The 288,358-nt window shown below is 28.9% G+C and overlaps 2 protein-coding genes across 7 annotated transcripts; one reads left to right on the top strand and one right to left on the bottom strand.

Annotated features, from left to right (window-relative positions):
• The first annotated feature begins 29,978 nt into the window (after positions 1-29,978).
• On the top strand, positions 29,979-32,964 carry LOC121121822 (uncharacterized). 5 transcript variants are annotated; one of them, XR_005865584.2, is made up of 5 exons: positions 29,979-30,457; positions 30,497-30,816; positions 30,882-31,056; positions 31,122-31,807; positions 32,594-32,964. XR_005865584.2 is itself a non-coding variant. In XM_040716811.2 (4 exons), the coding sequence occupies exons 1-4, from the start codon at positions 30,068-30,070 to the stop codon at positions 31,404-31,406; spliced, it is 1,170 nt and encodes a 389-aa protein (XP_040572745.1). In that variant the 5' UTR covers positions 29,979-30,067; the 3' UTR covers positions 31,407-32,964. The 5 variants fall into 5 exon arrangements, 2 of the variants coding, with proteins under 2 accessions (XP_040572745.1, XP_040572746.1); XR_011781114.1 differs by having other exon boundaries at positions 29,981-30,457; positions 30,512-30,816; XM_040716811.2 differs by having other exon boundaries at positions 31,122-32,964.
• Positions 32,965-118,220: 85,256 nt separating this feature from the next.
• Positions 118,221-263,437, bottom strand: LOC121121923 (putative receptor-type tyrosine-protein phosphatase mosPTP-1). Of its 2 annotated transcripts, none has more exons than XM_040716915.2 (13): positions 263,249-263,437; positions 262,600-262,705; positions 181,843-182,329; positions 179,872-180,047; positions 166,430-166,629; positions 159,080-159,194; positions 153,311-153,559; positions 143,897-144,031; positions 143,111-143,516; positions 141,539-141,953; positions 139,260-139,361; positions 126,745-126,905; positions 118,221-118,846 (listed from the first exon to the last, which is right to left on the bottom strand). In XM_040716915.2, the coding sequence occupies exons 2-13, from the start codon at positions 262,700-262,702 to the stop codon at positions 118,528-118,530; spliced, it is 2,868 nt and encodes a 955-aa protein (XP_040572849.2). In that variant the 5' UTR covers positions 262,703-262,705; positions 263,249-263,437; the 3' UTR covers positions 118,221-118,527. The 2 variants fall into 2 exon arrangements, with proteins under 2 accessions (XP_040572849.2, XP_040572850.2); XM_040716916.2 differs by having other exon boundaries at positions 141,539-141,950.
• Positions 263,438-288,358: the final 24,921 nt, after the last annotated feature.

The following is a 288,358-nucleotide window of genomic DNA, read 5'->3' as shown; positions in this document are numbered from 1 at the left end:
ACCAAAAAATTTAGCCTCAGTGAGAAATAAATGTACCGATTGGATCTTAATACGCTGTACAATTTACAATCAAAAAATGAAATGAAGGATATTTAGTACTTTTGTTTAGAAAAATTGAATATTACATGAATGGTCTATTTATTAATAATGTAATATTTTTCATAATAATTACTAATTGATGTGTGTTCTGTGACCCATTTAAAAGTTTTAATGCTTATATATGACTAGTAAATTAATAATAACCAAGTAAGTTTAAATATCAAAATGAAATGATCACATAGTAGTTAGTAATTAAAATAACTGAAATTGAATCTAAAAATCTTAAGAGGAAATAAGTTTTGAAATGTTATAGTGTCTACTGAGTGTTTTAATCTCCAATATTCCAACTATGGCGTACGCTCAATAATAACTAATATATCTAAACTCAAATATTGGAGCTCCCTCCTTTTATACAGTGTGGAACACTTTTAATACTCTTAAACTGGTCATTGGTGGGTACACTATTTTAAAGGTTCCCTTGGTGACAATTCCTGCTTCTCTCCATAAAAGGCCCCTTTTCTTCTTGGATGGCTTTCTTTAGTAAATAAATAATATTTTGACTTTGATAACACATTAAACAAAATTCTAAAATGCAAAAGTTACAACATAAACATACTTACGTGTTTACTATGGAGCATGGTTCTCGCTGAGATTAAAGTTGTATATATTCGAAGAATAAGATTTGAATCATCACTACCACATACAATTAACTGAAAGACAAGCATGTAGCAGTTTTCAGAATTCATTATTAACTCATCTTGAAATATGGTTTTCCTACCGTGTGATTACTGGTAACCTGGAAGTGTCAACTTCTTTTTAAATAACTTAGCTACTTTTGCAGGAAAGAAAAAACAATAACATCGCACCTCTATGAATAGAAAACACTACGGCAATGTATGACACACTGACTGCAGAACTAGGATTATTTTTTAGATGGATCCTAGTTTTTTAATCTTTACATCAAAAAGTAAGCTAAAACAGCATGCAGTGGTCGTAAAACTGCTGTATTGTTTGTATGAAATCAAGGCAAAAAAAAAAAAAAAAAAAAAAGAAGGAAATTGGTACATCTGTTTTAAACATACCAAGAAATTTTAATAATTAGGGTTTTTGTTTGTTTTCATTTTTTTTCCATCATTTAATTGTTCGTGAATAATTTATCTGATTTCTAAGTATTTTTTTTTTTTTTGTATTTTAGACAGTTTTACTATTTATATGTTATTAATTGAATACCAGAATAAATTAATGTTGGTTAAAAAATATAACTAGTAAGATTAATAGATCAAAATGAAATGATTACTTAATTGTTGGAAATTTAAATAAATAATATTGTAATTGATTACGGCTTTGTGAGACGTAGAAATGATAAATTGTGCAATCAATGTATTCAAGTTTTTATTTACTTATAGTACTGTCCATTTTTACATATCATATTAGTTTATTAAATAACAATTGCACTCATAGAATGTGCATCTATGACTAAAATGTGTGTTGTATAATAATGTAAATTAAAGTATTATCGTTTACATCATACCTATACTTGTTTATTTGATTCTTTCAATGAACTGTTAAGCCTTCATTAATTCAAAAAATAAATAGAGAATTATTTATTTGTAAATAAAAGTTAAGTCTAAAATATTTTTGATTTATGATTCTCAATTTGACTCAATCATTTATTTATAATAAATGATAATAATCAGATTAAGGAATAATAAAAATATGGGAAATATATATTTTATAAACAAAGTTTGAACCAATTTGTAAGGTATTTTAAATCCCCAGTGTTGGATCATGTAGGTTAGATTAATTTCAAAATAAAAATCTTGCATAAATACATCGGAACATTTTTGAACATATTTTCACAAAACCTTTACTCACGTATTGGATTTTATCAGTGAGTTAATTTTTTATCTACATTAATCACTTTTTGTAAATAAGTAAAAAATTGAGGGTTCGAATGTGTTCATTAAATCTTGTTAATAAAATTAACAAATTTAATTAATCAAGAGTTCTTTTATAAATGTTTATATTAAATCATTTTTTACGTGTCTTAAAAACCAATAAAAATATTTGAATGAAATGTAGCCTTTTTGCCCATTTGTCAGTTTAACTGCGTATCACAGCTAATGAGTTGATACTGATATCTACAAAAAATTCGTTTTTTATTTATAGTAACAAAAAAAAGCGCTAATTTTTATTACCTTTTTTGAGGAAAAGTATCTAAATAGCTAAGTTTTATAAAATAAATCAAAAAATTATATGTTATACAAAATATTGCAATTTAAATTTAGTAGGAGCTAATTTCATAAATAAATGACCTCCAAGGCCTTTTGAGGTCAAGAACAAGGAAGGGTTAACAATACAAATATATTTTTTTAAGTTAATAAGTAATATTGCAATGTAGCTTATATTTAATGATTTAATAACAAATCAAAAGTATTCATTTGTAATCTTTAAAGTTTTTTTTCGAGTAATATAATATTTATATTTTCATAATTATTTAATATCTAAAAATTTTATATAAATATAATAATTAAAAAAAGCTTATGTATATTTCTTAAATTTTTCTTTTTTGAGTCAGGATACAATCTCAATGGTCTTCCACTACTTATAGAATAAATTGCAGCTGTGATTCGCCTTTATGGCCATTGAGCTACCTCTAAATATTCATAGAAAACGTTCAAACTTTGTTAATCGTATTTTTTGTATCAAAAAGAACGCATTTGAACCTTCAATTTTTTACTTTTTCACAAAACGTGATTTAATTGGCATCCTAATGTACATATATGCCACCCAACTCAACAGTAAGGTAGAATGGTGTTTCTCAAAATTGAGCCTGGATTACATTTCCATTTTCAAAGAATTATTGTCAACTTCTATCAGCATATTAACATTATGATTGTGTTGCAAATTCCACTTAACGTAAGTAAAATTGAATGTCAAAATTAAAGTTGCGAAAATAATAATGTAAAAAATGTTTTTGAGGCCGTATATAAGCCAATAAAAGTGTCTTACATTTAAGATTTATAGGTTTAAAATTATCGTTCAACGATAAACGAAAAAAACATTATTTAATTAAATTTAAAAATATAAATCTTCCAGTAAAATGCCGAGATTCCTTAATTTTGGAGTTGTTTTTTTTTTGTTCTTTTTTCATAACTCAAAAAAATCGCTCTGGTTTTCAATATTCTTTAATTATATTGTACTTACATTTTGCTACTAAATAAGTAACTTAAAATATCATTTACAAATAATGAAACGGAGTATTCTTTTATTGAAGCACTATAATTTTCAAAGGCTTACATTTTTGGCAGACAAAAATTACATCGTGATAGCATTTAATGCAACAATTCATTCCTTATTTAATTGAATATGAAGTTATTTTAAATTAAATGAATCGAAAAGTGTAATAAATTTTCATCTTATATTTCAATATCTTTCTTGTTAATAATTTATTTTAAAGCCCTGAAAAGATAATCTTTTTTTAAGGTGTTATAAATATATTCCCAGTAATCATATTTGATGTGTAATATCTAAATCCTCTTTGAAAATTAAATATGGAAACTTAAGTACTAATCTCCTAGTGGCTACAGCGATTGTAATAGATATGAATATTCATATTTCGCGTAAAGAAAATTACCCTTCATTTTTACATTCGATAATACTTTAATATGAATACAGAAATAGATAAAAAATGTTTTGTTTCTTTGCTACATACATACTCAAAAAGTAGCCTCTAATGTAATTTCGAGTACTATTTGAAAATAACCTCATATTTTTGTGAGACATATATTATAAAAGCCGTAATTGTGTAAACTAAAATATATTTATATAATTATAAACAAAGAATGTCTTTAAAATAAAGTAAAAATAAGTTGTTTAACATTGGGATATACATTATGTGATTAAAATTGTGTGTATTTTGGGCTTGTTAAAAAAAGAAACCGAAAATCAACATGGTAAGTCTATCAATTTGATTTTTTTTGGGATGAGAGCAGCTTATATTTTATGATGTTTCATTAGATCAGCTACAATCAGCTGTGGCAAGGGTGGAAGGAAGTGAACAAAGACAATGATAATAATTATGAAGATGTCTATCCTAAATTCTACTCGGAGTCCAACAAGGACTTACAATTATATATCCCGAATAAATCGTCAAGTTTAATCTTTTATGAGCACACACGGATATTCCATCATCCTTTGAATATAAATAACTCGTGTAGGAAAGGAAGTTCACAAAAAAAAGCAAATGAAATACATTCTTCATATGCCCAATTCCAAAAAAAGGGTCAGCTAAAAAATACACACGATTTACATAACTACTTAAATAAGAAAATCTTACATAGTTGTATACATGAGTACTGTACACGTCGTTACTAGTTCTGTGTCCATCCTTAGTTAGGACTGAAGACTACAGTCCCGTCCAGTTCAGTCCTAAAACTGGATTGAACCAAACAAATAAGAACAGCCAAAACACTAGTCTTTATCTTTATTGCATCAAACAACCTTTACATCGAAAAGAAATAGAAGAAAACACCCATAATCAGTTGGTAGTTCGTATCAATATAATTTTAAATTTAAAGATCGTCAACAAAGCTTTGAAAAATGAAAAAAGAAATCCAAATATATTTTTTGTTAAAAGCTATTATTGTTTACTGAAGAAATGAGTTGAGAAATAGCAAACAACACATGGGATTTTTCTAATGTTTCATTAAACCTTCTAAGAATTTAAATAATTAAATAGTTTCCTTGTTTATTATTCTATAATTGATTTTTTCCGTGCTTTATTCATAGCATAATATAGTTGCTTAATAATAAATTAATATATTATAAGTAGTGAATAAGATAAAAAATACATATATGGATGATCCTATTAGTTCACAATGAAGACGTACAAATGTGTCTGGAGGTGTTTAATATTCTTATTAATTAACCCTCCCCCTTTTTAAGAAAAAAAGCTTCTTATTCAAGGGTCGATCATTAATTATTTTACATTTTGTATATGTACAATATATGAGACTAGCCAGTCATTAATTAACAATAAGATCTTCATGAAAATAATGAATCAACAAAATATCATATATAAATGTACTATGTAGATACTCACGTCCAAATGTTGATGAGGCTTTCGGCTTAATCCGGAAATAAGGAAGAGGGTGGGATGAGACAAGGAAGGAAATAAGAAACTTTTATTTCTGTGAACTGGGGTTGTCCTCTAATCCCTACTAAATCTTTAAGAAACAATAATAATAATAATAATAAAATGAGGGTAAAGTTTTGTCTACGTGAAACCTTAATAATAAAAGTTATTCAGACTCCAGTATGTAACCCCTGAAGTAATGTTTGTAGTCAAGCTGGAGAACAAAGAATTGAAATATAGGATCAATTAAATCCCTCTATATAGTATTCTCTCATTACATTTATTTATTTACTGGATCTCAGCTCTTTGTTGAGGAATTATAGCTTTTGGTAACAACATAATAGGTTCAGTTAAAAGAAATCTATTATTATTTTTCCAATAGATGACTTAAGTAATGTATGTCCTTCATTGTATATGTACAATCACTGGTGAAAAATTGGTGAAATGATTGATAAGACAATGTTGGTATATGTTAAGTAGACTACACATTTTATTTGATTAAAGCTATATAACTACTTTTTAAATGAATCCGTATTACTAAGTCGATATATACAATTGGTATTTAATAGTGTATTAGGTTCATATATAACACTGGTCAACAAAATTTTCTTGCATGAACTTTGATAAAGGATTCTTATAGAGTTTGAGCTGTTGATTCCGAATATATACTTAGATTTTCCACATCACATCAAGTTTTTGTGATATCTGATATTTAATATTTGTCGATGTTTACATAAAAAAGCCTATAATGATACCCCGTGTTCCTGTTATGTATGTATCTTTCTCTCTCTTTGACTCAAGTACTTAACGTGTTTTAATATATATATCTCGATGTGTGCCAGTTCTTCCTTTAGCAATTAATATGTCCTTTATTTAATCCAAACTATACCAGTAAAACTCTCATTGGATATTATTTCTTGTGTTGCTCTCATTTGGATTTAGTAAATGTTGGAGATTATATATTAAATATTTTTTAAATCACCATCATAGCTGTTTACGAAATCCGAACACATCTGTATAAGAGTATAAGCTAGCCATGTCTACATCCTCACGGAGAAGAAAGTGCTGTAGCGACCCAGATATATTCTGCTATATCTGTGGATGCTTCACTTTATATCCTCAAAGACAGAACATAACCTACTTCGTTAAGAGTGTGTAATAAAGTACCGCTTGGAGACCAAAACAAAAATGGGCACCTCACATATCATGCACGACTTGTCTCGAAACTCTGAGATCTTGGTCTCAAGGAAAATGCTAAGCTTAAATTTGGTGTGCCGATGATTTGGAGAGCACCAACAAACCACCTACATGCTTGCTACTTTTTCCTTGTAAATGTTAAAGGATTCAATAAAAAGAACAAGCGATACATGACATACCCTAGCATCTCCTCTGCAATACGGCCAGTTCCTCATTCGGATGAAATAACTGTACCTGTTTTCACCAAGATAGCAGATATTGATGATGAAGCACATACTTCAGTCGATGATGATGATGAAAAAGATACAGATGCAAATTACCCACCATTGGGTTCATTGTTTGGTCAACCTTTTCTGTATAGTCAACCTGAATTGAATGACCTGATTCGAGATTTGAATTTACCTGAACAATCTCCTAAGTTTGCTGGCTTCCCGACTGCAACAACGAAACATGCTTGCTCAGGGCACAAGTGTCACATTTTATCGTAACAGAGATGCAGAACTAAGAAAGTTCATTGATTCTGACAATCACTTTGTATATTGCAGTGACATTGAAGGGCTTCTTGTGGCTATGAGGTTATCTGCGTATCATTCAAGTGAGTGGAAACTCTTTATTGATAGCTCAAAAAGAAGTTTAAAGTGTGTTTTACTTCACAATGCTAACATATATGGATGTATCCCTATTGACAATCAGTCTCCATGAAGGAGGAGTATGGAAACATCAAAATAGTACTTGAACGATTGAAATACCTCGATCAACAGTGGTTAATCTATGTGGATTTAAAAATGGTAAACATCCGTTTAGGTCAACAAGGAGGTTACACAAAATAACCTTGTTTCCTTTGCTACTGTAGCGGTAGAGCTGACAAGGATCACTGGGTTAGAATGGGATGACCATCAAGGCATACGTTGGTAAATGGAGAGAAGAATGTTATTAATGAACCACTAGTTGATCGAAAAAACATCATCCTTCCACCATTGCACATCAAACTCGGTCTTATGAAGCAATTTCTAAAAGCTCTTGATCACAATGGTGATTGTTTTCAATAAATATGTTAAAACTTTCTGAGTCTTAGTGATGCGAAGAAAAAGGCAGGGATATTCGACGGACCCGAGATCAGAACATTATTCAGGGACATACATTTCATTGAGAGGATGACCGCTGTCGAATCTCGAGTGTGGACTGTATTTACTAATTTGGTTTAGGGTTTTCTTGGGAACAAGAAAAACGACAATTACCAAGAGATTGTGGATGAACTTCTCCTTAGTCTACGAGAGCTCGGGTGCAGAATGAGCATCAAACTGCACTACTTACACGGTCACCTGGATACGTTTCCAGACAACCTTGGAGATGTTAGTGAAGAACAAGGTGAAAGGTTCCACCAAGACATTGAAGTCATGGAAGACAGATATCAAGGTCGTTAAGACTTGCACATGATGGCTGATTACTGCGGGAGTTTGATGAGGGATAATTCAGATGTTCTACATAAGAGAGCGTCATCAAAAAGGAAGTTTACCCTAAAAATGAACTAATATGTTTGTCTACAAACAAAAATACACTGTTCCTGCATCTACTAGTTTCATATAACATTCTATATTTGTAATAATTTTGAATTTTGTCAAATATGTGTTAGTACTTTCATGTTTTGTATTTTTTTTAGTTTTACATGTTTAAACAAAATTAGATTGTTGTGTCTTGTATTGAAAAATAAAATAAAGGCTTTTAATCAACCTATAGTTCAAAAACCTCATGTGATAACCAACAACTAGTGACACATTGAAATCAGCTGCCGATATGCAAATAAAATCACAAAAAACGATAATAATGTATGACTTTTCTCTCGTAAATTAAGGGTTTTTGGTATGTGTTGTAGTATTTTTTCATCACCCCGTTATTCAAAAACTTGATGTGATAGTCGAAAACTAATGACAGATTTGGAATCAACAACCAAAATGAAGTTAGATTCACATTAAAAACCTCATGCAAGAAAAATTGTGTTGGCCAGTGGAATATATATATTTTTATCTCATATTAAAGAAATAAGTATTGTAAAATTGAGTCTACTGAACAATGTACATATTGGCTAATACATAGTGATCTAAATCATGTGTATTTTTTAGTTGGTTCAGTTTTTTTTTTAATTGGTTATCTGAAGAATAAATTTTGTTTTTCTTAGTTGCTGTCACTATTATTTAATTCCTTTAGTTGTGAACTTTTTTCACTATTATATTCAATTGCATTCAAATTCGTTTGTGCTCATAAAAGAAGGAGAGTAACCTTGAAAATTTGTTGCAGAATTATAATTGTAAGTCCTTGTTGAACTCAAAGTAGATTAGGGGATTAACAATTGAGTAATTCTTACCAATGTCCTTGTTTATTTTCCATCATCACAGCTGATTGTAGTGTACCTAATGAACCGTCATGATAGCTAATCTGCTCTCTCTTTTAAAATGTTAGGGGTACCATGTTAATATTTGGTTACTTTTTTTAACATACCCAAAATCCACCAGATTTCCATCACTACTAATATTCATCAAACCTCGGATAATTAGCTGAACATGATTTTTGTCAATGATATAATATGTAGAATATAACTGTGAACGTAGAATACAGAAGGATTTTTCTCAAAATTGAATCTGGATTATATTTGTATTCTTCCACGCCAAACTGTTCATTTCTATTGACAAATTATATTGAGTGATTAATCCTTTGGAACCGCTGCAAGTTGGACTTAGAGTGACAAAAAATAATACCCTTAAATATTTTGTATCCATAACCATAAAAGGGTTGACGAATGGGAAGAAAAATATGTCAAAAATATTGTTCTTCTTTGAAATTCCAAAGAAGAACAATATAACTTCTGCGCTAATAAGGGCCTTAGACTTTGGAATTCTTAATAAAAATTCCAAAATTAGGATGTTAGTTGTTGAATTTTGCAGGAGAATAAATTTGGTACCTCTCATCGACTTCATATAATAATAGAAACATTTTAAAAAGGGTTTTAAGAAATATTAGCAAATATCAATCGTGATTGTTAATTTGCATATTTACTGGTTTTTTATTTATAGATTGATTTTAAAAATATTGTTTGCAATTCTACGCTGGAACATTAAGTATAAAGTATAATGTTTAATTATGTACTTTTTAAACAATTTCTCTAATTGATTTATTTATGTGTTTTCAGTATAATATACAAACCAAATAAAGGATATTAAAAAAAATCATCATTACAACGAAAAAATAAGAGATTGATTTATTTAAAGACTCGAGACTGTCTTGCTTCAAGTACTTATATACAACTAAAACAAAAAAGTTAGAAGTCTCTTTTTGATATGGTGTTTGTAAAAAGTTCGAAGCTGGTATAGTATCCATTCTGAAATAAATAGCTTTCATTTCTTTTAAAAGGGATTTTTTTTTTTTCAATTTCGAAATTTCACCCTCTTCCATTTTCCATCCCCTTTAAGTACAACTCTTTTTTCATGATTTGGAAATTCCATTTGTCAAATTGAGTACATATATACATCACCTGAAAAATCTTGGGATTAATATATATATAGATTCCAGGAAACGCTCCTCCATCGCATCTTAAATATTTTATCATTTTCAATGCATTTATCTGGAGAAAGAAAAAATATATATATAAAAAACTATATTTTTTGTTACCATTTAGTTATATTCCACATGATTTGAAGCAAATAATATGTCTGTCTATCTTTAGAAAATGATAATGGAGTTATTATTAAACAACGAACATTTTAAATTTATAAAAAAATATTGTACAAATTATAAAAGAGAGCAATAAAAAGTAAATTAATAAATAAATGCTTTTATCAGGAAAAATATATATGATAATGACTCAAGCATAACGATTTTTTGTACCTTTTTTCAGAAATATATTTTTGAAATCTATTAAAGTATATTAATTGTACATATTATTTATTGTGAATTATTATTAATTGTTTACTGAAGCCACCACATTAGGGTACTTTACTAATTTAAAATAAGTCATCAATTTCCTTTATACATACCTATATTAAATTACGCATAACATACAAATTTAGAGAGGTGGTAATCATTAATCCATTATAGAGAAAAGGTTAATTAATTATTCAGCAGAAATAATTATGAATTTTTCAATCTGTATATTGTATTACATACCAAAATTTTATTAATCCTGTTTATCTGTTGATCCGTTTATCTAATTAATTATTAATAAGGATGTGTATTAAAAAAAGAGGTGTGGAAAAAAGTCCTTATACTACAAATCCAAATCGAGTCTCTAGTTTTTGCTAGAGAATTTGTATTTGAACGTTTTCTTCGAGTCCAATTTCAGTCCTCCGAAAATAAAAATATTCTTCATAGTACTTTATATTCAATGGAAAAGTTGAAATGACTTTCAAATCGCTGGTCTTAGCTATTATGTCCAGATCAAGTCTCGAGTCTGTGATTTTATGATCAAATCAAGTATATGTCCCCACCTCTGTAAATTATGGAAACTAAAATATAAGTAATATAATTGGGTATTTATTTTACTATTATTATCTCAAAGTTACTTCTTTTCAAGCTGATATTTTAAAGATAACACAGGCCAAAATATAATTTTCATCATAAATAATTTTAATGTGTCTTACAGATTTTTGACACCTATTCCAGAACTGTCTTTATATTTCTTTCAGCAAGTACAGTTTTAAAGATGAAGCTAATTTTGTTTTCTATAAGCTTGCTCATTTATTCGTAGTACATCAATAACTTTGATACAACCTTTTAATATTGAAATTATATATTTTTATATAATCACTGATTCTACAAGTCTCAAAATTTATACATATCCCCGTGTTATTCTTCTAAAATATAATATAATATAAAAAGAAAGTAAAAAATGTCGTTATGTTATCAGGTACACCATTTCTGAACTTGCTCTTATTAATGTAGCTACCATTAACAAACATAGTACACTAATAAAACATGATGATTCATTATCGATTCCAATGCCCCCCTGATGACCATTGAGATTCTATCATAGATTACATGGAAAGTCCTGAAGGTGCAATTGCGCTTTTGCACCATCTATACATACAGATTACACTTACAATTGTACAAATTTAGAGCCTAAACTCCTTGGCAAAGAACAGTTGAATGTTCTTGTTATAGACTTGTGCCTCTCTAAAAAAAAATACGATCTTCTTTTTTCAAGACTAAATGAGGATAACTTATTTGAACACAATAGCTGTAGCTATTACTGAAAGGGGAGTTCTGATTTAATTGCATTCTTTTCAGTAGGCAGTCCTCTCTGTGACTATCATGACATCAATGGTCTGTTTACACCCACGGTTCAGAGTTATGGTACATCTGATTAGGGCCTCTTTCTTGATTTGTCACAGATAAGTCTGAAAGCTGTCCTTCTGTCCATTAGTTCCCATTGACAACATTCTCCATTTTAAAGAGACATAAGAGACAGTACGGAAATACTTCTAAAAGTTATCAATAATCAGTAGACCTTCTGCGGAGATCTCAAAGTTATAGAAGTGATAATGGGTATGCAATCAGGATGTTTTTTCCTATGTCTTTGGAACAATCCTGGCACTATGAAACATTACACTAGAACTGACTAGCATCTTAAGTCTATATATGTCCCAAAGAAAATCTGTGCAAAGTATGTTACTTTAGTGGATCACCAAAAATATTTATAATACCTCTCCACAATAAACTTGGTTTAATAAATAATTTTTGTAAAAATAATGAGTAAAATCAATTCAAAAGGGTTACAATTAAAAAGTTAAAGGAGAAAAATTAAAGGAGGGACTTTTTGTTGGAACACAAGTAAGGAAGGTTTTGAATATCAAAAAGCCTTACATCTATTGGAATTGAAGACTTGGCTGGATTTCAAATGGATATGTCCTTGGAATGAAGAAGTTGCCTACATATAATGATAGTGTCAACAACTTGTTTGATGCTTGCAAAGAACTTGAGTGCCAAATGTCGTTGAAAATATACTTTCTGCATTCCCGCTTATGTTTCTTCCCCGAAAACCTTTGTTCAGTGAGAGACAAACAAGGACAGGGGCTTCACACAGATATTTGTCCAATGTAAAATTGCTACCAAGTCGAGGCAAAATATTCAAATGGAAGACACATTCACAACACTTCGAATATATAATTTTTTTTGTAGGTGTAGATTGTTGTTATGTGTTCTAAAAATTAGACTATTTCCATAAAGTTTGATCTATATCTTATAAAAATCTCAAAAAATTTATAAAATTTCAAGCCTCCGTTTTTTGACAACTCTACATGCTACAAAAAATATAAAATCGGATATGAAATTAGAGCAAAAGATGCAATCTGAAAAATGCTATGAAATTCGTGATGAGAAAAAAAGTTTAAATTAGTTGACTTGTGTAATTTGTGATATTGAAAGTAATTTTTTTCAATTAAGTAAGAAGATAAATTTATCTATAAAAAGATTTTACAACTCCAAAAAATTTGGTCACCTTACAAATATTGATTTTTCAGATATATGAGGTCCTTCAATCTCTATTGAATTGGTGAAATTTGGCATAATGATCATTTATGGAGCAATATTTCAAGAAGTGTCATATGAAACAAAATCAAAATTATAAGAATGATGATCCCTGCAATTGTGTGCCCAAAATTTTTAAGACACTCCCTACTTACTTTTCAAAACTAGAGGGATTATACAAAGCCTGAAAAGAAATTATCAAGTATAATAAACTATCTTTAGAATGGGAGATGCCAGTGAAGGAATGTATAAGTCAAATAGAGGTCAGAACCCTTGAAATGTATAACGTTGCTGACGCTGCTATATACCTATTTAAAAAAAAAAAATAGCATTACGATACTATTATTCTATATCTTTCAAGAAAATTGAAGTCCAACGATCAATTGTGCCATTCAGATTTTGGTTAATAACGGTTTCAATATCATTGTTAAGAATATGTACTCAATCCTCTACACTAAACCCTTTTATAGAATATCTGAAACAAAGATCAGTCAAAATATACATACATAAAGTAATCATAGCTCTTAATAGTACACTTGTAATTTCGGAAGAAAAATGGATGACGTTCTTTCGGTTTTAGATAAATCTTTCCAAAGCTCCAAAGTGATGAATTTTGTATATTTTTTACAGGAAAAATATTCAAAAGGTTAATTAAGTCCGTAAAAAGGCACAATATATCTTGAATGCCCTAAGGTCAAGGAAGGAGAAAGAAACTGGAGGAGCTTTAAACATTAAAAAGCTGTACACAAATGTGTTAAAATATTTATAATACCTTGTACTTTTTCATATGATTCTCATTATGACACAAGGGATAATTTATTATTATATTTGCATATTTCTTTTTGTTTGTGTTTTTTTTTGTTAAAATTTGAAAATAAATAAATACCAAATAATGCCAAAAAAATAAAAAAAATAAATGTTATTTAACTTATAATGTAATATGTAGTGGGTCAACTCAAAATCAATCTTAACAGAAATCAAGCAAATGAAAAATTTCCAATTTATTGTTTTACATCTAATATATAAACCCAAAAAAAATGTTCAGTACACTTATTTGGGTCAAATATATACTGAGAATATTTTAATCACCAGGATAAATTGAGGTATCTTGGAATATTAGCTAAAGTTTAAAGCCTTAGTTTAATATGTAAGACTTTTTTATATTCGATAACCACTATTTAGGCATGTGGATATTGCTTATATGAGCAAAATATAAATGTCATTATCTATTATTCCTCCCTATTTTGAAAATTCAAACATATCAACAACCAAGGAATACTACACTGAGTGATGAAATCGTGTATATTTTGGAAATTTAAAAAAAAATAAACCAAAAATCAAAATGGTAACTCTCACATTTTTAAGAATATTTTGGATGAGAGCTGCTTAGCCGTCATGACGTTTCATTAGATCCACTACAATCAACTGTGACGATGGATGAAGAGGAGTAAGGGAAGGAAATACACAAGGACATCGATAAGAATGACTCCCTTGTCGATCCTAAATTATATTCTGAGTCTACCAAGGAATACAGGTTTAACTACGCAACAAATCCTCCAGGCCTTCCTCTGTCTTTTATGAACACACACAAATGTTCAACCAGGTTTTGCATATAAATGAATGTAGTAGGAAAGGAAGATCACTACTCAGGAGTTAAATAGTAGTTACAACAGCTAAGGAAAAGCCAATGCATTGATCAGATTATCAATTCCTAAAAAAACGAGCTAGCTAAAATATACACACGATTTACATCCCTACGTATAGTTTATAGTGATCCTTGTCAATAGATTTGTTGTTTTTTAAAGTTACCATGTTTCTATGTCAGGCATGGTTTTTATGCTCGCTGCAATTGGGGTATTTATGCTTGTTTTTGTGTTGATGGGCTTCATATACTTCTAAGAATCAGAGTTTACACCGAATTCCCATTTTCATAGTTAATGGAAATACCCAAACAATTCCCAAAATTATTTATCAAATACTTTGTGAACTCATATTAAGGTCAATACAAAATCGACCCAATTATTTTTTATTTCATTAACATGTGTTGCTCAAACACATACGAAAATTGAGTTTAAAAATAGATTATCCATTGGATAAAAATATAATCAATTATTTTTCAAATTTTGTATAAAGCTTTTCTTAAATAATATCAAAAACTTATTATTTTAATTTGTACAATAAAGTTAAAAAGATGATTCTTAGAAATTAATCTAATATAAAGATAAAGGTTTTATTTCAACTCATATTTTGCCTTAATCTGGTACAAGGTAATTTCTTTCTCTTCTTAGATATTTTAGCAATTATCTTTGTTGTATTTTTCATTTTGATCCCCGCATATTTACTCTCTTAATTACATTTACATATGTCAAGAAAGTGATGATACCTTCAAGAAATAGTGAATAACACAATAAAGACTTAAAATTAGAGATCTACTGATACCAAATTTTCAGGCCACTCCAGTTCCAATACAATCTTTATGGACAATTCTAATACCGATTCCTCATTATGTATAAAGGAATTTCATAAACAAATAACAAATTTCTTTTCTTTTTTTAATGTTTAACTTTTTATAAAATTTATATTAGAAAAAAACATGAAATGTATCAATCATAATTAGTTTTTATTAAATTGAAATTGAAAAAGATAATTACTCTCCGTGCTCAGGAGTCAATTAATTTCTTGTTCTCAGTACTAAAAATTATTCTACCATGTTTTGAAATAAATATCAAAATATTGAACTCTCATTTATTTGAGCATGAGGAACTTCATATGAGTGTATCTTTCCGAGCTTTTAATGATTTTTTCATAGCAAACATCAATTTCTTGATATACTATATATAAACAATAAACTAAATCCTATTTGGTTATATATCAGTTCAATTCGTCCACAATCTTATATTTATTGACCTTGGATTTGAGAGAATATTAGTAATTTTGAAAATGTCAATTTATTATTTAACGCAGGCTTGATTATTTGAGGATCCATAGAACAAAGTGCTTCTATATATTGATTATTCATCTTATTGTATTCAACAATTATTTACCATAAATCATATGTATGATTGGCCAAGAGCGCAAACATATGGACATAATCTTAAGCTGTGATATTTAACTTTCAATATTTAAGTGACTATATCTTCACTAATGTTGAAGCTGGGAAATTCAAATTTTGCTATCATCATTTGAATAGTATTATCCCTAGAAAAAATAGTTTTTGAATATATTTTTGCCTAATAAAAATACCAGGTATATAAAAGGCATTTAACAGAGAGTACATTGTTGCTTGGAAAATATCATACATTTAGAATCAAACTGTGCTATCTGGCTTGAACTTTATAACGAAGCTTACATTTCAAGGATATATAACTTTTTACTCAAAACAAGAGATCATCAGTTGATTAAAATGTTTTTTTTAAATGAGTACATTTAGCTATTAGAGTAAAACATTATTATAATTATGTTTGTTAAAAAAGCCATTAATATGGATTACCTACGACTGCAGGAAAAAGTTTGAAAAAAATTGTAAAACTTTTTTCCATATAAATCGATATTATTCAGTTATATTTAAGGACCGATCCTGGACTGGAATGGATCGGAAAAAATAGGATACACACATAGAATATTCGTTGGATCTCATTTTTTAAAGATATGGACCACATATTGTAATTTAACACTTGTCATTTGTATAAATATTAATTAATCTTAAGTGTTAGAGAAGCGTTCAAAGCATATGTTGCTTCAAACTACGAATAATATTATATTTTCACCTGTTTTGTCTCATTTATATTCTCATCAAATTGTTAATTTTTTTACTAAATCCAAGAAAAAGCGTTGAATCAAATTCAACCATATTAAATTTTTTGAACAGGTTGTACTATAACTTTTTGAGTAGATTAACATCAATCCAAGAATAAGATTATAATATTTAATCCTTAGCTTTAAAATTAGAATAGAAGTTAATAAATATATAATCTGAAAATCTAATTTTCAAATATCTTTGGGTTTTAAGGAATGTGGCAAAATTTACTGCATAGTTATTCATGTGTTTGCGAGTTGCCCAACCCTCCACATTCGAAAAGATTATATCTTGATAAACATTGCTGGATCTCAAAACAATTTATAATCCCTTTAAGTTTATTTCATCTTTCTACACGTATATAATGGTCAACAAAAAAGAAGAAGATAAATGGAGTTTTTATTATCAAGCTATTAAATCATGATTTCTGAGAACTTGGTCGTAGTGGAGCCGATTCAAGTCGAAGAAATTATTCCTATTCTAATCACAGCCAGAGACTGATATGTTGTCAACTCAGTTAAGATTCCAAGGACATATCAATTATCATGGAACTATGTGGGGGATACTACTACTCTTCATTTTCAGAATAAAACTAATAAATTTTCAGTCAATTAATACGCAATTATAAGAAACTTAAAAATTATTTCAGAGCTACTCAATAATTATTGTCGGTTACTAATCCTTTTATGTCAAATGTTATAAAACATAACTTTGAAACTTTCTTATCGGTACAGTTTTGTATCTATTTGGTTTCTTTATTTTAATGTCTATATTTAAAAAAAGTATTTTATTAGAAATAAATTTATAACTAACTAACGGTACTACCGACACCTGGTGTTGTTCGGTGTCAACCAAAATACAAACTCTGTGTTAATAATATAGTAGATAAGTCCTCATTAAATTCTTGGTGTTACTCTCTGTTTTTCATGAGCACATTCACACCTAGCTACTAACTTAATATTTACTCGTTCTCTCCTCAACAATAAAATAATAATAATAACAGCTTAATAATAAATTTTTTAATGTGATTTGATGGGTTCCCGGACTTTAAGGAGACAGTTTTGTATTGATATTTTTTCTGTCTCTATATAGTCCGTTTTTTGACTATATGGAGACGGCAAATTATTTAAATAGAACAACTAGTTCGAACTCATCGTCATTTTAGCTTGCTAGATGAATTTATGTAACGTGTTTGCCCTCAGACTATATAAAGGGGGCATTACAACAGAAGGAGGGAGGTGAGAGAAGTAAGGAGTTGGATCTGCATGGAAAGATATTTCACTCATGGTCATTTAGATGGATCTCTCCTCTGGAGCAATCGGATATATGGATCTGCGTCCATCCATCCTTCCATTCCTAGTAATATCCTATACACACACACACATCTTCTTATACTTTCTTAAAGGGATCTTGACTCTTAAGGTGAGATCCCTTGAACAAGTGCTTCACTTGGTCGGTGGATCTTGTATCCTTTAATGGAAGGATCGTTGATCGTGGAAGTGCCTCTTCATGTCAAGGTCTGTGATAGTGACTTCGGTTCTCGTTAATCATTGTCCTATATATAAAACTGAATTACTTATCACCATATTGGAATATTAGGATCTTCACACTAATAAAAATTATGAACAAATGTTTCCCATAACAGTTCTTATATTTAATTATTATTTATTTAAAAACTACTCATTAATTACATTAATACAGATAATATAATAATCATTATTACAGACGTTCAAAATTAAAAGCTAACTATTCATATTTTATCCTGCTTTTCTTTGATTTATACCTATATTATTATGAAAATGTACTATTATTTTAAGGTCTGAATAAAACAATTTTTTTTAAGAATGAATCCTTTATTTAGCGGAACAAAATGAAAGTTCGAAATTTAGAAAATAATTTTTATGGAACTCGCACCATGAGAATTCCACCTTTTTTTACCAGAGGGTACGCTACTATCTATCAAAAACCTCATTTATGAGATTTTTGCTAGATATATTAAAATATTTAAATCCAACATGAGCAATATAATTAGCAAAATGATGTTTTTTTTTATACTTCAACCCAATAGGATAATAGGAATCTCCCATTTCTAATAAATTGACAAATAGCTTTGTAAAACACTGTCTTGGATTTGTCGACGTCAATTTTTTTTTGTTAAGTTTGTTCGCTGATAATATCATATTATAAAGCTGACTAGCATGTAATGGAGTTAAATATAATAATAAATCTGAAGCCATTTTAAGACTATTAACATTATCTTGATAAGTTTCGATGAGATCTCAATCTTCGCCAGAAAATTTACACACAATTAGTGATTTATTTCTCAAAAATCAAAAAGGTTCGCAAACTTTAATTTTGAAAAACTTAATGATGGAAGAGGCTATGTATCCAGATATAAATAAAAAAAAGATTGGCTGGAGATTCTATTCTTCCATAGTAAAATTAGAATTAGAAGAACTGAAAATAAATATATGAATTTGGAACAATTGGATCGGTCCTTTTTAGTTTTTATTTTCACATTCATGCTTATTTTTTGATTTGCATTGAATTCTTAAGTTTCTAATTTTTTATCTTAACGTATGTACTAGGGGGTCACCGTTTTTTGGTAATGTGACTTTCTGTTATGTATTGATCAAAAATCTACATTTGAAGAAGTTTAGTCTTCCAATGTCATTTTTGTAACCTCTAGTCATTTGAAAATAACATATTTTCAATAGAAATTATGTATTTGTAAAAGGATTGAGAAGTTTCAATTTTAAAGTTATGTTGCTGAATTTCAAAAGTTTCATTAAGATTCCTTTGTATAATATAATAAATTCGGGCATGTTTAAAATTAACTTCTCTTTTAAAAGGAGTTGTATTTATCATTAAAAGTAAATTGCTCAATATATACAAAAATGTTCAAGTCAAATTCTCCTACACGGAATAATTTTATGGATACAATAACAAAAATTAGTTTAGCTGTTGACATAATTGTTTAATTATAAGTACGAAAAACATTTGTGTTTAATATATCAAACTCATAATGTCCTTCTACAACGATTCCCTCAATATAATTAATTTAATGCCTCTTCCTCCACTACAATTTCGTCACCCTCCTCACCTAGAAGCACCTACATCTCTTGTTTTTCATGATACTACTACAGCTATAGAGTTAACGACTGGAAAGAAAGGATCCATAAACTTATGAAATATATATATTTATTTACTTTCGAATTTGTTTTGTATTACTATTTGATTTAATATATATGCATAATTCGTAATAATAATAGGATAACATTTAAAATTCGGGTCAGGTAAATCAATTTTAACTTAAAAGAAATCAACTAATTAGAAATATCAAAGTCAGTGTCTCCTCAATGGATAAAATTTGGTAATTTAATATCACGGGGAAATTTGGGAAACCTTGTGGACACCTGAGGAAGTGTGAAGGTCCTTATGGTAAAGTTCCACAGTTCTTATTGCTGTGATTGTTATGTTCACAATGTAGTTTGACATAAGGGCCTTTAATAGGTGTGAATATAATTACTTAAACCTTATTATATCCACACTAGTTGGTGTTCATTAAAAGAAACTCAGCTTGACGTCAATCCATAGCAAGGCATTTTCGGATGGAGACGAATCCTAATGGAATACGAGACATAGGATATAAATTCACTTGAGGAAAACTTACTTTTGAACTTTTCTATTTGATTATAAGCTTACTAACGTTTTAACAGCTCATCTGTTGGCAATGCATGCCACTTGCATAGGTAGGCAGTAAACAGGACCATTCATCCATCCATCTAGGGAACTCTTGACAAGATGATCTCGATCTAAGGATGGGACAAGTGACTGCGCGAATTAAGTGTGCTTCTCTTCTATCTGTAATCCACCTACCACATGACGACTGCTCCGATTTACAAATTCCAATCCGTCAGAATCTTTGATTTTGATTGACCAATACGATTTCAAATTATTGTATTATTGTTTTGCTTCTTTACTCTTTCTTATTTCCTGCAGCTAGATTAGTCCAATTCTTCCTCTTTATATTTTTATTTTGGTTCGAACTACCAATTTTATCAATATTTGTAGGATCAGTATAAAATGATTTGATTAGTTGTCTCCATAAAGTTCGGCTACCAATTTGATAAGCGAAGGAGTACTCCATGGATATTATCCCCTTTTTTCTATATACTGTATTGGGATATGATATAATTAGGGAGTACTATATACAGGGCACCCTGTGACTGTTTCTCATACATTTATACATACAGATTAGCTTTACTTTATTCATATAGACTTCATGTACAGCAAGCTATTTAAAGATGTTTGACATTGGTCAGAAAATTAATTTAAAACTAGAATATTTATAGATATATATAATTTGGCCAAAGGACATGTTTGGAAGGAAAATTTGGGATATTGTACCGAAAATAGATCCATAAAATATTTTTAATTATTTGTCTGTAAAAATCCAACTGTTTTGGCCAAGCTTAATTTCATATGTAATGTTTCTCTCTGGCGAGTATGAGATATTAATTGGAAGGAAGTTTTTTTTTTAATAAGACAACGACCCAATTCATACATCCAAGCTTTGCAAAAACTTATTGGAAAAGAAAAAAAAACCTGCTTTATCTTATCTATTATGCAATGTTCAGCTCAATCTTCTGATTTTAGCCCAATAGAGCTATTGTGATATCACAAAGACAGAAATGTTCGGGAAAAGTGTTCTACAAGTAACAATAAGTTGTGGAATACTTTGAAGAATGCTTGGAATAATATCACACCACCCTATCTTGAAAAAAATAACAGCAAGAATCCCAAAAGTCTGTAAAGCAGTTATAATGGCAGAGGGAGGATTTTTGGATGAAGCTAAAATTTAAACAAAAATACTTTGATTATTTTAAATAAATGTATATACCCATATGGAACATTTATTTTTCTTCATTTTATAGGTTAATTACTGTGTTACCAGATGATAAAGTAATAGGTAGTTAGAAAACTAAGTGAAATTCCAATTTTTTCCAAACTTTTTCTTGCGAGTGTATGTCATTATATATTGAGAGATATATTATGATAAATAGCTATTATTCATATGTTATATATGTCATATAGGTGAATTAATACATGTTATTTTGCAAAGTAATAATTTTTAATATTATTTGATTTATTTAGATTATATAAAAACAGTACAGCAACATTTAGTTTGAATTCTATAGCTACTTAAGTAAATTTATGGATATGTGTGTGGAAAAATTAGGACGTTACCATTATATAATTTGTCTCTTGCAACTAGATCAAAATTACAAGACAATATCGTTGAAGGAGTAAATAAGAGAATAAATAGTGATAATCCCTTGGAGGCATTTTTTTTTATTCATAAATGTTTATTTCACAAATGACATTTTCACGAAATATAAACAACATGGCATTGTTTTAAAATGCAACTGACAGATAAATATATGTAACTATCTATTGATTCTATATTAAATGTATCTTTATCCATAGTATAATCTTTATGTATGAGTATTTAGATTTCATATATGTATTTTTTTTTGGGGTGGGGGAATTTAAATTATATATACGAGGAAAAACAAGATATTTGTTCATAAAAGTTGTTTTTTTTCTTGCCCAACAAGGTTTATCTATATTTTAATTTTCCAAAACATACCAAAATATATATGGATACAAAATTCTGTAATGGAGAAGTTCATCTTTTATTTTTGTCAAAAAATTGCCAAATCGAAATTTGAGAAGAAATTTGCACTAGTTAGTTTTTCAATAATGTTGCAAAAAGTAGTAATTAGCATATTTTAGCATTGTAAAGAGGAACCCAAACCTACCAAGATGTTTTTCGTACTTACATAACCAAAAAAGTTATGTTGAGTAATGTCGTCGAAAAAATAAATCTCGGTAACTGGCTCATTTTCGCAAATATTGCAAAAATTATATAATAAAATGTTCCTGAAATTAAAAATACTATATAATGGTATTTATTTCTTTATTTTATGACCAAAATGTATCATTTTCTGGAATTTATTCTTAAAAATTGACGTTTCATTAAAAAAAGAGAAAAAAAAATGAACAAAATTGACAAATAATTAAGAAAATGTAAAATATTTCATATAGGCATCCATTTTTGTCGAATATATATGAAATTTTTTTTTTATAAACTTTAATTTATCTACCAATACAATATTCTATTGGAAATTCAAAAAAATAACAAAAAATCACCTATTTCTATTTTGCCTATTTTTTCATAACTTGTTTGATTTGAAATAAATTTAGAAACGTCTTTATTCGTATAGTTTTTTCTTGAGACCCGAGTCACTTTTTGATTTATAACTCGATCCTTAATCTAGTCTTCTTGATCTCCAAAATACAATTTTTGTGTTTTGAGTATGGAATAAGCGGCGGGCTTATTCCCTCCCCCTCACAAAAAATAAATAAATAGAACAAATTAAAAGACACTAAAATTTAAGCAAAGGGATAGAATAAAGAAAATTCCCATCTCACTCAAAAATGAAATCTAGTCGGAAAAACTTTCCCATTCATGATATGATGAGCATTCGTAATAGCTACATTAATAATTTGCTCCTTTTTCTGGAGTAAAAGGCATAGAAATCATCTTTCTTTAAGTTATAAAAAAGTTACTTTAAAAGTTCGCGAATGCCGTTATATATTGGAGAGAGTAGCTTGCATTTAAAGAGAAAATGGTCGTTCGTCTCGACCATATTTGTATTGGACTCATTTAATCGATCTGGATTTGAGGTTCCATAGAGTTTATTTCTCGTTTATCTTAGTTTTGAATATATTCGTACGCTAATGCCTTTATGATCTAATAAATGTGTGTTAATGGCATTGCAAGAAAAAAAGGATTCCTTTAGAAAACCCTTTATCAATAATTAATTAATACGTCAAGATATTTTCCAAGAATGTTAAAATCACCAGCCAGATTATACTTTCAAGTCAAACTTTGTAGAGATTTAACATTAAATGAAATATTAGACACTTATATATTAATTTTTTGTATTTTTAGGAGGGAGGAATTCCATTGTGGGGAAAGTGGATGTCTGATATTGTTCTTTTTATATTTGATCCAGATCTTGAAGCAGGAGCATTTGTGGAGAAATTGATAATGATGATGGCCCTCTGGACATTTTCTTTAGGCTAAGAAGGCTACTTTTGGATTCAGAATTGATAGTACTAGAGATCGCCTGTGTTTTTAACATTGCCTGATTATGTATCACCATCTTCATCAGAAGCTTTATTGTTTTCTTTTTGGGAATTTATTTTGTTAGTGGAATTTAGTTTTACTCCTGAGACTTGGTCTTCCATAGAATAGTTTTTTCAGAAAGAGGTTTTTCTTTCTTAGTGGGGTTTCAAGAACTTTGTTAGTATTCATGTCTTTTACTTTATCATTACTATCATCAACTGGCTTTTGGAGATAAGCAAAGTGCATTTGAATCAGTATTTATTTTCAAGTTATCTCTAACTTTTTCGTTGATAAATGACTCATATTCGACGATTGAGAATCTTTTTTCAGTGCCATTACCACGACTGTGTCAAATCTAAACATCATTGTCATTACTGATGTACCCCAAGGAGGTTAAGATTAGCAAGACATCTATCCACACTGATAATTTGAGGTATATGATATGGGCTGTTAGTTACCTCTAAAACATAATTTGAAGTTTTCTGTTCATTTTTAGAGTTTTTTTCGTTTTTTTTTAATGTCATTTCTTTATTTCACATATGAAACATATATATTTAATTTGTATCATCAAATAAATATTTACTACTAAAAGGTAACAAAAACAACAATACTAGTACCATATCTTTTTCTTTTCTTTTAAAGTACCGATTTTCATGTAGATACTATCAATAAATAGAAATATCATCCGCATTATATTTGTGTGGCGTGTAATGAAAGGGAAATATATACAATATATCTCAATAATAATATTACAAAAAATCAAAACACCAACGGAAGTAGTGACAGTTATATAATTAATAGGTTTATACTCGTGAATATTGCTCTAAAAACTAGAATATTAAGTAAAAACTAAAATATATTTTTCTTGTTACTTAAAACGAGGTTATGGTGTAGGGAGATCATACTGATATTGTATTACATCAAGTCAAAATCGAATCCTTGGATGCATTCTCTTGATCTCCTTCGTTGCTGCCGTCATAAATCTTTTATTTATATTCAATCTCTTCGCCATCACTACAACAACCATGAATTCAACAATGCATTTATTGCTAAACGGATACTTTTCATTATCTACTATTAGTATATACTCAATCTTCATTAAATATAGAATGAGTAAGTGTTCATATTTGAATGGACAAGCCGGTAATGGTGACGACATAGTCATGCAACCTTACAAGTTTATTATATAACTATTACACCTAGTCTAAAAAAGTAGAAGGCAACGTTCCCTTGACTCTATAAGCCCAGCACCACGGATATGTAACATTAGGGGCCGTATACTGTTCTTAAAGATGGGAAGTTGGGTATTTAGAAAATAACGCCTGGAAAATCGAAGATAAAGTAACATATTATTTAATATATTTAAAGTACTAAAGCAATAAAGGATTTGAACCACATATTACGGTGTTTTGTGCATATAGTGATCCTTTATATTAATAAAAACACGTTTGTCTATCTCTATGTATGAATGTATGTTTGAATGATGTACATTCATTTTTTATTGCACCATAGATACAAATTGAAGAAGCATGTTTAGCAACGAAGGTGTTTGGCTAAAGCTCAACCAGATACCATTCTAGAGACTAAAGTACTCCCTGGTAGTGTTGTTTTAGTCTTTATGTAGGACCAAGGACGGAAGTCCACTCTGGTCCCATTCAGTCTAGTCCAGTCCTACTTGTAGGTCATTAAAGAAGGTAAAATAAATCCCTTTGTCACGTCATTGGTGGTGTTTTTCCTTTTTGAATGACTCTGTTATATAATATAATAAATTATATAACAGAGTAAAAAAATATTATGTTCGTATTGTATTGCATCATAATGCAATAAATGAATATTTTTTGGAAGATATGTGTAATGTTATTTTTATATATTTCATTTATCTTATTTAGAAAAAGAAATCATAAATATTGTCAGGACTGACTGGGTTGAAAACTGGTCCCAAGGGCCGACATTCCTAAGGACTAAGACTGGACTGGACTGAATAAATAAGGAAGGTCTCAACACTTCTCCCGGCTCATCACATCAAATATATATATTTCAAACTGTAATTATGATTATTTTATTCCTGAGGTGAGAACATCATCCAAGTATTGCGTAACGAAAGTGGGAGTAAACAATGGAAAGAAAGAAAGCTATGGAAAATATCCTACAATCCCAGCAGAATAAAGAAAAAAAAAACGGAAGATAGAAGAAGAAACACGGACTGGATCATCATATGAAGAATCTCTGGACAAGGATGTCACATATAATATTGCTGATTTCAATGATGATACCTCTCAAAAGGTTGAAACTTCTGATAATTTGTACCACCCTGAGATCGATTAAAAAAAGGCGATTATTTATTTCTATAAACAATCATACATCTGATGGTGATAGAGAATGAGATTTTATGCCAGAATGCAATTGTCATATACGTATATCTTCTCGTAAGATAAAACCTCAATTTCATAGTTGTGCCGAAAACTCATTAGTGTATATCATTGCTCTCAAAACAAGGCTGTTGCAGGCATAGTGAAGACAGCAAAGTTTCTGTTGGAGTATCATTTAGATAATCCTGATGTGATTGATATCAATTCAGTACCATACAATTTACAAACACGGGAGGAAGGTAAGGCCATTTTGGCTCAAAGTCTTTTTGAAATTGTTGAGCTCATAATGACGAGCTCTATCGTTGTCATTATCTACCATGACAATGGGAGTAAGAAAAAGGGATGTAGATCATATAATATTCAGGGGATTACAATAAATAGCAAATAAGGTGCTTTTCCTACCCTTCCCGTTTCATCTGAGACTAAAGATAATCTGACTCAGCTGAGACTAACAGTTTTTAATATTTTATAAACAGTCAGCGATGGTAAGTATACTCCAAAAGATATTCAAAAAAAAATAACAGTTAAGCTCAGTGATGGAGTTAGTCACAATTTTGGAATTGAAGAAATGGTTGCTCTTGAGTTAGGAACATATCATATTCCAGATCATCTTCTATGCCATCCAAATCCAGTGCTAATGTTTAACCGTGAACTCGTCAACCTTTTTAGAGTAATTGAGGAAATTATAGCTTCAGAAGAAATATAAGGAAATTCCTGATGACTGCTACGAGTCAGCACAATTGCATCAGTGAACAATTTATACATTGTATTACCAATCTTTTTAGTCCAGATTTTAATCATAAATCATGGAATCAGGGTGCCCAATTTTCAATTTATATGTTACCTAGGAAGAATTTAGCTCTAGGATTCCGAAAAGAACGGTTTATTGGGTTTGTTTTTTACCTTTGTACTGTTATTCTTTACATCGATCCATATATTTGGTCCTTCCTTTCAAAATATGAACATGTCACTAAAGGTCCGCCTAGCATTGTGAGGTCATTGGAGGACGTCGATTTTCTGATAATCCATTTGGCAGTGGGTGCATTGATAGGGATTCACTTAATTGAGCCTTTCCTATTGATGACAATATCCACTAAGGGGGGATATAATAAATTGATCCTTAGACTAAATGAACTCTATCATTATATTAATACTCCCGACCCTAAAGATCTTCTAAATATTTCCAGGCCAGCCTTTAAATTCAAAACAATGGAGTAATTTCAATCTTGTAAATATCGGGACGAAATTATTTCTGCAATTAGTAGTGTTGTAATAGAATTGAAAAAGTCATTGTTATTGCTCTTCCAAAATTAGCAAAGGGATTTCACCGACAGAGAGCAGATGTCTTTGAATTTGGAGATTTTACTTCAAACAACAGTCTCCTTGTTAGCAAAAAAGATTCATCTAAACTCGAAAATACACCTATTACTACTTGGCAGCTGAAAGGCATGTAGATTCATTTCAATATGAGTTATCCATTCGTAGTGCTTGTAATTTGATTTCTGCGAGTAGCAGCATCATGAAGGCAAAGTCAATTTACCTTATAGAATTTAAACCAGATGATGAAATGAATAAATTCCGTAGTCTTGTACGCCAAGATTGTGAGCTTGTAACGATCTGGAAGATATAAAATGATTCACAACAAAAGTTGGAACAAATGGGACTTAGTGTTAAAGAGGTTCAAAATAAGAATTTGGAAAGAAAACTAAATCCTGACTTACACTTAATTAAGTCTAAAGATGGTCCCATTACGAAATCAGATAAAGTAGATGAATTCACCAATTCTAACATATCAGAAAAAGCTAAAATCGAACGGCCCTAAATAGAAATTGCATACAATAAGGCCACAACCCTTCGTATGCCAAGAACATCATCTTTATTCAAATTAAAAGAAAACTTTTTTTTTAAAATTTCTTCTCACTTTTAATCACAATTAATAGTAATTCCAATAACAATTCAATGCAATTAAACTTAATCTAATTACTTAAAACCCCAAGAGGTTATGCGTATATTTTTATTTAATTTTTGAATGTAATTTACATGTTCCTACATTAAAACGTATATTTTGTATTATTCAAATGATATTATTGCTTTAATTAACAAAAAAACTATGTTGAGTCTGGAAGCTCAATGTATATATCATATTTACTGCGACACATATTTGCATCTTTTTATTTTTGATCATTCATTAGTCATGTAATAATAGAGTCATACTGGATTTAAAATAAAATGGAGTTAATTAACTTAAAATGCTTGTTAAGTTGTACATTAAAAGCAAATAATTAAAGATGCATATGCTCATCTTCATCAAACAAATTACGTTATGATTTGATATAACTCAATGCGTCACTTCTTAATACAGTAATACCTCAAAAAGTCAAACACTTGGTTTGTGAGTTTGTGGAAATTATAAAGACACTAAAAAAATACTACAAATTAAACATTGCTAACTCATAAAAATTTAGAAATCTCATCACGAAACATTTTCGTTATATATTATTGATGGATTGTAAGTAAAGTTTACTTAAAACAATTGTTGGTCATTTTCAAATACGAGAGATAGAAAAAAAGCTTGTAAGTCAGACACGTCTCCTAATATAAATATAGTGATGTTTAAGTTTTTTTCATTGAGGCTCTATTCAACCTCACAAAATGATCGGATATCAGTCAATAAAAGGTCAGCTTCACCCAGTAGGATCTATTGGATGCAAAAATCAGATTTAGTGACATTTTAGGTATCCGTCAGCTGTTCCAATGAGGTGCACCTTATCTTTGTGCCCTAGGCGACAAAATTAACAGCATTCAGTACGTGGGTACTATATATAGGAAAAGTCTCCATCCATTTGCCAATTCCCAATTTATGTAATAGATTTATACCTTTCAACAGGATGGTACATACTCGCACACGTCTAGTATAATTAAAAAGTGGTAGAAGACTCATTTCCTTAGCTTTTGGGGCAAGAACAAAGAGTTGGAATGTGAATTTGATGGATTTTAACATCTGGTTCATTTTGGAAGAAAGGGTCTGCAAGAACACACATCCTAATTAGGATTCACTGGAAGCTTCCCTAATTAAGGAATGGGGTAACATTCCCATCAAGATGTCCGTGTCTACTGTGATGCATTCCTTAACAGACTCAAAGCTGAAGTTTCTGCTTTGATACTTTTTTTGCCAATTGTTGAAATGATATTCAGTAGTATTTAAGCAAAATTTTAGGCTATTAATTATAAAAATTGTATATGATGATTTATTTTAAAGTACATATCTAGATTGATGTTAGTTTTTAACTATATTGGTTAATGATGCCCTTCATTGGTTATAACCTATATTGCTTTAGTTAATAAAAAAATTTCAATTATACATCCCACCTTTGAAGGCCCTGGTAATAACTGAACAATTTGTCACAAGGCACGTTAATAATTAGCAATGCATCTTATTTATAATGAACTTTATGGACCAAGATCTTAATCAGCCCTGCTGTCATAATACGAATACGTATTTCTATAACACTGAATATGTTTGTAATCTAAGATCGTTAATTTAGGACTTAAGGCCCGTTCCTAAAAGAACAAATGTAAGAGTTAGTTTGAATTTACATCAACATTTAATCTATGTAGACATAATATGAATGTATGTCACTATATAATCCGTCAATAAGAAGACTGATTAGTTTTATTGATATGTATGTATGACAAATAACTTGTTATTCGAGTATCTGCATCTCTTAAACAGAGACCTATATACAAGGACAAAACACCCTCACACATGCTCTATTCTTTTTGAAATAAATGCTTCCAAAGATAACTTATCTCACATGGATATAATTCAATTTAAATATATTTATCTACTACTTCAAATCATTTGTTGGATAAAGGAAACAGTGTGTGGTTGTTGTAATGACAATTATTGGTGCGATGGAGATCCTAGCTTCAAGTTAACACCCTCTGCAAGCCAAGGAATATCTGATAACTTTGTTCTCATACGATGGAGTTCCTCTTATTTGGATCTTTCTAAGTGTGTCGACTATTTCTTTATTGAATATTTTGAAGAACTCATAGGGAAGAACAAGAGTAGAAAGATCTCCCCCGTCAATGTTGACAAAGTTAAATCCCTTAATGATTGGACTGCAGTAATCGAAGATGATTTGGATGTCAATTATAAGGCCAACATCAGTGTCAAACCTAATACACAGTATATCTTTACAGTAAGTTCATGTCAAGTTTTTTTATGCCAAATAAAGTAGGTGCTTTACTTTAAGGTTTTTGCCATTGACAAAGGGGCGGGTTGGGGGGAATTGGAAGGGACTGCTTATGTTTCTTCAGATCATATTAAACTTACAACAAATACGAATGCCCCCAAAACCATATCAAAAACTTCTATCGCACAGGATGAACCAGAGTCAAAACTGAGGGATTCAGTAGAACAATGGGTTTTCCAATTGATAAAAAAGAGATTGTGGAATTCCCATGATAAAAATAACTATAAGTTTTCCCCTGATATTTGGATCAAAAATGGAGATCGAATTCAAAGATATGAGGAAGGGAAAATATTTGGTTTGAGAAGGTATGCTTGATCTTTTATGTTTGTAGCTGTTTGGTTATAGGCACTTTATTACATTCACATTGCAGACCAACATTTGAAGTATCCAAATTGTCAAATGAAAATGATTATATCAATGTAAACGTAACGCTAAAGTTCCCTTATCTTCGAACCACCTATGTTTGGAGATCTTTTATTAGTGCTGGAGTCATCACACTTTATCATACATGTGGGAAAAAACTTCCGCTAGGATCCTTTCTTATAGTAAAATATTTTCTTAGATCCTACACATCATATTTCAAAACCACTTACTTTTGATTAAATTACAGAGTCGTAAATTAGAAGATGTAAAAAGTGTTCTCAAGCTTTCTCAATGTTCATCCTTACCAGCTACGGTATCCCTTCGAATTCCTCAAAATCTAACATCCCAATCAAGACATTTACATTTCGATGATTATGATGTACTAAGTCAAGATTTCCATATTTCTAACGAGGAATTTGCTTTTGATGTTCCCTGGTTATTTTCACATTTCCATAACCTCTCCGCTCTATGGAATCAACAAAAAGTGATACTACGTAATAAAATCCTAGTACAACTTGAGAAAGTTTTTTGAAAGTGAAAACAAAAATATATCAATGAATCATAAGAAATAGAAAAAAATCAACAAAACACTTGAAGAACATTTTTTGTAAACAAAATGGATACAAAGATAGATAGATAGAAAAAATGGACTATAGAAATAACATAAATAAAAGACTGTAATTTGAAGAAACCACATGGAGGAAATGGAGGCACAAAATAATGATTCCTCTGGAAAAAGAAATTATAACTGATATTGATTATTATTAATATAGAGACTAATCTAAGATTATTTATCTATTTACTACATACTTTGGATCTTTACAAAGAAAAATAAATAAAAGAAACACTATTATTAATGATTAAATAATGGGCTGCCTTGGATACAAAAATCAATGAGGAAAGAATAAAAGCCAATTACTATACAATTGATAAGTAAGGTATTTTTATATCAACGTGAAGGGATGATATCCTAATAGTATTTTTATCAATTTTTTATTGACTTTGTCTATTTTTATTTTTTGTGATACTTGAAATGTCTATTGATAATACTGCAATTATTCATAAATTTTAGTTTACAGTTGGAAGAAATGTGAATAACAAACTCAAGTTTCAGCCCTGATCACAAAAATATAAAAATAAACAAACTAAATGACTAATTATTTCTTTATTTTACTTCTGTTTTCGACATATACCGATGTTTTTATACTTTTGATGATATATTTTATGATCAATGAAGTAATTTTGAGGAGTTGTTCCACAAATGGGGTTATGAAAGGGGGCTCCTCGCTTTTTTTTAATGACATAGTGACAAAAAACGAATTTTTGTGTAATTATGTAATATTGAGGGGGGAGAATTTGATAAATTCAAATTAATTCTTATTTTGTAGATAATTCGAAGGACCCTTTAAGAAATAAATTTGGATTTCTTTACAATTTTTTTTACTTACATTGTTATTTGAGAGAATCGACTTTCTTTAAATTTATCTTGTAGTGTCTTGTATTGTTAGACATATATTTATTAGAATATTTGTTATTATTAGAAAAATCCAAAAATATTTTGATACAATAAATTAATACTTAAAATCAAGTAACTTTATTTTGATTTGAAAACTATACATTTTAGAGATATTCCAGATTTTTTCCGGCCATCCTTTCACTTAATTCTAACAAAATTGTAATAGTAATTTATTTTCCCAAAACTATGGATTCCATCGACAGAAAACATGGGGAAAAAAGTCAACGTTTTGGATTTTGAGATTTCGATATGATCAGAAGCTTGATCATATCTAACCAAAAGAAGTTCAGAAAGGTGTTAAATGATTTTTTTGACAAATCAGATAAAGTATCATTTAACAAAATTCAGAGGTCCTTCTTGATTGTGATGTCATACAAAGTTGAAATTATCATCTAATGGAAAATTTTGTTTGGTACTATCTATCTCCAGGATATTGAAAGTTGAATATAAATTAATTGGAACCAATAAATTATTTTGAATCATGCACATGTCTTATATTTTATAAAATTGTAAATACGGGGCAATTTACTTTCAGTGATATTTACAGCAGAAAAAAATATACAAATTCTGATCACCTTTATATGTACATTTACTCAAAATTAATTAGTTAAACCAACCCACAAATATCCAAAAAATATTTAAGGAATGCTACAAAAATATTGGTTATGATATTTTCATGGAAGTTTGATATCCTTAAACAATAGTGAATATTTTTCCAAAAAATATATTTTTGATCTCTTTTCTTACTTAATAAACAGTTTTAATTATGCTCGGTGTCCAAATATGTATACATTTGATTTTGAAACTTTACCCAATAGCGATTTTTATTACTTCAGCTACTTGCAATAAAATTTAGGACTCAGCTCGGAAACTAACATGACTCGATTTAGAGATCATTAAATTTTTTGATCGTTTAAGTATACAATGTATTTAATAAAGCTACTATTGATTTTTCTTCAAAATGAAAAAAAAAGGATCAATTTCATTTTTACCATGTGAGGATATAACCTGTTAAGACAATTTTAAAATTCAGCATCATAATTCAAAAATTGACACCTTGGAATCCCTTTACAAATAGAGAATTTGGTTTAAAAAAATGTCACTTTCAAATTACTATAGAGGTAACAAAAACGGCTTTTGAAGACTTAAATTTTCCAAACATAACTTTATCATCAATACATAATGGAAGATCAAATTATCAGATAACTCTCAAAATAATAAACCCTATTAAACACATTAAAATAAAAATTTGTAAGAAGTTGACTTTTTGTACCTTTAATCTTGAAAATATATTTTATTCATTTTAAAATATTATAAAGCTATTATTTAAATTTCAAAAAGACAATAGAAATCACAACATTTGTGAGTTTTTTTTTATAAATTTAAAAGTAGGTTAAAAACCAAACAATCAGGATTGAAAAAGCAATTTTCGGGGTAGAAATTAGGAAGAATATTATTTTACTGCCAATTTCCCCCCTACCAAAATGCTACCAATAATAACCATTAGAAAAGTAGGACAAAAATTGAATAAACTCATTTTCTTTGTAATAATAGTATTATTTAAAAATTTAATTTTTAATCTTGACAATTTTTTTACAAAGCAGTTTTGATTTCAACTATAAATCAGGAATCAAAGTCTACAGTTTTAATTCACACGTTATGCAAGAAAAATTTGGTGTTGATATTAAGCAATCATTTACTTTTCTGACTTAATTCTGTACCTTGATCCTTAGGCATATTTGTATTGTAAGTTGAAAATATTTTTTTTAAATTTTAGATGTTGTGAAGGTACATGCAAAAATTGAATATCTTACTTTAAAAAAATTAATACTTAATAACACTTAAAGAGAGCCAATTTCGGCTGAAAGCTTCATTTGCATATTTTAAATTTTTTAAGGAGTCACAGAAACAGAAAAGATGTTTAACTGTTTGTAAATTTTAATATGACCTTACATTAATATTTCTATAAGTTCCTTTAGATTCAGTTCATGTACGAAATTAAATTTTTGGGCAAATATCTCCTTTTGAATTTAAAAATCGGTTAAAATTAGGTGTTTAAGGTACAAAAAATTAACTTTGGAGTAGTGGGAGGGAGATTTAGAATTGATAAATTCTAATTTTCTATCACCAAAGTTATTATAAGACTTCAAAAGTATAAAAAATTTGGGCTAAATGTAAATCCTCTCATTTTCATGAAATTTTCTAGTTATATTCCTCATTTTTATTTATGGGTTTTGTCGATATATTGATAAATTAGAAGGATTTCACTTCAAATACAGCCAGAAAAAAAATCTATGTACTTCAGCAATAGATGATACAAATTTAATATTCTGGTAATATTGAGACGTGGACTTTAAAAAACTAAACAATACAATTTGTAAGTTCAATTCAGACAAGAAAAAAAAAGTTACAATTTGTTAAATAAAAAGTTATTTTCAAGAGTGAATGGGCACCTTTAACTTTGACAAATAACATAGGTATACTTAACTAATTACTTATAACATAAAACTTAATATAATAGGAAATTTTTTTTACAAAAAAATAAAATATGAAGAAAAGTATTTTCACTTACACGAAATAGTGACTTTTTAATTCTTGGGTTCGAACCTAATGATATATCTGATGTAACTGTTTCTTCAAATGGGAAAGAATTGATTGAGTATTTGCAGTTAAACAGTTAAATTTGTATATTAAATTTAAATTAAACTATGCGAAGATGTGGGTGTAAGCCACGGTATGATTTGAGGTGGAATAACCCTCAAAAATACATTTTGAAGAAAAAACAATAAATTCAATTTAAAGAAAATTATCTCTAGGGTTATTAATAATGTTGAAAATATAATAATAGGTGTAGTAAAAAGAAGTAAATTATTTTTCCGGTAATTGCTTTAGTTATGTGTATCTCACGTTGTATAAGTGTGATCAGTTTACGCAAGATGACCTTAGAAAGATAAGATTTATGGCAAAATAAGACAGGAAAGACGTAGATCAATGGACTAAGTGCTCAAGATAAATTATTATCTTAAACTCAATGTGCGTAGGTTCGCGACTCGGTAGTTCCTAGAGAAGGAAGTATACATTTTGTATATGGACTTGAAAAACAATTCCTAGGTCAGATGGAGTAATTGTATTACTATAATGTGTACGTATACTTAATCAGTGCAACTTTATCCGCCCAATTAAAGGAACATGAAAAAAGTTTAGACAGTTGTGGGGTTGTTGGCATCAGTATTGTTTGAGTGCGCGTCAAAGATAGACACCAGCAAAGAGAAAAAAAATAAGATCTAAACTTTTTTTAAAGCATTTAAAAAAAAAAGAGGTACATTTCTATTTAATGTAATAGGTGTAGGTAATAAAAGAAAATCCATGACTTATACAATAGATGCCTTTAGTAATGCATAAGGTTGTCTACCAAAAAAAGCTTTAAACAGTTTTGTGATTGTTTCGTCGATTCCATTCCGTTAAATTAGATGTCTAATATGCACTACGTTCTTGAAAGCCAGATGTTCTAAATGTGGATAAAATAATGTAAATCATCGAGTCCAACTGTCAAATAAGCACTGTTTTGATTTCCAAGTAGATAAAATATTAATTTAAAAAAATCCATTGAAAATAATGGATTCCTTTTTACTACATCTTATACGAGAATGAATTGAATGAGATAATAGAGGTGAAGCATTCAAATCAGGTCTATGTATGAAACATTACATTTTCTTTATAAATAGGTTTTTTTGCAACATTTTGATATACACTTTTCTTTCACAAAGGGAATTATTATATTCAATAGTCTCCCCCCCGCCACTTCTTTCCATTCTTTTGTACTTCTCATTGTTAGCCTTTAAAAAAATTAGGCTATAATATTTTCTTCATCTTCTTCTTACAATAAAAAAAAAGGCATCATACTACTCGTCGTCAACCCTTCATATATGCATTAATGTATGGATATAATACATGCATGTACGTACATGAATGCATCTTTCATAACAGTTACAATAAAACTTACTTCTGAGAAAGACGGGCAACAAAAAACTATAGATCTGTACATAATTGTGCTTTTTTTTACATTTTTAAACTAAAATCATATCATGATATTTTTATAAATAACAGTAATGTACCTATACTCAACGCGAAGGTAGGAGAAATCGTAATGAAAATCTATTCTCATATCTCAAGCATCTGTTGAAATTTACGCACTAAAGTTTCAGCCATTTTGAGCACGCAGTTGATATGATGTAATAGTCGTTTGAGTGAGCGGATGTGAGTGTTTTTATAAAGATGGACAAAATTGAGTATCAGGCTTTGATTAAATATTTGTTTTTGAAAGTGTTTTCTTTAAGTAGATTAAGTCAGTAACAGACATATATATTCTTGTTGTCTCTAAATTTGAAGCACTTAAGTCAATCCAACACAGAGTAACTGAGCCACAAACAAAAATTGTTTCGTGAACCATTATTTTGAAGAGAAAAACGCTGAATACTATATAGACAGGTTACAGAGATGGGAGCATCACTGAGAGAAGTGTGTAGAGTTACATGGAAACTATGTCGAAAAATAAAAAATCAATAAAAATAACCTGTAATTTTACAGACGACCCTCGTACATCTATAAATTCTAGTTATTACCTCCACCAACGATGTCGAATGGAGATTATGTTTTTCCCCTTGTTTATTGTTCTTAAGAATTACGGCAAAAGTTACAGATCGATTTTGATCAAACTTGGTACGAAGATTATATATATGGTCACTCTAAGAGGCCATTAAATTTTGATAAGTCAAAGTAACATTAAATGTAAAAAGTTCGTAATTTACCATAACTTTGCAACAAATTTAGATACATACTAAATTTTATTTTAAGCAGAGGTTTTGTGTGCTCTACCGAGTGGCCATTCAAGTTCATTAATAAAATTGAAGGATATGATATTACAAAATATACAATATAGAGTCTTAATTCTCTTAAACAATCTTGAAAAATATGTGCGATTTGATGATAAAAAGATTTTACCCCTATGTGGGAGTTAGGGATAGGTCCGAGTAATACACATACCCGTGGACTCATATCCGGAACATAAATATAAAAATACCCATATATTACTCACAAACACAAGTACCCGGTGGTAAAAATTCAAATCTTTATTTTGTTGGCGGGTAATTTTGAATTTTTCCCTGTCTCTATGGGTATTTGAGTACAAAAGTGATGTTTAAGCAAAGGAGAATTTTCTGGTTAAGTCATCAGTTAGAAAGGCTTACAATTCTGACCCATACAGTTCTACATTGTCGTTGCTGTTATTCATCACTAGAATGTCTGTAAGCAACTCAAAAGCGGGAGTGGGTAGTTTTAAAAAAATGTCCGCGCCTATTGATGACAATATAATCACAAAACTTTTCATTCCTATTGTCATTCAAAAAGTGAGGGGATCTATGTCCCCTCGCTGTTGCAGCAACTATGCACATCATAATCAGTATCTAGGGGAGTTTTCAGGGGGTGGGATGAAGGGGCTGGATACCACCATCCCATTAAAAAAATATATCGTTATAATCCAGGAATTATCGCATTGGCAAGACATCTAAAATATCTTATGTTGAAGTTTTCTTCTTAAAAAAGCTAAGTTTTAAAGCTAATTAAAACTTGACCCAAAATTCTCCAAAAAGTATTTGATCTTTTCTACAAAAATTAAATCTCTTTAAAACAAAATACTGCAGACACCTGTAGTTTCTTAGTTGCATTATTCTGTACTTCTGAAAGTTATTTTCGATTATGACTACAAATTACACACAGTTATGAAAATACCTAGTTCTACCCGAGTCCAAAATTAAATAACCTGTTTCTATTGAATATTAAAAAACCACCAAAACAACCCAAACGCCCATCTTTAGTCAAAATATACAGTTTAGTATATTGTGTACTAAATATTAATGACTGTGATCTAGATTTAGAGTTAATAAGTGATGGTGATTCTAGCGGTAAACTATAACCATTTTTAATTATTTTCTTATCACCTTTATTTTACATTTTGTACCACGATACAATCGTTACATTTATGTTTACAAAGTGACAAAAGCCAAGAATATCATTGGCCCTTTTTCCTGTCTATTCAAGGAAGATATTTTTTTTTTCAAAATGAACACCATATTTCAATGTCAATTTCTTGAGAGAGAGCCCAAACATTGTATATTAAATCCTTATCAACAAGCTATTTATCTCTTATTTCCTCTTTAATTGCTTCCTTCAGACTAGAGATGGTTCTGATCGCCGCTTACACTTTCAGGAAATAAATCAAGGAACATTATGGCCTCCGCTTCTCGAACTATGTTTGACCATTTAAATTATGCAGAGTATTTTTTACATTAAAGATGTACTGTGAGATAATTTGTAAAAATAGAAGATACATGCGTACATATATGTAGGTACTAAGTGATGCTATGTTTGGTCTCTTACTTTGGCCTAATAGCAATTAAAATAAAATGAGTTTTACAGTGTTTTTGTGATTAATTATTGTATGTTACCTTTTAACTCTCCATAAGGCATTCAAATTCAATAGTAATACGCAATAAAGATACTACAAAAAAAATTATAACTATATCCAAAGGCTCCGTTAAGATAAATTATCTTTTAATTCGATTTTTGGTAATTCACCTGTACTGCACAACTATTCTTGTATGGAATCATCTTGAAAGAAACAATTGATCGTATTTTATCCTCTTGATTTAAAATAAATATTGAGATTAAGAAATCACATCAACGGATGTTTATTTTTGTAAAAATTGAGTTTGTTATTAGATCTGTAAAATTTGCTCAAACGTATCAATTGTTGACATACAGAATTAAATTAAATTTCTTATTATCAGTACACAGAGTGGGTAGTCAATATTTTTACAATATTTACATAAATTACATTCAACTTGTCAACTCATAATTTATATAAATAGAGCAATTTTTATAGATATTTGCCGATTACTCATTTTTGAGTTTTACTACTGATTGAATAAATAAAAAACTAACAATGAGGGTATGTAGTAAAAGCTTTTGTGAGCCATATTACAAAAAGAAAAGAACAATCGAGTACGTACAAAAAAATAATGATAATGAATATAACTGTAGATGAGCTTTTGCAATTAGCACCTTCTATTAAAAAATCAAATCAAAGTGGAATACATACCTGGTGTTGGAAATCCTAAGTATTCCTTAGCTTGCTAGTTTTGTTGTTGTTGCTACCCTGAAAAGTGTGTTTTATCTTCTATTGTTGATGTCAATTAAATCCGTAGATGTACAATTTTGATATTGAGGAGGTAACACTCAAATATAGAGTGTAACTACGAGTGCGTGATGCTCATGAATAACAAAGAGCCACACTGATTATTTCTTGGGGAGTTATCTTCTATAATAATTAAGTAAAGTTTGTCTGTTCGTCGATGCCTAATAACTCTGCGCAATGCTGAAAACAACCACTAGTAAAAAAAATAAATACAGCAATATCTTGAAATTAAGCTTTTTCATTGCAAAATTAATGTTTTTAATTAATTTTTGTAAAAATTTCACATCTTGGCTCTTCATGAAGATCTTCTGTTTAAGCATTGAGATTGATGAAAGGATGTTTCACGTGGTTAAAAGATAGTATTCTAAATGTCAACATTTTTTTGTTTATATATCGAGAGTCAATTATAATTCCCGATTTTTCAAAATTGCTAAAAATGTGTAACTCTCATATTAATATCAAATTTACTCTGCTTAGTTTGCATACCTAGATTTTAATTTTATAAATAATATGTTTATTTTATAGTATATTCCTGGATAATTTAACCTACTGTTATTTTGCCTTGGAGACAATTGATACCTAGACATATGACAAGTCGTTTAGCTTCCATGATACTCCTCCCATTTACTCATCAGAGAGAATTGTGCCACGAAGAATCTGCCTACTATATAAAAAATGTAAAACTCATCAGTTTCCAATGATATTAATAAAAAAAGTGAAACAATATATCGAATATTGAAAATTTTAATTTATTTCTTATGTGGTTTACTATTAATGTTGTGATCCTGTAGTTTTTATTAATATGGATACCATGTTCTTACTAGTTACCATATCTATTTGGAATTTATATTAAAACATTAAACGGTTACGTCATGTATGATGAGCTCCTGATATAAGAGCTCTATAAGCTCTATTTTTGCTCGAAAAATTATTCATTTCTAGCCACTATGATAAATTTCGTTTTCACTGTTAATCAAATTCCAAATAAAAAATTGATACCAATAACAAAGATCCACAAAATAAATTGGCAGACAGTGGGAGCAAAGGGATCACTTAAAGGACACACAGAGGTCAAAATTCACTTATCTAAGGAGATATGAAGCTTACGGTCACGTCCCACTAATTGGTTTTAGCTTGAAGTAATTCTATAATGTTCCTCTTCATAGCAATAAATAAGATTTTGAGAGATTATATAATATTCTTTAAAACTTGTTTTTCATGTAATGGTAGACTTTTACAATCAAGGCTAACATTATAATGTTTTCTTTTTAGCGGATAAATATTGGTTATAAACCCCAACTGTGGCAAATTACTGATAATTACCGAACAATACATTCAAAGGTTCGCTTCATATTACAAAGAGAGAGTATTTGTATAGAAACGGTATGTAAAAATGAATGGAATCTCAATGGCACACAGTGCTTTATTTCCCTAAAAAAGCGGCCAAAACTATAGAAATCGGTATTATATATTTATTTTTACAATTCCAGTTTTAATTTATATTTTATTTAACTTATTTATCAAAAATATATTAACTTCAAAGGATTTCATATAATTTTTAAAACATTTATCTTTATATTTAAGAAAATAATTGAAATATAATTTATATGTTGATACAGAGCAAATAGACGAAAAACATAAATTGAATCTATCACATCAAATTCATCGTTACTTTATCAATATAAATATTGATTTAGTATCTGTCAATAAATTTTGTTTATTTCCCTTAGAATTGTATTTTCGAAGGTGAGATATTAAGGGGTCACTGCTTATCAGGAGATGGTGAATCTGAATTCTTAATAACTTTCTTGATTGATTAAGTCTGGCATTTCTAATTTCTTAGTTTAATGCTTTTCCCCCTTCTTTAGGATAAAGCCCAATTGGAATAACAGATGACTCAATTACTTTTTTTCATGCATAAATAGGTTATTGGTAGATGGAGGCATAATGTATATAGAAATACTGGTTGACTGACCAGAGGAGGGAACATATTCATTATAGAGGGTATCGTCCCATAATAAAATTGAGATAGGAAAGATTCAACCATGACGAAAGTTGTGCCTTGGCAATAGAACATAGATACACATATTTTTTGGGCTCATACTTTTTTATATAAAACAGTGCGCGCGCAAGCCTTTATTACTTCTTGAACGCCTTGGATAATCCCTTGATATTTTTTTTAAAGCATAAGATATTCATTATGTACTAATAAATATATTTTTTATAAACATTTTTTTAAATGACATATAACAAAAACATTTACTTCATATGGTAACCATTGAGCGTCAATATGTAAGGACCCCAAAAATATATTTATCTTTGTTCATTTCTGTTGTCAAGACGCACATTATGCTATGATTCAATCCTTCATTTCTCAATTTTTGATTTGGATGATACCTTCTAGATTATTCAATCTTGTAGTATACTATCAAGCAAAATCCTTATTTTGGAAAAGGGCGCAAATAAGCACTGGATTTTTTATTTTATACTCTTCATTAATGATGTATCTAATTAACCTCGTGGCTTTTTTTTTTTTTTTTTGCACTTTTGTTCTTTTACAATTTAAAATAAGGTATATAAATAATTTTAAATATTTAAACTATAAAACTAGTAAAATTTAAAAAAACAAAAATTTATATAATTTATAAATATAAAACTTTAGAAAAATTACTATAAATAAATACCTTTAACTAATGCAACATATTTTTTTTTAAATTGTGTACGAAGCTCTAAATAGCCTTCAAACTTTAACTGGATTAAAGTATAATTTTGGTATATTCTCATACGTATAAATACTCATGAATGAAGTTATAAAAAAACGATATTACTGTTCATTAAATTCTTTTTTATGCCTGAACAACAAAATAAAGAAACAATTTTATTACATTTATACAAAAAAACTTAATTCAACAAGATTAAAATTTAGGATTTTGGGAATTTTTCTGTAAAATAAAGCACTGTGAGGCGTGTAGGTCAACTAATATATATATACAAGAAGTACTTATGAAAAAATAAATGAATTTGACTTAAGATGCGGATTAGCAACGAGTTTAAGTACTGCACTTCAAATCATTCTTTTTTTTTCTCAAGCTGTTGTTATTATTCTTCAGAAGATAAAAATCTAAGTATTGAGTAACTCTGTGTGAGTGTTTAAATGAAAAACGGAGAGTAACGCAGATGATTTCTTGGGAAGTTAGTATTATTAGAAAAAAATTTATCTGTTCGTCGATCCCTAAAACTCCAGCTAATGCCAGGTACTACCGCTAGTAACATGACAATTTAGTGCTAGTATAAAATGAAAAAGGAATGAGTAATTTAACATAGTTTATAAATGTAGAAATTACCTAATTCAAATGAATAATCTACTATAATATAATATTATAGTTATATGTTTGTTTGTATCCCTGTGTATAAACGCATAACCAGAGTATTTATATCAAAAACGGAGACAAATACAGGATTTAGACACAAAATAAAAATTCTATATAATTCTGAGTTACGTACCTACAGCTATGTTTCATTGTGATCAAACCAGATTCCTAGGCTTTGGAGGGCAATTTGTTATGTTTTTAAAGCAAATACGCTGATTTTTTTTACAAAGATCGATTCCCCGTGTCTCAAAGTTTTTTAAGGTATGGGTTGTAGATTCTAAAATACATCAAAAAAATTAAAACCAAAAAACAAATTATTGTCCTAACGGAAAATGGGAGAACGTATATTAAATACAATTTATAAAAAAGGAATTAGGAAGAAGATTAGCGAATGTGTTTTAGTATGTTTCTTCATTATGGTTAAAGGATGAACATAATTCCAATTATTATTGTTGTCTATCGCCCAGTTTGACTAAATTCCTGAATTATTTAAAGCATTAATAAAATAATTAGAAATCAAATGGGTACGTCCCCGTATTATAAAAAAAGACTCCTCCATATGATTTATTATGTGTATTGAATATTTTTCGAGAATTATGTGTAAATGAATCTTTGTTTAACAAAGAACATCATTTGATAAACTTTTTAAGAGTACAATATGAAAAAAGATACACTTCAATCATTAAAAGTATCTTTACCTCTTATCGAAATCTTATAAAAAAATAATGCAAATTTCATTACAGCGCATTATACTTTTTATATTTTATTTAAAGTAGTAGTAATGTACATAGTATATATGTACATATATAAAAAATATGCTTGTATACAATCTACAAAACAGTATAAAAAGTAATATATTAGAGTAATTTTCCAAGGAATATGGCTTAATGAGAGGCTGTTGTAGTAAAAATTAATATTTTTATTATACGTACTTTACTAACGACAATATCTAAATGAGTTTTATATTTATTCAAATATTTATAGAATCGCGTATAATATGTACTTGGCTCATTATGTGTAAATATACAACCATATTTAGATACAAAAAAACCTCTTAAGTATATTGAATCATATAATAATAAATGCTTGTAGAAATATTGACTTATGAAAAAATGTCATGTTTTTAATTTTTTTTCTAGAAATTGTTCTGTCTGTATTTTGTAATGCATCTTAGGTTTTTTTTCCTTGACTATATCGAAAATATATATATTTGGATTTAAATGTGCATTAAACATAATTATACACTCTAAAAATATATAATAATAAAATAATAATTACTCTTTTAAATAATTTCTATGTTGCATTCGGTTACTCTAGGTTGGTGAACGTTTCCCAAAGGCGGCAATCCCGCCCTGAATGAGCGGTGCTTTGATCTGGGGGGTAACAGGAAAATGGGTGATTTGGGGGCAGTAGAGCAAAAAAGTGGCAATTACTTAAAAGAATGATTTTCAAAATTTAAAAAATGTCACTACAAGGTAACAGCAATGAATATGTTGACTATTATCCGGTAGATAGAAAGAAGTACACTACCTATATGGAGTTTGGATGAATGGACTTCATTATTGGTGTTTTTAAATTTTATTCTAACCTTAATATACTATTACTCTGAAAAACAAACAGACTAATTAGAATAAATACTTATATTTCAGTTAATAACTAAACTAAACTTAAATTATGCACCTTAAAACTTAAAGAAAGTACTTAAAAGACGTCCAGCAGTTATAAAACTGTATTAAGATATGTTTTGCAACAATAATCTTTCATTTATCTAGCTATTAACAAAAGTCCTTGAGAGTCATGAAAACTATTTGTCTGCAGATTTTAGAAAATTTTAAGGCACGAACAACTATTGGAAATATGTCTTTGAACGCTTCACAAAAATATAATAACGATTTGCGTGCTTCCTATAAGCAATATGTTCTGATTGGTAGATGTGGTAAGGCTTACACGATTGGGCAGTGAGACAGTTGTACATAAGTCACTACACCAAATTATGAAGTCATTCCCTCTCACTAATAACTCAGTTCAAGGAAAAATAGATTAAATCCCTGAAAACATATAAAGTAAATTGTGCAACATTGTTCCTTCAACGTAATTTAGCTTGTAGTTATATAATTCCATTTGACTAGGAAATGAATATCCCCTTCTCGCTTATGTTTGTATTTGTCAAAGATGAATAGTTGGTTCAAGAAATTATATTTGATAGAAATCAAATATCAAATACTAAAGAAGAGTTTTTTTGAAAATCCTTACATGGTGTACTTGCAGTGATTTGTGTAATCTACAGGCAGCGTCTGGTAGCATAAAAATCTTAGTGGTCGACTTCACAAATAAATTGTCACTGTGATCATATCTGCAAATTAGACCCAGACACATTCTCTCAATTCTAGACTGTTTAACAGCTAAGCATTGATAGTGATGAAGAGTTCCAACGTTTATTGCTACACACAGAAAATACATGAATTGCTAGGGAAACATCATGAAATTTTTTTATTTTTTTGTTAAACTCTCAACCTGACCCTAATTCAAAACAATTGTACGAATGATTTTAAAATTGAATCTTGTATCAAAATGAACATGAACAATTCGTGTGAATAATACAATTTCTAAATTCCTCTTTAGTTGGAAAACAAAAAGGAATTCAAATCCCATCAATACTCAAACTCATTTACAAATCTACTATATTTTATGTATATTTATTAGTTTTAAGACTGTTAAGTATATTTTGGGATATAAGTGTTGTTAAATTTTAAATCTTCAATTATAATTATATATTTTTATCAGAAACCATGAAGATTTCTTCCCCTCTGGTTAGATTTAAACTGAAATATGAAAGTATAGAGAATACTTCTTGAGCGGAATTACATTCATGAGAGTTGTAGTTTCCGAATGAGCACACTCAAAATAATAATTTTATCTTACAACGAGGGACGTATCAAGTGGGAACCCCAAACAAAACTGTTTACTTTTTATAACTTTGCTATGGAGTCGCTATCAAAGAATCTCCCGATCGAAATCCTCGAATGGAAAAGCGAAGGGAAAAAAAACTTTAGAAGAAAAAATGAACTATCTTCTTTCACTCACAAAGTAGAGTTAGGGAAGGCCAGTAAATATAATTTGAATTGAATTAGAGTCTATTTCAATAAGATTTTTTGAAATTGATACGCACCCTCCATTACCTCTAACTCGTATAAAAACCACACCTGATGTGTCATCATTATTATTTACAAATAAATATGGTAACTAGTGAGTTATAATAATTACGCTCACAAGCAATTTTTACTTATTTATTTAGATATATATATGTATATATAAATACTTATATAATAACAAGTTCATATATAAAATTATAACTACGACATGAGCATCTCAATGCATGGCCAAATATAGTAAATAGTACAAAGAAAAGCTGATTTTCTTTGTTCATTTTTTACTTCATTTAATTTTGATATGGTCAAATTATGAGAACTTAATTTGATTTCTAAAAATATTTCATAATTTGATAAAAAATTATTGAGTCGCATCGTTATTTTATAAAATAGCTTGATAATATACATATTCATGAATCTAAAACACGACATATCTAGTCTAAATAATTGAGAGTGTTTAAGTAAGAATTATATGTGTCAGTGTTATGTATTATTAAAGTGATTCAAATGTTATAAATTATAATCACTCGGCATTTATTAATTATATTGACATATTGAAGTGATTCAAATATTATTAGTTATTAGACTTGGTATTTAATAAACATATTGACTATTGTCATATCTGTAAATCCGGTGTGTTTTTTAGCTGGCCGTTAACTTGTAATTACTAGTAAAAAGAAGGAATTTTATTTTCCTTAACAGTTGTCATTATTATTTAATTCCTGAGTAGTGGACATAATTTCCTAAATAGATTCAATTATATTCCAAACCTGTAAGAGCGTTCGTGTGTGCTCATCAAAGTAACTCTGAGGATTTGTTAGGGAGATATAATTGTAAGTCCTTGTTAAACTCAGAGTGGAATGGGAGTAATTCTAGCAAATGTACTTGTTTCTTTCCTGTCTTCCTTTCTCTCTTGTTAATGCAGATTGTAGCTGATATAATGGAACATCATGAGCATTATTCTTTCTCTCCTTCATGACATTCTTCCAATTGTTAGGGTTACCATGTAGATTTTGAGTTTCTTTTTAATAACATTCCCATTCCACACCAGATTAACACCTTTGACTATTGTCTACCCTATGCTAGGATTTAATTTATAATTTTGTAGTATGAAACACTTTATAAATAAATCTTCTTTAGAGGAATCCTGCTTATTTAAATCATTTGGTATTCTTATTTATTATTAAAGAGTGAAAAGCTGTTTCGAATATGAACTAATTCAACTGACAACTTCAAATAGAAAATCTTGATCTTATCCGAAGAATAGTATCAGAGTTGAGTCAGTGGTCGACGTTGGACATCTTAATCTAGTGCTGATCATTATTTATGACGTTATAAAATAATAACTTTTATTCCAATTATATAATGAACTGAATTATTCATTGCTAGGAAAGGTATCTGCTTGATATAAAATCACATTGGTATTAACATTAAATTTATCATTAAACATTTAGTCCTTCTACTTTTAATTCTAAGTTTAAAAATATAATTTCACTAAGAACATTAATTATAAATAGGTTTTAAAAATTATTTTGAGGTTAAAAATATAAATATAAAAATGTTTTGATAATTAAATTGGCATAGGTGAGAATGAAGTGCCTTTTAACGGGAGAAAAGAAAAGTGCTTTTCAACTAGTCACATGTAGGTAAGAAGAAGAAAAAGGAAGTCATAATATTATTGTCACTACAGTTGACTTTTGTGTTATATTATTTTTTATTTGCGGAACCAAAGGACGATCCTTTCGTACGTTAATATATATTGCTTTTTAAATCATCCCATTGATGTGATGCGTTCTACAGTTTAAAATCAGCTTCATTTCAGTTGTGAGTCATCGATCTTTGCTTTATTAAAGTAGACAAATTAATATTATATCTTTTTTATGATTACTCCTAATATAGATTTATATAAGTATGTATGAAAATTGTTTAAGCCCTTTGATAAACCTGAGCGACAGGATGAATAATTTCAAGATTTCAATTTTTTGTCAATACCTTTATCTCTATGTGCTATTTGTATAAGTTTCTTTTAAAATTTAAAAACAAAAAACCACCAGTATCGAGATGTCTTTTTTAAATAATTGTTGAAGCAAACAAACATCTTCTAGTTTAATTGGTGATGACTGATGAGTTAGGGCGAACGCATGAGTACGAACAGGTTTTGTGGTAGGAAATTGTCTTAAGAGAAGATGAGTGCTTAAAAAAGAAACAAATTCCATGTTTAAAGTAGGAAAACACCTTGGTGTAAACGGAATTAATGTAGTAAAAGAGTTAGTTGTAGGTAGAAGGATTGAAAAGTACTCAATGATTCCCCAAAGAACTCGTTCTTTTTAATATCAATGTATATAAAAAAATTATATTTCTTATAATGCTCAGACGTGAACATAAATTTATTGAATACTACTTCGATTTAGAAGTGGGTCGAGCACGATGATATCGTGCTTCAGACTATGTCATGATAGGAGGTGTTGAGTTTCGGAAGAGAACTCGGGTTTTGGGCCAAAATATGAGAATTTATACATTAAAGTTAATCCAATATAATATATACTCATGAGTTCTCAATATATTTAAGGCATCTTTATGTAATAGTTATTTTTTTATGATGATAAATGTTCGCGCATAGTTTGATCTCCAGCCATATCAATAGAATTCTCTGAATTTTACTTTTAAATGCAATTTCTTGATAGTTTGCGCCGTCCAAGAAAGAATAAGAGTACTTGATAATCATTATACTGTTACTAAAAATACCGTTTTTACAGTTTTATGTCTTCATAATGTCTTCTCATTTCTGGAGGATAAATATTAATATTAACGTTCATACTTGTAAATTTAACACTTAAAAATAATCAATAACGACATAGTCAGCTTATTTTTCATAAGATGTCAAATCAAGGATGACGTCATGGATTTGTCGTAAAAGAATTCTTTTACATTATAAATAAATGTTGTGCTTGAAGATTCGGCTTTTCAGGCTTGGTAAAAATGAGGTTCCGATAGTGGGCTTTCAGGCTCAGTCCAGACTGACTCCACTTCTACTTCGATCAAGTCATCAAAGCAACAATACCTTGCTGATTTTAATAAAATACAAAATCCAAAGTTTAGTTTAAAAAAAAATTAGAATGGTTTTGGACATGGAAATGAATAGTATTTTTCTCCACTTTTCCCCAAAAAAATGTAGATATGCTAATATAAATATTCCCATGTAAATGAAATTATGGTTCTCACGTCTGAAAAGCAAGGACAAAATAAATAATATTGAAAGAAATCATCCACCCAGAGTTGTTATTGTGAATTTCAAGTCAAAGAGTTACACAATAATGAAGTACTTCATCATATGAAATTGATACAATTCAATAAAAACCTTTCTTGTAAGTTTCCTGTGATAATTATATAAGAAGAAGTAAGAGTATTGAACTATTTAAAAAAAGTAAATTGATTCTTTATAAAGATAAGAAATAAGTCTTCCTTCTTTGATTTGATGAACATGCAAATGATTTAGCTCTTCATCGTCAACAATTCAAATACATACCTATCACTAACCAATTGACTGTTGATGTTTTTCTTTTCGGTTTAAATACAGCTCATAAGGTGTAATGATCTTTTCCATGGATAAATGTAGAAATATATAGCAATGTAAATCGTGTGTCTTTTTTAGATGTTGTCATATTATTTTACTCCTGAGTAGTCCCAAAGAGATTCAATTATATTCAAAGCCTATTTGAACGTTCGTGTGTGCTCATAAAATACGAGCATCTCCCTGAGCTTTTGCTGTGGAGTTATCCTTGATGGACTCAATATAGAATTGACGATCGGCATCGGGGTAATTATTTCTAATGTCCTTGTTTACTTCTTCCTCTCTTGTTACAGCTGATATAAGGAAACATGATGCTGCTAAGCTGCTTTCATTCAAGGCATTCTTCAAATTACCAGGCTTTTCATGTTTACTTTTGGTTTTTTTTAACATCCCCAAAATTCACACAAGTTTCATTACTAAAAATATAATCACTTCTTTGCAAGAGATCCTTTACTATTGCACAGCACTAAAGCCATATATTGAGACACAAAAGTTGTATGCAGTTTTATATTTTATGAAGAGAAAAAACTTTTTTAATTGATTAATATGTTGTAGATGTCTGGCAACTTTCTATTAACCATGAAAAATATGCATATATTAAAGTTTTTGAGTAGGAATATAATCGAACAGAAATGAAAAGTTGATTCTCAGCTTATACAATATACATAGAACTTGTCAGTAAATAAATTCAACATTTCATTTTTCTTCATTCTTAAAAAGTATTTAAATATATGTATATTAGACTGTTTCAAAATATAGTTAGAGTAGGATTTTGAATGTAGGACGTAATTTATCTGTACATACTTGGGTCCGTCCAAGGCTAATAGAATACAAGGTTAGACCATAATGTAACCGGGCTTCCTAGAATTTTCAATCTGATGTATTCTAGCGACTACTGGACAAGACAGGCAGATTGTGACAAAACACGCAACCAATCATCTACTATCTATTGAAAGCGTGGTGGAAGTCAAATATCAGTTGTACACGCGTTATGGTATAACTTTGTATTTCTATTGACCTTGGGTGAGTCTAAGATAATGTAGATTATGAAAAGTTATGACATTTTGATATGGGAAATGAATGTTCATTTTTAAACGCCTGATCTTCAAAAATTGAATGATTAATAGAAATAATCATTCATCGTAATTCATTTAGCTGTTGATTTTTTCTGTCTTTTTTGATTGTGTTCTAAATAACAAAACTAAAAACAAGCGGATAAACAACCATGTTATCAATTTTACTAAAAATTTTGTTACTTACGAGAATACTATTTATCAGCTAAGGCACTGGAGATATCAGAAAAAAATATATATCAAATATACTAAATGAACTTTTTTGCCATTTTAGTTATAGAAGTATACTATGCAACAAAGGTTTACCCGCTGACTTAAAGTCAAATTTATTATTCTTATCTAAGCCATAGATAACGAAAATTATCAATACAATTTTCAATCACAGAAGAATTGGCATTTAAAACCTTTATTTTAAACATCGTTTTTGAGAATATTTTCGATTTAGAGTCATATTTTGAAAAGAAATATCAATATTTATGAAATTTTAAGGAATATCTAAGAGGAAATAAGATTTAAAGTTTAAATATTCTTTCACATGTGTTTGTGAGTATTTATTGATTAGATCTAAGTAATCTTATTCATATTTAATTTCTAAACTATTCTTGCCTTTAAAGTACACCTTACGTCATACGACTAGTCAAATAATTTACTTAATTTTATGCACCTTCAAAAAAAACTTTTTCACACAACCTTGCATTGCATTTTTATTAAATACTCTATAAGAAAAATTTAAAGTTAACCCGAATAAATCAATCAAAATCGAACATATTTTTATGGCAAATATTTTTAAATTGTAATATAAGGTGTATTCTTTAGATTTAGCTATAACATGATGCAACTAAAAAAATATTAAGAAAACTATTAGCTTCCAAATAAGACCCTTAATTTTACTGAATTTTTGTATAATCAGATACATTTGTACGAACTATATTCTAGACAACTAAATAAATATTTTATCTTAGGAATACTGAAATTTTTTTTATCAAATTTTATTCCCTTTTATTTTCATGTATTTAATTATTTATTTGGAAATATGGCTCTAAATCAAAATTATACCCAAAAATATATTTAAAAAAAAAGGTTTTAAAGGTCAATCCTTCTACAATTAAAATTTTAATGATAATGTTGTGATCAGTGGCTGAAATAACAATAAGGTTTAAGCCGTTGGGTGTTCCAAAACCGGTATTTTGTTGCATAGTGTTAAATTTAATTATAAAAGATCGATAACTTCATTTGTGTTTAAGCTCTTGCTCGGTTTTGAATTTTAATAATCGGTCGAACAAAACAAGGAAATATGAATGATTCAAGAACTCTCAAATTTTGTTTTCCTAGATTACAATTCTTAAAGATTTAACTCCAATGCGCTCCTTTACCATCAAAAGCTTACCAACTTTATTTATATATATGATTTTAAACTAACCTAAATACTTATACAATGATAGCCTCTAGTCAAAATTATAATATGACTGCATTTTGAAACAGTCTAACCTATATAACTAATATGTATGTATGTATTTATAATCAATATGAAAAGCTTTTAAAACATTTAATGTCGAATTCATTGAAAATAAACATTTAAACATTTTTTTACAATATTTGAAAAATTGTATTAGTTTTTTGAGTCGTAGGAAACCTCTTAATATTTATGTGCTATTAAGTACTTTAAGTCTTTAGTTGAAATTATATTTGAATCGAGTGCATTTAAAATAAAATGATATCTTATATTTTGTACAAATTATTGCATTTAACAAGACTTTATTCAAAATCTATATTTTACAGGGTTTTATTAACTATATATGTAATTGAAATTTTATTTTATAACATTGCTTTTAAAAGCTTTCAAGCCTCCTTTTTATTTTTGACCCATATTTTTTCCACATATTTTTTTTAGTACAAGCTAGTATATGAATTTATTTATTAGTTATATTATTGTTAGGAACAAAATTTGTAGCTGTCTGATGTTTCCTTTCACACTCAAACCAGTTGCCACTAGTTTCATCACTTCTCATCTAAAGTATTATTTCTTTCATTTCATAACAGAGGCTATAAAGTAGAAAAAAGAGGAAGAAAGGGAAATCTAAGGAAATGAAAATTGATCACGTAGCTGTGGTTACGTGATTGTTGTATTTATTAATTCGTTTTTATAACACCTGATACCAATTTTGTTGAACTATATATTTATTTGTTTATATATTGAGGATAAGTAAAACACAAACAATAATAATTATGGAAGGTATATATAGGAGAAACATATAAAATAGAGGGGGCCAATCACCTCAGAGTTCAAATATTTGGCCATGTACATTTAGGAATCAAGATTTTGAGCCTGAAATAAAAAGAATAAACCCATAAATAAGTTGTAGAAAAGGGGGTTCCAGAACTATTCACTGAAGAACATTATTCTTACTCATTCAGTTTTTTTTTTTTTTGGGGGGGGGGGAAGGGGTATGGGGGAAGGATACTCAAAACAAACGAATAAAACAAATTTGCTTAAATTCACATACGTTAAGATCTTCTTTCCTTCTTTCGATATAAAAGAATGAGACCATATTTCTTTTTTTTTAGATCAACCGTTATTAATTTTTCAAAAAAAAATAATCTTAAAAGTACACGATAATTTCTAGCATAAATACTAATATTATACAAGTAAATCAGTTGAGTAATATGTAATAAGTCGTATAAGTAATAAGAATCCGTTTCCTCGCACATTAGTTTGTTTTATTATTAAATGGACTTATATGTTCTCCAAGAGTTAGGACCAAAATAAGATAGAGAGAATCAAAGGAAGATACTTCTAATACTTCATCCATCTCTAGAGATAATCGAATTTAGAATTCCAAGAGAGACGACGTGATTAAAATTCATCTTAGGTATAGATGTTTAAACTTTGTATAACGTCATTGTACTTGAAAAGACCGATTTTTGACCGAATTTTTCAGTGAGAACGTTCCAAACAGAGCAACAAAAAATATAATGGTATCAGACCGATCAAGGATATCCCGACCGAAACACAACACTATTCCTCACGTCATGTAACCAAAAAATAGGGAGCAGTTATTCTTATTATTTTATTAATGACGAGAGAATATCTAAATATTGAGTAACTACGTTTAAGTGTGTCCATGAAAAACGGAGAAGAACTTTCAAGATTTCATTAAAGAAATCTTTCATTTTATAAAAATAAAGTTTGCGTCGACGCCTAATAACTCGAGTGATGCAGGGTACCGCAGCTAGTTTACTATAACACAACTAATTTTTCATGTTATATAGGTAAATTAATGAGTGTGAGTGGACTCTTGGGCACAATCATTTATACCAAGGACCTTTTACTTTAGGCCACTTTTTGTCAAACGGCATTGCATGACAATTTGCTAAAAAAAATTCCGACAAACTACAATTAGGGACATTTGGCTGGAAAATGATTTTGAATATATATTTAAATTACGATTTCATATTTGAATTCAATTTGAAATGATTGTATGATAAATAGGTATTATTCATATGCTTTATATGTCATATATGTAAATTAATTACTTTTCCTTTGCAGAAAAATATTTTTTATTCATTATAGAAACACGACACAGTAGCATGTGATTCAAATGTTGTTCGAATTATTTACCGTTGTTGTACTTCAAATGCACTAAATAATATGTCAATTTGTGATAATGCTGACCTTCACTTTTTATACTAAGAGTAATAGTAGTTTAAAAATTGTGAAGTTACATGACTTGACCTGCAGCTAAATTCAACAATACTATAGGTAATTCTAATATTAAAAAAAAATAAGAAAATGAAGAGTGGTAATCACTGGGAAATAATTTTTTTTTCTCCCAACTACTGTAAAAAATCTTAAGTAGCAATAGGATTCGAAAACATGGTACTGTGTTGTGTATATATATATGTGATTAAATTGAATTCCAATATGCAATTTTAACATTTGATTATTATTTTTGGGCCAAATGTCCTAATTTGTCCTTCAGCAAATTTCTGTCCAATAGTCCACTAGTCGCAAATATAACTTGTCGGTATGCTAAAATAGAGCAATAAAAAAAATCAACATTGTAATCTAACAATTTTAAGAATGTTTTAGAAGAGAACAGCTTGGCTTCTATGACTTTTTTGATTTGCTGAAAGCAGTTATGAGATGAAGGAAATAAACACGAATTCCACTCAGTTTTTATTAAAGATTTAGGCTGGAATTACCCTTATGTCAATCCCCAATTCTACTCCATTTTCATCAAGGACTTGCAGTGTTCATCGTCTTTCTGGGACTGTACTTTATACTTAGATGTTTTCTCTTCAAGAATAAAATAATAAACTTAGGAAAATAAGTAACCCTGTTCAGGTCGTAACTAAAAAAACCAGTCGTCTAAGATATTATTTATTACATCTCTATAAATGACCAAAGTATCATTTACGCAGAACTTTTGGGACTTGGAGCACGTGTGAGAGAGGATGCCATCTTGAGTCCACACGTAGCTACTCTCCAGGTAGTTGGTCATCAGCCATGGCAAGATGGTGTACCTAAGCACTTTATAGTAGGCCTCCTGGCAGATTTTCTGTCCAGCCTTGGAAAAGAAGGATGCATCTTCTTTCATCAATTCATTTGTCTGGATCTATGTGAGGATTTTCTTGCACCTTACGAGCATCCAGGGCATCATTCTCTCGGTCAAAATGTGGTGTGGGATCTTTTTGAAATTAATTTATACTAAGTTGTTCTTTATACCCCTCCTGATGGTCCTAGGAGGTACAGAGAAGTCGTTGGCGAGGCAATTCATCGACTTAGTGGGATCTTCCTTTATATTCTTATCCAAACTTAACAAGAAGTTCCCTCTTTAAGTTATGTACTCCACTTCCTGACATGATGGAGAGGTCTTCTCCGTTTTTTTATCTTGGCCAACTTCAAACCCAGGGTCCTGGAATGCTTAACAATGTCCATAATCTTGATCACATCAACTCCAGCATCTATGAGATCTGAGATGAGCTGCCTTGAAATGACTTAAAGATTAGTATAGTAATGAGAAAAAAAAACATTTCACGTTTTACAGCCTACCTTTTATATCTTAAGGAAAGAGTGACGTCATTGTTTGGTCTATAACTCATTCATATACAGTCTTAGCTCCAAAGACGGATAGTCTTTGGAATATATACAGTTATGAAAAATAAAAGAAATAGAAAATTAAAGTGGTCACCTTAACAATTTAAAGTAAGTTTTTTGAGAAAAGCAGCTTAGCTGCCATGACTTTTTATTAGATCAGCTGCAAGCAGCCATAAGAGGAGTGAAATAAAAACAAATTTTCACTCCTTATATAGCAATAATATAAGTAGGAATTACTCAAAGTTCAATTTTCAATTTTACTCCGAGTCCTACAAACACAATTACTCGGAAATAACCAATCAAAAGTGTTCAATCAAGTAAAATTCTTAAGTTTTTGATCAATTTTCCAATCAACTCTTTAATTTTTCATGTTCCTTTATGATAAGCCATTCATGTTAAGATACTGTTAGTTAAAAAGTATATAATTAATGAGGACTATAGATATCTCAAGTTAAACCTAAATATATGTATGTAAATTTCACTAATCGTTTTTATGTTTTTACCTATTAACTGGAATACAAGAAAAAAAAGTTGACTTTTACAACAAGAGTACATATATCAGGAGCAGGATATATCCCTTTCAGGATTGTAACTGGGGAGAGGGATCCTTTTATTCTGTCAGTTATTTATTTTGGTTGATCCATTCCTCTGCACTTCCAATTTGATCAATTGATTGAATTTTAAGTATATATTTATAAATAAATTCAAATTTAATAATGTAAAATAAATTATTTCAATTACATTCACTAGTATTTTTTTTCAGCAACCTTGTCACAAAAAGTGAGTGCTTAAAGTTCAGTCTGTAATGTTTATACTCTACAAGAGCTTACAAAATATCTATGTTGGGTCGGAGATTTTTATGGTATCCTTCAGAGTTTTTTTTATCTTTGGAAGGGAGGAACTTTGGGGGTGGGGGGGGTTATCCAGTAAGAGGATAGGCAGCTTTTCTTCAGGGAGGTTGTCCTAGAACAATAGATTATATGAAATTTTTCATCTGTATTGTATGCTACATGAGAGCTTAAGGTTCAACTCTTATGGACTGCATTAAGATTTTCAACGTGAATGTTTATTTAAAAAAATCTCTATGTTGGATAATGACAACTCAAAAAGTTTGGAATGCACTGCGTTAGAGTTTTACACTGCTGGTATTTTTTTTTAGGAGGTGGTTGATTTTAGTCATAAAGATAAATGTGGACCCATAATATGTTGATAATAAAACTGTTCATATATTAACTTTCTTTAAAAAGCTATTTAACACAACTGAATTCCATCCAACGACATGTAATTTTAATAATCATAGGTTTTATATTAAAGTGACCAATTTTCGAAAGTAAGTTTTTTATAAACATGAAAAATTGCAAATAAGTGCATTTTTCCTTGAATTTTCTATTAATTTAATTATATATTGATATTAAATTCATTTGAATAATTATTTTACTACTTGTTGTGTTTTAATTTAGTCATTTTTTAAAAAAGTTGATTTTGAAATAAATTTAATGCTATATTTTACAGACACAGATATTATAAAACAGATTTATAAAAACAAAAAGACCGAATTTGTAGAAAAATATGTACAATCATAAAAATGAAGTAAAATTACTGATCTTATTTGCAAGCTAATATAGCATACTATTTTACTATTGTTTTATAAAAGTAGTTAAAATTAAATGATAAACATTATATTACTACTTAAAAAAACTATCATATAAAAATTCAACTTTCACTGACTTTTTTTTAGTTTCACAATTAATTGTCTTTTATAATATTTAATGAATAAGAAATGTAATAAGTATGTAATATATAATATGACTTAATCTGTAATAAACATCATTCAAATACATGGGATAGGAAACATATTTAAATTGGGGTTAATATCTTTGCCTCTAAAGTATTAATTACATATTACAATTAGTAAAATCATCTACCTAACTATATATAACTTTGTTAGATTTTTACTGTAACTTTTTAATAGCTTATTCCATAAGAAATTAAAAAGTTAAGCTGAAGAAATGAATCAGAATTAACTTTTTTTTCGTCAAATCTTCTAAAGAAGTAATACAACGTGCATACTTCAGTTTCACCTATAATATATTATAAATTAAAGGAATTGAAAAACATATGCAAAAATATTGGCTTTCAAATATGATCCTTCATTTTACTTGATTACTGTATGATTAGACATATTTTGTTAAAAGTTTATTCAACATAATTTGATAAATAATGTATTTTTCTAATGCTGCAATGTTTTTTTATCGATTATCATTATTTTTAACTTTTATCTATATATTTATTTTACTCCAACATATGGCGCTAAAAATCTGACTTTTGAAAAAGGTTCCTAAATCTATAGGAACCAAATTATTTTTTGCCAAATTCTAAATTTAAAATAAAATGTTTTAGCATTCATATGCCTCATTTATTATATATCTGGGAGTAAATAAAAAAAAATTAAACTTTCATTCAACAAGTTATGTTTGCTTGTATACACAATGTTTGAATTATAGCATACAGTCATTTGCAAAAGTTTAAGACCACCAGGAATATTTTCTTATTTTTACTTGAAAAGGAATGTATTTCAAAATAAAACAAAATATGACCGGTTTAGTCAAATTACGTGAAATAGTGCTGATACTTACTTTGCACCATTTTCGAATCAAATTAGACTGATTTTTTTTTTTTTTTGAGAAATTAGTAGGAGAGCTTGAAATAGTCAACTTCATCATGGCGTCATCTCTCGTGCACGTTTCCTTAGGCGCCCCTTTCTCTTTTCATCCGTAAAAACCTCAAATTTTTCAAAATTACTTATGGCAGCGTGATTAGCTGGCTTTTGTACAGCACATTTTTACGGCAATTTCTCACTCAGAATAGTCTTCTTCGTGTAACGTCACTATTTTAGCCATTTGAATATCAGAAAAGGTATCTTTTATGCCCATTTTTGATGAATATAATATACAGCTACAACTTTATTGCCTAGTTTTTTATATATTTGACCCTAAAATATATTAAAAGTATATTAATCCATCTTTATAAAATTATATTTTCATGGTGTAGATAAAAGTTAACTATTCCAATGTAAAGAATAAGATATTTTTCTCTAACTATCCTATTTGTCTCGTCCCTAATCGATCAAAAAATAAAAGTTGTACAAATGGAGATATTTTATTAGGATACTTAGGTCATATGACTCTGGTTTAATTCCGTTATCAATATTTGCAATTAGCATAAAGTAGTATTCAATGCAGGTGTTTTTATTCTTATGGTTATTCGATGATGTTTCATGAAGATTTATAGGAAATTTGTCTATTTTATGAAATAAAAATATCAACTTTAACTATGATGAGTTATGTGAAGGATTTGAAAAGAAAAATTATGTAAAACCATACGTGCAACTACTTTCAACAGCAACCTAATCAAGAGAGGCCATAAATTGTTGACTTGGTTTAAGCATATATGTTGGGCTGGCCATCTTCATCCCCAGACTGTTACTCCTTGTGATTTGGGGAGAAGTCGAGAAGAGAGCTTTTGCTACCCATTACTGAAATTTGGATGACCTCAAGCCTTCGTCGAGTGGCAATTAGCAGCCATGCCTGAGGCCTTTCATTTTTGCAAATGGTTACCCTATTGATCCTCATCATAAAGTCCACGATTTTACCTCGCTCACTGTATAACAAATGGGGTGTAAAGTCATGACAGTTATAAACATTTTTGAAAATATTTACAATTGTTGTTTGCTTTACATTGATGCTTTTGTATCAAACTTATGCATTTTTCAACCATTTTTGCATTGTATACTGATGGAATGGTTTTTTGGAGAGATTTTTTTCTATTTTTCATTGTAGTAAAATAATGGATGAATAACAATTTATGAGAAAACTTTATAACCCAATATAACGAAAAAGTAATAGGAATTAAGAGTTAGTAACAAGGTAAGCCATTTCTAGTCGCATTATGGGAGTATTATTAATTATTTTCATATACCAAGCTAAATGTTTGCACACATTCAATGGCTGTGTTTGTCATTTATTCAATTTATAAAATGAACCTACTCATCTGTACATATTTAAAATAAACATTCTAAGATGTTTTTTTTTCTTAAAATTTAGCAAGGCTCGATATAGCTAAGTTTTTCTTCGGGAGTTGGAGTTAGAGTCTTTTTTGGTTTAGTTGGAGTCGGGAGTCGGAAAATTTGTACCGACTACTACTCACCATACACAAATTATTATAATTAATGTAAATAAAACTTATATACATTTTAAGGCTTACCTTTAGTGTTCGTAAAGTTTTTCTCTAAATGATTAAAAATTATAGGTATTAAGTATTATTAATTTATGAAACCTGAATCTTGAAACTAGTCTATTAGTTTACGTAACAAATTTCAAGCGTATTCTTTACGTCCTCCATAGTATTTCAGCATTTAATAAGAACACTACCACCAATTTTTTTGACAAATACAATACTGTTCTTGAAAATGATACTTTTGAAAGTCACATAATCTATAATCTTGATGAAACTGGAATCAACTCAACTCCAAAAATGCCAAAACTTATTATTCAAATGATACCATCAATTAAGACAAGTTGGGTCGCGAGAAAAGGGCGAACCTGTTATTATGGTTGGTATTGTAAATGTAAGCGGGACTTGTCTACCTCCTATATATTTGTTTATCTAAGAATAAGATTTGATAAAACAAAAATGATGTGCGGCAGAACTAGCGAGTCATAGGAAATCGTACACAAATCCGGTTGTATACATCTGAAAATTTCTTATTGTTAATGGAAACACTTCATCAAATATTATATATGCATCTAAAAGCCATAAGGTACTACTTATCATGGATAACTACGAATCTTATTCAAATTATAATTCAATTCAACATGCCATAGATAATGGAGTTGCTATCCTCATTATTCCTCCTCACACTACCAATAAATTGCAGCCATTGGATGATTTTGTTTTCGGGCCTTTCAAGTCTTATTTCGGTAAACTTCTATAATAATTATATAGACTTTAAAATATATTATTATAAAATTGTTTGTGAAGTCAGAGTTAGATATTTTATGTACCGACTCCGCAGACCTGTTTTTTTTCATCCATATTTATTTAGGCGAGTTTCTTTTCAGGTAGGATCATTTCAATGGGAGTTTTAATAATAATTATTATAATGGTGAGGAAAAAGAAAAATACCAACTGACTAATGATGATTTATGACTCATCTCATACAGATATTTAAATTATACGTTTGTCCATTCTCATCATCTAATCTGTGTTTCAGGACTGAAAGAATTATTTATGATAATAGCATGAAGGAAATTCGTCCTCCTGGATTACGTACTCACTCCAAAAACTTGTAAACGTTGTTAATGTATCCCTATTTCGAGGAATTGAAATCCCAAGTACCTATCCTCAGTATGCCCATTCTATAATCCCGAATATGTCTTCATTTTCACTAAGTGGAGTAAAAAATTCAAACCCCTTTATGTTATTCGACGTCATTTTAAACCATAGAAATTAATATAATTGAAAATGACTACTTCCAGTTTCTCATATTGAATATCTTGGTGTGGTGAAAAACGAAGATGACTTGTATATGATTAATATGAGTCACACGAATCAAACCAAAGGCTGAAGTCAGAAATTGAATACTTATTCGGTAACATCTCTTTTTTTTTTTCTTGTCCAGGAGTTGGGACGTTTTATTGTTATCAAAGTAACAGCAACATAATTGGCATCCAAAACAAATCCTCAAAATATCCAATATACAGATATTTAAAATAAAATAAATTTTAAACTGTCAAAATAAAGTATTTAGATATCTAAAATTAGTTTATCATTTAGAATAGACCATCCATAGTCTTCCATCCTTAGCTTTTGGTTTATTTTAAATCAATCAGAGTCTATAAATTACAGCGAGCGGGGATCAAATTGCCGCCTACTTTAAACCTTGATAACTTGAAGACGACATTATCAAATAAAAAACCGGTTACCAAATAGGAAAGCTATTCTCGTCAGCTGACGATACCTAGTTCAGTTAGAATCATGCCGTCATGATATGAGGAGATAAAGAGCTATAAGTGGAACGAGGAGCTTTCGAGGTCCGCCGTAGTCATGGCATTGGTTAATAATGGAGGTGAAATCTCCAATTCAACGATTGCTTCAACCTTAGGAATGAATTTACGGACTGTTTAACGAATCTGTAAGAAGCTAGAGGACACCTGGGATGTTGATGCCACCATAAAGAGGGCACCCAAGGAGGAGGGCGCCGACAGGAAGGTCAGGGACACCAACTTTGTCAACAAGGTGAAGAAGATGGTTGAGGATGACCTTTACCAGGTCCATGAAGGCCATGGCGAGGGATTTTGGCTGCTATGAGAAAACTATAAGGGACTGTGTATCTGAGGATTTAAGGTGCAGGAGCTACAAGATGCAGGTGGGCCAGATCTTGACCCATAAGGCAAAGGACAACAGGCTGATTAAGTCAACAAAATTGCTCAACAGGCTCAAGCACCCAAAGCAGCCCGGGACGCTGTGGTTTTTCTCTAATGAAAATAATTTTTGTCAAGATAAGAACAACAGGTGGATAGCCACCTGCACCAGCCACGTGAGGAAGGTAATGAAGACCAAGTTCCCTGCAATGGTCATGGTGGTCGGGGTGGTCAGCAGTGAAGGTCATGTTATGACTCCCCACATGTTTGAAACGGGGTTAAAGGTCAATACAGAGGTCTAACTGGATGTTATGGAGAAGGTGGTTCTGCCCTGGATCCAAGGGGTGGCTGGAGACAGGCCTTGGGTGTGACAACAGGACTAAGCACCCTGCCATGTGTGCAAAATCTCCATGCAGTGGTTAATCGAGAACTGTTATGACGTCGTAACTAATGATTTGTGGCCTCCTAACTCTCCCGACCTTAATTCTTTGGATTATTTGGTCTGGGGCTATGTCGAAAGACATACCAACAGACATCCCCATAGCACCAAGGCCAGCCTGATGGACTCCATCAAGGAGGTACTCGGCAACATGGACAATGAGATGGTCAGAAGAGCCTGCAGCTGGTTCAGAGGCCGTATTGAGGCCGTTATTAATGCCAACGGTGATTATATCGAATGAATGGCTACTCTATACCTATATGCTCGTCATAGTTTTGATTTTCAATAAAAAAGTTAAAAAATGTATATTTTGTGTTGTTTTTTGTAGAAAAATATTTTGGCGACAATTTGATCCCCGCTCCCTGTATAACCACAAATGATAATGTAATAAATAATATTAGCTCTTATTCAGTCTGACGACAAGTAGATATCTCCCTCATCAACAAGTCCCAAATATTATCTAAATCTTAGTCTTCCATTTTTTGAATTAGGACACTTTAGGAATAAATGAATATCATCATTTTCTTTTTCTTCAAATAATCTACAAATACTTATATTGTTCTTTGTCATCCGTTTATTTGTAAGCAGCAAATTTGTAATGAACTTATAATTTACCCACTATGTGTACTGGGAAATCTGAGAGCGTTGAATGCTTTTTAAAATCACATTGGCACATTTGATGATCCCCATTTCTTCATAAATTTTTTCAATAAGCCTCAAACCAAAGGAGTTAAGTTGAGTTATGTGGTTCTTTATCCTCTCCTTTGAAATACTTTTTAGTGAATGGAAAAATTCATTCAAAGGTCTTTCAGGACAAATCAATCACGCCACGCATTTAAAAAAAATGTTTATATATTTATCAAAATGAGACCATCATTTTTTAACTCCTCTAATTTTGTACCCCCGACACTCTCCATCTTTTTTGGGTCAGTTTTTTCTGACCGTACTCTCTATAGATCCTTGATACTCTTGGATTTCGAACTAGAGGTTCTGTTTATTTCATACCCAAAAAACGTTTACATGTAAGCTCGAACATGCAGAACCAATACCTCTGTATATAAATCCCTTAATTTTAAATAAATTCAAATATAAATTCTGTAACAGCTCTTGAAACTTGACAAGTCATTTCAATTATTTAATCCAAGACAAAATATCGTCAATTTGTATTGTATTGACTGTGAATTAAATCAGAAATCTTTTGCATTACAAATGGAATATAAATTTTTTGGCATGTAAAATTAATTCATTCTTGTCAAGTCGTCTCTCTCGGTCACCGTAAATAAAGAAGTCATTGAGATTAAGTTTTAAACCTTTTATATATTCCATTACCAAGAAGAACCCTAAAATTATTTTTCTTCTTCTATGGAAGGCATAGCTTTCGCTGCAGATGTAATTATCTGCCATATTGTATCAGCGCTGGCTGACAGTAGTTTTGAGGGCCTCAGTGTTTGGATGACAGACACTGCAGGATTTCCCCTCGAGATACATCTAAAAGGTGTAGCCGAAGGGCTTGGCATTAGGCCTGTAGGTGGCTAAAGTTGTCAAAAAAGAGTTCAAAAGAAATCAAAACTCATTCAAAAGCATTTCTTTATATATAAATTATTTTTGATTAAAGAATGATTTTTCAGATTATAATACTAGAAAAATGTGAACATGATATTTACGATGCTTTAAATATGATATTTTTCTGTTAAGGAACGAAAAAAAAATGGATACAATTTAAGCTTAAGTTATTAGGTATAACTTGTATAGAATTTTTTTTAAAGTTGTATGACCCCCATGGAGTATTTGTGAATTCAAAAAATTTATTTAATTTTTTAAAAGGTTTTGTGCCTATAAAATAGGGAATCATCGAGAATAAGCCTGTTATAATATGTACTATTCATGAATACACAAGAAAACCTCTGTGTATGCCTGTATACTAATAAAAATAAATTAAAAGTTTACGTTGAAAGAGAAGCAGAAACACTCCATGAATTATAACATACACTTGTTAAAAAAAAGGTTTTTTCCAAAAAACCCAAAAAGTAACTATAATTTCGCTTTAAATATTAATAAAATTTAGATGTATACAATAAATTAAATGCTCTAAAACGACCCTCCATCCTAATTATAAAAAAAGGTTACAGGGTTGGTGAGAAAAAAGTGAACTCTCAAGTCGAAATTTACAGACCTCCTGGTGGTCCTAGAAGCCACTGAGAAATCATTGACAAGGCGGTTCATCGATTTGGTGGGGTCCTTCTTGATCTTCTTCTCGAACCTGGGCAAGAATACCGAATCGCTTTTTAAATTGTGCCCTTTACTTACCGCTTCCCTGGAGAGGTATTATCTATCATTCTTCAAGTTGATCACCTTTAAAACCAAGCTCCTGGAGAACTTCACAATGACCATAATCGTCGTCACTTCAACTTAAGCATCCTAGAGATCTGAGATACTCTGATTTTTGCTCACTCATGATGACAAGATGAGAAACAGATAATTATCGAATCTACGGGCATTGAGATAAAGAAAATAACTTCAACCGACCACGTTATCCACTAAACTTAGTTGCCAGACACATTTTCTGAATTTACGAAGTTGAACAAATGTAATCATTTTCGTCTCGATTAGGCATTAAACAAGATTATTTAAAAAGATACAAGTTAATTTGGTAAAACTTTGTATGAAGATTATACATATTTTTAAGACTAAGAACCCATTTTGTAGAAATACTATGAGGTCATTAAATTTTGAGAGGTCAAGCTTACACAAAATAATAGAAACAGAAAAATGGAACATTGCTCAAATTAGTGTAATTTATTTTCGTTTTTTAGGTTAAATTATATAGGCGGTGTTCATTCTAGGTTGAAATATTTATTTTTTGCCAATATTAAATTTTGCTTTAATAAGACTGATAAGTACTATCACTTATCAATAATCACTACTGATTGATATTACAACTAAAGTTTTATTAACTATGATATATCATTAATACCAAAAGTTACATATTTTCTTGAATTTTGCAAAAAAAAAAAAAAAATACTGTGGTTTTCATATTCCTTTGTACTGACTAATAAACTTAAAACATTCGTTATCTATTGTGTATATCAAAAACCGATTATAAAACACACAATGTACCTATGTATCATTTTATAATTGTACCACTACTTAAGGCCATTATATTTCAATATAGCTAAATGAAAAAAAAAACCATTATAGAGGAAATAATTTGATGACTGTCTGGAATGATAAAGCACTTTATCTCGCTATTAACAAAAACTGATCAAATTTATATGTTGAGGTCATTTGACTTTTGTTTTCTTGTTTGCTGCTTCATATATTTTTAGGAACAATTTTAAAGAATTTCCTAACAAAAAAAAAAGAAAAAAATCTGGTTTAAAAAAATAAGCATAAAAAATAATTTTTACCTCTAAATAAAAGAAAACTCTTTGATGTATTTTAATAGTATTAGAAAAAAACTTTTTCCGATATATGGCATATTATTTTAATTTGATATTGCTTTTACCGTTTCAAAAATTAAAAAAGAAATATATAAATGTTCAGAATCTTACAAGAGATAGTCAGTAAATAGTTAAAAAACTTACAAGACACATAAAAATCAATTTTCGTTTTCCTTTTATCCAGAATACTTAACCTTCATTCATATTTATTGGCATGTATTTGTCGTTGAAAAATATATACTTCAAAAATTGAAAGAGGAAGAATAACCATAGTTTTTTTAATCAAGATAAGCATATATAAACAAGCAATTTCAAAAAAAATCTGATCAATTTTTCTCCTTCTAATTTGGAAAAATATATATATATTTAAAAAAAAGGGTTTTTTTCCAATTTTTAAAATTCTGTTTTAATATATTTGAAATACATTCAAAATGAAAATGTATCTTATGAAATTTAAAATTATGAGTAGATCAATATATACCAACAAGTAACTGCTATAATAATTAAATAAATTCTTACAATAGTATGTAGACCTTTGTTGTTCCAAATTTAAGTTTGTAAATTTTATTAATCTTTGACATCATAAATACGGTCCAAAAAAACATAATTTTGCCACTATTTGATATAGTTATTTACAATTGAATGCAGTTTTCTTTAATCATGTAATAAGTAGAGCATAAACAGATAAATAAGCAACAATAAGTATTGACGATTTAATGAAATGAATTATCATTAAGTAATAAACAAGAATAAATAGACAACGTTAAAGAATAATAAGAAATATGTTAAAGAGTTAATAACAAAATCTATATTAATAATGAAAAGTTCGTATGGTTGCCTGAGTAACCCTAATTTTTATCAATGAACGTGTCTTCGCTTAGCACATAATATTAAAAAAAAATGTGATTACATATATTTAATTGTAAATCTTAAGAATTTTTTGCACGCTTGGGAGTGTTTTTGTTGTTGCCAACCTGAGAATGTTTTTTTTTTTTTTTTTTTTTCTGAAAGTTATTATCATTATTAGTTTATTCTTGAGGCGATAATATGTATTGAAAGCTAGACGTGAGTGGGCTCATGAACAATGGAGATTAACACTCCGGATTGTTTGGGAAGTTATCTTCTATATGAATAAAACAAAGTTTGTCTGTTTGTCGACGGCTTATAACTCCAGGTTCTACTGCTAATATAGAATACATTGCAAGTAAGAAAAACTTAAGGGCTTTATTGTAACTTACAATGAATTGAACTGGACTTTAAAAAAAATCGAAACACTGTGAACTAAGATTGATTGAAAAGTTTACCCATCCCTACGCAATACTGATTCAAACACAATAACTCAACATTTTTGTTGTAAATACGAGGGTCATTCGAAAAGTCCATGACAAGGGATGGCAATACTGGCACGTATCGAGGTTACGTATAGTTAGTAGCATCTCTTCGAAGCCCCCACACCAACTTTCAACCATATTAGTCTATTTATATTTGTTTGTCATTCGTTTTAATGGAGGAATCAGCTGGAAAGATTATGGTGATTGTCTTCTTAATTTGCAAGGAATAATCCTCATCGATTGTCTGGAAGAGGGTAAAACTATTACAGGTGCATATTATTCATCGGTGTTGGATCGTTTGAAAACTGAGTGGCAAGAAAAATGCCCAAGATTGGTCCACAAAAAAGTAATTTCCCATGACGACAATGCACCAGCTCACACTTCAGAAATTGTGGTGGCAAAATTAATGGAAATAGGGTTCTAACTCATCTCACACACTTTCATTTTTCTGTCATCAATCACCATATCATGGATTTTATTAATCAGTAACCTCAACAGGGAACCAATTGTACCGATATGGCCTTTTTCGAAAATTCTGAAACCACTTATAAACTGTTCTAATTGAAGTTGGAGAGTCTCCATAATGTTACTCATGCTTCTTTTTAATCTCCTGAGGCGTTTTGCCTTTCATAAAATAATGTTTCCTCAATAAACGAAATTTTTTTCTTTCCATTTTTTGAAAATCACTCCACTTTCTATATTCAAACGAATGCCAAACAGAAAGAAATAGACCAATCTGGCTGAAAAATGGTGTGTGTGTGTTCTTCCAAGATATGTTACCAACTAAACATAACCTCGATACATGCCAGTAGTAACATCTCTGAGATTTGGCATGGACTTTTCAAATGACCCTTCTAAACCTGTTTACAGATCAATGAGGGATTATTTACTCATAAATAAAGCTCTAAAAAAGAAGATCTTTTGATTTTAATATTGGTTTTTTTTCGGAGTTTAGTGGTCCCTCTTGAAACATAAAAACATGATAGAAATTTACGTTAAATGAGATAAATTAGCTTGTTTTAAAAGGTATTACTTTTTTTCATAATCAAAAATTAGAAAAACATTATAAAATACCTAATTTCTTGATAGATCCTACATATTCAAAACTTTATGGCTAAACCACAATTGCTTTCGACATATGTAGGTCTTCAATATAAAAACAAGCTTAAACAAAAATCAAGAAAAAGAGGAAAGCCATATATTTTTCACTTAAATTACATATAGAGATCCATATTTCATGGACATATTTGAGTCAATTATAGACTTTTTATTCAAATTTGCACGATTACAACGGATAAACAATTATTTTAGCTGTATAATTTTTATTTGATTTGAGAAATTTATATTGTCTCAATATGACCTTTCAAGTAAAATCGGTTAGTTTCTGATTATTTTACTATGACGATCAATTTTGGTCCCTTTGAGTGCAATTTTTAAATTTTTTTTGAAATATAATTTGGTCATAAAAAATAAGAATAATTCAGCTAGGATAACAATGTATTCCACACTTAATTTTGAACCAAATCGTTCTATCTCACTTTTGTGTTGACAACCCAGATATATATTACCATCAAAAATCATGAGATTATAAAAATTGGGATTAAGAACAATAAAATATATAAACTAGAATTATCAATAATCATTAAGTTGGCAATACTTAGTTATTTAATTAAATTTAATATGCTTTTATTTTAAAATAGATAAAGTTATTATAAATAGTAGTGTTAATCAAATAATCTTAAGTTACTTAAAAATCTAGTATAAATATTTTTGATAATTTTTGTTTATTCTTTGTTAGGGAACATCCTTTTTATAACGCGGTTATTGAAATGGGTATCACAAAAAAAAAAAAAAAAAAAAAAAAAAAAAAAAAAATAGTTCTTGGTAAAGACTTGAATGATTATAATATTTACGTCGTTTAAACCTAGATATTTTTTAAACTATTTCTTCTATTTTACTCTCATAAATATCAACTAAAAACGAAGAATATTTGTATAAATGTAAGAAATTGATAAAAAAAAAATTGTATTTTAATATAATCTTAACAACAAGAATTTGGTGTTTGAACAATATTTAATCAGATTCTTTTAGTAACAATATAAAGTTTATATTTATGAGAAAAACTTTAATAAGATATTAATTTATTTTTGCGGATTTCAGGAATCAAATTAGTAACTATCAGTTTTTTTTGAGATTGTATGTATTGTATAAAATATTCGGTTAAATATTATAATTTTTTTATTCTACCTTTGTATGCTCCACTCATAAAAAATATATAGAGAAATAAATCTATACTTATCATTAGCTTCAGTCTTATATTGAAAAAAATAAAATTAAAAGGAAATACTTTTAAGTAATGCAGTCTATTTAATTTATTAAACCACGATTAAAAATTGCTAAATATACAATAAATTCTAAACAAGGCATTTTTAAGAGAAATAAAGAATTAAAGATAATCTGAATTATTGTTTCAAGAGCACACTAAAGAGTATTGGTGATAAAATGTAGATTTTATGTAATAAGAATCATTTTATAATTATTTTTTTTTCGAGCCAGTATCAATTGACTCTAGTGCTCAATTAATAACAATATAAAAACACTAAAAGTGTCTAAGTACAAACAAAAGTTCCAAGTTGTAATAATTTTCCAATAACATTAAAACAACATAAAATGAAACAAAAATAATGTCTTGCAATGTTTAAAATCGTGAGCGGACTTTTAGCCGAAAACATTTTTTGCCGAAGGGCATTTCGCCGAATGACAATTTCCCGAACGGACATTTTGCTGAACGACCATATGAGACTCTGGACCAAAAAATTAAATTAAATTTATTGACATATGCGATTGCATATTCTGATTAAATTAAAAAGGATATCATGATAAATAGGTATGGTTCATAAATGCCATATGGATAAATTATTGAGTGTTCTTTTGCAGAAAACTATTTTTTTGTCTTTAATTCCTTAATGAGTATTGTATAAGCATAACCTAGTAGTAGTTCATTGTAAAATGATTATGGTAATAAGGTTGCAGACAAAATGTTTGCGTGGTAAAATTTTCCTTTACATTATCACGGTGAGTCAAAATTGTTGTAAGTAATATCATAATTAAGCAACAACACTGTAAGCAATACAATGGGGATTAATTTAATTGCAATACATTATTAGTGTGTGCAATTTCGGTGCAATTTATATTATATTGGGACGATATAATTATTGAATGATGAATAAACTTGCCATCAAATTATCCCATTTAATATGGTCAGACCATGGGTTATACAGGTTAGGTGTTGGGTCCCGGAGCAGTTTAAACTCCTCCACAGCCACATTTATTAGTATTTATGATCCTTTTATAATAAACGATATAGCAAACACAGAACCACAGGCTGTGCAAGTGAACGGCTGGCCCGAGGTAGGACAAATTCCATTGTAGGGATACTCTAAGCATCAAAAACCCTTTTAATATCTACAAATAGACCCCTGCCCTAAGTTTGTACAATTGAAGTACGGAGCCACAAATCAGTTGACACTCCACCGCCGCCGCGTTTCTAAGAATCAAGGACCCCTTCCATTATGCAAGAATATACCCAGGTCCACAGATTGTGTAAATGAACTCCTGGGCTCGAGGTAAATTTAATTCTTCTTCTGCTGCTTCCCTGAAGATCCAGATATTCTTCTTATATCCAAAAATACACCCCACCCCGGCCCTCACTTGTGCAGGTGAAATGCTTGACCTAGGTAATCTAAACTCTACTGACATTGGGTTTCTAACTACCAAGGACCCCTTCTTATATGTTATCATTCATCTTCGTTCCACGGGTTGTGCACCATCTACTTCTAAGCAAATACTATGCACTTTTTTGTGTAATGTTTATGTGATGACTGATGTATGATATAAAAAATAAATTTAAGTACTTAGAAATACAATGGGCCTTTTATTCTATATGATTTATTGAACTAATGAAATATTATACCTATCCCATTTTAAGGGATGGATTGTGTACACCTTGTGGGCTAGGGTGTATCACAGTATATTAGAAAAAGCGCTTGGTGCTTAGAAACACAGTGCCAGTAAAGTTTAAAGGGTCTTTTGGCCTAGCAATTCCCTGAATAACCTGATGGCTGGAGTGTATTTTGTATTTTAGAAGGGTTCCTTGAAGTTCAGGGAAGCAGCAGTCGAAGTATTTAACCTGCCATGGGGCACAACAGCTCATGTACACTACTTGTGGGCTGGGATATACTATCACATATCAGAAAGGGTCTTGGCGCTTAAAAATGCGTCGGTGGTAGATTTGAACCACCAACTACTGTGTTGTATTCGTTAAATTATCATAAATGAATATAAAATATTTTTCTGAAAAGAATACTCAACAATATAGCTATATGACATATATAACTTAATAACATATGAACATCATCTTTTAATCATAATATCATTCTAAATTGAATGAAAATATGCAATCATATATAGCAATAAATGTAATTAAATTTTTCGGCTAAAAGTTCTAAATGGTACTTTAGCTAAATGTCCTTCCGGCAAATTGTCCTTCAGCAAAATGTACAATCGGCAAAATGCTCGTGTGGCAAAATGGCATTCGTTAAATTTTCCTTCGTCAAAAATGTTTTCGGTTAATTGTCCTTGAACCGTTTAAATTAGATGCACCAACTCCCATTGTCTTTGCCTTGATTGTATACACACAGGACTGTAATTTGCAAGTTAACTTCACTTTTTGATACTAGAATAATAAAATCCTGTTGTTTTGTTGGCCTTCCCAAAAATACTTTTAATTCTGCTATCAATGTGTCATATATTGGCTGCAGTGTTTTACATGGTTATATAATGTTATAAGATTTTATTTCTTGCTTTTCCCTGCAAAAGTAGCAAATTTGTTGTTGCTTAAAAAGCTGACACTTCCAGGGTTCCAATAATCATAAGGTAAGAAAAACATTTTCAAAAAGAGTGAACAATGGGTTCTGAAAACTATTACATGCTTGAAAGATACAGTTAACTGTATTTCCTCCTCTATAAAACATTTTTATCAGCAGTAGAGATGATTCTCACCACATTTTTCTTATCAATACAACTTTTATCTTAGCGAGCTGCAGCCTTAAATAAAGCATCGTAGTAAGAGAAAAAATATGCCCATGTCGTATCTTTTCCGTCTTAGAAATATTTTTATGCATCATCAATTATGATAGCTAAAAGATTATCCATGTAATTAAAAAGATCCTCTAAGGAAAATACCTGCATTTTCTGGAAAGAAGTGTGAATTTCTATCAAGGCACCTTTTAATGGTGCGTAACTACCCATGACTATTTCAAGAGCATTGTCATAAATCTTGGACTGTATAATATCCCAATTAAGGAACAGAGTCTTAAAATAAGCTTTATTTTACTTTATATTTAATTTACCAGTATTTATATGAATGATATACGTAGCTATGTATTTTTTTAACAGGATGAGAGTTCTAAAATTATGAACTTAATAGAGATAGGGAGAAGGGAAGAAGCCATAAAATGAACTATAAAAAATAGTCTTTAATAGTGATAGAAGTTTCTAGGGCAGATATATAAAAATGCTGACAGATAAAAGAGGATAAATAGCCAATTTTAGATTATCATTTTGATGATGCTCTTCAAGTCTTTACATTCCCCTATAGATATATATATACAATCTATTTTCGTCAAAGTTATACTTAAGCTTTCTGAATTATATACAGAGTGATCCATTAAAATCTGACCACTTTAAATTTAAACTTCAACAGGATATAATTTATTAATTACTCTAGAACTTCAACAAAATTAATATTATAAATAAATATGAGTCTGAGCTTTTTAAACCATTGATGTAGCCGCCCTTGGTGGCAATGATGGCTTCCAGGAGACAGAAGGCCGGGAACCCGATGCAGATATAGTCCTCTGTCATTGCACCACAGTGCCGGCTGACAGTGGCTTTGAGAGCCTCGGTATTAGGATGACGGACACTGGAGGCCTTCCCCTCGATATTTAACCAAAAAGGTGGAGTCAAGGGGCATGGAATACAGACTGTAGCAGCCAAAAGGGTATAAAAGGAATACAAAAGACGTAGTTAAAAGAGTGTTGCAACAAATGTGATGGGTTTCTTTCAATGCTGGAGTCTAAAACTGGTCTCTCCACCCTTAAAAGGCGCTTTCCACTCTCTTTTTGATAGCTCTTTGAATAGTCTCGTGCAAAACTCCGAGATCTCGTGTATGGGTCCTCAAAAACTTGAGAAGATTCGCCTGGAATAATTATTTTACTCCTTTGGGTTCAATTTATTCTTTTTGAAAAAAACCCTTCCTCCACTCTAACGTTTCGGAGTTCTTGACGACGTAGACGGTGGTCTTGGAGACACCCAACTGCTTTGAGTGCGTGAAAGGCAATTTGTTGATCATGGTCTAGTGTAATTTTCTCTACTTGTACGTCAGCTAGAGAACTCAGGTTTATTTAGATTTGCAACTCATTCCTTAAAGTCTAATATATCTAATTATGAATTTATTTCTATCACTGAACCTTCATTAATTATTGAATTAGTAAATGTTCAGATTTCAATGAACCACCTGGTTGTTTACTGTGTTTCATTTTATTTTTTTATTATTAATATTTAAATGAATCCCTTTTATGTGTTTTGTGTAATAATAAAGCAATGATCAAAATAATTTATCATTTCCAATTAAGATAATTTTTTTTTGTTTAATTTATGAGGCTGCTTGCACTTTAATTGAAGCTTCAAATGCATATGGATTTACAAAAAAGAAAAGAATATATTATTCTTTAAAATTCTCATAGCAATTATAAAATATCAGATAATGCCTTCGTTTTCTAATTATAAAATAATCGCACGTTTGTGATTATAAGGGGAAAAAAAGATTTATAAAAAAATAAAAGTTTCATAATCCTTTGAACAAATTTAAGATTCTTAAAAAAATTGCCCCCCTCCCCCTCTTCCCATATTAATTCGAGCTCTTCTGTTTATGTAGGTATATGGAAAAAAAATAAAAAAATACATCATGGACAGTACAAAGTGTACAAACAGTTTGGCATCTATTAATTTTATCAATGTAAGTATTTTGGATGTAAGAAGGAATGCATCTTTTGTGCATATTCTTTAAAGTAATAGCAGCAAACACACTTTTAGTCTATACGAAGTTTGTTCAAATAGTAAGGTGACTTTTCAAATTTCGCAGGAAACATATATTTGATACACTAGATTTCTTTTATGTTAGTACATTCGAAAGAGAACATATGATATTTATATTCTTTAAAGCTATAAAATATATCAGAAGTATTTTCTGTAGTCAGTAATTTTTTTTTTTTGCCATTGAAAAAACATGGATCAAAGAATTTGCGTATAGTTTTGTTTAAAAATGAAATTAAGTTTTCCCAATCACTTGATATTTCATCAACATACTAATATAGCTTTTGAAACAGGGGAAACATTGAAAATTTATCTCAATAATGATATACAAATCAAAAATACCAATGGAAGCGATGGTACATCATTGAAATTTTTTTAATTAATAGGTTGTATACGGGTGAGTATCGTTCTAAAAAAATATTAATATGTAATAACTAAATAACTTTTTCTTATTCAATAAAACTAGGTTGTAGTGTAGGGAGACCATTCCGACATCATGAATTTATCTACATCAAGTAGAAATCGAATAATTGGAGACGTTCTCTTGGAGACCCCTCGTCGCCACTGTAACAAATCCTTTATTTATAATGGTTCTATGATGTTACACCCAGGGCAGTTTCGTCCTTGGAAGTTCTGCCTGGGAAATTTCGCCCTGAGAAGTTTTGCCCTGCGGAAGTTTCGCCCTCATGCATATATTATAGCATAAATGTATCTTTCTACATACAATTTCAGATTTAAAATAAGTCTCCCCCTCCCAATTTAAGTCATTTGTAATGCAGTGTAAAATGAGAGCATTTAATTCAATTTTAATATATTTTAAAATAGAACATAGCAAACATAAATGTTGCACCTTCTTATAAATAGTTCTAACCGACTTCTTCAAAAAATGTTATATTTCTGATGAGAGAAAAGAAAAAGAAACTCTATAAACAAATCGTTTAATAAATAATCCTGAGATGAAGTCTTAATTTATCATATCGTGCAGAAACTCCCCGATGGGAGGCTTTTTGGGAAGGACCCGTACCAATAAGAAGAGCAACAGATCTGGGACCAGGAAATGCATCATGACCTTCTTAGTGAACCATCAGATCGCCATCAGTGATCAGACCAATGACTCGGACTGGTTTGCAGGGCCTCTACAACCTATTTGGTTGTACAATTTCTACATGTTAAAGCTGAAGCAGGGGTTCTAGAGGCTATTAAGAAGCACTAGTCTAGTAAATCCTTGGGTCTCTTCTTGTCGTTCAAGGAGGCTGTTTCTCTTTTATGACGAGAAGATCTCCATAGAAGCCAACGTGTCACATGAACGACAGGTGGCTTGCGTAGAATCCCGAAGACGTGCTTCTCATAGACAATACTAAGTAACTGGTATCTGTGCACGTCCTCTTCGTCTTCATCTAGGGGTAGTGGCGAGTGGCGTGTCAAGGCACACATGAAGCTCGGATTATAGAGCCTCTTAACTCCTACATTTGCAGCTTGAATAAACAGTACCAACAACAGTGCTCACATTGGCGTGGGCTCCCTGAGACAACGCAATCAATCTTCCTCTCCTCTTTTTTCACCTATTTTGGACAATCAATATAGTTTTAAAATTGGTACAGAAATAATTCATTTTCATAAAATGTGTCATGTAGGATTTAAATCCAAAGACATCTTTTCATTCCATCGTTAGGTCTTGAAATGTAATTGCATCGTTTACATTGGACTCTTATTATGAAAATGGTTTATTTTTATTTACTTTTTTCTACTCGAATACAGTTTTATTTATTAATAAAATGATTTTGTTTTAAATGCTTTTTTTTTATTAGTTTGTACAATCCAGTTATAAAATCGTTAAAATAGAACTCGTGGTATGATCTGGAAAAAAAAGAAGGGAACAATGCAAAATAACTTAATCAGAGGTGTGGAGTTGAATTCGAATATTTTTGATCAAAGACGTTTAACTCCACCTAGTCGAGTCATTAAATTATCAATAGCCGGAGACAGAGACCTTAAAATTATAACTGTAAGAGTCTTAATAAATAAGCAGAATACTTCTGTTAAAATCGTAACAAGACTTCTTTTCATTTTCATTGCTCTGCAATTGCAATAGTAATACGTATGTAGGTGTAGTTATTATCTTTTCATTCATCAACTATTATTAAAGTTTCTTCATTTTCCTCATCATCTTCAGATGAATTTTTCGAGCATTTTGACTTATTTATTGTGTAACTGACATTTATGTCAAATTGTATTAAGATTTATTTTGAAATCTGTAATCAAAACATGGGGTTTCTTTACTTTTATATTTTCAGTAGTAATGGATTCAGCTGTTTGGAGATCCCCATTTACTGTCTAGCCAATTATTTAATTGTTATAGTAAAATTATAACTATGTAAAGAACTTCAATTTAAGGTAATCAATTATTTACTTGAAAGCTCACAAATTCAATATTTGCTATGTATTGGTATTGACTATAAGTTAGACATATGTTGTACAGGAACCACTCTAAAGCCGAGTACTTTACAAATACATTACATTGTTAATGATAACCGAACAATTTAGTTAGTTTATGTTTACAAGTAGAGTAAGAGATATGGTATACCTTATAAAAACGAGAAGAGGCGGTCTAAAGCTTGTGGATGACTGCAATCACATCTATAGAGTAGCTGATAAAACATATCCCATAACGTATTGGAAATGCAAGTGAGATGGTTGTAGAGGTCGAGTTCACACTATTATGGAAAATGAAACCTCCATTATAGTAAAGAGTCATGGAGAACACAATCACCTGTCAAATCCTTCAAAGACTATAGTGTGTGAGGCCCAATCAGAATTAAAACTTCACGTTTCAGAGTCAGAGATTTCATCTCTGAAGTGACTTCAACTTTGGATGATAACTCCACTTCCTACTTCCGAGCACTTCCAGCTTGTCAAGAAATATTTGATATTGGAGACAAAAAAACGATCAAGTCTCTCCTATTCATACTGGAAGGAGTTCGTATTTAATTCCCCTCGAGTATACCTTGCTAGCCAATGGTGAAAATGTTTTACTGTTCGACAATTGACGGTTTGATGAGGATCGTGTATTGGTTTTTGGAACAGAAAGTGGGATTCTTGACTTCGTCAATTACATGCATTGGGTTTGCGACTGGACTTTCAAATGCTGTCCAAGTATATACTATCAGCTGTTTACAATATATTATAAAATTTTGAGACAAATTACATCGGACTTGAATTATGGAATTAGTAATGCATTTATTGGCTAATCCATACCTCTCATTATCTACTATTAGCCCATACTTTATCTGAGTTTAATTCAAGTAAATGCATCCACGTTCTTCTTAAGTGAAGTGAGCTTAAATGCATTGACATTCTCCTAGAAAGTGCCAATTTTTAAAAATTATTTCTCCACGCCCAGAGCATTTGAAAATATTTCCTTCCTGCGTTCCTAGGTCTCCAGAATAGAGTGATCCTGTGACAATTTTATATTTTGTGAGCATTTTACTCGAAGTTAGATCCCTGTCAACTTGCCTGTCTCAATTCTACTTCTTTTTAATTGATGCAAAAAATATGTCTCACTTATTCTTCCCTCCATCATTTTACCCTTTATTAATTGGTTAGAATAATTAGTAGCCTCATATATATATTTCGAGTGAATGTGCTACTTGAGTAGTGTTATGGGTGTATAACTTAAATTGTTTGATGCAATCAATTCCTCGACAGTCCTTATTCTCTTTTTGTACGTGACATTTCAATATTCATCTTAATGATAGGGAAGTAAGTTATTTCTACACCCTTGAACGGGTACTTTCTTATTTTTAATTATGTTCTTCATTCCTTCTGCCCAAGCAGGATGGTCATAATGTTATCATATAATCAATATCCAGTGACCATATAAATTTATTGCTCCAAGTCTATCTTTATATTTTTCTACGTATAGTCTGTCGTTTTTTATGTTTTTGGGACGCCTTTTATATTCATAATTTTTATAATTTTGAATTATTCGTGCTGTTTTGTATTTATCATAATTTATTCATAAATATTACATCAACAAATTAAGATTTTAGCAAGATTTTCTTTTCAAATTTTTTGCCTTCAATCAGTATTGGTAGTTTTGAACATACTAAAAGAACATTTAAGGTCCATATTAGTATTTAGAGCACATGGAACTTTGTGAAGTGTTCAGGAGTCTATGATTACCATCGATTATACATCTAACCTTTAACATAACTGGAGAAATGGATTTTGCAATTTGGCCCAATAGTATTTCTCCTTGGTTGCAAGATTAAAGCAGTGATTATTGGACAGTCATTTTTCGCCAATTTTCCCATTTCTCTCATTGGCTTGTGTCGGAATCTATCTTCCTCACATATCCAATCATGTTATTAACCTTGTTTACTACTAAACCCCGTAAAATGGACGAAATTATTTTTAAGTATCCACTATATACAATTTTTTTTTTTTTTTGTATTCTTAGTGAAATATAAAAATTTTGTTTATCCGACCTGAAATTTGTAAAAAATTGTACAATTTAACATTGATTGAGTATTTACTTGATTTATAATCCGGAATATAATAAAAATTTGAAATATAATAAAAATTTAAAAAGTCAGAACCTATATTTATTCAGCAACCTTTTTAATTGCATATTTGCATAACAAGTTAACCAAAAGTTCTAGGTATCAAAGGGGGATTCTTACGGGAGGGACATCCCCCCCTTGAAAAGTTATAGAATTCTATTATACGAATATACGGCCCTAATATGAACGAGCTCATGAAGAACTACAAAAAAAAATTATTTACCTCAATTTATATTTTTTTATGATTTATTATCAAAACATAAAATACACACATAGGAGTAGTCAGAATAATTCCAAGTACTGCGTTATACGAAATGAGCAGTGTTTGAAATTGCGTTATGCGGGGACCTCTTGTACATATTATTTTCCCACTTATTGAAATAGGGTTTTTGGAGTGGGATTTTTTCTCCAAAATACAATCAAATAATCCTTAAAGCTATTGTGCAACTTAACTTAAAAACAAATTTTTGGATTTATTTCATGTCAGTCTAGGAAAAAGAGCAGTTTTCAAACAAAAAAGATCACAATCGGTTATTTTCCCAAAAAGCTAAAATATTGCACACAAATCTTAAGTCCACTAATGATATAAGTTGGGAGTTTAAAATATTTTCAAAAATACTATGTAACATATTTATACAGGTATATTAAATCCATTGAAAAATAATAAATTTTCCTTTTTAAATTGTCCTTTATATACCATTCACATGACTATCTTATTGTTTTGTTTTTCTACTTTAATGTCTCCATGTATTAAATCTTTATATCCGCCCCTTGCTTTCTAATAATGTAAACATAAGTAATTAAAGAGTAAAGAAATAATTTTATGGTATTTGTATGTTTTAAATTGATAGTCCATTAGAGTCAAACATAATGAAAGGAAGGTGACAATTTATTCTTATTTATTTGATCCTCCCAACCTTTTGCATGTGTCCTCACTAATTGTAATTAATAAAAGAAACACAAATACACACAGCAAACACCCTCCTGTCATTTAAGTTTGTGATGACTCATATTCTTCCAAACATATATTTATTATTGTATGAATGTACATATATACGTACAATGTTGATAGGTAAATATTTGTTTATTTCTATAAGAAGATGAGGATGCCTTTCCCTCTTTTGAGGAGCTCACTTTCTTTTTGACTCTTGCCAACCTTCCCCCTTTGCCTCCCCTCTCGAAACGTAAGTATATTGATCAAATTCATCATCTCATAAGGAAATCAATAGCACAAGTAATTGACAGCAAACCAAATTAATTAAAGAAAGCCTCTTAATTCCATCCGGAGGAAGAAGAAAAGTTGTGGACGGAAAGAAGATACTCCCCACTTCTTCTTCAAAGCATAAAAAATGTCAAATCTAACGGGTATTATACATATATGAAAAAATGTATCGGTGATCTACATGACTAACTGTAAATATATTATGGCCATATGTGGTACATAAGCACAAAAGTGATTTATTGCAAATTATGTATTACATTTGTATTCCTATACAAATTATGCACAATTTCTATCAACAAATTATTCTTAATGACCCTTTGGAAGCAGTGCAAAATGACAAAAAATTGATTTTCATTATGAAATAATGAGAAATTGACAGATTATATTTGCGGGGCCAATATAAGTCTCTTATATAAACAAAGGTTTTAAACGTAGCTAATTTTTTTGGTTATCTTAACTTATTCAACTAAGTGGAATATGAAATATATGCAAAGTAAATTAATACCTTGGAATTTTATCATACAAGGTAAGTTATATATCCCCGACACATCGAAGAGGGGGTTGCGGTAATGCACTTTATAGATACATCGTGCGTTATATTTGAGATTTTTTTTAAATTAACAACTTGACGAATATGTTTGTAAGAAATTTATAAATGAATATTTTCATTAAAACATCAAATGAAGAGGTTATTAAAGATCTTAAAACTCAATCCATAATTACCCAAAATTCATAAATTAAAACAAGTTTTCAATTATAATTTTAATTTCGGATGTTATACAAATCATGTTTCTTAATTTGGGACACCATGAAATAGTAAAAATATAGAAGAAGAATATACAAACGATTGCAAATACTGTATTACATATTTATCTTTTGGGTAAATAAAAATTCAAAATATAACGTCCCCGCTCATGTACTCATTGAAATACCTTATTATTCGGCAATCCTTGAGATGAAGGATCTCATATTATTTCATGAGAACGAATAGAAGGAGGAACAAACATACAATATATGGATTAGAAAAAAAGATAAGAATCCTCCCTCCCCCTTAGTTGAATTAATATAATTTATGAATGATCATATCCGTGTTTCCCACTCCGTCTCGGGAAGGAATATTATTGATCCAGTTCTGCGATATGAAGCTATTTATTCCATTAATACCTCAAATATCCGATTCACTGTTAAATCTCTACTAGGGTTCTAACTCTAGCTAAGTATCGTATGGAGTCTCTTCGAATCAAAGTAACTTCACTTCAACTCATGGAACTTTGGGAAAATATCAATTTTTCAAAAATTTGCTTTAATTCTCAGGTCTTGCCTTTTCCTGTCGTCAACTTCAGAAAGTTAAATCCTTATTTACAATACAATCCTATATTTCATTGAGACTTTTTCATGTCAAAATTTATATGATCCTGATAATATGTTTGATTAATTATGAAGAGGAATTGTCTCCAACTCTAAATCCTTCATTTACTTCAACAATCAAGAGTTGTCATTTGTATTCCGACAAGTGATGTTCTAGCCTTTTAAATTATTTAGTGTCATTTATCAATAATAACTATTAATTAATACAACACTATCTCCTTTAGAAATATTGCATTACCATTTTTCAAAATCTAATTTATCCTCTTTGATGAGAAAGGTTTGATTGACTAACTTGGAAGATTAATATTTGGTTTAGTTTGAGTTATGAATAAACAAGGATGCCAATGGAATACCTAAGATTAAGTTACTTGCACTTCAATAATTCCTAATGTTTTTAAGAATACAAAAGGCTTAGCATCTCCAAGATTAAAGAACTAACAACTTAACATCTTCTTTATTGCTAAATTCAATTGATCATTGATTAAAGATTGCCTTTATATTGTGTAATTTATAGTATGTATTATTAGTCAAATAATTTAATATTATAATATACAATTTTTTTTTGTTTTGTTAATTGATTAATTATTTCGAATATATTACTGAAGTGGGTAATAAACCCTTGGGAGAGGTGGACCATAACTTTGGACAAATAATTTTTTGCTGTCTTCTCCTAATTTTTCCCTTGATAAAATGTATTCATCCAAATTACTAAAAGATTCAACTCGACACATTGACATTGATTCAAGTAGAAACGTCGCATTAATTCAGTTAGACTTAATGTTATTGGTATGAGCATCACTTAGAGGATCCAAAACAATTATTTATTCTAGAACAGGAAATGTTGATAATTTGCCAAGGTGATGAGTCGAGATGAAATGATTCAAACTCTAAGAGACTCCCTACAATACTTGGCTAGAGTTCGGAGGGAAATTTAACTGTCAATAAAATATTGGAAGTATCCATAGAATAAATGTCATTAGTTTGGCGAATTGGATCTGTTAAGTTCCTTCCAGAACCGGAGTTGGATTGACAGATATTATATTATCCTTTATATTAATTATTAACATGATAAAGGGTGAGGCGTGAAGATGTCTTCTTTTTTTATGTACCGTACGCCTGTTCCTCCTTTTTTTCTTCCTTATCAACAGCTATTTGAATGATTTACTATTCGTTACCCAGCTTTTTTTTTTTTTTTTTTTTTTTCCTATTTAGTTAGTAATTTGTTCTTTTATTCAATTGTTTGATCATAAGCACTTTCAAATATTTGGTTCGTATTATAAAAACAAATATTTCACAAAAAATATGACAAAAATGGAGCAAATAAATAAAGTACTAATATCAAAAATATGATAAAACCCGTACATGGCAATTTTGTTTTAATATAACCAAATGGAGATGAAATATTTTCACATTATCACACCCCAGAAATATAAAAGTGCTCAATTTCAAAAGCAAATTATTATAACCTGTAACTATACAGTTTTGTTTCTCAAAAACTAAAGCATCAATCGATTTGAAATTTTACAGGATTATTTTGAAATGTGTGAAAATAACATAACAATCTCTTTTCATATATTAGGTATGAAGCACTACAGAATTGTTGTGACTGAACCACTAAGGATCCGACAGTTTGGAATGCCCAACGATGTGTAACTTACTCTACCTTACTTTTGTTCAATATTCTTTTTACGAACGAAGATGTAAAGCAATCGTATAAAATAATGTATATATTCATGAAGGATCTTCACTTTATATGTATATAACTTTATCTGTAATGACAGTAGTTCTTACTGATATATCATAATTATATTTTGTGAAATAAAGTATTAATTTTAGTAAAACCGATTTGTAAATTTAAATTAACATTATTTAATATAAATATTCCAACTTTGAACTTAAAACTCTGAAGATACTTGTATTTATCCTTGTCTCACGAACTCTATAAGGCTTGATCTACACTGCATAGACAATGAAACCATTGGAAGTGTGGCAACAAAACACTTATAGTAAATGAAACATTAACATATTTTATTTAAAACGCCATATCTAAACTAATATTAGCCTCCTAGATCAAATAAAGCTTATAAACGAGAGTTAAAATTCTTAAGTATATTAACTTATACAACAAATTTGAATGTAAAATAAACTCTTTTTAATTGTAAATAAACTTAATAATAAAAATGGCAATGAACCCCTGATTATGAACCTGGAATATGGCTTTCAATATTTTGTAAAATTTCAAAGTATTTTAAATGATTTTATTAGAGTAATTTTACTCCTTTTGTTGATATGAATTAAATTTTGAGTAAGAAAAAACCTCAGAAATTCACATGAAAATAACATAATACTGTTAGTAAAATCCAATTAATGTTTCTGCCGAACTACATATAAAATTACTTAGTCCTTTAAAGAGTCAGTTTACAATTTATAAATATGAATTAAGAAAAAGTGAGACCTTATTCATACTTCAATGAAACTTATAAAAAGAGATGACCTTTTGATGTTAGCCTTGCTTTTTCTTATAATTACTTAATCTCACATAAAATATAAATTGATATTTATAATTAACATCATAATTACATTATTTCTCTTTACTTTAAATTATTTGATACTTTTTTTTTTCGTTTGAATGAGTGAATTTTTTTAGAATAGTTATATGTTTCAAAGAATGAGAATACAAATAATGGAGATTTTTTATGGATAAATTAATCATTTCCGGGTAGATTCATCATTTTAACTGCATGTCTAGATTTTATTTATTGATAGAATCAATTGAAATTTTTGTTGTTTTAAACGTTATTACTTATTTTGAATAAAATATTTCATGATATAATGAAAATTTCATTTTCTATCATGAAAGTATGTACAACTCAATCTTCATTTTATTTAGAAACCTTTATCGAAAAAAAATATAAGAAATAAGAAAATGCTCTGAATTAGTTAGTAATTACGAGGGTCGTTTGAAAAGTGCGTTAAAAGTCCAAGAGATGGCACTACTGACACGTATTGAGGTTATGTGAATTAATAGCATCTCTTGGAAGAACACACACTATTTTTCAGTCAGACTTAGCAATTTCTTTCTTTTTGGGATTCATTTGAATCGAGGAATTGTTCGGAAAGATTGTGTGACTGTCTTCTAGATAAGCAACAAATAATCCTCATCGACTATCTGGGAAAGAGTGAAATTATTACAGGTTCATATTTTTCATCGTTATTGGACCGTTTGAAAACCGAGCCTTGAGAAAAACGCCCATAATTTGTTCACAAAAAATCCTTTTCCATCACGGCAATGCACCGCTTACACCTCAGCAGTTGTGGTCGCAAAATTAATGGAAATAGATTTCTAACTCGAGATACCTACAGCACTAGCAATCTCACGCACCTTCACTCCTTCTGTCAACCATCACCATCAAGCGACTATCGTAGTCCATTCTTCCCCACTGTGAGATTATTCTTCAGTCAACATTAGGTAATTGTGCATAGCTTAACAGCATCTAATTATATGCACCAATCAACATTTAGAACACTAATAAGGATAAAAAAGTAAAATCACCGACTGCTGACAAAACGCACTATAATATTTTATTATGTTAGTTGGATAAGCCATGATTTAAAACAAGTCATGTTTATAGTTATTTGAACATTCTTGTTCTTTGCTCTTGAAATATGAAAATGATTCCCATAAAAAAAAATTAATACTAAGAAAATAATACCTTAATTTAGAACGACTAACAATATTGTATGACTTATTTTAGGATAACAGATAGTATGCACACTTTAAGGTAATCTCTTTTGCAAATATTATGTGCACATTTTAGGGAATAAATAATTATGCAATTGCTATTAATGTATATAAGTATGTTATAAGCCGATAGGATTTGTTGCCAAGTTGGAAGTAATTATATTTCTTATTCTATTTGAGGTACATATGTATTTCATAAAAACTATTTATGTACAAACCTCCGTACTTCAAAATATTTTTCATGTGCTCTAAATTCAATAATAAACGCATATGTTAAGATACATATCGAAAACATATTTACAAGTAGAGCAACATATATTATTAATTTCTCGATCTTTCACCACTCCAAAAGGTCAAATCCATGAAAAGACAACATTCCGATCCCGAGATTCTTTGATCACAATTAAGGCTCGATTGATGTAAATCCTATATAGGGACTCGCTGACCTCGCCAGGCAGAATAATATTTCGAATTCATTCATTCATAAGGCAGTCACTAAAAACTATGGATTGAAGTCTTACATATTGATGGAGAGACAGATTCTTACCGAGGTGATGAAGGATATTAGATGGGAGAAATGTAGCAAAACAGACAAAAACATCAGGATTCGGGGAAATATATAATATTAGGGAAGAAAAAAGCGGAATGTATATAAAAAATTCATAAGTCATAATGATCAACGATTATCAATTACAAACTTTGAGGTTATTGTCCACTTCAGAACAAATAATCTGGATTCATCATGTCTATGAGAGTGAGGGTCATACCGCTCCGATTTTTTAACATAATTAAACAATAAGCACTGATGTGTATTTATAGTCTATGAAGTACAAAGCAAAGCCTTAACGGGGCAATATAGCTAATAGAAGGCCATATGCGTTCCAAAAGGATTCAACTCTAGTTCTTGTTGAAGTAAAATAATCTTGACATTTGATGCCCTTAAACATTGCCTTCTTACATGCCCAAACAGAATCCTTTGGATTTATTTATATGTGGAGGGAAAATTAAAGGAATAAGTTTGTGAATGTTTTCAATAACTCAATGACAACATTAAAGTCTGACACACACAAGAAGCAAAGTGTCATGATCCAGTAAGTAACTATTTGCTAGCAGCAAATTCTTCTGGCATCGTCTGAAGCATTTAGTTTAGACTTAAGGGTTATTATATTGAAATGAGACATTAACATAGAATAGTTCACCTCACGGATATTTTTTTCTTTATATATAAATAAAAACTAATGAGATTTATACGTTGTTATTGTTTAGTATTAGTAGAAATTGAGATTTCCTTTGAATTTTTTAATCCAAATATGTAATGTGTATTACTATAAATGGCATTATATGGTTTTATTTTGGTAGTGAAACTAAAAGAATGATGCCCAAAAATTTCAATGCATACATACTATCAAAATTTCACTATATATGTGCTCCATCCTGAGACAAAATAGATAATAAAATTAGTAAAATAAGAAAAATAGAAATAAACAATAACTATTTTATTGGAAGAAGTGTTAATAACTTCTACGTTGTCAATTATCATTACAAATGATAGATCATTCATTTTGAAAAATACTCATGATTGTTGAACAAGCATAACATGCAGCAAAAATATAATTCCATCATTATTCAAACAGAAAACAACAATTCACAAACATGACATATTTTGATTCCAAAACCGGAAATAAACAATAATAACGTATAAATCTTGTTTATTCGAATTTAAGGCTAAATATTCTTGAGGAAAAATAGCATTAAAGCAAAATATCCTGTGGCAAAATAGCTTAAGGTAAAAAGTAATGGACCCTTGAAACCCCTGCATTCTTAATCACAGTACATCATAATTGAAAAACTACGCCATTCCTTTTTGATTAAATTAGAAAAATGTTGACCAAATTTCTCTGTTTTTAGACCCATGGTTATTTTTTCTAAACAATATCTAGGTTCTTGTGAATATTTCTACGATATTTCATTTCTTATATGTAATTCGATCATAGTTTAAGCAAGAGAATTAAAGGTACAATGAAAATATTTTTCTGTGTCTATACATTTGTCATCACACCATTCTTTTTTTTTCTTTTCTATAAAAAAATGTCCATTTAAATATTCTCTCGAAAAAACTATAAATGATTATATTTCAATTTGTGTTACAATGCCAGTCCGTTTTAGTGCTTAGGGATGTAAAACAGATGATATAACTTCTAATAGAAACTCTAGAAGGGCAGAAATGGATTAAGTTTGTTCAAAAATATATGACCCAGAATACTTACAAAATACAAAAAAAACATCTAATACGGAATTTATTAAATTTGTTATAAAAGTGATCTGTTGGTACAATCAGAAATGTTGTTTATACAGTTTCTCTTATTTTTCATAATCGATAACTTCCGAAAACTAATTATACGGGAATTCAGACAGCAATCAATCTTTATTGGCTGCTTCCACCATTCCCCAAATGAGAGTATAAAACTAAATAAATATAATTAGCATAAAGTAATACAAACTTCGTACTAATTGCCCTAATAACAAAAGCAACATCACTTGGAGAAAGTATTTGTATTCCAAATTCATTTTTTACCAAAAAACAGGATCATGTTGATCAAAGTTATAACTGAAAACTTTGATAAGAAATATTCTACAACGAACCAAAGAAGAAAATTAAAATTAAGTGATAAGTGGTTATGAGTACATAATCTAAAATATAAATCTTAAATTATTTGCTAAAATTTCTAGTATTCCTGTCTTTTACCCTGTTTTATTTTTAGTTATTTGTATTCACTTATCGGTTAAAAATTATTATCGATAAAATTTTTGATCACATTTATTGAAAAAATTTCAAGATATAGAAATTTCTATAATTTGTTTTGTTCACATACCTATATTAATTATGACGACTAATGTATTTGTTTATTTTTTAGGTTTAATTCTTTGTTAATATGTCCTTTAGATATGACTAAGATAAATAAAGTTTCCTGAATGATATGATACAAAAATTTAGTTATTCATTTTTTTTGTACAAAGAAGAAAGAATAGAAAACATATATATTAACTAAAAAACTTCTAGGATATGTGAATGGTAGAAAAGTTGAGTTATCTTCAAAGATGCAAAAAGTACAGTGCTTCAAATGCTTAAAATATGGACACATTAAAGCTATGTGCACGGTAGTAGACTCCCTATTGGGAATTTGAAGGAAATTTTAGATGATAATTAGGACTTCCTATTAGAATAAAAGGTATCGTAGAAATGAAGGATACAAACGAATCTATAAGGATCGAATAAGAAATGAACTACGATGAAAAATAAGGAACCCTAAGAGCCAGTTATAATCTTAACAAAGATTATATCTAAGAAGAAGTAACAGTTGTCCAATATGAAAAAGCTGCTGAATCTACAACTAAGCTTAATAAGAATGATCAATGTCTGGAAGATGGAAGAAACGGAGAAAACACAAACGTTATGAAGATAAGTGAGTGAAAAACAATGATGGGCAATCCTTGACATACATCATTCTAATGCTGATGGACGAGATAGAAAATTTGAAGATGTTGTTGAGAAATAGATTGGATCAGGCCCAATAGAAAACTGAGTGACTGGGGCTTATAGATACTCACTTGTGCAAAACAATAAGTTTGATAACGTTTTTTACATGGATGTTATTTTTCCTTCTGTCTCTCAGCTAAATGGGGAGATAGGAATGGATAGAAAAATCATATGTATGTGAAGACTGAACAACGTAACTCAATTTATGAGTTTGAATAACGGGGAAAATTTGAAAAAATGGAAAACTTTTTTATATTGTGGAAGAGAGAGATCATTTGAAATATATTTATGTATTTAATTTGGAGGTTGAATAATTAGATAATAAATAAATTAAAAAAAACAAAAAAACATTTGGGTTATTTTTCATGATTAATCAAATTGTGATCACAATTTTTTTAGTCTTAAGTTCACATTATTTGCATTACTGTAGATTTCTTAAGTGTTAATTAGTTTTTGATTTAAAAAGTGCTGTCAAACCCCCAAAAGTCAAATAATATTGCACTTGAGTTCTTTTAAGTGAAGTAAAAAAAAATCCCTTACAATTTCATCATGAATAGTAACATCTATGTTAGGCGTAGATAAGTTTTTAGTAACTCGTATGCTTTTCAAATGATTTCAATGATTCATTTTAATAGATGAATCATCTTTTGGCTTGTTAAAAAGCACACGTAGACAAATGAAATTTACTAATTGATTTATTTAGTTTAAACAACAACACTCATATAATTTTTATGTTATCAAGTATTAATCTTACGATTTTCTATGTAATCTTTTTTTAAATTACCATTTTTTTTATATAACTTTAACAAAAAAACAAAATTAAAACATTACTAATCTAAAGAAGAGTCAATAATCCTCAATAAATTTCGTACAGAGTACTTTGAAGGGAAACTCTCTGGTCTAAGGTGACTAAAAGATCTTGTATCCTTATTCTTTTGTGGAATAGTTATGATATATGAGTAATCCATCGTTGATGTACATTAGAAATACATCATCCATAACAATAATTCGAATAACTCTTTCAAAATAGGGGCAATTTTTTGAGCAAAGATTTGTATAATTGAAAAGTAATCCCAGACGTTCTTCTAGATTTTCCTTTTTGCCACAGTTTTGGATAGCAAATACTGTTTCTGCCTCAGAAATATTTCTGTCTGTGGCAAACACTAATTTGGGAATATCAGTTGGGATTTGAACTTTGATGTTATCGACGAAATTTGCATTGTTAACTGTACATTTAGTGCAAACTACGATTTTTTAAATGTTCCTTTAATTGGTTTGATGGAGTTGCACTGATTAAGTATAAGTAAACATTATAGTATTACATTTACTCCATCTGACTTAGGAATCTTTTGGTGAAATCCATTTACATAAACTATATTTCTTTCTGTAGGAATCGCCTGGGCATGAACACACAGTGAATTCAAGAGAATAACTTCTCCTGAGCTCGTTGTCGATGAGCTACGGTGATTCCATGGATTTTTTTCATTCTCTGTAACGATAGAGCTCTTCGAAATAATCAACAACTTTAATGTTGATACATGAAGGGTTCTGCTCCAGTTTATTATTGGAGTCGTACATTCCATCGTTCAGACCCATTAAATCTTTTTTTTTGTTCGATTCTATTCGGAAATTTTAATCTTTTATTGCCAGATCTTTTTTTCTAAATTTTACTTCCAAACAGGTGTCTCGAAACTTTTTTATCTATAAGAAGACTGGTTTCTTTTTTTAATGCTTCGGCCCCTTTTGTTTATGATGAGTACATATTTCTACTTTTCTTCTGACTGCTTCTCTTATAGAGTAGTCAATTGCAATTTTCTTCAAAGCGTTTTCATACTGTTTATTTCATTCAATATAGAAGAGTCCCGTTTGAGGCAAATTCTGGTTTTAGTAATGACATTGAGCATTTTCCTCTGACAGTATGAATTACTTAAGATAGAACTGTTTAATCTTCATATCTTACGTTTGTGTCTCCTATTTATGATTTCAAATGTGGTCCGTATGGTTAGATTATCTGATATCGAATAAGGAATTACTTGAAATTCCACTGGTTTATAGCTTCCAATGCTTCTATAAAGGTATAAGTTGAGTCTGGAGGTGATTTTCTTATTATTTTGTGTTTTAGTAGAAAAGGTGTGTATGTTGTCCTTTTCGAGTGCAGTAGCGCAGTCAACAATATATTTCTTATTATTTTAAGTAATTAAATGTATGTTCAGATTGGAAAGTATAAGCCATTGAATTACACGTAATACATGTGTATTGAACATCAATCAGTACGAATGGAGTTGATATAAATAATTTACAAACTAAATTTAAAGTATTTATTGCTCTTTTGCAAAAAAAAAAAAAAATCTTATTGAATCTTTTCAAATAATAGTTATAAAATCACCAACAGATCAAGGAAACTGTTTTTAACAATATAAACTACATTTTTTAAATTTATACGTAACTTTCGTTAAGATTAAATGTTTTAAGTCTATATTAATACTGGACCAGATTAAACTATTACCTCTGCAACGATGTAGAAAGGTTAGATTTTTGCCTCTGTTTGTTTGTTAGTCACCAGGATTACGTTGAAAGTTAAGGATTAATTTGGATCAAACTTGTTATGAAGATTATGAATGGTCAGAGTAAAAGACCATTAATTTTTAATAGGTCAAGGTTACTCAATTAGCTTTAAGGGGAAGGGTTTGCGTTCTACCAAGTGCCCATTCTAGTTATTTGATTGTTATTATGTCCAAGTAGGAAAATTTACAATTTAGCATGATCTAATTCTAGTCCCGACAACTAATAGTTAAGACAAAAAAAAAAAAGGGAAAATGCAGTTGACCAAAACATATAAACTTATAATTGATAAATGCATAATATTTAAATAAGTTTATAAATATAATTTCTCATAAATAATGTATTTTGCTCATGGTTTTAGATTTATTTTTCTATTAAATTTAAAAAGTGCATTTGTTTGCTTATTTTGAGAATATATTTTTTTTAGGTGTTTAAATTTGTATACTATGGATAAAAAAGTTTTTTTTATAAGTGAATTATATAATTAATTCTTTTATGTAAAAAAAAGTTTTCAAATGTATGAAATATGTTTGCAAAGGATTTTGACTTCTTTGATTTTTCAAAAAAAGAGTGAAATATTCGATGAACCAGTGTTTGTTTGAATGCGAGAAAAGTATACACGCTAGTAAATCACTTGATTCGAGGAATTGATAGGAATTAATTGTACAATGTTATTTTTCTAACCTTGTTACAATACATACATATGAATGTGCTGAGTTAATACATTTCTTTTTGCCTAGTTAATTATTTTGCAAGGTACATAAAGGTTAATAGTGTTTCACAATAACAATAATAATCTTAAAAAGGACACAAATATAAACTATTAGCCTACCAAATGTTTTCAGAACGAAATAATAATACAACTTGTTTATATGAATATAGACTTTTTCTATAGTCTAATGATTTAAAAGCCAATTGATGTAATTAAGACTTATTTGAACAAATTTGTGTCTAAATTAAGGTAAATCTTTTAATATTGAGAAAAAATTTAGCCCCTTCATGAATTAAAAATAAGTGAAATAAAAAAAAATCATTTTTTTGCAATGTTTTGTTTATAAGAAACATACCCCAAGAAAAAAAATTAATATTCTATCCCAGAAAAAAATTAGGAAATGTTGCCTTCAACTATTTTATTTTAAAATACTATATTCATTGTTCCATTTATTTAATATGAAGTTTTATTTCATAAAATAGAATTTAAATTATTATTCTAGTAATAAATAGTTTAATTACAATTTCCTAGACAGAACTATATAAATATAATTGAAACTAAAAGGATTGAAACAATAGTTAAAACAAAAAAAAATTACTTTTTCGATGCTTAAATGCAATAATATTTATCCTTAAACACATATTGACATGATAATTCCTGCAGGTGATCCTTTTTTTTTTTTTTTTTTTTTTTTTTTTTTATAATAAGGAGGTTTTTCTGAAGTGTTGCTCCTGGGCAACATTATGAGAGAATGAGTTAATTCAAGCTACCCTAAGTACTTTAAAATAATGTGAGTTTAATCCCGCAATGCTCAATCAAATGCAAATTTTATGCAAAAAATATAGTTTTTTTGATAGATTCTATATTTTGTATCCGCATACAACATAAATATGCATATTTAATACTACCATTCTTGATTTTTAAATTAAGTCTTCACTCCACCTTTTTTGTCCTGATCCTGTAGAAATAGCTTCAAGCTATTGGAAAAAAATAATCCTGAACCCTCTGGTACTTCCTTGAGGTTTTTTTTATTAAGCCTCATTTTGTAGTACTTTGGAACTTTGACCGGATGGAGGGTAACGGTTTTTTATGGCACTGAAAAAATATTTTAGGAGGTCATTACCAACAACTAACAACATCTTGTAATACAAAATAACTTTAGATTTTGTCAACTTTATAAAATAGTGAACACTTTACTATGTAATATGTTTGACAGTAGTCCACCTCAGAAATGATTTTTTTGTCTGTAATTCCATCAACTCTAAGTTCTGATACCTTAAAGGTGAAGAAAGTAGTATTTTGATAACTATTCGATTACTGATATATAGTAAACCAAAGCAAAGGAACGTATATTACATACATCAGTAAAAAGCTATTAGTCAATTTAACAAAACGTTAGACGTAATTTTGTTTGATTTTGTTATGAAAAAATATAGTTAACCAATGCTTTGAGTTCTAGAAGTATTTAGTCATAGTTTAAATTTTAAACATATAAAAGTAGAACCCTTATAATTAAAAAAACAAACAAAACAACTCACGAGTGAAAAATTGATTGAATTATGAGTAATGGTGTGATTTATAAAACCAATACTTTTGTTTATATAGTTATTTCTGTACAATTATAATATTTGTTTGAAAATGGGTATTTTCAATTAAACCTTTTTTTAACTATATAAATTAAGTTATGATTTTTATAATTTTTTTTTAACAGAAATTTAAATATTGAACAGTTAAACTTATCTAATGATGGATATTTTTGCTATTATTTTCTTCATAACTTAGACATTCTAGATCAAATTGATCAAAATAGTGTTTTTTTACTCGTCATAGCCTTTAAATTCAGAGCATTTGTACTCACAAACCAATATTTCAATCATTGAATAATTGAATAATCAGTCCACCATATATGGCTTAGTAATTTTGCTAATTAGAATCAAGCGAATGGAATAATGTAGTTTTAATGAGCTCGGGAGAAATGATTCTATTGATCTCAATGTATAAAAATTCGCATCTCAGTCGTTCCGTGAGAAGAAAATATACTGAAAGTATATAGACTTTAAAACAATACTTAGGTCAGATGAAGTTAATGTAATATTATAATTTTTAGTTATACTTAATCAGTGCAAATTAAAGGAACATTAAAAAAAAACGAGCCTCACATAAAAGTTCAGTTACCCAATTTAAAAGTATCCTGAGAGAGTAAAAGTACTTATAATATTTTTTAAATTCAATTTTATTTGTCAATTAGAGTCCATGTTGGAGTCATAACCTAATTATTTGACATTTGGTCAAGAATGAGAATATTTTTTCAAAAATCTAACATGTCCCAATGTACACAAATTTTAATCAAAACATATAACAATTGAAAAATGGAATTTGGTTTAGTTTTGGAGCAAATTTTGTAAATGAAAATAACATTTCCAAAGAAAATGTCTTGTTCCATTTCATCTTTTTTATTTTGTCAACAAGTGTCACACCGGTCAGAAAAGTTTTTATAAATAATTTGAATCGCATCTTAATTTAATTGTGAGTCTTGAGACCTACAAAAGTAGCTAGAAAAGTTTAGCTATTACTTTATTCTATAAGGTCATCTTCATGTAAAACTCAGGGGTACTAATTTGATGCCTAAATTTCGCATAAAATAATGAATATTTTATATACATGTACACTAAATATTAAACACATGAAAGTGTCATGTTTTTAATATAATAATAAGAAACTATATCTTTTTGAAAATCCAAATCCATGTTGTTAAGATTATTTTAAAATAAAAATTTACATTTTACTGATGTTTTATATTTATATAACTATAAATGCAATATAGATAGAATGCTTTTACAAAATGATACAAAATTTAAATAACGTAATTATTATAATTTTTGAACAGTTTATTAACTAATTAAACCTTGTATGTTTTTGGGGATTCTTTTTTGCCAAAGTTACATAACTTTTAAAAAAAGTCATGTTTACTAATGGGCTGAAAAATGACTAAAAAAAGGGCAATTATAATTTAGATACATGCGTCAAAGATCAAATTAATGACGTGTTATAACATTTGAAAATGAATAATTTATGATTTAAAGCTTTTTTCTTCGATTAATTAAATTGCCTTATCATATGAGCAGACTTATTTTGTAGTAAATATACAAGAGTCTCAAGAAAACGCAAATACAAATAATTAAGACAAAACATATAGCACATAACATTGTTTTAATGAGTCGAGTCCCTTTTACTTAATTAAAATCATATCACCATTAAATAATCATTAAATCGGTCATGTTTTTATTATTATTATACTTAAGAAAGCTACTCAATAAGCAAACAACATGTTTCAACCCTTGTGGCTTATTTCAAGTATATCTTGTATAGTATGACACATGTTTATGTTACACAAATATTTCAACAGAAGTGTATATATACATATGCAAAACATATATAACTATGATGATGTTATTGTAAGATACGTATAAAAATGGCTTCAAGATGCATATGTGCATATATGTAGAGTTTATATATAAATGCGCATATACAGTAATACCTCAGATTAAGAGACTTTTGGTTTGTAAGTCTTTTGGCATGGAATTTTTGTTTTCAATTTCTTTTAGATTGTTTACATTTTTCCTAGTTTGGCTGCACAAAAAGACTCACCAATCGTTTATTGCCTTTGGCTATGCTTTTATAACTGTAGGACACGCCCCCATAAGAGGGGTGTAGAAGAAACAATTTCCGGGGGAAGGGAGGAAGTGCTTGCAAAAAGGCGTTCAACATGTATTTTTATGAAATAAAATCGAAAAATCCCATTATTTGAATGAGTATGATGTTTTTTAGAATAACGAAGAGATTATCATCTGATAGAGGGTATCAGTCGAAATTTTTTGAAAAGTGCTAGACTATAACACAGATTATATAACATAACAGTTTAGTCTAATTATACATATTGCTATCGAAGAGTAGTAAACTTAATTTTATGTGAGAAGCAACTCCGGGTCAATACTGTATACAGTGATTTGGTTTAGAAATAGTTTTGTGTCAGGCCTTATTTAGGAATGATGAAAAAAGTCCATCCAGTTAAGTCTCGGTCCAGTGCCGTCCACTCCTGCGTATCCGTGGATGGAAAGTTCTCCTCCCTCTTTTCACTCCAAAACAAGTTCATCACAATGCAGTTTCAACACTATGAAAGTTCATCGCAATACAAGTTCGTCCCCAAATAAGTTCATCGTGAGGGAAATTCATCTCCAACAATACAATTACATATTTGAAATATATATTAATGAAAATAATCAACTGTGATGTAGTTATTATATAGTTGTGAGTTATTATACTCTTTAATACAAGGATTTAATTATTCAATAATATACTCATTATACCAGTTTAATTTAGATAAGAACTTTTGCTCAACAAAACGCTTTATTTAACCCTTAACCACAAGCAAATTTGCTAAATAGCTTTGAGACATTTTTATTGGCCTAAGTTGAATATATATAAATTACTAATTTAATTGCCTCTCCCTTTCAGAATTGTCTCAAATTATTTACGGGTTTATTAAATATTTTTAAAATAAATTTTGAATTTGTTCAAGCCAGTTATACAAGGCACTCATAGAACCTTCTCTAATAATTATATTATATTATATAAAAATATGCTTTTTTCCAAGGGATGAACTTGTCTTGAGGTGAAAAGAGGGAGATGAACTTTCCAGGCGTGAAAAGAGTGCAGTGAACATTTCTGTATCCGTATAAATTGTAAAACTCTATCAGCCCTAAAACTTAAAAAGTTGGGTCCTTTAGGACGTCACATAACATTATATATTTTTATGAAAATAAGTTGTAGACTGTAGAGGTCCTAAGACTAGACTGGACCAAACACATAAGGACTGATACAACAGACAATGTCTCTGATACGGATGTCACTCGTACTCGAAGGTGTTACTGTATATATAGTATATACGTAGGTTTATACTACCTATAAAGGAAGAAAACGTAAATGGAAGCAAAGTGATTCCAAACTTTGTAACTTTGATGCAAAATAATGCCCTATTCATATATATGTATGTATACCTAAAAATATACATTTATTTGTAGAAAATAGAAAAGGTGAACTAGTAAGAGAGGCTAGGTTTTGAAAGTAGAAGAAAAAACCATATCTATGGTTGTATGTATAAGATTTTTTCCCGCTTTTTTATAGCTTCGCTTTTTTATTTCTATTCTCGATAACATTCAACTTCTTCCTCTCAATAATATCTTATTCATTGAAATATAAAAATCCATAAATGCGTCTATTTTTATACTACAAAAGAAAGGTATGAACTGAGGTATATGCAATAAATAAATAGGTAGATATGTACCCATTTTTTTATGAATATAAAAACAAATTGTTGTACGTTATTGAAAAAAAAATGGTGTTTGTAACATTTTATCACCTCAATAACAAAAATATTTTTATTATATAAAAAAACTATAAGATTACCTTCAACGATATCGTTGGAAAAATTCCAATTTCAGTTTATATGTCGATTCATTTTATTTAGTCTGACAGTTAAACTTGATTTGCGGGATTGATGCCTTTACAAAAATTATGTTACTTGACTGGTCATTAAATTACATCTAATACTGTATGATAAAACAAGTAGGTCACATAATATATATAAATATAAATAAAATTTACAAATAATGTCTTTTGTTAAGTCAATCAGATTATATAACGTTACAAAGAAGTATTAAGTCTGTAAATTAGTAATAAAATAGATATTACAGAAACTATTTACATATAGCAAATAAAGAGGGGTTTTCTTTAAGGAAATCAGACAACATGTTTGGCCTAACGGTGAGAAATATATCTTCTGCCTGAAATATTTACTATTTGGGTTGTTTAAGCGGGGCTTGATCAACTTTTTTGAATTTTGCAGTAAAGGAAAAAGTTTTGAATTGATACAAAAATAATTTATGTAAATTATGAGAATTACGAAGGGAGTTTCATAAGTATAAATATGTTTGAATTTGTTAAATTTTGTTATTCCAATCTATTTTTTTTTTGTTAGTATGACTAAGCCAATTCCCTTTTTGGGAATGTTTTATGATGAATACAACGTTGTTTTTGGAAACATGTGGAAAATTTCAAACTGTTGAAAGCTCACCAAGAGGTCTTCCATATAAATTTCTTTGGAGATAATTGTGACATAATTTTTGTTCCAATATATAGATTTTCCTACATCATATTTTAATGTTTGAATTGCTCGATACCCTAGGAAAGTACTTGTATTAAGATTTAAAGGGAAGTAACTGTGAGATTATATGAAATACTTACCATAAAATTTACATATGTATTCTATAAATAATTAGATAGTTTAAAATTTAAAAATAAATAGTGAAAAAATTCTAGATTTTAATAATTTTGTGAGACAGTATTTTACAAATGCTTTTAATGGATGTGACTTTTTAATTTTTGCATTTCAACTCTCTCAGTTATAATTTGAATTTATAACATCGTCATAAGTAAGCAATTGATTTGATTTAAGGGCAGAGAATAAATCGAATACAATTGACATATTTCCTAATTAATGGATGTACTCAACTATACTTAATAAGTGTGTCACACATGTTAGATATTGAATACATGTAAAGATCACAGTTCTTATTTAAATTATGATAATTCATACTCATTATAAACAACAATATATTGACAATACTGTTAGGAAAAATAATGTGTAAAGATGAAAATAACCCACTCTTTCAAAGAACTTTCCAAATTCGAAATATCAGACCCATAAAAATAATAGAACTTGTATCTAAATGTATGATTCATGTATTCTGTAATTACGATTCATGCAATATAGTTATAGTCATAATTAATAAATTTTAAAAATCTATATCACATATACGTATATAAATAGACAACCTTATATATATTTAAACTGAATTTCCTGGCATCATCATAGTTTTCTAGCATTTTGATTTTCGACCAAATCTAATTTTCATATACTTATATAAATTATTGCTTAAAAAATTGGATTTTTTAAATTTGAAGTTTCGTACTTCGTGGCATCATGTTTCAATTTTCATTAAGTGCCATGCCAGTTGAGTTCATACGTGTAATATATTGATGTATTTGGCTACAAACTTTCTAATTATAAGTATGCTGCCCAGCTGATTATAGGATTCAATTCCTTCTTATTTTTAAAATATGTACCAGATGAATAAATGTATATTCTATATGAATAAATACCTCTCAAGTGGGATGTTATAGTGGCGACTAGAATAAAAGAAGAATATATTGAAGAGTATTTGTAAAAATCTATCCAATTTTTTTATTCAATAAATATTTGCTTCGTCTAAAGTCATGAGTTGTTTTGATAAAAAATGAGAGTTCAAAATCCTACATATAAGGATTAAAACTAGCTTCATCGCAAACTAAATAGAAAAAAACCCTGTATGTATACCCCTTACTGACCATGGTTGGTCATTATGTGTATTCTTTAGCTATTTCTTAAAAATTAACCAAGTTGCACGTTTGCAGAAGTAGTAGAGGTGATTAATATATAATAGTTTTGTCTTTTATAGCAGAACTAAGCAATTTGAAGAACCTATCAATGATTATGTTATGGTATTGAAAGAGTTGGCTTTTTAATGTAAATTTGGATGAGCAGAAGAAGAGATGCTTAAGATTTGATTTGTAATAGAATTAGCTGATAAATCGACTCAAAGATAATTTTGTCTATGGTAAATCTCACACCAGAAAAGAAATTTTAAATGGTTGTTGCTCGTGAGACTGCTTCTATAGACTTTAATTTTTTTCCAGAGAAAATTTGGATATAAATGTTTTAAATTACAAATTGACGTATCAAACAAAAATAATTCTAATGAAAATTGTAAGTGGTGTTGACGGGCTAATTTGTGTAATAACTGTACATATATAGAGTTTGTTCACTATAAATGTAAAAAGAAAAGTAATCGCAATTAATTTTTTATTAATAGACAGAAAAAAACATAGCCCAATATTGGACCATTTTCTAATAATTGTTTTCAACAGGAGTATGGTTATTGTAAAAATAATTAATTTGTGGTGACTCTGTACTTGATTAATTTAAAATTAGAAAAGACAATTGTTTTTCAAATTGACAAAGGTTCCGCTTTGAGTTCTCAGATATTTAAATATAATTTATTCATGAAATAGTTACTTATGTTAAGCCTGAGGTTGTTCAAATATGGAGCGAATATCATTAAAATAATGGGTGATAAAAATAATATATGTATTAAGATAGTGTCTAAGGATGCCCAATCCATGGTAAGGGGATCTTCTTACGTAGTTTGTGCATAATAATAGCGATTGTATTCTTTACTCCAAAAAATATATAAGCTGAAGTCTTAATTCCCTGAATTATTTATGAAGAGTTTGAGATTGTTTATATCATTCAAAATGTCTTTGGAAATAGCTTTTGATACAAGACAGAGAAGAAATCGAGCTTGATCGGCTATTAAATGAAGAATCTCTGGCTTAGCAACTCACATCATTGTAGTATTAAAGCCATGTCAATCAAAAGTGAGAATGTGGAAACTATAGAATTAAGGTAAACAAAAATGTTTTATTGGATATACATCCTATTCCACTTGTAGAAAATTTATTAGTTTATTTATGTCATGCTAAAAAAGTTTTATGGCAGATATAACTAATTCCTATAATCAGTTGGAATTAATTGATCATTCCAAAATATTAATGACTTAAAATTTTCATCAGAGATTATTTAGGTATTTTCGATTTTGTTTTGAAGTGACTTCAGCCCTTAGTTTTTTTGAAGGGTTTTTGATAATTTATTGAGGGATATTCCTGGTGTTATTTCATTTTTAGATGATTGTTAATTAGCGATACATCGAAGGTAAAATATATCAATATACGTACTGGTGATTCAGAGACATTACAGGATGTAGGTATAAAAATAAATTGATATTAATGTAAGCTTAAAATATCTATCATTTCATATTTAGGGTTAAGATTATGCATAAGTTTTGAAAGCCTTTTTAGAAAAATTGGTTGTAGTAAAAAATGTACCAGCTCCTACTATTATATCACAACTTAGTTCATTTTGGAAGGATAAACTTCTATCAAAAATATATTACTAATGGATGAACATTACTAGAATCTTTGAATTCATGATTGAGGAGTTCTTGTAAGTTAAAACGGGGTACTTAAACTGAAAATGGCTTTTGCAAAGTCGAAGGAATGTTTTATAAATCGTTACTTTGTTCATTACTATCCTAAATTACAGGAGTTTATTTTCAGTTTGAGAATAAAGAATTATTTTTATTTTTTTGTTAAAAAAATATGGCTAAAATTGTTAACGGATTGTAAACTTTTGCTAAGTGTCTTTTCATCTTCGAAATTTTTACTACATCATGCATCTAGTAATATACAAATGTGATACTCATGAAAATATTTAATGGTGTTCCAAATGTATAAATTTATTTAATCATTTAGATACTTCTCCTTTAGATATAAAGAAAATAAAAGCTATGAATAAAAGAAAACAAATTATTTCTTTTGTTCATAGTTATTGTTTGAAGGACTAGCCATCGTTTGTGGAAGATAAACTAGCCTCAAAGAACGAAGAACTATTTATTTAAGTAGGGGTTGGCAGGATCTAGGATAGTAAATCCAAAGGGAAGAAGAGAGTTCATATTGAGAAATTACATGTTAGCTATCAGGACTCAACAAAAATGAAACAGATTACCTCATACTTATAGTGGTAGGATTAGAAAAAGATATAAAATCTTTCACGGGTTTTTTATAAATATTTGACATACAGAGCCACTTCTCCTAAGGTTTCTCTCCATCTTTAGAAATGGTCCAAGAAACAATGCCAAAGTATTAATATTGATTACCTTAGAATTATCTTTAAGTTGATGATCACTCTAAGTCGTTGAAATTTTTCTAAAAGAGTTATAATCAAATATTGGCTATTATTAAATTGTTGTGTTCTGTATTTTAAGACTTGGACTGCCTTTTTTCTTTAGTATTCAAATAAAAATCACATTTTAAATTATCCCATACATTTGTTATATGGCCACATTCAAATAACAAATGTCTTTAAAAAACAAATTCTCTTCTCCTTGATCCTCCCATACACACTACCTAGGGACAATAGTCGGTAACTATTATATATTTTAAATGATCGTACAAAGAATTTTTCAGGCCTTTCACTATATCTTGAGAGGTTGTATCTAATCCAAAACTAGTTTTCTTTCTTTCGATTTGATTCATAATTGTTGTCTTGTTCCTACCTGAATAAGTAAATGTATAAGATTGTTATTCGTAACTATGGTAAAAAAATTATTTAGAACAGTCCATATATCTTTTCTTGTCTTTTCTGTAAACCCATCTTTTTCAAAATTGTCTCTCTTTCCAAAATCTCATTTTGTGAAGAAAATAAAAAATTCTTTATGCAAGATTTCTTTTACTTTTAATTGGCGTATTCAATACAAATACCAATCTTTTAGTTTCAGCGACGGCTCCCTTTTACGAAAGTTTCTAGTTAATGATAGCAATTTCTTCCATAAATCACTTATATCATAAGATAACTTTATTATTTTGTTGTGACTTTTACCTCTACCTTCATCTATTTTAATCTCATAGCATTTTGGACATCTGTTTTCAAAAATTTCTGACCAACTGCACCTCTCTTAAATATCATTTTGTACTGTTAAAAAAAATATAGTGTTTCAAAAAATGTAAACTGACAATAATCCTAACCCACCAAATTTAAGTTATTCTTTCTCAAGTGATATTTCTAGAGCATCCATTTGAGAATACAAAGTTTTCACATATTTAATATACAATATTAATGAAGTCTTCTGAAGGGGGAGTCAGTATTAAAATATGGTTTTTTTTTGTAAGAACGAATGTATTCCATGTATGGATCATTGCCACAACATTGTTAAATATTATAACAAAGAATTTCGACAATTTTGCTTCATGATTTTTTGATTTTCTATTGCACCACTACTATCAAATTATATTTCCAAATATTTTTATAAGAGGAACCTCTTTTATGTAAACTAATCTAAAATAGCAATTGACATTAGATATTATCTGAATTTTCTGAAAATGAATCTCAAGACCAGAAACATTTCTATATTCTATAGTATTTGCAGCATTTGTTTAATTGCCACATTTATCTACGCAAAGCTGTCTAAATAGATTCCCGCATATTACAAAAGTATACTTCGACTTTACTTACTATCTTTCTAACTTACAAACCTTTAATGTTTATGCAACATTGATTTAATTTATTTTGGGGTCTTAGCCTATAATAAAAAGGAGAAGCAAAATTGGATCACTTTGTCGGCATCCTCTGTTTACTTTCAAAGTGTTTTCTTATTTTTTATACAAGGTATTCATGTCACAAAAACAGACAAACACCATTCTTATAATCATTTATATAAAGTTTTAACTATCCACTCCTGGGATAGGTTATCAAAAGCTTTTTTGAAGACAATTGATATCGCTACCATGCTGAAATGTTATTTGTGCGCTTTTGTTATGTTTGAAGGATTATTAGGCTAGTTCTTGTTGTTAAATAACTTAAACATGCTGTTCAGCTGGACTTCTCTCATATTTAATTGCTCTGACTATATCTACCATATTTCAGTCTCCAACAAAACCTTTTAAGGATGAGTGATAATAAAAGGAAAGCTTTAGCTAGAATGCTACAACAAATCTTGGATGAAACAGGTCAACATTGTTCACAGCCAAAGATTTTTCACAAACTGAGGATGTTTACCTTGCTTAAGAATAAAGATGAAATGCCAATTTGTATGATGCTTTTCAAAAGATACTACTCTCTGGAATACCTCTCATTTAAATTTAACTGTATATTCACAGTTATTTCAAAAATATTTAAATGTGTAGCATTGTTATCAACTACTTGTGTTTAGTATCCATTGTATTTTAAACGTATATTAACGTTAATTAATGACAACATTATTCTTTTATGATCAGACATTAAAGCAGGTGTATGTGTAGTTTGATAATCAGCCATAAATGGATACATTTATGGCTGATACAAAAAAAGTAGTCAAGTTGAGAGCTTTTAAAGTATTCACCTCCTCTTCCAATATCCAAGCTATGATTTGGCCATTTCTGAAATCTAAATGACAAGCCAAACAAACTTATTTTTCTTGAAATTAGTAAATTCTTTGTTGTTTTTTAAATTTTTTCATCTATAACCTTTTTTGTATCTATCTTTATTCAAGGCATTATAAAAATCTCCCATCCATATTTTATCTTTGTTTGGGAAATAAATAGACAAAATTTGAATAGGTGTGATATTCCAAAATATTTTTAAAGCAGAATAATTGCTATATTCATGTATACACATTCTGGGTCAAATTCTTTTTTAATAGCTCGTAATACTCTACTTAATAAATATTTGACGACTTTATTAATTAGTGAGACTTGTAGTAGTATATAATTTTCTCGCAAACAATCTTTTAAACTTATTATTTCAGTCCTGTGTCGCTTAGGATAAAATGTTGAGATCCGATGGCATGAAGTATTATTTAATATTTTTCATGTTTTATAATCAGATACCCAGACAGAATGATTTTTAATTTTATGGTAATCCAATTACAGCGTGAGGAGAGGAAAAATAAATATAACCCTACCGAAGGTGAACTTATTCAGATATTATAGAAAAAGATATTTGCCACATTTGTAAAGAGGAACAACATAGTTAAAATATCACATATATATAATTTAATAAACATAAAAAAACTCAGTATTGCTCGTTTAATCAAGTATAACGAAGCTAAATTGGATCCTTCTTCAAGTGAAAGTTGTTGAATATATAATACGAGATTGCAAATGATTTACCTCCTTTTAAACAGGTTCCTTACAAATTTAAATATCATATTCTTAAAGCTGATTTAATTTTAAGTTCAAAACACATATGAAGATGCTACACTAATTTTAATGGTTCTTGCACTTGACACACAATATGTTTGTAAAACAATTTGCTCAACCGCACTCAAGGGATCCATAAATATTAATTAATTAATACCAACTTGTTAAATAATGCAGGGGTTCCAAAAAATAATCAAATGTCATGAATAAATATTAATTACTTATCATTCAAGTGTTTATTAACATTCCTATTATCTTTTTGTTTAATTTTTAATTAATTTATGTTTTGAAGAACGGCAAATGTATAAAACTAAACATTCTTAAACCCACATATTTTTTTTAAAGTATGAAGCAACAACGTTAATTGTTACTCAAGTCCTCTAGCAACAGATAAAAGGAATATAAATTTACCAATTCAATTATTATTATTTCATAATAGTGAGTTTACCGGTGAAAAATCGTCTATTTAGAAGAACTAAATAAACATTGTTATATTAGCAATATTCTACCAGTTATATAATTAAATTTGATTAATATCTCAGAGAAAACGTAAATTAGATCATTTATATACTTATTTAATTAATTTAAATGTAGGTTGTTTACTCAACTACCGTAAAATCTCATGATACCGTAAAGTGAAAATAATACACTTCTATAATATTCCTACATTTAGTCTACAAATATATGCCATTGTTTGTGTAGTAGTCTTCCTTATTTAGGACTGAAGACTACAGTTCCTTTTTATTTCTCTCTCAGTTCGATTCGGTCAAGTTCAGTCCTGCATTTCAGTCCTAAAACTTATCAATCTTGGTCCTTGATGACATCGGTTTATTTCTTCTTTGTTTAATCAGTTCTAGTAGACTAGATTGAAAAAAAAATATCATAAAAATGACTTTATGTGGTCACAATAGAAATAAAAATAACTTACTGTATAATTGACCTTCTTATCTACAGCATTACCTTCTTGAATATGATTATGATATTATTGAATATAATGGCATCTTTGACTAACATTTTTTGATATGAAAAGTGCTAATTTTGAATTAATAATTTAGTTATTGAAATAAAGATATAGTATAATATATATAGGTTGACAAATTTGTTGATTCACAGAAATTGATTGATGATATTGATGAAACTGATTTCGTGTAACCTAAGATGTTCAATTTTTATAATAAGTTTATTTACTATTTTTATTATATGTTTAATTTCTAAATAAATTGTATTTTTAACTCTATTTCATTTGAATTTCCATATTCATGTTTATTGTTGTGCATCATTAGCAAAAAATAATAAGTGTTGAATTTTTTTCAGTTATTATTAGATTTTGATATTTTAATATTACATAATGACCACACTTGGTGAAAATATAGTTTATTTTTTATTTGAAATTGTTACATGATTGTTCTTGAATAATAAAATTAAAAAATGGTAGATATCATAAGTTGTCATTGGTGTGTAAGCTATCGGTAGCTCATTCCTTTTCAAAATATGAACAAAATCTTACAGTAGTATGTGAAAACGTACATTTCATGAAACAATTAGAATATATTACCTAAAACACACAGAAACCCATCCATGAATGCGAATGACAGTTGTATAATCGAAACATTATTGATATTGATTTATATCTCCTATAATTTGACTTTGGGCTCTCATAAACAAACAGTCATTGAGTAAATGATATAACTCTAATACAATGATGTTAAAACTTCTTTGTAGGGGCCCTATACATATGTATTTTGTATGTTGTAATATTTATGTTTTTAATTAGCAATTAAAAATTCTAATTTTGCTCACATTCTCTTTTAAAAGACATTAAAAGTCACCTGCACTAAAATTCTCAAAGGATATACATTTTCCTTTATCTTTATTGGGTTGGAATCATTTCTCCCTTAATTTTTACTGGTAAGGAATATAGATTAAAAAGGACATTAAACTATACTATGACTTAAAATATAATATTGGGTATAAAAATTACCTTGCCGTTTTGAAGAAATATGCAGTATCATGTAATTATCTGGTCTATGTTTCATGGATTTTTATTGAAAAAAAACAAAAAAACAACATCAAAATGTATTATTTTTCATAAAAGTACATATATTTTAATGTTCTCCGTGAATTATAATCATTATGTTACATTTCAAGCTGACCTTTTTCGCAATGAAATAATAATTTTGATTCAAAGAAAAGCTTTGATAATATTTTGTGAGTGGAGTAATTTAATACATTTCAAAATTTTATTGTTTTCAATTGGAGGTTTTAAAACTCCGCAAAGTTGTCACTAAAAAAGTCTATTAACTGTTTTGCCTGCCTCTCTCTTGAGTAGAAACAAAATAAATAACGAACAGTTTTATATAGAAACTTTAAATAATTAATGTAAGGATTAATTAATTCATTCTTACTAAACAATTCATGTTATATATTTGTACTTTGACAAAGATTTGAAGCACAGTAGTAAATTGAATTGCAATAATAAAATAATTATCTCAAGTCTATTATTTCAAATTTTAATAATATGAAGAATAAGTATTTTTTATTTTGAAACACACATTCTATATTTATAGAAAATTAAAAAAAAACACTTTGCAAATTGTCAAATCGTAAGTTATTATTTGACTTGACCATATTATATTCTTGAATACTTCTTTTTAAGTATAAACAATTGACAACAGATTTAGCAAAGTCTTCTGAGTTTGCCATACAAAGATCAACGGTTTCTATTGCAGTTTTAAATTATAACATTTTGGAGATATTACAGACATCCATACTAAGTTGATTTTTTTCATTAAACAAGATGGATTCCCCGTGTTTCAAAGCTTTTTTTAAAGGTATGGGTTATTTTATCGAAAATGCACCAAAAAAATTAAAGATCCAAAAACGAATTATTGTTCTAAAAGAAAAAGAAGAATGTATATTAAATACGAATTTAAAGTAAATTATTGAGAGGATTAGCGAGTTCATTTCCGTATGTATATTCAACTTTAATCATGATTGAAGAAAGAACATGGCAAGTTAGCAATGGAAATGACAATAAATAAATCATAAGGTCAAACATTTTACTAAATTTCTTTATATTTATCAAAATAAGTATTTCACATGGTCAATTCACATGTGTTCCATTTTCAAGAATGACAAGAGATAAAATATTTGCGTAAAATTAACATTTATAAAATTTCCATCGACGTTGTTTTCTTTTATTGTACGTTATTTGTAGACTATATATTGCGTTTGTATAATAATTGTATGACCTCTTTCATTATTAGAAGAACAGTGTTGCCTTGATAAATCCAGACAAAATTCAATTGATAATAACACTGGTATCCTTGCTCTGAGTTACCTTTGAGTGTCTCAATTAAGAGGTTGCAGTTTTGTGTATAATATCATCTGTTAACTGAGAAGCAGAAGGAGGTCAGGTTGGCTCACGACAAGACTCTGCTCTCTAGGCTCAAGACGTTCAATGCATGTCACACTATCATTTTCTCAGATGATAAAATATTCACTATTGAATGCAAAAGGAACTCTCAAAATGAGAGATGGCTCTCCACCTCCATGGACAATGTCCCCATGTGTACAAGTCCAAGAACTTGATTTCCATCATGGTCTTGGGCGTTATCACCAGTTAAGGGAAGGTCATACCACCATTCTTAAGAAGGGAGAAAAGGTCAATTCTACTGTTTATGTGGAGTGCTTGATGTGCACTGTTCTTCCGTAGGTGTAGGCTAACGTCCCTCAGTCCTACATGTGGCAACAGGAATCTGCAACACGTCTGAGATCTGCTAAGAGTTCATCAGGACCAACTTTTCCCATTTCTGTCCCCATGACCTGGCCCTCCCACTCTCTCGATTGCAATCTGTTGGATGACTTCTTCTGGGGAAAGTTAGAGACGGAGGTCTACTCAAACCACCACAACAGCGTGAATAGCCTGAAGGCAACCATGAAGGACGAGTGGGTGATGATCTCGGCTGTAGATGTGGAGAATGCATGCAAGAGGTTCAGGGCCTGGATCGAGAAAGTGGCATTGAATAAAATAATAGTTGTTTTATTGGTTACATCCCTATGTAGTCTACCATTTGAGAAATACACTTTTGAATTTTATCCGGATTTATCTTGGCAACTCTGTAGAGAGAAAATCTTCTTTGTCAAGTTGTTTATTGAACAATGTACTTACCATTATTATCAGGTCAACATAAATTTTAAATAAATATTGACACTCTTACAATATATGTGGAGTTATTTGACAAAAGTTGCAAATTCCACGGTGGTCATTTAAATACGTGTGCCGTATAGTACTCTGTATTTAAACCATCTTTCTCTAACGTAAAAAACCTATCTGTATATGTCGTAAGGGTTTTTTGGCTACGTTTTTATTAATTTTGTGTCGTTACAAATATCCGTTGAAAGGTGTTAAGGTGGATGTATACTTACGTTTTCTCAATTATGAAATACTTGTATAATGCATTTTCAGTCTAAAAGGGACGAAAGAACGCTCTACGGAGCGTTTGTTCCAATAAAAGACAAAAGTATTTATGTTATCAAATTTTTTATAAATGAGACAATCTGTAAAGTTAACATCTACAGCAATATTTTAATTTAAGTTGTGAATGCAACCTCTAGTTGGTACCTCCCATTGTGAAAATAGCTCAAACTTTCTTACTACTTCAGTATCATAAAAAAAAAATTAAAATGCTCATGATAATACTATAAAAATATTTGAAAGTTCTTAATATATGTTTAGCTAAAATTAGCTTTAATAATTTTTTTAAATGAATTTTCCTGAAGTTTAAAGAAACTAATCATATAAAAAAATACGACCTATACTTTCACTATGGATAATAACTTTTACAATTGGAAGACTCTTAGTTGTCTCTTCAGATTATGAAAGGGTATTTTTTAACTCTACCTACAATCTTTAAATTATTAATAATTTTTGGGTTATTTTTTTAGTGATATTCCGTGGGCAATTTTCCCATTACCGATCAAAACACTCAAAAGTGAAGAAAATGAAGAGCTCATCCTTTTTTTATATACATCGGTACAACTATATTTCCACTTATTATTTTATAAAAAAAATCAATTTTAATTTTTTAACATATTAAATACAATATTTTTTTAAACAATTTTTTCTATATTATCATAAAATACTTAAGCAACGAATTGTGTTCTTGTGCACCTAAATTTATTCAACAGAATTTGTACTTTTGCAGTTATGTAATTTATTTCCTCTTGATATGGGCTGGTATAAAAATAACAAAATCCTTATACAAAAGACTCAACTTAAAATTGAAAAAAAAAAAAAAACTTAATCACATTGTTCATTATACTAATTATATCAGTGACTGTTTACAGAAGGAAAATATTTTCTATTCCAATGTTTTAACATATATACTTAATACCCAAGGTTAGTAATTTGGTAACTACTCTGTATTTTATCCAAAATAATGAATAATCTGCAATATTATTCATCCTTCTGATTATCGCCCGGACCGAGGCATTAACCCTATCTTTCTTCTTCTTTATTTGATATAAAAATTGATTTTGTTTTGATTTGCTCAATAAAAGAATTCTCAGCCTATTGTATTTCATCATTTTCATACAATTAAAAAAAAAAATACCTAAGTACAATTTCTCATCTCTTAAAAACAAACTACTTTAAAATTATTTCGCTTTCCAAAATCATATTTGTAGTAAATTCACCATTCTTATGAAATACCCATGAAGGATATCTGTCTTGTAATAGATGTATCCGATATATAAAGGGTTTTTCATTAACAGCGCTCACACTTTAAAAAAAAAAACGAGAATGGTTTGAGATATTGATGATTTCTTTATTTGCCGTTATAATACATTCAAGTTAATTTACGAATACAATTCGATGTCGTTTGAATGACCACCACGTGCACTTTTCACGAAGTCTAATAGTTGAACCCAATTTTCGACTACTTTTCTGCATAAATTGGCTGAAACTGCAGCAATTTCGCTTTGAATATTTGTTCTGAGCTCTTCTAACGTCGACAGATTATTGTTGTAGACCAGGACTTTCACGTGACCCCAAAGAAAGTAGTCTAGAGGCGTTAAATCGCACAAACGAGGCGGCCAATTGACTGGTCCATTTTTGGAGATAAGACACTCACAAAACTTACTCTTCAATAAATCGATTGCAACATTTACTGTGTGTGAAGTGTCTTATTGAACCCGCATATCGTCCAAGTCTATATCTTCCAATTCAGGCCAAAAAAAAAATCGGTTATCATGGTGCGGTATCGATTTACATTCACAGTAACGTGGCTATTGTCATCGTCGACGAAAAAGTACGGCCAATGACACCGCCAGCATGCAATCCACTCCAAACAGTAATTTTTGGGAATATAATGGCGCCTCATGAATCACGTGTGGGTTTTTTCCGGCCCAGTAGCGCATATTTTGCTTTTTATCAAAGCCATTGAGGCAAAAATGTGCGTCATCGCTGAAGATGATTTTACGTTGAAAATCAGGATCATTTTTGGAATTTTCCTTCAGCCCATCTTACGAATTCCCGACGTTTGAAGTGGTCAAGCGGCTTCAGTTCTTGTGTCAACTTGATCTTATACGGGTGTAAGCCTAGATCTATTCGCAAAATTTGCCGCAACGATGTCACAGAGATGCCCAACGATTGAGAACGGCGCAGAAGAGACAAATTTGGGTAATCTTGAATTGATGCACTTGCAGCAGCAATATTTTTACACTTCGTGCATTTCTTTGTATCACTGGCACAGGAACATTATGTAGTGTGTATGTGGACTCCAATTTTTTCACCAAACGTTGAATTGTTGATTTTGCAGGTCGATTCTGTTGACCATAAATTGGCGTTAACGCCCTTAAAGTTTGGATCAAAGACTCACAACTTTTGTAACAAATTTTAATAACTTGCAAGCGTTGCTCGAGTGTGTACTGCTCTATGATGAAACTACAATTATTTCTAAGCACAGCTGTCAAAGAAATAATCACAAATATGACGTCTTTTTCGAAACCTATCAACGTAAAATGTAAGCGTTCCTATTGAAAAACCCTTTAAATCAATCTGCTTTTCTCTAATACTGGTTACTGCCATTCCATTCTTTCCATAACTTTCTCCACCAATTCCCAATTAATTATTTCATTTTTTTCCTCAGAATTGATTTATATCCTTAGTTATTCCTATAATTTTGCATGGCCCGTTGCCTATCTCCGTCTCTAGTGTGGCACCCATTATTTCAAGGAATGTTTGGTCCAGTATTTTATTTTATTCAAAATCCATATCCAAAATTTGTCTAAACCATGTAAAAAGCCTTGTTTTCAAAAATCTTTAAATCTTAATAAACCAAGCCGCCTAACTTTTTGAGAAAATGAAACAGATTTACCTAAGCTTAATTATTGAATTATTAAAATCAAGTAATCGATCAAACAGAATCAATGCATTAAGAAATATAAATAACTTCGATCTGTAAAAAGACATTTGTAATGTTAGTTTTTCAATAATAGACACACATTCAAAAAATCACTTTATAAAAAAACATAAAAAATTTGGAAGAGATGTTATTAAAAACATGTAAAACGTTCCAACAATTGATTTAAAGCCATAAGTGTATGTACCATTATATACATTGTACTTAACATACATAGACCAAATTTGACCCACATTTAATATGACGAATGCATTTACAAAAAAAAAAATCATTATCATTTTATACGGATAATATGAATATACAACTGACATAAATGGAGTAGAACATGTTAAAGAAATCATTCAGCTTATTCATTATGACGTTGCTGAACATAAAAAATAACATGACCTCATTATTTTGTCAAAATTGATATTACATTGATTATATAAAATGTTTTAAAGCACTTTGAATTGGCAATGATGAACAGACATTGCATTTATTTACTCTTTCACAAAAAAAAAATATTAGTAGTAATATATGAAAGAGATGTGAATTCATTTACAAACCACAGAAAAGTCATGTATGAATACATTCATAGATGTAATAATAGACATACATGGATGTATGTATGGTGTACCTTTAAAGCCAAAATGTAAATTTTTTGTTCCCTCATAGTATATATATCTATCCATGTATAAGGAGTAATAAAATAAGCAATTTGGCAGATATTTTTAGTTCGAATTATAATGGAATATTGGACCTTTTACTCTTCCTTCCCTCCCAAAAGGAGATAAGATGTATAAAAAAGGCCTCTTTTATTCATTGAAGATATTAAAAAAAAGTTGGTAAACAAAGAATATAATCTGTATGCATTTTCTCCGCTAATTCATGTTCGGAAGGAGTATCAAAAAGCGATGCAGCCGAGTCTTTAATCCATTTTCTACTAAATAAATAATAGAAAACGGATTAATCCATTTTCAACTATCAACTTTTTACCCTAAGACAAGATCTTTTATACAAAAGTTTCAAAAGAATAATTTTTTTTTTAACCCATGGGTTTTTCTGTCAAAAACAATAAAACATAAAAAAAAATTGATGGACCGACGTAGGATAAAATATTGTTTTGAACACATTGTGCGTAGGCTTGATACTTGGTTGTCTTTATAAATATAAATATATTTAATGTTAAATTACTTCCAAAAACAATTCCTAGGTAAAATGGAATAATTGTAATAGTATAATCTTTACCTATACTTAATAAGAACAACTCCATCATTCAAATATAAGGGTCATTTAAAAAAACATTAAAATACTGCCTAACAATGTTTTAAAATCAGTAAACAACCATTTGAAGACTATATCCATTAAGTATACTTTCCTTTCTATGAAAAATTATCGATCAGAGTGCTTTGTACATTGAACTACGCCGTTCCGTCAATCTTCTTTTTTTTTAACCTTTATTTAGACAGAAAATAATTTTTAAGAACTTAGAATTATCTAAAATTTTCTGGTGAAGATGCATTAACAAAAATATCATTAAACCTAATGATTTAAAATTTCTTCACCAGATTAAGGCCTTCAAACATAAAATATTCATATATCTAAATTAAAAACTCTAGCATCTTAAATCAATAAACACAAACATAAAATATTGATTGCAAATTTGCTTTTAAACTAACAACTAGCTCGTCTTTTTTTTTTTTTTTTGCTCTTTCTAAAAAGTTTGAGTATCTTCTACAAAGTGCAAAAATGTCTTGATGCGTTTGATGAATGATATATAATGATATCAGAGGCCCAGTCCCAAGTACCCTTCATATCTGTAGGTATCTTCAACTCGAACGTTCCATATCTTGCCACCGCCGAAATTAAAATAGCACAAATATCCTCCGCAACCAGGGGTTCTTCTACAGTTGTATTCTTTGCGAGGTAACTCTTTACATTTAATAAAGCATTCCCTATCGATCTAGCTTTAGGAGTACTTTCTTTCTTTTTTGATAACATGCCGAATAGAATTATTGCCGTTATTATATTAACTTTATTGTTCTCCAGACCCTTCAGGCTTAAACTAATAAATGATCTCAGAATATGTAATTATGGACATTCCGAAAAAGTGTGTCTAATAGTATTGAATAATTTACCACAATATTTACATGGAGTGTTGAAAAACAAAATTCCTGTGGCTATCTGAAATTGAGCTGAGAATTTTCTTCCACTACTAATTCGGGAAGTCGAAGACATAATCCTATGTATCCAATTACGAGGTAGATTTAGTTCCCTAATCTATCCATCACACCTTGACGACGCAGAAACCTCTTTTGAATAGAAAAATTAATTTTCAAATGCCAGGGGACGGCACATTGTGTAGCTTGGCATGTCCAATGAGAGGAAATTTAAACTTCCCGGTAAAGAAACCAAAGTGAACACCAATATCATGTATTGTTTGCTGATTTTTTGTAAGTGCCTCCCATTCCAAAGACACAGTGTCATATAAATTCTTAAAAAAATGTATTTTTCCAAGATTCTTATTAATTATATCCACAATCGTAAGTGGGAGTGGCTTTCCACAGAACCCTTTGTGTTGCAGTAAGCATAGGGGAAAAGTCGTCGATATATCCATTTATAAGATCAGTTCCAAGTATAACATATTCATAGTTATCACTTGATGTTATCACATATCTCCACTCAATGTTGGGATACTTCTTTATATTAACAAAAACTATCCAATACATTTCTGTGATTATGTCCACAAAAGATTTGAGCCCACCAACCAATCGATTTCTAGGTCTCTTTAAAGCAGAAATGTAATTCGAATGAAAAATATTCTCTAACCAAAAAATTTCCTCAAATATGCCGTCCTTCGCCAATATTGGTAAAGAGATAACCTTATACAAAATATTTGGAATAAAAAAAGTGTTATTTAGGTCTATTCTTATTTTATGGTTAAAATTGTTCCAGTCTTTTATAAAATTATTGACCCTCGTTTTTAGTTCCAGCCAAATTAATTCCGAGGGACCAGACCACCCATTTAATGCCTAAAACAGTTGTCATTTCTTTAGTAGAACAATTAGAAATTTTCAAACCTTTTCCCAGATGCCATTAACCAATCGGGAGAATTACAGTCTTTGATTTATTGATTTTCAATCCCGACTTTTTTCGAACGTTGTAAAATACGATAAAATAATTTCTACTCTTCTTTGCAATTGAGCTTTCGAGTTCGCTTCTATCATCATGTATCACTATCATCGGTATAAAGATCTATAAAATGTTTAATATTTCCAAAAGAGACAACGAATCCTTGATATTTTTTTGTAATGGCGGTTCTTAGCTCATCTATTGCAGCTACAAAGAGCAGGGGGGCCGAAGGACAACCCTGCCGACAACTTTTGCTCATATAAATTGGTCTGCTCTTTTTACGTCCAACAGTAACTGTCGATGATCTTGTAGCTAGTAATACCCTGACAGAGTTAAAAAACAGCTTGGTAGTAGTTTTTCGCCGATCTCAAAATTTGAGAATGAGAAAGGGAATCGAATGCTTTTGAAAAATCTTTTGCAATAATAGCTCAAAAACAATTGTTCCTATTAACTGCTTCAATTGCTGTCTGAATATTCTGGAAAGGGATTGACTCTTTACATTAGGATCATCAGCATTAATTAATTTAAATTTAGACTGTTCAGTGGATATTAAGATTTTATGCCTGCAATCGCACATGAAAAGGATTTGGTACATGTGGGATCACCAAGAGATTTAGAAACCAAGCACAAAACCCCTCTATTTGAACCTGATCTGGTAAAAAAAAATAGTTAAACTGTCTTAGAAGGCGCAATCATCCATACATGTTGAGGATAGTTTAACTTTGATGTCCTGAAGACATATAAAATCTGGATAAAATGATATTAAACTTTTCATTAAAGCATAAGCAATTCTTGCCCTCTCTCGTATTTAGCGACAGGATCTTTCCAATGCCTATATTCTTTTCAATATTACTATTACTAAAACTACTATTACCTGTCATTTTGTTATTACTCATGAGAGAAGAATTTAAAAAAGAGAAACAAAATCAATAGAAAAAAACCACCCCTCATTTAATGGGAGCTCCTCAATTGCTTAAGGCTGTTCTCTCTATTATTTCTCTTACTAACTGATTCGGAACGAAAATGCTAGGATAAAATTTGTTGTTTATCAATATGATACTTTGGGGGTTTATTTAAACTTTTCTTTTCATTATGGTCCTTAGGGCTACTAATATCATCATAGATTGAACTAATTCCTTCGCAAATATTCGATACTAAATGATTTTTTTATTACCATTTGTCTCTGTCTGAGTAATATTTTCACTTGTTGTAACCTGTTCTTGGTCAGAACTAGTATTTATTCTTTCATTTTCTGGAATGTTTTCTTCCCAAGTTGTATTTTTCCTCCTATCTGAATATACCACATTATCTGTGTTATCTTTAGTTATGTCAAAAATGATGGAGCCATTATCAATTTTGTCACTTGTTTTATTATTATCAATTGCATTGTCTATGGGTAAAACTTCCTTAACTGACTTAAGATAATCTCCCCATTTCCCAAATTGATTGATACAATTTTTTTGCACTGTGACCTTTTTCGTAACACTTTGCACATGCAATTGATTAACCTGCGTAGCTAATCCAAGTCTTGAAACCTCTAAAACCTATAAATCCTGGAAGGTCACGCTTTTGGTATCAATCCAACAAGAAAATTCCCGTTATTATGGCCCTTAAATCTTCCATCAATAAAAGGAGTCTCTTTTCCAGGTTTTACAATTTCGCCAATATCTTTAAATACATCATCTATCTCACAGGGCTTAACATCCTCATGGGGAGAGTGAATAGTTATTTTCTTATAAAATACAATATAATTTCCAGACTCGTCTTTACATTGGGCTCTTAACCCTTTTACAAGTCCCTTAATTACAACATCCCTGTCATTTGCTTCCCTTATTGGAAAGGTATGCTCTAGCTGAGAAAAGGAAATAGTAATATATAATTCTTTTTTCAGTACTAAAACCACCATAAGGTGAGAACCAGGACAAATAGAAATTTCTTGAAGAAGGAATGTGTCTATCTTCAACGTTCCAACAATTAAGTATCTTTTATTATATTTTCTTTGCTTTTGATTGTTTTAGGCAGAAAGACTCATGCATTTTTTTTTACAATAGTCACGTGATTTCTTTGATTTTAGAGGCAAAGCTTTCTCGCTATTTTGGCGTAAAATGCCAAATATGTTGAGTATTGAGGCGGTCAATTTTCAGGACTTTACTCTATTCAATTTTAATTACAAATACTAAATGTTGACTTTCTTTGAATATCTACATATATTCTCTTTTTCTAAATATTAGTACTAAATATATATAACCTCATTTCATTTATTTGCAAGTTGTGAAAAAATTAATGTATTATAACATTGCTGTAACCACTTTGTTTTGTTTGCTACTATATATAGCACTAAGTCATAAAAAGAAATCTCTAATAAAACCAGTATTAAACAGTAATAAAAATACAGGGTTTAGGTAGTAATGTATATATACATACATATGAATTGTTTATTTAGCAATATTACGAATTATTGTACATATTATTTAAAAAAAAAAAATCTTATAAAGTTTGTATTTTTACATATATATATTTCTATAAAGTTAGGTAATTTTATCTATTAATTTTTTTCGTTTTTTTTTGTAGTAAAATACACATAATTAAACATGAATGTTAAAGAATGAAAAAGGAACATATATAGATATTTACTATATTATAATTATTAATAAATTATTACAAGAACGACAATGAATAAAAAAATAAACAATAAGTGCTCTTTTCAATTATGATACGCAACACTTCCATTGCTACAATGCGAGGAGTGTATTCCGTTTATAGCAGTGGCCATCGTGGAGGCAGACGTCCCTGTTGAAGAGGATGAACTGGATACACTCATAATCCCTGCTAAAAGTCCACATTCAATTGCTACAGAGAGAGTATCATGAATATAGATGTAGGACTCCACAGAGGAGAGAGCCAAATCGTGTATTCCTGAGATGTGACGTGAGTAGGAAGGAACGTTGACTTCTCCACGGGATCGTATTTGGCATAGAAGTGTGTTGAGTGTGAGGAAAATGATGCAGGAGTCCATACCCACTCTGGAGAGATAAAGAAAAAAAAACATTATTAAAACCATTCATAAACACGGATATTTATCTCAAAAGTTTAAACATAATACATACATCCAAGTTGTATATACATATATATATAACTTTTGTGCTCAACTTTTAAATATAATATGTATATAAATAAAAGCATATTTTAATGCATATATATTAAATTTTAATGTTATCTTGTACGTATATCATATGAGTATGATATTACAGAGATTGACATGTGTTATGAAATAGAAAACTAGGCTTATATTATTATGTACACACAATAGTTACTCGTGTAAGCACGATATGTGTTACATAATTCAAACTATCATTAGTGTTTTATGTGTATACATATAGTGTTTTTATAAAAAAAATCTTAAATAAATGTATATTTAGGAATATATTGCTGTGATGACATCATAGAACTACTAACTTTAGGCAAATTCAATTGATTAATTAACATACAAATGGGAGCAATTAAGGGGGAAGGGATTTGTACACATGTATTAAAGACAATAATCGAATTTTTCTATGAGCACAGAATTCAAAACTGATCGCAGTTTTTCTTGCAGTCATCTGAATTCTGAAATATCTCGAACTATAGTAATTTGTGCACTTTTCTTAAGACTCTTATAACTTATTCATAATATACATATAGCGATTAGGAATATCATAAATTATATTATAGAAAAATATTCAATGCCTAATGTACACAAAAATTTGCATCTCCAAGGGTTTTTGTTCCAATTTGTAATTTTTAAGTGATTCCATTTTTTATGGGGTTGTACTAGGAAATTGTCAATATTATTATTATATTTTTTCCAATTTCAAAGTTAATTTCATGATATCATGTCTCGTAAAAGGAAGATCGAGGGAATTGAAATAAAATACTTATAGTTTGATGTTCCATCTCAAGAGATGTTCGGATTCCGAATTCCATCAGGGACGACATGATTAGAATTCATCCAAGGAAAACTACCAAACCTCATAAGGAAGTAGAGTGGACTCTTCCCTTGGGAATGATATACCATGATCGAAGCAATAAAGCGATCCATTCAAGATGAGCAGATAATTTTAATATTTCAAAATAGATCACTCAAAAAATACAAAATGTAACATAAATCCTATGAGTTGTATATTTCACATATTTTTCTATAATATAAGCTATGATATTCTGCATCACTTTGTATTATGAATAAGTTATAAGGGTCTAAATAAAAGTGTCGTTTTTCATCTTTTTTTAGGCTAAAAAAAGAAACATATCGAATTCAGAACAAAATACAGCATCAATTAAACACTACATAATCATCAAAAACTCTTTTATCTAAGTTGTATTAATCCTTCATTTAACTTCGTGATTGTTTTAAGTTTAGAAAATGACTCTAGTTCCAAATTAATATAGTTCCACATATTTCAGAATTCAGATGACTTAGAAAAAAACTAAAATCCGTTTTGGATTCTATGATCATTCATCAATTTGATTATTGTATTCAATTCATTTGTAGAAAATGAGTGCTCATCTGTGATATGTCATTGCACATGCACCTCTAATATTTATATCATTCGGTGAAGGAATAAAAAGGGAATGAACGAATTTGGACCTTTCATTCATTAAAATTTGATTCAAATAATTCATTTTACAATTTTTATTTTATTTTTTGTCCCTTATTGGTTAGATGGACTTGCAACAATAAGAATTAAGTAGACATTAAAATACTACTAGGCAATATATTGAAGTCCATATAAATATATTTCCTCCTCTAGTAGTGACAGAGATTCGAACTCACGTATTTCTATAGCATATTTTATCCCGAGGCCGTTGTCAACAATGTAATGCTGCTCAATTACATTATAAAAATAGTTGTTTTATTTGATTACTAGTAATACTTTGCCTAATAGATGAACTGAAATAATATTGTAAAAGTACAAAATGGTTTGATCTTTAGCGTTTATGGATATTGAAATATAATTAATATTATTTTAAATATAGTATCCGATTATACTTTCTGATCATATATACTGATACCATACTTTACGGATAACTAGATGTACTTGTATCCCTTATATCATTTGTTTGGTTATGGTAAAATTGGATTGTTTTCTTTGCATCTTGTTATAATGTTTTTGATTAATGCTATACTTCATCGAAAAGGCTGACACGTGCAGTATAAATTTATTTGAATAATAATTGTTTGAGTTATCAGGACTCATTATTTTGATGCTGATTCAGTAATGTTAGCAGGAAGACCATTTTATTTATTTATAAAAACAGCTTGACATGCCTCGGTCATGTATAAATATTACCGTGGATTTGTTTACTTAATGTATTGACCAAGGAGGCAAATTGTTAAAATTATAAATTTTAAAAATAATTTTTCTTTCTAAAAAAACTGTGAGAAAGATCAATCTTTGCTGATATTTGTATATTCACATTTTAGAAATGTTAAACAGAATTTATTTTAACTCTTAGTTTAATCATATTGACTATTATACAAATAACATAAAAATTAACTGAAATGGGAAAAAAATGACGATATTATTTAGGAAATCAATAATTAAATGCCTCATGGGAAAAAATTATAAATATTTTTCGAATTATTTATCTAATGTAATATTTCACAAAATCTGATTTCATTTGTTCATAATTAATAAAGTTTGTAGGCATGTTGAGTAGACAAAAAGTTTTATTTTGCTGTTGATATAATACTTTCATTCCCTCTTTTCATAACGCATCGTTAAAATTCAAAATTCAGATAACTCATTAAATATAAAAGGTGTGTTCAAAAAGTAAGGAGTTTGTATTTTTAGAAAAAAATATTCATTTATTTGGTCAAAATTAAGCAGTTTAGGAACAAACTTCGCCGACACTCATATCATTTTCATTTTTACACAAAATTTGATGCAAATTAATTGATCTATGTTTTTTAATAGCAAAATACTTCTAACCGTTATGCTTCTCATGGAGAAACTAAACATATTATATAACTGAAACAGTAAATATATGTTCGTGGCGAGTGTACTAAAAAAAATCAAGTATACCAAATATACCATGCCTAGAAAATTTAAAGTCAATAAAATTTCATATGACTTAATTTTATTGTGAACTACTTCACCATAACGCATTTAATTTCAAATTAACCAAGTTGTTTTAGTAAATATTACAAATATTGAAGAATAAGCATATATTTGTTCGATAAATAAATCATCTTCAAATTGATGCATTAAAAAGAATAATTAAATATACTCTTGGAAATCAGCTTATAGGTACATATATATTGATAATGGAATGTGTATTTCTAAGACATTGATTATCTGCATGGATTTAGTGTAAATTGAAGGAAAAATAAATTCCAAATAACTAACATATTATTTCATTTAAGTAAAAATTTTATTCTTTAAAATAAATGGGGGAAAAGAAAAAATTAAATTTTAAGATTAACTTCTAGGAGGTCATAATGTATTTAGTCATTATTGAATTTCATTGTATTAAAGTAAAAAAAAAACCTTTTTTGGGTATACACTTATTATCGAAAAAGTAAATATTAGACACTTAAACTGTTTATAAATGGAATCCATTGTATAATTTTTGTCTAATTTAATCATTTTGATCCATTTCTTACATTCCTGGAGTACTTAGAAACCTCAGTTAATGAAAACCATCAATTTTTATCTTTATTATTCTATATAAGGTTTTTTAGGTTTTTTCTTGAACATTCTAGAATTTATGCTCAAGTATTCATTTGTTTTTGGTTCAATGTAAATATTGCATAATAATTGAATTTTCTTTAACGAAATAGACTGAACTAATTTGGTCTTTGAAAGAAGTTTGATCTAGACCGGTCTCAAATTAAAATTGGCCCCATAGGAAAAAACCGGTATTGATTCGTCTCATTTAAAATTCGATATAGACAAATACTATAAAATAATTGTTGATGACGACATATGTGTTTTAAATTCGTAAATATGGGTACAATTACTTCATATAATGTTAAATTTATTGCATAAATATTATTTCTACAAATCATAAGCCGGACAGGTAGGGAAAAAAATCGGTCTATAGATTTAGAGAAAAAAATTGTTCTACAATTTCCACAATTTGAAAACAGTTAATTTTTGGTCTATGGTCAGAGATTGTTGTCTCAATTAAAAAAAAGGTACTAGACCGAAACTCAACACAAATACCAATATTCATCTAAAGTACATTTCTAGGAAAAAATATTTGAAATAAGGAATAAGCAAATGTGATTGTCGATTTGAATATATATATATATTGCACAAATGAATGAGCTCCTTAAGTTTTGTCTCAAATACAATTCTATGTTATCCGAAACAAACCCTCAGCTCTACCATAAAACTAAAAAGAAATATGACTCCATAAAAATTAATCGAACAATCTATATTCCAGGAAAGGAGTTGTAACTTTTATGAGATGTTTGCGTGATATAATCCATAAGAAGAATGAAATATATATATAGCATATTTCTCTAGGTAAATTTGTAAAAAAAAAAATATAATAATAACAGCTAAATAAACGTCAAAGTATGTATGTACAAACATAGATGTACATCAGAAACACTTTGCTTAAATCTTTCAGCCTTTTAATGAATTTATTGCATTGAAAGAAGAGTCATTTAGCAAAGGAAAAGAGAAAAAGTTTTACTATATATTTGACACTTTTCTTCAATATATGAATTTAATTTGATTGCTAAAATCAATAATCATATTATTAAAAGCTTTTTTCTAAATGAATTAGGTATGTGTATGTTTAAAATATATCATTGAATATAAATTCATTTATATTCAATGATAATGTGAGAAAGGATTGAACAGTATAATCACACAAATTAAATTAATTAGGAAAGATAGCCTTTTTAAGAATTAATCAATCAAAGGAGCGTGTTATGTCGGATCTAATGGATTCTTTTTTATTATCATTTGAAAGCTTAGGTTGAAACAAATGATGAATAATAATACATTAGTAATTTGTTTAAGGCATATCAAAATTAAAAGTCCAAACGAAGTTCAAAAGATTCCTAAAAATATGGAAAAATCTGTTCAGGATAGAGCAGTAGATCAAGAGTGTATCTCTAGTGATGTGGAAAAACGAGAAGGAAGTTACTCACCAGGGAAGGATGACAAAGTCGTAGAAGAGGAATTGTTTGAAACTGATAAATAGACAAATAATGGTGGATCTCATGTACAAGCTCAGTTACAAAAAGATTGGCTCCTGATACTAGTCTTTCTCCACAGAATTGATAAAATCCCAAGAAAGTAACCTCTTAGCAGAAGTAATTTCAAAATAAATTGAGCCTATTCTCAACTAAAAGATAGAATCATCAAAAAGGATTATTAAGAAATAGGAAAATAATTATATATCTAGAAATATTAAAGCATGTGTTGATTCTTTGAAGGAGAATAAAACATTTGGGGGAATCATTGACAGTGGATTTCCACAAGGCATTTTATTCTATTTTACACACCCATAAACTTTGGGCTGTTAAAAGCTATTGCCTATGCGTTTTTTATAATTATATATATTTCTTTATAATGGGTCATCAAGATTGAGGATTGTGTTAGCATATTCTTCTTAAAAGAAGCTGCAGGCAAGGATGTCGAGCAGCACCTTTGTTATTTATTCCCGCAATTAACTCTTTTTTTGTATATCTATGAAAAGGAGATACTGGGGTTTTGGAATTTCCTTCGGCAATTCTAAAAATTTACTTGATACTTATGCAAATGATGTCACATTATTTGTCGAAGCAAACACTGAACGTAATTTAGTTTGAAGAGTTGAAGTCATTCTAAAGTCTTTTGAAAAATATTCCCTCAGGTCTTGTGTGATAATTAATAAAAGTAAAACTGTTTTTCTCCCAGCAGGGATTTCAAAGCCAGACTCTTCAACTAAGCTTTTAGATTGTAATTTCAAAAATAAATTGGAAATTTAGGCATATAATGTGCAAAGACACGTTGAAACTTACACAAATTGGACAACACTGTGTAATTTGGTATATTAAAAAGTAAGAGAACAAAGGAAATATAACCTCCTAACAAGAGTTGAATTATATATTCCTGAAATAGTTCCACTGGTTTTATATAAGGCGCATTCTCTGCCTCTTTTAGCTGAAAAGGCAATTAATGAGGAAAATTCGTGGCTGAAGACCCTTTTTTATTCATAGTACCTCCCTTCTCTCAATAGGCCAAATAAAATTATAAGAAGTGGACAAACTATACTATCTTCTATTATACCCAAGATATACCAGAAGATTTTTATTGACATAAAGAAAAATCCCCTCTTGGAATGGAGAGTTACTTTATCAAGTACGCCTTTTACGTGTTTCTCATTATGGGTACTATTTTATCAAACAGATCAGTTGAGAAAATATCATTTCATAGGGTGATGTTCCCATGTTTTATGGTATGGAACGCCAATGTATGAGTCCAGCACTACCATAAATACGATTCATCAAAACGTAGCAAAAAACATTTTTTCAACAATACAGAGGATCCAAGCTAAATAGAAGGTATGACTAAATAAATCTATTTTAACTGTTCATAACCTTCCAAAACACCCTGATTCGGTATTTGTGAAGTATAAATTTTACTTTCCGCTTTTTAGAAGTGATAAAAACCACATTCCTCCAACGCCACGGCATTTGAATGTGTTATATTCGATAGATTTTAAGAACAATGTTACTGTGATATGTGAAAATTTAATAAATTTTTTAGATAAGGAATAAGTTTCATGCTATTTTTTTTTATAAAAACACAATATATCTTCATTAAATTACGTACTATAAAAAGTAAAAACAAGGGAACTTTACATCTTTATGCAAATGTTCTTGTGAAAATTTACTTTTTTTTTTTAGTTCACGATTAGTTAATGTTTTTTTAAAAATTATATTTATTTATAAATATTCCTGATCCTGCTTTATTCTAAATTAGTCCTTTTTGAATTTTCAATGGTCTTTATATCTTAACAGTTTTTTTTATTGTATCTTATATTAATTATTCACAGATTTTAAGAGATTGTAAATGTGTGAATAAAGGCAAAAAAAGGAAGTATGATGTTTTAAGCAGTGGTATTGATTGTCCCTGAAAATTTTCGAACTTCCTCCCTCAATAATTTTTTTTAACATAAGGTATATATATTTATGAAAATAATAAGTTTTGGTATTATCACATATGGAATACAAAAATGATCAAACAGATCAGTCTGAAAATTAGCAAGTAGACGTATACAATAACTATGCATGATCTTATGGTTGTTGTTTTTTGGCCTCCGAGGTCATTAAGACCCTATTTTTGACCAAAATACAAATAAATCAGCATTTCCGTTTCTTCTTCTATATCTCTTTGTCTTTTCCATCTTCTTTTCCCCTTTATATCCCTGTGTCCCTGTGTCTTTTCTTTTAACTCAATTCTTTGTTAACATCCCTTCTATTCAGATGTGCAACGCTCATACCCCATGCTAGGATAAATCCAATTATAAAATGGAGTTCATAATTGTTTGTGCTCAAAGCTCACAACACATCTGGTAATACGTATCGATTAATAAAGGTGTTGTTATATAAAATGAGGTAATAATATTATAATTGCATTCTACAAATAATGGGTAACTTCATAGAAGAACACATAACGTCTTTTATCTCTCCTTGGTTACTTTCTATACCCTTAGAAATATTTTACATGTATTAAATATGAAAACAAGTAAAAGTACATTCATATGTATAAACATAAAATTGATTGATTCATGAATAAAAAAAGAAATTTAGTTTTCCTTTTTGTGTTATTGCGGCTATGAAAAATATAAATATACTTGCTTCTAGTTATTTATTTGTGGTTCAGTGGTACAAGGACTGGGAAAAATAAAAGTACAGAGAAGGAAAACAAATATTTACCTGCTATGAACGAGTATAGATCCTCCAGCTTGATGACACGCAAAAGCAGCTTTCACAAAATGTATCAGATCAGAGGATCGAGGTAATCCAACTTCTGGCCATCTTGGGAAGAGGATTTGTGTGCATAGTCGTTCTTCTTTACTATGCTTGCGATGTTTTAACTGAAAAATAAATGTTTTGATATTTAATTATTAGTTCTAGAATGTTAAATGTCACTAAAAACACAGATTGCCTAATGAGATATTAGAAGCATAGTTGATAATGTATGTATAATAATTACAAAACAATATGAACAAGATGCCTATAAATCTTAATCATCAGTTATTGAGTAATACCTTAAAAATGAAAACAAAATAATGAAGTGTTGAGCAGGAGTAAGGTTTTTTTTTTCCAAATATTTGGCTTGATGCCTCTAATATGGATTTCTTTCGACAAGGTTCCTTTTAATCAGTGAATATACAGTGTGCAAAGTAAAATTGTAAACTGTTTGATAGCTTTATTACAGACATATTTATTAGATATATGTTTCCTTTATTAAAAATAATCTCGTTTGGGTGCTACCATAGCCTCCTTCATGGACCTTAAGGCACCACAATACTTTTTGATGAAGACCTCGTACATGGCCACCCCCTGGGGTTCTACAGAGCCCTTGTACTTGAAGTCATCCAAATTTCAGTGAGGGTTAGCACAGGTTATCTTATCAATTACACTTCAAATGGAATAGTTGAAGGGGAATAGTTTCGGATGGAGGGTGGCCACTGTTGGCACTTATGCTATAACCAAGTCAACAATTTGTGGCCTCCCTTAATCCAATTGGCCTTGGTTTTCTGTTAAAAGCAGTTGCTGATATCGACGTACGATACAGGTTTCCCCCAAATCCTTCCCATACCTCCTCACAGTCCAATCCTTGACATTGAGAGCCTTGCTATGCTGCCTCATCGACTCGTTGCACTTCTAAAGATCGCAGTGTCCAAGTTCTGCATGACTCCCATTTTCCTGTGTCTACCACCGCCTTGGACCTTCTACACCGTTACTTGAAGCCATCATACTTTTAATTTTGTAAACTAGACTCCGGGACCAGCCACAACCTTTATTTATGACTCATTTGAGCATGGAACAAATCAGATACCCTTGCCTTTTCGCCTCCATGCTGACAACTGTTTGTTTTTATATTATTTATCAAGTGGAATAGTCCTTAATCTCCCTAATGTAATTCAGATTGATTAGATCATATCAACAATTTTACCTTGCAAAATATTATTTTTTAAAATTTTGATCAGTCTTTTGAAAATATAATAGATAGTTATATGCTACATATTTATTTTTTCGCTATGCAATGATTTTGTGCTTTGTTTTCATTAATCCATGAATAGACATGCGTCTTCACATATTGAATATACTCAAATTATTTCTATTCCTGATACCGGCACAACCGGTATGGGATATTCGAATGAGGAAAATGCTTATTTTTTAATAATTCATAAATAATATATCAAGTGGAGTATAGACTTACATACATGATCGACAAAAAAAAAAAATTTCGAAAGCTTGAAAGTTAATTACTTATTCTCGATTATATTCAAGAATGGAGTAACTTTAAGTTTAAAAAAACCAAAAACAATGCTGTTTTTTGTGTATGTTTTTGTTGTTATTTTTGTAAAGTCTATTATATCAATTAAACTTTTATTTTTTAATTAGTATAGGTTTATGCAATTTTCATAATATATTTCTTTAATATTAAAATGTTATTAGTATACTTTAAAAAATTTGAAGAAAAAAAATCTTCGTTTTTTCTACAAAGCCATACTGAAAGCTGTTTAGTCAGTGGGTTATTTAGTGTCTACTATGTTAATTTGTAATATATCGAATTTGCATAAGAAAATTTATCAATTGAACAAAAATCGAGTATATTAATTTATCCACACTCTTTCAAAAAAAGACAAACAATATAAAAACCTATGTTTTTCATATAATTTGTATAGGGACACAATTGAATTACATCTATACATACGAGTACAAATGTACATACATATATATTTCAATTTCAAATAAAAATGGACCTAAACATTTTTTAAATGTATGTATAGATGTTTGGGCATTTTTTTTTTTCAATAAAAATTCAAATTTCCTTTCATTGGAATATGAAAAAAAATGTATACCTATATGTAGGGTGTAAGAACGAAAACTGGGCCTTCATATTTTGTTTTTTTTCCCGTCATATATGATGAATAAATTGTGCAATGTTTATTTTGTGGTGAAATGTCCGGGGCTAAATTAATAAACCACGTGTTTTTTTTTTGTTAAAAATTATATTTATTTTAAATTATTATTATTATTTTTTACTTTTTTTTTGCTTTTTGGAGCGGAGTTCCCATAACACTTTTCAAATCACTGCATAGTCTAAACGGTATTTTTTTTATCAAGAAGCAGTATAAAATTAAAACACGAAATAGTTTTGACCCATTGTTCAGGAAAAAACGAAAGTAGCGTCAAACAGAGCATAATAACTCACAAACTAAGGATCAGATTGTCATGAAATTTCGACAACTATCTTTTGAAAATGGTACTAACAGAAAATGAAGTGAATTAAAAAAAATTGGATCATATATCAGCTTATCCTTGGACATTTCAGCCCATATGTTATAGTGATTTGATGATTTTTCGTGCACAAAGATCTCTATATTAGTAGTACTCAGATTTAAAAAACAGGAATTATCAGAACAACGGTTTCAGTGTTGTACCAAGGGCCTGGTGGAGACCAAATATCCCATGGGAGTGATCATAAGAAAAAATTGACTCCATGAGCACCATTATAACTGATTGTCAACGGATATGACGCCTCCTCGCTCCCCAACCTGAGTCTGATGTGTCATTTTGTCTTGAGCTACCTTGAATCAAAGGTCTTCTCACTCCACCTAAAAGTCTCTGATCGTCTCCATCGTCCTGGTATGCAAAAATATTGATTGGTCTCTAGTTTTTTGGGTCTTCACACAGTTTATGATCCGAATGGAGGCCGTTATTGAGGCAAACAAAAACTACATTGAGTGAGATATATTTTCATTGGTGGTATCTGCTGCCCAGTTATTGCTTCTTGAAATAATCTTCTAAAATTGCCATTTTATTATAATTTAAAGGAGATAGATCAAAAATTTCTGTAGTAATAGCAATATATAAAAAGAAACAATGATTTTATATCATAGAAACACTTTGTATTTATTAAAAACGTGTTTTTTTTCGATCCCATTTTCTTCATACCTCATATCATGGGGTATATTTATATTGATGTAGGTAGGTTTTTAAATACTCTAATGTAGATTAAGCTGTTCAAAAAGTGTTGATAATGAAGCCCTACCTTCATCTATTACTTAAATATAAATTACTACATTTGCCAACTGCTTACTTACACCCTTTAAAAGTTACTTTTGTTCACTTACATTGTATGTAATCATTAATTACTATTGAGCAGTATGTAGGTACTAATATGTTAGAATAAACTAATCAATCTTTTCAGAATCTCATTTAGAAATTACGTAAAAGATGTTGAAAAATAAAATATAAAAATTTCAAGCACATTTCATCATTTGTCTTGAACTCGAACACTGCTACTAATTTTAATTAAATATAGCTTATTACTTCGTGCATATCAAATATTAATGTATTTATTAGACTGTACCGAAATGATAAAAGTTGGAAATTTGATAACGCCGGATATCTTTTATTTTGAATTTTATTCCTCTAAACAAGAAAATAACAATCAGACGTTTAAAAATATGGTCCTTCATGGACGTTTGTTCATTTGAAAATCCGTAATTTCCGTGACATTAAAATAATAAATTTTAATGTTGTTTTATTAAAATTATCGATTTGAATCTAGTTACAGAATTTTTTTTATTAAGTATTATAGATAAAACATATATTATCAACAATGTTTAACAAATTTTCTCCAATTTGTCTCATGGTATGATTATTTTAGTTCCAAACATGTTGCCAAAGAATATATATTCTCTTTTGGTACCGCGTATTACGTGAATTTATTCTGATGTTACTTTTCATTTTTATTACTGAAGTCTAATTTTTTGATACAAAATATAAATAAATTATTATCAAATATAATTTCGTTGTTCATTTATGTCAAATAAGACATCCTTTTTAGCAATTTATAATTTTGGACTGTAAAAAAACAGACAATTAAACTCTCAAAAACACAACAATTTATTTATTATTTCTTAATTTCTAACGTTAATTTGTTCTTATTATATCATATTTATTTTTTTAAATTATATCCCTTTGATATTTTTAATTTATTATGAATATTTAATTCCTTTTTTTTATAACATTCCAAAAAAACAAAAACAAATACGGATACTAAATTCCTTTAAATTATTTATTTGTTTCATTAAGACAGGAAATTATACACAATTTTAATTTTGCTCTGATATATCCGCCCCCGTCTCTCTTGTCAACAAATTTGAGCTGAAGCGTTAGTTACTTCTTTTACTACACGTTCGCAAATTTGTGTGTGCCATAGTTGTTTGAGAAGACGATGCGGTGAAGAGACAAAACTAATTAGTTGGCTTTGAAGAATGTATACTCTGTTAAAAGGAACAATGACATTCTTCCAATCCTGGATATTAATAATTGAATTAACATCCAAATTGAGCTTTGGCAAATAGTGTGGGTGTACACTGATATCTCTCAAATCACTTCCATCTTTTATATTTCTTATTTTTGGTATCTGGAATTGTTTATCTTCTTGCTTGGAGCTTGATAGTAAAGATAATAAAACATGCTTAGAGTGAGCATACCTCATAATTTTTCCACAATTTTGATGGCGATACTTTTTAATCCTTTTAAAAATACATCTTTTGTTTTCATGTTCTCAATTAATTGTATTTGATGTAACGTATGTGATGGACCGGTTAAAATATTAAAATCTTCTTTAATTTCGAAGCACATATGGAAATAAAAATTCACAATGAACTCGACTATAAGCTGCAACTTTTTTGTTTGATTTCCAGCCAACTCATGCATTGAGATGTAGAGTCGTACAAAACGACTTGCCGATATGAGTCATACTGAATGTGAAACAATGACGATTTCCATTTTAAGAAGTTATTCATCTGCAATTCCTCAGATAATCATTTTTGTTATGCAATAGCATAGAATTGATCATTAGACAAATCATCAACGACACTTTCAGACATTTCTCGCAGTGGGAAACTTTTGCTTATTTTTCTGAATTTATAACTACATTTGAAGTCGTGAACGTTACCAGAAATAATTTTCCCAAGTTTCCCTATTAATTATTAATAAACGTATAATAAAGTTGATGTATATTATTAATAGAATCTAGGTCACCTGAAAACGAGTTGCCTCAGTTTTTGGGACCATCGAGCTCAGGTATTATGTGACATAGTGGTAATTTATTGGCATAAAATTCACGTACTATTCAAACAAGTAAATGAACCAAAAGTTTCCCTATTAGTTGCACTTTAAGCATGTTCTACTATCTTTACTATTAAGCTCTAAGAAAGAAGATAAACAATTGAGATATGAAAAATAAGGGAGAAAAGAGATGGAATTGATTTGGGAGATATGAGTGTTCGGAGATACTGTTCACTTAATCTCAATCAGGATGATACTCAATTTATTAATATCCAGGATTAAAACAATCCCACTGGACCTTTTATCACAGCAGTCATTCCTCAAAGTCAACTGATTAGTTTTATCGAGAAAAAAAAAGAAATTAAATATGCATAATGAGTGAAAATTATCAAACTTATAGAATAAAAATATAATAATATGCTTAAATAAAAAATTAACCAAATTAAGGAATAATAAATCAAAGGTAATATTTGAAGAGTTTAATTGACAGCTTTTGTAGTCCCATATTATAACTTGGTAAAATTGGTTGTCCTATTCGGAATAAATGAACAAAAAAAGTATATTTAGTAATAATATATTTAACAATTGGTATCAAAAAAAGAGATTTGAGTAATAAAAATGAACAGGATAATCAAAATTGATGCGCATAACACGCAGTACGAGAAAGCTCGTATTTAATTATTTCACATTATAAATTCTATTCTTTTTAAAGATTCACCTATGATAAAGTTTTTCACGATTAATGCTAAAATACTAATATTGTGGTTCAACAAAAATAATCCCCAAAAAGATATTTATAACCAGTAGCCGAAAAAAATTGCACATTTATTTTTTGATGTTAAAAGATGTTCCAAGGGGAACAAATAATTTTCTAATTTTAAAGAAAAATTACTCAACCGGCAAAGTAAAGAGCTCAAAATGTTCACTACTCATAGAGAAAATACCATCCCAACATGATAGTTGAGTTACGGTACACACACTTTTGGCGTAAAAAAATCTAGGCTCGTGAGCATGTCTAGGTTCACTATTTACAATGTGAATGCAGATATGGAGTGGTAAGAAAGTTTCGAAGTCTGAAAGGGGAGATCCTTCATGCTGAGAAGGTGAATAAAGTTATGCAGGGCAATCCTTTAACGCTCTACTCTCTCGTGTGAAAGACATTGGTGTTGTCAAGTCTATCTTGCATAACTTGGTGAAGAGCCTTGTAATACTGAAGAGGACTTTCCTGACTGACTAAATTAAGCAATGGTATCTCCAAAGTTAAACCTTTAAAGAAAAAAATGATTTTTTTGTCTTCTCACCCAAAAACAGAGGTTGTCATACTCCCTCGATACAAACCCCTTGTTTTTATGACCTTTGGGTGTATATTGAGGCCAAAGCTTGCCGTATTCTCCACTCCAATATTTATGCTCTAAAGAACTCATTTGAGAACTGGAGAGACATGACTGAAAAATACGTCAAGAAAGGGTGCTGCACATCTTTCAAGAAGAGATTAGAGGGCATCTTTGTGGGTGATGGAGGCTATAATACGTCAAATGTGATATTTAATGTTACTTTTGCATTTATATGAAAATAATTTTTTTCATAAGAGATTTAATTAAAGTTATATAGACAAATTTAATCATAACTTGATTTTCTAGATAAAAACATTGATTTGGATCTATTAGTATGGCTAAGATTAAACAAACTTTATGGAAAGAGGCGACCAGTATGTCAATGGAAAAAAAAATAGCACCATGATTTATCATGTGTAGCGTCTAGCTAAGGTTTAAGTAGGTAATGCTCTAGAGACTAAAGGATTCACTGTCACATTAGTACTAACGCTATATTGTTATTTTTTTCTCGAGCTGTCTTTATCTTACTTTATTCTTGAGGAGAGAGCATCTATCTATTGAGCGTGAGTGTGCTTATGAAAAATCCTGATTAACATTGAAAAATTACTTGCGTAGATATATTTTATATTTTTGGAAATGTTTGTCTATTCGACGACGCCTAATAAAAGGTACTCCCGTTAGTATGAAATAAATTACATACATAAATTTTGCAGACGTTATTATTTACTATCTCATCATGGAAGGGCCATTTTCTCCCAAAATCTAACTGAAGGATAATTTCTAGGGAAATGAGCAACTCTTATATATTGTACAGCTGGATCTTGTCATTTATACTAAGAAAAAAGGAAATATCTTTTTTTATTAATATGTATGTTGGTATGGGAACATATGACAAAGTTTGTTGTTGATTCAATTTAAGGACGCTACGTGGGAGATTATAAAAGATGAGGGGTTTGGGAATACTTGTTGTAATTGAGTGTCCTCTTGAAATTTGTCATCAAGGTATGATCACAATACATATTGCATTATTGCATATAGATACGAATAAGTATTTATCATTGTCATAATGTCTCGTCATGTTCCTACATATAATGAAAATGACTCCTTGGTCCAAACATTTTTAGTCAACATATACTGTATACATACATACAATGACAGAAATGGAAATGATATCAGACATTAATCTTAATTAAATGAAGCTAGCAAAGGAATGCATGGATTCTCAAATATATCTATTCATTTTGTTGAGTACTACTCATATTTATAACATACATGTATTATTACATTTTTAATCATGGCATTATTTTCATCCTATTTATTGATGTCATATGCTTCAGGCATCTATAAATATCCTTAAGAACTCATGAAATCCGGTATACATACATTTTAATTAAATGTTCAAAATATTCATACATAAACTTATATGAAAGCTATGTGAGTAAAAATATTCGCCATTGGGGGGACTCCTCAAGTTGCTTAGTTGAAAATTATGAAGATAATCATATGAATATTAAAATTAATATTCAGTGCCTCCTTAAACCCTTAATAAAATTTCTAAGTATATCAATATTGACATAAGCTTTTTTTTTAATAAAGAATAATTATTTTCAATTGCAAAATGTAATTAAGATTAAGGACTTTTTTTTCTTAATTATGGCTGTATTTACTTTAGAATAAATATACATATATGTATAATCTTTTTTTATGTACAATAATAGTGAATTTCTAATATATTTAAATAATAGTTACTGGCAATACGAGGATTACTATTAATTTTCCAGTTCACAAAAAAAAAAAATCTGTAGCTCTGTTACAGTCATAAGTATTTTATATAATTAAAGAACTCTTTGCAGATACATGAGTTATTTAAGCATTAAAAAGTTCATTTTTCTTCTGTATATATGAAAACTGAGGCAGTGTTTCTCTCCAAGTACTCTTTTAACTATAGTTTTTTTTAAATATCCTAATCCTTTTTCAAAGAATTAGACAGCTTCACATCACATATATGTCACCATATATATAGAAAATCAGCATTTACTCGAATTTTTTGAATGAAATAAGTCTTTTTTAATATTACAGAATTTGTTAAATTAATAATTGTAGTCTAATTTTTCTGTCTTTGATAAAATCAATAGTTTCATTTATATTCTTATAGGACCTGCAATAACATTTTAAGCTGTTTAGAACATAAATAACGTTGACTTAGAAATAATAGAGACTAACTGGCAAACTACAATAAAATGAGTTTTATAACTCTTTGAGCTAAATTGAAATTTGGATGCTGTAATTTTTAGTTATTTATCATAAGTCCATAATTTTCCATATTTCAGTAGAAAAAATATGCTAACTCTAATGTGTTGTGAATTTATTTAGTGCCAAACAATGCTTTGTGGCTATATCATTTAACCAGTGCAAACCCATTAGTGCCTAAATCTAAAACCTTAAAAACTGCTGTGTTGCATGAGTGGAGATAACAGGCGCATATTGGAGGCTCTAATTTTCAAGTTTATAAAGTGTGATGAATGTTGGACAATTTTCGACTGAATATTAGCTGCAGGATTACACAATGTGCAATCCATATTATTATCTTGTAACATATAAAATTATAAATATTTTACGTCAATAACGACAAATACTACTATAAGATAACTTTTTAGTACCCTGTATCACTTCTTAGTTTAACAAAATATGTATCTTTGAAATGTTTAGCACAGAATTTATCATATAATACTTAAAAGATGTATTTTATAAATTTGGTAATTTAGTAGAAGCATACATTTTAATAGGAAACTGACAATCCTAGTGTCTTGATAATGTTAATTTCGTAATTTCAATATTGGTGAAGATATATTCCCCCAAATATTGAAAGTTAAATATCACAGTTTAAACTTTTATCCACATAGAATATATTTGCAGTGGTATATATTGTATTACATGAGTATTTTTATAAGAAATACATTATTCAATGGTATTAATCAGGAGTAGAGTGTAAGTAAGTCATGATTCATTCGTACTTGTAGTTGATGTTGAATTGGTTATGTACAGGTATCTACCCACAAAAATCATGGATCACGAAAAAAATGATAATTTTTTTTTTACAAATATTGCTAATACCATCTTTTAAAAATGTCTATCAACTACACAAAACATTTATTTTATATTAAAAAAAAGATTAAGCTCTATTCCCGCCTCCAAAATTTATTTAAGTGTCAATCAAAATTTTATGCGCATACAAACATATATGAACGTACTCCTTCCCGTTCCAACTTCAATAAATGTTAGTTATATTTTATTACTAAATATAAATATATAATCAAAATAATAATATATATACAATCAAGGTAAGCATGACATGTTTGATCATGACATACACACAATGCTCTACGTGAGTCTATGTACATATATTATTTATTATGACATTTTTGCCTAAAGTTAGGCCATATATGTGTATGTATGTAGGTATGATATTTGAGTATTTTGATTGAAAAAGCAATTAAAATTAAGGGACTGCCATGTGGGTTGAATGCTGTTCTTTTTTTTCATATGGTTTAATTACAAATAAATTCCAGGGGTTGCCATAACATGCTAAAATATATCTAAAAATGACTATATATTCCGTATGTAAATGGGCTGATAGAACCTCATTGTATTCAAATTCCAATCATAATAGTTGTCAACAAATTTTAATTTTTGGATAAAAAGTTATTTCCTTGCTCGCTTTTACCGCAATAACAGATTATATATTTTTAATCCGATCCGAAATTTCTACTTAAGTAGCTTACAGAGTTCAACGTTTTATATATTACACAATGTAACAGCGTTTTCGCCTGCCTTCTAAAATACACATTTATCATTGTTATTTAAGTCATAAAAAACGAAAATGACCATTTAAATAACAGTAAGCATGGTCTTCAACGCCTTTTGAAACAAAACAAAAATACGTTTTGAGAGTATAACTTCGTTTCAGAGTCCTATTTTAAATAAAATAACTATTTACATTAATGAAAATAGAAAGTAATTACAAATGATAAGAACATTTCTGCATTCAAACGATAAAATATATATAAAGTTATTTTAAATACAGTATTTAAAAAATGTGTCTAATCATACATATATCCATTAAAACGATGAATCATAAATGAAAGCTAATATTTTTTTCTCCATTGCTCTATATTATAGCCAAAACTTGAAAATAAACCTTATATTACAAATTCAAAAGATTTGCTGTCAAATAAAAGTTCAATTTTGATTAATTCTTGGATTTAACTTTTATTTTCCTTATATAATATTTAATAAATAATCGGGTTGTGTGATTTTTTTTTTGTAGTGCAATATAATTAAATGGATTATTTGACTTTTATAAAAAAATAAACATTAGAGGCAAGAAGATTAACCCACAATTTAAATTTGTTTCATGTCTAATATATTCTATTAGTATTTATGTATAAGGTGTATTTAATCTAATCGACTTATTCATATTTATTTTCTGAATTTTCCCTGCCTCTCCTCTAAAATATTCTTTAATTCATACGATTAGTCAAATAATTGACTAATGCGCCTAAACTACTGCAATGAACATGCTTAAAATCCTTTTGTGTTTTATAGTTGAAGTAACAATAAATAAATGTAGATTTTATCTTACTAAGAAATGGCAATATCAGTTTTAAGTATGCTAACATATATAACATATTTTTTTTAACAGACAAATCACAAATTTAAGAAATATTATAAGTTCCTCTTTTAATGGGTTAAAAAAGCACACTCCTCAGTATAATAGTATTTGTTATTCCCCATGGACCGCATTTAAAGTTGTTAAGAATGTTAGGGAAGAAAAATAACATAATAAAGCTTGTTTATGTAATTCGTGCATGGAATCAAATCGGACTCAATTGATAATATGCAAAAAGCTAATGAAAATTATAATACAAGTAATAATAAGCTAGAATCTAAATCCAATTTGCTATAATAAACATGTCATCATCGAGTATGTATAAAATACATCAAATTTAGTTTGTTGCTCTATTCATCGAAGTTGAAAAAAAGGTGAAGTCGATTATGATTATGAAGTATTAATAGAAACAGCTATAGCTAAATTTTATAAGCACTCAACCTAACGAAATGACAAATATTGTATTCACTTTGCTTAGTTACATTAACAAATGTCTGCTACAAATGATTTAATTATTAAGATTTTTTTATTTTAAATTGTTCGACTGACATCCCTTTTAGTCTTTCTCTAATGTAAAAATAAAAATGTTTTTGAGCGGTGTTTCTTATTAAAATTTTAAGTAATATTTATCAAATGACGTTTTTTCATTTTTAAAATAACCCTTTTTCAAAAAAAAAAAAAAAAAAAAACAAGCAATAGGAAAAATAATAAAAATTCTCGACTGACATCCTATTTTTTGTTCTCCGATAATCCATAAGGTGAAGACACCCCGTGGCAATGGCCCTGATTTAAAGTAGTATAATTATTATTCTATTAAATTATTTATCTTACATTACCACAAATATTGGAATATTATTATGTTTTTCAATATATTAATGTACTTCTAACAATTCAATGGATTGGAATATTTTTTTTCAGGATTTTCCTTTTTTTCCATAAAAAAAGATTCCACAAATACACTCTATCAAATAAATAAATATATTGATTGATCATGAAAAACACTTAAGTATATCAGTTAAATATTATTTAAGAAAAATAAATTTGCCACCTCTTTTTGCCCAAAAAAACAACAACACAATCAATCATTTATGTACATAAAGATTTTGATTTACAATAAATTATTATACCTTGACAGTCCGGATTGTATAATCAGGAAGTATATCATCACTCACAAGGTTCACAGTTATATCTCCAAAGGAAGTATCATCCGATAAAGTACTCAAATCATCCTGCAAAATTTAATAGAACTTTATACATATATGTAAATAATGTTGAACGTTGCTTATTTTTTAGATTTACTGTACTTTATAACAGTGTAATTTTGAACATTATGCTTCAGGGAGAATACATTTTTTTAGTAGTCATAAAACAATTTAAAAAGTTTTTTTTGTTTATATATAAATATCCACCAAAAAAAGTTTATAACAATTCATAAAATATGAAATAATGACATAAACAAAAAATGATAAGGAATTAATCCTTGATTACACTTCATGGCTCTTTACAAAGAAAGGATCCTGTACAACAACAAGGGTATGAGTAGTATTGCATCGATTTTTACTTCAATCCCTTAAAATTGTGACCAGTAATTTTGTTGCCCACTTCTTTTTTCTTTGGTAATTTTGCCTCCATGAGATTTCCCCACATGACATATTCATCGCCTTTTCATGTCATTTTATTATGGGTTTGAATTTTAATGTTGTATCTCGATCAGACTAATTTTTTAGCTTGGAGAAGAAGAAAATAAGAAAAATTTGGGAAATAGTTTGTAAAAACAATAAAGAAGGAATAGTTGATGAGTTTTCATACTTGTAGCACAAGCTCCAAGTTTGCAACTTTTTGTGGTGAGAATCATCCGTTTGATTATAAATTCCTGTTTGTTAACTCATATGAACTTTGTACACCTATAAAGCTATAATATTGGTCGTAGTTGTAATTTTATACAAATTTTAACCAACTCTTCCATTTTGGAACAGTATTTGAACTACCAAAAAAGAATAGATCAACTTAATGTATACAATTCAAAATAAAGGAAGCCGAAGGCTGACTATAAAGTTCATTAATCAATGCTTGATATAGTAAATCATATTGATATTATTTTCCTTTTTTCTTCTTCTCCTAGCTTTATAATTAATCTGATCCAGATACAGCAGTAAAGTTAAAACTGATAATATACAAACATAAAAAGGCAGCGAATAATTCATGTGGGAAAATATTCTCGAAGCAAAATTACAAGTGTTGAAAATCTTCCTTTTAAAATTATCTAGAACCCTAAAAACTTATCTTCCACCTATGCAAATGACTAGTAGAGCTCCTTCACAACTTTTACAAGGACCAAATAAATAGATAAAAAATAAGTAATTGTAGTGTTCGGTCCTTGATGACGTGGGTAACTATCTTACCTCTTTTTTCAATGAGTTCCTATACTGACAGTTCTGAAGACCTAAAAAGTCTCAAGGATTTCTCCAAAGGACTGAGAGTACTGGTTCTATAACTGAACTGGATAGGACTGAATAAACAAGGACCAATACAACACTAGGTATGAATATCTAAGATACCTAATAATGATCCTCCTTTATGAAGAGGTTGTAAGGAAAACCACAATCTTTCTTGTTATAAGGGGACGTTGATTCCCCTGGTTTTTATGGTATTTTATTCCACCAATTTTTATGAATACAAAGACCGTTTGTACATCAACAATAAAATAATCATTCCCTCTCATACTTGGGAAGGGACTTGTATATTATAATACAATATATATATATTCCTACGTATGTATAGAGGGGGATATATATATATATGAATGTAAGGTAGGTATGGTTACATACAAAATATTCATAAAGAACACTATATATATAAATCAAATATAGGTATTACATATACCCATAACTCATGGAGTGTTGAGAAGCAATACCATTAAAATACACTCATTATTGCCTAGGATATTACTCCTTTTTTTATGAGGAAGGATGTTTGAGGGCAATGGATTGCAAGGAAGAAAAAAAAAAGACGAACGGCACTGTACCTACAAGATATACTTATTTGATTACATATTGGTATGTGGCTAACTTTACTCATATTTTTTATTTCTTTAATTTAAGCATTAATTATAGAAATATACCCTATAAAAATTACACTCCCTCCATGCACCTCATTATATGATCAGTCATAAAAAATTGTATTTTGATAGTTTTTCTTCCCTTTATTTTATGTTTCTGTATTGAAGGATAACTACATATAAAATTTGCTAGAACAAAATATATGTGTGTGTATAAAAAGTGGGAAAATGTCATAATGCAGATTTTATTGTGTTAGTATTATTATTACTAGTAGTAGAACAAGAGGGGGAAGGCCAAATAGGAAAATGACATATTATCAAATTATAACTTCAATTTTCGTTTCTTACCTTGGCTATAGGTGTCAAAAGTGTGACAATAAGTGAAACTCTTTGATCCCAAATGGAACGCCACGTGCTATCAGTTGTGAATGGGATTTCTCCCAAGAGACAAATATAATTTCTCGAAATGGCCCAACCATCCACTAGTATAGGAGACCGACTCGAACATTCCCTCCCATTTAATATATCCGGATAGGTAGATGCTGCTTTGGATGATGATGTATTTTGGCATTTTCGACTATCATGAACTGCTTCAAAGTCCTTTTGAAAGGCCATATCATGGGAAGCATGTAGACCTGTCACATGTTTCGGGAAAAGGACTACAGGGATGTCAGATTCTGGGTCACCAGTCCAACCTGGTCCACCAGAGCCTAAATATTTGCGAGGAGAAAGTGCAAGGAACTCATAATGGCTTCGATGTCTTCTGAAAAAGAATACAAAAAATTGTTACATTTCATCCTATAAATTCTTTTTTTTCTAATCCTAAGTCCCCCCTCCTTCCTAACTTTCTATTTTCTCTACACCTTTCGAACCTACTTCTTTTCTCAATATCTCCTGTTCTCATATACAGGGTGGATCCTAAATACTGTAAAAAAATATCATCACAAATAACTTTGTATTTCTATAATTAGTAACCTAAAATTTTTCATTAATACTAAGGAATATTATAGTAATAATTCTCTAAAAAAGTCAAAATGGTTCCGTTTTGTAGAAACTTCAGCCTTGAGTCTCGTAGACAAGGCATCATAGTAGGCACCTGCCATCGTCAGAGGAAAGTTCAGAATGAACCAGATTCTACAATCCATCAGATTATAATTCCTATACCATCATTGACTCTGGTTTTTGCATCCAATATATCCAACAGAGTCAATCAAACATTTTACTGACAAAATCCCAATCATTTTGTGAGGTTGAATAGAAAATCATAGAAAAAACTTTAGCATCAGTAAAACAATGTTAGGAGGTGTGTCAGACTTCAGCAAACTGAGGAATTTCTTGTATCTTTTTACATTTTTTTTCTCTTGTATATGAAAAATGACCAACAAATGTTTTAAGCAAACTTCGTTTACGATTAATCAATAATTTATTCCAAAAATTTTAACAATGAGATCTCTAAATTTCCATGAGTTGAATATGTTTATTTTCAGAAATTTTTTTACAACATTTAGGGTCCACCCTATATAAGTATTAAGTTTGTATGATAAAAGAAAAAATAGGAAGACATATAAACTTTTTTTTCTCGCTCTCCTTCATTCATCTTGATTGTCACCCATTCGTAATTATTACTTTTATATGTATCTCCCTATTTGTACATACAAATATGTATATTGACAGTTATAGGAGAAACAGTCCTTTTATAGGCTTTTGGGGCATTCAATTGCATTTAAGACTGTATTCAGATAAAAATACTCTTTTTTGAAGTAAATCAATTTATTTTTTGTATAAAGCTCTTCCCTGATTCTTATGATGTCATGTATATATTTAAGCATTATTCCAACTAATCTACTCCTGCTTATAAAACGCGTTTGATCCTTTTCTTCCAAAAAGAATATACAAAAATAAAACCCAAGGTATCATTACCTGCAAATGATGGTGATGAGTACAATGAGAATAAGACTTGCCGCGGTACAAATGATCCCAGAGAGAATTCCAGCATTATATTCAAACTGATATGGTACTTTAGAAAAAGCTTGATGAGGATCACATTCACCATAAACATAGACTCTCTTAATAGGGGATGGAGGACCTGCATATGTCTTAACAGGATCTATTTTAGAGCTCACCACAGCAATGACACTGAATTCATAAACAGATTGGGTTGTCAGATTAGAGAGAGAGGCTAAGTTGCGTTTTGTGTCATTGACCACATCGATGCGAATCTCTTCTTCGTGGCTTCCATCACGAGAGCGAAAACGGATTTGATAGTACTTGATTGGTGTGTATGCAATGTCGGGTCGAGTCCATTCTATGAGGATTTCATCTGTTCCTATAAGTTAAAAAATGAGGGAATTACTATTTCTTTAGTTTCAATAGTATAAAAATATATACATACATACCTTAAATAAATTATTACATTTCTTTTAAAGACCATGGTTCATTATAATTTATTCAATAATAATATAAACATAAATAACATGTAGTAGTACTTTTTTTTTTGAATTAATAAATTATGAATCCGTTTTTTTCACTACCTTTAAATTTATTTCTATTCACAAAAAAATAAAAAAATTACTCACATAAAGAGAATAAAATATGAAAGCTTATTCAAAACTTTTCTGTTAAATGCAAATATTTGTTTATATACCTTTGTATGTATATAACATACATACATTTTTACATTAAACATAAGCATCGATCTAGCCTTACCATAACATGTTATGTTTTGAATCCGAGGAGAAGAGGGAGGTGCAGTATCTGTGTAAACTATTAAGTCATCCGATGCAGGCCCTTCTCGTTTTTTAGTAAAAGCACGTAGAGTAAACTTGTACTTCGTTGCTGGACCTAAAAAAATATAAAAACAAACAAAATATATTTCTACATATACATTTATACAGTATAATGTGAAAAGAAATGAAAGAAGACTTGTTAACAAAACGAAACTTTTTATATTTTTGTTTGAAAAAAAAACAAAAACCAATTTACTCAAGTTGAAGAAATTAAAATGATTTTTTTTAATTAAATAAACTTTTTGACCCAGTTTAGATTCAACGAAAGGAAACAGATTTAATGTGGGAAACTAATTTATATGTATTTCGGATAAGAAAAGTTTAGAGTTGAAGTAGTTGTTTAGTTGTAATGAAAGAACATATATTGAATTGTGATGATCCAAATAGGCTCTTCATAGTAACTTAGGTATGTTTCAAAATCCCGATTTACGGTTAGAAAAAAACTTACAGAAAGCGTGCAAGGAAGTCTAGAATTGCTTTTGGGATTTTCATAGAAATGCTAAATTTTCATTACTTAAATGGGGAATTCAGTTTCATGTCATTTAAATTTAATAGAGATCAATCCTTCAACTAGTTTACAAAAAAATGTCAACCCCGTGGCTTCGTTTAATCGTATCATTTGCTGGTAAATATTTCGCTTCAAGATAGCCTTCAAAATCACAAAGGGAGTGTAATGGATCGAATAAAAGGTATAATTGACTTTAATACATTTATTTATCTAGTGTACAGTTTTCAACCAGTTTGTTGATGAAAAATATAAAAATTTTAACGCCATAAATTACTGTACAACATGAAAGTATATTTTCTTATTTTTTTTTCATTTTTTTTTCAAATGCATATATTTAAAAGTAATACTTTTGCACAATACAGTATTCTGTAATTCTTGAAAATTTCATTCCATTTTCTTTATGTTTAAGAAAGTTGTGTTCTTTTATTGAAATATCATGTTACATCACAGATTTTGATGTAAGTCATAATATAAACAGTAGGGAAAAAAAGGATGAAATTCCGATAATAAATTGGTCATAACTTCTTTAATATTGAAGTTAGAGACAAGAATGTTTTATTTACAATTATTTATTAGATAAAACAGGTTTAAAAAGAAAATATTCAATTTGAAATTTTTTGTAACATACCAATTTAATCAATCGCCTACTGTTTAAAGGTTGGAGCATAGTTTTATTTTATGTATAGAGTGAGGAGGCAGAAATGAGCGGCCAGATAAATGTTAAATTAAGTTAAAGTAACTTTTTATTTTTCAGTATTTTTTAATTAACTTTTTTGATACAGAGAGGTTTGGTAGATAACATTTAAAATACAAGATGACTTTCACTTGTCCCAATGACACAGCATCGATTCTGGTCCTTAAGCAAGTGCCAGCCTTCTTTAGATTCTTTTGAGGGTAGTTTGTCCACTCCTTATTGATGGTAGCTTTGAGGGAATCAATATTGGGGTGAAGGTCGCATTCGTCTTCCGCTTGATGTTGCTCCACAAGAAATAATCGAAGGTGTGAGTTCTGGGGAACTTGTTGAATTTTTTGCACCTCTTGAGTCTCTTATACTTAATATTTTTAGTATGGACATGCCTTGGTCATCAAACGTAAGAATTGAGACTTAAATCTTCATAGATAGCCACCCTGATGGTATTGGGGTCAAAGCTGAGATCTTTGGCTAGCCTCCTTATGCTGATCGTGTGGTCGGCATTTACCCTAGCCTTTAAGATGTTGATGGAGACCTCATCCCTCTTCTTGTTGTAGCCATAACATTCCTGGAGAGCTATCGGTACTTAAACCAACGTTTCTAGTGTGTTGGATACAACGGACTGTTTTGAGATAAGGTATGCCATTTGTTCTTACTTGAGTATAAATTAAATCGTGTACCCTTTGGTGTGTGGTCTTTTTCTTTTCAATTTTTTGTCGTAGTGAGATGTATCATATACGAAATAAAAGCTTTTTCAACGGAAAATTATTTATTGAAAAAAAAATTCTTAACCAGATGAGTCATTTGCGCACAAGATTAAAAACCGATCATATTTGACTCCTCACTCTGTACAGTGTATAAATATCTACTTAGGTACGTATGTAAATATATTCATCTACATATTATGGACTCAATGGAGGATGAAGTAGCTACAGCTACCCCATTTGATCGATGATATGTTTTCAGAAAGAAAGGGTTTTCTGTTTCCTTTCTTCCTTATATATCTTCAAGCATTAAAGTATGAGCTTATTATTATTTTTCTCTTTGTATAGTCTTATAGATATGTATATGTACCAACATATCTAGGTAAATTCTATTTTTATCCTGTAATTGCGTTCATTAAAAAAATTTATAATTCACAAATAAATATTAAATAAAGGTATGTTTTGCTAGTAACAGGGGTGATACTGGTGTTCATAATTTATATCTATTTTTAGGAGGGGTGGAGGAAGCCTTAGAGAGTACGGCCACAAACCATTTCATCAAGATTTATCCTTGTAATTTTTAATAGTGAGGTTTTATTACCCAATCAAACGACCGATGAAACAAAATTATACAAATTTTGTTGTTATCCCATGTCTCCACGTGTAAAAATCTCGGGCAACAGTTAAAAAGAACTCGCCACACGGACTGCCTACAACATCATGAAGTCCATTAAAGATAGAAATTGTGTTGAAAGGGGCAAAACAGCCAAGAAGAACCAAAACTTCTCCAACAAGAATATGACTGACTTCTGGCCTCACCAAAACTCCCTAAAATTAAAGTAAAGAGTAATGTTTGTCGCACATCTGATTCAAGTTAAGATATGCTCTAAGCTGCCATCATGACAGCGTAGGTCGCCAAGGACACGACCTTCATTTTCAAGGGCTGCCAATATTTTCGCCGACGTTTGTTATATATTGTGAAGGAGGACATATCGCATAAAAAATATAGAATTTAAATATATTACAGATTGAATTTTTCTTGTCTGTTCTTGATTCCATACAATCCAGCTTTTAGTTATATATTCATGCAACTGCAAGTTTTGGGTTCTCATCTTGTTGCCCAAAAAATATCAACGGCAAAGTTTTAGTGAACCCAACTCCATAAGCTAGTAGTTACTTACATCTTTATTGTTTGTCTATATAGTGTACATGGGAACAAGAATCTATTGCTTGATTTAAGTAGGTTATCATAGTTGAATAATTGCAGGACAAGGGTCTATAAGCTATTCTTTTTCACCTTTGGGATAAGACTACAATTTTGATATGTCGAAAAATTATTAAAAATCCCTTGTGATTTGATAAGTTATATTTGTGGATCGTCAAGACAATGGCAAGCAAAATTATTTTTTCTCAAAATTGAGTGTGAAATGTATTTGTATTCCTTGACGAAGTAATGTCAATTTTTAAACAAATTATTGTTGATAACCCTTTTATAGTGCCAAAAATAGCACTTATTAAAGTACCCAAAATTTATCGTCACTATAATAAAAAATGATACATTGATTGGTTTTATTTGAAAAAGATTATATTGGGGGCAACAAAAGTAGCTTAAATCAAATAAAGTTCTTGGGATTTGGTGTATATATATTTTTATTTTTTGAAATTCTTTATTCTTATGAAATGATGATATGTATGTCGAGAGTAACAAATGAAACCATATGGGAAATAGAATTTCAAAAAGTAAACCAAGATTCATGAAACACTTGAAGACATGAAAACAAAATGATCTTGCACGGAACATACGATTGAAGTAAAGAGAAGGATTAATTATCCATAGAAATATGCCGTAAAAATTGGGGTTCTTGTTTTATTATTATAGAGAGTAGAGTATATCCACAAAAACAAATTGTAAAAGTACTGGTCTTGTAAGAGTTACAAACTTTTTTTTTTCCGTTTGTATAAAAGGAATGTTTAAAAGAGAGTGAAATATTTATATGGATGGAAAGAGAGCTTACATTTATATAATGTGTAATTTTAAGATTTGTTAACGAATTAAAAACAAATAATCGAGAAACGAGTTCTTTGTTTTTTCTTCTTTATGTTGAAAACATAAGCTAAGTAAGTTGGGAAATTATATTATTCATAAGAAAAAAAAATTACCTAGTTAAATATTAAAGAACATTTTGAATGAATTTAGGTTTTTCTCATTTTGTCTCTTTGTTTTCGCTACTCGGGGAACAAAAAAAGTAATTAAAGGATGATTCATCACAAAAAAAAAAGCAAGAAATGCAGATTCTTTATAATAATGAAAATTACGAGCAAATTGGCAGATCACTTCGAAATTATCGTTGACCATTACCGTCGATATCAGCCTCCCGGATCATTTCGTCTACCCCTTCATCCGTGAGCTTTTCACCGAGTTTTGTCATAACATGCCTAAATTCAGCAGCAGAAATGAAACCATTTCTATCCTGATCAAAACCTTGAAAGCTTCTCGAATTTCCTCTTCACTATCTGTATCCTTCATCTTACGAGCCATCATCGTCAAGAATACAGGGAAGTAAATGGTACCGTTGCCATCAGCGACCACTTTATTGATCATATTTTCTAGATCGGGTTCGGTAGGATTCTGCCCCAGGGATTAAATAACCGTTCCGAGTTCTTTGGTGGTAATGATGCTATCATTGTCCTTATCGAGTAATGAAAAGGTCTCTTTCAATTCTGCAATTTGTTTTTCAGTCAATTGATCTTCCATTTTGATTTAAAACTGATATGCTAATGAATATAATTTCTCAAGGAAGAAGGTAATCTTTTTTTGATTTCTGGTTGAGATTGTTTTTATGTTGACACACATAATTTTATAATAAATATGTTGACCAATTTGATTTTCTTCTGAACTATTTCATTTTAGTATTGTGTTATTATTGAAGAAAAACATATTATGTACAGATTTAGTTTCAAAACTAATCCAGCCAAAAATACTATAGGTTGATTTTAAAAATTGTCCTATAAATAATTGGCTATAAATCAAAAATTACAAGTCCAATTTTATTGATATCTTTTAAAACATTTAATTTAACTATTACAAATGTTTAAAAGATATTTTTTTTCAATTTGACCTTTTTTACAGCAACCGATCTTTTCCAAATCACATTACAACTTACATATACTCCATCATCTGAAATTTGGTTCTATTCCTTAACAAGGGTTGCCATGAACACATCCTTATTTCTTGAACGATAAGCATCGACCTCCCTCTCCAAAATTTCCTCAATTGAAAAGTCTAGGAGATTTAAATCAGAGGAAGAGGCCACATAGACTTGTCCCAAAAGTGCCCCATCAGCTGGAGCTGAATACTGAGTGATGCATATTTCTTGACCGGAAATGCTGTTTCAATCTAAGGCTTGACTTATGACTTCAAAATGTCCAAATACACTTTTTGTTTAATTTTTACCCCATCAGGAATCCAGAATATAGGTGATTTGGCCTAATTTGAAGCAACAGCACCGAAGCCATGATTTACTCTGGTTTTGCAATTTGTAGGCAAATTTTTGGCTTGAATCAATGCTGTCATTTTTTTCTGTTCTGCTTACATTGTGACAAAGGGCCAGATTTTGTATGGATCTTTGTGATTTCGCCGAATTTTTTCACGGACAACCCTGACTAATATTGAAGTTCTCACAGTTTTAGTTCTTCTACTCCCTGACCTTCTATGAGACTTAATTATAATCGCTTTTTTCAGCTGGTATAAATTTTTTGAATTTACTTGAAAGTGCACCCAGCTATTAATAGAGATATAATCTGTTCCCCTTGGAATTTTTCCTTTTTTGCAAAAACTAATTTATATGTTCCATGGCAATGATGAATAATTATTGCTTTGATTACATTTATTCCCAAAAAAAAATATATTGTACAACAAAAACTTCTCAGACAGTTATTTTATCCAATAAAAGTATTTAAAATATGAAACAATTTTAAAAAGCATACCCGTAATATAAGTTTTGGTTGATGAAAATATACAATATTAAGAGTTAATTTACAAAATGGTGTTATTTTATAAACTAAAATCTCTTGAAGTTAATTATACATTTGCAGTGTTTCGATGATTTTTTGCTTCTTGTAACAAATAAAATGTATTGTACATAAAGACATAACGCTTTTTAACACTTTCTACGTTCAGTTAACTTTTTTAGTTTGTTTTTTCTTGCTACCTCGGTTCCTTCTTTTTAAATAAATTCATGTAACATGACGCACATATTTTTTTTAAGTCCATTTGCCGCATACAATCGTTTAAAGTTTTTTAGATTCATCTTTAAAGCTAAGGCAAATTAAAGTCGCAAAGAAGTGATTCAGCAAAGATTTAAGAAGATCAATTTATTCGGTATTTTTCTAAGATATTTGTTGGTATTAAATAATCGAATATCTTATTTTAAATAAAAAGCTGATAATTCTCTAAATGAGTTTTATCTTGTAGGCCAATCTTGATTTAAAATCTTAAGTTCTCATGTGCTTCCAGATTCATTTTGAATAAATGGTCATAGCTTTCATCCAATGGTAAAAGTTTATTTTAAGATCTATCAGTATTTTATTTTTCAAATTACTTTATTTCAAAGCAAACTGTAGTGACTTGAGGAACTGTAAAATGGAGATACTCCACTGTGATATCCTCATATCTACTCTAATAACACCCCATCACAAGCCACATTGTGACAAAAAAAAAAAATAAGCTACTTATAAGAGCTTAATAAAAGTGTTTATTTAAAAAATTAAGGACAGGTCTTTAAGTGTGAAGGTGTTTTTTTTTTTACTTTACAACCTATTGTCATCGATGAAGATAAAAGATAAAAAATGTATAAATTAGATTTATCTTTTAACTTGATGAAATAAACTCATTTTTATATACCATTATTTCTGTTGTTATTTGTGAACATGATTCAATGCATTGAAGTACAAATCAAAGTTATTTATAAGGTTTTGCATATTTAAAGCATATTAATCATTACATTAGAGTTTATTTTCTAGAATTTAGTTTGTTAAATAAATATTCACTTCAATACCTATAATTGATTTTTTTGCATTAATGATCTTACTTTTAAATTCCGAATAATTGAGTTGTTCTAACAGATTTAAGTAAGATTAGTCAGGATTGTCCAAGAGTATGTAATTAAAAATTTAAATAATAATATAATAATATTGGTTTTCTTACTTATATATTTATCGAAATATGTTATTTTGCAAATATTTTCCATCAGATACTTTAATTTACAGTAAAAGTAATTTCAAACAGTTTAAATTGATTTACATGTTTTAATAGAACATAAAATGCTCTCAGCGTGTCAAAAATGTGATTTTTTAAATTTTCCCAGATGCAAAAATGAGGACCAGGTGAATATATTGGCTCAAAATCTTGTAGAAACACTCTCAAATGTCTCAAAAACTAACCAACAAAAAAAAAACACATAAAAAAATGTTGCAGCTGAAAGGCGGTCAAAAAATAAAAGTTTGTGTGACCTGACAACCCATGAAATCTAAAAATAATCAAAGACAACCGAATTTTATTTTCTAAATCTCGGAATGAAAAAAATTATATTAGGTATAAAAAAAAAGTTGTGTGAGTTTTTGATTTATCATTTATTGTAACGCAAACTAAAATGAAATTATTCTTGATTTTTCTTCCTTATAAATAATTTGTAATAATTAAGTATTCATGCCGTGTTGTTTTAACTATCGATTAATCGTCTACTCTTTTGCTACCCTTCATTATAAACTTAATTTTAAAGTACATATTTATCTACAAAATCAAATGTTCGACAATAAATTGAGTATGTACTTTAATGTAATTATTAATCAGCCTGAATAATTTGAAATTCTGTTTGTCAGGTTCATATTAATCAAATCCAAAATTGGAGGAATTAATTTAAAATTAAGACAAGTCTTGGTTAGAAAAACTTTTTCGCCTTAGATATATCCCTGCTCTCAAACAACCAAAGGAGTACTTAGGAAGTGTCCAAGCTTTGTTCGTAAAAGTTATCCCAAAAATGTATGAAAAAATATTCATTGATATTACAAAAAGACTTTAAAAAAATAACTGTTGTTTTAAAAACAACAACATGGAAATAACCCAATTAATCACGGCATCACCTCACTTAAACAAAATAATTTATAGTTTATTTTGTCGTTAGCAATGATTGTTTTTATTTCTTGTATAAAGGTTTTTCGAATTGTTTTTCTCCAGGGACAGGGTGCTCCTTGTCTATTGTAAGTTATTCGTCCAATAACAGACCCATCTTTAGAATCAAAGATGATGATTAATTAATGAATACTTAATCATTGCAATTCTTGTCAAATAATTGAACCTTTTATCTATTAAAATTGATTTTTGAGGAAGCTAGATGTGTTCCGTCACTCATTGTACTGTAGAATTATAAACATAATGAACTAATGTTATTATTATAATTATTTTGTACATATTATCGTTTAGTAAATTAATTAGTACCAATTCATGCTCTTAGGGACACACATGTAAATATATAATATGTACATATATATCAATTCCCAATTGACTTTTTATATACATCCATATATAAAATTAGTTGTTACGTATTTCCCCTTTGAATAGCAACAACAACCACCACATAGAAAAGGAAAGACAAAAAATAAAGAGAAATGATAAATGGCCACACTATACACTGCAAAGTTGCTTTATTTCTTGTAATACCATTTGAATGAATGTTATTTGTGAATGAGAAATATTATAAGATGGAAGTACAACAAGTTAGTAGATTGATACAAGATCAATTGGGAAAATAGTTTTGTATTTATTTATATTAAGACCATGTTACTACAAATTTATTTTAATCTACTTTATGCCTACTTTTTTTGTTATCAAATCCTACAAGGATATTTTTGGATTATAGAAGGATTTCAGAGTTTAGTTCCATTGATTGATCTCGTTGGGTAGTATTTTCTGTAGTTATTTTATTTATTCTTGTAAGGCTATGATTTATGTACTTTTTGTCGATAGTTTTGTTGTTTTTAGATTCATAAAAGTATGTTCTTTATAAGTTGCTAAAAATCTTAGTATAATGTGCATCGTAGAGCCATTGCAATAAGTAAATAAATCAATTTTGAGATAATCTCATACTAAAAGAATTTACAATGTTGAATTGAATTCCTTTATTCTCCATCCTTTCTTTGGCCTTCTAATTAGCAAAAATAGAACATCAGCATGATTTATTATTCTTTGTAAAATGTTAATATGATGAATTATTTTTAAGATAGTTTAAAAAAATTAAATAATTTTATAGTTAAATCGGATTATAAAGAATTTTTAAAGTTTTGTGAATCATGTTTAATTTACATAAAAATATATATCTACGCATGTATAAATAAATAATTAAGAAAATTCTTAGAAAAAATATATTAACTTACTCAAGTCACGTATTTTCGTAATAAGCATGTCCTTTGGTGAGTAGCCGGCTGAAATGGTGACAGGAGAAATAGGACGACATGAGCCTGCCCGCTTTTTTTTCCGTATAGACGAACAGAGGGGATCAATGTAAACACGATATCCAAGAAGATCTGATCCAAGCGATCGCGCATTGGATGGAGGGTGCCATGTAAGTTCGATTGAACGAGCAGATATTTCGCGAATCCTAGGGCTTCTTGGTTCCAAGGGAACTAGAAAAAATATTTATTTATTTAAATATTTTATAATTACATTTAAATCAATATATATTTGTATAATTAGTATCCCTTAATTAATTCAAAGAATTAATCTTTAAATTGATTTTCTAATATTTGTAACATAAGTATGTTATTAGAAACTACATTTATAATGAAATAATGACATATTATATTCCTCTCTTTCAAAAAATATACCAAAAACCAATTAACTATGTTTTGGGACAACAAAAATTATTTGTTACTACATTAATAACCTCTATTATTCTTAGTGTCAATTTAATTCCACAAACAAATAAATCTAGATATTATAGTTCATTTAAAATGGGATTAACCGGTAAATCAACCAAATTAATACTTGGTGTTATACTGTTCTGTAATATTGATACTATTGGGGAACAATATATAGGTAATGAAATTGAAGCTCTTCAAATCTGCTTCCTCTGCAATATGAGATCTAAAAGACGGGATAAATGGAAAACGATATGAAAGTTTACAATGAGAGTATGGAAAAAATATTTGATATATTTTGTGAAAATACACATGCAAGAGTGTCTCAAGAAAGTGATTTTGGTGTCAAAATGGGGATAAATAATTTCAGTTTTTGCACTCAATGCATAATGACGTATGAGATCAATATGAGTTATCCATTCGTGGAGCTTATAATTTGACTTCTGCGAGTAACACCATCGTGAAGGCTAAGTCAATTGCCCTTATAGAATTCAAACCAGTTGATGAAATGAATAAATTCCGTTGTCTTGTACGCCATGAGGATGAGCTTGTAGCGATATGGAAAAATGGAATGATTCAAAACAAAAGTTGGAAGAAATGGGACTTAGTGTTAAAGAGGCTCAAAATAAAATTTTGGAAAAGAAAACGTAATGCTGACTTACACTTAATTAAGTCTAAAGATGGTCCAATTACAAAATCAGATAAAGTAGATGAATTCACAAATTCTAACATATCAGAAAAAGGTAAAATCGAAGGGCTTTATATAGAAATTTGATATTTTAAGGGCACTTAACATCATCTTTATTCAAACTAAAAGAAAACTACAGGACATTATCAGTTGATAAATATGCAATTAGTTTAAAAACAAATCTATCACACGTATGCTAGAAAGCTAATTTAACATATTATGATTTTGATGTAGTTATAGATAATTTATCTGAATAAATTGCATAAAATATATATATAATTTATTATTTTTGTATTGAGATTTAAATTGTATAATTATTTTTAATAAGTTTTACAAAACAACATTCCCACTTAAGAAGAATATAAAATTGGGGGAAGATGACTTTTTGTGACCTTTGACCTTAAAAATATATCTCCTCAATTTATATTATTATAAAATTTCATCTTTCTCTTCAACATATGCAAATTTCTCCCTTTTTCTATGAAAAAAAAGGAAAAAATAAGCGTTTTAAGGGTTGAAAAAGTAATTTGTGGGGTAGAGGCTTTTTTTGGACCGGTTTGAATTTTTTTTGTTGCTATAATTCCCCTAGGACATTAATTAATAAGTGGATATCATAAAGGTAAGAATAGTAAGAGTCAATTTTCAAAAATGTCATTTTACACAAATTAAATTTTCATATTTATAAAATAAATTTAATCCTTACAAAAGTATACTTATATTTTTACAAGAAAGTATAATTCAAATATGATATATCAAGTAGTTTTTTCAATAATATTATTAATAAAAACTTATTTTAAAATTGAAAATTATTTTTTTAATAATACATTTTTTATTAAAAATGTTTATTTTTATTATAATAGATTAATCAAAGTATTTCATTAATTTTAAAGAATATTGGTTGACAAAATATGTTTTATAGAAAATAAAATAAAAATCAACAATGCCTTTATTTATATAATTTACTGCAACATAAAACTGACCTGGGAAGTATATTTAATAAAATTGAGATTTCTTTATAAATCAAAAATTTAAATATTCAATTTTTAGCAAAAACCAATGAAAAAAAGAGTTTTACAACAGACTTTATTTAGTAGTCACTAAATTCATGAACAATGTTCTTATTCTAAATTGGAGAAATAATTTGTAAAAATGAATAAACTAAGAAATATTATTTGATAGTTGATTGAAAAAGATGTATTTATTTGTTATATTTTTTTGTTTTTCGTCATAGTTGTCAATAATTAGGGTTAAAAAAATGTAATAGTTGTTTTTATGAGTAAGTATAATAATAATTTTTGCCTTTTACATTCACCCCATTGGTCAATTTTATAATATTTTAAAGTAACACATATTTGTAGTAGCATAGGCCCTACCAATCAAACTAATATTAGAGTGTATATTGTTGTTCTGTCTAATATACTCCTTTTTGCTAATAAACAAAACAGTAAAAAATTAAATGCGTCATTTCCTTTTTAACTTATTTTTTCCGCTATTCCCTTTCCTTTTCAATTTTATTAATATCTTAATTTTATTGAAAGAGAAAAGTTCTAGCCAAAAAAACAAAAACAAAAAAAAACCTTCTGAATATCTGCAGTATTAATAAAGTAATTAAAACATATGCTAAACAGAATAACCCATTGCACAAATTAATTACTTTGAGCTAAAAAAAAAACAGAGGCTCATACCAGTCCCTTGCATGTTACAATTAAAATAATGTTTTGACATATTTCGCGCAAATTCACATTAAAGAAAATGTTTAGTACATTAATATAATTGAGATTTTCTTTCCTGATATTTTTTGGCAACATTTAAACAAGAAGAATAAACATGTTAACATTTGAAAATACAGGTAATTAATGGTCATTTAGTATTGTTTCTTTAGACGTACCTATATGGAAATTATGAATAAAGAAATCCTTTGATTTACTCTTAACTATACTCATTGAATAAAAAGGAATATAAAAAAAGTTTCACTGTCTTTCTTTGTAAAATATATGGTTTCATAGAGAGGGAAGCGGGAAAATATGTCTTAAGTAAGGAGATACCTCATACGGTTTTATTTATTTATCAGTTATAATTTAATTAAGGTATGAATACATTCCACATTTCTTGTCTATAAAAATTGTCCATTATTTATTAGTTTTTTATATTATTTGTGGATGTTGTATTATTGTATTTTATATTGCTAAACAATACCAATTGAAAAAGTTGCAACTAAGTTTTTTCCTCCTACTTTTCAACATGATATCTACTCTAACTCAAATCACATTTCCGTTAATCTTTTTTGCAAAAGTAATTTAATTTGAAAAGGATTTCTCTTTTGCTACCATGTCGTAAGACTTCTATTTGTTAAAATAACAATAAAGATAATCCAATCGACAAGAAAGGGCGAAATTATTATTATTTTTTTTTTTTTTTGCATTGACCTTGTTTGCAAAAAACTACCGTCAAAGTTAAAATAATAGTAATTAGTATATTAATAAAGGTGCATTATTTTAAATATGTAACTACAAAAGTTTTTGTTAGGCAAAACGCTATTTTTGTAGGTAGAAGGTAAAGTCGGACCTTGAGTGTGTAAAATCTGTGGTTCCTTTAATGGCTTGATTAGGTGGTTATAAATAATCCTTAGCTATATATGAAGTGAAATATTGTAGGATAATAAGCATAGGTTTCCATTAGTGATATATGGAGTGTTGTAAATTCTAAGCACTTTCGATGTGTCAAAAAAGGATACCGAAAAATAATATGGTAATTCTGACAATTCGAAGAATTTTATTAAGAAGACCAACTCAGTTGTTATTATATTAGCTTCAAGCCGCTAAGAGAGGAAGAAAATAAACACAAATTACAACTTTGTATCTATAAAGACCAAATACAGGAATCACCGTTTGGTCTATTGAAAAATGAACACTCAGAAATTCAATAATCAATTAAAGTTAAGTGATTGAAATTAATTAATATTTCTATTTATTAAAGCGTAAGCAATTAGTTACAGAACAAAATAAGCTTGGGCTCTCTAGCTTACTTACAAGTCAAGAAAATGACACTTGGACAGGATCGACAAATCTACAACCACTCTAGGACCACTGTACGCCGTCAGCAAGTCTAAAACGTTGGAGAGGAAGAAGGGCTCTGTCAAAAAGGCCACCTTGGACCAGAAAGAGTTGAGAAAAACAGTCCAGGCCAATCTGTTCTAGTCTATGAGGGTCCATGCAAAAGATCTTGGGGTTTCACACCAAACTGTCCAGAGAGCTATAGGAAAGTAGATGGAAAGAGTCTTGTAATAGTAACGAGGCCACTTTTGACACCAGCAATGAAAGAAACCCATCCCCTATATTACAATAATCTTTTGAGTTCTTTTGAACTCTTGTGGCCACCCTATAGCACTGATGCCACCCCTCGACTACACCTTTTTGGGTGCATTTCAAGGAGAAGGCCTGTAGTGTCCGTCATTCACACACCAAGACGCTTAAACCCACTGTCAGCTAGCACTGGTACACCATGAGAAAGGAATACATCTGCAACGGGTCCCAGGCTTTCTGTCGCCTCCTGGAAGCCATCAATGCCACTAAGAGCGGCTACTTGTATGATTAAGAGACCTCAGACACACATCTAATTATAATATTAGTCTTTTTGAAATTCTTAGTTAAATAATAAAATTTGAAGTATTTAGGTTTTAATGGACCACTCGGTACTCTGATCTCAATTCTCAAATATTCTCCCGATGTCAAACAAGTTACTTGTACATACAACTTTATGTTTTCTGTTCCATAATTAAAAAATAATTCAAACAGCTTTGAAAATAAAAACAAAAAACATTGTCCACTTCAAAGCAACTCGCAAACTAGAAAATACTTAGAATTTACAACTTTATATAAGGGGGTATTTGATGGTTACATTTGATTGTTGGATAAAATTTTATACTTATAACAAAATATATTTACACAATCAAAAAAAAAAAAATGATCAAGGTCCTAAGATTTGCATATGTAAAGCTTACCCAAACCAAATTTGGAACAATATTCGAAAACATAAAAAAAGTAAAGAATTAGAGTCCCAGTCTTCACAATATCCAATATTCACAATATTTGTAAAGATTGATATAACAAGTATTTATTCTAATTAAAGATTCAGAACTATAAATTAGTTTAGTTCAACTCAGTCCCATGTATCGAATAAAAATGCCAAAAAATAGGTGTTTCCCCTCATTGTCAACAAAAGGGACTAGTTGCTTTTAGTATTAAAAAAACCAGGAGTCTTTGAAACATAGAATAATCATGCATGCTGTACAGCTTGTTTTTCTCGAAGGAATTAGTTTAATTGACGTTGATTAATTTTTCATTTTTTTTTTCTAAATTCCCCTGTGTTGGATACAAATTTTACGTAATTATTCCAAGTCTCAAGAATTTCATGTATATAAGTATAATGAATAAACAAATAAAAAAAAATATTTGCTGGAACGTTGCTCCTTTAGCTCAAAAAATACACAAGCCATGACAAGATGATTAAAAAAATACCTTCAACTCCTGAACACGTAGTTAATTTTATATTAATATAACATTACTTATAATTATATAATAATAGATTAGTAATCTTACCGCCATCCTCTGTTCTTAGTTCAATGGATGCCTCAGGTCCAATACCGTTAAGATTTTTTGCAGCAATGGATACACGATACTCTGTATGTTTTTGCAAATTACTTAAGGTATAGTTCTGAAATATGGAAACAAACAATAAATAACATTAAATAAATTAAAAATATTACATACAATACATATGTTTATACAAACAGTTACAAACATACGTACATAATTGTTATTTATTTATCATTCCTTTGAATGATATATTGTATTAAAAAAGTTATAAAAAAAAGTTATTTATCTATAAATCAAAAGTAGAGAGTAATATTGCAATTCATCATAGCCTGCATATATTAATATATAAAACAAAAAAGTTAGTTCCTCGGTATTTGTACATTGTACATATACCTACCCATGTCGTTGACTTTATATATATGACCAAATAGAAAGCAAATATGCTAACATAAACGACCACAAACACAAGAATGATGATGTTCCTTCATTCATATTTTGAAATGGCAAATATTAGCATATATTGGAACATTTTCTTTTGTTTTGTTATTCAGTATTGAATAAAATGCATTTTGTGTTTCATTTTTTAAGAAGGCTTCAAAACATCATATCGTGTAGAAATGAATGTTTTGTGACAAACAAACCATTTTTAGGGAGGCGTACCTATTGTTTGAGTTCTTATTTGTACACGTATATATAAATATATTTTTTATAACAAGAATCCATTTGTGTATAGAGTAAACTAATTAATTATATTTAATTTTCTCCTTTTAGGATAAATTATGAAGCAGGCGCTAGAAAGCATTTACTTTTCTAACATTAATTAAGGTTGCAAAAAAGAAAGAGAATGGAATTATTGTTGTCATACTTCGGTTTTCATACAAAAAAATTGCCAAATGTAAGCTGATTCTTATAAATATGAATTGAAAGAGAAGCCTTCTGAAAATCAATGTGAATGTTCACAAAATATTTGTTACCTTCCAATGTATATATATATGTATTTTAGTAACATTTTCTACCTTTTGACAAATGGTATCAATTGTTTTTGACTAACAATTTAATAAGAATATAAATATATTGTACAATTTTTATTATTATGTAGTTAGTTAAATAAATTTAACATATTACTTAACCCACTGAGCGATAGTGGTATTAATGAAGGGAGTTGAAGACGTCTACAACAGAAAAATGTTTTAGATGTTACCGCGAAGGCCTAATAAGGAAGTGATATATTATGTGCATTTTAATGGTGATGAATCGAGCCCACATGACAAAAAAGTGGTAGTTGAGTTGATTTATATTGACACAATTTAGGACTTTATAAGTCAATGTACATAACTGTTTCATTTACACATAAGTGAAGTAAAAAAATCATTAATCATGTTCTCAATGATTTAAATGCATAAATTATGTTTTTTCTTCGTGTGTTTGTAAAGAGGGTATGAAAACAAGGAGCAAGGAAAAAAGGTATGCCATTAAGGGTAAGAAAGATCATTAATTTTCATTGCCTCTGTGTAATTTAAGTAAGCAAATAAAAAGATTTTCTGAGTGTTTTCTAAAGGATTTGGGTTAAGATATATATTGAGTAATATATTGATTTGATTATTTGTAAATTTATAGGATAGTGTATAGTCTAATAAACTTTAGTTATTCAAACATAATGGCAATGAATGTCAAAGGTCACCGAAAAGGTGAAGAACTGCCTAAATAATGTAGATTTGAGTAAACGTTCATTTGTATAAAGGAACCTCTATAGTCATCACACACACAAAATAAAAATGTTAGACTAGCATCTATCTCAGCCCCCACTAAATATTGACTTCATCTTATAACTAGTGATAATAATAGGGTGCATTTTTGAAGTTGCAAAATTGAAGAGTAAATTTTCTTTAGTTATGCTGCTGTGATTATTTTTGAAATCCTGAGGAGTAAAAATTATTTTCTTCCTTGTAGATAGAAGTTATCATTGATATATACGAAACTGGATTGAACATTTCCATGTGGTCATAAAAGACGGAGAGTAAAGGCGGATTGCCACATCTATCGTTCGTGTACACGTATTTATAGCTTTATATATTAACTTTTGTTAGTTGATTAAAGGAAGTATCTTTGGGAGCAACTTTTCTACCGATATAACATATATAGATTTATATACAAGTGTAGGTCTACACACACGATAGATGGGATAACCTGCCTTAACACTGAGTTGAGTAGTAATTGTAAGTCCTTGTTGCAGTCCAAGTAGAATTAAGGATTGACATCGGAGTCATTCTGGCCCATGTCCTTGTTCATTTCCATCTGCCCTCCTCCTCGTACCAGCTGCTTGTTGTTGATATAATAAAAACGTAATTATAGCTAAGTTGCTCTTCTTCGAAACTTTCTTCATTTTTTTAAACGCCCAAAATGCTCCAGATTAGCATTAGTGCATATAGCTAGCTCTCTTTTACTTCTCTTCAAATCCTTACTCGACTACTCCCCTGGGATGTTTGCCACCAAGAGCTTTGAAATATATATTTTAGTTCTATAACCCTTTATTTACACTTAGTAATTGTTCCATTTAGTGTTTAGTCGATTGAGTCGTTAAGGATTGACTAAAGTATATAATTTACCCAAAAAGAAAGATACAAATTATGTAGCTACTTTCCATATATTAATGTTTATCTATCTTTTTGATAATACCCAGTAGATATTAACTACTTAATTTTCATGTAAAATTTCGGCAAAACTTTTTTGCTATAGAAGCATAATTGAGCTATAATATTTTAGTAATTGTGAGATCCTACAATTTGTTACCAAATTTTTATATGTGGCAATTCGGTTCCCTCATATTTTAGAAGAAACTCATTTATAAATAAGGGATTTGTTTACAAATAACACTAAATTTGTCAATTAGATAATGAAGAACAGTTATTCCAAGTGATTTTTCTTCTTTTCGTTCATTATTTAAAAGGTTGTTGTGGTGTTAACTTCCCCCTCTAAAGTACGAATACTCTCCTATCTTTGATGTAAATTGCGTTATTGAATTTTTCATAATGAATGGCACTTAGATATCCTGATATTTATTTTGGTTGTTACAAAGTGTTTAAAACACTTAGTAGTGCACAAAACATCCCAAAAGAATAGTTTCTTTAAATTATGGTGCATTATATGTTTTTTACTTTTGTTATAACCTTGACCTTTCAAATTAAATTTGAGTTATAAATTTCAATTTGTGTAAATGTGATGGTCAATTTTGCATTTTTAAAACTTGTATGAATTTCAACAAAATCGATTTTTAAGTTTTTCCGCTTTAAAAAAATTATGTTTAGTTTAAACTTGATCTTTGAACGTGGCCCCTTAAAACTTAATGGACTCTTACTTGCTAACACATATAGGCGTACTAAAAAAGTTTTACCAAAACAAATTAGTCATTTTTTCTGTAATCATGTTTACAAACAAACTAACCGAGGTAAAAAATAACTCAAGGGTAAAGTCATAGAGGGCTTAATAAAGGATGTCAGACAATTCCTTATTTTGGTTGAAGTAAATAATGGCTACCAACTTAACCTCCTTAGATAGTGTATATGTAACACAATGGAATAGAGGGCATGTTTCTTTTCCGAACAATCACGGGAGAAATCCAAACATTTTTTATTAGAGTGGGTTTTTATAGTTAATTACCTAAGGGCTTTAATTTAATATTACAAAATATTTCAACTAATATGAACAATTAAGATAAATGCTTCGTTCAAATAATAAGATATAGTAGATAATATAGGTCTGTATATTTTTAGAGTCCTGATATTCTTAATCCCTCTAAGCCTTGGTTTAATTTATGTTGGTTTTTAACACATCACTACTTCTTTAATTCACCAATATCTTGGTTTTATCCATCTATTCATGGACTAATTAAATAAGACGTTCTCTCTTTTCAATGCAATTCTATAGAGAGCCTATTTTTATAAGTAAGTACTTTTTTTATTATTTTATGTATTTACTGAAAATACATAATATTAAATAATTTATGAACAAGCAATGAATAGCATACACAGAATAAGAGCTATTAAGTGAATCAAAGCCATTAAAGTATTGATATTAAATAAGTAAATAAACTTATTTATGCCCACATACATACATATTTACTAACTCATTTGAAAAATAATCCAAAATTAGAGGTTTACATATTTGTATATACGAAGAGCCTCCTCTTCAAGCATAACAATATTTTTTATCAGAGTTACTTTTAGAAATTGGTAATAGTAATCATTCACACACATGAAGGTACCTAAAAATTAGTAAAAAGGCTTGAACATAATTTCATAAACATATACAGAATAAAGTAGGGAAATCCAGAGCTTTTGATCTATCTAATTTAAATTAACAGGAAATTGTCATTTTCCAAGATTTATTCAAAAATATAAAAAAACTCCACATAAAATAATTGAGAATATATCACACTCATTTTGATTATGTTGGTCCCATCAACTGCCTCAATTAGGGTACTGAACCCCTCAGTGGGCCTGAAAACTTAAGCCCGATCTAAATTCTTGCATTCTTGAACGATGGAGTCGATCAGGAACTTCTTAGTATTGATGATCTATGTGTACCTGTGACTCAATGTAGCTCAAGAAAATATAATCCCTTTGATTAAGGTTGGGAAAGATCAAATGTAAAATATCCTGGGACTCCCAGTCATAGCAGTGATCTTGGAGCCAATTCTGAATCGATTTGGAGGTTCATTAACTCTGTAACCCTTCTCCTCTTGATACCTCATCATTGCTGATATCTGGATGGTTGTTGACTAAAACCAGCAGAGCAGTGCACCTGCATTCTGCTTCTGAAAATGCTGACTCCTTGATGGTGTTTTGGCTACTAAGTGAAATATTTGTGCGTATATTTCGCAACAAAAAATATTGCACCCTTTGGTCATTATATATGCCGGAAAAAATAGTAAATATTTCGCTGTTACACCTTGTATATATTAACAGGGGGTACAGATAAATTGCATCTCTTGATAACCGCAGTCACACCGCGCCGGAAGCTTTGAAAGACCCCAACAACTTCTTTCAGTTCCAGGTTTGTCATTGTACAAGACATGGATTTCTTCAATCCCTCCACAAACGAATGAGATTAGGCACATGTCTCCTGCTCGACCCTCTCATAGACATAGAAATCGCAAGGGTTCAGGTCCAGGCTGTTTGTGGACCAAAAATATCTCCTCCAAAATTGAACACATTTTGTGGCAAAGACAATTTGAACTTTGTGGCCTTGTGGGCCGAAGTACTCTCTTTTTTGAACTGTAATTTCTTCTTTAAGCTACTCTATCCAGGCAAGAAATAATCAACTCCTCAAGCACCTTCTAGTACACGTCTGCCTTCAATGTTTGGTCCTTCGTGAATAAGTGGGGGGGGTAGACGTACCTTTCACTGGAGGTTACATCTAGGATCACATTTCCCACTGGCTTCTTCGTTTTCATGATGACATGGACCTCAGGAGGATATGAAAAGATCCATTTGTCGTTAATGCAGTGGAATGAGCAGTCAACCGTGAAAATTTTCTTATCTCCAGAATCCTCAAGTTGACTACATCGAGTTGATGATTTTTTTGCCTCTGATCCCCCTAGTGGTTTTGTTGTCCTCAGTGTGTAGATGTTTGATACCCTGACCCGCGATAAATATCCTAGGTCGACAATGATGGATCTCTTGATCGTGCTCTTGCTCATGGTCCTTACGTGTTTGGCATTGATTGCCTTTTTGAGCCCACCCACTAACTTGAGGGATCGTTTTTTGTCAGCTTTCACCATGTAAAATTTCCTGGTGGACTTCTCATTGGCGTCAAATTCATCACAAATTCGGTAAACTATACTTTTTGAGTACTTGAGACGCTTGATAATCTCATGCAGAGTGAATTCCACGCTATACAATTTGCATATAACGGTTCGTCTGATCTGCTCTATCTCTAACCATTTTTTTTTAATAACAATGCAAGTGGCTATTCAGAACTAAATAAATTTCCATGCCACAATGTATAATAGTAGAAATATAAACGATTTAAATTGGTCCCCATTTATTTAGACCACCCTCTAGATATGCCGTCATTCCACAATAAAACAGATTTAATAAAACTTTGTTTTTGTTAATTTAAAAATAGAACAAGAATTAATTTTTAAAGGAAAAGGAAAGCATGTAAAAGTCATGGAATTAGGACTAATATTATGATACATAAAAATCATAACTTCATTTAAATATTTTTTCATCTCTAGAAAACTACACATAAAAAATAAAAAATGATAACATCGGTCTATTTTAGATAATTAATAGCTTTATAGCGATGTATCATTATTATTGCCCATCATTATTTTGTTTCAAAATATATCACTAATCAAAAATTAGCAATAATTTCTTCATCTCTAAGACATCAGAGTCGAGTGCAATATTTCATTTCCAAGAAGGAATACTATCAATAACACCAAATACTTTTTTTGAGTCAAAACTATTTATTTATATATGGTGTGTCAACATAAAAAAATCTTAAACCAAAATCAAGAAAAGGGAATTTTTTTTTTATATACATTCATCCAATACTTCATAGACATATTTGAACCAAGCATAGGCTTTTTATTCAAACTTGTAGGAGGAGTGATGATTTCCAGGAATGTTAGCAATGGATAATAACCTTAATTTGACTTAAGAGACTAATAATGGCACAGATATGGCCTTTCAAATAAAATATGTCAGTTTCTCAATCTGTTGTTTGGAAATTTGTAAAGAGTTATTTTGATATATTTTTTTAATAGAAATGTAGGATAACTTTTTGAATAATAAAAAGGATATCCACACTCCATTTTGAGAAAAACAATTCTAGCTTGATTTTCCATTGACGGGTCACATATATAAGCGAGAGAGTAATAATATATTTACAAAACACTTAGAGCCTATAAAAAATAGATGCATAACGACAAACTCAAAGACTTTTGTTATTATTATTATTTCTTCATTTGCTAAGTGACAAATGCATTAAGTAGATAATAAAAAGAGAAAGAAAGAAAAAGAAAATAAAAGACAAGAAATACTTAACAACATCAATCAAATAAAAATAATTATTTTTTCCTTTTTATAATACAAAAGAGATGGAGGGGGGCATTCTATCTTCCTTATGAGTAATCTAAGACACCATCATCAACACCCAGAGTAAACAATCTTTATGATAAAAAATCCATCTCACCCATATTAAAGATATGCGATGATGGGGCACTTTTTTTTAAAGGAAAGAAGAAGAAAAAGAAAGTTTTAACAGCATTTACACTAAGTACAAACATATATAAACGATACTAAGATAATGTATGGAATCTATGTATTATTTAAAGACATCACTTGCCTGAATTCGAAGTACATCCTCTTTGATTGTAATGGATTCCTTTCTTGTATTCATTGGATTGTTGACTGCCTCATATTTGAGGACATAGCCCATGAATTCTCCATTAAGTGTCTCTGGTGGTGGAGGCTTCCATACGATGGAAAGGGTTGTTGAGCTTGTGGATATTTTGTCTCTGACAAAGGAGGGTCGACCACTGGGCCCTGTTTTGGAAAATGAGAAGACAGTTTTTTAGTTATTGTTGTTGTTTATTGCTTAAATTATATATATACATTTCATTTGTTCGGTTAATCCTGTAAAGCCCAAGTTTATTTATGTCTATAAATGGTGAAAATGTAAAAGGGTCATATATTTGATGTAAGGCCTTTCATAGAAAAACTTGTAAATTTTTTGACGAGTTTATAATATTCTTCTGATGTTATAAACAAAACAAAACGACAATGCTATTATTGATAAATAGAAATGTAATTCTTTTAAATCATTTAGACGAACAAAAATCATGAACATATTCATAAACCCCGTTAAATTTAATAAATAATTATTTTCGTATTAGCAAGTATAGAGAGATTTTTAATCTATTCTATAATTTATAAAACAAATGTAAAAATTTAAACTTTTAATGTCAACTTCAAAAAATATATTTTTAAACCTCTGTTAGACAACTTGAATATTTTATAACCCAAGATGGATCTAAAAATGCTTATTACTCCTGTAAATCTACATTTTATAAATAATAATTTTTATATTACTCCTAAGGCATTAAATGAGATATTTTTCTTCATTTTGATAATGACATGGTAGGATTTAATTCGTTATTTATAATTTTTTTATTGAGATTTAGTGAATTTATTAACTTGTTTTGCTGAAAAGTTGTTCCTTTCTTTGTCTTTTGGGATTCTTTGATAATTTGTTTAAATTTTATTATAAGAATAAGAAATTTTATCTTGTTAAATGCACCAGTTCATGTTGTTTGAGTATTTTAAAATAGGGATATATTATTTATCAATGTCGTATACAAAAATTTTAGCATTTTCATCAATATTTACTTGTGCAAAATAAATAATATAGTTTAGTAAATGATACACAAATTATAAAGAAGTAGTTATTACAATTTTTTGACTGTTTATCATGTACTTAAATACTTTTTTTTTTAGGTTTCTTTTTTACCCAGTTTATTTACCGTCTTATAAAAAGGATATTAACAAATATATGGAGTTTTTTTGTTATAATTTACGTCAATTGATTTTATAGTCTCACATAAAATGATGGCTCTATATTATTCTTGGTATTCATTATACGATGTACGATAATCAATCTACATTTTTCGTCATAAAATATCTAGTACATGGGTATTAGATAATATATACCTACAACACAACTCTGTATTTTAAAATAATTTGTTCCTATCTAACGTTACATGGTATATAAGTATATTTCTACAAATATATGTGTATATATATTTATTGAGCTAAGTTAACCGAATAAAATTTAAATACAAACAAATAAAAGTGGGGAAAAGAAAGAAAACATAAGATAATTGAGTAAATATTTGTAAAAATTTACACATAAATGTAGCTAGTAAAATATATAAATGTAAAATTCTTTTTACATAGTTCTATATGTTGTACACTCTTGTCAGAAAACATGGATTCATTCAAAATTAAAAATACTTTACTCTTTCAACTATTACCCAATACCATATAATATTTATCGAGGGCAGCGGATTGCCCTCCGGAAAATTAAAGTTAAAGCCTTTCTCTTGGGACTGTTTGCTGTAGCAAAAATTGCCCGCAATTATTGTGATTCATCTACCAATTTGTCCCATCTACATATGTGTTTGGCCCATGTAAGGCTCAGTCGGTAGTTTTTCCCATCCACAGATAAGTAACAATAAAATTACTTGTATAATTTTCCAAAATTAAGCCTCAACTCGACCGTAAAAACTGGAACAGTTTTTGATAGCCGTCTAATTTGGTACAATTTGGAATTCTTCCGGGATGCTGGACATCAACTCGGATTTTGTGTTCTGGGAGGATCTGTTGGTGTGTTGCACAAATAAGTCAATAGGGTTTGAGGTCCAGTGTGCTCTGAGGCCAAACACTGGGTCAGACAAAGTCAAAAAATAATAAAAATTATCACAACTAATTTAACGTTGAGTTCTTCACATCTTCTATAATTTGTATGGAAAACCACTTGTCAAACACTTCCATATCAGCCTTTCAGAACAGTTGAGATCCCTTGAAATGACCTTCATCATTTTGTATGGCTCATCATCAATGATTTTTTTTTCAAATTTGCATCCTGTTCCTAATGATTCTATGATCTTATCATGTGATGAGAAAGCTTTGTTCTTGATTTATTATCATCTTTAGACTCTTCCAGTTCCATAATAACTCTCCAGACAAAGAACATGTCCGGTTTTAAGAAGTTTGAAATTTTAACATTATCTCTTTCGGTGCAGACCCTAAGAAGGACACTCTGTCTTTTCCATGACTGTATAATAAATACTTCTTTGACCAATGCCATTTTTTAACTGATGCAATACACTTCTGGCTAGCTGTCAAAACAAAAAACAGCGGCTTATCTGCAAATGTGCAGCTGTTTAGGTACTCAAATTTCGTTGTTTAATCGCTGTTCTCTGTACATATCTGTACTTGAATCACGGCAAGGCAACTTTCTACAGATGCCAATTTCCCTGCAAACAATATTATATTGATATATTTATATTTTCCTATAGGAATTTATATGCCACTATTTTGAAGGGTAATATTCCTATGGGCAACCGACATTTATAAAATATGATGATACTTTTTGAGGAAAATTCACTCTGGGCTGGGGCATATTATGTCAAATATACCTGGGCATGTCATCAAATCCTCTCAGATTTGAATGATTTTTGTCACACAAGCTCAAATTGATAAGTGGATAAGTGTGACAAATTTAAGTACATAATTCTGAGTGGCTTATAAGACATAAAAACTCGACTCAGTGCATTTTTGGACCAAAATTTTCAAAGTTTTTTTAATGTTTTATTTCCAGACGCTACTTTTTTTGCATATTTTTTTTATCAAAAAGAGTTTACCTCTTCGAATTTTGTACATAAATATTTTAAAGTGTGATGATTCCAAAAATGAAGTAAACAGTAGAATATTTAAATTTCTTATGAAATCAATATTTATTAAAATAAAATAAAATTACCAACACTTATGAATATGAAACTTTGGTGACATGTTCTACATATGTAGGGTTATTACTTTGGCACAAATCTTGTTCGCCTTTTTATCATAGATCCCAGAGAGGTTACTTTTCTCCAGAAATTTGGTCAATTTTACTAACGTATTTATTTCTTAAACTTATTTTATGATTTATAAAGACAGACAAAAAAAAACTGAAATGCAGCTATTCATAATATTGATTAAAAGTTTTTCTTTTTTTTTTGTATTTTTTGGTCGATTTGAAATGAAATGTTTTTACCAGACAGTAAATCATTTTAATTTATTATATTTAGTTTGGTCGTTTATATATACCTTGGTTGAAGAGCAACATCAGTTTTAGAAAAAGTGCCCTTAAATCAATGCTAATTAAGAAAACTTGCTGTTTTAAAATTTATTATATACGGTTAAAGCCTTGACAAGTTATAAGAAACTAAATGATTATCGCATCAGTGTCTTCTGACAATTTCAAGTAACAAAAAAAAAATATATATATGTCTGGATAAGAGATAAAAAATCAATTTCCACTTATACTTCTAAGAAATAACAAAGACAGACTTGTTTCTTAATTATGAGAACAAATATACAAAATGTTATTTAATGAAATGATACTAATTAATCCCTACTAAATTCATTTTGAATTCAAATTTGTTTTCAAATTGATTGATTCACTTATTTAGGCAATTGCAAATTTCCTCTTTTAAGTCAATACTCATTGCTTTTTTATGTTTATTTGCTGCATCGATATCGATGGTAAGATTTGCATTTTATGACTCTTTGCTTCTTTGCAAAAATAAATCCATTTTATGTTGGTATAAGTTTATTTGATTGAATAATAAAATAAAATTGAATCAATCGTTTGTATTTATCAGTAAGCAACTAAATGTAACTCATGGCTTTTTATTTACTCACAAATTACGTTGATTTAATCCAAATACAATGGTATATATTATTACGAAGAACGAAAATAGGTCAATTATATTAATAAAAAGGATATTGACCCTTTTTGCTATCAAATAATATTGATGAATAGATAACTAAATATGTATGGCTATTTAAAAAAAGTCATTTAAAAATGTAAATGTGCAGGTCTTCTTTATAATTTAGGAATTGATCTTCAAAGTTTTTGAAAAATTAGTAGGATGTAGTAGGGAAAAAGATTACGGCTTTTTATAGATAAGTTTACTTTACGCGTGGGTAAAACTCAAGATATATCATATATGTACATTGTACATATGTAATATTCATATCTACTTACGTTCGAACATATTCTTGATTTATTTACAAGTTGGGTAAACATTTTTATACAATAGGTACAGATATATTTTTGCAGAAGGAACAACAAACTTTTATTAAGAAAATACGATTTTTTATCTTTAATTTATTAGCAAATAACAATAATATATGTGCGAAGTTATCAGACATACAAAGAAACGATCCTTAGTGCATGAAAAAAGGTAGTTAGTTGCAGCATTGATTGCAACAGAAATAAGATAAATAGACTTCTCCTTATCTCTTCATCATTAATTCATTAATCTGCAACAGTTATTATTTATTAGTGGGCTAAATAGTTTATGACTTTTACATTCTAGATATTTGCAGATAAAATAAAAACATTTTGTTACTAAAAATAATATTTATTAGATTAAAAAACCATATTATCTACATAGGGGATAAAAAAAAATGTGCCCTTTAATTATTTAAGTAATTAACCATTTTTGTCGCATTTTGACCTTTAACCCTCTGTAAGTGAACATACTTTTTATTAAAAAGCTAGTGGATAAAAAATAAACAAATATTTATTTTCATTACATACCATTCTACCATTCTAATCATTACTTCATTTAATTTTTGTATAATATTTCAGCCATTTCATCCTTCTTGGACACGTAAATATTGACTTAAATGCTAAAAATATTTGTTTAACTATAATACAAGGAGAAAAGATGCTTTCTTATATTAAAATAATTTTAGCAACTTAATTTGGTGCTTTAAAAATATATAATTTGTTATTCTTATAGTAAAAACATTCAATAAAAGAAAATTTAAAAAAAGAAGAATCAATGAAATCAAAGGGGAAAAAAGAAACGACTTTTTTTTTTTTGTATTTTTACAATAAATCCTAAATATGCATTTTTTAAATTTAAAAAATATGTCATATAATTAGATTTAAAATATTATTAACATACTTAAAAGTATTGGAGATAAAATGTAGATTACAAAAATAAAAAGCATTTCTATAAATATTCGGTGTAAAATATCACAGTACACTAACAAAGTTTTAAAGCATATATATATTATATTATCTCCAATTATGTTCCTTACTAAATAATTACAACATAACTATTATAAATAATAACTGTTAAGTAAATATATATTGAATTATAATTTACTCCTTTTCCCTATAATTAGAAACGCCAATAACATCGTCTAGTAAATGGTTTTGAAATACATGATTATCGAGATAATTTGATGTAAAAAATAGTACTATATTAAAAAAACTACAAAAAATTGAGGTTTGTTCATAAAAGGTAATTTTTGCTATCATAGTTGGGTCAAACAAATATGATAAAATAATTAGTATCATAACCTTAAGATAATAAATTTGATTAATTTTAAATCCTTTTTGGAATTATAATGTATCCTATTGAGTATTAAAAAGGATAATGTATTAATCATTTTGAAGGAAAAACTTCTTAAATACTATATAAATATTTGTAAGTCGGTCTTAAGAAAATCATATGATTTTGCTAGTAACAACCCATTATAAATACAGGGAAGAGCAGACATAAAGTGTACTCGAGAGATGAATTTAGAAATAAATCAATAATTTCATTTTTTCAATACTAGGCCAAAAAATAATGTTAACAAAACATGTAGACAAGGTTTTTGCAAAAAAAAAAAAAAAAAAAAAAAAATCTCTCAATATGACAATCACACCCTTTTCACGTCACCTGAAGGCAATGCAGGGTTTGATAACAAGCTCATCTGACAAACTGTCCTATGCAGTCACATGGAGGACTTCAGTGAGTACATATTTGGGTGGAAGTCGTTCTCCAATGTAACCCACATAGAAAAGTCCAGTGGGTTCATAACAGGTGAGGAAGGGGGTCCTATCTCTTTGGAACAGAATCGAGCCATATTATCTGTGCATAACTTTTGGCATATGGCAGACGTGTGAGAGGGAGTGTGGTCCTGAGTCCACAAGTAGTTTCCCTCCGGATAGTTGGTCTTCAGCCATGGTAAGATGGTGTATGTAAGTATCTGATAGTCGGCCTCACACCCAATTTTCTGTGCAGTCTTAGAAAAGAACTGAGACATCTTTTCTACATCAGAGGCCAAAACACTGAGGACCATTCTTTAGGCCAGATATTTGATATTCTGCAAGCCAGCATTCGTTTTAATGTGTTGTAGAATTGATCAACTGTGAAAATCTTCTAGTTCAATAAATTCTTCACAATTTACTCACTTGCCTTGATCAAAATGAAGATTTTCTTGCTCCTCTTGAGCCTCTAGGCTTTGATTCCCTCTGTTAAGATCTAATGTGGGGCTCTTGTGATAGAAAGTAATCCCAAGTTGTATTTTATAGCCCTCCTGATGGTCGTAGAAGCAACAGAGAAGTCGATGGTGAGGAAATTAATCGACTGGATGGAATCATCTTTTATATTCTTCTCCAAACTCAAGAAAAACTTCGTATCCCTCTTTAAATTATGCCCCCTCCCCCTTCCTAACATCCTGAAACGGTCTTCTCCATTTTTTTCATCTTGGTTGCCTTAAAAATCAGGCTCCTACAACACTTAACCATGTCCGTAATCTTCATCACATCAACTCTAGTATCTAGGAGACTTGAGATGCGCTGAAATGTTGTTTATTGCTCGCATCATGATGGTGAAATGACTAATAATTCATTACTATATTTTTTTTTAAATAAAAGGACAGTGATAACGGAATATCAAATAATCACTAAACCTTTTAATAGTATTTAGAAAATAAACATTCATTAACAGTCAACGTTTTAGTGCTCTATCCTGCATGTGTATGTTACTTATAAACGACAATTCTGTTTAACTTGTTAATAGTTTAAATTGATTGTAAATTTGTTATTAAAAATGCTTCATCTCATTTTTTGATTGCAACTTGTACATTGTCTTTTTGTTTTTTTAGGTATAATGCAATGGGATAAATTAATTTAAATATTTACTAAATCAATTGTTTAGTGATTAATATTTTTGAAGAAAATTACTATTTTATAAGTAAGATTCTGAAGCACAAGAAAAAGTTTAATGTTTTGTATGTATAATAAAAAGTATTAATAGATCAAAATAAAATTACTAATATTAGGAAATTAATATGATTATTTATTATGATTTAATATGTGTAGAAGTTGCAACTTGTACAAAACCCTTACTTGTATACATATATATATTAGTAATACAGGGATGAGCTGAAGTACCAGGAAAAATTTCTTATGGTTTTTTTTATCTGGGTCATTTATCTTGCTAAGCTCAAAATTCACCTTGAAGTACTTTCCACCGACAACAACTTTTGTTTTTATACTTAATCTGTTTAGTTTCACCATAAAGCACCAAAAAGACAAACGTAAAGTATTTGCAGAATTGTTTGAGGCTTGCAACGATGCTAAGCCAGGAAAAAACTCAAGGAGCACCATCTATTACGTTTTCAAGCGAATCAAGGTGGGAAGAGTCTTTCCAATTCTTTATGTGGTTCATACTAAGCCAAAAAGTGGACTGGCAAATTCCTGACTTTGCTCCAAAGGTCATCAAAGTAAATCCAGACATTTAAATGGCTACTCATGGTTGGAGCCGATTTATCAGTAGGAGGACGGTAATCAAGGCCACCTACGACGACACCTTCTTTCCACTTAGACGAACGACATCATTTTTCAAAGAGGCAAGAAACTCTTGCAAATTTGTAAATCAAATCTAGGTATCATAAAGAAATTAATTAAAGGGTCAAACTTCATATTGAACCCTTCCTACAATGTAAAGAATGAACGCTGGCTTGCAGTGAATAGAGGTAATATTTCTCCTCTAATGAAGACCCAGCTCCCGTCCTAGATACCGGTGTTTGCTTTGATCACGAGAGACAAGAATGTCATACAGCCTCACATTTTTTACAACTGTCTCAATTGGATATCCTCAGTTTACTTGTACCTTCTTAAAAATGTTGTGATGCAATGTCTAGAATCCACATACGCTCTAGATACAAGGTTAATGTGGGTTCAAGACTCAGCGCCTTGTCATATTGACAAAACTTTCATGCATTACTTCGACAGCCAGTTCCACGTCGTTATCAAAACTGATCAGTGGCGTTAAAAAAAAACATGACGATAACTCAAGTGATTTCTAGTTGTGGTCAGAGCTTATAAGCAAGGTTTAACAAACATCTCCATAGCTCCTTGAAACGCTTGAAGCTCTCTGTGAAAGGAAAAATGTCTTGCTTCAACAAGAAATATGTAAAAAAGACATATATAAATACTTATATATCCTGTTTACTGTGATCAATGCCGAGGGTGATTATATTTAATGATACAACAGCTAATTGAGGAATTTCAATTTTATATGTTATAAATTTGGTCTTAAACGCCATCTATTATTTTTTAAACTTACTTGAAAATATTGTTTGGATACTTCTGCCCACCCCAATAGAGCTGTTAGTACTTAGCCTTTATCAGCGTCTGAGATTTTATGTAGTAAGAATTATAAACCTGATATTTTATTTTTAAAGCTTTAACATTATTATTTAATTATAGTTGAGGGAATCTCGATACATAAAGTAGCTACCAGTGCGTACGGCCATGAAAGTAGAACAGAGGATTTGTTAGGAGGAATTAATGTAAATTTACATTGAAATTAGAGTAGAATTGAGGATCGACATCGGAGTAATTCTTGCCCAAAGATATTTAGAAAGTGGCAAAACGAATACTATGTGATCAATATTTATATTTCTAAGTGACACTTTTTTTATTGATATGAGCGTAGTTCCTCCCACTATCCTTGTTTATTTCCTTCTCCTTTTGCCATAGTTGCATTTAAGTGATCTAATATAACGTCATGAGAGTGAAACTGATCTCCTTCTTGAAATATATTTTTTTAATTACCATTTATTTTGGTATATCTTTAACAAAAAAAAACCCGAAAGAACAGTCAATAATCCTTAATAAGTACGTGGTAATAAATAAAAATAAAAAGCTTAATATATATATATATATTTAATACAAGGAGCAACAATCTAACATTGTGTTTATCAATGTTTTCCACCAAAACAATTTTGGTGTCATTAATTTTTTTAAGTTGATAAAGGTAATATTATACTTTTATTATAACGGCATGATGTCGGATCGTTTTTGGGGACGTTGAGAGAAAAAGTCGTCCCTTAGAATTTTCCCTCCAAAAGATGATTCCAACTCCTTTACAACAAAGCTGCCCGGATAGGCATTTAAAATGGGAGCGGTAGTCTTTTCCTCCACCTTACAGAAAAGACATCCCTCCTCTGGTTTCATAATAGAAAACACTTCAAGTGTACCTGTACATAGCCTGTAAGTAAACCACTTTTCATCTGCAGACAAAATGGGGCTCATAAAGCCTTAACAAATTTTATATCCAGCAACATTCAAATCTCTCCCTCTCCCAACACTCTCCATTAATTTGATTTCATATCATTTTCACAATGACCTATGATCTTATACTCTCAAAGAGGAGAGATCATTGCTGAAGTTACATTATTTTTTCAGTTGTAGTTTATTGGGGTTCAAATTCATGTCAAACCCGATTTTCTTATACTGAATCTTAGAAAAAAGTCCATTACATTTTCCGAAATTCTCTACGGTGTTAACATTTGGAATGTTTTGAAAAGACTCAGGAATTTGTAATGTTGAGCCTCTCAGAGGTATACGTTGACCGAGAGATAACTTAAGCTTCTGTAGATTCCATTAAACATCACAAAGTAGAGAAATCAAAAATTGTCACTAATGAGATGCCACATGATTGGATGTAGACCATTATTAGCATGACTCTGTCCTACGACCTCGGGAGGTACTGAGATGTTCCACAAATCTTGTTCTTTAAGACATTTCAAAATCCATTCCCCCTGAAGTGCCCTCCAAAAACCTCTAAAATCCAAAATCCACCAAGTGCCTTCCGGATATATATTCGTTTGCACGCGTTTTTTCTCTTTTTCTCGAGATCTAAAAAGGATTGGATATATCCATCCACTTTTTGGCATACAATTTCATCAAAACCTGTTATTTTAATAATATGAGTTACTTTAGACATTATATATAAATTCCACACATCAATACTTTCCTATCGATGAAAATCTAGATGTTTTATACTTTTAGGTTGGAAGTAAATCTTTTTTTAAAACAGTTTATTTGTTGATTGAAGAAACCTTATTACAAATTGTTACTCCAAATAGGCTGATGTTAGGTTTCACCGAATGACAAAAAGATCATAAAATAGCATTGTTTTTTCGAGACGATTTATGTCTTATCTTCATTGATATCAAGACACGAGAGTTTTTCCAACCAAAAAAAAGGTCCAAAACATTTCTATTATTGCTGCAATAGTGAGGGCTCTTCCAGAATCAATGATAGCTATAGTATCATCAGCATAGGCATATTATGATTCTCCTCCAAGTACTTTGGTCTTCTGCATTATTCTGTTACAGCCCTAAAAGAGGGATATACCACAATAATAAACAGAATCGCTGCAAAGGGATCTCCCAGCTTACATCCTTGGTCAATACATATTTCACCAGTTTAGTCGCTATTATCCGTACCACAACATCTCCAAAAACTCCAAAAAGGGTAAATTTAGTGTAAACTAATGTATTTTTGCATTCACTTCAAAGATAGAGCTCTTCGAAATAATCAAATATTGCTGGTAATTAAAGGGGTTTTCTCCAGTTTATTATTGAAGTCCATCGTCCAAACCCATAAAATCTTTTTTATTACGCTTCTATTCGGAAATTTTTGGCTTTTCTTGCCAGTTCTATTTTTAAAAATTTTACTTCCAAACAGGTGGTTCGAAATTTTTTAACCATAAGAAAATTGATTTCTTATTTAGTTTAAATATTTTGGTCATTTTTGATTATGTTGAGTATTTTTACTTTTCTTTCGACTGCTTCTCTTATAGATTAGTCATTTACAATTTTCTTCCCGGCGTTTTCCATACTTTATATCTCCTTCTAAATATTCTTCGAATTGTCAATGTTACCATGATACAAATGTCACAAAAATGATACATCAAAATGCTTATGCTTTACAACTTTGTATATATAATCTAAATTTAACGTATATTTTGAAGTTATGAAGTCAGTATATAAATATTTACAATGAACATAAGAAACTTTATTCTTTGTTATCATAAGAATGAAGTAAAGTACCTGTATACTTATGCAAAGGTATATATATCTACTATATACCATCATAAGTGCATCCCATTAACTAAAGTTATTCATATGATGATGAAAAAATAAATTAATCGAAAACTCATAAATCTTTTGTACATCAGATGAATTTCTTCTATTAAAATAAGGAAAAAGTATACTCCTCAATTATAGAAAAGTTTTCAACATATTTTATTTCAATTTAGGATAGAATGAATCTGTTACAGTTTTATAGTAGCAAGCAGAGATATTTTATAGTAAAACCTTGAATTCCGAGACATTTTTATTGAGTATTTTTGATATTTAATATGAATTACGAGGGATTGATAAGTTTCTTTGCTTTATTTCTTGCATTGATACCAATCATTCTTATCTCAGAACAATTATGTGAAAGTCATTCAGCTTGTCTCAAGTTTAATGTCTAGGCTGTTGAATGAAAGGAATTTGTTTAACAGAAATCAAATTCAAAATGATTTACGTGTAGTTAATACTATTCATATTCTAACAAACATTCATTAAGCCAATATATAAAAGTAAATTACACATCACAGTTATTGTTTTTATGACTTCAAGAGTTAAAATCGTAACTTTAAATTTCAAATGAAGTAATTGCATGAATATGTAGAAAAAAATTTCAGTTGTTAAGAATACATAAGCCAGAAAAATGTACAAATATCTTATAATTGATTGAAACAATCTGTCATGAAGTTTTGTAAAAATATCCTACCCATGGAGTCTACCTTCTGAGCACCAGGATAGCATTTGAATTTCAAACACTTACTGGGAAAATTGATGAGGTCTGACAATTATTTTTTCCCTAAATACAAAAAGTATGCATTCATCACCATAAATATAACTAATAATAACCTTTTATTTACATGTATTTTAATTTATACTCCAAATTTTAAGTTGCATAAATATCATGTCAAAAATAAATTTTAAATCGGCCTTAAATGAAGAGAAACATAATAATGACTAAAACCTGACATACCTATTTTTTAATGCAAATGACACATGCATTTGTACTGCAGTTCTATTCAGCATTGTATCATTACTATTCTTATTCAGGAGTGTAAGCTTGCAAAAATTAAATGTTTTCTTCCACGAGAGATACTATCAAATTATATATAATTTAATTTTCAAGAAAAAGAAACAGAGAGAGAAATAAAGTCCTCCCTACTTTGATGACTCATTCAAAAACAATCAATCAAGTCAAATTTAGAATATTACATTACCATAAATCAAATCTTTTTCTTCTTCTAGACTACAAATGTGCTGTTCAAAATTGAGACTTTTGTTTTTTTACTTTTTAAAATATATCCGTTTGAGGAAATAAGTTCAAATTGGAACTCTGGTATTTGGAATTGCATTTTCTTCAAAGTATTTTTTGTTTTGCCTGTCAAATATTTTTTATTAGAATAATTGATCATTTGTAAGAAATAAAGCGTAGTAAGCTTTTCAAATTAAATAGCACGTCAGGAAAACTCCCTTTTTTCTATTGCTGAATAGAACCTATGCTTAATAGTTTTGTGTTTGTTTTTTTGTTGTTGTCTACTCTGTGAACCTCCCACCAACAAATAAGTTTGTATCAAATTTATATACAATTTATACATTTTTACGTTTGTTTGTGGTTCCTATCTAATATATAAATATATTCCATAAACATATTACATATTAAACTGTGTGAAGTAAGATATAAAGAAACCAAAAAGGAAGGAAGTTAATTTGTCTAGAAAAAAAAAACAATTTTAAAGAAATATACACTAAGCTAAAATATATTTTTTTTGTGGCATTACAATATATATATATATATACATATCTTACTTTCGCGGTGAGTTTTAGTTGGATAGCTTTCTATGCTAGGTTTTGAGAGTCCAAGGATGTTAGAGGCTCCGACACGAAATAGATAGGTTGTGAAGGGCTTCAAGTCTTGGATAACGTAATTTGTAGTATTCACATCTGTATCCACAAATCGGGACCAATTCCCTTGTTCTCCCTCTCTGTAAAATGAAATATAAGTCAATACATCTTTTATAAAAAGTGGGCATGTTATAAAAATGGTAAGTTGTACAAGTTGGAATAAAAAAATGAAATGAAACAGTAGTATTATTTATTAAATGGTCGATATGTGAAGAGTGAAACTCTTTAGTTGAAAGTTAATAATTCCTATACAAGGGTTACAATTAATTTTTTGTCTAGTGTATTAATCAAGATGTAGAAGTAGCTGCGGAGTAGGCTGGGTTTCATTCTAGAGGCGATATTCTAACGTTTTCTTAGAAATACAATAAGTTGCTATAATGGGTTGGAGTTATGGATATGCTGTTCAATAACATAGCAGCTCAATGACCCGGCTCTTTGAAGTGAATGACGGGGGCCAGCTCCCAACAAGTCAGGAACCGGCGCACGGTGGGGGCGTATGGGGGCAAATATTAATTTTTGTTGAAAAAAATTACATTGCTTAAATTGGAAATATTGTTTTTTTCCATACATTTTGATAAAAGTATCTTCACCCGAGCCCTTGTGGATGCTCCTGTGTGGACGCCTTTTTAATTTTAATATATCTATTAAAGCAACAAAAAAAAAAAATCTGAGGAGCCTTTTGGAATCTGAAAAAGCCGGTTTCTTAAAAGGGCATCGAAATATAAATGTATTGCTTGGTATTATGTGATAAGTATGGACATACATTTGTGCAAATTCATCATGAATATAGCTAATTAAGTTTTACTATGTCACTATGATAAATATTTAATAATCAATCTATTGATGAATGAAGGAAAATATGAATAGGTTTTAATTAATGAGAGGGTGAGAAAAAATAATCGTTTTACATACTTAATTAAAGCTTAATTTAACGTAATTAAAAAGAATCTTCTTTATTATTAATGAAACTTTAAAAGTCCCTATTACTTTTCATATTATCATAATAAAATAGGAATGAAATAAATAAAATTCGAAAGCACCTTTCACTTCTTCATATGATACCAATAAAAAGTGGCTTCCACATTAACCTTGAGCCATTTGTCATAATTATGCTACCAGCATGGATGACTAAGGTTTTTTTTTTAATGTCACATGCATTGTTATAAAAAATCACAATAAAAATGAGCTCTTTTCTATATGCAGTGAGGTTATATAACAAATTAAAATTATGTACATAAATCCGTACAGTTGTTTGTACCGTGCTTCAATCCTATGTACATTTGCAGGGGGAAAAAATAGCTAATGAAATTGAGTGTTTTTCTTTTCTAATTACTCTATAGGTAGACTAAATATCGCTTTCTTATAGACCCCCATATATATATACTTTATGTATCTAGGTATATTTATACTATAGGTAAAATTTGCAACGTTAAAAGAAAGTGTTATACTCGTTCTTTGAGTGTTGATTAAGTCAAAAAATGAGATTTTATTTTATGTCATTAATTATACTTATTCAAAATTATTTGTTGGAATTTTTTTTATTATTTATGTACATACGTAAAAAAACCATGAATTCATTCATCACCATAGATAAAGAAAAAATAATATTTAAAGTTATGTCCTTAGGAGCTCTCTTTAATTATATTATTAAAGGGGAGAAAAGATCTTCCAAATTAATGAGGTCGATTTTTATATAATATATATTTATATAAAGTATGTCATTTCCCTATTTTTTTAATTTGATTTTTTTTTCGTGTCATCTTTAATAATGTGAAAAGAAAAAATGTGGACAGTTTTTTAAAGCAGATAAAAAATATAAATAGAAGTTGGATATAAAAAACCTTCAAATAATGATGCTGTAAATAAACTTCTTACTTAATATTGATGCGATAGGAAAGGACAGGATGATGATGACTGCTTCTGGGTGGAGCCCATGAGAGCTCAACTCGTCGAGGGCCAAGTCCAACAATCATGGGACGACTTGGTGGTGCATCTGGTACGTCTTGTACTGTTAGTAAAATGGGTGAATCCGGCTCCAGACGATTATTGATGAGACAATGATACGTTCCTGAGTCTTCGGCTTTTACAGGTAAGAAGTTAATTCCATAGCGCTCTACATCTAAAACTCGACGATTTTCTTGTCCGTCCCATCGCATAAGTTTGTTGTCATTATATCGTAGGATCCTTGCTCCATCCCCGTTGGGATTTGGGCAGTCACTACAGAGACAATCTAAGCATTTCCATTCGACTACATATATAAACGAGTCAGGTAAAATACCTGGACAGGCAAGGGTTATGTTGGTTCCTGCACGAGCCATGACTTTAGCTCCATCATCGTCAGGATCCATTATTAGGTGTAGACCTAAAAAATGAAAAATAAACGAATGATTAATTGAAAATTTCGAAATTTTCATTATTTTCTTTGAATAAGCATTACTCTATAATATCTAGAAACTTTCTTACAAAGGTTGTAAAGATTTTTAAAGGTTGTAAAGATTTTTAGAGTTATTACATACTTCCACAGAAAAATGTATAAAGACCTTTTCAGAAGTTTAAACATTTTCTATTTATTTGAAAGAATTTTACACTCTTTGTTTATTCTTAAATCAACTAAAATATTGATATAAATAAAGTATGACAATCAAAATAAATTATAAATTTATCACCACTATGATTTTGCTTAGAAAATCAATATTTTTCAAGAAATAAGTTCTCTAGAGACATTCCTTTTTCAAAATTAAAGATCAGTTACATACACTTTAGATTCGGCCCTTTTTACTCTTAAAGATGAAAGGCTGTGCATTATAATTTTTCCTAGAACCAAAACACTTGAAATAAAGAATTTTGTACTTTTTGTAGCCTTTTATAGAAATGAATGTTACTAACAGAAATTTGTTCATAATTTAAAAAAAATGGAGGAAAATAAATGTATATTATTTTAAACCTGTTTTATAACAGCTAATTATAGATTAATCATTGCCTTTTTTCATCACCCCTAAATGTAGCTATTAATTGAATCTATATAGTATGAAATGAAAAGCTTTCATTTATTAAATATGTAGAAATACCTTTAATTTGTCCAAGGTACCTAAAAATAAGTAACTCATCCCTTGGTTAATCTATTCTTTCACTATCTATCCTTTTATCTCTTATCTACATTTCCCTGTTTTTGTAAGAAAAAAAAATTACCTTGAAGGATTATTATTATTTGTGTGTGTTTGTATTCATTAAACTAATTAGACAAAAGGTTTCTTTTAATGTAGGTTTTTGTGATTACATATATGGACATACATACATTCGTAGCTTTTCTATAGCGAAAAAGTCTAAAAACTATTAATAGGTATGTGTGTTGTATGTAAATATATGTATGTTCATGACTGTTACAAATAACGACGCATAATTAGGTATTTGTTTATCAGATACATAAATTTTGTACTGTTCATAGAAAATAAGTGAAATTAATTGGCATCGAATCAGTAAATCAAGTTTATACCACAACGAACAAAAGGGAGGAAAATTACCGGGTTGGGGTTGAAAAAGAGAGAAATTGAAAGTTCTTTTCTTATATGTTATAGTTTAGAATATTACAGTGGTCTATATGAAAGTATGATTGGTATTTTTGTATAAATAAACAATTTTTGGAAGTCATCATACATGTAGGAAAAACAAAATATTGACAGGATTGAAGTCAGCCATTTTTTTGCGATAGCCAAATGATTTTTTTTATATGTATGTGCTTTATACATTGTCATGTGTCCTTTTGAGACTTAAATCAAGCTCAAGATGGACACTGAACAAAAAAAAAAAAAATTGAACGCTTTTGAAAAATATATGATATTCCTAACAAATATGTGTATATGTAATATTAGTTTCTGTCTCTACTCTTATAGGAACCATTTATCTTGGTTGTGTGAATCCAATTAAAGGTTTGATTTTCTCTCATGCATTAATAATAAAAATCAATTCCATAATTAATTTAACTGTAAAAACTTAGAAAATAATAATAACAATAATTGGAGAAAAAAAACTTTATCTTTCTTACCCATTAATCTCACATATAAAATCTATAATTGCTTTCCGAGCTAGTTGTTCGTACATCGTGAAATAAGGAAAAATGATTAGTAAGAAATTTGGGTGAGGGAATTAATTAAAGATTGATGAGATCCATACAATTATATTACATAATAAATAGATTAATAAATGAATCAATTGAATCGTAAATTGCAAAGATAAAAATCTATCATGATTTTATCTTAGCAATATTCATCATATCATGTTCATTGTGTTATTTGGTCATATGTTACAACATACACTTTCCCTTATAAATACATGGATTTCACGTGAAAAAAAACACAACCATTTTTTATGTATGTGCATATAGTATACTATAGATTAAAAATCAAACAATATTAATATTTACAATTTATATTATGATCGCGTATATTGAAGACTTGACTAAAACGATAATATTTATGGTTACTTGTGTCATTGCCAAAAAAAAAATATATATACTGATAATGTAATAAAGTCTTGTTTATACATAGAAGCAAAGATAACTACGAACTATCAACGTTAATACAATAAATGTGACGTTTCCATAATTCATCCTCAAAAATAACTATGAGCTTATAGTATATTTATCAGGGATGACAGGTTAGGCCGTTTCCTTATATGTAGCTTCTACAGTGAATTATTTTTTATTTCCTATGAGTATTATTTTTAGACAGTCATACCTTACAGTACGACCAAATCCCTTGCAGTGGAGTGCTATTATTAAAAAACGGCCCTAATCCATGTTTAACTCCATTATTAATTCGCAATTATAAGCTTCAATCATTTGAATGCAATTGTCAGTGAGTTTCGTTAGACGCTCATTGATGTGCAGTTCGTGGGTCATAGTGTGTCTGATTTAGGCTTTAAAATTTTGATATGAGTTTTGGTTCAGGTCCGGTACTTATGTACAATACTCTGCCCTCGTCGGATAAGCGGGTTAGCAAGGTCACTTTTTGAGAATTTACAATCATCATATATAGAGAGTTTTTTTTAATGACTGTTATGGCCCCTCCTCCACACTTTCTAAAAAAATGTGTGCAGAGACTTGTGACAGTGACAACTAAAACCACAATGATGACAATATCGTAGTCCTATTTGCCTACATATTGCTAGAGAAGTAAAAAAGAGCTGTTCCAGTGGTCTATGATTCTTTATTTAAGCTTAAATAATGTCGAGTCGTAAATTTTACGAAAAGAATATAGAAGCCATTATTATTTAGCTACTTTTCATCAAACCATATGAGTACATTCCAACAGCATCAAACTTCATTTGAGTCTTAAAAACTGGATCATCATCAAAAATACATTTCCTTAACAATTTCTTAAGAATTTGGACGTAAATTCTACATGGTTACATTTCTGGGGGCTTATGTACCAGATGAGCAAACCATAGCATATTTAGTTATATTATTAGTTTTCTCTAAAGAGAAGGATTTTATTTTTAAAGTTACCATGCAAAGGAAACCTATTGTGAATATTTGACAGATATAGAGGAATTGTCGAAATTATAAATACAATTATGGTAATCGACGAGTCGTGTAAGTACTGTTTAATTACCAAGGAGAATAACATTGATGGAAAAAATTAAATAAAAAAATCTATGAAAAATAATAAATCTATTTTTACAGTACCTATTGTATGAAATTAACCCGTTAACTAAAAAACATTTCAACGTTAATAATTAAAAATATTTCAATTCTATTAGATTTTTTTCAGTTTCCACCAAAACTATATTTATATGTAATTATTAATATACACCCGAAAATCAATTAGTACATATAATGAGTATGGATACTTTAATTATACAGCTAGTATAAAATCTTAATTGGTTTTATAAACAGCTACTATTATAGGGTACACAATTTGCAATATTTATGCTAAACTCAAATTTTGTTTTATAAAATTAAATATTGGTTTATACAGAATTAAAAAACGTTTCTTTATTTTTTTCTTAAAATGCATAATTCCATAAATATTAGGGATGTATATTTTCAGACCGTAGTTCCAACAAATATTTCATCAATTATTACACAATATTACACATTGGGCTCCAAAATCATTAAAGTCAATATTTTCTCCCATGTTACGCCACTAATTGAATTTCGCATACATTTATTCAAATCTAAAAAAGTAACAATGAAACTTTTGTGAGACATACTTTTGGAGCTGGATACAAAACGTAACTACTGGAACGGTGAGTTTTGCCATTATTGTAAGGATATCTAACAAAAATTTCTGGACAATCAGGAGAATCCGCATGATTTTATTATATTTTTAGTGCAGACCAAACTTTTTAGAGTTCAATGTTTTGAAAAAGGCTGAATTTAGCATAATTACTTTTTTTTCAAGAATAAATTGCATATAATGTCGATACAGCCCCTCTACCTTACTAGTACTTATAGGTAGGTTTACATATGCTTTTGGCAACCTTGTAGAAGTTTCAGACTGCCTCAATAATAATTCCTTTCCTTTTTTTTTTCAAAATAAAATGCCAACAAAATATAATAAAATAATAAAAATTTCCAATATTTTATTGCTTAAATCTGTTCCATTGGAATGTACCACATAATACTTGAATATATTTATTCGGAATAAATGGGATTTCACATTAACGAATGTGAAATTCAATAAAAATTTGTTCATAAAAATGTTTAGTACAGGAAAAGTATTTTAAGTATACATCGTTTTCTATATGTAGGACGCTAAAGATAATTAATTATGACATTATTTTTCAAACTTTGATATTGATTTTTTTTAAATGGATTTGAACGTAGAATTATAAAATACTGTAATTATTTAGGAATAGGATTTATGTTATCATACTACACACTAGATAGATTTATTTACAGTATCACGACCAATATAATAAATAAATTCAAATGTACATCTTTATATATTTTTAGGAATATATTCGACATAAAAAAGATTTAAAACCAATATACTTAAATATATGAGTGTATATTGTATGTACATATGTGTACTTATAGTTCAAGATGACTTTTACAGCCGTACATACAGACTGGTTTCTCAATAAATAAAATATGTAATAAATATAAATTTAAGTTTCATTCAATTGCATTTAAAAAAAGTGGTACATTCATTGTTATATTATAAATACATTAGTATTAGAAAAGATAAGGAGGGACAACACACAACAGTGTGATGGAAATGTTCAAATGAAAATAAATTTTGTGTCTCATGCACAAAAGATGAAAAAATGAATTAGGATAAATTTTCCTAGGTGGGTATGAATCTGCAGAGTGGGGAACTACGACTTACATGACTAAATTATGTGAAACGTGTTTCATGAAATCAAGAAAGACAACTCAAAACCAATTTTGATATGTTTAATTACAATATTTCTTATTCAATATTCCCTCCTGCATAAGCAATAACACCCTCAACACGCCGGTGAAGAGATAGGCAAGGATACATTGTATAAATTTGCCCGCACGTCATACCTTATCTTTCCATATGCAAATTGGAGACAGCGACAGCGGAAGGCTGAAATTTAATAATTGCAACCTTTTCATAATGTGACAAATCTTTGCCAGGGGAAGTGAAGTGAAGAATATACTATTATAGTTAGAGTTAGGTATTGCCTTTTTACGATATTTGGGAATTAACATATTTGAGGATCCTAATAGTAAATGGAAGGTATTGTTATGCAGAGGAGGTTGTGAGTTTGTATGATCTGAATTTTGTCGGCAGAACAGGGCTCAGAGTTAATCCGTGAACTGAGGGATGAGGCCGAAGAGAACTGCATCATCACCAAGTTTCAAAAGCTGGCCAGTGTCATAGTTTGGAATGTTATTATGTCGGATGAGAAGAAGATGCCACTCATTTTCATTAAGAAGGCTGTATATATCCAGCAGCAAGTTGACATAATCCTTCTCTTACTTCAGAACACATATGTTGATTTTCCTTATATCTTCAGCTTAGAGAGGCACCCTCTCAGACTGCCAAAAGGGCAAAAAATTATTGAAAAGTAAATTTCAAGGGCTTCTGAAAAAATCATAAGTGGTCTCCTACAGCCCTGATAGGAATCCCATCGACTTTTATAAGTGATCTATCTTTCAAGCCAAGGCTGGTTTTATGAACCCCCCACTAAGGACACTCTGAGGCTTGCCCTCATCGAGTATTGGACAAATATCTCTGACAATAGTGTCCATGCTACCTCCGTCCAAGTCCCTATTCGTCTCTGCAATATAATCTGGCCAATTTCGAACAAAAGTTTTTTTAAATAAATTTTTATTCCATTTTGACAAAAGTTTTTGACAATTTATAAATTAATATTGAATTTATAAACTAAAATTTATTTTTGCGTACTTATTCCTCATCCTGTTTGAGGGTAACAAAATAAATTGTTTAACTACCTCGATTTAAATGTTTCCATACATATATATATATATATATATGAACAATTATTAATAAACACAGTTACTGTTACTGTGAAAGGTTAACTCTCACAGTGCCTATCTATTTATGTAAAGTTTGATAACATTTTGAAGAATATGCACAAATAAATTACATTTTCCAGCTTGAAAAACATACAAACAGGATAAACAGAAATTATTATAATTTATTGAGCTTGCTGTTTGTACTTTTGTATAATTAGCACTATGTGTGCGAAAAAACAAGAAACAAAAGAAAAAGCAATGTTTATTTATGTGAATTGTTATAAATCTGATAAATCCTGCCTTTTTGTTTAACATCATTTATATGTTTATAAAATGTAAAAAATAACTTTGAACCATTTTCATATTTCTTTTATGTAAATGACACTTTGGAAGTGTATTGTGGGTGTATATGCACTTTTATTTAGACCACGTACGTATTAGTACTACGATTCAGTTTGTACATTCTATAAAATATGAATGATCTAATCTGGTCTCTTTACAATATCTGTTTGATAATAAGTTTTGTCCTGTCTGCAGAAAAATGGTTCATAAATAGAAAACTTACAGGAAATCATGATGTGGAGTTCAAATTTTATATGGACAAACAAGAAAAATACCTTTTATGCAGAATATTTGAGACGACACACCATTTTTTCTGGAATACTTGTAGTTTGATAATTATAATATTTTTTTTCTTTTTGTTGGTCTAAACGATTGGATTGACCTCTTAAGCCCTGAATAATATTTAATCAGACTCTTGTCAATTATAACTTTGAAGTAAAGGTACGATTATTTATTTGTATATTTAATGTTATAAACTATATAGCATACTATATCTAGAAAATCGAAGAAGATTCTTAGATAAAATGGTGTTGATGACTGAATCTTAGTTTCATAAAGCAGTTCTTTGATCCATGAGATCGAATCCCCCATGCCTTTGTTGTAGAGCTTAACAATTGTACGACAAAAATTTTGAGAACTTTCCGTTCAGATAGACTATCATTGGGTCTTAATTTATATGTTTTATCACTTTAATCTTCTTTGAGATTCTTATCGGAGTGAAAATTTCCAAGTATCATAATAGCAACGTGAACATTGGCTTCAGGAGTCTTCTGCATCTTTGGCATTTGTTTCTGTGGTGACCACTTCATCAGTTATAACATAAGTATTAGAATCATATAATGAATTGTCAATGTTTTCTTCATCAGCACTCTCTACTTCGTCTAAAATACTATATATTTGGTTACTAATAGTGCTGCTAAAATGTCTAAAAATATCCTATTCTTTGGTTTTTTTCCATGTATGAACAACTTTACATTCAATAATAAAGTATTTATAAAAATATTAGTATGTACATGTATTACTTACTAATCTGCCCACTAATAAAGAGTACTTTCATGTGATAAATTACATTTAAAACCCAGAGGGACACCAGTGTCCCAACAATTTTAAATTTCCCTAACAGTTCCATTTTTCATGAAAACATAGCAAAGATTTTAACAACTATTCCTTATACTACACAAATATTAAACAATCAATAAATATTTAAATTATCCATACATGAAAGGCATGTGATATGCAGAATGTTAAATTATTGAATTTAAAAAAATTATATAGTTTCAAGGCTGATATAGGACGAATATAAAAGTCCTATGATAAATTTTAGAGATCTACTATAACTCTTTCTAATAATTCAAAAACACCTGAAATATAATGAAAAATAATGCAAGGACGTATAAATGAAAATACTAGTATTACCAGTGTCCCATCAATACAAAAAAGTTAAATATGATTTTTAACCTTTTTTGATTGCTTGAACAATATGTTATCTTTTATATCGTTATAGTTGTATAGTGTCATGATGTACCTTTAAATTAAATGAATGTCACAAATAACGTCCAAAAAAATATAATATGTCCTGATGGTTTCCAGTTAAAACTTCGTTCTTAATCGTTTTTTCCATGAGCTATTGATGTCGTTAGTTGTAATTTTAATTATACAAACAGCGTTTTGAATATACCATACAAAATTTGACGTTGACTAATTTTGATGTGAGGTTAATCTGATTCTTCGTATATAGTCCGAAAGTTTTGTAAATAACTACCATTGCTTTGAAAAAGATTACATTACGCTCCACAGAGTGAGAACGGTCTATACGGCTCATGTTTAGAAAAACAATGTCTCTTTAAGATTTTCATTTCAGTTTTTGGCAAAAATTAGATATTTTTTTGGAAGTTCTCTAATTTTGAAAAATATTTTGGAACATAATCATTGTATATATATGATTTTTAACAGCAGAATTCTCCCAGACCTCACCGATTTAATAATAAATACAATATGACCATCAATTTATTAAAAATTAAAAACTGGGTTGGCCAGTAGAACATGGACTCGAATGCTTTAAAAAAACTTAAATTATTTTTCGTTTTTAAAAAAAGCACAAAAAAAATAATAATAATAACAAAGCCTAACAAAATCCCTTTACAAAGTTGTTGGCTCAATATGGGTAACTTTATCATCAATCACAGCCTTTACTCGTCGTAGTAAGGCCTTACTGAAGTAGATTACAAACACTTTAGACAAGTTGTCCCGGGCAGGCCCTATGGCGGCCTTCAGTGAGTCTACATTTTGTATGTGGAGTTATGTTGAGTTATCTCTCAAAAGTAACCCAAACAACAAAGTCTTGTGGCTTCAAATCTGGCAAGGAAGGGGCCATATATCTTTGCTTTTTTACCAGTTGAACCTCTTGGCATTTATGACCTCTGTCATAATGTGGCATGGGGTCCTCTTGTGCAATCCCCTTCCACAGCCCTCCTGATAGTTGTAACAGCCACAGAAAAGTTATTTGGTGGGGTTTTCTTTGATATTCTACTCCAAGCTGCATAGTAAATTGGGATGCCTCTTTGAATTGTACCCTCCACTTCAGCATCTAGGAGATCTGCTGCTATTTTGACTTTTTTCTCACTCATGATGACGAGATTATAAATTTTTTTATTTTAGTTTGTTTACTCACAAAGAATGGCTGACCAGAATGTCGAAAAATAATCACTAAACCTACCATATTAATAATAAAATTAACATTCCACGTTTGCTGCCCATCCTTCAATGTTTTTTACTCTCCTTTAAAATTTGATGAAAGTAATATGTATTGTATTGACAGACAAGGGCAGTATTACTTTCAAAATATGGGTAGCTGAACTTCAATGTGGTTGCACTTCCCTCGAAGATGACCCGCATAAAGGAAGTCCAAAAAATCCAATCACAGCTGAAACCATCTAAAAATTGCATGACATCGTCAAGGACGAATTAAATAGCTGAATAGCTGAGGTTGTAAGGATATTCGAAGAAAGGGTATAAAACATCTTGAACAAAGAATTATGGAAGCGAAAACTCTGCATAAGATGAGTACCACATTTGCAGAATGCTGATCAAAAGTAAATGGGTAAATGCTTTTGCAACAATCTTTTGACCTATTCAATAGGGTTCCAACTGATTTTGTTCGCCAATTTGTCAATGATATTTTTTTATTTGTCTAGAGTATAACAACTTTATTATATACATATATTATCCTAAATATGCTTCCATTGAATAAAGTGTTTGATTTATTAATTTTATTTTTTGCGGCGGATAAATCTTTCCATGAATAGTTATGATATACATGGATTTATCAATTATAAATCCAACAGAGCAATTTGTCATGTTCGAAATAGAATAAAATATTTCATTGGTAATGCATAAGGATTTAATATACATGATATTTGTACTAATTACTTATGCATGTACATACAAAATAAAAAGCATATATCTAGGCAAATTATATGGCTTTCATTCTATGTATAGGGAAAAAAAGATTTTATTACATTCGATATACTATTGACTTTAAATTAGCTTTCTTGTTAAAAATTGATCCTATTAAAGCATCTAGTATAGAGGTCATTTCGCTTCTTAAATGTATGTACATATTATGGTTTTCCCATATTTATGCAAAAAAGAAAAAACTAAATATGATGTCATTATACTTAATGAATACTCTTTTTTTATTTATTTATATAAATCCTTGTAAATTGCATATTATGAATTAATTTAATCAAAATAAATGCATAAATATTTTGTATGCACATATATGGCAAATTCTTAAATATACACGAAATATGACACCCATCTCCTAAATGGGTGTTGTTGCACACATTTATTTGAGAACTAATTGTGCGATCAAATTAACGCACTTGCATAAATTTTTCCGCCTCAAGAATCTAATAATATAAACACTACCCTAGTATAATATATTACTAGGTAATTTCCTCATTATTCAATGATTTATTGCATTATATTACCTGCAATTTTTTATGTATGTATGTATATGATATTTTTTGGGTAAAGATTTTTTTACATACAAGGTTACAAGAGCATATTAATGCCAAATGTCTATAATTTATCTACATTAGACATTTATAGGTTGACTGTTAAGGTTAATATTACGAGGACATTTGTTTCAATTAAAAAAAACTTTGTGCAAAAAGAAGGAATTCTATCTTATGTTTGAGGTCATTTAACTTAAGAAAATTGTATTATCATAAGTAGAATTACTCATTTATATCAAATAATAAAGCTAAGGTCATTTTATCATTTATGCTGATTTTTTTCTACGTTTATCAGCAAAAAGAGTGATAGAATAAAATAAAAATCTTATTATGTACGTGACCAAAATACAAAATATGGAGATGAACAGCTCCAAATAATATTCTGATATTTGAACATGGCCATTTAAGTAACTACATAAATATTTATACGAGCATTTATTTACACACACAAAACCTGCCACTCATTTCTAATAAGTTATAAAATTAGAAAGTTATTTAATTTGTACATTAATAAGTTTTAAAGCAATAAAATAGTCTAAATCCATGTATTATTAGCTCCTACAATATATTTTCATAATAAAATATATTATTGGGAAAAGTAAAATTTGACAATTTTCTGAGTAAATACATTAATTATAATCTCGGCACAAATTTTCCATACTAAACTTCTACTTCTTCCTTGGAGTTTTTGTCCCCTTAAGAGACTGAAAATATTTGTAATCTTTTGTACTAATCATATGTGCTTTACTTTTTATTAAAACTATTAATTTATCTTGTAATTCCTGTAAACGATTTCTGTGGATTGTCTTGGTTAGTTTCTGAGTTTTTAATAACCTAGTGGTAATTATTAGTAGTCAATTAACATAAAACTTTGCTATGTGAATATCGATGATAACTTCCCCAGAAATCCTCAGAGTTATCCTCCGTTTTTAAGAGCACTTTTTTTTAATTAGTTTACTTTATTCACACTTTCTTATAAAAATATATAATTAATCTTTATTTTTTCAACTTGTAAAAGATTATTTTAAATTACAAAAATAAACCCGGAGTTTTCTCTACTCATTTAAAAACACATGAAAGATTTAAAATTATGAAAAGATGAGGTAGACCGTAGATGTACCCTTTATAAAATAAAAATTTGTACAGTTTAAAAGTCTATATAGTCCATATAACTCACAATTGCTATGTTCAGACCTGTAAAACGAGGAGTCCTTTTTGGTCTACATGCATAAATTATCTATGTTATAATATTCTACAAATTAATATCATTTTCTCCTCTTATTGAACAATGATCCAATTTGACGCCTTGAGACTTATGCCAAACCTATCGGTACATATAGTTTATCAATATTTAAATGTAATCTCTTTTAGCTTCACAAGTTCATTGTTAAAAATAAGTCATCCTTAAATAAAGCGACCCACAGTCCAACAAACTTCATCAATACTTTTCAGTATACTAATAAATTATTAAATCAGAATATATGTAATTATTTTTTTTATCACATAAACTATCGTGGGAGTCTTTGCTATAATGGTCTCGACATTAATGTTATTTTCTCTTCTCATTGTAAGAACAATGAGCCAATTTGACGCCTTGAGAACTTTGCAATGCCTATTGGTACACGTAGTAAATCAATACTTAAATGTAATCTCCTTTTAGCTACACAAGTTCATTGTTAATATAAGTACACCTTAAATAAAACGACAGACAGCTTTGCTTTATTTATATAGATTATGAAATTGACTAGTTTTTGTGGTTCCAAAGAATGTTTTTATACGTTCTTAGTTTTTATCTAACCCAACAGAGAATACCTTAATTTATTCTTCAGGTACTAGAAATCTATTTTATTTCATACATTTAACTTATATTTAGAACAACCAAGTGGTCAAAACAAACTTGAATAAAATAAAACACAATCCTCGATTGGAAAAATATCTGATTAATAACTTTTTAATGTAATTTTTCAAAATATTAGGCAGGTGATGATTGGCTTGGTACAGTCGTGAAGAAAGTTATATAGTGGCTGAAGTGATCATTTATTTGTGTTGGGATCTCAAATATTAATTTCAAGGAAATACATATTCAGATTTTTGTATTAGTTTTTAAACTTAACGTAATGGATATCATTCTTTCAAATATCCAGATTCGTCGAGTCTTAATAAGCGTAAAATCATTTAGGGAAAATACAATAAAAACTTGTAAAAATCATATTTTATCGAAGATTATTTAAGATTTTTAATTTGTTTATAATATATATATTTTTATATCAGTCTTTATATATTTGGTACAGTCTTGTATTAGGATATGTCCTATCGCTCCCTGGGGAGTGCCTGTAACAGAACTGATTAAAAAAGAAGCAATAAAGTTGAGTGTTGCACAAAACATGATCAGTTTTTTGTATTAAGATATACAGAACTGAACTAGTCGAACTGCAGTTTTCAGTCCTAAATAATCTTCGTTCGTCAACTATGGTATTATACATCCCAAGACTTATAAAAAAATTCTTATTCATTTCAATCTAAATTTTACTGCTTATACTTTTCAATATGCTGCTAAAATATTAAATCAGAATATATGCAATAATTTTTTATTTTGATCTTTTTTCAAAAGCCGTTTCTTTGTTTTAGATTTTTTGGATTGTCCCTTTTTTCAATGTGAGGACTTAGTCGTATGACAATGTAATTATGATATTGTATAGCACATACAACTGAATAAAAACTGATGTATAATAATTTAATTTCCTCAAAAAAATTAAGACTTTATTTGATTTTTTTTAAATAAGAAAAACACATTATTTCTTGTTAAAACTCCATATTAATGCTGTTTAGATTATTTTAAAATAAAAATTTATTTATTGAAGTTTTATATTAATACAAGTATTTTTAGCATTTTAGTTGATATTTATAATTGTAAAATGTATCGAATAAATAAAAACAATATATATAAAATTTAATTCCCGTAATAATCATAATTGTTTAACATAATTGTTTATCACGTTGACCCCGTGTTTTTTGGCTTTATTTTTTACCCAATTCACTAACTGGGTTACAAAAATAGTTTACTAATAGAGAGATAAGGACCGGCAAAACACTGTCTGTGTACGTACGTGCTAGGGAAACATAACTAATATAATTGTACCTACAAATAATTTATGTCCCTCCTTTGGTTGAGGAATAACATACAAGCACAAAATGAATAAACTAATGTGAGTACATTTATAATATATAAAGTTTTTGGCGTGAAATTAGTAATCTCTATTCTGTCTTAAAGAAAAATATAAAAAGAAAAAAATATAGTGGGATATCATAAAATATAATGATTTTTTCCCCTATTTTTTAAGAAAAAAAAAGTAAGACCCATTATTACATAATAAAAAAATGTAGATCCATGAATTTTTTGTCACCACAAAAAAAAATATGATATACTTAAAATTACATCAAATGTAACTTTTTATTTTTCTCTTTTCAAAGAGTGCATAATTTGGCTAAATAGAAAATTGCAAAAAGGATAGAGGAGATGATATAAAAAACTTTGATGAAAAAATATCTAACACAAAACTGCATAATCCTATAATGAAGGTAATTTACATTTCCGTGGATGAAATACATATCTAAGCCTAATTATTAGTCATTTACTTAATGAAGAAGAAAATTGGACCTTATTATTTTTAAAAAAATCGTAAAAACCATTGAAACAAAAGTTTTAAATTATTTTAAAAAGTATCATTTATAAAAGGATCATTAATGTACGTACATAAACCGTCAAAAGATCAAGTAAAAACATGTTCATGGGTTGATTTGAGTAATGATTCAAGTTTGCTCATATTACACGCACAGCGTAAATGTATATTATTTCATCCAACTCAACACAGTAGAGAAAAATAGAGTCTCAGTTAAAAAGAAAAGAAAATGTTTGTATTACTTTTTTTTTAGATGTTCCATTAATTTGTGAAATGGAGTTGCACTGATGAAGTATAAGTTAACATGATAGTATTACAATAACTTCAACTAACCTAAGAATCTTGTGTGAAGTTTATTAAGTACATTTTCTTCTCTAGAAATCTCCTGGGTGCGAACCTACGCACACTGAATTTAAGAGAAAAATTTCTCTTGAGCAGTTTTTCCATGTGCTATGGCGATTCTTTACTACTTTGAATATTTTTTTGTCTATTACATATTTACAAATGTATATAACATTAGAAAAAAGATTGCGTAGATCAAGGATTCTTTATTTTTTCTTTAAGGCAGAGCCTCTAATAGTTTTTTGGTTTTTTTAGGGGGAGGGGAGCATCTAATTATTTGATTCTAGAATTTAAAAAATAATGAATGACCTATTCAATAGATAAAACGCTTTGTGGGAGCTTTGATGGCTTTTATTTTCAGAGTATATATTTTTTCAGATTTTTTATTTTAAATCTGAATGACCCCGGTGCTTTTGTGCTCCAAAGAGACAAAGTTCAGAATCACTGTTTTAACTAAAAGAATGCTGAAGATAGTTTAAATTTATTTCCTATATTTGAACTTTTAATGCACATTGCAATACTAAATTGGGATATTTTAATGATCATATTCTTGTTGTTGTTTTTTTTTATAATGGAACCTAAAGAAATGTATTTTTATAAACTTATGGCTACATTCTATGCCTAAGCATTGTTGTCATCAATTTTAAATTTTCTGTTCTTCTTTTTGAATAATTAATAAAATTTTAAATTCGTATTTTTAATCATAAATTAATGTTTCAAAAACTTTATGTAGCTTGAATAAATTTGTTATAAAATTATTATTTGCATCGAAAAGCTTTTTATGTGAGTTGAAGACTACAAATGTTTAAGATTTTTATTTCTTTGTGAACTACGTTTTTGAAACATATAGCTTTTTGAAAAAATGAATAATTAGCTCTTGCTAAAATTAGAATATTTTTTTTGCACTGTTAAGAAAGTATTTTTAGCAATGAACTTATTCATTCCATATTTTATTAATTTACATATTATTTGGTGTTTACAGTAAAATAATATTCAATGTTTTTTGTTCAGTATTAGCATCGAATTTGACACCTTTTTTGATTAAAAATAAATAAAGATTATGCAACGGAAAAATAACAAAAACTAATTTGTCTACTTTCTCCTTTAAATTTTTTCCTCAAAGTAAAAGACGGATGCACTCAAAGTGCATTTTTCATTAAATAATACCTGAAAATATATATGTACGTGTATGGGTGGAGGTGTATATACATGGAAGTGCAATTTTTTTATCACAGATCTACAAACATATATTTTTTTGTACCTAGTGATAATGAATGGTTAATGTAAAGTATTCCCCATTGAAGTTCCTTCGTAGCAAACTATCATTATATTTCAAAATAATCCATAGGGAATAAAATTTTTTTTTAGGTGTAAGCCGTCAAGCAGAAGAGTCCATTTGCTTGCCCTGACAAGCTTTTTTGTGACCTTTTACCTAGAAATATAGCAGGACCTATAATAGTAAATTATATCAAAGTAAGTAACATTTACTTGCAAGATTTGTTAACCCTCTGTACTTACATTTCAGGGTCTAGTGGGCCTAAAAAAATATTGTAAATAATATAATTGCACAATTATATTAGCCTTATTATAAATCATTTGAGGTAATCAATGAAAAAAACAATTAAAGTATTTTTTTTTTTCATTATTGAATATAATTTTATCAAAGTGCTTCTTTAGATTAAGTTTGTTTTACTTAAAATTTAAGTGAATTCAATAAACACAAATTATATAGTATTTGTATTTTTTTATGTGTGTCAATCAATGGAAAGTTAGAAAAGGCATTCAGGGCAGTTAATGCCATGATTCAATCACGTTATTAACACTGGAGTTTGAATCGAGAAGTTGCTAACTAATAACAGAATTTTTTTGATGGGGGAAAATATATGACGACTTTAAACTGGTTCTTAAAATGGTATTTTTCCAAATGTTGGGCATAGTCAACAGTCACTTATTTGAACAAGTCCTTCGATTTTCTTGAGCTGTTCAATGAAAGATAAATGTCTTAATATAGATTTGTTATTTGCACTTTATAACAAAAAAAACTTTTTACAAAAAGTATCGATCTGTGGGTCCCAATCTTTCAAACATAACAGACAATTTTAGAACAAGCAATTAGGAAATGACCCCCATTTTTAAATGAACGCTCATTTTTTGTACAAAAACTGCTATATATTGCGATAATTACTTATATTTTATTTATTTGTTAAGTAATTCCTTAAATTATTCATCGGAGACGAAAATCACTCAGTTGATATAATGTTTGAGATAATTAAGAAGAATCCTCTTACGATTCATATGGAGTTTTTGACCCTTTTTAGTTAATAGTGGCATCTCCTAAAACCTCATCGACTTCCACCCAGCAGGCTGGACCCTATTTTATACGGTATTCTCAATGTTTTTGGAAAAAATATAACTACTAAATAAATCAAAAATCAAAAAAATCTGCTAGATGCCACCAAATTTGGCTAAATCTGAATAAAACTCGGTTAATTTGGAAACACTGGTGCAAGGAGTAATCAAAAATTAAACATGCTCAATACTGGATTAGAATTTTTGTTGAGTAATTAAGGGAACAGTTATATTTAGTTTCATGGTGTTAATTAATATAACTGTCATACCGATTTGTAGATTTTTCTATATATGAACCAGTTTAAATATTAAATATCTCTGTTACTATTTAATTTGTTTGAAATTTAGTTTTTGCCAAAAATGCTCATGATTAATTAATAGCTTATTTATATATGTTTTAGATATAAAGTACTTTTAGAATAAATATTTATTCTTTTGAGCAAGTTCAAAAATGACGTGCCTCACATTTTGAACAAAGTATAACGACATATTTTTTTTTTTAATTTAATGCGATATATTTGAAGATAAATTTTGAGATTCGTAAATCCATTTTTCATTTAAAAACGAAGGCTTTAAGATTTAATTCAACAAATTAAGATTCTCCCCTATAATTCTTTCTCAGTCATAACTTTTTTGTCATACTACTTAGAAAATGGATTTACTAATTTTGAGACCTATAGATCCATTTTTCATTAAAAAAAATATCATTTCATTAGACGGAGGTTTTCAAAATCGGGGTTTTTTTTAAACTTTCGTTCTTTATGGGTTAATATATTTTTCACTCTGGTCTATATAATATACACATTCGACTCAAAATCAACTAAAGACTCCATGATATTGGTGTTACGACGCACAGGTTGAGCACCATTGGTCTAGATCTTAGTTAAGGTTACAGTATAAAAACAAATCATAATTTAATTCTTTTGATTTGAAGTAAAATACAAAAAGCATTTATGTTTACGGGTATCAGTCACTATACATCTTCCTTTTACTCACACTATAAGTAAATCCTTGATTTAGATATGTAGAATATATATATATACAATACATAGGTACATATGTATTATAATTCAATATAGTTTTTCTGATATACATATATGTATGTATTTTTCCTAATAAAAAAATATAAAGGGATATAAATCAAAAAATAAGTAATATACTTTAATAAAGTAAAAACGAAACAAAGAGAAAATTACAGCGCACAAAGTCTAAATTTGAAATCAATATCTAATAAAGTATGTATGTAGAAATATCTTTGTATGAAACATGCACAAGCAATACATAATCTAAGTAACGGTAAAAACAAGGAAATCCATAAAGTATCTATATCCAAAAATATAAATTGCTTTATTTTACTTCCAAATATATATATATCCATTTAATCAAGGAAATTGCTTCATCACTTATGATAAAAAATAATCAATTATGATGCAATCTCATTTGTGTAAAATATAATCAATATAAAACAATTTTTAACCATTTATTTGTAAGGGGTGGCCTTTTGTGTTGATAGATAAATTAGATGAGGATAGATATTATATCTGTTGTGTCTGTCCTGATGTATTTGGTCCAGTACAGACTTAGGATCGGTTCTATTATCCTTGGAGGCAGTCTTTCGGACTGTCAGTCCTAGAACTGATGAAATAATGAAGAAATAAAGTTGAGTGATGTCATCCAGGACAGATCTATATAAGTTTTAGGACTGATATGCAGGACTAAACTGGACCAGATCAACACTGCACTGGATAGGATTCTATTCTTTAGTCCTAAATACACGCTTAAAAACTGAAAAGGTCATTGGGTTGATGTCAGAGCTGGGGAATGCCATATAGAGGCAGGCCAGAATTAAGCCATATTGTTGCTGCGGAAGTTTAGTTTTGGTTATTTTATATTGATAACACATTTCAACATCATTACCATCCCAAATGCACTTCTTGATGTAGTAAGCAGACGTAGGGAGATGTCAGCAGTCCTAGCAGCCTTTTGGTACTGATACTGGGCACTAGTGATTGTACCGCGTTACTTTTTTGTTGTTGCTCCGATATTTTTACTCGTAGAAACAGGGGATAAAATATCACTTGATTATTTTTATCTTAGCTATCGTTTAATTGTGTAATGAAAGCATATAATTAAAAATAATGGGCATAAAATCATAATTAAATGTTCCTCCAAGTTTTGGGCCCAGCTTTCTATATAAAATAAAAAATTAATATGGGACTTTCTCCTTTACTTAATTTTTGTTCAAGATTGTTTTTATGTTAATACTCCACTTCTCTTAAATGAGTTCTCTTGTCAACACGTTTATACACACGCATATATAACTATATCAAAATGCGATTTTTACAACATTAAATATATATTTATAGGATTTGAAGAGAAATTAATTTAACATACTCACTGAGGCATCAATCTTCGAGTATGCTTTTTAGATATTTATTTTTTTCTGTTTCTAAAACATGCATACTACATACATACATTTATTAATGATGAAAAACACCAGGAATATATAGAATGACGATGAGAGGAAAAAATCAAAATCTTCAAAAGTCAAGAAATGTTGGAAATACAAAGTAAATAGTAAAAAAAAAACCTTTTCAATATTTACTCATGTTTTTTTATATCTTTCCTTCTGTTAAAAGCGTTAACGTATTTATACTACATACTGACAGCTAAGAATTATAAATATAATTTGTTTAAAATCCCTTTTCAAAATAACTGGTACTAGCATTAACATATTAGTTATTATTATTATTTTTGAAATATACAATATGTATGAATACAGGGGCTAAATGTTTTTAAATAAATGGAAATAATACTAATAATAAAGTGTACGTGACAAAAACATATCTTTTTTTTTTGTGTGTGTCTGTGTCGCAATGAAAATTATTAAATACATTTTTTGTTCGTAATTCATTGTATATAAACAATTTTAAAAATTAGAATGTAAAATAATTTGTTTTTTATTTAAATCTATAAAAATTAAAATTTTTATCAAAAACAACTGCTAACATTAAAGTTTTAGTCAAAAATAACTTTTGTGATTGAATTTTGATTGTAAAAAAAATGTTAAAAAATTGTTAGGAAGAATAATTTCTTTTTGAAATTTGGATGTTGACATATTTTAAAAATGTTAAACGCAATATATTTGGGCCCTTTTTCACTCTGTTCAAATATTTTATATAATAAAAGAAAATGACTGATTTGGAAAAAGGAAAAATATTGTATTTATTCCAAATATATTTAGGTCCATGTCACGCTACATTTCCTTAGAATAGAAACAAAAAAGAAGCCCAAAATCAGTTGTTAGCTTGCCAATTCTTCCAATATATGGAATTAATTTCATCAATTGCTCTGAATTGTTCACTGGTTTACACGAGCTTATTCAAATCAAACCAATCAACGATAAGAACACTGATAAGGAGGGGGCAAAAACATATCGAGCTGAAAAAAATAACAGTGTAAATTCTTTTGTCAGTGATGTAATCCTGGGGATTTTATAAAATTTGTTTTAACAATAGCATAAGTTCTCAAATTCTTGAACTAAAACACAAAAAGAATACTATAGGGGAAAAAATTGTTTTTTATAAAATAATTTTAGGAATATTCATTATGTTAGAACGTTAATTTATTAAAAAGAAATATTTTAAGTAGTATTAAATTTTTACAAGTTTCTACATAAAAAAATTAAAAACAATTAAAAAATAATAGCAACAAAGATGTTTAGTTTGAATTAAGGTCCGTTTATAACTTCTTCTTTTTTCAAGAATAATCATCTAGTATTTTTATTTACTTTTTAATAAATTGAATTGAATTCCATTTATATAAATTCATAAATCCCTCCCTGTTGTGACTGTCTCATAAATTTTCTAAAGGGGTTGAACTTCAAAGCTGTATATATGCATTTTTTTTCTTAAATATGTGTTGGTGTTATATACTATAAATGTATTTCATAAAGTTTTTCACCGAATATTTTCATTTTTAGTTCCTTTCTTTAGTTCTTGGGTTATAAACTATTTGACACATAAAATTTCAAGTTATACACCAATATATGTGTGTTTGTACCTCTCATAACAATTTTTTTTAATACCAGCTATTTGACTTACCAAACTTTAATTATTTTTTAAATTCACTTTGACACATTGAGTATAAATCTATATTTAAAGAACTGTGAGAAGTTGAGCAATACATATAATATATGCATATATATACTACTGCACAATTATTCCTTTATAAAAAGTTTAACATCACTCTTTTAATATATCGAAGATCTAATACTTTTATTTCAAAGAAAATGGTACACGATCTGACATACATACATACATAGCATATTGTCGACTTCATAAGCGTCATACATTTTTTTTCTTTTAAATAAAATATATTTAGTACTCCATCTAAAGACAATCCCTTCAGAAGTACAGCAATGATGAACATTGTCATCGTTGATGGAATTGTCAAACATTTTATAGAGAATTTGGATTAGTTTGGTAAATTTTTCCATTTTTTTTTGTTGTTCAGATCGAGATGCACTAATTAAGTATAAGTAAACATTACAGTGTTACAAATACAGCATATGAACCCATGAATTGTCTTTGAAGTCTATATATATTAAGTATATTTCATTTTCTAGCAGTATGGAACCTACACACATTGATTTCAAGCATAATAATTCTCCTGAGAATGTTGTCCATTGAGCAACATCGGTCCATTATAAATACACACTTTGGCATTAATGGTTGAAAATAGAAATGAATATTTTTTTTTCGATTTTGACTAGATTTTACAAAAAAGTATGTTATATAATTATTTTACGGACAATGTGAAAAATTGAAGCATTTTCCAGACTGCTCAAGCATTGAACAAAATGCCCTAAAAAATATGTTAAACGCCGGGGCAATCAATAAAATTTTAAATAAATTGTTTATTTTATGTTAGTTTATAAAATATAGCATTTCCTAAGTTTACTTACTTAGCCCGAAACATTTTCTTATCATAGAATAGTTTGATTGTCTGAACACAATTTAAATTTCGATGAAAGGGTGCAGGATTATTTAATAGCTTACATTGAAATTGTATCATAATGAAATCCTTAAAAATCAAATCACTTTCAATGAATTGCTGAAAAATCAAATTACCCACATTCATTTTAACTGACAATGTTCCTGAACGTAAAATAACCGCTCTATTAGAAATTTTCTAGACTGCCCAGATATTTGTTTAATACTGGATTTTTCACATCCTCTTAAAAAGTGTAACAATGAGCGTGTATGCTCATAAATGTTTGAGTTTAATGTAGACGACTTGTTTGAAAGTTATATGTCTAAGTATTATTAGACTCAGAGTAGAATTGAGGTTCAAAAATAGAGTAATTTATAGCTATACTCATGCTTGATACGGAGTGGAACAGCTAAGCTTCTCTCTTCTCAAACATTTTTCAGTGTGTAGGTTTTTGGTTTTTGTTTATATGCCAAAAAAATTTACGATTTAAATCAGTAATAACTACCTCATTCATCCAGGTTACATATCATATCGTGACTATCAGAATTGATAAGTAAATATGTAGCTATATACTTTTGAGACTTCGGGATAATATAAAAAGTTGGTATTCTGAGTGAGTATAAACCAACAAGAACACATAAACAGAAAGTAGAATCAAGCACGGATAATAAATCTTTTTTCATACCATCCAAAAAAAAACAAAATGAAAAAAATAACACATATTTATATAAATCATTTCTTCACTTGAATATGACTTAAAAATAAAGCATAAATGTGAGGGAATTGTTTTTTTATATATAATGATAAATTTTAAAAGCTTTCTAAAAAGTATTTATTGAAAGGGAATAAATTAAAGTTATAAATATCAGAGCTAAAATTATTTGGATTATTTATTTACCTATATGATATTAAGTCAGTTTCATTTTGTTACAAAATTTTCTATAAGGGTTGTGAACACATTAATTTTCTGTATTGGATTAAATCCTCCGTTAGTGAACTGGGATATTATACACCTCCAGGTTTATAAAAATTTTTCTTATTCCATTGATTTTACATTTCATGGATAAAACTTTTTTTGTACTCCTGAAACATTCTATCATATAATATGTCATTTTATATTTATCGTGTAAATGGCTTATTTTGTATTTTTTGTTTATGTAGCTATTTAAAAAATAAAAAGTTTATTAAACAAAACGGTTAATTTATTGGCCAATAAATTAACCATTTTATTTAATAAACTTTTTATTTTTTAAATTTTTCTTCATTTTCAAGGAACTGAGCATAAATAAGTAGTGATCAAAATCGTGGGAAAAATGGCCAAGTTAAAAAGAAATAAACCAAAAATTAAAATGATAACCCAGACAATTTGAAGATAAAAATTTATCTGTAAAACCCATTTGAATTTCATTACAAACCGGATTTGAGGTTCCTTTACATTAAAGGGATTGTTAAACTAATTGTGGCAAACCATGTACAGTGTATATGTAGGGTGGTATAGAGAGGATGACTTCTATCTTCACATTAACCCGTTTATCCTTTATTATTGTTCTCTTTTTGTTTATTGTTTTCCTTCTTCATAAATATCTTTTAGAATCAGTAATAACTTGTAGTTTGATGAATAAAGAATATAAAAGAAATGCATAAAAGTGAAAGATAAATTAGTATTGGAGCCAATACTACATATATTGTTTTGATAATTACTTATTAAAAAAGAATCATTTTATGTTCATTTAACAGACCTCACAGTTCAACTTATAATTTATCGCTTTATAGGCAAAAGTTTTATAAAAATAAAGTTTTGCAAAAGCTTCAAAAATGTTGCATAAATTAATTTATGTTTTTTATGTTGTCTTGGAGGTAAAATAATGTAGCTTATATTTAGTTCAATATTACAAATGAGTCATTTGCTAAATATCGCCTTAATTTATCCATTCATTGGAGTCTATCCATAACAGATGAAATAAATTAGTTGTTAAGTTTTGTTAATATTTATACAATATTCACTAATATAGACAGGTATAAAAAACGATTAAAAGAAAAAATGAAGGCAATAACTAACATTTGGGTGATGGTACCCTTTCTCTTGATAACCATATTTCATAAATTCATTCGACAGCCATGAACTAATTAGAGTTTGTCAAAAGAAATATGAATACTTTTCTTTTCGCTTTTTTTAATATATAGTATGGTTTTCGGGATAGTATATTGCATAGATGGTCAATGTCATCTTCATGAAATTTTGTCAAATTATTGTTGAAACATTTTAGTATAAGGGTAAGTTTCAAAAATAAACTACTTAAAAATAATGATCGAAATATATACCTAATATTATTTCAATCTTAAAATTTAAAGAAATAACTTTCCCTTCTTTCAACAGAAAAAAGTATTTGAAGCGCCCTCTGTGTTGTTAACATATCTAAATATAGAATATGTACCTGAATAAAAATCATTTTCCGTCAGTATTTTGCGACAAAGTCCGATATAACTTATAAATATGTATATAAACAACGATTAAACATAATCTTTATAGGCGTTTGAAGGCCAAATTTTTCTCACTAGCGGTAGTTACTCCTTTGAGTGCGAAAAATAATTTTATTATTCTGTAGTATTTAATTTCGAATCTTTCAAAACATGAATTTAACCCAATTTCATCATTCATGTACAAAGTTAAACTAATATTTATTTTACAATCGATGAGAATAGAATAGTTAGAGATGGAAATTTTTTCGAAGCCTTCGTGTAATTTTTTTCTTATAAATTTATTATATATTGGCAATTTTGAGTTTTTTTTTTGCTCACTGATGTGTTTAAATTTTCAAAAATTGGAGCAATCATTGATAAAAGAACTTATATCTTGCAGATTACCAACATATACTTTTGCTTATTTAATTTGACACTCAAGAGGACTTAGACAATTTTAAACACTTATGTTATTGCTAAGCAATATTTAATTATGTTTCAATAAGTCTGCATACAAAATAAGATTACGAAATAAGACATAACTACAGTTGACAAAAAATATAAATGGACAACTCTACTATTAGTTGAATAACATTTTGTTGATTAAAAAACGAACAATATATTTCTACTCTAAAAAATTAAATTATATTTGCTTATGAGTACATGGATATAATTTATTTTATGTGTTTACTTTTTTAAAGAAATAAATTGGTTACATAGACTTTCTTTGAATAAATGTATGTACCCCCATCTGTTATAAGGATCAACTATCCACATTTGTTTGCCCATAATCATTACAAACAAGCATGTTATCTCATCATTATACATAAATTATTTCAATAAACCTTGTTAAAATAAAGGATTGATGACTCTACTCAGAAAAGCAGAAAAAGAGAAGGAAGGAAATAAAAGTGGAAAAGACCCAAAAGAACTTGTCTCATTCTGACTACCCTAATTAATTATTAATTTAAAATGTATATTCTACTGTATACAGTATCAAGGTGCATCGTAGGGTTTAACCCTTTATTCACGTGAATCTACTTAAGTACAAATATACAGAGTGTGAAATAAAATCTTGGACTTATCTTTAAATCAATCAGGATGATATTTGGGTTAATAAATTAAAATACTACGTTGTCTAATTAAAATTAAGGACTATTCCGGTTAATAAACAAAAAAAAAAGCTTTCAAAGATCAACAAATGTCAGTATGGATGCAAAAAGGCAAAGGGTATGTTATTTGCTACACTCCCAAGCGAGTGTCGAGGAAATCTTAGAGGTCATAGAGTGCTCTTGGAGAGTTGACAAGATTAAAGCATGTTTGGTTTAGATCTGAGCCTTAAGAGATCCTGTATCAGTGATGGACTCTGGAAAATTGAGATCATGGAGGACATTGACACCACGATAAACAGAAATACAGCCGAGTGGATGAGGTAGAATGCCAAGGCCTTCAATGAGAGTGAAGAAGTATTTGAAGGATTTTTGGAAGACATCTTATGTTCGATGACATTTGCAACTGTTTTTAATAGCAACGAGAGAAGAGCCCTTGCTACTCCTCACTAAAATTTGAATAACCTCAAGGCCTCTGTCAAGCAGTGGTATCCGAGGCCTTCATCAAGAAGTTCTGCGGTCCCTTTAATACCAGATTGGAGACCATGGTAGCAACCAAAGAAAATCATTATGAAAAAAAAATTAAATTTGTTTTGTCATGAAAGGTATTTCACGCGAAACAAGAAAAAAAAAGAACAAGACGAAGAACAAAAAATATTGTAAGAAGAAGAGTGAAGCACAAAAAGCAAATATATATTAATTTAGATACTTAAAAGATTAAGAGATCAGTTACTTATTGTATATATAAATTTATTTATTTTTTCAGTTATAGAGAGATGGACACAAAAAATAGAAAAATAATAAGTAAATATGAAACAAAGCCTATACCTAGGGCTTCATGTTCACTGTTTTTGTTTGATTATACTTTAAAACAAAAAATATTTGATTTGCTCAATATTTTTAAGGGTATAAAGAGGGATTAACTAAATGTTATTTTATCGGATCTACGGGAGCAATTTACTAGGGGCATCTACAAGGGTAGTAAAGGATATGCTTTTGACAGTGGATGGGTGAGATGGTATTTATCTAAATCACACATTTGAAATTTTTAATTACAATATATAAATATATACCCAAGGCCCAGCATATTTTTATCGTTGTAAAAGAACTACACCTACTTTGGCCAAGCTTATACCCAATTGTGTCCTATAATTTTTTATACTTTAGAGGGAAATTCAGTATATAAAACATGTTTATATTTTTTCTTCAATAATAAGATTTTACATATTAAGCAACAATTAGACTTTCATGTATTTCTTTTGGCTCCGTGCAATGGTTGTCTTTCCTTGCTTCAGAGAAAAATTATTTTGGTTTTATTACACTATATCTGAGTGACGTAGCTCAATGTACAACACATTCAGGAATACGTTACTCCCTTAAACTCAATATAATTAGGTTCGATTCCCGGTCGCTCCTACAGAAAGAAATATATATGATGTAAGTAAGCTTAAAAGACAATTCCTTGGTCAGATAGGTACTCCCTCAGAGCAATATCATATGACCAATTGAAAGGAATATTGAAAAAAAATTGTTTATTAATTTTTTTTATACTGAGATCCTTTTTGCTGTTAGTGTTCATTTTGATCATTTCAACAAATAAGTAGTTGATACTCTTATATTATGAATCACTATTGAACTTCAATATTCGTATAAAAAATAGAAACGAGTGTTTAAGTGCTCTGGATTGATCTTAAGAGACAAAATTCTCGATCCAGAGATAAATCTTGATCTGCAAACTTTTTTTCTTAGTTGAAAAATAAAGACTAAGTATGTTAAAAAAAGATGTCAACTTGAGTCATATTTGTGCATTTCTACGTAGGTTAGGAGGTTCTCGGCACTGGATTGATTAAACAAGAGACTAGTACACATTTTTAATTAATGTCTCTAAAGTTCTTAGTATAACACTGGCTAGTAAATTTTGATTACAGATAGTTTAAAAATTATTGGGTAAATTTTATAAAAAAACTCATATCCTTTCAGTTATAAATCTAAAACTGATAATATAAAAGGACATATTCTATCTGTCAAGTATTAGAACATACATTTTTCTATGTTTTTTTTTACAAATGCAATTGTGTCTGTAAGACAATAGTTCAAAAGAATAGTCCCTAATTAATTCAAAATGCCCATGGCAATACCTGACTAGTTATTTTCAAAACAGGAGCTCATAGATTATTGAACTTCGATTTCGTCTTGATAAAAGCTAATGCCCATTCAGTGAGGATTGATAAAGGGAGTCTTCGGAACAATATTGTAAACTATACATGAATAGTTATGAAAATCGTGTATATTTTGGATATGTTAAAAAGAGAAACAGAAAATCAAAATGTTAACTCTGACAATTTGAAGAATATTTTGGACGAGAGCAACTATAATCAGGCTGTAACAAGGAGGGTGGGGGAGAAGGAAATAAACAATGATATAGGCAAGAATTACTCCGATGTCGGTTCTCAATTCTACATTGAGTCCAACGAGGACTTGAAGTTATAATTCTGCAACAAATTATCAAGGTTACTCTCTATCTTAGGTGAGCACACACAAAGGTTCAATCAGGCTTGGAATATAATTATATCTAGTTAGGAAGGAAGTTCACAACTCTGGAATAAAATAATAATGACAACTGTTAAGGAAGAAAAAATCATTCTTCATATTACCAATTAAAAAAAACAAAAAAATAGTTTGGCTTAAAAATACACACTACTTACATTTCAAATTATAAATTATCTACTCGCTAGATGGCATGCTGACCTCACTTATATCTATCATTCTTACCTTGCCCTTTCTTCGCTCTAATAGTTTTTAACTCTCTGTGATTTAATTCTTATATTTTTTTAATTGATAAATTATGACTTATGCGTATATTTCTTGTATTTTATTTTTGAAATTATACTTTCTATTGTTGCAAGGTCTATTAATTAATTCCTTTGCCATTGTTAATACATTTTATAACAGTTTACCATTATACTATACCACAGTTTATTAGTTGATATTGTATATAGATTCATAATATTAATCTTTTGGAAAACATATATTTTAAATGGCCTATGCTAAATATAATTGCTTCATAGTTGTGTCATATGGTCATTTCATAAATAGCTTTTATTATTTATGTATATGTAGTATATCAAACACGTACTTTCTTGTTTAACATGTGACATATGAATATAATATATTCGAATTTAAGGGTACTGCTAAATTTTGGTTGCATAATAATAATCATATGATTTACTATTTCTTAAATTATTTTTATTTTTACTTGTACTTTCCAAAATATATTTTATCAATTGGGAGATTTATATACAGGAATCGTGAGCCAAGCATGCACTGGTAATTAACTCTTCTTTTCTCATTATTAAGGGGGATTTTTTTAACATTCGACTTTGATCTGTCGTGTAGAAAAATCAATGATAAACATGTCACGGGTACTTCATCTCGAGTGAGCAAGAAGGAAAAATGGATCCAATATCTTATCAATTAGAAAAGGGATTCTTAGTTTCCTGGCAAGTTTAGGAAAGAGGATCAAGTGAGACCCCACAAAATAGATAAACGGCATCTCCAACGAGTTCTCTGTGGCTAAGGGGACCGTCAGGAGGAGCATGAAGGATGACTTGAGATTTTCTCATACACAGGGATCCTCCACCACCTTCTGACATAATCTTTGAAGGTTCACAGCGAAAATTTTCTCAGACAAGAAGATTTTCACAACGGATCAAGTGTACATCCAGTACAATGAGGCTTGATTCCCAAAAGAAAAACATGAGGTTCTTGGAGTATACCTAACTAAACAACCATTCCAAATAATGGTTATTTTGGTTTGTGGTAGTAGATTAAAAAAATATGCCCCCTTTCTTCTTGTACCACTTGGACGCCTACTAACAGGAACTCCAGTAAAGCATCTTGACATAGTTGAAGGCAAACTACCCTGAGATAAATTTTGTATGGAAACAGGATGGTGCCATATCACAAACATAAGTCACATTCCATTGGTTTTATTCTACGGATAGAACTCCCCTTACAAATATGGAGTCGCTGAAGGGCTTCATTGCTGCTGCGCTAGAGAACATATCCAAAGAGTTTGTGATCAACACAAAAAGGCATTCTGGAAGCGTGTGGAGCTGTGATTACTATTGATAAGCCTTTTAAATTGATTTTTTCATTATTTGGAGCAATAGTTTTAAATCAATTTATTAGGGATTGTTAGACAAAATGTCTTTTTTCAATCGACATTATAAAAGAGTAATAAAAACAACACAATAAAACAAAGTATTACCATTTATGATTATCTTGAATACGGAAATGCATCTAAAATTATCTTTATGTTCAAATTAAGAAAATATTAATAACTGTATGGTGTCACCACACTACTCAGCTATATTCATAAACAAACAAGTCAAGACAAGCTATTAATAAATAAGAAATTTAAATATTTGTACGTGTTGTCGTCTCTTAGTTACATGACGGCGCTACTAGTCTTAAAATGTAAACAAACTACTATTAATTAAATAACGCTTATGTCTAGTGATGTCTCAGTTCTTATTCAGGACTAAAGATAGTACAGGATAAGGACTCAAAAATAAAAATCTTCTTTGAGGCGTCTTGTCTCAGTTCTAAAAGTCTGACAATTTTGTTCGTCATTCGAAAGAGGTGACAAAAAAATGTCTATTTATTGTTTGTTTTGTTTTTGTGCAATCAAAAATGTCCAAGCACCAAGCAAAACGATAGAGGGGGTAAAATCCGTCAAAGTCCATCTCCACTAAGAAGATCATCCTAGTGGATGTGTTCTAAACAGGATAAATGATCACTTTTTGGCTAAATCCAGAGCTCAGGTCAGAGGAACCTTCAGAACCAAACATCTAGCTCAGATTAGTTAAGTGGGTTTTGGAGGGCAAGGCGAGCAAGACTTTTCACTCGAATGTCGATGCCCTGAAGGTAGTGATCACGGAGGAGGGGAACAACTTGTCTTCGGACTTCATCAAAACCAACTGCTTCTGGTCTTCGAAGTATGGAAGCCATCATTCAGAATGAATTGGAATATATTTAATAGAGCTGCAACAATACGTGTATTGTATCATGATACGATATTTAGATATTGAATGATATTATTATAATATATATAATACTTTACATGCCCACAATTCTGTACAAATATTGAAAGATATTGAAAAATCATTCAATACGCAGGCCCAAAATTTGTTAGCGTAAGAATTTTATTATTGTCTATCGATATCCTACATGATCATATTATATTTATATCTGATCAATGAAGATTGTTAGTGAACAAATATAATTGACTGTGACGTCATAATTATTAGGTGGATTCAAATGATTGGGATTAATGGGGAGGCGGGGAAAGGGAAGATTTGGAACTTTTTATCCAGACATTTCATTCATCAGGATTAGAATGGATCTTTTCCAAGGAGCATTGGGATATATGGATCCACATCCACTCATCCTCCGTCTTCCAATGAATTCATATTTTCCCATGAGATATCTGTGCAAGCAGGAACACTCCTTCTCATCTCAGATCTTCTCTTCAACTTCAGGTTACACTTAGTCAAGGGATCTCCCCTCTTTGTGCCTCACTTGCTGGATCTCATTTCCTTGAATGCAAAGATCGTTCATGATGCAGATGTCCCTTACCCTCAAAGTATCTCATAGTTACTTTTCACCTCGCTAATCATCGTCTTTATGCACAGGAATACATACATAACTCCATAATTTCTATTGAATCGACACATACTTCTACAAGAGTTTCATAAAGGGACATAATGATCGGATCCAAGGCCCAATAAGGAGCGGCAGGAGTTCTCGTCCTCCATCCACAGCTCCTTAATTGAAATTCTTGAGTCAATCCCTCTTACAGTCAACTCGGCTTTATATCCTACTTTACAATAAATAATTTATTGATAAGAGTTCTTGGGTATCCTTGATGTATATAACGCAAGTAGCATGAATCGTTAGCCTATATCACACTCATTTCAATTTCATTTACATGTGATCGAATTCGTGCTGTAGTGTCTAAGTGAACAATTATACATTTTGAATACTCCAATTCTCACCCCTGATTTCATCATACTTGTAAGTTTTTTTTATAGATGGAATACAGGGGTAAGACTATCTTAAACTCTCTTTCTCCATGTATTTGTCTGCAAATCCTATTTTGTTCTACTACTATGAGCATAAATAGTTATTGGGAACTGTCAAGTGACTAGGTGAAAAGTGGCTTATTAAGTTCTTTACACTTCAATTAGTATATCTGAATGTCATTCCAATTCAAAAACTTATTGAGTGGGGGATCATCATATAAGCTACTATATGGTTTGTCACCATATTATAATATTACACTTATGAAAATCTAGTATCTCTACACAAATTAATTAATTAGAGATAATCAATAATTTTTTTCTATAAGAGTTTATTAATATAATTGGTTTAATTTCAGAAAATAGTGAAAATGTAACAAAATAATAATACATTATTTTCAGGATTGATTAGACAAATAATAAATAAACTATAACATTATATTCCCTATACGCTGATTACGCTCAATATTTTGCCGCCGACAAATAATATTACTACTAACAAAATGCCCTTAAATAAATTATCCACACTTGGATTGCAAGTAATGGGTTCTGCATCTACACATCATTCTTGGGAGTTATTTTTAAGTGACCTTTATTGGAGAATAATGTATTTCCCAGTTAAAATAATAATTATTAATTTATATTTATATTAAATATAAAATAATATGCCCTGCACGGAAAAGGAGCAAATCTTCCCTACAAACAAAACTATTTTTAAGGCACAATCTCCTGTAATATCTACATAAGTTACATAATCTTTGAATTGACTAAGCTTCCTCATTGCTCTTGATGTTCATTTGAGGCCAGGACTTATTCAACGTTCTCTTTATAATTAATTATCACAATATCGCAATATTGAGAAATTAGGTGATACTTTAAGAACATGTGTTATTTACTATAAATTTACTGTTCTTAAACTTATTTGTACGCTATTTATAAAATAAAAAGAAGAATATTATTACAATTTTTAAGATATGTCATATACACATTAGATCGACTCATTATCAATATTTTTGTTTTTTTGCTTATTTAAATAATTTTTCCTATACGTTAAGGGATATGTAACTTATCCTTTTTGTGTTCGTTTTTCCATGGAAATGTATTAAAATTTCTAAAGATGAATAGTTTGTCTCATATTGGATAACTCTCATTAAATAAAAAATATTTTTTTCCTTTTTCACCCTTCATCACGGATATACGTCGTTATCCAAGTAATACTATCATACATGATATATGAAGAGGTTTACTAATTGTCTTTTATGTACTTAAAATGAAGGTTAAAAATAATTAATTAAGTTTCCAAATAAGCATCAATAAAAAATACACCCTCCTGAGAAATGCAAAGAATTTACAAAATTGTTCCATGGAACTTTCAATAGTTAATATTCAAATAGATAAAGGTTATTCAAAGATCCCTTATTATACTGAATTCTTCTTGGGTCATTGCATAAATATTTGTTATTCACTGTTAACATATGATCCTGTTTGAGTCTCTCTTTTTTGGATCTTTAATACCAGTCAATGGAGGAGGGTCTACAGAATTTTTATCGAGGGGGATGTCACCACGAATATAAAAGACAAAGATTGGATCATAAATGTAATGCATAAATATTAACTACCCTGTTTGGGAACTACTACTTCCTTAGTCCCATGATTTGTTAACACTAAACTCAACTAGTATATTATTTGCGTAAATATTTAAGATGTATATTTTCCATGATAAAAACGATCCGAGTCTATTTTTCTTTATTTTTATATTACTTATTAGTAGTTAGCGTCATCAGAGTTATATGGCTCATAAATAATGACTTCACATCAAAATCTCTACGTCGTTACTTATTCTCAAATAAAATCAATAACTATATGCACTGATAGGTATCGCAATATCTTATGATATGAATACTTCTTTTTGACAGCCCTTATATTTAATAGAAACGGTAGAAAATTGTTGAATTACCAACTTTTGCAGGCCATAAAGACGGCACAAATAAAAATATGCAGAAGTGAAAAAAGCTTTTAAAATTATCTAATTTATGAGTCTTCATCCTGTAATTCCGTCCAGTTCACTTTTGGTCTGGTCCAGTTCAGTCCTGCATATTAAACTTTGGTACATGATGAGATCACTCAACCTAATCTATCCCTTTTTTTAACAGTTCTAATAGTGGCAGTCTTAAGGATTTAATAAGAACTGAGACAACACTACTAATGCCCCCTTGTGGAAGATCTACCCGATATAAGTGAAGATATATCACTCCAATGCGAGAAAGGACCGAACTCATAGATAACTGGATTTTAGTTTTGCAACTTCTCATTTATACATAATATGTAAATAACACATTAAGACCGAAAGTTTATTTTTTTTTCTCCACCTTCTTCTATTGAAATGATTATTTAAAGTAAAAAATGGTTGTAAAAGTCTTAAAATATGTACATATACTTTTTAACTATTGCTCAACCCTTTTTTTCCATAAAAAAGTATTCCAGCATACAAAATTACAGAATGATAAAGCCTCCCTTGTATCACAATGATATTTTTTAAATCAAAAATGGATTTACGACTCTAAAGATATGTACTTGATATTCTTTTAATATATCGTATAAAATCAAATAAAAGTAAAAAATGTCGTTACACTACGTTCAAAATGTCAGAAGCGCCATATAGAGATGTAGTAAAAAGAAATTTATTATTTATATGATTTTGTATTTCATTAATATTTATTTTTTTGACAATCAAAACTTTGGTTACATGACGGTCAGTTTCCACTATGTTATCCTCAAATTTGGAAATTTTCCTTTCCAAAGCGTAGTGTATTTTTGACATCTGACAATTGCACGTAAATGTATGTATCTTTATCAGGACCATGAACATTAATCAGATTTTCAGCTGCTCCACGTGCGTTTTTGCAATCTTCAAAAAAAACAACCGTAAAATATCGGATATTTTCTCTTTTCTGCACTCAAACAATAACAAAACTGTCTAAAGTACGAAATCTTATCTATCTAACGTCATCAGCCCTAAACTGATCGCACTTATATAACACGTGATACACATTACTAATGCCATCTATTGGAAAAATAATGGATTACTTATAGGTTTCGAAGCTTTTATTCAGCAGAGCATAGCTTTATTGAGGAGGTTTGACTACAATTTGTCAAGGAAAATGCATTGTTATGAATGTTTTTGTAATAATACCCATGACAACATAATACATTTATACAAAATAATATTACTTGTAATCTGTAGGAATAATTTGATAAAATCAACGCAATCTCCAGTTTTTCGTGTTTTTTTTTCATGTATCGACCTATTGTTTCTTATGTAGTTTTTATTTATTTCAAATAACTTGAATGTTTTTATTTGTTGTATTTTTTGTTACATTTTCTTTATTAATTTAAACCATTGAGATTGGATTATAATAAATGACGATTATAAAAAAGTAATAATAGATTTCTTTTTTATACACTTATTATATTTAAGATTATTTTGTAACATGATTCTTTCATTTAGTGTACTTAGTTGTTTTTGATGTTGACTTAGAGTGTACAACATACATGGAAGTGACTAAGATAATAAAGAAACAGACTCATCAAAAGACCTTACTTTAATTAAGAATAGGTATATGAACAACAATAACTATGACCTCAAATAGAATACATTAAGAAACTATAAGGGTCGTATACTTCTTACTAGATAGGTTCATAAGTGTGTGATTGTATGAGAAAGAAATCCAGAGATTTCTTTCTACTTAGCTATGAAAAAACTCATTGCAAAAAATAAGAAATAAGTAAGAGCTCCCAACCAACCCTAATAATAAACATTTTTATGCCATTCATTTCTTTAAGATGGAAACAATAATCATAAAAAAGGAGAGGAAAGTTATAACCTCAATTTATTTTCTTATATATATCTACCAAGAAATAAGGTATGAAATAAATAAAAATAATATTAAAGAACGGTCAAAAAAAGAAAGAAAAAGAAAAGGAATTATTGTTATAGCTACAAATATTACAATCCTTTTATATGTGTATTTATTTGAAATTTGATTGTTCCTTCAAAATTCCTTCTTTTTGTAATTACTTTATTGTTCAATACATGCACCTTGCACCATTACATGCGTATCTATGTAAGAACACACGTCATGGAAACAATATATAATATGTCCCTTTATAGGTTGATACAATGCAAATAAAAAAAACATTTACTTTTCATTGATGAATATGATATTATCCTCAAAAGGAGTAACTATTTATGAAATAAATGTCAAATTGATATTGTTTATAACTTTATTATTATTTTGTTTCTTGCAACCCTTCACTTTTTCTGACTCAAGTTATAGTTGTACTTATGGAGGTATATTCTGTGATTAGCTGATCAATTATTAGCTACTAAATAAGAGTAATATAAAATCTTTGAACTATTTTATAAAATAAAAAATAATTTTTGAAAAAAATACGTAAATTGCTAAGTAATTTGAGCAAAAAAAAGTCAATCATCAATACAAGTTTATCCTTCATAGTTACTATTACAGAAAATAAATTGAGGAAAAAGTATATATACAGAACTTATACATTTAATAACATATTTAGATGCAATTTCATTTAAATGAATTCCTCAATGTACCATAGGTTTGTTTTACTATAGATATTTCAGGGATTATTAACTTTTCTTACCCTTTTTACCTATAATAGAAAGCCCTTTTCGTTGACATTTAATTTCTCTCCACTTTACTTCTTATATTTAATTTGTTTACAATTACATCCAAGTTAGAACCAAAATTTACTCTTTTTGAATTACGGTTACCCCAAATTTATAAACCATGTGGCAAAAAAAAAGAATACCACTTGATCAATATTTGTCTAAATGTAGTTGGCTACGCGACAACTTTTTTCTTCTTCTGCGAGAGTCAAAAATATTTAAATTTACTATATATCTAAATATGTCATTTCCATGAATTTACTTTTTTTACTGAATTAACAATGTGAATTCTGGGAAGGGAAGAAAAAATTACATACGTAATTAAGTAAATTACATAAAGTGATAATGTGATGTTATTGGTATTATAAATAAAAGGAATACTTCCGTTGGAAAAAGTTTTTACATATACCATGAATTAACTCAAGTTAACAACACGTTTCGCCAATTGCCTTACAGCTTTGGTTGACACATTCTTATTTGATGAGTAGAATAAAAGTGACTTCACATAAAAACAAACGTATGAAAAATTAAATCTCTTTACCATTTATTCCCTATTTTAAAAGAATTCCACCTGTTGATTTCGTTTTTTGAATCTGCCTTCAATCTTTTTATAACATTTTTCACTTATATAATTTTTATTGATGATCAACATGGATATGTTTCATAAATTATATTATATTTTTTTAAATATTGTCTATTGTTGGGATATTGGTCCGTAAGATACTTCAAAGATAGATAAAAATTATACATCATTGAAATTGAAAGCAAGCAAATTCCTTGTACATTTCTTTTTTTTTTTCTAAATATGGCAGACATCGACCTTATTTTTTGACGTTTTAAATATATCGAAAAAAAGTATTATCTGATTTTAAATAAATTTTGCTACTGCAGGGTAAAAGCATGAAATAGAGTTTTAAAAAAAACCAAATGATGGGGCAATGGCTTGCTATTATCATAAATTATTATTGTAAGAGTTCATATTTAACCCAAACCATGGTTTCAGTCGAATCATTAGTGATATTTATCTACTAAAAAGATTGATTAAATTCTACAAGCAATCAATAACTCACCAATTTATGCATCAAAATTAAAATATATACTGAAATACTTTCAAAAAATATTACCTAAATCGTATATCCAAAGCGTAATATTTAATTTGGATCTATGTCTTTATATTGAAAATTGAAATTCAGCGTACTGCATGTGAACATGGACTTACCTAAAATGTAAAAAACAGGAAAATGTTATCTTTCAAAAAATTAGAAAATTAATAAAAAGTAGGATGAAAGATGAATATAAATATATTTAAACCAAAAATAAAAATAAATAAAGTATTAAATATTTTAACAAATGACTAATTTTTTGATATAGAAAAAAGACAAACTTTACTGAAATTAATATATTTTTTATCTAAAAAGAATGGTATTTATAGTAGTGATATAAAAAAAAGTTAGGTTTAACCTTACCCAGCCTTTATTTTTTTGCCCAAGTTTGAAAAACTCAAACCTAATGATAATACATTATTTCTATTATTTGAATACAGAGCCAAGATATTTAGGACGGGCCTAACTAGGATCAATAAACATTATTATGAAAAAGGAGATCATTATTAATCTAAAAGATTGACCAATAATCCTGACTGCGCCTCTGAAATTGGGGGCACATACAGTCAGTAACACCCCTACAAAGACAGGAATATTGGGTTAGTTTCCTAATAAATACATTAAGTTAAGTTTAAACTTTAAATTACCAATCCCAAGTTTTTTCATAGCTTTTCAACTTATTTGACGAGCCAAGCCAAAGCATAGGCTTGTTTACTAAATTAATGTCTACATAAGTAGTCCAGAAGAATCCATTTCTTTTTCTACATTCTTTTTTAATTAATGAAATAGGCTATACAATATACATACATAAATTTATTTGTTTTTTCACTAAGAAATAGCCCTTTACTGGTGTATGTTTTTTAAGTATAAAACCAAATGAAAATGGTCATTAAGAATTTTTAATGGCTTGCTTTCTCAAAATAAGAGGATTTTTATTTATATGAGGATATGATGTTTAATAAAAATGGTAAATAAATAGGATTCAACTTCTTGGTACAAAAAGAGTCTTAATAAATGAGAGGTTATTATAGAACACATATACATTTATTACTCTGTTAAGAAAAGCTTATAATAATGGCGGTGAAACTCTTAAAAAAACTATCATTTTAATAAGAAGTTAAATGAAATATAGAAAAAAATAGATTAGTCTTTTAAAATAAGTAGATAGTTTAGTTGTAATAAAGTTAAATATTTTTACAAAATACACATTCAAACCCATATGTGTACATACATTGAATTCCATAATCAATTATTCTAGAGGGATCATAAAATAGCAATATAGTATAGATAAAAGATATTTATAATTATCTTGATTGTAGATTTGATCAATAAAAATAAAATGAAACTAAAGTGTACAACGTATCCTATTTGTTGACAAGTTCTCAATGGTTATCACAATGTGTACCATTAACTTTCCTGTCTCTTTTTCTTGTATCCCCTCTAATTCCAGGATTCCTATCAAGGCTCATGCTCTCGTTCATGAACATTTTAATGTTAGAAATGAGGCCCAAGGAGCAAGGGATTATTTGAGTAATATCATCATTCATCGTAAACCATTCGTCTGCTTGGCAGTGTCGACACAATATTTATTTGGCCTTCCTTTGTTACAAAAATTGTTATATTAATGATCGTATAATTGGCTTGAAGAAGTAAAATAATTAGAACCCTTAAATTTTGCTTATTAGAAACCTTGAAAACTTATTTTCACGTTTTGGTCTTGCACTCTATAATTTATTTGATTTAGTATTTTCCCTAGCGTATTTTTGTATTTTAAAAATACTTGTACATAATATTGCCATTGCATTAATATCTCGACAAACTGTCTCCAAAAGCATTTTAAAATCAATTTTATAGGTTAATTTAAAATATAATATATAATTCGTTGATTTTTCACAAACTTGTTTAGAATGAATGAGGGATTAATTAAAATGATTAAATGTTTAACTATTTCAAACACATTTTGATTAAAGATTTGCTAATATAATTATTAAAAATATCGCATAAAATCATAACAATATGCCATTTTATAATATTGTTAAAACAAATCAAATTTTTTAAAAGCCTGAAGAGTATTATGCATCAAATAAACATTTTTATAATTTAGTTATAAATACTGATGTATGTGTATAAATATTGTTCTTATATTTTTCTTCTCTATCACCCTCATCTAAATTTAAATATTAAATTTTATTTAACAGTTTAGATTAGATTTTTTAAAATCTTTTTTACTTCATTCCTTAATCTCATTTAAGCTCATCAAAAAACAAATTATTTGTTTCTGGTGATTTGTCAAATTATAATTCCATTTATTATTTATACAATTTTAAAATATTTTCCATGTTTCTTATAATGTACAAAAATATGAATCTTAATAATAGTTAAAAAAAGCATGATTCTAATAATGACAACGTAAACTTTGGACACTTAGAGATTTATCATATAGTAATATTTATTAGATTTCTTAACCTTTTCTAAAAAAAAAAGAGAAAGCATAACTGTTTTATATTAATTAATGGTTGGATAACTTCATCATTCGCCTCCACTGTTAAATTATTATTTATTTATATGTAGATACATTAACAACTTAAATTAACTTAATTATAGTTAAAAAATCAAAGTTTAAGAATTAAAAGAAGGCAAAAAAACCCTGCATTCTTACTTTAACAGTAATATGGTTAGAAATATATGTAACTACGTAAAAAATAGCTCATATATATATATATGGAGATAAATACATATATCTTCACGCAAGACCATATCGTTTCTTAAATAGTTACTTATATGCATGAATGACGAAGCCCTTTCAAAATTATAAAAATAGTATTAATATGCCTTCAAATTGTCATATGATATAGAGGTGGGAAAAGGTGCTGATAGACCTCCTATTACGAGATACTTAATAGGAGGGGGGTGAGGATATCTAAGGTTCTTGTTACTGAACGTGTTAATTCTCGTCAAATGGTAGCAAATCTGTTTTAGAGATGGAACGTCTGATGGATCTTTTCTTTTAAACAAATGTTACTTATTATACAAGACATGACTGGATACAGAGTGAGGGCCCCACATTTGCTGTTGGATTTAGTTCAGTTTTTTCCTTGTTATTATCAACAAAAAGATTTCATAAGGCAATTCAAAAACAGTTGAAACAATTATGAACAATTTTTGGTTTTATCCCTTTTCTCAAAGTGTAAAAATGTCGGAGTAACAACAAAGAAGGCTATGGCTGTGCGATCTCCTCTGCACCGGTGTTGGTCCCGAATAGCTGTATATACTCTTGGCATCTCCATCCAGACTGTGTACAAAATCAAGAAGTCTATGACATCCCGTAGAGTGAAGAAACAAAAAGTTCAGGCCTGCCTTTATGAGGTCTTCATCCAATTCTAACCCAATTGGAGTTTGCTCTGAGCTGCATTAATGACAGCGTTGTAAGCCATTACACTGTGTACATCGTTAAGAGCTGTCAATTACAACTGTGTCGAGGCTGTTATTGCTTGTGAGGGAGGAGATACTGAACAAAAATTATAGTTAAATATAGTATTTAAGCATATCACAAATTGGTTTTAGGTTGTATTTCTTCATTCCATACAAAATCAAGTTTTTGTAATTAAGTCAGGCTACTACTAATTTGTGGTTCCCACGTTGTAAAACTGTAAAATAAATCATGCTTGTCATGGAAACACATTGTATTAAACCCTGTAATAAAAAACACTTCAAGAGAAAAACAAATTTTATATTTACATATGTTAATATATTATATAAAATCTCAATCTATAGATGAACAAGAAACCAAAAACTGAAAGCAAATGAAAGAGACGATCCCTTTTTCACAGTCATTTATAAGTCGTCAAAATAACCTTGTATTACAACTATTTATTACAGGTTGCACTTACATGATTAGTTTTTTTCTTCTTCTCCGACATGTGCAAATACACATACACCTAGGCATAATGTACTTAAGATATATATATTTTTTAAGTTTTAAAATTATAGCTTTTTTAAATGCATTTTTCTATGGTCTTAGTATGAGTTACGTAGTAGAAGGATTTTTTTTTAATAAGTAGGTTATGCAATTCTTATCAAATGTTATAGGTACAGACTAAGCTTCTTATCTTATTATCATATTATTATACCTATGAGAAAAAAATATAAATACAAGTATATACAAATATGATTAGGTCTCAAATGGATGTGTATACGATATACGTACATAGATATGTAAAGCATGTCCTTTTTAGATTATGGGGGACCGCAATACATAAAAGGTAATTGAAATATATATACCTACATACATTTTTCAAGTCGTTTTTCCCAATATATTTGAATGTATTCCTTATCTTTGAAAGAATGAAAACAATAGATTTTAAATTGCAAAGAACTACCACATTAATAAAACGCACTATAACAAAAATTCGTCACTTTTATTTGTATTTAAAAAATAATAATTCTAACAAAATATATTTCCTTTTGGTACAAAGGCTCCAATATATGCTTACATATGAGACATGTCCACACAAGAGCCAGCTAGAATGTGTGGGTGCATTTGTACATTAATCATCAGTATCTATCAACAAATTATTATTAGTAACTCTTTGGAAGCGCTTCAAATTGCATCAAAAGTTGCCAAAATTAATCATCACAATACAAAAATAAACAAATGACAAGATTTGATTTGAAAGGCCATTTGGGGCCTTTATATGTCTGAGCATCATGTGAGCTCTGCTGTGAATAACAAAGAGATGAACATTAATTGAAAGAAACTTTGGAAATTATTTTAATAAAATAATACATTTCTTTTTGTATGTCTATTATATGGGTAATTCAATGAAAAATCTATTATATTATTTTTTTCATCCGACTTGAATAAAATTTGGCAAGTCAACCTAATATTCAGAAATACAAAAATGAAATTTCAGATCAGGAACCTCAGTATTTAGTTACATAACTGAAGATCTATTAGATGATACTCTCGTACTGTATAAATATGTTGGGGGCAAATTTCAAAATGTCCGTTAGAGCGGCAATGTACAAAATGAATGTGCTATCTATAAAATTTCCAATAGAGGGGGCAATGTTCATTTCAACTTGATGGGGTGTCTTGTTAACCGCTGGTCAATAAGGTGGCAAATGATCCACCTTTAACAACAAGTGGTAACTTCATTTACATTTTCAGGTAAAATGATTATGTTAATTTTATTATTAAACATTCATTGTAAGCAATTTGATTATTAAGGCTTTTATTAAGAGAAATTTCATTGCAAGCAATTTAATAATCTAGTGGAGGGATGTACAACCTGTGGATCGCAGGTAACATGGTGGGTCTCAAAATACACCCCATGGGTTGGGGTGTATTATAATATATTCTATGGGATCCTTCATGCTCAGGATAGTGGTGGCAATAGATATTGATCTACCTGCAAAACGCGTTGGTCGAGGTAAATTTTGCAAAATAAAATCGTGTCTCTTGTGACAATTTCTTATCATACTATAGTTCGATCGTTTGAATACAATAAAGTTTTTACTAAAAATGTACTAGATCAGGGATGGTTAGTCTTTTTAGTATAATGGGCCGCATTGTCACTTGAAACATTTAAATGGCCGCAGAACCTATTAAATAAAATTGCTTGAAAAATGGATATATAAACCGAAACCATTAAATACAAATTAATTTCAATTTTAGGCCAATTATAAATAAAGAACAAATTTAATTTTTCAAGGCCAAACTGCTTTATAAATTGTTCGATTTTCACAATGCCCTTAACACATAGATGAGATGAGTAGTTTACTAACTACAATCCAAGACACAGGAGTCTTCAAGACTATTATTCATCAACTTCAGCATAAAAAGTAGCTTATAACTCAAATATTGATTGAGTTTTATATATAGAAATTTACTTTTATAGTTTGTAAGTTCTTATGGTTTTTTTATACAAATACCAAAAATACTTTTTTTATAAAAGGATGTTTATGGATTAAAATCATACCTGTAAATCTAATAAGTAAATAAAAATAATCCAAATTTAATTAAATTCAAATATTGAATATGTATTGATTATATACATATATACGTACTAAACCGATCCGCGGTACAAGGAGGTATGGATAAATTGAGTGACCTAATTTCACTATAGCAATATTTCTAGTAGATTGTAGTGATGTTGTCCTCAAAATTGATATTTTAAGATCCTTGTCGTAATGACGAAAGCATTATACACAACAAAATGTCTTGTTAAACATTGCCTTGAATATACAATGAGTTGATCGTACGTTATTAGAATGTAGATATGTAATAAATTATAGATATTTTACTGGTTTGTATACACACTATTTTAAATGTCAAAATTAAATACTATTTGTACAGTAAAAACTAATTTGAAATAAATTCTAATGTCATACAAGAATGAAAAATCGACTATTTTGTATAAATAATTTAAGTAAATAAATAGAAAATGGTTATGAAACATAACATTTAAATGATTCTTAACAAAATCACCTAGTCCTTTAAATTGCTTTAAATATGTGTTATTTTCGTAACCGATACACTTTAATTATGAATATTATTCATACGATTAGAGTTGTTATGCGAACACGATAATATTTGTAGATGGAACTTGAAAAGTATTTTGTTTTATTATTCTTCCATTCTTGAAGAGGGAACGTATAAAATGTATTTCATTCCTGAGTATTGAACTTCCTTTCTTAAATAGATTTAACTTTATTGAAACGTGATTGAGCATTCGTGTGTGCTCATAAAAGACGAAAGCTAATTGTGAGGATTTTTTGGGCTCAGAGTAGACTAGGGAATAGGAGACGACATCAGAGTCATTATTGCCAATGTCGTTGTTTATTTCCTTCTATCCCTCCTATTTTATCACACCGGATTGTAGCTGATCTCAGCCAAAACATATATATAAAATTGTCAGGGTTACCATGTTCAATTTCTTTTTAAAATGTCTATTATACACACGATGACGCAGAGTAACATAGATAATTTCTTGGAGAGTTCGTTTTCTTTTAAAGTATTTATGGGACCCAGAGAGTAACTAAGACTTGATATTAAAGCAATTTCTGCCTGTGGTCTTGCTTGATACGGAGCGGAATTTATGTTTACTTCACAGATAATATAATATATGAGTAGTGACATACTAGGTGTTTTTATGAAAAATTGTTGAAATATGAGAATACTCTCAGGAGAACATGCACATTCATCGATTAACTTCTTTCGATAAATTGAAGGTACATGATCGGAAGAAAAAGGGTGTAGAGTTTGTGGTTCTCCATCGAAGACTTTTCCTGCAAAAAGCCCGAGGGGGACTTAGGATAATGAATGTAAAATTGCACAAGGAAATTTTGATTTGATTTTCGTACAAGAAAGCCAATCTGTAAGTTGATCCTTCGAAAACACTACTCATGGAAGCATGTGGGGAAACATCACAAATTCGTCAATATCATCTCCGTTGAAAAGATTAAAGTCATTTAATGGCATCCTCAAGGTGTTTTGGAGGTCAGGGGAGGATGAATGTCTTTACTTGCAAACCCAGAGGTAAAAATAGATCTTCCCAATAAGGTCAAAGAGGAGCTTGATTTATCAACATTAATGATGATATTCCTCAGATTAGATCCTTCATATGATCGTGCGTATGCTAAGCTCCTCCTAAGACTGTCCAAGACAAGATAAAAAAACCTCAACAATGAGTTACGTTTAATTTTAAAAACAACACCATGCATAGCAGTTGATAATTTATATCAATTTTGAATATCTGCCTAAGGCCTTGTTTGATAAGGAGTAGGATGGGTGTTAAATTTGCAAATTGTATAATTATAAGGTTTTGACAAATAATTTGCACTCCTCTGTAATATTATTAAAAAAAATTAAGGAGTTACCCGGTTTATTTTCTGTTTCATCTATTTGAGCATACTGGCAAGTTATATAAGTTACAACTCTAGACTATGATACAATTATAAAAACACATTTATATGTCAATGGATTCAAGAATAATATGATCGAGAAAAAAGTCATATATTTCCATGCATATACACAAACAGATTGGTACAAAAGTTATATCTAAAAGGAAGAGGATTATTTAGTATAATACTCTAATTCTTATTAATAACTGGAATATTATGAATATTTTATTGTTTTATACGTACATGTACATACGTGCATAAACAACTTACTATATATACATATGTTGTAGGGTAGAAAGAAAGAGAGAGAGGGGAAAATGCCAAAGCAAAGCAAAATATTATCTTAGAATATGAATAATTCATTTGGACTTATGTGAGGGAGAAAATATTTTTTGAAGATATGTAGGAGCAATAAATTAATGAAATTTTGACTAAGTTGTACAAATGATAAGCAATAATTTTTAGAAATTTGAAAGAAACATTTAAGAAATGTGTTTGTATGTACATATGTAATGGTTGTGAATAATTCTTGCACCATCTATTAAACTGTACTTAATATGAACCTGAATTAATTTAAATGAACTGGGTCATGAACCAGACATCAAAGAGTAATTTATTCAACATATATACCTGTATATCATTTGTGAAGGCTGCACACACATGTGGGATGTACGTGTGGCTCAAGTTCCTCCACTACTTCATCAGGAAGGACTTGAGGTCGGCAATTTTGAAGTAGTGGATTGGTCTGACTCTGGACTCCACTTGCCACCAGATGTTGTAGTTTAGCAGGTTGATGTCTGAGCTCTGAGATGGCAAGAAGTCAATTAAGAATTCTTTAAAAAAACTCCTATAATGTTCCATGCGGATTTGTTGATAAGTTTAAGTCAACAATGGTCTCTTTTAAAATCTCTTTGACTTCTCTACGGTGGCCTTGACTATCTTTGATACGATATAGGTGTCTAAGAACATTTCTTTTCTTAATTCGTCCATGAACATGGCCGGGGTAGCCTAAAGAAGTTATAGGCAGTCTCAGAGGTTAGCTTTAACACTATGCTTTGGGGACGATCATTAATACAGGACCCGTCTTCCAGACGTTTGGGAACATGGTAAATGTTGTGGAGATTGAGCCCGAGCAGTTTGATGATGTACAAGGTGTCAAGGGCAGTAATGATCAGAGTTGTTATCTCCAACCATTTTTCTTTTAATTCTTTAAGCTTGCCTTGATTCCCTTAGACTAGTCTTTGGACTTTAATATGAATTTATCCCTCATCATTGCCAAATCGGCCTTAGAAAAGTTATTCGTGGCTTCTGTGGTTAGCTTGATCGGGCTAGATAATCATGGACGAATTCTGAATCCATGTCCATACGAATGTGGTAGATTGTATGGGGGTGAATACCGAGCTGATTGGTATAATGTTGAAATGAAATGAAATGAAGGTTGATAATCTCAAAAACAAAACAAAATCATCTTTGTCCAGAACCGAGATATAATTGTATGCAATATCTCGTTTGAAAGATAATTACTACATCATTTAATTAATGGGTACAACTTTATGATTGACACTCTATCATTCTCTGAAAAAGACAGTACAAGAGATGGTACAAGATTTATTCACGACCAACACAGTTTTACTCATTAATTAATGTGTGTCTTTAAAAAATGCGTACAAGCCTCAAAGAGTCGTAATATGGTACCAGGCTACGTGATTCACATACAAATACAAAATATTTATGATGCAAAGAAAAAAATTAACAAGCTTTACTTTTTTAATAAAGGAATTACTTGGAGTTGAAAAGTATGCATAAAATCTTTGACATGATATGTAGGTTAGCTTCAAATTCTAAATAACTTATATTTAATAAGTCATTTGCATGTAATTTAAAAAAAAAGAATGCATTGAATATATTATTTAAAAAAATTACTTTTAGATTATGATGGTGTTTTCCTGATTGTTTTTACTTCAAAAACTATGAATATAACCTTTATAACACCAAATTTATGTTTTTGTCGCCTAAAAGGGAGCTACACTTCATATAACAAAAATATACTATAAGCTTAAACAATGCTTAATTCATAGAAAAAAATATTTTTCAAGGAATAAATCTTATAATATATTAAAAATGTTAATATTTTGAATATGCTCATTTTTTTGCTTTCACTTTACGACAAACTAAAATTTGTATCATTATGGCGCATAATATGACAATTAATTAGATTTACGAAGCAAGGGTAAAGTTATTGTCATTTTTTTTATTAGTTACAATGTATTTTCTGTTATTTAGATCTTTCAAGGCGAAAAATAACCTAATATCATGAAAATAATATATATTTTGTTTTTATTAAAAGATACCCGCAATTTTGGATTTTACAGGTTTTTTTCAAATTTTTCATAGTAAAAGCAGTCAGGAACACACCATCTCAATCGAAGATTTAAAAAAATCGTTTGACGTGTAAAATTTCAATAAGAGTACCCAAATTGGATTAAATACGAATCATATCAAATTACATGTATTTAAATATCCATACCCCTATCAATAATAAATACATAATGAGAAACCTTAGAAGTTATCTTTTTTTAACCTGCGACAAATTGATACCACTGTTTACCATGTATGTAAAGATTAATACTTTGGAATGCAAATCCTCCTTTTCCTTTTTGATAACAAGTAGATTCCAAAATTTAACTACTCAGGAAAGGGCAATTATCTTCGAGGATAATGTTATGAGAATTAGCCTCGTTTACTTTACATAATTGCCACAGAATCGTGGTTTTTTTTTTCACAGAGTTAAGCTATATGTCACAATTTGTTCAATTTCATATATTTTCAAAGTACATACATATATATCTACGTCATTACACTTACAGTGTTTAGTGCATAATTGGTGTTCAAATATATTTTTCCCTTTTTAAATCTTTGGAAATACACAAATTTAAACGTTATCTTTTCTTTGGAGTTTGAAAAATTTAAATTTTCGTATAAATAGTTAATGAGATTAAAATTTGCAATAAAAAATTCTAGAAAGACTAATTATTGCTGATATTTATATTTTAACATTTTAGAAATGTTTAACACAATTTATTAATATTGTACACACAAACTAGAAATTGACTCATACGGGAAAAAGAAAACCACCATCTTTTTTTCAGAAATCTATAACTCCATGTCTCATTGAATCAACTCTCTCTAATTATTTATGTAATGTAATAATTCCCAACATTTGACGTCATAGACAATATAGGGCTTTAATGTTGTGTAAACAGAAACTTTTTATTCTTTTCTTTATATAATAATTTGTTTCAATCTTTTTACAAAATATCGTTAGAAATCAGATAATTAATTCGGTATTTATAAAAATAGACAGCCTTTTATATATTATAAAATCATTATAATTTCAACAGACTAAAAGTCATGACGCCGAGGACCATGACCTTAGCTGTATGTTCGGTCCTGAAAATTCACTCGACCTGAGCCTTTGATTCAACCAAGAAGCGATCATTTCTTCTCTTCAGAACGGCGTCCACTTGTCTAATTGTGCACGGAGAAGATTGCACACTCTCTGACGTATGCTTATTGGTCGGACATTTTTCATCACACAAAATGAAAATAAACACAAAATTCGTAGCTTTTTCTCAGTTCTTTGGAATGGCACCAAGTACTAAATTTGTCGGAGTTTTAGAACTGAGGCTAAACGACCTTGAAGAGGATTCTAATTTTTGAGTCATCACCCTATATACGTTATATTGATAATGTGATGTGTATTTCTAAGACGTGCATTATTTTCAAGGGTATAAATGATTGATTAAAGTTCCATGACTAGGTCAGTTTTAAAAATCCTTAAGATAATATCAATCAAGAAGAAGACACCATATCAATCAAGGGGCAAGGAACTTAAAATTAATGAACAATTTCAAAATAGGAGTCCAAAATGATTCAAGACGAATCAATTAAAATCGAGTTCTTAAAATTACATACATTAATTCAAATACAATTTTTTATCAAAGTAAAATGATTTTATGTTATTATTTTTCTTAAAAATCATTCTTTTATTCTGATTTTGTGGATTATTTATCTTTTCTACAATGTGAGAACTGAAGTGTAGAACGTTGGCTACAAATTGCTAAATTGTGTATATTATTTTATTTAAAATAAACAAATCTCATGAAAAATTGATTGGTACTAATTTGATTCCCAAAATTATCATAGAGTAATGAAAAATTTTCGTAAAATTTTTTATCAAAAATAAAAGTTAAATGTTTTTAAAATAAGAAAAACTTATTATATATTCTTGAAACACCAAACTCACGTTGTTATGATTATTTTAGAAATAAAAATTGATTTTTTATTTATGCCTGATACTCATTATAGTTTTTTTACATTTCAATTGATATTTACAAGAGCAAAATAATGAGCTAGTTGAAAATGATTAAAAATTCAAATGATGTAATTATTATAATTGTTCAACTGTTTATCACGTAATTAAATATATTTTATTTTTGTAGTTTATTTTTTTACAAAGTTCACTACCATGTTGTAGAAAAGATATAAGATATATTTTTTGATTTCTAACAGAAAAAATTATGACTATTGTGTATTATATTTCAAAATATATGTGTTTGCAAATAGCAACAACAAAAAAACTAATAGTCATCCTACATAGTATTAAAATAATTTATGCATGTGGGATGTACTTCCCGTTTAGAAAAACAACCATAAAAACGCATTTTTTTCAAAAACGGATACATACTTTAGACATAAAACAAAAGTTGTTTAGAATTGTGAGTTATATACGTAAAATAATGGTTAATTATGATCAGGCAAGATTCCGGGGCTCTGGAGGGTAAGTTTGATTTTTTGCTAAAAGTTGATTTTTTTTTTCATGGGACAAGATAAACTTCCTGTGTTTGCAGTTTTTTAAGGTATGAATTGTTGATTCAAAAATACACGCACAAAAAAAATAGTAATTCAAAAAAATAATTATTGTTCTAACTGAAAAAAGAATGGAGGACCTTTATAAAGGTAAGGGCGCGGTTTTGATTATTTTACATTAATGTACAGAACAACAAAAAATGTTGTATTCAAGGAGATTTTACAATAGAAATTTATTTATTATTGAAAATCGTTTTAGTATTGAACTTAAACATAAATAAGCTAAAAATAAATAAAATCTTTTTTATTTAAGATTATACATCTTTAATATAGCTTGTTCGTACTAGTCCTTTAATAAAATAATGAACGTCATAATTAGAAAAGAATAAAAATGAGTAATAGGAATATAAATTCAAAAAGACTTTCAAATTGGATCAACAATAACTCTTTAGTCACATAATTGAATAGTATCTCTTCAATAAATAAATAAAATTAAAATAAATAGTATTAGTTTGATTCTTCCTACGGTAGATATCCAACTGTACAGTATTCGTTTACTTTTTCAAGAAGACCTTAGTATAAAATAAATTTATATACAAATATTTGAAGTTTAAATTTTTTGATAATTTACATTATACTTCAATATCTATCATAGAAATAATTTATACAATGTATAAAATAAGATTCACGTTTTAAAATTACATAATAGTTGGTGATTTGTTTATTTTTGTTGATAGTTTTGACTTTTTTTAATGGCTGGAAAAATCTTCAAAAAAATATTAATAAAAGGAAAGAAAATATATAAATTATAATTATATATAGAAAAAACTTTTTACAATTTGTTATTATTATCAAAATTATTGTCTGCAAAATATTACAAAAAGTTGTGTCACGACATGTATGTAGTATTTTCTAATACATACATATATCACACAAAAAGTCAGTCAACAATATTTTTGGATTACTGCTGTAACTAATAATAGTATAGTACATGTAAACTTAAAATTAAATTAGTAATGCATTGATCAGCAAAGAAATTACAGTATTTTAATTCTTTGATCAAATAAATAAATACATTAGGCATGACCTGATATTGAAATATGTTCTTATCTGATATTAAAAAAAAATATTTTAAGATACAATGTTTGCATAAAGTGAGTTATTTAAAAAGTGTACCCGTACCCATTAAAATACTTGTTTTTTTTTCGCAATCAGTTTGTTTCATTTACATCTAGTTTTTGCTTTTGTTGGTGAATGCTTCACTTGATCAAAAAGGCTTACATGTTAGAGGTATAAAGTACAGTTTCACCAACTTGATCAAGGTTTAGTAATGTTAACAAGATAAACGTTTAAAAAAATAGCTTATTTAAGGAAGATAAATTTTGTGAGTCTTTGTATCGAATAATTGATCTGATTGGTCATTTAAAGATGAAATTATTTATAGACATTTTCCTTATTCATATCATTTTATTTCTTGTTGGTTAATACTTCACATTGAACATAAAAAGCTGACTTGTGATAATTATAAAGTACAGTTTCATTAATTTGAACTAGTTTAGTAAATTTGTAAGACGATTGTTAAAAAAAGTGAACGATTTAAATGGAAGGCCAACTTGACGAACCTTTTTAATGTATGAATCTTATATTGGATTTGTTTACCGGATGTATTGTCCAGTGAGTGCAAATTTTGTGTTACACTCATTTAAAGAGTAAATAAGTCATAACAAATGCATTCATTCATTAATCTAAGTTTGAGTACTCCTTGTATTAAGCATTGCCTAACTACAAATTTGAAAAACAATTTAGTTTTTCATTCGCTCCTTTGTTCTGATTGCATCAAAGAAATATCGGAGAAAATTTCGAAATTCCTAAAAAAATTCTTTGATAACGATACGATGCAGATATAAGATATTTTACCAAAATGTTACAATTTGGAATCGTCGAGTTCTTGGATTTATTTGATATATAAAATATACACTACAGATGCAAAAACCCAATTGTAAACCTTTTTTCTTCAATTGTGATTATCTTCCTAGTATGGTTTATATTCTGTAAATCAAAATAAAGCTGATAACTAAATATTTTTATTGAGTTATACAAATTCCTTAATTTAACTCATTCAAGTTTGCAAAAAATGCAATACTACGGTTTCATTACTTATTTTCCGCCCTGCTATATTTTCGTGTTATAACTTTTTCAAATCTTAGCGCCTCCATAAGACATAATTAAATCATTTTATTATAACTTTACGAAGGAAAGCAATAAATTGACAGTTTGAATCAAAAATGTAATGTCTCCCAAGTGCTTAAAAAAACATAAAACATATTATAGAGGTTATTACTTTACCCTATTAATGTTTTTAAATACAGTTCAGAGTATGCCAAAAAAAACCTAAATTAAGTAGGTTTATTATGGAAACATATGTAATTTTAACTTTACTTCTTTAAGTAGAACTGTTTTTAACTAATAAATATTTAAAGGAAAATCTTTGAATCTATACATTGCATCAAATAGACTTTGCAAGTAAATTTGAATTGGTTTGGGTGCCTGAATTTTAATGGTTATATTACATTTGCTTTTAGATCGAAAAATACAAAAATGGAAACTTAAATAATCCAGATATCTATTAAAATACCGAAAGTTAAATTTTTTTTTGAATTTGAACACCCCCTTTATAGAAATGATATTCTTGAAAACAAGAATTTGTGCAACTGTCTATTACATAACAATTAGGTATTATCATTTTGAAAAACAATCACCTGAAAACAAAATTATAGCTGTACAAACAATAAAACATTAGATAAATCCTCCCTTTTTGAAATTCTTTCAATGTATCATATAAATTAGATATAACTAATAAATGTCGTCAAACTACGTTTAAAATGTTAGGGGTGCTATTTTTTTAACTTGCTCTTATGAATATAATCACAAATATTTATATTGAAAGTAAAAACTATAATAATAAAGTATTACCTAGATCACAATGAGCATCATTGGCTAAAAAAAGTTCTTTAATTGGAGATTTTAATATATAAATATTATATATATAAACTGCTCTAAATATCAATGTAGAACAGCTAAAACTTTGCTCTACTCTCAATGAGTTAATTAAATATTTTCCTTATTATGGTTTGAGATTGATTTTACGTATTGAACACAGATTCAAATTTATTTTTCAACAGAAATAAAAAATGTAAAAAAAAAAACCCTTTAATATATATCATTGTCAATTTAAAAAAATATATATATTTATGCATGTAGCTCTAAACATGAGAAAATTGTTTACAGTTGAAGAAAGTTGATTACTTAGTTGGAGTTATGTTTTAGTCATAAAATAATGACTAATTTTAGAGCTTTTTATTAACGTAAATTTCATTCTTAAGGTCGTGCAAAATTTCGAGAAAAATAAGCGTAATCTTTTTCAATTAACATTTTTTTCTGATTGATGAACACTTGCCTAGTTTTGGTGATTATTATATTTTAATGCATAATAAAATGATAAATTGATCAATTATAATCTATATTCAGTACTATCATATATCACAATCCCACTTTTTCCTCACACACATACAGAAATGTCCAGCACAGCACATTACTAATACCTAATTACTTATCTTTTAAATTATGCATTTACTACGTATTATGTTGAAGAACTAAATCTTAAACAAACTTGAAAGTAAAGCTCTTTTGAAGATTTAATTAAAAGTGTGTGTCTTGCTTATGAAATATTATATTATAATTGTACTTAAATGATAAATTTATAAGCTTCTAAAGATAAAGTTCATTTTTTTCATATTTTCCTAACTTTTAAACAAATTTCCTCAAGTATTTAGAACAAAATACAAAAATAATAAACAAATTTAACTATGATTAATATGAAATATATTTTTCATTTACTTCTCTCCTTTATATTGATAAATGACTCCAAATCTGTAATATGAACAAAATGTGAATCTGTAGACAAAAAAAGAGCAAATATAAAATAACCGTTAACCTCCAAACACAAAAATGTTGATGCATAGCCCATTGGTACAATATTTATTGGAATCTACATCAAATGTTATAAGATATTAAATGGCATCTAATATTTTATTTATGTTGTTAATTATCAGTATTTGACCATCAGTACATATATCAGGTTGGCTTTCAATTCTGTAAGGAATTGAACTTCAAATGAAACTTAAATAACTCTTAAAAATTAAACAAATATATATTTAAAAAAAATTTCAACAATGTTTTCTTTAAGCATTTTGTAGTTATTTTTCATTTTCTATAGAAAGGAGAGTAAAGAAAAGCTAAACATTCTGAAATTTGGTAAAGTTTGGCTGTTTTTTCCTACATTATTATTAGTAATGCTAAAGTTTTTTAATTGATTATCTAGGCCACATTACAAAATTATCAGGACTTGGTCAAAAAAGGATCTACTGAATGAACAAATTAGAGTAAGAAAAAAAGAAAGTATAGGGTTCTATCAGAATGTCCCTTAGGATGTTTCTTATCTTTGTGCTCTGGGAGTCAAACTTAACAGCATTGAATTTACAAAGATATTTGCTATTATTTATATTACAGTATTTAGGTTCCACCCTGTATGTATATCACTAAATGCTAAATATAATGAGACTTATACGATAATGTTTCTTGATGAGTGAGAAGATACACCTCATCATGAACTATTCATCTCATTAAAGAAAATAAAAAAAGACAGTCCACACACTACAGTGTCTACCTAATATTGAACGCAAGATCTTTAATTTCATTTCATTTGCTAAGAAAAATAGAAAATTTACGATTATTATTTTTTAAATCCATATAAAACTTAATTATGAACTTAGTATCTTAATTAAGATACGTATGTCCTCTTTAATTGCTTATTTGTTTAAAATCTAGTTTTAGTGGATGTATTTAGGATTCAAAATCAGTAATAATGAGATAGTGTTGTCTGAATATTATTGCTTTTTTGTGCACGTACCAAAAGTAGTATGAGCATTTGAAACTTTTATGACTAAAAATATAAAATACAAGTATATGAAAACTCCTTATATTACGTTGGATAAAAAGTAATCCCAGAAATATAACGTATTTAATTATTTAATCAGTTTTACAATTGTAAAAATTATGCAATTTAAATTTTTCGCCCCGTTTGCCCTCGTAAATATAAATAAAAATGCTAAAAATACTGATATCAATATGAAACATCTATAAAAAGTAAACCCTCATTTTAAATTAATCTTAACAGCATGAGTTAGGGGTTTTAACAGGATATAATTTATTTCAAGTATTCTTAGATTAATAACAGTATATTGAAAAAAATAAGAATCCAAGACATCAAAATGAAAAAAAAGTAAATTAAATTATCTAACCCTCGATTAAAAATTGCGGAATATACAAATACTTCCAAAAAAAAGCTATTATCAAATGAAACATGAAATATAGGACTTTTTAGCCCATGTGTTAGTTTTAGCCGAGTTTTGAATATGTATGTATTAATTATGTCGGCTATTTGAATTCCTATACAACAATTATTGCTTTGTTCAATTCGTAGCATTAATCTATTAATCTACTATGATCAAGGACATTGACTCCTTTACGATCCCATAAAACATTAGTTTCTTTATTTCAACTTCAAACAATAATAAGAAAAGTCGTGTGCATAAATTTTAGACTTGAAGAAAGTATTGTAACACTTTGATTTCTATCTACAATTTTCTCTTTACTACTCGTTATTTGCTTGTGACTTATAAAATTATAATTGAATAAAAGTTATCTCTGACATATGTAAATATATATATGTATGAAGTTCTATATATAACCAATCTATCAACGACAACAACAGGAACTCTAATCTTTTTGACCCTTTATTGCAAAAATAAAGTAAGAAATATTTTTTTTTATTCAATATGAAAGTAAATCATTGGAGTGACTTTTTATTTAGTTGAAAGTGGGCAATGGCCTTATAAATACTGAATGCAGGAGTATATTTGAAATCCCTGACATTTTCTTTAAAGTTATACATATTTCATATATAATGAAAAAGTCACATGGGATTTTTTTGTTGAGTAAAAAGTTATGGAAAGGGGAATTAGTGGAATTAAATATCATGGCTATGAAATAAAATGAGTTTCTGAAAAATAGGAAAGGGGGGGGGGGATTTATATATAATATAAATTTAAAAAGAAACTCATTTTAAGCACATATATAGAGAAAATGAAGAAGGGGAGAAAATATTGGTGAGACTTTTTCTTGGAGGGAAAAGTATAAATCTTTTCAAGAATGAATGAGAAAATAAGAAATTAAAGATTTTATATAATAGGAATAAGAAAAAAGTTGAAATTTACAACATGTTCAGTAATGTTTTAAAACGCTTTATCTACAACACAATAAAAATGACTCACCAACTTAGGTAGTATATAAAACAAAAGCTGAAAGGCCCTAGTCTTATGGAAATACATAGCTTAAGGGACTTGGGAGAAATTATTTTCTTGAACTCAATGTGCGTAAATTCGCGCCAAGGGGGTTCCTAGAGAACGAACTAAATTTTTTTTTTATGGACTTTCAAAGACAATTCCTTAGACAAATTTAGTAAATGTAAAAAACTATAATGCCCATATATACTTAATCAATGTAACTCTATCTCACCAATTAAAGGAACATAAAAAAAGTCCTGCCCTTAAAGAAAGTATGTTTTTTGGTTCAAAATTAACTTTCTATAAATTATTATAATTTTATTCACTTTATGGAGCAAAGTCCCATCACACTTTTCAATTCATTGCTTATCTTAAACGGTATCATCTTCCATCAAGAAGCAGTGTAAAATTAAAATACATAAGCCTCAACTTTGTATATACTACATACTAAAAAAGTCGACTTTGAAAGGTAAAATGTGATCAATTATCTGCTAAGAAAACAGTCTATCTAGATCATATGCATAAGGAGTATATAAATATATGAGTATTATATAAAATATATATAAAAAACACACATCTCTTGGGAAGAACACTTCGTTCGTTTCTTTTAATATTCAGCATGGCGTTTTGACAAGACTTACACAAACGAAAAGCAAAGAGGGAAATGGATTATAATAATAAATAGATACATATATATCTAATTTTAGTTTTCTTTTTTCTTCCAAACTCTTTGATGGTTAAATTCTTCGTATATGTATTATTATTAAAGCAGTCCACAAATGCATAAATATATGTACGTACATACTTTAGATTGATATGTGTGTATGTAAGTACAATGTAGCTTACAAACATACAGAGAACTACAATCAAATATTTGTATACCTGTATGTATATAAACATTTAGTTTTATCGTGAGTAATTTAGTATTCTTTAGTTTTTTTAAATGTTCGAAAATATGGGCAAAGAAAAGAAAAAATGCCCTTATTTTTCTCCCCTAAAGGTCTGGAACTAAAGTATGGTCGTATATTTGTATTGTAGACTAAGGTCATGCAGACATAGTTCATATTTGTGTTCAAAATAAATTTTTTTCTTTCTCTTTTCTTTAAAAAAAAGAAAAGACTTTTCCTCTAACATTCACTAAAAAGTTTGTGTAAAAAATTTGATAAACTTATTTTCCGGAGGTTAAATGAACTTACACATAAATTGGACTAAATAAGTACTTGAAATTTTGGCGATTTTGTAAAAATGTTTTTGCTCACTGACAATGAAAAGATAAGTCTATAATTTTAAGAATACGGTGTATTTAAACAATGAAAAACATCGCATAGGCAAACAAAAAAAGTGTTGTGAAGATGAAAAATGCTAAGTACAACCCCAGAGCACCGTCCCCATTATCAACGGGAAATGATGTCTTCGCCGAATCAAAAGGAGGATGGACGGATCCTAAGCCTTTGAAGGGCAAGGACCTCCTTCCCACAAGACAAGGTACTGGGTCATTCAATGTATCTTCCAGTACGACAATGGTTCAACATATAAGGCTAAAGTGATTGTTGAACCAGTTGTAACAGTGATCATTTTCATGATTTTTAAAACTACTTTTATTAAAAGTTTGCATGACATTTAAGAAATAATCACATCAGACATTAATAAAAATATAACTTACATATGATCCATATAATCATGAATCCGTATAATATAATTTTTTTTTAGTTAGATAGACAAATATATAAAATTTAACTTGGATTTTCGAAAAATAACTCTATCAGAACTATTTTACTAATTGAAATCGACTTCTCACTACAAATAAATAAATAAAAAGATAAAACTACACATTAAGATATTTAAATGTGATGAAGGGTTTTGAATATTTTATATAACTTTTTTTTAAAGTTTTGAGATATTAGCACATTGTATACAAATACAATAGATTACTCTATCAAACACGATTCAAAATATTTTTGGGTTCTCTGAAGTTTAATTAAGAGGAAAAATATTAATTACAAAAAAATAAATCACCCTTTTAATCACAATTCAAAGATTATTCTGTCTCTCTATTGCTAAATATATATTGTGTAGACTTAAACAATTATCTACTCAGCTGAAATGATGAATTAATTTTCTAATTCGAAAAAACTCAAGTCGCTTCATACTTTCAAGCTAGCTACCTTTTTCTTTCCATTTTTTTCTTTATATTTTATGGACTCGAGTCAAACCTTAACGACTGGATTCCATCAACTAAAGTCAACAAAAACTATTAATAAGTCATTGTTATTGAGAGGGAGTTAATGGAAGTTTTGAAGGTAGGATATGGCACACTCGAAGAAGAGTAATTTACGTATAATTATATTCAACTAGATGTTCATTTCCTCTTCCTTTTAGACCATTGTGTTGACGAACCATTTTATTTATTCAAAAGATGACATTTTGAAACACATGTTAACATAAGTTTTTTCTATTTTTTCAAAAAATATAAGATAACTGATTAATGTATTAAATTTACCATAATGTATGTAATTTATCGCGTATTTTCCATTTCCAAATAACACATTACAATATATAAGGAATGGCAATGTCACTCTGCGAGTGACAAATATGTAGCAATTGCAATTCTTTAATATAGAAAAATATGTACTTATTTATAAAATTAGTTATTAATGTAAAACTATTCTAGGCTAAGGTCAAACCTACATACTTTTCTATATAAATACAATTGATTTTAAGTATGTTTTATGTATGGAAATATTTGTATGTATATATAGATAAAAAAATCACTTAAGGAATGTATATAATATATGCAAGCAGCCAAGGGAAAATAATTTATATTTTTTATTTTTCTGTCAAAATATAAAATTAATAGTGGAGATAAGTATGAATAGAATATAATGGAGGTGTGTTGTTATAATGTTTAACCTTCAATGATTTTCATTAATAATAATAATGATAATATGTACCTAAAAAAGAATATTGAAGAAGGAAAAAGAAAACGAAAAGATAAGCTCTCGTTTAGATATGTAAGTATGTACTTTCATGGGTATATGAAATTCAATAACTCTATGTGCTACGTACATATATGTACTGGATCAATTATTTACAGATACTCTATTTAAAATAGTAGGGAGAAAAAAGATGGATGGGCTCTAGAAATAAAAAAAGAACAAAAAAATAAAAAAACCGCTCAAGTGCTTTCTAAAAGTAAATGTAAAAAAAAGTATATGTATATAAAAATACCCAGACGGAAAAAGAGTAGAAGAAATCTTAGTTCCATCAAAAAATAATATATTAGATATGACAAATATACATAGATGGTAGGTAGCATGGTTGATAAATAAGTACAAGGTGATCCAGAGTTACAGAATGGAGAGACAAAACTTAGAGAAGCATTTTATAAGGAGGTTATTTCTGTTATTTTTAATAACACAGTTTTATTTGTAGAATGGTGATTGTTCCATTAAAAATTGTATTCTCGATTTCAAGGTGAGACGAAAAAATGGAAGGATAGCAAAGCATTTATCTACTCACCAACTCCATTTTTTTTTCTACTTGCAACAATGACCTCAAAAACAACGAGGGACCTATTGAAAATGGCAAAATCACAGATGTTGGGCAATGGTGCATCAATTTTTAGGGTGTACTGCAGTAGACTGGGGATCTTAGGCTTTCCAAAAGAAGTATTGATGAACCCTTTTACTTCTTTTGAAAAAAGTGGTTCCTATATCTAATAGTAACATTTTCGCTCTACGCTCAAAAAATTGTGTATGCAATTCGATTACAGTGTGGCATGGACCTCATATTGCTGTTGCAATATGTCTAACTTGTTTAACAAAATATTTACACACAACACTTTTAATTTAAAGACATTAAATAAAAAGGAACTCTAATTCTAGACCATCTTGTATAAACAACTAGGATTAAATAAACAGGAAAAATCCAATCAGTCAACAATATGTTCGTAAAATAAAGTTACTTTACCTCCTAGGTCAGTGTATTTGCTTTTCATATTTATGGCATATATAAAAATATATGTATGTATTGTATAACTAAAATACTAAAAGTTTTTAAAAAAAGTTTAAAAATACCGTTACGTCAATCTATAGTGCAATTCCTATTCCCAGTTTCTTTTTCTTTTTTGAGAAAGAAACATAATATTCATTCATGTTTTTTTATTATTGAAAAATTGTATTGAAAATGTGTCTAGTTCTATAAATTAAAAGCATTGAATACATGATTCATGCTTATGATAATAATATTACAAAAAAATATATTAATATTTTTTTGCTTATTCTTTGATTTTTCTCTCCCCCTTCGTATCTTTTAGTATATCTTTATCTACTTACAAAATATAATAACCAGATGTGCCTGACAATATTTTCGACATAATGTATGAATATTGTACATAAATTGAAAATAAAATGACAATACACACATTAAATAAATATTGCAATAACCAGTAGAAGACAACTTCCTTGAATTGCAAATTTTGGATGTAATAGAATTGATATATCTTTAATTCATATATTAATTAGCAATAATTTTAGCATCACTCCAATAATACGATAGCATATAAATTAAACAATTTTTTTATATTGTTAGACCTAGAACTGTAAATTAAAATCATTTCTGGCCTGAAAGCTTTAAAGAGTTAGTTTTCCATATCTGTTATAACCATTCTCTGATCCTTGAAGAGATAATAGCGTGTTTGTGCCCAATAATGATAGAGAGTAATGATGATGATTTGTTACAGAGGTATGATTCTTAAATCCTTCTTGAACTCAGATAAGAATTAAGGATCGAAAACGCAATAATTTCCGCCTATGTCCTTACTAGATACAGAGTGTAATTTATGTTTTATTCCTTTTACTCAAAGTTATTTGAAGCTCATCTAATATAACTTCATGAGAGCTAAGCTGTTTTTCTATTAAATATTTTTCAAATAGCGTTGTTTACCTTGATATTTTCAGTTTTTTTTTAAATAGGGAAAGTGCTTAGGACTTGCATTTATGGCTACATTCATTCCTAATATATTAATAGAAATATTCATAACTTAGCAAAACTGTACGGGGTAAGGAGTCATAAATTAGAATCCTCTTGGAGGCCGTCTAGCCTCAGTTCTAAAAGTCGGACAAAAAAATACCATATCATGTTTTTTGTTTTTATGCGATCAAAAATGTTCGAGGAACAAGTAAAACTGTAGAGGTTGGGCGATCTCCTCTGCACACAAGTCGATCCCCACCATGAAGATCTTCAGCGTGAATGCTGTCCTGAACAGTAGAAATGATTCTTTCTTGGCTGAATCAAGAGCTCAGGTTGAGGGAATCTTCGGGACCGAATATCCATCTCAGGTTATGATCCTCTTGGTCGTGGCCTACGACGGAAGCAAGTTGCCTCCCTACCATTGCCATAGTTCAAGAGCACATTCCCCAGGGACCTCTATGGGTTTACTCAAGACGGCGCCTCGGTACACACTTCCGAAAGGTGAAGCATTTCTGCAGGAAGAGCATGGTTGTCTTCTGGCCAGCAGACCTCCGGACTTCATCCTTACCAATGTGAATCCCTTCGACTTCTTTGTTGGATATATCTTGGAGGGCAAGACAAACAAAATTTGTCACCAGAATGTCGATGCTCTGAAATCTATGATCCTGGAGTAGTGGAACAACTTGTCCTATGACTAAATCAAGGCCAGCTGTTCGTCTCCGTATTGGAGTCATCATTCAGAATGGAAGGAGACATAGTGAATAAAAAGTGTAAGCATTTATTGAACTAACAACTTTTGCTTCAAATGTTTAGTATAAAAATGGCACAAAATAAAAATATGTAGAATTAAAAACGGTTTTTAAAAGTTTCTAATTTTTGAATTTTTTACATTTATTGCAAGTTCTTTGTAGAAAATCTCATACAAATATAAGAGACAGAAGTAAGTGGAGGAAAACTGATATAAAAAAGAAGGAATAATTATTGATATATCGTGAAAAAAATTGTCATAAGTGATGTTTACTGTATTTAAGTAACATTTTATCCCCAATGAGAGAAAAAGTTGCTGAAAATCAGTTGGTAGTTTTCCAATTACGTCATTCATCAATAGCTATTTCATTATACTTTAATATTTTTTTTATTATAAAAACATCTTGACAAAATATAATTTGTTTACAATAAATTTGTGTACTAATAAGAAGCGAGAGTGGTAGAAAAATCGACAGCTGATAAAAAATAATTCAAATTACTGATGATATGAATATAATGATTCTGACTTTTGAGAGAAAGAAACTGACAAAAATTACTTAACATAAAAATGATCTAATTTTGATATGAAAAAATACTTCACAAAATGGAAATATCATTTCTGTATAAACAATACATCAATGTCCATTTGATTTACACAATTCTGGAAGATGTAATTTTTGTTATATAAGTATACACAAGCAACTTGGCCTGTCTCTATGAATTATTTCCCTCTCTAAAAATATTTGCTCAATTTATATTAATCTGAGTTCCTTATCTTGCCAAAAGTCATCTTCAACACTTTTAAGACAACGGAACATTTCAAATTTCATATTAATATATGTGTCGTTCAAAGCATCTTATATTAGCATATTATAAAATATAATAGAATATTAAGTTTGTAGGGAAATACTTGTAGTAGAGTCGTTGTCATCATAATAGTATTAGCTCTACATATGTAAAAAAAGAAAAAAAATATTATTAGAATATTTGTCCTTGGTAAAGAAAAAAAATGCGAGGAAAAAGTGTAAACTTTGACTAGAATCTTAAAATACCCCCCCCCTCCCTCTCTCTACACAAAAAAATAAATATAAAATTATTTTTTTCACATAAAAAATTGACATATACTTTTTGTGAAACATAATTAAAATGAAGTTTGAAGGAGGTTACATGTTTAAATTGTTTTAATGGTAACAACTAATAAGTGGGGTGACGAAGAAATATCATAAGTCGTGTAAGAAAATATTATATGAATATATAAAGTCTCCATTATTGGACATCATTTTTATAAGGGAGTGAGTAAACTGAGTAAAAATATATAACCTATCTAATTAGATAATTTACTGTTAAATGTTTTGATTGGTTACGTCAGAGGAATTTTGTATCTATTTTTAAACTATTTTGTCACAGAAATTCATACTAATTGGCCATATAAAAATACCGATATGAATATAAGATATGGAGAAAAAATAAATCCTTATTTTATACCTATATGACTTTGGGGTTTTAACCAAATTTAATTTGTTTTTCTTATAAAAAAATATTCAATTTTTTTTTATAACTTTTTTTTATGAAATATTCATTACCTTATGGCAACTTTAGGAGTCAAATTATTCCGCCTTAGTTTTTTATGATGTTGTATGTATTATATAACATAATCACCACAATGTTATAATTTCGTAGCTATTGTTTTATGTCTCATTTTTAAAATGGAAAAAAAATCAATCTAAGAAATCAAAACAGTTAATTAAATTCGCTTTACCTCAATTAAATATTGCTAAGTATACAAATAACAAGGCAATATCAACATAAATAAAGATTTGCATGTAATATGATTTAACATTAGCGATAATTATAAATTCAAAGGAAAAAGATGCATCCTTTTTACATTTTACGATTAATACTATCCCAGTTCACTAACACAGGGATAATAAATATGCCAATGTATAGGAAAAAATGTTCAAAAATACCCTATAAGTAATTATTAGCAACCTATGTTTCATTTTTTTAAATTTGAATTTATAAACTTGGACAACGAAGACTTTTCTATTCAGAACTAAGCCTGTGTGTTCAATAAATTGAGTAAATTCACGAAAGTTGCATAGTTATTTATAAATTAATTTATGGTATCTTCAGCACCTCTACTGGACAAAAATTTATTGCTTGATTTTTGTTTAGACACTTCCTTTTATAGGTTAGGTGAAGAGAGAAGCGAGGTAGACACCCACAGGATGAGTAGACTGGGCATACCAAGCTGGACCAGTAGTGACACAATATTCCCATTACGAATTATTAAATTTTTTTAAATGTACCATAAAAGATAAAGCCTAATTCTTTTTCCAGCAAAGTATAAAATAAATTTTACTTTTTTCTAAAAATATGTTGCAAAATATGTAATCACATGTAAGCATATATGCATATGTATAGGACATATAACTTATTATTTAAGCACATGTCAAAACTACTGAAAATTACAATAGCGTTTATACCATATACCTATACATACACAGCCAATCACAGTCAATTTTGGTTTTGTCGTCGATTCTGTTCCAGCAATTTTAATGGAAAAGATGTACTACCATGCTCTAGAACAGGGCTCACCAAACATTTTTTAATGCGGGCCTCACAACTGAGAGAATGGCGAGTGTGGGCCGCATAATCATTCTGTTTTGTTACTTGTAACAGTGACATATTTATTAATTTCAGCAAACTTTCTCGTGAACAAATTTGTTTGAATTTCTATGCTACATTTTATTGTCTCATATTTCTAAGTATGTACTTTCCAGACAACTTTAAATATATTAATAGATGTTTTGTTTCATAGTGCCTCCGAAGATTTTACTCTTTCAAAAGTGCAAGACTTCTTGTCCTTTGTTACTCCAAAAAAAATACCTTACTCCTCACACTTCATTGAAAACGTGACACTCTATATCCACCTTTTTTTTTTTTTAGTGCCCATAATGAAGGGTGAAGAAAACTGATCTAAAAATGATAGAAGGGGAAAGATGCGTCATTGCGGGATACCCAAATGAAGATGGAAAAATGAACGCTGCTCCTGTTGGTGCTACATGTGCAACACTGAATATATATTTATTGAAATTCATGGAATAGAACAAAGGTGCTCTACAGTTATTCACAAGATAATACACATAAAATATACTACGACAATGGTAAATTTAAGACACATAGCAATCAGGATCTTTTAGTATTCTTAACATAATATTCAAATTTATATTTTATTACAAAGTTTTGTATTCCATACGCTTTATCAAGGAAATTCAAGAAATGTAGGCGTGCCAAATGAACTAATGTCGAGGGCCTGATATGTCCCACGGGCCATAGTTTTGTGACCCCTGCTCTAGAAGATTAAATGTCGAAAAAACGGCTAAAATAATGGAAATCGTCAAGTCTGACGGTCATGTAAGCACTGTTTTAATATTATAGTGATATAAATAAATGAATTTTTTTGTTAAAAATAAGGGATTCTTAATTATTTCCTCAATAGTGTTCCGTAAACTAGAAGTAATTAATAAATATTTATTCGCTCAAAATATTAATATATAGTTATAAAGTTAAAAAAAGAAGCAATTCATTATGAATTTTATCTGCATAGTGTAGCAACTCAAACAACAAGAGTTTGACCATAATTTATTTTATATTAATTTATGTGTAACATAAAAGCCAGAGTGTCAAAATATACATAATATATATATGCTATGTACATAAATTTATTTTAAAGTAGTTTTTTAATATGATTGTTAAACATATATAAAGTCATATGTCTCATGCTCTAACCAACTTTTCCCATTCCTTTCCCACTGTGTCAATTACCCTCTTTTTCTTTCTTTAGATTTTCTTAAAAGTTTCAAAATGAGAGAAAAAAATGCGCATTTTTTTCTAAATTAAAAAATAATCAATAATATCTAACCTTAATTTCTATTGAGTTAAGTCGCTATGTATATAGGTGCATGTCTTTTTTCTAAAGACACAAGCCTACATTATAGCCTAAAAACCTCAATCAAACATTAATTTATTTACAAAGCAGATAATTTTTTCTAATAATAAGAAGCTACCATGAACTTGAAAAATAGAAAAATCGAGGCTGTATTCTTTTTCAAACAAAATCCACAACACAAGGGTTGAAGCAAGGTTGTCCCCAGTTAGGGTTCAGCGGTTCTACCGGTCCCAGTATCAGTTATTTTATTCCAACAGTTTAGGTCTCAGTTTCGGTTCTGGTTTAACTTTATCGGTATCGGTTCTTTTAAATTCAGTCCCAAAATAATGATATTGGACACAAACAGGGCTGCATCTACCTTATACCAGAGTGCTTAGTTCTCCAAGTTCCAGAAGGGTCCCCAAAAACTAAGGTTGATTAAGAGAATGGTTTTCAAAGTGGGGGCAGCTAGGGAGATGGAGAATTGAGGATTTATTTCATTCTACAATTACATAGTATACATGTTTCGTATACAGGGGGGCTCAGTTAAAAATGTAGGAGTGTAGGGGGCATTGGCATAGTTAAGTTTGAAAATCCCTGGTTTAAGAAATATTATAGTTATAATATTGATTGGCCCCTACATGCTTAGTAGCGTACCTAGATCTATAATATATCCCACTTCTTCCCTCTTTTATTTAAACCGTCTGTTAGCCCTTGGAACTTTTCTTGATCCATAAGAAGCCCTTAGTTATTAGAAACTAAGATACAACTGTATTATAAATACTATATTAGAAAACGCTGCAATTGAACATCAAAAAACTCAGAAAAACGACTTTTTTTTATATTTTTAAATCTATATATAAGCACAAACACCGAAACAGATAAGTAATATAATGTGGTTTTTGTTCAACTTTCTCAGTTCTAGTTCTAGCGGTATCAGAACAGAAACTTCTACACCGATAGGGGGACAATCTTGGTTGAGGGCCAAATGATCGTCTCTCAAAAATCAAAAATATTAGTCTCATTCCCTCTATGTCATGATAGAAGCCTTTAATATTAATACCTAAAAACATAAAAACTAATAATGTTCAAATAAACTTCTCAGACACATTTTATTATAAAATTAAAAAAATCAATTATCCATATTATAATAAAACTAAATTGCAAGCTAAATTTGGAATGTAAATGTTTGAGTTACGACAATTTGAATCTCAGCCCCAAAAAAAATGTGGTTTTTTAACCTTTAAAAAGCGTTTTTATTGCAAGATTTGATGATTGAATAGAAAATATCTGAAATCAACATACAAATTTTGTAAAAAATTGAAAGAATTTTCATTTTTTCTTAAATTATCATGATAATTAAAAGTTGTATTTATCTTATTATTATGATTAGATTACTAAAAAAACTTTATTCGAAAATTGTTTTTATACGGATAAAAACAATTAAATATTCATAATCAATGCATCAAATGCTTCTAGATTTATATATAAAATTTATATTATATCCTAAAAAGTGAAGCTTTGTTTACTTGTATTATCAAAAAAGTTAAAATTATACCCATATCATTAATATCCGTTTTGATGATAATTATTGAAGTTCATTTATTAGATTTATTCACATATATATATATATTTACAAAGTTGTACATAAAGTATTTTTTGATATCTTAATCCTTTATTTGCCATACAATGAACTGGGTGCATGGTTCATTTTTGGACACTTATAAATGAGAAGAATAAGAATAATACATTATAATTCCTCATATCAGTTGAAAACCTTTGTGTATTGACACTTCCCCACAGCAAAAAATTAACTAAACATTCGCAAAATGGTCTCAAAAAGAATTAGAAGAGTTTACCTTGTGCGAACGCACATTAACAGAGGTTTGAAACTTGACTAAGGCTAGTAGACTCACTACTTACAACGTCAAGAAGGCCATTAATCGACATGGTCGACATATAGAGAATTAAGTTGATTCTCTGGATCAGAGGGAAGTTTACAGACGGGAATGTAGCCGTTAAACAAGATGGTAAACCACCGCACACAAAAAAGGTCAGAGAATCCTTTTTGAAGACCGAAATGTGGCCTCTTCATTACCAGATGCCTACTCGCTCGACTTTTCCTTCTGACCGCATGTCGATGTCAGGGCCTGACTGACAAGACCATCGAATATATAACCTCTCAAGACATCCATCGATGAGATGTGGAACTCCATGAGTCCCAGTTACATTATTACCACCTCTCATAGCTAACAGTGGCTCATCCCTTCCATGGCCTAAGTCAATGGAGGCTACATGCAAGATTAGAAATACTCACATCTTATTTCATATAACTCCCCTTGTTTCTATAAATAAAACTTGTAAAAATTCTAGATTCAAAGTGTCTAGTTTTCAATTTTGGACTAGAACTGTACTGTCCCAGGTTACAATTGAAATCAGAGGAAAAATAAAGAGGTAAAGATCAAATTAAAAAAAATTAAAACCTCATTGATAAGTTTTTAAATATTTATCTTATTGTATTTTCTTTGTACATTCATTATTTCTGTTTATCAATGATATTAATGAATAAAATATGGAATAATAATGGGATCCAATGTATTTTTCAAACACATAATTTGAAAAATCATTTTTTTTTGTCTACCTTTTTTTAATTAAGCATTTTGATTAAAACAAAATAATTCATTTAATATGCCATGTTGTGAAAGCAAAACAAAAAATAATAATAAATAAATAATACAAAGAAATTTTTTCCCTTCCATTTTGGAAAGTAAGGAAAATAAATTGAAATCATTTAATTTTCAATTAATTTCATACTTTTTATATCAAATAATTACTGTTATATAAATAAAACTCTTTTTTTGATAATTTTTTCATTAATATTCATAAATACATTTACAACAAAAAACGTTCACTTGTTTTGCTTTACAAAAAATTACTGATAGTCACTTCATACATTACAAATTGATTATTTTTAAAATAAAATTTGTAAAAATATTTTTTTTTGTGGATTGTTTAAAGATTGTTTTTTTTTATTTAAGAAGTTGCAACAAAATAATACATTTGATATCAAACTAAAATAAATGATTTAGTCATTTTAATTTGTAAAATAATTAATTATTGTGGGTAGTAAGTCATGAAAATATATGTTTAAGGTTTTATGAAATGACATTATGTACACACTGATATAATTTTTTAATTAGGTAATTATGTTGTATATTATTTGTTGTTTCTACAAGAAAAATACATTGAAATTGAGTTTTTGTATTGGAATATCTTTATACATATATAAATGAATATCCAAAGAGTCAGTTGACAACGTTACGACTGTATCTATGCCTATATTCTACGTCGATCAATCCTTTGATTATCAAAAAAAGTTATTTAAAGCAACAAAAAATTTCTAATTAATTCAGAAGTGTATTTTTATGTTTGCCAATAACTCATTATATAGATATAATAACATGTTTTTTGCATTGCGACAATGGGTTGAACAGAAAGTGTCGGTCAATTGAGACAACGTTTTTATTGACTTTTTCCTGAAGTAAGAAAAGAAATGTGCACAAAAAGTCATTGATTGATTTAAGTTGTTGTAACTTAAGTTGAAATAGGGATATTATTATTTTGCATAGCAATTTAAACCTGGTAGGCAAAGTAAAATTGGCCTTATAAATATTGAATAAATACTAAAACAATAAGCAAGGTGAGTTAAATATATTGATGCATCGCACTCTTGGTTCTAATATTTGGATTTCAACTATCCGCTGTAACTGTCTCCAATTTAGCGATAGAAAGAGAAAGAACAGGCAAACATATACAATGTACACTAGTTTTGAACAATGATGGTGCTATTTTCTCTATGAAACACTTATTTTTTTATATATGGATATTTTTATTCAGCCTCAATATCTTTATTGTACATTGCAACCTTTCTTCTCAAAATAAACAGAAAAAGGCCTAAAATTAGTTCTTAAAAGTTAGTCAATTCTTCCCACTATTGAATTATTCATTATTCAATGAGTATTCGGAATGGTTCACAACTTAACAAGAGCAAATCCAATTTCAACCAATTTATGTCCGAACAATGATAAATCGACAGGTGACGCTAGTTCTTTAACTAATTAAATATATATTGTGCAATTATTTCAAAAATGCAACTGATCAATAATCCAAAAATAATAGAGTTCATTTCCCCAAACTTCTCGATAAATTATTAAAGCAAACTGGTGCATTCAAAACATAGAAATGGAACCAAAATGTGTACGAATAAGTATTATGTATATATATAATAAGTAAATAACTGACGGTATTATTGCACTGGTGAAAAAAGACATGTATTATAGTGACACATTGAAATATGCCAAATATACTCATGCATCCTTCCTTTTACAATTTAACAAAGTATATATGTACACATATAAATATGACCCATCAAAATGAATTTATTTCCTTCCAACATAAGAAAATTGAATTTTAAAATAAAGAAGAAAAAAAATGTTCAAGGAAAAAGAATTTAATAGATATAAAATATTCCATTTTTCAATTTACTCTTTAAATATATATATATATCTCTTTTCGTGTCAACCCGAATTACTTTCTCAATGTATATATACCTTTTTTCTTACATTTTTTAGTTTCATCTAACAAGAAATGTAACTTATTTAAGGTAAAGAATAAAAAATATGAAAGAGTACTTAATACAAATTGATATAAACAAAAAAATAATATATATTAAAATGTTATATTATTGATGTATGGCGTACTCAAAAAAAAATCTTTTAAAGGATGTAAGAGGCAGCAAAATGATGGAGCTATTTTTTTGGTTCTTGTTGCTAGTTTTATTTAATATATTTTGGTTAAAAATATATAAGGGAATAAGTTATAGATAAGTTTTTTTTTCTCCATTGCTCTCTGTTTGGGGTTTTTTTTTTCATTCTCGTAATTTACGACTTTATTTGCCTTTTCTTTCTTCCTTATGTGTCTGTGGAGGTGTTAGTATCTATATATATATTTAATGTGAATGTTCTACTTCCTTGCCTGGTTTTGACAAGATATCTACTACTACTGCTATATACTCTTTCTTTCGTTAAACCATAGATAACTTCATTGTTAAATAATAATAAAATAATATATCTTGACAACTTTAAGATTAATTATTAGGAGAGTGAGAGAAAAACACTCACAAAGATAGAAAGGAGAAAAAAAAGTTGGAAGTGATTATTACTATATCTATCTATATATGTGACTATCATTTCCTTACCTTTTATTCTGATACTGAATTATTTGCCCCCTACATTTTTATGACCTAGTGAGGGAATGTGATACTTTTATTATATTTGTAAAATAAAAGTTGAAATTTAGGTTATGTATTTTTTCCTTCTTTTTTTTCATATGTTATGAGTATTGATTAATATTATAACTATTTTATTATTACACTTTCTTTCTTGTATTCAAAGTATTTGAGAAATGAGATATTTCCATATATTTTATGTATTTTTATCGTATATATTTTTTTGGTTCATTCAAAGAATACAAATTGAAAAAGAAAAGGTTTTTTTTATCTTGGAAAGTGATTCAGATAGTAATTTTCTTTCTTTCAAATAGCTACATACATTCCTCATGATAAAAGTTACATGTATGACATCACTATTTATACAGCAAATATATACATATAAGAGTTGTAAATTATAAGCACTTTTGGTGCTACAAAAGGAACCAAAAATTGACATAATAATCTGATAAGAAATCCAAATAGATATGATGACGTTTTATTAGATTAGCTGCAAACAGCTATGAAAGATATAAAATTAATATAAGTTCCACTTTATTTTCAGTAGGAACATATGGAGGAATTAACTCGTTTTTCAACATTAATTCGTCTCATAGCCCAAAAAGATTTACACTAATAACTCTCCAAAAATCCAAATATTACTTATTATTAATTATTTATTAGTGAGAGAAACATTATTTTCCAAGATTCAAATAGTTATTGAATAAAAAAATATATTTTCTGCGACAAAGTGTTGGGCTGATAAAATTAAAAAGTATGTCAGTTTGTGAACAAAACTAACGTATCTAATGATGTCATAAATACAAATCTGATGTTGGATAATTCTTTGCTTCTTTCTTGTTTTTTATTTTACCTAGGGGCAGCACTTATGATTTACAATTTTATTCTGTATATTTTTACAGCTCTATTTCTAACTTTTACTTGTATATATGTAAAATCAACTATTTACAAAAGTAAAGTATTTTAGTATCAATCATAAGAATTTTATTTATTTAAGAAATCAGTATATTTGTGCAATTTTTCATACTATTTTCTCACTTTACAAACTCATTAAAAAAGGTTATACGTTTGATAATATACGTTCAAGATTTACCTTTTCTTAATCTAAATTATTAATCACAAAGTTCATTTCCTAAATTTGATTTTCGAATATTAAATCATTTGCTTTTGTATTTTTCCCCCCGATCTAAAAAGTTAGTAAATATGTTATTTGAAAAAATTATTTTTAAAGTTCTTATTGAAGTAGTACTTCTAAAATTTATCTTGAGTGTATAGTTAACACATGATATAAGCATATAATGAGATTTTAAAAATAATAAAAGTTAATTAGAAGTGACTTAGGTATCCACAAAACTAAAAATGAAGGAGAAAATCAAGACCACGTGATCAATATATGTACAAGCTAATGTTTTAATATACTTTTTTTTAAATTCACTATGAATGCGTAACATTCTATGCAGCCTCTATTATCCTAAAGTTTTAGCTGAATTAACAAGATACAATCTGGAACTTGGGAAGTACAAGTTGAAAACGACACATGTAAAAGTTACAAAAAGTGTTATAATGACGTCTGTGATGTCATAAAAAGTGCCATCTTGGTTGAAAAAAAGATTCTACAAAGGCCATAAATCTACTAAAGATAAACAGCTACGTTTTGCTAATTTGTTTTCAAGTAAAAAAATAGAATATATGTTCAATAATAATAATAGAGTCTATTATAATTATTCAAGAGTTAAAATATATCGAATAATATTTTTTCCCAATATATAAATTATAATTATTGAAAAAATATATATGAATTCAAATACTTCTTTTCAATGTAAAACTAAAACCGAGGAAATAAGAAATGATCAAAATGGAATTGCGTCTTTTTTTTGTGTTTAGGTATTTTCCTAAACACAATATATACGTATTTTTCTTTTATATTACTTTTTTTATAAATGTAAAACAGAATCTTAACTCCTTTAACATACTTTTTTTGTTCTAAGTATACTCAGAATTTGGAGCTTTTAGGGTGAGAAAATGGATAACTATGATTGTTCAACGATAGTTTTAAGCGTATTTTGAACATTTGCCTTCCATTCATAACAGCTAAAATCTTAGTTTTTTAATTGTATGAGTCACTCCAACAGCCAAGAGGACAAAAAAATAAGGGAGAAAAATAAAGTTTAAATAACCTAAAATAGTTCTCTCTATAGATATAAAAAAGGAGTAGGAACTCTAAAAGGCAAACTGCATTCTGTATTATTTTGATTTTTTATAAAATTTTATTATTCCTTCTTAATTTTTAGAGTCAAACGACACATCTGTTGAAGTGAATAGATATTTAATATATGCACAATGTTTAGATGTTGTAGCTGAGTTATTAGAATGTTTAATTATATCATGCACAATAAAAAAACATTAACAAAATATACATTTTTTATTATCAAAGTGACTTTTTAATTCATTTTTGTGGGAAGTGTTTAAATGGGTTAAAAAGAGCTATTTAGAGATAAAGTAGCTAAATTATCCCTGCTTCTTTATTTTTTCTTTTACTAGTTATTATTTAAGGATCTTAAATTCTCAAAAAATTAATAGTTTTTGTTTTTGTATTACAAGTAATGTCAGTAGTACTTTAGGTATTCATTTTTATATCTTTAGTTTTAATGATTTTTACTCATAATTTCAACCAAAGGATATTTAGCAACAGTAAATATAAACATAAATATGCTGTTCCATGGTGATGTTTTACGATGAAACGGATTTGACTAAAATTTGCTATGTGGTAATAATACATCATAAACTAAAGCAATGATAGTGAAGTATTATTACCACATAAAAAAGCTATCAGTTAGCTTAACTTAACATATATTATATTTTTTAAACCATGGCATAAGTTTTTGCTCTAAAAATTTTTAAGGTGGTCCTTATTTTATTTTTAAATAATAATAGTTTAATTTACACTATAAAAATCATCAATTCATTTATTTAGAAAATAAAAAGTTTTAATCGAATATACCATATTATATGAAAAAATATTTTTTTTAATTTTTGTTAAGGTAACTAATAGTTTTGTAGTGATGTATCATATTTTCCTATCATTGTTTCGGTTTATTCAATACTACAAATAAAATATTTATCAAAAATGGTAATTTCATTCATATGTAAGACCTTAAAGCTTAGATTTGAATAGAGTTACATATTCAAAACTTAATTTCTGAGCTGATCTACTGTCAAAAATACTTTATGGTAAATTTGAATTTAATCTGTGTACACAAGAAAATTTCTCATGGAATGACGGATATTTAAATAATGGATATTTTTTTAACAAATATGAAGATACAGTATTTGATATTCACTAACATATTTCTTATTGCAAAACTTTCTAGATTGTTCATAGGTGTAATATGAATAATTAATCAAAGTAATAGTTTTTGATATTCTTAAGTACCTAGATAAATCCGTGTATCATTTTCAAGAGTAAAACATAGTACATGAGAGGGTAAAAACCAGTTGTTACATATATGGTTTTTTAAAATAACCTTTAAGTATACATATAGGTTCCATTGGTTTTCTTATTTTGACCCATACAAGTCGTCAAAGTATTTTGTTCCAATAAATATAAATAAAATGTAATATATTTTAATTATAAACATTTTTTCTACATTTTTTTAAATTTATATATTATATCAAAAAGAAAATTATAGATATTTGTGGGACTTTTTGGATTATCCTTAATTTCGATTTGGTATTGATAATAAAAGTTTATTAGGATAATAAATTAATCTTGCTAGATACTATAAAAGGATATCAATTTCAATATAGACATAACATATTTTTAAGGCTTTAATAATTTTTATCTATTTATATACATACATTGTACGTATGTGGAGAGATATTGATTTGTAAATATTTTAGTAAGCACATTAGATAATAACTTATTCTTTATTAATTGCAATCATTTTAATAGAAACTTTATATTTTATATTTCAGCTATATCGGATGTAATAAAAGAATTTATATACTTCTAAAATGATTGCTACAAAGTTTACATCGTATTTTTCTTGAAAACTTCCGGAATATTAATTGAACAGTAGACATGAAGCAGATATTTTGTTCCAAAAAAAATAGTCAGACCAAAGTTTTCTGAAGCACAAACAAAAGATACCCCTGATTCTCCATGTGGGAATTACTCGTGTAGAAGAAACTAGAAAGCTATATCTAAAGGAGAATACAAGCTAATAAAGACAAAAATAGACACCCTGTCTCTGGCAGAAAGCCTAACTTGGGGGTCTAAAGGGATTACTATACAATTGATTTGGCTTGAAACTGGACTTTGCCTGATCTGGACCGATTTACAAGAAGATTTTAAAAGAAAAAATCATCCAATGGGTACGCGAAGCTATACCTAAGGGAAACTATGTCTTACAGCAGAATGGTGCACCAGATCACACCTTAAAAGTAATCATGAGGATTCTGGAGGACATAGTACCATTAAAAAAAATTTAAGTGGCCCCCTTATCCCTTAGATATACACCATCTTGGTTATGACTTTGTTCTAAAATATAGAAGAAATCCTGTAGAAATCGAAACCCAAATATTAATGCTGTCAAGGGTTACCCTCATTGAGCAATAAGCCGTTCATTATATTCGAAACTTACATGTAGGATATCTGCAAGGTTATAATTAAGAAATTATAGACTTTTTGTCCATCTAATGGGGGTTATATAGAGTAAATAATATTTTTTTGTCCTGTTTTTAAAATATATTAAAGTAAAAATTATCAATTCAAATGTTTGTTATTCTTGATAAAGTAAAACTGTGTACGTTTTGCATTACACCTGCTATTGTAAGTGCATGAAAGCAAAAGGACACGAAGTTAAACATCATTAATATAATCCAAAAGCATTAGATTTGTAATATATGTACCTCTCAATTTGAAGATATAGAATATAAATATCTAATAAACATATAAATAAATCCAAAGATCATTGACTCAATTTCAATTGAGTTTTCTGCTTTTATTGCTCTGCAATAATATAAATAAGATCCTTATATAATTTGAATTCCCTGATATCCCAAACAAACAATAAAATATAAATGGAGACGATTTTAAGCATATACAATACATATTTATTATATCCATTAGGTTTAATTTTATTTATTGTGTAAAGGATTCAAAAGTGTTGCAGAGATGTTCATATAAAAATTGGCTTTTCTGTTAAACTCAAGAAAATTGAATACATGTAACTACTCAATATATTAAATTAATGTGGTAATAAACCATTACATGCATGGGGAAATAAACATCTTAAAATGGTGATTAAATTGAATCGTTCTAAGTTTACAGCACTTCCCCCCCCCCCAAACTTTCAAGATTTTTTTAAAAAGTGTTTTTTTTAGATTTATTTATTTTCATATATATATTTACATCTCTACATACACATTGATTATTAAGTACTCGAAAAATAAAGAATATTTGAATAAATCACAGGAATCACGAAAATATCATATACTATTTGGGTAATATGATAAAGAACAGAATTAACTTTATGATTAGTTACTGTAAGCTTATGTTGTTTTCAAATGTTATCCTTGATGTATGAAAGATACAAAGAAAATGTATTTCGTTCATCAATTAATCCGTTTTTGGGCAATTTTTGAAGAGTGATCATTTCTCCTAAATTTTTTAATATATTACATATACAGGCCCCTCTGTCTAAAAAGCAATACCTGTTTGAATGACACACCTCTGTCTTATTTATGTTATTTCAATGTTTGACCCAAATTAGTTATTGTCAATTTTTGTGTTAGTAAACTCTAAACAAAAATGAGCAAATTTAACCAAAAAACAAAAGCGTCATAACCAAATTGAACAACGCAAGTCTGGAACTATCTGTGCAAGGAAAATAACCATAAGATATCTCTAAAGTGATAGGCAGTAAGAGCTCTACTGTGTACTGGGGGACCAAGAGAGCCACACTATAAGATTCCACATTTAGAATAAAGAGCCAAAAGATTTTTTTCAGGCAATTAAAGGCACCATTGAAGGCAAAAGAGGCAAAGTTAGCGTCAATGGTTTGGCTTGTGAATTTGAAAACAGCCAGACCACCAGCTTGGTGAAGCAAAACTTAAAGCTTAATACCAACAAGAGAGCTCTTCGTCAGGGTTTGTAGGCTTTGGATCGAGTATAGCATGTGATATGTTGTAAAATCCTCCTCAACAAGAATCAAAAGCAAGCTATTGGCCTCTCCACAGGCACGACTTTTCCCTTCTAGACTTTGGGGACGTTAAGAAGAAACTTTTGGCAGTCCAATACTCAAGAAAGGAACAACTAAAGGCCGTCATCATAACTGCTTGAGCCTATCTAGATCCGAGCTTTGTAAATAACTATTATGCAAAGTTCTGCACAAGGCTGAAACTGGTCATTGAGGAAAAAGGCGGCTATGTTGATTGCAAAATAAAAATAAGGTTTTAATATGTTCAGAAATGAGTTCTAAGGCTAATACCCTTGACCCATATCAATTTGTATAACCAAAATTAAATAAATAGCAGAACAGTTTGAATTACATTTTACTACAAATGTATGTGTGTGTATTTTCCCGGAAAAAATGCCAAAACCAATGGATGGATTTTGCTGAAATTCCTGTTTTTTTAAACAAGGGTTCTTATGACATTTTTTCGTCTTCAAGTCTATGGTAGCCTTTATTTTGCAATTTTTCTAGAAAACCAATTTTTGAAAAACAAACGACTATTTCATTTAAAACAATTCTTCATTTTTTCATTTACATGAAGCTGAAGAGTTCAGATTTAATTTTAATTTCTTAATGTTGCGGCAACGCCGGGCAAACCTACTCTATAATCTTTTTAAAAAAGTGTGCAAAGATACATAAAAACATGCAGCGAGAATAATCCTTAAAATTTGACGTTCTTTTATACTTGTTTAGAGTAGAAGAGTTCAGAATTATTTTTAATTTCTTAATGTACCAGGCAACGCTGGGCAAACTTACTCTATTATTTAATATAATTAAAACATTACTTCACCAAAAACTCGCCTTAATATGGCAATGTAACTAATACAAACAAGTATATTGTACTAAAACATATAAACAAAGCTAAAAGTGGAAGAACTCTGTTCATCACAATATAATTTAAAAAAATAAATACAAGTTAATCTTTATTTAGTATTTTTCTAAATTGAATTGTCAATTTGGCAAAATGAAATAATAGATTAATTACTGAACTAAAAAATACGTCATATTATTATAGATAGAGTGTATTTTTATCACCATGTATAAATTTAGTCTACTCTATACATATTTTATTACATTAGACATACGTTTAAGGTGATGAGATGGTTTAAAGTTGTGGGTTTCATAAAATTGAAATTGTTGCGTTTTATTCCTTGTTTTTATAGAAAACGTAGTAAATTATAGGCATATTTTATGGTCATTTCCATTAGATTTTGGGAGAGAGGACCAATTCAACAAACAAATGATAAATATACATATATTTACTGAATGATTTGGGAATTTATAATCGGCAAATTATTATATTTATGGCAATGCCATTTATTTATTCGGTCCATTCGAGTCCAGTCTTAGGACCAGTCCATGGGATCAGTTGATAAGACCTTTAGTCTTTTGGACTGTCAGTATTAGAACTGATAAAAATAAGAAGAAATACAGTTGAGTGACATCATCCAAGACAGATATGCAGGACTGAACTGGACCGGACTGACACAAAACTGAGCGGGACTGTAGTCTTTATTCCTAACAAAGGACAAAAACAACACTAATAATGGTTCACCTTAATTGGTGTATATAATAAATTATATTAAATATAACGAGACAAAATTAATTATCTCGATATACAAATTTACATTTATGTGTAAAATCAGCACATTTGAATCATAATTTATGGTTATTTCATCATTTGTGTTTCAAGGGAGACAAGTTGGTTAATTTTTTTTTTAAGAAACTCGATACATAACTGTTTATAAATTGGAAGTGAATATATGTAAACATTTTAAATTAAGTGAAGTATTTGGATATCAAATAATATATATATAATATGAAAAGATATTAAAGTTTTTAAATGTAGATTCTATGAGGCTTCTGAAAGAATATAAATAATTATGCTTTAGTTAAAATATCACTACATACCAAAATATAAAAACTTAAATACGAAAAAAATTATTAACAGGCGACCCAACGTTTTACTGCAAAAACATTAAATTCTAAACATTATTGAAGAAATACAAGAAACATTGCCAAAATATAAATTATAACATGAATGCTCTAAGATGAAAAAAAAGGTTACATTTTATTGAAACTATCAGGTTTTATCATGTAAAATCTTATCTTTTAATACTGTAATATATTATAAATATGTGGCCAGTCAATACCATTTAAATAAATTATTGCTATTAATTTTTTGGAAGTTGTAGTAAAAATGGATTATTACAATGAAATAATTATAAATTGATAGTTAGTTTTTTTAAAAACCACAATGGAGTTCTAAACTATAATTACCATTTCTGGATACAACAAATCATCATTCTAAATGCGAATACAAAGCCTATAGTTAACTAGAATATGTATATAAATATTTTTCTGTAACTATATGTGAATTAATTTAATTTATTTTATGATTAAATTTCTTTTGATTTTTTGAGTTAACACATCATATATGCAAAAGTAAGAAAAAACCACAAAAAATAATTCTCAGCTCTTTTTATCATACAAAATAATAATTCATATTATAAATTGTCATTCAATTCATAAAATATACATTTGTCAAAATTGACTATTTTTTTATCAGTGATGTTTATATGAATATAAATGATTATATTCATAAAATGATTTCAAAAGTATGTACTAACATAAAGATGGAACTAAACTTACCTCGTCTCTCCGGCTTTCCATTCACCCATTGGACACATCCAATGGTCAATAGAAATATCTTTAAAAAAAGATATAGTTTTTTCTTCTTCATGTTCTTTCTCATAACCTAATCAAAAAATATTTTGTATCATATTTTTTTTTAAATATTGGATCGGCAACACTTATTTTTTTATTTCCTATATATTTAGTGACGCAACCAAAGTGGTTTAGAGCAGAAATAAATGTTTTCGCCCATAAATTTTGCTCCATAATCATTAATACTTATGCATGAATGAATCCCGCTGTTTTTAAATATATATGTACAAAAATATGTAATCGCCATCAAGATATTAAAAAATCTGTTAAAGGGTAATTGCATTTATTTCATCCCATACATTTTTTGTTCCTCCATTGCAAATTTGTAATTTAAATAAAAGTGTCTTTGACATTTCTTTTTTTACATAAATATGTATGCAATATACATATATATGTATATTGTATAAAGAATGATCATTGTTGCAAAAAAAATTTGGTATATAATTAAGTTTTAATGTAAATGTATGTTTCGGACATTTTCCTTTCTTTTTTGCATCATATCTAAATGATTATTTTCTAATCATATAAGTATTTGTCTTTCTTTTATGCCATTTGTATAATTATTAGTATTTACCTCGTTGCTGCTTTCTTGTACTTTTTTATCTTTTATACAGGCTTTACTATATATATAGTTTAAACACGTAATGTTTTTAGAAAATAAAAATTATATCACTGATTAAATAAACAACTATTTCTTTTCGAAGGATCTGTCTGGTGTATTCACTTTCTAAGCTCATTCAAATAACTGAAGAAAGAAAAAAAATCCCTCGATGGTTCTTCTTCTAAACATATAGATATATATATATATATATGTAAAAAGAGAATCGCGCTTTTTGTAATATTCGTCGCTTTCTCCCTTTATTTCGATGGTTTTTCTACTACTTTCATACCATGAGCTATTATAACACCGGTATGCGCTTTTTTTTGTGAGTACGTGAAATTCTTATGTACATATGTTTACACAAATGTAAGAGTTTGCTCTGAGCTGATATTACCACTGGTACTACAACAGAAATGTAATTATTTTGGGTTTTAGCATAATGTTTTTGTTATGAGAGGACAAATTCCTTCTGAGTAGTTCATAGGGTTTACGTTTATTCCTAAATCTTTTCCATAATCAATTAAATGATTCATATGTATATGAAATAATTCATTTAATAATGAAAAAAATTAGTTTATCAAACAAATGATAGATGTACAGGGTACGACCTCTATTTAACAACCAACACGATTTTTTATAAATAAATTTTCTCGAATCATCTAATTTTATTAAAACCCAATGGTTAATGTTTGTTGAATAAAAAGAATTTATTATTCAATATAATCGCCCCGACATCGGAAACAGGAATAGATACTAATGACAGTCTCCTTTCGCAAATTCCAGAATTCCTCCGAATCCTATACATCAGTTAGGATTTTGTCTTGCAAGAGGATCTGTTGGTGTGTCGCTCAACTACGCCTCGCACAGAAAATTCCATGGGGTTGAGGTTCGGTGAGCGTTGAGGCCAAACACTGGTCCAACGAAGTAAAAAAAAAAGTCAAAATCAAGTCAACTTTCTCTTTGCATTGTGGGATCGAGCAGAGCCTTTACTGCACTTCTCTCCTGATTTTCCAGACAAAGTACATTTCCAGGTTATAGAAGTTAACAATCTCAACATTGTCATGTTTGGCGCAGACCGCAGATGGACACTCTGTTCCACGATTGTGGAATAAATACTTCGTCATTTTTTTTACTGACGCAAAACACTTTTGGCAAGTCACCAAAATAATTAAAAAAGTCGTGGCTGCGTATTCATAGCTATTAAAGGCACTCAAAGTTGGTTGATTAAAATACACAACAAACATTATCATAACTTGATATTATTTTAACATTAGCAGGGGTTCTCATCAGTTTGATGAAGAGAGTATTTAGCGGGCCACTCTAAAAATACATTGGCTCTATTTTAAATTTGGCGGTAAATAATGTAAACAAAATAATGATACATGATAAAAAACAATACAAGGACATTTTATAAGCCAATATCATTTTGGTTTTGAAGCAGCAGTAGATATTGACATTTTGATATAGTGTTGTTATTTCTGTTCATTGATGTTTATTGCTTAGTAAAGAAAGAGTACTACTATTAGGATAGTTTATTAAAAATATTAGATTTGGGAGCTAAAGAAAACTTTATTTGTTCTTTAATAGATTAGTAATTTATAAAAAATATTAATTTGTCAAGCTAAAAAAAATGAAAAAAATTTAATTGGAAAAGCTTAAGTTATCAAAACTACTTGTTTTCAAAACTGGCAATAAAGAATAAATAAACTATTAATTATTATAACTAATTAATAGTGTTACATTGAAGCTGTAGAAGATACTAATATTTATATTTATATGAGTAATAATGATGAGGTTTATTGAAGCATCATTGATGTTGGAATATTTTATTCTTCCCGTCATTTTCCTGTGAATTCTGAGCTATCTTTTTAAAGTCCCCATTCAGACCAGTTGCAGAAATCCTCATTATCTATGTGTTCATGAGTGAATTTATTATATATTTTTTTCACATTCATTTAAGAGAAAACGGAAGCCCACCCTTAATAAATATATAATCAAACCAGGGAACAATGTATTACATGTAAAATGGATAAAACTTGTTGGTGGATAAAGTCTAAAATAATTACTTAATACATTTAAGTAATGGCTAGCACTTGTTTTTACCTGGATATTTGTCATATATATATACTTATTGACGGGTTATTTTGAATTTTCCCGTTTTTGTATGAGTAATTATTTTCAAATGATAACTTTGCAAACAATGTTGTACATGGTTTTTTGTTGACATCATCTTCCTTTGCCTTGATAACAGAGCAAAAAATGCTTATGAAAACAAGTGTTTTTGTTTCCCGTTCTCTCGTACATCAGTAGGGGAAAGGGTAGCGATTGGTTTGTGGAGGGTGGAGATTAATACAAATTGATGACAACATAGCCACGTAATTTTTTGTTGTTATTGTGATTCCAAAAGTGTGGGCACTTACTCTTAGTCCTCCTTATTCCAGCACTTATGCTCACCACTCATAAGTAACATAAATGTATTATTTAGTTCCATTTATACATTGTTTATTCAGAACATCTGATGTACTTTTTAATTAAAGCTATTTAGCTACTATTTTTTCCCGGTGATTACAATATTGTATAAATACCTAAATATTTACTCTTTTCAGTAATGAATTTGAATAGAAAAAAGTTATTTTTTATATTGTAAGTACATTTGAAATCTATTCCTTTATTTCTTATATACTTTAAATTGTGTGATCATATTTTAATTGACCAACTTTTGAATTAAAAAAATGTTTCTGTTAATTTTTTCCATCATTAACAAAGTACAATTATTTAATACATTTTTTTTCAAGATTATAAATCATTATTAAGCATGTTATCGGTTTATATCATTATAATCCAATTTTATCATGCTAGGAAGATAATAAATTCATTGTTTTTAAAGTTAAAACTTTTAAAATTATTATTTGTGTAAAAAAAAAATACAATGTAAAAAATCAAATCTATATATTAACTTGAGGACAGGTAAGAAATATAATAAAGAAACTACATCAACTTTATAAAATATGTATAGACAACAAGAATAAAATCTCTTTATCATATTTCAGTTGAACATTTTTATCCATCCAGACTTTCATACATTTTAGTGGCATGCAAAAAAATTTTTACTCATATGTTTCTAGGTACTTTTACCAGCAACATTTTTGCCGCTAATTGTTTTTACGGATACATTTTCAGATTTTAGAGATTTTGCCACACTGACATTCTTCCACCCTCCCCTTTTATGTTTTTATATTATTGGTTCGAACTTTACCATTAGACTTAACTTTTGAAACATTACTTGCTTTCTATCTATGAAGGTTCTTGCATTTCTTCAAGTTCCAACTAAGATCATGACTATGAATAAGGTATCTTCTTATGAAATAGACTCATAACCCAAGATTGGTGGCTTCTTATTCCTTCGTCCATTACTATTTTAATCAATGTATGTTGAGTCTCTGGGCTCATTTTGGGGTATTTAAATACATGAGTCGTGCCGTTACAAGCCCCGTTAAAACTTTTATAATATAGGTATATATAATAAACGAACTTATCAGTAATCGTATTTAGGTATTGATAACTTTTGAGCCTACGACCTGCCCCCCCCCCTTCTATTGTTAAAATATAGCAAAATAGTGGCTTCAGAAAATAATATAAAATTTTCAAGAAAGTAGATTATTTTTAAATAAATAAATTATTATTAAATTCCTTTATTTACATATAACACATTTCTCACTTCACTTCAAATTTCAGATTAAACGTAAGAGTAGATAAATTATAAAAACGCATAAAAAACATTATTTGAAACCTCAATAACACTATTCAACACTTTCATTGGAAGTGTGTGTTCTTGATTACTTTTAACTTGAGAAAAGATAAAAATAGCCTCTCTGGTCAAAAAATGAGTTACTGTGGTGTACAAAGACCAACATTTTAAATACTATTCATAAACTTTGATAGCTTCATAAATATACAGAATTATTTTTTCAAGTAACAAATTATTAAATTAATCTTTTAAACTGTTATTTTTTTAATATGACAATATATGTATTCATTTATGTACCAAATATAATTTTATCATTCGGATCAAAAATGCACCAATTTATTAGACATACAGAACAAGAATCAATTTTCTGTCATTTTTTATTACAAAGCATTTTCTTAGATTAAGAAAATGATAGATATAATTAATTTAGTTCTTGTATCTGGAAATAGAAACCTATAAACTATATAATTGCTTATTTCGTTTTTTGTTTTTTTTGTATTTTCTAAGACGAAAAATAACGTTAAATAGTATAGATGTTTTAAACATATATATGTTTAAAAAATCCAATATAATTAGGTTAAAAATGTAATTTTCAAGTTTCTCCTGCAAAAAAAAAAAAAAAAAAGATCAAAAACCATCATTTCAATCAAAAGGTAAACAAGAGTTAAAATATTATTGACTAGTCTAATTAATTAGACAATTTCTTAACTAAATTCAAAAACTAATGGAGAAACATTCCCAAAAAGTTGAGCAGAAAGGTTAATGATAAATTCAAAAGGAGCAAAAATATAATAAAATAAGATATTACAAAGGATATTTCTGCCCCTTTGATAAATAAAAACCCCTGGGAAGTAACGAAAGCTCAAAGAAAAGAGGTTTATCCCAGGTATTACAACTACTTAGTGGTTTTCTGTAATCTTAGGACTTATTTCATATGTTCAAAGCAATAATATTTTCTATAATTAATCCTAGTTTGTCAATGACTACAGTTTAATATTACATGTCGTGATGTTACATCATTTTTTACACTTATATATTCATAAAAGCTATTTATATAACAATTTGATCAACTTTTATAGTTTAAGAGTTATAAATGGTACACGCATAGGTATATAGTCCATGAAGAGATGGATAGGCCTTTTTGAAGGAGTCACTTAAGGTAGCAAGCTTCCTTCTTATGTAGCATGCGAGTTGCTTAATTATTTTATGTAAATGAATAAAGCAAAGTTGCTGTTTTTTTTGTCGGGTAGAACTCATTTTTAGCAACAAGAGTCATATTAAAAAAGAAAGAATGCGGAGTACAAATAAAAATAATGATTATGACTTTGGATTAATTTTAGCAAGGAGTGTATGTAGACTCAACGCGTCATATTCAAAAAGTAAGTAATATTTATGGTTTTACATCTTAAACATTTTTTAGGGTCCGAGATTTGTTATTGTTGACAACCAAAACAGTGTTTTATTTTTATTTTCTTAAGCTATGGTCATTATTATTTATTTCTTGAGGAGAGAAAAGAATATCGTTGTATTGAGTAAGTGCGTGTGAGTGTGCTTATATAAAACTGGAAGTACCTCCAAGGATTTGAGAGGGAGGTATCTTCTTTATTAATAAAATAAATCTATATTATTAAAGCAAAGTTTGATAAGTAACTCTTGACATATATTAATGTATTATCTATAGCTTTAGTTGTAGGAGTATGATCATTATTTTTTAATTTCACGCCGAAAAGAATTATTGGCGTAATTATTTTGCCCTGGATCTTACAAGCTTAAATTAATAAATGATCTCATTATATGTAACTAAGAGCATTCTAAAAAAACATGTCTAATGGGGCTGAAAACTTCAACAGATTCTATATACATATGTTGTCCTGAAAAACATCATTCCTGTGGGTATTTAAAATTGAGCTGTGAATTTTCTTCAATCAGTTATTTGGGAAATTGATGACATTATCCTTTGCGTCCCATTTAATTCCTTGATTCATCTATCACAATTTGGCAAGGTAGTGTCTCCTTCCCAAATTATACACTGCCACACTACCTTGTGGATAATATAAACTTTTTTTTAGTTTTCTCTTGCCCCATATAATACATTATTTCGAAAAATATACATAAACCATTTTACTCGCAATCTGAGATATTTTTGTACATACATATATCTTCAAAAAATGCCAAAAACTAGTAGATCTTTCTTACTCTCCACATTTCTATAGAAAATATTCAAAAAGAAAGTCTTATCTCTAAATTCATTTCCTTCCTTTCATTGTTCCAATTCTATTTTCCATGTATTTTAATATGTAATGAATATCTTTTTATTTTTTGTTTTGCTCTCTGCTATTACCTTCTTCTTCGTATTCTTTTCCAAGGATAAAAAAGATAATGAATACGCTCATTGCAGAATTTTCAAAAAACAAAACAAACTCACACGTAAAGTTTTTTTATATGTACAGATCAATACATTTCGTTCTTATTATCTGTATGAGTTGTTGCATCGACATACAAGACGTGGCTAATATATTAAATTGAAATCGATATATCAGGGAAAATATCCAATATCTTGTTGATTGTATCGGTATTGGAGAAGTTTTAGTAATTTAGTAATTTTTAGCGTTTTGCTCCGCTATTTTATATGATGCTATTAAAAAAAGTAGCCAATACAAAAAAAAACCTGTTGTTTAATTTTTGTAACCAGGGAATGCTTAATACACAGAGCACTTACACTTAGATAGATGATTTATGACTTACCAGGTTGAAACTTGAAACATGGACAGTTGTATTATATTGATTTGAGAGGTTTTGTCTAAGGAAATTAGAACTGAATTTCGTATAACCACTTCAATCCCCTCGTCCAATATATTTGACATCTTTAAAACTTCTATAAATAGGAAATTTGGGACCAAGCAGGTGTGATAATCATTATGTCCCGTGTATAGAACGTGTTTAATTCGTGTTGCCAAAGGGAAATCCGATTAGTTGAATGTTATTTTTGTGACAGAATAAAGTATGGCTGCATCTTCTACTCGTTCTACTAAGAGTGAGTATTTGCCAATATTTTTTAATTTTTGCAATGTGGAATTGGCTTTTTTGTGGTTAGATTATTATATCGTTATATAGTCTATAGTATGTAATAATACTGTTGAATACAATTGGTAATAGGTTACGTCGTATAAGGACATTTCATATAAAAGCAATTTTGTTTCAACCAATTCGTATAAATTTATTAGGAAACGGGGCATAGACTTTATGAATTGTTATTTTGTATCCCAAATGTTGGTGGTGCTTTTTGGGTAACGCCGATACTTAAAAACAACTACAAGCCCCTCACAACGCGGCAATTGTACCTCGAATGTTGGGGGTGTTTTCGGGTACCACCAGATCTCGAAACAGGGTGCAACCCCCCAAGAGTGGGGGATTCTTAGTAGTGAGTTAAGTATCGGCAGTGGGTTGCATCCCATTTTGGACTTGGGGGTATCCGAAAAACCCCAATATTTAGTGTACAATTGAAGGGGGGTCTATATGTATATTAGTATACTTATATTCATAAAACCAATATGAGAACAATTCTTACAATTTTACAGTCTTTATTTTTGTTTTATATTTAGTAAAGGTTTTCATAATTATTTTTTATTTTTATTAACGGTTCTGATAACATTTTTTTGGTCTTCAGGACAACAGTCCCTTAAAATAGCATTTTTTAGCACTTAACTTGTACAACCTGAGGATCAAGGTGTATTTTGAATACAAGACGGGTTTTTTGATTCTCAGAGAAGGGGTGGAAGATGAATTTAATCTACCTTAGGGATCAACAGCCCACAGTCCGTGGCAGAAGTGTATTCCAGCTCATTAAAAAGGGGTTTTTGGTTCTTAAACATGCGAAGGTGGGGCATTTGAAACTCTAATGAGGCACAATACTTCACCTGTACAACCTAATAGCCGGGAGTGTATTTTGGAATGTCATGGGGTTTCCTTGATGCTCAGGGAAGGGGCTATCGAAAAATTCAACTTAACAGTTTATCTGTACAACACGTGCGCTGGGGTGTACTATAGAATATCAGAAAGGTTCCTTTGTAGCTAGAATCACAGCGGCGGTAGATTATAACTTGTATTATGGCCCAGCACTTCAGCTGTACTACCTTAGAGGCAGGGAGTATTTTGAGATATTATGAGGTTTCTTGATGTTTTTTTTTTCATTAAATGAAATAATAAAGTAAAATATTTCTGTAAATGAAGAATATTTGATCATGACATTGGATTTTTATTTTCTCATTTGATTAAGGTACCAATGCAATTAATGAATTGCATACCATTTCTCAATTGTTTGTTTTTTTTTACTTTAATTTATTAATTTTTCATAATATTTTTTTTTCTTTTTGCAAATTTCTTTGGATTGTAAAGGAAAATAGGGAACATGCAAACTTTACTCTATTTTCAAAGGAAAGGACCCTTTATTATAAATAATTATCAATAATTAACATGTAATGAACAAATACTTACTACTAATAATATAATGTGAGCTTATTTTTCTCCTTTTCGCAAGTGCTTTTATAAATGGATCAAATTCAAATAGGTCGATGTAATTACAAAACACATTTATATTTTTTTTTCAATTTGGAAAATATTTATACAACAAGAAAAAATTCAGTTTGTTTTGTTTAATCCAAGTTACAATGGTAAAACTTCCCCTCTTTATTAATTGGTGATTGAAAATATAGATGATATTGTTTGTGTCAAAGGTTAAAGATACATATGAATTTTTATCTTCTTTTTTTTAATCCAACGCTACTCAAAATGGCAAACAAAATATTAAAATTAGATGCTTAATATTTCAACTTTTGTGATGATAAAAGTAAATGAAAAAAAAACTAAATTGTCTTTGAAACAAAACATTGTTGATATCAGACCATTTCAGGAGTTTCATAGATTTAATTATAATTGGAGTTGAGTAGTTTGTAATGAAAAAAGTGCTTGAAGTAAGATTTTTGTTAATTTTGGCTATCTTTTACAAGATTTTATGGGGGGAAATGAATTACTACTATAAAGAGGAGAACCTTCTACATTTAAAATAGCATTACTAGAGGGAAAATATTGTAATTATGTTTAAATTCATTTATATTTATTGTATTATGCATTTTTAAAACAATTTACACAAAAAATAGGTCCATATATCAGACCGAAAAGTTAACACTCCGGCAAACGATTAAAGTAAGAACAAAAAAGAAGAAAAAGCAGACGCGATAATCGTTTTCCTTTTCCTATATAGTAAAGGTAGTTTTTTCATTACAAAATACCCATCTATAGTTATAATTAACTTTGTATGTTCAAAGCTAACTAAAAGTGAGGTTTTTTTAGACAATATTAAGCCTCAGACCATTTTCCTTCGGGAAATGTTCTTAGTACAATTACAACAATTTTCATATATACGAAGTTTGTCTGAAAATTTTCCGACTTAATCAATATAAAAGACATTGTTTTTATTATATTTTTCAATATTTTCGCTTTGTAAGTAAACAATTTTCCATCAGCGATGCAGATAATAACAGTTTGACACTCAATTTTGTGCGTTTTTCACAAAAATACTGGCTCCAACGACTGTCCAGTTGATATTTTACAGCAGCTTAAGTATTTAAAAATGGTTGAAAAGTTGAAATTATTAGTTACTCGAATACAAAAAAAGAATAGAATACATATACATTTTATTGATATCAATTATTTTATCAAAGGAGGGTCTATAATTTTATAACCAGTCACATCTTCTTTGCTTATTACTCGACAATCTTTGTAAGTGAAAAAGTGACAATTAAAACTAGGTTTCTCTATGAACTTATGAAGTAGCTATGTAATAATCTGTTAGTCCTTGGTCGGGGATTGCCGAAATAAGGTTAACTTTCCACTAGTGGACATCCTTTATTTAGTTCTATTAGTAAACAAGGTAAAAGACACTCCAAAAATGAAACATGTATATTTACGTGATAAACATTTAAACGATTTAAATCATAACATCATTTAAATTTTGTACCATTTTCAACTTTTACATTCATTTTTTACTCACAAATATAACATATATTAGTCTTAGTTGGTCCATTGTCGTAGCCTTAAACCATAAATTCATATATAGTATTCTTTGAGCAGAATATACTTCATATACTTTAATTGAAACTGCGTTATCCTTTTCAGTTAACTTTGCATACCCTACTTTTTAGTAATTGATTGTTCCTTTCAATATCCCACTTGATACCTTTATGACAGATGTCAGCTGTTTTAACTATATGAAAAATTAACTTTTAATTAATTAATTTTTTAAAAAGTGTCTTAAGAAGAGGAGCTAAAATTATATTCAGATAAAAGCTGCAGCCAAAGTTCTTGGGTAGAGATTTGATGCATTTATTGATCCGCTCTGCAACCATCAAATGAATTATTTATATAATAATCATATTAATAGTATTCCACAATTGAAGTATATATTAATGCTTGTATAAATATGAAAATTGAGAAAAAATAAATTATAATATTAAAATAATCTTAACTACTTAATTAGTTTGGCGTTTCAATAATATTTAATTTTTTATTATCATTGTAAAAACATTAAACTTTTAAATTCGATAAAAATATTTATAATCTATGGATTAATTCAAGCAAATTTCAGGAATCCAATTAGTAAGCATAAGTATTGATGACTTTGCATGTATTGATAAAACAGTAGAAGCTATTTTCAATTTTTGTAGTTGTCGTTGTTCACCTCAGTCTTCAAATTGAAAAAAAAAGAATCTAAGAAATCGAAAGGAAAAGAAAGGAACTTCTTTTTTATGCAAAATGATAAATTAGATTAACGAAACCTGGATTAAAAATTCTAAATTTAGGAATAAATCCTAAACATGGCATTGTCAGCATAAATAAACAACATTTTATAATCTGATTTAATGTTTCAGGGGCATACTTAAAAGTATTGGCGATTAAATACATTCACAAGAAAAAGTTTGGAAAAAAAAATACTTTTTCGTCATTTTCATTATATTTATTACTTTATCAATATTTTTTACTTTAACCCCATGAAATATATTATGAAAAAAATGGATCCATAAAATATTTTTCAATTATTTGTCTGTAAAATCTAGCTGATTTGGTCAGGCTTAATTTCATATGTAATGTGTCTCTCCGGCAAGTATGAGGGATTGGTAGTTGATTCCTTCAGAATGGTTATATTCTATCCTGAAGACGCAAGCCATACATGCAGTGCAGATATTTATTGGAATACAGTTTGTTTTTCAGCAAGACAACCATTCAAAACACACATCCAAACTCTGCAAAAACTTTTTGGAAAGGGAAGAAGTCTCCCACATATTATCTATTATGCAATGGACCGCTCAATCTCCTTATTTGAGCCGAATAGAGCTAGTGTGGGAACAACTAGACAGAAAAGTGCCCCATTAGTAAGTGGAGCATTTTGAAGAAGGTTTGGAAAGATATTACATATGTCTATTTTGAAAAAGTGTCAGAAGGAATGCCAAACTTATGTAGAGCAGTTAAAGCGGAAAAGGAAGAATTTTTTGATGAAGCTAAAATTTAAACAAAAATACTATGATGATTTAAAAACAATAATAAAATAATAGCATATTGATCCTTTATTTTTATTTTTTTTGTTCATTTTAAAAGCTTAATTCCTTTCTACCTCATGAAAAAGTCATTTGTAGTTAGAAAACTGAAAGAAATTCTAATTTTTTCATTACATTTTCTTGCCAGTGTAAAGATTCAAAGGTATAAGAAGCATTTTTGTATATCTCAGTGTGTTTAATTTTTTTAATGAAATTTCTACGTGTGATTCTGTATATGGACGCTTAGAAATTTGACACGCTTAAATCAAGTGACTGTTAGACTAGGTTTGACTGTATTTCTAAGATTCTATAAAACTATTGAAAAAACTATATTGACTTACTCAAACTAAAAAGCCTTTCAAATTGGTTTAAAACTAAAAATGTAGATGCATATATTGAAGCAAATGCATGGATTTTAAATGCATATAAAATTAATATACGTATTTTGTATATACATACATATTCCAAAATTAAATAAAAAGAGTTTGAAATGGAGAAATACATTGAGAGCCATTTCATTTGATATTTATATGTACATTTGTATATTTTTAATTTAAATAACTCATCTGCCATCAGCGAAATAATAATAAATTGCTAATATAATATATAAATGTATACATATATACTCTAATTTAAAAAATAAATATAATTTACTTATTCGAATATTCATATTATTTTTAATCATACCTAAGCATGGATTACTTAGCATCTAGATATATTATTCACTTTTAAAATCACACGTCCTGTATATTATAATCATTTCTGCTTTTATTCAATAAATTATTTTATTTTATACCACCAACTGGTTATAAATAAATATTCTTTTTGCATTAAAAGTGAAATAGGTCATTAATTTGTGCGGTATCATGTTGCCACACTGGTAAAGCAGGTGGTCGAAAACTCAAAGATATTAATATCAGAACTTTTTTTACATAAATTTACAACAAAAACATGGGGATTTATAATAAATGAAAATCAGCTATACCAACAAATTAAATGTAAAGTAAATTAAAACTAATATTTTTTTTTAAATCTAAAAAATTCATGCTGAAAATAAAAATATTAAATTTTAGACAAAAATTTCAAAAATCAACAGCAGTTTACAAAAAATTTCAAAAATTAACAGCAGTTTACAAAACATTTCAAAAATCAATATTCCAATATTAATTTTTTTTTAAATTTTAAACATTACATTTTTTCCCCAAAAAGGATAAAAAATCTACAGCAGTTGATTAAAATTAACTTTTTTGTAAAATAAATATTAAATAATGAGGAAAAAATGTCAAAAATCCATAGTTATTTACAAAAAATTAAATTTATTAGAATTTTTTTTCAAAAATCCACCTGCTTACAAAAAAAATAAATTTTTGGGACGTAATTTGAATAATTAAGTTTTGTAACATTATATTTTTATGAAAAAATAAACAAACAATATAATTTTTATTTTCTACTTAATTTAAAAACACTTTCCAGCCAATCCCCTATAGAAGCCCCTGAGTTGATATCAGTTCTAATAATTTTCTCATATCTGCATGTAAACAACAATTATTTATATATAAATTATAAGTTAGTTAATAGTTCTAAAAAAGTTGTTTCCTTTTTTTATTTTTAACATGTATATTTTAAAACGAAAAATATATTGATAGACAAATAAAGAAGTAAAAAGACGTAATTATACTATCTGTAGGATTAAAAACAAAAGTGAAAGCAGTAATATATTGTAATGGCTTAGAGGATATAAAAAATATTTTTTGAACGAAGATTGATGCCATTTCAAATTTATTGGAACTCAGACAAAAATTAGATATCAAATGTGTACGTAAAAAATAAAAGTAAATTATATGAATGATGAAGTCGAATTTCTGTAAATAACAAAATGAGCTTCAGGTAAATTATTCAACTGATAATCTTTGTTTGAGTAGATAACTAATTATAATTTACATTTAATAGCTATATTTTGTATGATTCATATATTTTACGAATGATACCTTTTGTTAATTGATTTTAGGTTGTCCAATTATTATACTTAGGTTAATAATTTAAAACGACTTAAAACTTCAATTATGGAATACTATTAATATGATTATTATAAAAATAATTCATTTGATGGTTGCAGAGTGGATCAATAAATGCATCAAATCTCTACCCAAGAACTTTGGCTGCAGCTTTTATCTGAATATAATTTTAGCTCCTCTTCTTAAGACACTTTTTTAAAAATTAATTAATTAAAAGTTAATTTTTCATATAGTTAAAACAGCTGACATCTGTCATAAAGGTATCAAGTGGGAAATTGAAAGAAACAATCAATTACTAAAAAGTAGGGTTTTCAAAGTTAACTGAAAAGGATAACGCAGTTTCAATTAAAGTATATGAAGTATATTCTGCTCAAAGAATACTATATATGAATTTATGGTTTAAGGCTACGACAATGGACCAACTAAGACTCCTTGATGTTTTATGAGCAGTTCAATTGTTGCAAATTATCCAGATGTCATGACAATGTTTTTCATCATAAATATTTCATCTTGCAAATAAGAATAACTCGATTTTGATATCACTGTTATAATAACAGATGCACTTTCATAGAAAATATATATATATTTTTTTTTTCGTGATGAGCTCTATGGCACCATATGGAAGAAATTCTTCATCAATCCAATTAAACCTAATTTAATATTTCTATAATACTTGATACAGTTATGTGTCCATAAATATTCATAGTAACTTGTTAAACAAAAAATCATTCATTTTTTCAAATTTCAACGAAGTAGATGTTTCACCCCAATTAAACCACGTCAAATCTCTCTGGAGATTGGAAATTAAAAGAATTTAAGAATTGATCCTCCGATTCGTTTTGTTCTTTTCACAATTCTACAATACATGGCCTTCTATTTTTTCTACAATAGAAAATGGATGGAGAGAAACAGTTGAGTTTATGAAACTAATTAGGCAATATTGGAACATGGTAACTGTAGAAAGGGCTTATCGAATGCTAGATATTTGAAGAGACGCTATATGTGAAGAAAATTATGGGGGATTAGAATTCTTTCAAAACTTGTGTAGAAAAATCGGGGAAAAATACTAAACCTAACCAGAGAAACTTTTCATGTATTTAAAACAACAATTTGGGGCCTTATAAAAATTTGTGAGTATCTCTTAGAAAAAAATTATATTAAGTACTTTGTTCATGAAAAAATGAGTACTGTTTGGTTAAGTTAAATAAGTTGGTAATTAATGAGACTATTTTTTTTATGTCTCTTTAATTGGTTAGATGGAGTTGCAGTGATTAAGTATAAGTAAACATTATAGTAGTACAACTACTCCATCCAACCTAAGAATCTTTAGGTGAAATCATATATATAAAGTATATTTCTTTCTCTAGGAATCACCGTGGCGCGAACATATACATATCAAATTCAAGAAAATAACTCCCAAGCGTGCTGTCCATGATCTATGGTGATTCCATATTGCTTTCAGAAACTAGTAGTGACTATGAGGAAGAACTTATTGTTTCGTGTCGTACATCTCGCCATTTTTTTTTTTTTTCAATGTTCTATAAATGAGGCCTGTCTTTTTATCTTTTTGTCGATAATATCCAATATTTTTTGGTTATTATGATGAAGAACATTGTGTAAGGCCAAATTGAAAATAAAAGAAACGTCACTTTAGTCTTAATCAATTAAATCCGCTATAAAAAACTATGTCTTTGTTCAACATAATAAAATCATAATTGGTACTTACTTTTGGGGCACTCTTTTATGTTTTACCTCCAAAAAATGACCTTTTTCGAGATTAAAATGATCCTTTGTAATTGCAAAGGAGATAAAAATCCAATAATTAATTATAGTTTTAATCAGCATTTTGTAGAGGAAGTATGCGGCTCAGTTGTGGAAAAACACCGAATTTGATTTTTAGACTATAAATGTTTCCTTTCTATTATTTTAAGAATATGTCAACAGCTTTGGCTGAATGATCAAATTACCAAATGTTTTTAGGCCAGTTTTATTTCGATTTTACAAAAGTTAATATAATTATTGCATTAAAAACGATAAGATTTTAACAAATGGAGCGTGAGAGGTAAAAATAATAGTATACAAAAAGTAGGTAATTATCATAAAACCACCCAATTAATTAATATATTTTTTTATTCACAAATTTTTCACACAAGTGTGGATTGGATTGATATGGGAGGTATAGTTAAATTAAGTATTTATACTAAAGCTTAACTTGTTTGGATGTAAGATTACTAACATGGAAATTAAAAAATATCATGGTGATCTTTTAATTAGTGTAGATTTGACATCCATCCCCTTGAATGAAAGAATTAGTTCTTTCTTTTTAAAATGTGTAAAAGTGATTTTCAAGCCATTATTTCATGTTTCATAGCAGAAAAAAAATCCTTGAAGCCAAATCAAGAAAATATAATTGGTCAAGCTGGGCCATGACATTGGAAAGAAATGCAAAAAAAGTATAACTTCAATTAAACGTTCTGAGCGAGAAGCATCTTCAGTGCTCGTTATACTCCAACAAAACTCAGTAAAACACTTGTAAATTATACTAAGTGTCGAAAAAGATTAACCAAAAAGACTTTTAAACAATTTTTTTTATCTTTGCTATTGTTTTACTTGCCTAAAACGTAATATTTTATTAACACTTGAACAAAAATATTTTATGCTAAAAAAACGACTTATTATATTTGAACAGTATTCAAAACAACAAGAATTAAAATTTCAACATGTACTTTTTTGTAAGTTCCATCAAAATAATATCAAGTCTAATTATTTTATGTTCTTTGTGCTAGTAAGACTGTTTAATTCAATTTTATCTGATTCATAAATCCACTCTCGTAGGCTAATCAAATTTTTATAGTTCTTTTATTACAGTTATATGCTCTAGCAAAAAAAAAAAAAAGGTTCATGAAAAAGATACAATATTATTAAATTTAAAGCTATTACAAAATTATATGATCATATTTGGTTTATACTCCAATAAAAAAATCATTTTTATCAAAATATAAATAAGATAGAAAGTTCAAAAAAAGCCTAAACTGTTCTTTAATTCGCATTGTAGTTTATAATCTGTTAATGAAAAATTCTTTTAAAAATGTTCATAATATGATATTTTGTATTGGAGAGTTGAAAACCTTGGGGAAAGTATTTACAAATGAATTTCAAGTGAAAATAACGGAAACTTCAACATTGCAGACAATTATTATCAAAAATAAAAGGCTGTTTTCCTCCAAAATATTTTCAAATATGCAGGTTCATCCTGTCATTATTATTATTATTTTTTTAAGTTCACCAGCAAGTCATACTTAATACAACTCCAGAAATTAATATATAAATGTACTTACTGTACCTACTACCTATAAGGTTGTTTTTTATGATTATTTCTGCGTGTGTTTCTATTACAGATTTATGTTCCAACTATTAAGAAAATTGGTTTTTCATTTTCTTGTTCTCCCCCCTCCCTTCTGATTTGCTCCAATAAGGAAGAGAAATTGAAGTATCTTTACAATGTACATACATATATAAATACAAAAACTAATTTGTCGATATCAGAATATTTTTATCAATAAATAATTGCATTTCATTTGAATAATTAATTCGTTGTAGTTTTGTATACCTATATCGATATATAAAAATATATGTACAATGATTGTGTTTTCTTGATTAGCTCAAATACTCACGCTCAATAAAAAACAAACCTAGTTTTATTCTATTTGTGTGTGTTTTTATTTAAACTAATGATCCTTTTTTTTCTTCATGTAATGATATTATTTTTTTTCTTTCTTGTATACTTACAAATTAAAGTTTCTTGTATTATTCCCCCTCAGTTGTACAGTGCTGACTTGACTTTTTAAGTAATTTACTAAAGAATTTCATATAGTGTCATATTTTTCTGTTCAATACCTATTTTTTTATTTAAAAACAAATTTAAGATTTTTGGAGTACAAAAAAAATAATCAATTCTATGTAAAAAATAATGTTAATGTGGTGTAATAGAAATGACATTGAATAATCCTTTTCTATTAATAAAACATTCAATTATATTAAAATTATACATGAGTGCGATATCATCGAAAATAAATAACTTAGTGAAAAAATGTTTATGGGTATGGTTTGTTCGGTAAATATAGTTAATTTTGTTTATAGATGGACTTTAATGTGACTGCATTTACAAAATGTGTCCTTTTTCTAGACTTTTAAATCTTTCTTGCCATTATGCGTAAAATTTGAAAATATACTTATGACTTTAAGTTTAATTTAATATTAAAATATTATTGTTTTAAATACTAAATTCTTTTAAAAGGGTACCGCTATTATATATCAAAATACTATCGGTTTAGCTTGATGGTTGACATCTGATGACATAAATATTGTAATATTAGTATCAGTTAATGTAATGCTTATAAATATAGTCTTTTGAGTCCAAAAGATTGTGGACCGATGGTTTAGAGCATTTTTCATACGCAATAACATTTTTTGGGGTAACTTTCCATTTTTATATTAGGCTCTGTGAGGGGTTAAATAGCTAGAGACTAACACGATAATGTCTGTGTAAACATAATGTAAACATTGAGTACCCAAAACCTACAATAGCATTAAATTACGATTTTTTAATTACAAGGTTTCATTACGCAACCAAACAACAGCTGGAACTTAAAAAAAAATTAATTTTAAGTGTAAAAAAAGTCTGAGCAACAACAAAAAAGTCAATGTGTCCGAGCCGATGTCAGTGCCCAGATCGTTGTTATCTTCATCTGGACTACCTACAACATCAAGAAGTCTATTCAGGATATGAATAGTGTTGAAAACTGTTTAAAGCCAAGAAGAACCAAAACTTATGTATTAACAATACGGCTGACTTCTCCCTTGACCTCAAACCTGTAAAATTTGTAGTATAGAGTTTCCCATCCAAATGTAGATTTGCTGTAAGCTACCACTATGATTGCGTAATACGACATGGGCACAACCTCCATCGTCATGAGCTGTTAATAAGTTTGTTAAATTTTCGAGGCTTTTATTGCTTGTGAAGGAGGACTGAATAAAAAATATAGCTAAATATAGTATTGCATTATATATCATTTTTTGTTTAGTTGTCTTCTTTGGATTCTATAAAAATCACGTTTTCATAATCTAGTTATGTTACTGACGGTTTTTGTTCCTCACTCTGTACATACATATTTGTGTTTCATAATTTCAGGTTAATTTTTGACGTGGGCATGTTTATTAAATAAAGTTTGAGTCAAAGCCTCTTTGAGCTCATTATCTTTTTATAACGTAAAAAGGTGATCATTATCTAAGGGAAATTTAAAAAAATTCAAATGCATAATTTACCTATATAGAAAATGAGATAATTAGATATGAAAAAATTTAAAAAAACAAACACTTGAGATCCCGGTAATCAATTAATTCATTTCCATTTTTATGAAACATTTAAATGGAAGAAAATATATTTGATTTAGCCTAATTGTTATTTTTTGTCTATAAACTCATTATGGAATATTAAATATAAGCAATATTCTTCATTCTAGTTGCGGTTCTAAAATTTTGAAAACAAAATTTATTATTATTTGACATATTTATGTATATCAACACTGTAATAGCACTAAATATAATTACAAATTGAATCGTTAAATATAACGAAATTGGACTCAATTTGTAACTTAAGTTTGCATAAGACGCTCTTCGTTGTCTTAGATGGAGATCAAAACTAAATGAATGCACTTCTTTTTTATCTCGTTAGTTGCCCAGTATTTACAGAAGAAACGCAATTTTGATTGAACTAACTAATTATTTTTTTCATTTAATCTACTAAAAATCTATTTGGACTTTCTTTTAAAAACTTATTTGTTAGATGACGTTGAAGCATCAAGGAAATTGAAGGAGAAAAGCGGAAGATTCTTAAAATAGATTTAATCAGTCACAAATTTTACACGTTTTACACCACAAATGAAGTTATAGTTGCCACTGTAGGTATCAAATGTCGTCAATGACATCAAATATTTCTTAAAATAAAGAAAATTTATGTAATTTAGTACTATTCATTCTTTTGAAATTTAATTACTTAGTTACATAAAAAGTAGTATAAAAAATGTATGATAAACGAAAGTAATAAATGAATAAGCCGACCAATAATTAAACCTAATATTATATTTTCAAATTTTACATAACCCTTATTGGAAATTTTTGTTTATATATTTAGAAGTACATGAAATTTTATTTTTCTACCATTTGTTTCGATTTAATCTTCAAACTTGGAATTTGACATACATACAAACTTACGCGCGAAACAAATCAATAAATTTCAAATTGAATAAATACAATATCTCCCCTTTCAACAAAAAATCAAGCTAAATTGAATTTACTAACAATTGATAGTGGATTACATCTGTATTTATCTACAAATTATCATTAACTTCTATCAACAAATTATTATTTTATACGAATATATTCAAAACAATCCCTAAAGATAATATATGTTCTTTCTGCAAAAATGTAACTGAGACATCCTCTCATCCATTTTATGAATACTCCAAAGTTACTTCCATCGTAAAAATGGTCGAGCTGAGATGAAAAAAGAATTTAACCAGGACTTGATTCTTGTAGATTGGCCAATAGCCACGTCCTCCAGATACAATAAGTGTCTGAAGATACATGGTCGATGTAGTAAATCCATATCACTTTTAACTGTATTTTAATCAATAAGGCAAGCAAGAAGAGGTTTAAAATTCATTTTCAAATTCTAATAATACAAAACAAAATCATTTAATTTACCCCCCATCTTCACCAATCATTCGCTGGATACGAGGCCTAAGGATTTCCAGGACTTGACTACGCCGGAGAGTGAAATTTTGCTCCAGTACTTGATCGTGGAGGCCTTCAAAAAGTCGGTGTTGTCGTGTGAATTGGCATAGACCTTCCTCTCGAACTCTTCATAAAATAAGTAATCCATGGAATTCATATTGGGGACTTGGAGAGCCAGGTCTTGGTCTCTAAAAATGTCACCTTTTCTTGTTTCAACAAGTTTAGGATCTATTGGGTCTTGAGAGAGGGCTATTGAAAAAGGAACTTTAACCATTGACCTCAGCTTTTTCCGAGGTATCACTTGGTCAGACAGGAGTTCACAGTACTTTTCAGCATCCATTCTATCCTTTAGTTCAAACAAGATGGGGGGGGGAGGGTAACTCTGCCGTTACTCCCAATTACCCCAAAGGTTGCAAAGCTGCGAGAAACTTGGTTTTAAAGACATGGTGGGCATTAGTTATCTCTTTGATGAATCATTTGTTGTTCTTGATGTTGTGGGATCTGTTGATAGTCTATTGTTTATCATCTGAAGAAAAAATGATTTGGTTGCTATGCCACTTCAAATTCTTCGAGAATTTTCTTCCATGAGGAGCCTGGTTGGCCTTCATTTTGTGTGTAGGGATATATCTTATTGTAGAAGCGGTATCTAAGTTTCATGAGTCACATAAAAGTTTTCATTAATGCTAAAATTCTTGATCCATCTAAGTGATCCTATAAATTTGAATACAATGCCTCTTAGTGACCCTACCCTATATGCCTATGAAATATTAGCCTGAATATATAGTGATGAAAATTGGGCATGATAAACAAAAAGAAACTGATACTCGACAAGGTACCTTTGACATTTGAATAATGTTTAAGAGGAGCTTAGCGGTACTAAAGTTTCATTATATTAGGGGCAATCAGCTGTGAAGAGGGAGGGGGAGAAGGAAATAAACAAGGACATTAGCATTAGCTCTGACGTCAATCCTCCATTCAACTCTGAGTCTTACAATTGTAATCCTGCAACAAATTCTCAAAGTTACTCTCCATATACTAATGACAACCGCTGAGGAAAAGAAAATTTATTCTTCTGATTCCAATCCCAAAAATACTATGTATGTATATATGAATTCAAAAAAAAATTCTTTTGGTTTTTTCCTTATCTTAATTTTTCCAAGATCGAGAATAATATTGTGGTTTCCACAGATTTCATTTTATTTTTAAGACCCATGTCTTTCCAAGAAATTTGTCCCTTGGAAATGAAAAAGTTGAAGCTTTTTCCAAGAAATTAGCGTCAAAAAGGGCTTAAAATCGTTTTTATGTTCACTTCTACATTTGTCAGTTAAAAGAAATACAACTTAATTTCAATACTATAACTCTGAAAAAAGTATATACCATGTAATTAAGTCTAAGTTGACTTACTCTATACAATAAGATATAAAATTTTTTGAGAGAAATGAAAAAGGACTGTTGAATAAGAAAATAAGAAATAAGAAAAAACCTCTTGAAGATAAAGAGGGAAGATAAATAATTCACTTTAAAGTGATATATTTTTTAAGCAAAGTGTCATAAGATTCTTACTACGATAATAGGTGTTTTATTTTGATAAATGTTCGTACATTTAGAATACCTATATATAACTTTTTTTTTCTTACAAGAGGCTATCCAAGTAATTTATACGCAATAAATAAAGGAAACCAGATTATATATGTACGTTTGTAGAGTATACTTATGACAATGATGAATACTTTTCTTCATGTGTAAGCTATACATATTCAATTTTGAAGATTTACAGGTGATCAGGGACACTGTAATTGAAAATAATTATTACAAAAAAATGAACAATGGAACTAGGGCATGAGCATTGTTTACTTACATTAATTTGTAATCTATGCTTCAGAGAGTGGCGGTGTATTGTGAGGAAATAATTCAACTTTTAGAAGGACAATACCGCATCAGACATGCCTTAATTCTACCTTGACAGTCACCTCTTGAATATTTATATATCAATCAAATACAAACCCCCACCCCCCCCTCCATGTCATGTGAATATTGAAGGAATCGAAGGACTTGGTATGTTATCATGACACAGGGTAGTTGGTAGTATGGGGAACGGAAGAAAGAATCTCAAGATTTGTGTCCCTACCTTACAAAGTCAAAGGGGTGGTTGTTTACTTATTTGTGTATTACTAAATTCATACTGCCACGACACCCTGTGGATCAAATTTAATTTTAGTTTGCTCGCGCTTTATTATCATATTTTCATAGTCCAGGGGGTTTGATCAGGGCTGGAGGAGGGGCAAATGAAGGCAGGTTGGAAGTCTGCCATATTTTTTAGTTTTTTCTTGCCTGTATGGGGTGGGGAGATGTTCCGTCTGGCGTACAAAATTAATTCTTAATATTAATATTTATATAACCAAGGGTTATAGATTGACACGCAAAAAAATAATCTTAGTTTTTGAAGTAAGTTCCTGTTAAGATATCATCGCACTGTTTAAGAATAAATTATAATTATACGTTTAAAAAAACAAAAAGCAAAAAAACCAAAAAAAAATATTTAGTGAAATTGATTATTATATATTTAAGTACTAAATTAAGTTAAAAGTTTTTGTCTGATCTTTAGTATTTAGAAGACTCTATATATATATAAATTCAATTAATTATTAAGCAAGAGATAGTTTGTTCTTTAATTCCAAAAAAGAAGGAAAACTAACAAAGTAGAAAATACAACACCAAAGTGTCCATTTTCATTCTTAGAATCGTCACAATATTAAAAAATGCAGAATATAAATAAATAAACTTGAAGTAATGCTTTTCAGAAGGCATATTTTACCCCGGGCATGAATGCTACAAATGAGCATGTATATATGCTGTTTCTTAAACAAATACTAACACTCGTTTTAAGAAATTATTACTATATATGTATAGTTGCCCGGAAATGTTTTTTCCAAGTGTAAAAGAATCTGACTCAAATGGAGTTTTTTCCCTATGAAAGATACTCTATAGTAAAAAAAAGGAAATGATTGTGAGAAAATTTCCTTCGTGGGAAATATATTTTAATTATTTACAATTCTAATTATAAGGTACTATTAAAAATATTTCGTACATTCATTATGGACAAAAAAAATTGTGAGAAACTTTATTAGGAAATACTCTAAAATTCCATAAGTTTGTTTATGACTTAAGGGTTCAACTCATCACCTATGGGTATTTAGGATGTTGTTTGAAACAGAACTGCTGGCTCTCTATCTGCTTAACTAGTAGTTGATTCCATTATTCACACATTATTGTACATTTGTGTGGATATATATACATAAACCTAGTTAAGTTAACTTGGTTTAATTTTTTATATGGAAAAAGAAATAAAAAATATGCGATGAGGAATAAATGAGAAATATCTGTATGTTTAATTTAGCTTTTAATCTACGTGCAGGGATTGAATCTTTCAAGTTAATATGTGTATGTAGTAGTAGATATTGTGTATATAGTTCCCCGGATATGTAGAGTTTTAAAACAAACAACTCTAAGTAATTTGTACTTATTGGAAATACTTATATATACCAATATATTTTACAAACAACCTATGTTTCATACTGTAAATTAATTGAAATAAAGCTTATAGTTAAAGTATACATGTATGTGATTAAGAAATGTGTGATATGTTCCTACCTATATATAGAAGGTGTTCATGCTATTTGTGCTGCGAATTTTTTTTTAACCAGTTGTAAAAAAACAAACAGATTCTGAAAACTTTCTGTTCATAACTATGATGAAATTCCCCGATTTTAACAGCCGTTACAGACTATCAAATCTTACTAGTAACATCTACCCCTCTCAGTTTTTTAAAATGTCACTTCCTTGCCTCCTAGGTCAGATACATCTTCTGAGATCAAGACCATCATGAATAATTCATCTGGAGATTGGACCTTATCCATAATACACAGCAAAATAATCGTGCTGAAGGTTCGAAGAAGCTAGGAATCTACTGATCGAAGAGGTTGATCCTCTAGAAAAGTCCATAGTGTAAAGTTAAAATATAAACAAATAAGTAAATGATCATAGAACACACATGAAGTATGAAATTAATTACTAATTGAAACTGATAATATTTTTTAATAATTCAATGGTGGTAACAAAAACTTTTAAAAGAACAAACTAAAAGATTTAAAAAAACAACTTCTATTGATGAAAAATTGTCACAAATTGCAAACACTGATACAATATTTACTACCCATGGATTTTGTATAACTCAATTCATGTTTAAAACTAATCATGAAAATTAGCTAAACGATCTAACATCATGGACAATTGGACTTTATAAATCGAAGATATTGTGTGCATCCCCCTACTCAATCTCTTTTTTCTTCTCCAATACTGTATATTTTAAGCTCCATATATTTTTTTATACATTGGAAAATCCAATTAACTACTGAATCAATTTTCTAAAGTATTCAAAACTTATTATTAACTTTCTACTTTTCATCTAAACAATAAAATTGGTAAAGAAATTAAATAATAGATATAGTAGTTGAAGGCATGAGTCACTTATTTATTCGAGTAATAGTTCTATTTTGGATGTAAAGAGTTTTGAGAATCAAGGATACCATCATGAATTCAACATCAATACCCTAATTATCTCATAATACTATTATTGGTAGAACCAGGCGTTCCCCGAAGTTTTTAGGCGATGACAAACATACACATCTTGATTAAACACAATAGAAGATAACACCCCAACAAATCTTTGCGTTACCTAAATTTTTCATGCACAAACCCACACTTACCTAATCCTCAATACTTAGACATTCTCTCGTCAAGAATATAATAATAAAAATAACAAATTGAGAGGAAAAAAATGATTTGATGAACGAGGGAGTATTTTAGCTCGTTGTTAAACATCATCTAAAGTATTTTTTTTAAATTTTATATAAATTATTTCCTGCTTGTTTTTACT

The sequence above is a fragment of the Lepeophtheirus salmonis genome, chromosome 7, assembly GCF_016086655.4.
Source record: "Lepeophtheirus salmonis chromosome 7, UVic_Lsal_1.4, whole genome shotgun sequence".
In the NCBI taxonomy this organism is placed as follows: domain Eukaryota; kingdom Metazoa; phylum Arthropoda; class Copepoda; order Siphonostomatoida; family Caligidae; genus Lepeophtheirus; species Lepeophtheirus salmonis.
This window is presented reverse-complemented; position numbering and strand designations above follow the sequence as displayed.

Excerpts from the sequence above, each read along its gene's own strand:
- LOC121121822 (XM_040716811.2), top strand. The coding sequence starts at position 30,068 with ATGGATATAATTCAATTTAAATATATTTATCTACTACTTCAAATCATT. Across the intron at positions 30,817-30,881 it reads AAAATATTTGGTTTGAGAAG|ACCAACATTTGAAGTATCCA; the intron begins GTATGCTTGATC and ends TTCACATTGCAG. Across the intron at positions 31,057-31,121 it reads CGCTAGGATCCTTTCTTATA|AGTCGTAAATTAGAAGATGT; the intron begins GTAAAATATTTT and ends ATTAAATTACAG.
- LOC121121923 (XM_040716915.2), bottom strand. The coding sequence starts at position 262,702 with ATGAGAAAGAACATGAAGAAGAAAAAACTATATCTTTTTTTAAAGATA. Across the intron at positions 182,330-262,599 it reads TGGAAAGCCGGAGAGACGAG|GTCTACACCTAATAATGGAT; the intron begins GTAAGTTTAGTT and ends TTCATTTTTTAG. Across the intron at positions 166,630-179,871 it reads AACTAAAACTCACCGCGAAA|GGCCCAGTGGTCGACCCTCC; the intron begins GTAAGATATGTA and ends TTTCCAAAACAG.